At 43.7% G+C, this 259,982-nt stretch overlaps 2 protein-coding genes, 1 long non-coding RNA gene and 1 other non-coding gene across 5 annotated transcripts; 3 read left to right on the forward strand and 1 right to left on the reverse strand.

Annotated features, from left to right (window-relative positions):
- Nucleotides 1-202: 202 nt before the first annotated feature.
- Nucleotides 203-56,683, forward strand: LOC144681427 (polycystin-1-like protein 2). Its single transcript, XM_078543018.1, has 20 exons — nucleotides 203-253; nucleotides 640-771; nucleotides 1,991-2,219; nucleotides 4,097-4,275; nucleotides 15,264-15,494; nucleotides 19,411-19,512; nucleotides 20,786-20,964; nucleotides 21,969-22,115; nucleotides 22,972-23,171; nucleotides 25,553-25,758; nucleotides 39,037-39,199; nucleotides 40,094-40,304; nucleotides 43,358-43,374; nucleotides 47,639-47,653; nucleotides 48,460-48,594; nucleotides 48,792-48,977; nucleotides 52,217-52,538; nucleotides 52,674-52,807; nucleotides 55,963-56,087; nucleotides 56,495-56,683. Exons 1-20 carry the CDS (start codon nucleotides 203-205, stop codon nucleotides 56,681-56,683), a joined length of 3,153 nt encoding a protein of 1,050 aa, XP_078399144.1.
- Nucleotides 56,684-68,231: 11,548 nt separating this feature from the next.
- Nucleotides 68,232-72,975, forward strand: LOC144681389 (uncharacterized). 2 transcript variants are annotated; one of them, XR_013576775.1, is made up of 3 exons: nucleotides 68,232-68,494; nucleotides 70,553-72,365; nucleotides 72,523-72,975. It is a non-coding gene; the product is annotated as an uncharacterized LOC144681389 (long non-coding RNA). The 2 variants fall into 2 exon arrangements; XR_013576776.1 differs by having other exon boundaries at nucleotides 68,245-68,342.
- Nucleotides 72,976-83,450: 10,475 nt separating this feature from the next.
- On the reverse strand, nucleotides 83,451-230,879 carry LOC144681428 (polycystin-1-like protein 2). Its single transcript, XM_078543019.1, is given in 24 exon segments — nucleotides 83,451-83,585; nucleotides 91,375-91,506; nucleotides 96,799-96,900; nucleotides 100,339-100,549; nucleotides 103,091-103,251; nucleotides 110,457-110,584; nucleotides 129,249-129,434; nucleotides 141,095-141,191; nucleotides 145,970-146,060; nucleotides 146,507-146,822; nucleotides 148,605-148,782; nucleotides 156,141-156,325; nucleotides 159,863-160,074; nucleotides 161,770-161,916; nucleotides 162,108-162,286; nucleotides 167,228-167,329; nucleotides 169,991-170,221; nucleotides 180,723-180,916; nucleotides 185,150-185,378; nucleotides 198,017-198,190; nucleotides 199,199-199,386; nucleotides 224,021-224,104; nucleotides 227,227-227,280; nucleotides 230,786-230,879. Coding segments are annotated over 24 exon segments (3,810 nt in total).
- On the forward strand, nucleotides 155,623-155,727 carry LOC144682359 (U6 spliceosomal RNA). Its single transcript, XR_013577010.1, has one exon. It is a non-coding gene; the product is annotated as a U6 spliceosomal RNA (small nuclear RNA).
- Nucleotides 230,880-259,982: the final 29,103 nt, after the last annotated feature.

The raw sequence follows: 259,982 nt of genomic DNA on the forward strand, positions 1-259,982 counted from the left end.
CACAGTGATTTGGAGTCTTTTGTTGGGGTGACAGTTGGTTGGATGGCTGATGTGGATCAGATGAGTTCCAACAGCACGGGGTTCAATCCCCATTCCGGCTGGGGTGGATTTAGGATCTACCTCCTTGCCCTACCTGTGATGGAGATCACGGCGCAGTGGGTCAGACCTGCCTTAGGGCAGAGAACCCGAGAAGAAGCTTAGCATGAGTATAGTGCACAAGAAAACTGGTGAATTCAGGCTTGAGAACCAGGAAGTACATACACTGAAAACATTTTCATTGGTGCTCTGGTTAAATTCCATGCAAGGTTTATGCCTTGCATATCATCCAGAATCATGTGGGTCACCTTCACTGTCCCAACACATTCATACTATATTGCTTCAGGGTCTATTGTGGAGCTGTGCGGTCGAGAGCTTTGGCTGAATCCGCTTGGCGGAACACAAAATCTATACCAAATGGTCAATGTTATGGATGGTAAATTTTCCAAGGAGATTCAGGCAGATTCACAGTTAATTTCTTCAAGCCCAGAGGGTTTCTGACACACAGACAATCCACAATCTTCTCGAATCACTTGAGAGATGTGGAAAGTGGAACTGTTTCATTGTTTATTGATTTTTTAATCACTTCTGTCTGTTTTTCAGATGATATGTTTTGAATTCAATCCATTTGCATCGTTTGGAGAAAAGCCTATCCTGGGGCATGTAGGTGGTTTGTCTCTGCTGTTCTCCAATAACACTGAAGTAGCAGTCTACAATTTATCAGAGAATATAGAGGTAATCCCTGTTATTGTTCAGGCTGTTTTTCTTCAATGAGCCAGCTCTCCTTTGTTATTGACAGGTACTTGTGGCAGGACCTGCAGATATGGTTGGTGGCATAATGTTGGGTGTTGTAAATCTCCATCTGATGCTGATCTTCACGAAATGCCTTCTGTGCCATATCAGCCATGAAATATTGTGTTGTACCACCTAATTAATTCTAACTTGACTTGCTGATAGCCCCGGATCTTCCCTTAGATGCCCTCTTTTCCCTGAGTTGCAGTGAGAGTTTGTAGTTGACTCTTAAAACACTCAGTTTTGAGGGGATATAGAGATAAGCAATAAATGCTGCCTTAGAAGCATCACCCGTGTTGTGAGACAAAAGAAAATGCATTTTGAGAGCCCCTTTTTATGTGGCAGTTGCTTGGTTTGGAGCTGGTTTGGAAATAATGAACCGCATGGATTAGCCCTACACCTATTTTTGTTCTTGGTATGTGTAGAATGTTTGGACTTGGATACAGTGAGCACAGTATCAAAATTGGCTGGCAGTGCAGAAGGAGAAGATTTGTCAAACAGCTGGAAGGACTGTAAATGGCTTCAGAAGCACTTGATGGGTTAATGAAATGGGTAGACAGCAGCATAGGTAATTTAATGCAGAGATCTGTGAGCTATTAAATTTTTAAGAGAAAACCAAGAAATATGGGTATAACAGAAATAAACTGAAGAGTGTGGATGAAATGGAGAGACCTAGGGATGCAACTGCATCATTCCTAGAAAGGATGACCATCAGTGGATAAAGCCATGAAAAGCCTGATAGTTTTTGGGGTTTTATAAGTAGGGGTATAGAGTCCAAAAGGAAAGAGACAATGTTAATTTGTACAATACAACGGTAAACTCACATGTAGAATACTGTGTGTAGCTTTGGGGATCCCATTATTGTAAGGACATTAAAGACATGGACAGCATGGTGTGAGTTTATCAGAACAATACCAGGAATGAAAGCTTGTAATTATGAGGAGAATCTTGAGATACTGAAACTATTTTCCTTGGAAAGAAAAGGTTAAGGGATGATTTAATGGACATTTTCAAAATTATGAGGCGTTTTGATAGAATTTGGGTTAGATTTAATGGAACTAAAATGGGGATAATACTTCAAGCCCCAATTTTTAAAAGTAGTCAGCCCTTAAAATCTCATGAATTATGATAAATCATTCTGATTGTCAATTTTTCTTTTTAGGTTATGCTTTTCAGGGATAATGTAAGCAAAATGTTCATGAAAGAATACAGGTCATCTGGAAATCGCTTGACCATGGAACTCAATGTCACTTCAAATGAGGATACTGTGGTAATTCATATAAATTCAGAAGAGACTTGCTCCCTACAGCTGTTCCTTGGCTTCCAATACATACCCAGTGAGACAATGTTTCAGCTTCACACAGTGCTTCCTATTCTAAGTACCAATGGAGGTAAATTGACTTTCTTGCTATCCTGTCCACTCTTGTTATGACAAAACCTGAGATTTTTCACTCCTGGGAATTTGCCTCCTAGCAAACTTAGCTATAGGTTTCTATGACACCTCATCATTTGTTAAATGATCATTTATCACAAAATCACAGAATTTTTACAGCACAAAAGGAGGCCATAAATGTATTTCCAAATCCACGATTGCTACCATCTAGAAGGACAAGGGCAGCAGACACTGCCACCTGGAAGTTCCCTTCCAGGCCACTCACCATCCTGACTTGGAAATATATTGCCATTCCTTCACTGTCGCTGGTCCAAAATCCTGGAACTCCCTCCCTAACAGCACTGTGGGTGTGTCTACACAACATGGACTGCAGTGGTTCAAGAAGGCAGTTCATCACCGCCTCCTCAAGGGCAATTAGGGATGGGCAATAAATACCAGCCTAACCAGTGCTGCCTACATCCCGTAAATGAATAAAAAAAAACAAAGTTCTGTACAAATTTTAGTTTGGATTTGCATAGGGACTCCAGAATGGTTAAAACAGAACAGGAGCAACGCTTATTGTCCAGGACAATGAGACATCATTGGAGTCTAGTGTCATTTTGGCACAAATAATGAAAAGAGCTCCTGATGATGCCTTTCTGATATTTGAATATTGTTTCAATAATTCCACGTATATATGGATGGGTATGTTGAACATCACCTGTTGGTTCTGGCAGGAAATCACAGATGTGTAACCATTATAGAGATATCTAGCTAATTTACAATCCTCATCTTCCATTGCTATCTTCCATGATCATCTTCTACAGTGTCACTGGGACATCAACGGGGGGAAGGTAGGAAATCCCATATTTTTACAGCAAGGTCTGGACACGACTAAAATAACTTGCAAGTTAGGAATTTCCAGATATGACAAGATATAGTTCAATGAGATCCCTAAATATTACATCAAACAATGATTTAGATGGCGTGTGTTTAGCAAAAAAAATGATAATGCCCAGGGTGACCTATTTACAAGATATTTAAGATCTGCCTTTTAACCCTAATTGACACTTCAGCCATTGACCATATTCAATTGTAAATGTAAAAATGGTAATTTTTGAGGGCTTGGACAAAGACCTGTTTTGCTGCTTGGAATAATTACTGCTCTTAAAGAATAGAAACAATATCCTGCATGTTAGAGATAGTGATCTGAATGTATTTTACAAAGTTATGAACAGTTTGGAGTCAAATATGCTGACGCTGGGGGCTAGATTTTATCAGCCCTCTAGGACGGGGTGGGAAGCAGGAAGGGGTGTTCGTTAAATGGTGAGAGAACTGCCCATTATCTTCCCACTACCATGGCATTTTATCAGCAATGGGGAAGGTGGAAGTCACCCCTCCTGCCCAGAGGCCAATTGAGATACTTGAATAGCCAATTAAGGGCCTCTGCCCATTGCCACTGGCATTTTACCAGTGGCTGGTGGGCCCTTTGATGTGTGAGGAGATGGCCGAGTGAACCCTGGCGGCCTCCCTGTAAGCTTAGAAGTGGTGTCCTCCTAATAGCATACTCTATGGCCCACAGAAGGGCCCCCCAGTGGCAATGGCTGCCCCTTTGGCAACTACTTCCTGCCCTCACCAAACCCCACCCTCCCCACTCCCTCTTGCTAGCTGATTGAGAGCAGCCGCCCATCCTTTCAGGGGACGGGTGCCCTGATGGCAACTACTTAGTTGCCAGATGGCCGAAAAATGCGGTCAGGGGTCTCGCAAGTTGCCAAGGCAGGGATCTTGGGCTCCCACCGCACCAATTTTATTTTGGCCTGGGTAATGCTCTTGTGACTTCTATTTTTGCCTTCTTTTCCTATGGTGTATGTAACAAATTTCTTGTTATTTCATTAGATCATGTATGTACCTGGATTCTGACTCCTAGAATGCTAAAACATGGAGAGGGAGCTTACTATGTGATGATCACACCATCAAAAACCTCACAGACAGAGGTTATAAGTTACAATGTCAGTGCCTTTACAACACAATGTTTGTTCTGGACAGGGTATAAATGGTCATCCAATCAATGTCATGTAAGTTTTTTTTTGAATGATTTACCTATAATATCTCCTAACAATAAGAGCCTCTCCATAAGTGTGCATAAATTGTTAGTGTGATTATAGCAGGTTGCAGGAAAGCATGCAGGAAAGCATGCAGGAATTTTGCAGGGAGATTTCCCAAAGTGTGCATGTATCATGTTCAATCCTCGATCACAGAGTTGATATCACACAGTGGGAGTGGGAGAAGTTCTGGCGAATTGAAACCATTAATATTTGAATTGCAAAGACTGATAATTGTATCTCTGGCCTGAATTGATTATTTTTTTGAGCATCAAAAGTAGAGCATAAGACCATAAGATGTAGGAGCAGAAGTAGGCCATTCAGCCCATCGAGTCTGCATTCAATGAAATCATGGTTGGTCTGATAATCTTCAACTCCACTTTCCTGCCTTTTCCCCATAACCTTCAATTCCCTGACTGATTAAAAATCTGTCTATCTCCACCTTGAATATACTTAATGACCCAGCCTCTACAGCCCTCTGTGGTAAAGCATTCTATACATTAACTACCCTCTGAGAGAAGAAATTCCTCCTCATCTCTATTTTAAATGGGCGCCCCCTTACTCTGAGATTATGCTCTCTGGTCCTAGACTCTACCATAAGGGAAACACCCTCTCAGCATCTACCCAGTCAAGCCCCTAAGAGCCTTACATGTTTCAATAAGGTTGCCTTTTATTTTTCTAAACTCCAATGAGTACAGGCCCAACCTACTCAACCTCTCCTCATAAGAAACCCTCCATACCAGGAATCAACCTATTGAACCTTCTTTGAACTGCCTCCAATGCCAGTATATCTTTCCTTAGTTAAGGAGACAGTATTCTAGGTGTGGTCTAACTAGTGCCTTGTATAATTTTAGCAAGACTTCCCTATTTGTATACTCCATTCCCTTTGAAATAAAGGCCAACATTCCATTTGCCTTCCCTATTACCTGTTGAATTTGTATGTTAGCTTTTTGGGATTCATGCACAAGGACTCCCAAATCCCTCTGTGCTGCAGCCTTCTGCAGTCTATCTCCATTTAAATAATACTCTGCTTCTCTATTCTTCCTGCCAAAGTGCATAACCTCACATTTTCCCACATTATATTCCATCTGCCACATTTTGCCCACAGACTTAACCTATCCATATCCCTCTGTAGACTCCTTGTGTCATCCTCACTACTTGCCTTCCCACCTATTTTTGGATCATCCGCAAATTTGGCAATAGTACATTCACTTCCCTCATTTAAGCCATTAATGTATATTGTAAATAATTGAGGCTCCAGCACTGATCCCTGTGGCACTCTGCTAGTTACAGGTTGCCACCCTGAAAATGCCCTCCTTATCCCAACTTTCTGCCTTCTATTAATTAGCTAATCCTCTATCCATGCAAATATACTGCCCCCAACACCATGGGCTCCTATCTTATTAAGTAGCCTTATGTGCGGTACCTTATTGAATGCCTTTTGGAAATCCAAATATATTACATCTACTGTTTCCCCTTTATCTATCCTGCTAGTTACCTCATCAAAGACTTCTAATAAATTTGTCAGGCATGATTTCCCCTTCATGAAGCCATGCTGACTCTGCTTGATTAGATTATTGTAATTCTAAATGCTCTGCTATTACATCCTTTATAATAGGCTCTAACATTTTCTCAATGACAGGTGTTAAGATAACTGGCCTGTAGTTACCTGTTTTTTGTCTCCCTCCCTTTTTGAATAATGGTGTTACATTAGCAGTTTTTCAATCATCTGGGACTTTTCCAGAATCTAAGGACTCTTGGAGGATTACTACCAGTGCATCCACTATCTCTGTAGCTACTTCCTTTAATATCGTAGGATGCAACCCATCATCTCCAGGGAACCTATGGGCCTTTAGCCCCATTAGTTTCCCTAGTATTTTTTCTCTAGTGATAGTTATTGTATTTATTTCCTCCCCCTCTTTTGCTTCTTGATTATTTAGTATTGGAATGCTATTAGTGTCTTCTGTTGTGAAGACTGAAGCAAATTTTATTCAACTCCTCAACCATTTCCTGGTTCCTCATTATTATTTCCCCAGCCTCATTCTGTAAGGGGCCTATGTTCAATTTGGTCTCTCTCTTCATTTTTATATATTTAAAGAAGTTCTTACTGTCTGTTTTTATATTACTTGCTAGTTTACCCTCAAAGTTTATTTTCTCCCTTTTTTTTTGGTCATCTTGTTGATTTTAAAAACTTTCCCAATCCTCTGGCTTACCACTAATCTTTGCCATATTGTATGTCTTTTCTTTTAATTAGATGCTATCCTTAACTTCCTTGGTTAACCATGGCTGGTTTATCCCCTTCCTTGAATCCTTCTTTCTCACTGGGATATATCTTTGTTGTGAGTCATGAACTATTTTCTTAAATGTCTGCCATTGTTCATCAACCATTTTTTCTGCTAAAATCCTACCCCAGTCCACTCCAGCAACTTTGCCCTCATTCCTTTGTATTTGCCCCTATTTAAGTTTAGCACCATTGTTTCCACCCCCAGTTTCCTACTCTCAAACTGAATGCTAAATTCTACCATATTATGGTCACTGTTTCCTAGGGCATCTTTTACTCTGAGATCATTTATTAAACCTGCCTCATTACACATTACCAAATCCAAAATACCCTTATCCCTGGTTGGATCCACAACATATTGTTCTAGGAAACTGTCCTGAATACACTATATGAATTCTTGCTCGTGGCTACCTCTGCCAATTTGATTTTCCTAATCTATATGAAGATTAAAGTCACCCATGATTAATGTACTGCCTTTTTTACATGCCCTCATTATCTCCTAATTTATCCTTTGTCCAACAGTATAGCTACTGTTTGGGGGCCTATAGACTACTCCCAGTGTCTTCTTCCCCTTGTTATTTCTTACCTCCACCTATATGGATTCTACATCTTCTGATCCAAGATCCTTTATTGCTACTGTACTTATTCTATCTCGTACTAACAAAGCTACCCCACCACCTTTTCCTTCCTGCCTGCCCTTTCAAAAAGTCACATACCCCTGAATATTTAGTTCCCAGCTTTGATCTCCTTGTAACCATGTCTCCATAATGGCTATAAGATCATATCCATTAACCTCTATTTGTGCCGTTAATTCATTTATTTTGTTCCGAATACTAAGTGCATTTAAGTAAAGGGCCATTAATTTTGCCTTTTTACCATTTTTTCCCTCGTTGACCCTATTTGTTTCTGTTTTTTTATGTTTGTACACTCTGTCCCTTCCTGTCACACCCTGGGATATCATTACCTAAATAGCTGCTCTGCAAGCGTGCCATATCCTTTTGCTTTGTAAACCTACGTATCCCCTTTCCAGAACCCTCCCCCCTTCTATTTAGTTTAAAGCCCTCTCTACAGCCCTAGTTATTCAGTTCGCCTGGCCTCAGTATGGTTCAAGTGAAGCCTGTCCCACCGGAACAGCTCCCTTCTACCCAGTACTGATGCCAGTGCCCCGTGACCTGAAACTCACACCCCCCACACCAATCTTTGAGCCACGCATTTAACCCCTTGCCTTTATTTACAAGCTTGCCCTTGGCTCAGGTAGCAATCCTGAGATTATTACCTTGGAGGTTCTGCTTTCTAATTTAGCTCCGAACTATTCAAATTCTTTCAGCAGAATCTCCTTTCTAGTCCTATCAATGCCATTGGTACCAACATGGGCGACGACAACTGGGTCCCTCCCCTCCCACTCCAAGTTCCTCTCCAGCCCTGAAGAGATGTCCTTAACCCTGGCACTGGGCAGGCAACACAGCCTTCGGGACTCACGCTCACAGCTGTAGAGAACAGTATCTATCTTCCTAATTATACTGTCCCCTACAATGTCTACATTCCTATTTCCTCCCCCCACTTGAATGGCTCCCTGTACCACAGTGCCGTGGTCAGTTCACTCATCCTCCCTGTTGTCCCCACTCTCTTCCACACAGCATGCAAGACCCTCATAACTGTTCGGTAGTTGCAGGGGCCGAGGGTCCTCGAACACTACTTCCTGGGCCCCCATACCTGTTTCACCTGCAGCCACACCCTCCTGTCCCTGATCACAGACCAAATTTGAATGACCTAATCTGAGGGGTGTGACCGCCTCCTGGAGCAAAGTGTCCAGGTAACGTTCCCCTTTCCTGATGTGGCGCAATGTCTGCAGTTTGGACTCCAGCTCCTCAACTCGGATCCGAAGTTCCTCAAGCTGCAAACACTTGGTCCACTTGTATCACCTTGGTGTCCAGCAGCTCCCACATGCTGCAGCAGCAACACATCACCCACCCTGCCACCGCTATCGTATTTTATTCAAATTATTAACTAATTACTCTAGTATCCCCACTCTTTATACTTTATTTTAATTATTTTTCATACACGGCCGTATCAATCTTATACTTAACAAGCTATCTATAAGAAAAGAGAAAAAAAGACTAGAGACCTAAACACGAACTAAAGACCTTAGTTTTACTTTAAATACTAGAAATACTCACCAATCCTACTCACCAATCTGTTGTTCTCCATGCTATTTTCCTTCTCGCGCTCTTTGATGGTATCTCACTCTCCTCGCACTCTCTCACTGTTAAAGGCCACACTCCTCTCACTCTCTCACAGTTAAAGGTCACACTCTCCTCTCACTCTCTCACAGTTAAAGGCCACACTCCTCTCACTCTCTCACAGTTAAAGGTCACACTCTCCTCTCACTCTCTCACAGTTAAAGGCCACACTCCTCTCACTCTCTCACAGTTAAAGGCTACACTCCTCTCACTCTCTCACAGTTAAAGGCTACACTCCTCTCACTCTCTCACTGTTAAAGGCCCCACTGCTTTTCACAAGTGTTCTTGCTTTAAGTAGCCCCTGCTGCTTTTCACACGCCTTCTCACTGTAAATGGCCCCGCTGCTTTTTACAAGTGCCCTCTCTGTAAATGACCCTGCTGCTTTCCACAAGCCCTCTGGCTGTAAAAATCTGCATTAAAAGTAAAAGTATTTTGATGGGGATGGAGATTAGAACAGAGTATGATTGTCAGCAAGAGGGAAAATATTTGTAACTTACACAGTCCCGAACAACGTTGGATATTTTACTCCCTTACAATGTTTTGATGCACAGCTGAAATTAGCTGGTATTGAACTTTGTCAAGTTACATGTCTTTGGATTGGAGAAGTTTGGATGTTTATTTGCAGGAATTTCATTGGAACTATTCATTAAGTCTTGCCAAGTATATCTATGTTTTACTTCCTAGTGGGTGTGTGGAGGTGCAGGGAGGGCTTTTTTTTTAGTGTATCTTCAGGCACACTTTCTTTTTCCCTTTGGGGAACAGTGGGGGAAGTGGTGGAAGGATCCTCAGGCTGATTGTCAGCCCATTGGGCTTGCAGGGAGAGTTATTAAAATGGAAACGTCTCCTACCAAAAGAACATCAGAAATAGGAACGGGAGTAGGCCTTTTAGTCCTTTGACCCTGCTCCGCCATTCAACAAGAGCATTGCTGATCTTCTAACTCAATTCCATCTTCCTGCGCCATCCCAATAATTCTCTTAGTACCCATTCCTGTGATTCATGACACCCATGTCCCTCTGAATCCAAGCAATTCCCAGACTCTCACCATTCAAAAAATATTCTGTTTTTTTTTACTTTTCCAACCAAGTAACTTCACACTTAACTACAATTTATTCCATTTCTGCTATGTTCTCGTTCATTCACCCCCAACTGGTTATATTCCTGTGCAGCTTCTTTGTGTCCTCCTCACAGCTCATTTTCCCATCTATGTATCATTAGCAAACTTGGATATGTTTTACTCATTTAAGTTATTAATATAGATTGTAAATAGCTGAGGCCCAAGTATTGATCCTTGTGGTACGCCACTAGTTACAGCCTGCTAACCTGAAATATTCTGTTAATTCTTACTTTCTGTTTCCTTTCTGTTAGCCAAGCCACAATCCATGCTAATATATTACCCCCAAAGTCATGAATCCTAATTTTATGCAATAACCTCATTTGCGATGCTTCATCAAATGTTTTTTTAAAAATCCAAACACACTACCTCCATTGGTGCCCCCCCGCCCCCGCCACCTTATTCACCAGACTACAGGAATTACATCCTCAAAAAACTCTAACAGATTTCCCTTTCATAAATCCATGTTGACTTTACTTAGTCATGTTATGATTTTCTCTGTGCTCTGTTACCATGTCCCTAATAATAGATTCTAGCAATTTGCCTGCTGCCGATGTTAGGCTAACTGCCCTATAGATCCCTGTTTTCTCTCTTCTTCTTTACTTAGCAATGCGGTTATGTTTGCTATCTCCCAATCCTTTGGAACAAGCTAAGAAATTCTGGAAGATCAGAACCAATTCATTCACCATCTCTTTAGCTACCTCTTTTAAAACCCTAGGATATGAGTTGTCTGCTTGATGATTTGTCAGCCCTTAATGCCATTAATTTCTCCAGTTCTATTTCTTTACTTATATTGATTTTTTAAAAGTTCCTCAATCTTGCTAAACCCTTCATCCCTCATGATTTACAGAAGTTTTTTTATGTTTTCAATTGTGAAGACTAAAACACAGGATCTGTTTAATGTCTCTGCCATTTCCTTATTTCCCATTAGAATTTCATCTGAATCTACCCACGGTTACTTTCACTAATCTCTTCCTATTTACATGCCAATAGAAACCTTTTCAATCTGGTTTTATGTCTCTTGCTAGTTTACTCTCATATTCCCTTTTCTCTTTCCTTTTCAATTTCTTGGTCCAATTTTGCTGAATACTAAAATTTTCCCAATTCTCAGGCTTATTATTCTTTATAAGTCTCTCCCTTTGACCTAATACCACTTTTAACTCCTCTTGATAGCCAAGGTTGAAACACTTTTCTGTGGAGTTTTCGTGCCTTAAATGCATGTATATATGTTGCAAATTATGTATTGTCCACTATCATAATTTGAATGTATTTTCCCAATCTACCTTGCCCCTCATACCTACATAGTTTTCTTTGTTTAGATGTAAGACCCTAGTTTTGGAGTTAACTAAATCACTTTCAAACTCAATATAAACTTCTATCATATTATGGTTACTCTTCTCTAGAGAACTCTTTACTACAAAATCATTAATTAACCTTTTCTCATTGCACAATAGTAGATCCAAAATAGCCTGTCCTCTAGATGGTTTATCAGCATACTGAACTAAAAATACTATCATGTATGTATTTCATGAACCAATGATATACTATTATAGCAAATTTGGTTTGCCAGATCTATATGAAGATTAAAGCCATCTGTGATTACTGTATTACTCTTATTATATACATCCCTAATTTTCTGATTTTTACTCTGCCCTACACTTCAAATACTGGGTCTATAAACAACTCCTACCAATGTTTTCTCCCCTTTGCTATTTCTTAGTTCCACCAAAACTAATTCTGCTTCTTGATTTTCCGAGCAAAGATCCTTTCTCTCTACTGTCTTTATCCCACCCTTTATTGTAAAATCTACCCCTCCTCCTTTTCCATTTTGCCCATCTCTCCTAAAAGAAGTGCCCTGTCACTTTGCAACCACATCTCTGTAATGGCTATTAAATCAATTCAACTAATTACTATCTGTACAATTGATTCATCTATTTTTTTTTAATGAATCCTTCACACATGCAGATATAGTGCTTTTGACTTTTTTCTAATTTTCCTTGATTTGTAATGACATGGCAGATGATGTGTGCCAGGCAGAACTACTACACAAGGGAAACTTGGTTGTGCTATCGAAACGGTTTTACAATTTGTATTTATTACGAGAAGATGTGTGCACTGAATTCAGAAGTAATGAGTCAACCAAGACCTTTAGAGATTTTTAAAAATCAAATTAAAATATTTATTAACAAAATAAAAGATTTCAAGCACATATGTAAGACTACAATTACTTACTACTGTAACAAATCCTAAAATTCCGAATTGACCTGACTCCCGGTTACAAATGCCCTTTAAGGCAACAGTCCAAGATAGATTTTAGATTTAAAACAAACTGAGCAATAACACAATACCCATTTGACAGTGGAATTCCAAATAGCTTTTCTACAACTTCAGTTTCATTACATGGCAGAGTTGTGCATAAATGGCTGGAGGCTTCTTGAAGGCTGTTTCACACACTCCTGTTAGTTCTTACAGGGCCTTTCCCAAACAGCTTTTCATTCTCCTTTATATATGTTTCTCTCTTTTTAATATGTAAATTCTATCGTTCCATATGTCTTTGAAATTGTACCTTCCTCATAATATAAAAACTTTCATGTTGCCAATATTGTCAGTAATCTTTGGGAAAAATAAACACACTCCTTAGCCTTGCTTATCTGGCTAGTTGTAAACAGATTAAGATCTCTTTGAAATCCAACAATCCCTTCATTTATCTAAAAATGCAAATTCCCTTCACACCTTACATGCTAAGCCAACATCCATGCTTACTCATTAGCATGTCAAGCACATTCCTACACCTAGCTTCTTTTGATGATTTCAAGCTTGCAGTCCACTTGACTCCAAATGTAATTAAATCACACAGGCAGAACCATCTATACTTACCCCCATAAACCTACTTCACAATAAACCAGAAACATATTATGAAAATTATTATATTTTCATCACAATGTCACTCAGGTCCTATTACCTCTGTTACTCTAACTCTCCCTCCTGACCCACTCTGCCAATTCTTTCCCCAAACACTGTGGGAAGAATCTTCTGCCTGTTGGGTGGGCCAGTCGGGAATGGGCACGGGCAGGCACGGAGCTGATCGCCACTCATGACCAGCTGCGTGCCGCCATTTTACATGGGCAGGCCAATTAAGACCTGCCCAGCATGATAGCCCCGCGCCCGGTAGTGTTCAGCGCTATCTGTGCAGGCGGGGGGAGGAGGGAGAGTCGGGGCCTGTGCTTTTCCACGCATGCACACGAAAGAGCGCAGAAATCTCCCTGAGGCACGGAGCTGTCTCAGGGAGATTAAGTTCAGTTTTAAAGTTGGGAAAAAAGAAAAAAGAAAATTATTCAGACATGTCCCCTCATGTGACGGTGTCACATGAGCTGGGACATGTTTATGAATTGTCAAAAAAAAACATATTTATTTAATAAAACTTTCATGAGACCTCATCCCACTCGTGGATGAGGTTACATGCAAAACACGAAGGCCGCTTGAGCTCTTCACCTGCCCACCAACCTTAAGGTTGGACGGGCAGCCCTGTCAATTGCCTAAATTTGTTCATTAATGGCCTTAACAGACCTTTGACAGTTCGGCGAGCAAGCAGCCAACTCTGGCGTGTGCCCGCCAAATGAAAGATTGGAATGACGTGCGGTGACGTCGGGACTTGTCATTTTACCCTGCATGCCGAAGAGGAAATTCTGCCCTGTGTTGCTCTATAGCCTTGACATTTCCCATGCTACTTTTGAATTTACCTTTCTCTGAATCCTCCCCCCTCCCTCCCACCCTTTCCTAGTTTAAAGCCTATACTATTGCCCTATTTATTCGATTTTCCAGGCCACTAGTCCCAGCCCCATTTAAGTGAAGCCCACCCAACGGAACAGCACCTTCTTTCCCCAGAACTGGAGCCAGTGACCCATAAAATAAAAGCCCTCCCTCCCACCCTATCCCTCAGCCACGCATTTAACCCTCCAATCTATTTATCCCTATAGCAATTGATGTATGGTTCAAGTAGCAATCTAGACATTATTACCTTCGAGGTTCAGTGTTATAATTTGGGCTCCAACTCCCAAGCCCTCTCAGCAGAATATCATCTGACTGTGCCCTATGTCTTTGCAGCAACTGGATCCAGTTCCTCCCACTCTAAGTTCTTATCTAGGCATGAGGAAATATTTTTAATCCTGGAACCAGGCAGGCACACATCCTTCAGAACTGCTGGTCATGGCTGCAGAGAACAGTATCGATCCCCCTTGACATACTGTCCCCTTTCACTGCCACGTTCCTTCTCACTCCCCTACTTGAATGACATCCTGCACCATGGCGCTATGGTCAGCATGCTCATCCACCCTGAGGCTCCTCCATCACCATATCCTGAATCCTCTTACCTGCCTGCCTCACAGTTAGACCCTTCTGTCCCTCTCCCTGCCCCTACCCCCTGACCAATTCTGAAGTTCTATTTAACCTAAGAGGTGTGACTGCCTCCTAGAGCAAAATATTTAGGTTACTCTTCCCCTCGCTGGTGCTCCGCAATGTCTGCAGTTCAGACTCCAGCTCAACAACCCTGAGCCAAAGTTACCTACTGCATATATGATTGTTCGGGACTTCAGTGCTCTCCATAAACTCCCAAATGTTGCAGTTGCTGCATACCACCTGCCCTGCCATGTTTATTTAACTTTATTTGTTTATTTATTTCTTTTGTTAGTTAATCAGTTTTCTTTTAATTGAATTGAATACTTTAGTTCAATTAATTATTTCTTCTAATAGTTTGTTACTAATTTACTAAAGTGAACTCAACAAGCTACCAGAGTTTTAAAAAATCAGCATCTTCTTACCCCCTGCACCAAATTCCAACTTGCACCAAATTCTCAACTTTAGCACTCTGTTAACAAAGCTCCCAGTTCTGTGATCACTCTGTGTTTTGTACTAGAACATCTAATTGCATTCCTGCACATTACCTAGCTGGAGGGAACAATTTTTACAGCAAGTATTGATTCCTTCCACCTACCTTCTCCTTTAATCCTTCCCTGCTGCGTAAATAAAACGTTATTGCGCCATAAACCCTATGTTGGACGCTGAGCGGTTAAGGATGAATTGTTCATTGATCAATTCGGCCAGCACAACTGCTCTAAAATATATTTCAATATTTTCATTATTTTTGCATAAAGTAAAATTTAACTCAATGAGAACATAGACAAAGTATTGTACTCACAATATGCCACAACTTGTACAAATACTAATTATACATAAGGTGATAGAAACTAGGTTTATAGAGCATTTACTGTTTGAAGTTTCTATGAATTGTTCTCCTGAGTGTGACCCATTGTATCTTTATTTTGTTGATAGGTTGGACTACATTCAACTCCTGACCAAAGCCATTGTCTTTGTAACCATCTGACCTTTTTTGGCAGCACCTTCTTTGTTATGCCCAATAAACTGGATTTGACACAAATACCAGAACTGTTTGCTCAAACTAGTCAAAACCCTGTGGTGGTGTCACTTGTGGCCGCTGTCTTTGGCATTTACATTATTGTTCTAGTTTGGGCTCGAATAAAAGATAGAAGCGACTTAACCAAGGTGAGGACATTGTTTACCTATTTTTTTTCTCTGAACATATTTCTGTTATTTCAGTTTGTGTTTTCCAAAAAAGCAATCCAACAAGGTTAACATAATTTTTAAAAAGCTGCTTCCTTTTGTATGAGCTTGTTGAAATATTATTGATATATTATTATTATTTCCAGCTGCTGTTTCATTTGCAGCAAGCAAAATGACCAGGGCTTAATTTTAAGCATTATCATGGGGAAGGAGTAAGAGCAGTTCTTGACAGGACAGAAAGTTGTTCCTATGTAATGTATACACTAAACCTCACCCCAAGAACATACATTTAATAACCTGTACATCCTAGGCATGTCTTCAGTAACTCTGCTTCACAGAAGGGCTGTTGCATATATCATGCAATCTCTTGGAGGCTGATCTGCAGACAATCTAACTGACAATGATAGCTTTTCACTTTACACCTTTGCATCACCATATGCTTTTTCTAACCTGTTACATCAGCCAATTGGTCGTTTGAAGAAGCATCAAGCCAAAGATGAAGGGAAGGATTTTCCCCTTCTGCTGGTGGGATCTTCGTGTCCCGCCGGAGTGAATGGAAGTTTGAATGGCCCGCCACATCCACCGCCGGGGGTGTTGGGGTGCGGAAAATTCCAGCCAGAGGCTGTGAAATCTGGGGCAGAATCTTCTGATCGGCCTACGGGGAGGGCCCGTCACGCCGATGCGTAAAATGACGCGCGGTTACGTCAGGTGTGTGTCCCAACGTCATTGTGTGCAACTGCGATATTTCATTCAGCGGGCGCGCGCTGGAGTCAGCTGCGCACCTGCCGAAATGCTAAGGGCCTAGTAAGGCCGTAAAGAAATTAATTAAAGCCCTTAAGAACACTGCCCATCAAACCTTGAGGTTGGCGGACAGGCGAAAAGCCCGAGCGGCCTTTACGTTTTTCAGGAAACCTCATCCACGGGTGGGATGTGGTTTCCTGAAACTTTAATAAAATAAGTAAGCACATTTTCCCACCTTTGCAAACATGTCCCAACACATGTGACACAGTCTGTTTAGATAAATTTTTAATTCGATTCTGCCATGATTTTGTTATACATTCAATCTCCCTGAGGCAGCTCTGTGCCTCAGGGAGTTTGCTGTGTTCTTTTGCGCGCATGCGTGAAAGAGCGCAGGCCCCAACTCTCCCTCCTCCCTCCTCCCCTCGCCCACACAGATAGCGCTGAGCGCTACCAGCTGCGCATTACGTTGGGCAGGCCTTAATTGGCCTGCCCGCATAAAATGGTGGCGTGCAGCCAACTGCGGGCAGCGATCGGCTCTGCGCCCGCCCCCACCTGCTCCCACCTGACATAGGAAAAACCCTGGCTCTGATTCCTTAGCATCCAGGTTTTCCACGCTGCCAATGCCATTTTCCTTCCAAAGTAGTGTCTGTGGTGCATCTGCACACTTCCTGATGCTGGCCACCTCAGATTCCATTTTGGTGAGGGTGTAATCTCGTGTGTAGTGGGAGTTAACTGGAAGTATCCAGAGTCGGCAGATCAAGGCATCAATCAGTGTGTAACGCTGATTTGAATCCAGCACTGTCATTTGGGAACTTAACACTCAAACTTTTGCTGCCTCTTAACTGCGCACAGCTAAACATGCATTCAGCAGCAGGGAAAACTGCAACCTCACCACCCTCCACCCCCCTCCCCGACTCCCACCCACCTCTGCTATCTAAAAGGATCATCAGTGACTTTTAGCTTAGTCGCTGCTTGATTTCTACTGGCTGCTGTTGTGACTGTAGAAGTGCTTGGTGATTTCTAGAACTCTCTAAAGTTGCTAAGTCTATGGGAAGAGGTATAGCAGGTGCTGACGGACCTTGTCCTGACTTCAAGGCTTCTGCACAAACTAGTTGCTCCTGGACACATGTGTAGTAGGAAGCAACCCCTTGGAATATAGTAATGACAAGGAGAACGAGCAGAGACAACACAGATTAGGACAAGCTGCTGGAAGAGGGAGAAGGGCTTTTAACAGGATGTTTGCCCAGGGTGTTCATGGAGCAATTCTGTTACCTAGACTTTGCAAGGTACACATGGCGGATGACTCTGCTTGTTTAAGAACAGCGTCACTGAAATCTGCCTCCTGCTGCAGCCACAACTGCAACCCCAGCAGAGTGAGGACCGTTCACCCAGTGAGCTGTGTATGTGAACATGGCCATGATCTTTTATACATCAGACTCTTCCTAGGCTGGAGCTGGAATTTTTTGCAACATCCCTCAGTTTGCCATCCACAATCACATAAGGGAGGTCACTGAGGTTCTGTATTTCAAGAAAGCTGAAAACTCTTCATTCACTTTTGTCAGACAGCAGTAGTCAGACCAAACACACAACTTAGTGTGGATTGCAGGCTTCCCCATGTTGGAGGGTGCCATTGAGTGCACACACATTGCTTTGCAGGCGCCATAAGTCACCTTTGGGATGTACAACAGCTGGAGGCAATTCCATTCCCTCAATGTCCAGCTGGTGTCCAATCATAGGCAGTGAATCAGTAAGCTGGCGGTCATCATGATGCTTTCATTCTGTGGCAGTTGGCTGTGCCATCTGCATTTGAATGAATATGACAGACCAGAGGGTGACTACTGAGTGACAAGCTATCCTCTGTTACTGACGATCACAGTCTTCGCTTGGCCACAATGCAAAAGTGAAAGCCACCACAAAATATACATTCCAACCCAAATTTCCAAATCAAACCATTTCATGTTGCATACAAATATCAACAAACCATCCTTGTGCATTCGTTCAGTGCTTGTCTTTTGTGTGTCTTTGCCTGCCCTAATGCATCTGTCCAGCGTCTGATGGAAGGCTACTGATTTTCTGTGAGGGAAACTGCAGATGGCCTTGCACGACAGCCTGGAAGAGCTCTGGCCCTAGAAGGCCCTGCTTCACGCTGCACTGACTGGGTATGGGCGGCAGCAGTCTGGGCTGGCTGGCTGACAGGCAACAACAAGGGCACTGCCAGAGTGGCATTTGGAAGGGTGATAAATACTGTCATCCTGAGAGAGAAGAGTGTCTGATCCATGGAGCCACTTCCACTTCCCCAGAGCAGTGCATCACAATCTTGGTAATCTGCTGCAGCACAGATTGCTAGGCTGCTGGACACCAGGAAAGCCCCTTTGAATACTGATATCGACAGCTAAGGATGGTGTGAGTTTACATGACATTGCTCTGAGCTTTCACTGCAGCACCCAGATGTTAGCTGCCTTCTACTTGTGTTGCAATGGAAACTGAGACATCAGCCTCAACTGCTGCAGCATAATTGGGTTGCAAAAGTTCTCATGGAGTTGACCACCATTTCCACACAGGAAAGGATAGGCTCCAAGATCTAAGCAAAGCCCTTTGCCAACTTGCTACCAGACTCATCCTTGACATTGACCACAGGTTTTCTGGCAGGCCTGTCAATGAATCAGACATTTCATTGGGCATGCACATCAGCCTTCATCTATAGGATGTCCCGCGAAGTCCTCTCTGACTCCTCTGCAGCATGTGTCACCTCACCCTCTGGTGAATGGTAACCTGCTGAAACCTTGTTCCTTGTCCTGACTGCAGGCCACTCATGCCCAGTGTCTCACCATGTGCAGATCCTGTCCCTAAGCTCTAAAGTACACACAGTGCCAATATCTGAGCTGGTGGCCTAGTGCGACAGTGAGTGATGGGATTTCTTCCTCATTACTCTCTTCCTGCTCTTACTCACTTGCTCTTCCACCTGGCCAGGGTATTTGGGTATGTGAAAGGAGAAAGGATAGGATTAAGGTGCGGGCATGTTAATTGTCAAATGGTTGGATCTTGGCAAGAAATCGGTCACCAATGAGTTTCTATGATGTGGAAGTTCCAACTTGCTTTTCATCTTTATTTTGTTACTTCTCATTCACTAATGCTGCTTTCATTTATTCTCCTTAAGGCAAAGGTAACAGTCCTATTTGATAATGATCCTCTCGCACAATATCGTTACCTGATAAGAGTTCACACTGGTCACCGCAAAGGGGCAGCTACCACAGCAAAGGTTTGATGATGCCTTTGATGCATAGAATGAGAAAGCTTGTGTTTTTTTTTCTCCTTCAGTTTATTTAATTGGAGTTTAAGCCATCAATCAAATAGTAAATTAACAAAACCAACATCTTTTTCTTGCATCCTGTGAGGTACCTTGGGACATATTATTACATTAAAGGTGTTATGTAAATATAAGTTGTTGTTGTTGCAAGTGCCCAAATTATATATTCCTGTGTTCAATCATTAAATCTAAAGATTCTGCCCCAACCAGCCTTTCCTGATGTACCCTTGGCTTTTATCATTCCTCCTTCCCCCGGCCTCCTAGTTTTATGAATGAAAATGACATAACATCCATTCTATCTGAATTCAGTTTTGATCATTCAGTTAGACTCTCATTGCTCTCACTATAGTCATTGCCATCATTAGCCTTAGTATTTTATTTGTGTAGGTCATAACCTTCAGTTTCACTTGTTAGTAGGCTTCGCTCTGTGATTATAAATGTGAAAACAGAACTTTTAGGTTGTTCTGGTGCTTAAAGGGACTTGAAAAGTAACAGAAATGGCTGAAAACTTCATAAATGGTACACTGTAAATTAACAGTTTGTCTGCAATTGAATTTTCCAGCAACATTTATATCTTAGGAAAATAACAAACTGGGTATGGAATATATTTTCAGTTTATGACTGAAGTGCACTTGTAGAGGCCAACGATTGGCCAAATGCTGTTGCAGTCTCCAGAATCCTTTCTTGTTAATTTATTACTGAATGAAGATTCACAATTTTTGGTGGTTTGAATTGTGCACAATCACATATGTTACACCAGTAACAATTTCTTGAAACATGTTTAAAACATACATAGATAAGCTAGCACTTAAGTGCAGTACTGAGGGAGTGCTGCAGGGTTGAGGTACCATCAATTGGATGGGATGTTAAACGAAGCCCATGTCTGCCCTCAGATGGGCATCAAATATGCCTTGTCACTATTCGACACAGTTTCCCCGGGTATCTTGGCCATCATTTATCCCTCAAACGATACTACCAAAACAGGTTGTCTGATAATTTGTCTTATTGTTATCTATGGGATCTTGCTGTGCACAAATTGGTCACCATTTCACTATATTACAACAGTGACTACTCTTCAAAAGTAATTAATTAACTGTGAGGCACTATGGGACATCCTAAGGATGTGAAAGGCACTATATAAATGCAAAAACCTGCTGTACAATTTGTGTATGTAAATATTTAGAGATGTGTTGTCTTCTGATTCCTCTTTGTTGTGGTAAACCAGGTTGTAATTATGCTCAGTGGCTCTGAGGGAGATAGTGATCCTCATTTCCTGACTGACTCAGAGAAACCTGTCTTTGAAAGAGGGGGAGTTGATGAATTCCTTCTCACTACATTCTTCCCACTGGGGGATCTTCAGTCCATAAGGTTATGGCATGACAATTCAGGTTCCAGCCCTTCTTGGTGAGTGTTCTTTATCCTAATTATTTATTCCAAAACTGAAGTAATTTAAATCTCACAAGATATTTTACAGCCCAGGTTCAGCAAATCTACATGTCGGCCAAACCGACAGCATTTGGTAGGCTCATAAGAATGTAAAAAAATGGAGGAACAGAACTACAGAAAGGGAAAGCACTGATCATCACAAAAAGAAAGCATGAACTGAAGTGTATTAAAAAAGAGAGAAGACTGAATTGAACATATGACATATAGGTCACCAGAAGGGATTAGCATAGAATAATTAAAACTGAGACGAGGCAACAACCTTCTTATGGTTTGGGATCAGGCACTAATGAGGTACTGTGGATCTGAGAAATGTGGCATAAGGCGAGATGATGTTGGATCATTAAATGGACTAAACTCTATCCACATGGATGAGAAATTGTTTAATACTGTATATACTACAAATATAATAGAATATGCCAGATTGATTTTTAAGGATATATGGTATATTTTTTAAACAAACCAAATGACTTCTGTTACTGTTGATTCTAGTTCTGTAGTTGTTTTCCATTTTACTTTATGTTCTGAGAATCAGGACTCTGGAGACAGGATTTACCACTGCATTGTGACAGTTCTAAGTTTTTTTTTAAAAACTACCACCATCCGTAGCAATGGGGTAGACCAGGAACTTAACTGGTAGTGTCCTAAATGTATTAATTGTTATAAGTCCAATTTTGGTCATTCCTTAAAATGAGTAGAGTAACGTTCTTTAACCAGGAAATTATGCAGTATTATTATGGTGTAAGTGTTTTATGTGTTTGTATCAAATTCTTCTAAACTGTCTGGTTTCTAATTGAGTGTTTTTTTTATAGGGTTGCATATTTCAGTAGGTTGCACATTTCTCTGCGTTACACTGCATTAATAAAAATGCAATTCATGATACATGTAGTCTTCAGTTTTTGAAACTGTTCTCTTCCCTCCTTGATCATCCAGTTCAGGACACTCAGCTCTACTTAAATCTGCAGGTATGTGAATCGTGTGACTGTTCTGGATGTTGAAACAGGCCAACAATGGCACTTCATCTGCAATTCGTGGCTGGCGATCGACATAGATGAAAACATAGTCGACAAAATCTTCCTTGCAGCCTCTGACGTGGAGCTGAAGAGTTTCAAGTAATAAATAAAATATATTGGATTAGCACGTTTTCCCTGCTGTTTCTAATGATCTGTGTTTATTGGAGTCTCATCTTTCATTGCATAGCTGAAATAATTATCTTAAAAGTGGTTGAGCAAGTAAAAACAGTTAACAAAGCAGATTAAATTTTGGAGTTTATAATGAGAACCATAATGCTTTGAACAAAATGATAGTGCTTGTTGTAGACAATTTAGCTCACTCCATAGCTGTGCAGAATTAAACTGTTATGCAAATGGTCCTTCTAAGCCATAGGTGGGGATATGTAGCAGGTCAACTGGTATGTTGTTCATAGCTTTATCAAGAAAATGACAGGTGCCAACTTTGCAAGCAGCAGAACCTTTATAACTTTCCTTGTCAAAAGAAGGCAACAATTTAATTAAACATAGAAGTTTTACTATCAGGTACTAAGGTTCCCACGGTTACAGAAATAGGAGATGGCACCCATGTGACCTCCCTTCCTCCGTCCTTGTGTGAGCCCATTATAGTGTGACAGGTATGTAGCTTGTGGTGCCAGTTTTGATTCAGAGCAAATCTTATAAGGTCTATGTGTGAGCGTATAGCTATTTCAGTGTGACACAAAATTGCTCCAATTGGGTGCACCAATTGTTGTAAAGTGTATCAATATAATATTTTGTTTGCAATGCTCAAACATCTATTATTACTGAAATACTTGAGTTCTTACTCTGGTGCTCTAAACACAAAAGTTTAACTCAGAAAATTACATACACTCATTAAACAATAATCTTGCTTGCTTGCACAGGCTAGATTATGTTACATTGTTCTCTGGGGCAATAAGTAATTAAATTGATATTAACTTATCCTTGTTTATTCCAGAAACTTGTTCTTCATGAAGACAGCTGAAAGCCTTACGGATGGACATATCTGGTTTTCAGTGGTTGAACGCCCCACTAGAAGTTTCTTCACCCGAGTTCAACGAGTTTCCTGCTGCTTTTCACTACTGCTTGGTTCAATGCTGACCAACATCATGTTCTGGGGCACATCACCTGATGAGCCCACTCAGCACACAACACTGGGTAACAGTGATATTGAGAATTGATAATGATTATATGATTATTGATCATGTTTTAAGATTTATGAATCAATAGGTTTCTGAATGAAAAAAACATCTAGAGGCCAGAGGCTAAACTCAAAAATATAACTAATACTTATTGTCAAATTGGGTCCTTTCACGTTTGAAGGAAGTTTGCCATAATTCGATGGAAATATTACATTGTCCGAGCATTCACAGAATGCGCAAGCCCAGGTTTTAAGCTGTCCTGCCTGGTGTAAAAATTGTGTTAGTGGCTCAGTATTAGTGGTGGATCCCTTACTGCCCACTTTACACTGCAGCTGCCGTCTTTGGGGAGGAGCTTTCTGATGAATGCCTGAGCACCCACCCATTTGTGGTGGTAAGCTCTTTTTGAATATAAAAGAGTGCCGTATGTCCTATCTGTACACATAAGATTTCAGCTATGATTCTGAAGAGCAAATGGATGTTAATTTCAAAAGGTGCCGCCAAATCTTTTGTGATTTAATTCTTGTAGGCCCTTGAGGAGCAAGAATACTGGACTGCACAAAGATACTCTTGTGTTGCTGCTGCCTTGGGCTCACCCAACCAATGCCCCCCACCACCCCTCCTCCCCCACAACTATTGGGTCCAGTTGCCTGCTGGCTAGTGCAGTATCCAAACCCAGTAGAGTCATCTATTTTCCAACCAGTGAGCTGCAGGGGGAACCTGTTCAGGGAGTGCAGCTAATGCAGCTCAAGCCCTAAAATGGCTCAGGCCTCTCCCCTGGCCCAAATGGTGGGAGCTTTAGCCGTCGGCCACCCAAAGGTAAAATTCAATCCCTCAATACATCTGATGCGATATAAAAATGTGTAATTATAGCACTGTAGTTAAACTAGATACGTGCAAGTTGATTGAAAAGAATTCTGAGAAATAAAAGTAGTTCAAGTTTAATAACAGAATAAAGAAAAATGTCCACTTTTGCAGTCAGAAATGTGCAAGCCTCATTTATGTGGTAAATTTAAAGGATGAGGTCCCATGCTAAACCTTATGAGTTTGGGAAGGCTGCTGTTCAACCCCATATAGGATGAGCACATTGGTGTCCTAGACATCCCTGATGTCATCTCAGGGAATCTCTTCTGTACCCACTCAGTGACTCACCTTCCCAAAACTGGACACAATATTCTAGTTGTGTAGCAGAGACCTGTCTCCAACACCTCCACTTCACAAGATGGGATGACATTTTGAAAATAACAGGATTAGGGAAAAGTCTGACAAAAATTACACATTTGTTTATGATGTTTCAAGTTATTGAGCTTTTATTTTTCTCTCGTGGTTCTTATAGGGTTAAAAGCCAAATTCACACAGAGAAAAATGGCTCGTTTATTGATAAGTTTGGTGGTTTGTAACCTAACTCATGTTTACTAGACTGTTTTTCATTTGCTTTCCAAAATTGAGGAAGATCACATGAGCATACAAGATATAACCAGTAAACTGAAATACAATGATGAGGATTTTCTGTTCAACCCCTAGGTTTGCTAGAAATTATCTAGATATTGACATGATAGAAAGATAGTCAGGTTTATAGTGAATGAGTGCTTGTCTATGGCAGTGGACTGAAACACTGACATTGAGAAAAATATTTGGAGAAGACTAGATAATTTAACAGCTCTTTTGATAGATGTACTGGGGAGACTGTGGCATAGTGGTAATATCACTGGATTAGTAATCTAGAGGTCAAGGCAAATGCTCTGGGGACATCAGTTCAAATCCCACCAAGGCAGCTGGTGGAATTTAAATTCAACTAATTGAGAAAAATCTGGAATTGAAAGCTAGTTTCTGTAACCATGAAGTTATCATCAATTGTCATAAAAAACCCATCTGGTTCACCATTGCCCTTCAGGGGATGAAATCTGCCATCCCTACCTGGTCAGACCTACATGTGACTCCAGACCCACAGCAATGTGATTGAGTCTTAACTGCCCTCTGAAATGGCCTAGCAAGCCACTCAGTTCAAGGGCAATTAGGGATGGGGAACAAATACTGGCCTTGTCACAATGCACACATCTGACGAAAAAAATAATAAAAAATCCCCCAGGAGGAATTTTCCAAGAATATCCAGGGTACATCTGCCTCATCAGGCAGTGTGCACTGCACAAAAATATATCTTCAGGAACTGTTGTTTGCTATGTTTGTAAAGGCCAACATCTTCATCACTTTCCCTGTGGAAAAGACTCACTGAATAGGGCACAGTGCTTCCCTAGAGGAGGGAAGGGGTGGTTTTAATTGAGTGCAAGATGGTAAAGATAACACTCCTGTTGGCATTTTGAAAAATTGGGGCTTTGTCGGTACAGATTCCAACAATAGAATTTATTCCTGTGAACTGACTTAATTCATGTATTACTCCAGGAGATTTCAGTTTCTTCCTCCAGGAGTTCATGATTGGGGTCGAGAGTGCGTTCATCATGTTTCCCATCAATCTGGGAATTGTACAGATATTCAGGTTCATTCGCCACAGACCAAATGAGACAAAGACATTGGAATGTAAAAGAGTTCTGAGGTCTTCGTCCACCAGTTTCCATGCAAATCCAGTTACTCCAGAGTCTCTACTACAGGTCAGCATTTGCCTTCCTACTTCCCGGAGACAAAATGTTGTACTTTTTCCATAAGTAAAGCATGGTGTAAAATGTATATGTTTCATAGAGAATATAAAATTATTAATGTGCAATTAATACATCAATCACAGAGATACCATGTAACATTATTAATCATAGGCCTGAATTTTCACTCCCAGATTGGGAACACAAAGTTGGGACAATTCCCGGCTCCACAAGCCTGACCTGGGAAAAAGTGCCCTAGTAGGTCAGGTTTTCATTCCAGGGTGACTGGATTTTATGGGAGCCAGACCGGGTGACCCTGGACAGTGTGCGGAGGCTGCCTTGTGCTGAGGTAGGCTGGGCGGAAAGTCTGCCTCGTGCTCTGGCACTGTGTCAAGGTTTTTTTAAAAAACGATAAAATAAAAAACAGCCCACCAGCCCTCACCCCACACACCCCCTCACCCCCACACACACACCTCATGTCCCATCCATGCCAACCCAGGCCACCTCATGCCCCCAACCATTCCCCATGGCCCATCATACTCTCCATGCCAACCTATGCCACTGTACCCACCCCCATGGTCCTTTATAGCCCCTATCCTAACTTAGTGACAACTCATGCCAAACCATGCGCCCCTCACCACAGTTTTTTCCCTTGCACTCTCCATACCAACTCACCCAGTATCCACCATTGGCAGACCTCAGGATCCATGCTCAGATGAAATAAAATAAAGTTCAAAGTGTCTCTTGCGGACTTTATTTAAAAAAAACTGTCATTCGTAAAAAACCCATTCACTACATTTACATTCCTTCAACTACATAATCTCTTATAAAAACAAACACTTCATTCAAGTGTTTATCCCTTATAGAATCAAATATTTTATTCAAGTGTCTAATCCACTTTAAAAGCAAATATTGGAATTCATAACCCCACTTCAAAGAGTCTATAACTACTTGTAGCTGACAATTAGGCTCCACTGAGGGAGACTGTGGCCTGGATTTTCCGCTCCAGAGCTATATCCTGTGGCGGGAGCGGGAAGAAAGAGCACTTCCCTCCGCGGAGCCCGGCGGGAAATTGCACCGAATTACGTGATGCTGGGCTCATTAATTATGCAGCCAGGGGTTTTCCAACCTTGTTGAAATGGCAGGCACCCCACTGTGATATTGGAAGGTTGTAAAATCAGTCATGCAGCATTATTCCAGTAATAATAACCCTCAGGCTTATGTGAACAGACAGAGTGAAATAGCAAGCAATGATTTTTTTTTACACTCTACTTTAAAGCTTTAAATTGTAGGAATTTTAAATACTTTGACAGCTTAACAGTTGTTTTTGACAGTTCATTTTGACAGCTCTCTTGACAGTCCCAATGAGTTTATGCATTTTATATGCACATACTTGGCCACTTTTAACCTTGCCTTGCCTCTCCCAAAGGGCACCTTGCCTCTCCCAAAGAGCAACCTGATTCTCCTAAAGTGCTGCTTATCTCTCCCAAAGGGCACCTGACCTCCCCCAATGGTTTCCCAGGTCCATATACGAAGTGGTACCCTACCTCTCCAAAAAGGTAATCTACCTCTCTAAATGACTCCACAAAGTTTAGACTTGCTCCTACCAGGTCTAATCTGCACACAGTGTGTTTCCCATTCCTGGTTAACGAAAATCAGACATGACTGGAGGCAGAAGCTGTTTTATATGTGCAGCGGCCTCCGTGAAACACATATGCACAAATCCCGACCCACCCCTCCCATTCCCACCCCCACGAAAATTGTAGGTGCTGTGTTTGGGGACGGGACTTGCGGATTTCAGCTTCCTCTGTCCTTTTCACGAGACAGAGAGGCTCTCCATCATTGTGAAAATCCAGGCCACAGAACAGGTTCAGAGTATCAAGATGCAAACATAACTTTTATTACTAGCACACTGAGTAATTGTGAAGAGAGAGTTTTTCAATCGGTCAGTCGTAGTCTGCTCATTGGCTGAATCCATGTAAGTTCTCCAGGAGAAAACCTAAAAATACTCTTATCAAATTATTCATTTATATATCATTCAGTGTGATTTATAGTTTGGCTCCACTGAGGGAGACTGTGGCCTGGATTTTCCGCTCCAGACCTATATCCGGTGGCAGGAGTGGGAAGAAAGAGCACTTCCCTCCGCGGAGCCTGACGGGAAATTGTACCGAATTGCGTGATGCTGGGTTCATTAATTACGCAGCCAGGGGTTTCCCAACCTTGTTGGCGATGGGGGGGGGGGTGCGGTCAGGAAGTCACATGACCCATCATCATATCCATGCGCCATACTTAAAAGGTGAATGGACAGCTGCAGCTTTATCCCAGTCGGACTGCGGTCCAGGAAATGGCTCGGAGACTCCAGGCATCACCGGCACCAAGATTCAGCGATACATCCACAGAAGCACTGCTGAATGCAGTGGAGGACAGGAGGCACATCCTCTATCCCAGGGCTGGAAGGAGGAGGCTCACCTGACTCATCAACCCTGCATGGGAGGCAGTCGCCAGGCTGGTGAGTGCAAACAGTATACATCAGAGCGCAGCCCTATAGTGCAGGAAAATCATCCGCGCTGCCAAGGTAAGTGAACCCCCTACTGCTCAAACTCGCCTCACAAAGTGGGAACTGGGACATGGGCCTCAGTGGCAGGCCACATTCTGTGCTCAACATATATAAAGGGCTCCTCACCACGATGTGTTGATGCCTCATAGCCATACTGCAGTCCATGTGGTCTGCAGGCAGAGTGCTCATTTGTGGAAAGTGGGGGGGGTCTGGCATAGAGGGCACCAGCAAGCAAAGCTGATGCCATGCCTCGTCGTGCCTTATCCTCCTATCTTCATGAGCTCACCACTCTGGAGGGTGCTGCCAAAGAACCCTATTGGACTAGCTGCAGTGCATCTTTCACATGGCATACAATAGCCAGTGCGTCGCTGCTGTTGACTGGCAGCATGTGAATGCCACCTGCATCTCATGTGCTCTCAAACCATCTTCTCGCCTTGTGCAGGACAAGTTAGCGCACATCAAGCATGAGTGAGGGAGGACGAAAAGAGGCATGGCTCAACTCCGGCATCTCACACCATAAGAAGTGCAGGCTGGCAAGCTGGTAGGGGAGGATCGGGACTGACCATGTGGAGATGGTGAGTTAGGTACGCGGCCTCCATCCTGTAAGGAACGATGCTCAATGCCTCTGCCTAGAAACCTAAGGGTCATGCGTGGTGCCATGTTGGAGGCAGCCCATGCAATCTCCCACAGTTGCAGGTGCCAGCAAGAAGAGGGTGAGGCCAGACCCTGAACCTGATCCCACGAGCAGCTCCAGGCCGCAGAAGAGCGAGGATGATGGGGGCGAAGATGAGATTGCAGCTGTCACAGCTGTCACAGCAGTCATCTGCACCCTCCACTAGCCCAGAGACACATACCTCAGTGGGTACGAGAATTAGTTCACATTCTGGTGGTCACCGCGCGGACATGTTTCCACAGCAGAAGGAGGCAGGGACAGCCAAGCACACTGGCAATCGGAAGACTGCTGGAAAGAGATGCCGGCAAAGTCTGAGTCAGATGACGAGCCTCTGGGACCGCTCCTAGTCAGGATGCTTGAGATGCAGCAAGAGGCAGGGAACACCAGGCAGAGATGTCAGAGACATTCAACAGAGTGGCACATGAGGTGGAGGAGTCCGTCCACCTGCTGTCTGATGAAGTGGTACCATACCAACATGTGTGCGCATGGAGGTCTCTATGGGGAAGGTGGCAGACACCATGGAGACCCTTGCCCAGTAGAATGCCTACTTTCTGCAGGAGATGCGCGCAGACCTGCATTCCATTGCCGTCTCCATGACCGAAGTTTCACAGTGGCTTTGTGCGAGGAGAGCAGGGCACCTCGACCTCCATCCACTTAAGGGAGGAGGTGGCGTAGTGGCATTGTCACTGGACTAGTATTCCAGAAACCCAGGGTAATGCTCTGGGGAACCGGGTTTGAATCCCACCACGGCGGATGGTGAAATTTGAATCCAATAGAAATTCGGAATTAAAAGTCTGACAATGACCATGAAACCATTGCTGATTGTTGTAAAAACCCATCTGGTTCACTAACATCCTTTAGGGAAGGAAATCTGCCGTTCTTACCTGATCTGGCCTACATGTGATTCCAGCCCCACAGCAATGTGGTTGACTCTTAAAAATGCCCTCTCAATGAGGGCAATTAGGGATGGGCAATAAATTCTGGCCTAGTCAGCAATGCCCACACCCCATGAACAAATATTAAAAAAATTCAGGTCCCCCTTCTCCTCAAAGAGTCAGTGAGGGACCCTAGGGCACCCAAAGGGAAGAGGAGCAGCAGGCAGACATCCCTGGGATCTCCACTCAGGACTCTCTGAGGGTGTGCGGCCGTTCGGAATCCCCTTTGTCTGTGACCCCATCAGCTTTGTCCTCTGTGATCGCAGAGGGTGCAGCTATACCAGAGTAGGAGATGCTGTCACAACAGCGGATCACAGCTCTGAAGTACTTACAGGCATATTGAACTTTTTAAAGGAAGACGTGTTTTTTTTAAAAGGCATACAAGCTAAAGTTGGCTGAGAACGTAAAGTAACTATTTGCTGGAAAATTCCTATATGGATTATACTTGACCGACTAGTCCAGAAAACATGGAATCTCACACCTAAAAATGTGTCAAAGCCTACCTCAGACAGAGACACTTGAATGGAAGAGATGCAATGCAAAAGACTGAACTTTAATCTCCCGTGGTTGCAGAGACAATGGAGACTGCTTACCACTTCTCAGCGGAAACCATCTCCTGTTGAGTTATTTCTCAGAATGTAGAAATTTCCTGAGTCAAAAGAGAGCAGATTCTGGATGAAAGAGGTTTGTTTTTCCCTTCCAGGAATACACAAGTAAAGGAGCTAAAAAATCAGCTGCAAAACTCATCTGTGTGTTCTAGTTCTGATGTACTAGTGTGGGCTGTGAGGATCACAGCAGAAGAACATCAAGTAGACATCCCTGCAGCTTGCAGGTAAAAGTCTCTACCTCGCTCTCTCTGTGGTTGGAGGCAAGTCAACAAAGCCACAAAGACACAAAGGAAACAGGACAACTCCTTCAGCTAACCTGCAGAACCAAGTGTCTCCAAACCAACTGCTCAGCCACCAAAGTCAGCTACTGGAATCACCCAACTTAATGGTTGCAATGTTTTGCCATCTACTGCTCATGGACAAGCCAAAGACTGATTCATTTATCTTTTGCTTAGCTTTTATTTTTGGACTCAACTTCTCATTTCTGATCTCTGTGTATGTGTGTTGCGTTTTTATTATTTTTTTTTATCAGGTTTTTAATAGCTAATAAACTTACTCTTTCTTTGACTCAAGAAAGTCTGATTAAATTGGCTCCTTTTAAAATAAATACATTTGAACTGGGAAAAGGTATCCACAAAGGAAAGGATCCTGTTTAAATTAACCTTGGTGCAACCAACAGAGGAGGTTGAATAAAGAAAGGGAGCCAGCTCATTCCTCCTCAGTCAGGAGCACAACAAATTGGTGGGACCTCACCCGAGGACCGGTCATAACAACTCAAAATAAGCCGGGGCCCTCCAGCCTCGAGGACACAGAGGATGCCCGCCAAAGTCATCAAGGATAACAAGGCATAGTGGTCAGCAGGCTGCCTCCACCCCTGCTGTGGATGTCGGGGTTGGACATCGATGCAATGGCAGGCAACGAAAGATGAAGAAGTTCTGATTTCAGGTGTGGTTGCACAGGGATGCACTGTCATTGTCCAATGTTGATACACTTTTGTTAATAGACTGCCCTTGCACTTTAATGAGGTCTGATGCGATTTCATTGTGATTCTAAGTCATTAAGCCTCCCTCCGCTGACCCCCCCACCCCCGACTCTTTTCAGGGGGACATTCCAGGCTGGGTTTATGTCTCCAGAGTCACACGTGCACAGAGAGGCAAAGATTTTTGCCAGGACCTTCGCGAGCTATATGCGAGAAGCCTCCCACCCACGCTGATCCTTTGCCCTTCACATGCTCATCGGTTCAAACGCTTTTACATTGTAAGGACTACGTGTTGGGATTCCCCTTCAGTTTTCCAGCTGAGCTGACCTGCAGCCCCGTCCACGTGATAACCCAACTCCCATCCAGCATCTCGATTTCGCCACCTTGAGGTTCTGAGCAGCCATCGTGAGAGTAATCTTCAAGACCTACTCAAACGCTTTTTAACATCCTCCTATGACCCACAATACACCCCCCAACTAATCGTTGACCCTCCCGGTGTCATCATGAACCTCCCCACAGTCACCCTTGAACTCCCCCCACCCCTGTTACCCTCCATCCATTACAGGTTAATGCGCACATGCCCTCTCCTCCCAAGGAGCCCACCCCAGTCACTGTAGAAATGCCTACCCTCACCTTTCCCGCCCCCAAAATCTGCATATCCTTTCGTCTATCATCCAACAACCCTCGCCACCCCTTCACCCGACATCGCCAAACCAGCACCCTCCCTTCCTATCAGATTCCACTGTCTCCTTTGACCGTCGCCATCCCTTCATATCCCCAATTCCCTCAGTTTGTCCCTCAGGGCTCAGCAGCTGACACCACAGACCCCTCCCTACCCCCCATTTTCCCCTCACTCTCCTGCATTCCCCCCCCCAACGCAGTAAGCGCCCCTCACTCCATCACAGCCCTTCCCACTCTCACGCATCAGACACCACCGTGCCCATTCCAAGACCCCTGCAGCACCTCACTCTTTCCCTTAACAATCCCAACCTCACCCAGCCCACTCTTCTTGAACCCATCCCCACAACACAGACCATCGCTGCACTTACATTCCACATGCTGACCATCTGCTGCTTCACAATCCAAGCCCTGGATGCTCCAACCACTCGATGGTCTGCCTGATTGATGCTCCACCCATTCTCTGGTCTACATGATGTTCCTGGGTCCACTGTCGTGAGATTCCGCCAACTCTTCTAGGGTCCCCAACTGCCTCAGGCCTCCATCTAGATAAGTCCTGTCACGTGCGCAGTGGTTGGACTGGCGGGAGGAAAATTCCAGTCGGGGGCTCATTTGAATCCTGACAATGGGATGCAAAAAGGCTTCCCGATAGCCCCTGGTGAGAATGGAGCAGGTCAGAGGCTAGGAATGCTGTGACAAGTAACTCACCTCCTGATTGCCCAAAGCCTGTCCACTACCTACAAGCCACAAGTCAGGAGTGTGATGGAATGCTCTCCATTTGCCTGGATGAGTGCAGCTTCCACAACACTCAAGAAGCTCGACACCATCCAGGACAAAGCAGCCCACTTGATTGGCACCCCATCCACAAACAGTCACTCCCTCCACCACCGACGCACAGTAGCAGCAGTATGTGTCATCTACAAGATGCACTGCAGGAATTCACCAAGGCTTCTTTAACAGCACCTTCCAAACCCACGACCACTACCATCTAGAAGGACAATGGCAGCAGATAGATGGGAACATCACTACCTGGAAGTTCCCCTCCAAGTCATTCACCAACCTGACTTGGAAATATATCGCCGTTCTTTCACTGTCGCTGGGTCAAAATCCTGGAACTCCCTCCCTAACAGCACTGTGGGTGTACCTACACCACATGGACTGCAGTGGTTAAAGAAGACAGCTCACCACCACCTTCTCAAGCCCATATCCCATGAATGAATTTTTAAAAAAGCACTTTATTGTATACATAATAAAATATATACACTAATTCTCCAGTTAATGTTTGTGAACTACAGGAGGGAGTTCATGAGATCCCATTTTTCGAAGCTATTGAAACAATTACAATTACGATTGCCATAACAGTAAACAAAGAACAGGTGAACCTGGTTTACCTTCTAAATTGAGACTTGAGTCCACCAGATCCATTCTTAAGCTTTAAAGTGATAACAAAAATATTTAAATCATTGTTGTAAATCTTCTACCTGCCCTTTCCTCTGTAATGAAAATGCCAACATTCAATGGAAAATGTTCTAAGAATCCAGGCTATCCAAATCAGTTCTCTTAAAAAAACATAGAGAAGGACACAAACATTGCCAAGAGAAAGTCATCAAATTACTAACCTATTACACTTTCCTTAATCCTTCACTAAAATGTACCTGGACACCAGATTACAACAATAATGACTTATCCCAATTTTGTACTTTTTTGTCCCCCTATCTCCTACCCTCAATCACTTCCTCTCTTTTGCACATCCCAATAGTTATCATTCTAACTCCTTGGAGAAACTTACTGTCCAATGCAACGTTTGTCTTTTTTTTAAAAAAGGAAAGCCTTTTGATTCTAGGCATTAACATGTTTGGTTTGTTTGTTTAGTTGATTGGTCGCATAATAATTATTTTGTCTTTGTCGCAGCTATTGCTGCAATTCTAAATTGGGGCAAGTGATGTGAAGGATGTAACTCTCATTCAACTCCCTTGCGTAAACAATTTAATTATTCTCAATTTCTTCTCGTTTAGTTCTTGTAGGGGTTAGATGGGCAATTCCTTCTTGAGTCATTTTAAAGCCTATTCTTGGAGCTTTCAGTTTCCTGCAGGGCAAGATCTTCCTCCTCCCTTATCTCATCATTGTTCTTGACCATTCTTTCTTTGTCTCATTCATGAGTGGGGTGATTTGCGCAAATTCAACAATTTTTAAAAAAATCTCGGTTTCCATTCCATACTGATGATGAAAAAAGCCTCTGTTGTCCGTTGTTCTAGCTCGTAAAATGTGATCCCTGATTATCTTAAATTTAGATTAATACTCCCCAGATTTCATACTCACATTCCCTAACTGCAGATCACCTCATTGAATTACATTAAAATAACAGATCATGCAGGAGTGCCATGAATTCCTAAGCTATTAGCATGTAAGTACGTACAATTAAAGCAACAGATTATGCATGTTTCCTGGTTCTTCACCTGAAATCGTATTTTAGTATTTACAGGTATCTCACCAAATTATACTGATTTTAAAAAATATAATTTATCCCAATCCCAAATCCAAATAGTGGTGTTATTGGCTGATAGGGTTCTCAATTTACTTTTCTTCAAATGAAAAGGTTCTTTTCTTGATACCCAGAAACCATCCAGACTGTCTTTCCATCAGCTTTTTGTAAGAAAAAAAATAGAATTTGTTTATCTCCATAAACTACAGGTAGATAACCCTTTGTGTGCTTGAAATAGCAAACCTTATCAAGTTTATTTTACCAATTCCAAATTCAGAAACAATTATGCCCAGGCTTGGTGGTTTCAGATGGTGTTTTTACATCACAGGCAGAATGCTTGCAGTCGTTACATAGAGGTTGACTGAAAACTGATCACAAAGTCACTTTGTCTTGGAAGGTAACAAACAGCAACAAAATGGCCTGGATCGTTAAGGCCATTCTTTTGAAAAGGCAAAGTCTTTAATTCATGCTATGCTGTGGCATTGAAAGTCTGCTGATAAATCCTTAAATTCTTGAACTGCAGGAAACCCCTTGTTGCACAAGCAGTTACCTGTAGAGAAAAAGACTGAAAAGATCCATTCTGCTCAGGGTTAATTGGGTTAATTCATCCAGACGTATCTGACAATTTAGAAACTTAACTAAATTTTTAAATGATTTGATTGATTTGTTTTAATTATTCTTTCGCGGAATGGGGCGTCACTGGCTAGGCCAGCATTTACTGCCCATTCCCTAATTGCCCTTTGATTATGTTATTCTAATAACTGATCCATGTTAACTATACTTGGTCGCTTAAGCCTGTGAGTGGAGCTAGAAAGCTAAGAGAAAAACTGAAAAGATTCCAGAAAAGACCTGAGGCTCTAGGCTGAGACCATGTGTATAGAAAATCCTGTGAGTTTTGAAATATTTTTACGTGTTGTAAATAAGCATGTTGTTGATTTAAAACTAGAGTCATCTCTGCATTGCTCTGAGATAAGTTAGTCATCCAAGATATACAGAAAACCAATGAATACATAACATATTCCGTATGCATATTTCCAGCTGGAGTTACTGGATAGTAATCAAGAACTGGAGGACAGATGAACTTTCATCTTTCCAATGCACTGGGAAGCTCTTAAATCAGCTAATTCAGCTCAGAATGAGGATTGAACCTAGATATTGACACCATCCAGGACAAAGCAGCCCGCTTGGTTGGCACCACGTCCACAAACATTCACTCGCTCCACCACCGACACACAGTAGCAACAGTGTGTACCATCTATAAGATGCACTGCAGGAATTCGCCAAGGCTCCTTAGACAGCAAACTTTCCAAACACACGACCACTACCATCTAGAAGGACAAGGGCAGCAGATAGATGTGAACACCACCACCTGGAAGTTCCCCTCCAAGTCATGCACCAACCTGACTTGGAAATGTATCACCATTCCTTCACTGTTGCTGGTTCAAAATCCTGGAAATCTCTTCCTAACAGCACTGTAGGTGTGCCTACACCACATGGACTGCAGCAATTCAAGAAGGCAGCTCACCACCACCTTCTCAAGGGCAACTACAGATAGGCAATAAATGCTGGCCCAGCCAGCGAAGCCCACATCCCATGAATGAATGAAAAAAAACCTTTGCTGTTTTCTGTGGAACAGTCATTCACCAGATAAACATACATGAGAATAATAGAAGGAATAGGACATTCAGCCCTTTGAGTCTGGTCTGCCATTCAATACAATCATGGCCAATCTTCTTCCTCAACTCTACCTTTTTACACTATCCTCGTATCCCTTAATTCCCCCAATACCCAAAAATCCTGTCTTGATTATCTTCAATGACTGAGCATCCGCACTGGTTCAGAGAATTCCAATGATCTACAACCCTTTGAGCAAAGATATTTCTCACCTTATTGAGATCTTTGGGACAGCAGACAATGTTACATTAAAATGTCAAATTGATAGCCATCTAATATTTCTCAAAGGTTATGTAAAGATTAATATTAATCTACTTATATTCCAGTACAAAGGCAATCAGTACCAAAAACTTGGGCCAAATTTTCCCAGTCCCAATGAAGCAGGAATGGTGACAGGATAATAGAAAAAATGGCCGCCGAGGAACACAGCTGGGGCTTCTGCTATCCGCCATTTTCCCAAGGGCGAGGGAGCAGGCTTCTGAACAAGCTCACTCCTATTAATTAGGTACTAAACATCACTCTATCACAGAATCACAGAATTACACAGTGCAGAAGAGGCCCTTTGGCCCATCGAGTCTGCGCCGACACGTGAGAAACACCTGACCTACCTACCTAATCCCATTTACCAGCACTTGGCCCATAGCCTTGAATGTTATGACGTGCCAAGTGCTCATCCAGGTACTTTTTTTAATTGATGTGAGGTAACCTGCCTCCACCACCTTCCCAGGCAGCGCATTCCAGATTGTCACCACCCTCTGAGTAAAAAAGTTTTTCCTCACATCCCCCCTAAACCTCCTGCCCCTCACCTTGAACTTGTGTCCCCTAGTGACTGACCCTTCAACTAAGGGAAACAGCTGCTCCCTATCCACCCTGTCCATGCCCCTCATAATCTTGTACACCTCAATCAGGTCGCCCCTCAGTATTCTCTGCTCCAACAAAAACAGCCCAAGTATATCCAACCTCTCTTCATAACTTAAATTTTTCATCCCAGGCAACATCCTGGTGAATCTCCTCTGCACCCTCTCCAGTGCAATCACATCCTTCCTATAATGTGGCGACCAGAACTGCACACAGTACTCCAGCTGTGGCCTCACCAAGGTTCTGTACAACTCCAACATGACCTCCCTACTTTTGTAATCTATGCCTTAATTGATAAAGGCAAGTGTCCCATTTGCCTTTTTCACCACCCCACTAACATGCCCCTCCACCTTCAGAGATCTATGGACACACACGCCAAGGTCCCTTTGTTCCTCAGAACTTCCTAGTGTCACGCCGTTCATTGAATACTTCCTTGTCAAATTACTCCTTCCAAAATGTATCACCTCACACTTTTCAGGGTTAAATTCCATCTGCCACTTATCAGCCCGTTTGACCATACCGTCTATATCTTCCTGTATCCCAGGACACTCAACTTCACTGTTAACCACCCAACCAAACTCTAGGATCATTAAGAGCCTATCCTCGACAAATTTTCTAATTTTTAGTGAGGCGGACAGATTTTAGCAACTGTCAGGAATCGGACCAGCTCAATGCAGGCGGGGATAGGGTCAACTCTGAGCTTATATGAGAAGATGCAGTTTGAAGTAGCATTTAAGAGACTAAGCACGGCAGAGGTGTCCTGCCCCATATGTAAATCTTCACTGATTTTAAAGAACATGTCACCAGCCTACCCTGTCCTGGGTTCCAGACCTCCAGCTGCCCTCTAAAGTGTGGGAAATATTAACTTTGCCAACATTTGTCCTAAAACGTTAGTGTGCAAACGGCAGCCACAGCAATGGTTGCCGAAGTTAGTCACAACGTGGCCTGTTTTTTGACTGACCTATGCAGTTCCTGCATCCTTGCTGACTTATTGGGCAGCAGACCCACCCCTTAGGCAATTAATTCCCTGACTTGGTGAAAATAGCAGCCTCTTCATGTTTCACATCAGGAGAAGGTTTGCTACTTGGAATCAAATCTGCCTCCGATTCCTGCCTCCAACCGAAAAAATCTGGCCCCTAGCGCTTAATTATTCAGAATCTGAACTGCAGTTTGGTTTGATATTTCTCAGTACACAGTACAATCATTTAATAACATATATTTGGAAGATCTTCAATTAAGTAGTTGGAAAAGTCAAATGACATTCAAACTATTCTCTGAACTCCAGCTTTTTATACTCCAGCTAGGATTTTGCTTGATGCATTGGCAGCTTTGGATGGCTGCATGAAACTAAGGAAACAGATGTGCCTGCCACCACTATTGTAGTGGATTTGCTGTGTATTATTAAAGCCAGTTAGCATAGTTTGCGTTTTTGTCACTATCAAGCTTTTTGTATAGAACTCAGACACATTCTTAGCTAGTACAACTGCACCTGGAACAGAGCCTCTCAAAAGTAATGATGTGTATGTCAAAGCCATTTAAAGTTTCCTATAATGAGGTGTTTTTCTTCTTTTGTGCTTGGACTGGGAGGACTGGCTGGATAGAGCCCGTAGAGGACAGTGGGTGGAGAGAATCATGTTTCAATATTGGAGATTGCTTGATTTTCCACCCATTTAATTTAATGGGCATAAAGTCAGGTGGGTGCCATCAGGAGCACAGGATCATCCCTGGCTGATTTTCTGCCTTTACTCCATTCAGGCGATTGTCTACGCTGAAGTACAGAAGGCGAATCTCCATTAGTATGTCACATGTGTTCCACCAAATGATGCTTTGTTCCTTACCTTACATCCAGGATATTAAGAAGATCATCAGCCTTATTTCCAGGACACGAATGAATGGTGTATCTGCATTAGAAGAAGAGGTCAATAATACCAGTGATATCAATCAACTTTTAGTTCTATTGGCCAATATTCTTCAAATTAGTACGGAGCAACACAATATGAGTGAGAATGGAGGTACAACCAGTAAAGACAATCACTTCTTTTTAAAAAAATCTCACTGATATCTAGGTATTTTATACATCGGCTGTGATATTCTACTTGGATATGTTAGGATATTACTTAGGAATAATGACCAGCTGAGCTCATCTGAAAATCGATCCACGTTTGTCTGATTTTCAAACCAACTGAGCAGAGACTGATTTCTCAGAGTTAAATATCACTTTGCCTGTGATAATACAGATATTCTCTTTTATCTTGCCAATGCATTTTTCAGAACAACAGAAGAGTGTTATAGCAATTGTCATCGCTCTCCTGTTGAAACAGTATACTGTACTTTCCTCTTGATCAGCCAATAAGTGGTAGTTAGAAAACAGATAAAAATAGAACATGTTGGAAACATAAAGCATTTCGGTCAATTCTGAGGGGGTTCTGGCTAAAACTAAATCTATTCTTTTGGTAGCTGGCCAGACTAGGGTTTTCTGTTTTAATTTTAGATTTTCACCATTCCTCGTTTTTCTTTTCGTGTCTTATTGATGACTGGCCAGAGGATAATTAATCCCACATACCATTGTGAAGTTACCAGTCACTTATCCTTGCAGTTAATTTGCTTATGTCAAGCCAAGTAATCAATGTGCTGCAGGAAGTTACTTGCCACTTGACCAAAGTTTTAATTTTGGCATTGCCACTAAGGAGTGGAAGGTCAAGTTGAAATTATTTCCTGGGTAATAAGGCAATACTTTGCTTCATTAATGCAGTTTATTTACTCAAAGAAGTTCAAAAAGATACAATAGTGAATGCCTGGCTCAAAGGTGCCTGAATGGACAGCATTTAGTCTCTGTGTCAACAGCAATGTCAGATCAAAATAGTTTATACAACAAACAAAATGGGGTTTTATGTTTATTCTTTCAGAAAATCCCATGACTGATTTGAGGAATCTGAGATTTGAAAAGCGACAATTCTGCCTATACACATTATTAGAACAAGTGGAAGAGAATTTAAATCAGATGGGTGTAAGCAAATTCCAGAACCCTTACAGTCAAATACATGCTGTTGATCAGGTGCAGAAAATTATGCGTTCCCTACAAAGCTTCCCTCAGTTCAAGGATACAATTTGCGAAAGGTACAGATGGCCATGTTGTTATTTGTGCAGTGATAACTTAAAGCTTGACATCCTGTGATGACTATGCTCGCAATTGAAAACATGTCTTTAAAATAAATATTTATATCTTCACATTTTGGGACCTTGGGAATTGAAATGCTTTAGAAGTACAGAAAACTGCACGTCATTAATTCATATTGGATAAATGTAAGGTGTAATGGACATTATATTTAAATACAATCATTAGATAATTTGAAATGCATCTTTCCTAATAGAAAAGGCCTTACGGATAATGTTTCTGCAGGACTCCTTGGTAGGCACTTTGTGCAAATATATCACATTATCCATTAAAGGTTATTAGCAGAAAATCGCTAACAGAGAGTGCAATTGTTTGATACTCTTTCCGTATGCACCAAGGAGCAAGATAGTAGATATTTCACTTCTTAGAGCTGCCAATTCATATCACTCCAAAAAGAAATAGTTATTATTAGTTGATCTCCTGTGATCTTACTCATAGATATTCTGGAATCTAAAGCACTGTTGTGACATTTAGCTGATGAGACAAAGGTATGAATAACTTAGTCTGCCATTTGAAGGCCATTGCTCAGCTATTCCCTGTGGTGAAAAGGTTGAAGCAGGCACTTCTTAAGAGCAATTAGAGGCTAGTTGCTGAGAGAGATTTCAGTAAATTGGCAGCTGCTTGATCACAGCTCCTAGAGGGAGTCTAAATTATTAAAGTTAAAGTAAGGGATAAAATTACTTACATTACTTTTTCTCTTGTAAAATTATGACACTAAAATATGTTATCTGGAGAGTGACACACAATGTGTACTTCAACAGTGAAATAATCACATGGCAAAAATGTAATTCATCAATCAAAAGTAGCTCTTGTCAAACATGATTATTTTGATTGATTGCGGAAATCATGGTGCTTTCAAGGGTAATAATATGACTATTGAGCTGGACCTCCGACTAGTGTTGGAAAGTGCTGGTCTGCAGAAATGAGAAGAAATAAACATCTACTTACCTGGTCTTGATAATTACATTGCCACTTCTGTTCGCCAGAGCTGTTTGGGGCCTGCATCGAAAGATTCCTCGCGGGCCCCAGCAAAGTGTAGCACCAGTATATTCAAGGAGGCCACACCCCCTTTTTTACAGCACTTGCTGCCATATGTAACATAAGTTTAAAGGGCCAGGGAAATTGACAGGCCAGAGAGAAGGTGAACGTCTAAGGTAAGTGGATAGGATTTTTCGAGTGGAGGTGTCCAGTGGCAAGTTGGAGGGGGTTGCCGGTCGGAGGCCCTGGGATGGGTAGGGAGGGGTCAGAAGTCCGTGGAGGGTGTCGGGGTCGGGGGGGGCTTGTCGGGGGTTGGGGGGGTTGCTGGTCCGGGGAGGCGTCCGTGGTCATGGGAGGGATCTAAGGTCAAGGGAGTCCAAGATCGGGGGTGAGGTCTGGGGGGTTCGTGGTGGGGGGGCAGGGTTCGAAGCCCAAGGAGATGGGTGGGAGTCGGAGTTCTGGGGATGTCGGAGGTCGGGGGTAGTGGGGGGTGTCGGAGGTCGGGGGTGGAGGGGAGTGTCGGGATACGGGAGGTGGGGGTCATCCCATGGGGGTGGTGGGGGTCATCCCATGGGGGGGTGGGGTCAGGGGTGTGGGGAGTCCCATGGGGTCGGTCTGGGTCTTTACAATTTTTACTCAGAAGTTAGAAGAGGTTTTAATTCTTCTAACTTTTTCTGGGTAACTATTGGTATAACCCTGGGGGAACCATCCAAAGTTTGTGATTTTAAACCACATTTTTGGATGGTTCCCAGCACAGCGCAGTTGTCCAGAGGAAGTGTGCACTTCTGGGCAATTGCCATGCAAACCCTTACCTGGGAACTTCCCAGAGAGATCCCCAGCGCATCTTTGGGGTACCCCCCCAAATCCGACACTGGGGAGCTCAGAAATTATGGGCCATGACAATGATGGATTCTACCGCTGTTACCATGCTATATTCTGTTGTCACTAGCTTTAAGGCTACTGCTTGGAAACCTTAAAGTAGTTTTATATAAGTTACAAAGAAGTCTTTATTAACAATACTGAACTATGTACAGATTTACATAGGTATAGAGGGGACTCCATACTAGATCCCTACACATTGCTACTCATCTCTAAACTGGCTGTAGCTCTAGGTCATGTGCCTTCTTACATCACCGTGTGGGTGGTTCTGTTCTCAGTCTCATGTTAATCCTTTAGGTACCAGATCCTTCTACTACAGACATGACTCGAGGTAATGCCAATCCTTCTGAGGATAATGGCTGGCTGGGATTTTCAGTTGCTGTAATTACGACAGCAGTGTGGTGGAAACCCCATTTACACACTTAAACAGGGAATCACCTAGACTTCCAGTGAAAATATGGCAGAGGAGTAGGAACCACTGTGACAACATTCCTCACCAATGGCAAGGCTTCTCCTTTTGTGAATTTAGAAAATCCTATTCCTTATTTATTTCAAATAATTATGATTTTTATACTGTTTAAGCCACTGGAGAAAGATAGTTTGAAGCAGAATGTGTTTGTGTCTGATTGCTTGTGAGCGGATATGACTCAATGTATATGAAGGTGTAAATTATCTTTTACCGGCTATATTACAATCAATTGCAATGAGCAGAATATTGAGTGGATTTCCAAAAATCCTTTCTTCCGGAACATTTGTAAAACCGGTTTTATTACCGAGCACCTGATTTTAGGATTAAAACCCAATTAATATCACCCAAAGTGCAAACTCCAAAATTACTATTAAACCTGGTAAGACTCAGAAATATCAGCATATTGTCACCCTGGGTGTCCCACACAATTGCCTTTTCTTTTTCATTGGCACTAGTGTACTTTACTGCCCCTGTGTACTGATGAGCAGCTTTGAGCCAGAGTGTACTGTTCATTGCTTGCTCCATATACAGAGGCTGAATGAAGTTCCATGGGGTAGGAGGCTTGTAGAATACTGCTAAAGGTGCATACCAACTCCTTTGTGAAGATATTTCTGGTCTATTTTGTTTACTTTTTTTGTTCTAATATTGATTTGCTAATTAAATTCAAAGTTTTCAGATCTTGTCAGGTAAGTGTATCAGAAGGTTAGGGTCTGGAATGCAATGCCTAAGAGTGTTGTGGAGCCAGATTCAAACATGGCTTTCAAAAGGGAGTTGGATAACTAACTGAAGAGAAAACATTTCCGGGGCTAAGGTTAAAAGTCAAGAGGGTTGGACTAGCTGAGTTTCTCTTGCAAAGAGTCGGCATGGACACAGGTGGCTGAATGGCTTCCTTTTGTGATGTAACCATTCTATGATTCATTCTATGGGCAGAATTCTCCCCCCATTGGAGGGAAGTTGAAGAGCGTGCCGCGATTTACGTAGGGGGGCCAATTAAGGCCCACCCAGTGTGATGTCCACACGGAAGTGCTATGCGCTCCCTGTGCGGGCGGGGGTGGGGGGGGGGGGTTCCCCAAACCTGAGAGTACACTCTTTCACGCATGTGCACGAAAGAGCTCACTCATCTTCCTGAGGCAAAATGCTGCCTCAGGGAGATCGGCTCCACAATAAAAAATATTAAAAATAGAAAAAAAAAATTCCCTAACATGTCCCTTCATGTGACACTGTCACATGAGTTGGGACATGTCCTGAAACTTTTAAAAACACTTTAATTAAATTTTGTAAAACCTACATGAAACATCATCCTGCCCGTGGATGAGGTTTCATGCTTTTTCTGATGTCCACCAGGGCTCCTGGCCTGCCCGTCAACCTTAAACTTGGACGGGCAGGTCCATAAATTACTTAAATGACTCTGTCAATGGCCTCAATTGGCCATTGACAGGTCGGCGGGCGCGCAGCTGAATTTGCTGAGTCCCCGCCTACCTGAATATTTAAATAGGGCACGGTGACGTCGGGAGTCCTACCCGACGTCACCGTGCATCATTTTACGGTGTTGGCGAACGGGCCCCGCCCCCCACTCGGCGACGGGAAAATCCTGTCCTATGTGTCTATATGAAGCTAAATTGGGTTTAAGATGAAGTTGAGGTACTAATCATTCATAATCTAATTAAATGGTGGATCAGGCTAGAGAAGCTGAATGACTTACTCCAGTTCATATCCTCCTATTAAAGCACTTGATTTTACTTTTAATCCAAAAGTAATCTACTTCCTTACAGCTGATTTCAGCTGATCATTTTTCACCCAAATTCATGAAAGAAATCATACCTGGATATCAGAAATGCTGCTTATAAAGTATAGTATCATTGACTTTTTACATTTGCAATGTCTTAATTACTGAACAAAGTAAAAATGCAATCTCATTTTTATTAAAATAATTTTTTGGACAGAAATATTACAGGGGTTTCCATGGGATTGAACAGAGTGTCAACTCTTCCTCACACCCAGCAGGACAAGATTAGGCAGCGATGCTTTAATGGGCTACCTTGGTGGTTTGTGTACATTGCTTGGTTTCTGGTGATTGTAACAAGCGCTACATCTGCCTTCTTCACCATATTGTATGGACTATCATATGGTAAAGACAAGTCTATCAAGTGGCTAATCTCCATGGCAACAGCATTGTTCCAAAGTGTGTTTATTCTGCAGCCAATAAAGGTAATGTATGGACTATTAGTACTGAATTCCCATCCGTCAGCTCAGCAGTGGTGATGGGGCCAAAACATATGGACCACCAATAGTAAATGCTTTATAATGAATAATATATACCGTATATGAGTCACGGATAATAAGCTGTGAAAAGTAGTTTATTTGAAGCCTTGCTGGAACAGCAGTTTGACGTGCGCAATGAGTTAGGACCAGGCTCTTTGTGTTCTTCACTTTTCAAGTCTCAAGTAAGTTATTGTAAAGATGCCAGCAAGAAGCAGAGACAATCGGTGATTGATGTAGCGCAGGTTACTGTTCCACAGCTGTATAGCTGAGAGGGCTCATAAAGCTTCAATAGCAGGGAAAGGTGAACACAATGGAGACCCTTCAAACATCAAAGCCAATGCATTTCGAAAGGAGGACCTTTGTTCTGAGCAATAAAACAGAATATTGACAGCTATCACATGTAAACAACACAGTGATATTTTAAAGTGTGAATTATACAGTTCCAACACAAATTCTGCCAATGTTTTACATATTTATAAATGATTACAACAGCGGTTTACCTGCTAGATTTCAGAAGTGACAGTGCCCATTCAGATGCCACAGGAACATTTTTTAAGGGCCTGACCTATGTTTGTAATCTCCAAATTGATAATTTCAGAGATGTCAGATGGACTTCACAGTATAATATATGTTTCAAATAATAGCTAATTCTATTTTTGTGATGCTGTGAAAAGAAGGAAAATGGTCTCTTCAATTCAGAAAATTTGTAATGGTTAGTTTCAAAAATAAAATGCTAAATTATTTAAGCAGCTGAAAATATTTAGCGACTGTATTTCAAAACAAATGTTTTGATCTCATTCATTTTTGATCTCATTTCAAAACAAACTATTGATCTCATTCCATCTGTTATACCTTCTGTTTTGAAGGCTTTATGTGCTGCTGCCTTTATTGCTTTGTTTCTGAGGAAAGTAGATCATCAGCACGTTAATGAAGCGACTTTCCAGCTGGCATCAGGTATATTTGTGTTTTATAAATTACATTATTATCAAGGATTAACTCGCACAGTCAATCTTTATAGACATTGGTGCAGTGGGGAGGTAAATCCACGTGGGTAATCGTTAAACGTTTAGGGTCTTGCCTTATAGTTATTCTCCTGATTACACCTTTGCTAGTCCCTCCCATGTGCAGTCTGAGCAATTTACATTTAGAAGTGTGGTCATTCTGTCCAATATCTAACAGTACAAAAGTGCAACCCAAGGCTGTAACAACAGTGGCCAGAATTTTCCCGTCGGCAATTTGGGGGCAGGGCCCGCTCGCCGACGGGAAAATGACGCGGAATGAGGTCGGGAGGAACCCCCGACGTAATCCCGGTCTCTTTAACTTTTTAGGATGGCGGGTGGACAGCGAAATCAGCTGTCCGCCCGCCGACCTGTCAATGGCCAATTAAGGCCATTGACAGGGTAATTAAGATAATTAAAGACCTGCCCGTCCAACCTTAAGGCTGGTGGGCAGGCCAGGAGCCCCAGCGGGCTCCTGATAATACATGAGACCTCATCCACTGACGGGATGAGGTTTCATGTCCGTTTTTTAAAAGTTTAATAAAGTTTATGTCGTTTTTATTAACATAACCCATCTCGTATGACATTGTCGTATGAGGGGCACATGTTAATAATATTTTTATTTTTCTATTTTTTAAGTTTTTTAACCTGTCACTAATCTCCCTGAGACAGCACTTAGTCTCAGGGAGCACTGCGCTCTTTCGTGCGCATGCGCAAAAGAGCACACTGTGACAGCTGGGGATTCCCTCTCCCCACTGCACAGGAAGTGCATAGCACTTCCTGTCGGGCAGGCCGCTGGGCGGGTCTTAATTGGCCCGCCCACTCAAAATGGCGGCGGGCCCTGTTTCAGTGGCGGGGGTCGGCTGTCCGCCCACCGCCGAGCCAGTGGGGCCCGCACGTCCACCAAGGGCAAAATTCTGCCCAATATCTCCCTTTGACCTGACCCGGATTCTTCTGTCTTCTGCATGTGTTCCATTTTAATTTATTTGAAGGCTGACTGAGAAAGCATTTGATAAGACAAAGGCAGAAATCAATGATTAATCTGCATCATTTCATGGTGCGTGCAAGTATAAGAAAAAATTATCACCACATTCACCCTGTTCAATCAGTAAAACTTCTCACATACAAATTCCAGATAATAGGTACGTTTTCTGGAAAGAGATATTTCTGAGATGTTAACTTGGCAGAATAATGACCAATGGAATTCCGTGCCAGCAAATCAGTTCATGAATATTTTTCTTAAATATATTAAAACAATACTTTGAATGAGAAAAGGCTGGGAGATGTGAAGGAACAGAGGGCTTTAGGGGGTCAGATTCACAGGACATTAAAAGCAATATCTCATGTCAAAATTTATGGAGTACTCGCCCTACCAGCCCCCAGGAATTTTGTGCTCCTCCAATTCTGGCTTCTTTTGCATCCCTGAAATCCTTTGCCTCACCATTGATGGCCATATGTTCTGCTCTGTAGGCCCTGAGCCTCTGGAATTCCTTCCCTAAGCCTCACCACCTCTTCCCCCTTTAAGATTTCCCTTAAAACCTACCTCTTTGACCAAGCTTTTAGTCACCTGTCCTAATAGCTCTTTAAGTGGCTCGTTGTCAAGATTTGCCAGATGGCACTCTCGTGAAATATCTTGGGACATTTTACTACTTTAAACGTGCTTTACAAATGCAATTTGTTATTGTTGTAGGTTCTATGGCAAGAGGTATAGAATATAAAAATCAAAATGTCTTTAGGAATCCAAATAAAACCTAAGTAAGAACACAGTTGGAGTACAGTGTAGTTTTGGGCTGCATAGTGTAGGAAGGACATTGAGGCAATAGGGAGGATACATCGCAGGCAAGAGGAAATAAAAATATGAGGAAACATTTCATTAGAACCTAGGAGATTACAAGGTGATCTGATAGAGGTATTTAAAATTATGCAAGGATGGGACAGAATCCGTTAAAGTGTTTCTGATGTTAAGGGATCTAGAACGAAGGCATATAGATATAAGGTTAAATGTAGACAATTTAGAGGCAGGGTGCAAGAGAAACTTTTTTACCTAGAGGGTTCTGAGGTTGGAAAATGCACTACCAAAGTTAGTAATTGAAGCAAATGAGGAAAGGAGAATTATAGGGGAACCAAATGGGTAGATATGATTATGGCTATTTTCTTGCATGGAGGATAAGCACCAGCACAGACTGACCGCCATAAATGGGCAGCTTCCATGTTGTAATTTCTATGTAATTCTCACACCAATCAGTCATCTTTTTAAAACAAAAATAACTACTAACTGCTGTCTCTGTTATCTGCCCAGATTTTCTATAGTGCTACTATACTGAATATTACCTGGTACCCTCTCAATACCAGATTAGTTTACTTGTTACACTTAGATAGAATCTATGATAGTGTGAACAGGACATGATCTCTGAAAAGAATATGAATTTGATGGCAAATATACATTTCTCATTTTGTTCCATTTTTAATCCTTTTACATCCTTCAACTAACCATATTACTGGTATCCACAGGGGAACCTAACAAAGCTTTACAGACAGACCGAAGCGGTAAAATTTACCAGCCGCCAACAGTTCAATTTGTGGAACAGCTAAAAGAGATGAAAAGAAAAGAGAAGAAAATATATGCTATGATCCAGAAGATTCTGGGTATATAAATAATATCTTACATTGTTTACTAGCTTAAAACCTTAATACAGTCCTAACCACTGTTTTTGGATGTATGTTGTCTCTAACACTCTTACGGTTTTAAGTTCATTGAATGTTTTCGTGACATAGTAACACTATTAAAGTAAACTTTGATTCTTTTCATATTCTGATGTGCTTTTTCTCTCTCTCTCTTTCAGTTCATTTGGTGTTTCTCTCCTTGTTGCTAACCATCGCATATGGAGAGAAAAATCCCAATGCATTCTATCTTAACAGAGCCATTAACCAGACATTCACCCCTTCCTTCAGTGATATCCGAACCATTGATGACTTTTATACCTGGGCCAGCAAATTGTTACTACCCAACCTATATGGAAGTTATAACGGTAAACATATTCCATTTAACTCTTTCTGTAAAGGAGTCTCATTCCACCTTTATAACTGATTTGTGAATTAAGCAGTTACAACTAATGAGAAACTAGCAGATATTCTGGTGGTGTTCACAGTTAGTCAGAAAGTTTTATAAGTACAAGGATGTTATGTGATGTGCTATTACCAGAGGCATTAACTTATCAGTACTGGGGGCAGCCCTGCGATCCGACAGTTCTGGGATGATGTTGCAGGGTCCAGCAATATTTTGAGGTAGGGCCTTAGGCTGAGGGCACTGTGGGTATGTCAAGAATTCCAGAAACACTGCAGGAGAAAGATCTTGGAACACTAGGGCAAGTTCTTGGTTTTAGGATCACTGGGAGAGAGATCCCAGGGGCCTCCGAGTACTGGCGATGGGGTTCTCAAGTTCAGCGAGCATTCAGAACTATTGTGGGATTAAGGAAGTGCTGGAAATTAACTCAGAATGGGCAATAAATGCTGATCTTGCTAGCGATGCCATTTTTCGAGAAGTAATGGGCCTGAACTTCCACAGAGTGGCAATCAGGGTGGGATTGCCACTCCGCTCCTAGTTTCTTACCTGAAAATCCTTTGTCTCCTGACCTTCCAACTCAGGCCAGGCGAGAATAGTGCAGTGCAGTGTGCTCCTGAGTCCCTCTGTCAAGGACTGCAGAGTCGGATGTGAGGAGACCACGCCACCTTTTTTTATGGCTGCAGCTGCAGTAAAGCAGGTGAGTTTAAAGGTCCATCCACTTTCAAGCCAGGGAGAAGGTAGGTTTGTAAGGTAAGTGGGTAGAATTTGAGGGGGGGTGGGTGTCGGGTGGTCTAAGAGGTGGTGTGGTCAGGGAGTGGGAAGTGGTCATGGGGGGGGGGGCGGAGATTGGATGGTCTCTGTGGGGGTTTGGGTGGTCTCTGGGTGAGTGTGGGTCAGGTGGTCGGGTGGTTAGGAGGTGGTCTGTGGAGGGTTCCGGCAGTCTGGTATGGGTGTGTGCAACTGGGGGGGTGGGGGGTTGTGCGGTCAGGGGGATGTGGGGCAAGGTGTGGGGGTGTCCTGTGGTGAGTCGGGAGAGGTCGGTACAGTAGTTACCCAGAAGCTAGAAGTGCTTTTAATTCTTCTAATTTTTTCTTCTAACTATTGCTGTAAGACATTCAGAACCAATCGAAGTTTGCAATTTAAATCACATTTTTGGATGGTTTCCAGTGCAGGGCAATTGCCCATCAGAAGTTTGCACTTCCTGGGCAATTGCCGTGCAATCCTTACCTGGGAACATCTGCGGGGGGGGGGCAGGGGGGCGGTTCTCCAGCGCATCTTTGGGGTACCCCCCAGATACCTGGAGCTTGGAAGTAATGGCCCATAGGGCAGAATTTTACAGCCCTGTCGAGGCAGGGGCAGGGGCAGAAAATTCAGCGAATCGTTCAAATGTCCATTGACTTCAACGGGACCAGAAAATCCCACCGGAGGGAGGGGCTGTAAAATCCCACCCACAATGTTTACAGAAAGATGGCACAGTTACAGAACAGCACAGAGTGGACCCTCGCAATGCTACCTACAGGTGTAACACTGATGATATTTTTGGGCACTTGCCATTTTTAATTATTTATCGATAAATTAGTAAACAATTCAAACAGCAACAGTTTGCATGTACGTAAATTTACATTGTGTGATTCTGTATACATATTACCTTTTTTGTCAGTAACTTCCTTTTTAAAGGTTTTTTTTCACCACTTTACTTGGGTCTCTCATTCAATGGCTAGAAGGTCAGACAAGTAAGCTGCTTTCAGATGTCTGTCAGCGCTGCTAAAACTGAGATCAGCAGCTGCATGAGAGAAGGCTGGTGTGGCCATTCTTTACTTTTTGCTTCCTCCCAGTAACGAGCACTGTTTCTACTTGTGGTCTTCTCCACTTGCATCATTGAGATATTGAACTGTTTCAGTGGTTGGATCTTAATATGACTGATAGTTTGTATCCTCCTTCAATCCCTGCTAACTAAATGATTCATGGTATAGGGGGTAGCATATTGGCCTGGATAGATGATTGGCTGGCTAACAGGAAGCAGAGAGGAGGCATAAATGGGTCTTTTTCAGATAGGCAAGATGGAATGAGTGGTGTGCCTCAGGGATCAGTGCTGGGACCTCAGCTTTTTATTATTTATATAAATGACTTGGATGAAGGGATGGTTGCCAAATTTGCTGGTAACATAAAGATAGGCAGGAAAGTAAGTTGTGAAGAGGATATAAGGAGGCTACAAAAAGATATAGATAGTTTAAGTGAGTGGGCAAAGGTCTGGCAAATGGAGTATAATGTGGGGAAAATGTGAAATGGTCCATTTTGGCAGAAGGAATAAAAAAAGAAGCATATTATCTAAATAGTGAGAGATTGCAGAGCTCTGAGGTGCAGAGGGATCTGGGTGTCCTAGTGCATGAATCACAAAAGGTTAGTATGCAGATACAGAAAGTAATTAGAAAAGCTAATAGAATGTTATCATTTATTGCGAAGGGAATTGAATACATAAGTAGAGAGGTTATGCTTCAGGTGTACAGGGCACTAGTGAGACCACATTTGGAGTACTGCGTTCAGTATTGGTCACCTTATTTAAGGAAGGATATAAATGCGTTGGAAGCAGTTCAGAGAAGATTTACCAGACTAATACCCGGAATGGGTGGGTTGTCTTATGAGCAATGGTTGGACAGACTAGGCTTGTATCCGCTGGAGTTTAGAAGACTAAGAGGCGACTTGATTGAAACCTTTAAGATCCTGAGGGGTCGTGACAGAGTAGATGTGGAGAGGATGTTTCCTCTTGTGGGAGAATCTAGAACTAGGGGTCACTCTTTAAAAATAAGGGATCACCCATTTAAAACAAAGATGAGGCGAAATTCTTTCACTCAGAGGATCGTGCGTCTTTGAAACTCTCTTCATGAACAGGTGGTGGAAGCAGAGTCTTTGAACATTTTTAAGGCAGAGGTGGCTGGATTCTTGGTAAGCAAGGGGGTGAAGGGTTATCAGGGTTAGGTGGGATTCAGTTTTCAGGTTACTATCAGATCAGCCATGATCTCATTAATTGGGGGAGCAGGCTTGAGGGGCTGAATGGCCTACTCCTGCTCCTTGTTCGTATGTTCATTCCCAAGCTTTCATAGGCATAGATTATCTTTTTTTAGGTGTTGTTTATTTTTTATGAAATCCTTCCTAAACAACAAAGGCATACCATTAGAGTAATGATAAGTGTGACTTTGTCACTAGGATTCATTACTGATGGATACTCAGAACTACTTGGAAGCCCCCGCATTCGACAACTGAGAGTAAAAAAACATGATTGTCCTGCAAAGAAGACATTAAAAAGCTTTGTTAAAAAATGTGAAGTCCCATATTCATTTGATGAGGAGGATATGTCAAACTATGGAGAGCAATGGACAAACAATATATCTGTACAGGTCTCAAATCTCAGTTATATTTGGGAATACCAACCAAGATTACAGAAGTATCCGTTTTGGAGAAATCTTGCTGTATACAGAGGAAGTGGCTATGTGGCTGACCTGACCACAGATAAACATAATGCATCCAGGTAAATCAGTTATTCTGTAAGTACCATACGGTTTCCATGAGTGTGCCCGTTTACGTTTCATTCTGAAAACAGCATGAAATATACCTGCATTGACTTTATATTGCTATATTGTATTTCTTCTGATTTATCCTGCAGGATTGTTAAATATATAGCTGAAAGCAATTGGTTAGACAGTTACACCAGAGCAATCTTTGTGGAGTTCACGGTCTATAACGCAAATGTAAATCTATTCTGTGTAACCACACTGACACTGGAGACAAATGGTATAGGTAAGCGCTCACATATGTTTGGTTTTTCCTATGGTACAAACCTGAATGATAGGATGAGCAAGATGGACTGAATTACCTTTTCATATTTTTATGTTCTACGTACATTTGCAGCTTTGGCTATGGCAAACCAGACTAGGAACAGGTCAAAAGTAATGTTGATTGATCTTTTAAATATTGTGGTTACAGCGAGTTTACGTGTTCTTTCAGGTCATGCTTTGATACAGATTACACATTGTAATGCAAATTACATGGTCTTTCAAATATATTTAAATAATTCCACACATTATATAGGGAACGGGTCATAGTCATTCAGTCATTCCTAGTTGGGAAACTAGAGCCCACTTTAAAATCCTTTGAAATTAAGTTTGTATTTTGCGCTGCACCATCCTCACGCACCTGTGTTCGAAATCAGGATTATTGAACAGGGTTCAGAAACTTAGCAAATAATTGTTTTTTGTCATGCATTTACATTTTAATCAATTACAGTTAAACAGTCAAGTTGGTCTTGTGAAACCTATCATGATATCCTTTATAATGAAATGAAGAGTCTCTGAAATAATGAAAATCCATGATATATTAAAAACATTACAGAATTCTTGATACATTTTACTATTGAATCTTATAACCATAACATGACTGCAGGAGTTCCTCATTTTCCCAATTATTTTCAACTGCTTCATCAATGACCTGTCCTCCATCATAAGGTCAGATGTGAGTCTTTTCACTGATGATTGCACAATGTTCAGTTCAATTTGTAATTCCTAGACATAGGAGCAATCCACACCAACATGTTGCAAGACGTGGAAAACAGCCAATTAATAAATTCTTATGAAACCCAAACTTACTCTGTTGGAGAGGGCGGAGATCGGGAACTTCAACTCCCAACGGGCCTTGGAGCTTTTGCACATGCGCATTGGCATTTTTATGTCTTTTTTTTGACCCAGTGCACTGGTGCATAAGGAAATGCCAAGAAAACCCAGGTTAAGTGACCGGATAGCGGAGCACCATCAAAAAAGAAGCGTCCCAAGCAGGGGACAGGGAGAAGAAGAGGCCCCAGTTCAGTCAAGGAGTAGAGAAAAAAAAGCTCCAAATAGGTAAAGGGCTCATGGTAGCAAACTTTGAGTGAAGCAGGTTCAAGAGACCCCCTGAAGTTCCAAAAAGGCAGCTGAAGGTTGGTGACTCTGTGCTGTGGGCAGTTGGGGCCAAGGTTCCCCTTTGGAACAGCATTGTTCTGCTTGGGGTGGCCAAAGATCTAAAATTGTGCTTGTGAGTTGGTGCTTGAGTATATACTTGGGAATCCATGGGAAAGAAATCTTGGGAGACGAGATTGAATCACTGCGAGGTGGGCTGTTGTTGATGCCATCTGGGTTGGAGCGACTTTTGGAGAGAATTCCAAGGTTAGATCTTCAAAGTTGAAGACTGGAATCCCTCATGAGAGAGACAGTTTCAGTGAGATTGGTTGACTCACAGTGTTACTGATACCTGGGTGTTTTGTTGAGAAATCCATGGACTCTGTCTTGGTCACATCTGCCATTTATTGTGTAGTGTGGTGTGTTTGACCACATTTGGCTTGTTAATTCACATGTACCTCATACTTACTCTGAATGCTAGAGTATAAGATAGACATTCTAAATTGTTTTATCTTCCTTACCTTATATAGTAAAGTTTATTTCTGTTTGCTCAAAACTCGTGAAATCTTGAGGCTTTCTTCACTGAGCAAGTGTCTTAAATCTTTGTCTCCTTTAAACAAAAGGTTATTGGTCCCTAACCAGATCTTACCAAAATCTTGGGGGTCTGGCCTAGGATCATAACATAAATTGGGGGCACAAGTGCACTGGGCCAAAAAAAACGTTAAAATGCTGATCTACGCATGTACAGCCTGCTCCCGGTCTGTGCATGTGCTAAAGCTCTGAGGCCAATTGGGAGTAGTAGTTCCCAATCCCCACAGTCTCCAACTAGTTAGGTTTGGGCTTTGTAGCAAAATGGCAAGTAACTTTGCAACACAGAAGTGCTAGGCCATGGCCATCTCCAACACATTCCTTAACATTTGTTGTAATTATTGTTTTACTTAGTGTGTAATGTACCTTTAAGAATAATACTTGTTAGGGAAGGTCACATGATCTGTAGGAAGCAATAGGAGAGTAGCGCGGGCTACCTCTGCAATAAGTGTAAAGATAGAGTTGGAGTTGAAAGCACATGTGGATTTGCTGCTGAGTATATTGTAAATAAACTTAATGTTTCCACTCAAGAAGTGTTTGCAGATCAACTCTATTACTAACAGTACAACTCAGCTACTCTACAGTAGCATTCAATAAATCTTACACCATCAATATACTTGGGATCGCTATTGGACAGAAACTCAACTGAAACAGCCACATAAATGCTTTGGCTATGAGAGCAGGTCACAGACAGGGTACTCTGCAGGGGTGTGATTCCTCTCCTGACTCCCCAAAGACTCCTCATCACCTACAAGACACAAGTCAGGACTGTGATGGAAAGCTCTGTGAAACTACATCAAGACTTAATAGGCTCAACTCCAACCAGGACAAAAATAGTACAGTTGATTGACACCCAATAGCCTAAATATTCACCCGCTCCATCATCAGTGTACCATCTACAGGATGCACTGCAGCAAGTTGCAAGCTTCCTTCTAAAACATCTCCTAAATCTATAAACTTCACCCCTAGAAGGGCAAGGTGCATAAGAACACCACCATCTCTGAGTCAAAATCACATATCATCCTGACTTGGACAAATATTTGTCATTCCTTCTTTGTTGCTGGGTCAAAATCTTGTCACTCCCTATCTACAAGTATTTGCCGCATAGGTTGCAGTGGTTCAAGAAGCCCCACTACCACTTTCTGAAGGCCATTTAGGGATGGGTAATAAATGTCAACCTCAACAGCAATGTCCATATCCTGGCACAGTATTTAAAATTATCATATTTGAGGATATGCAAATAGGACAGTAGAATATCTGTCTCTTTCACCATCAGCAGAATGAACTGCAGTTGATTGCACAAAACTAGAGCATGTATTAGTCAAATTTAAGATCAGAAGCTTCTTGGATTAAATTTTAACTTGATTGTGAATGCTAAACAGGTCTAATTATCTAACCCTAATTTTGATTTTATATATATTTCATTTAATTCTACAGGAGCCTTCATTCCCTCTGCAGACATGGAGAGTATACAGCTGGTCCAGAACAGAGACATTACGATTCTGTTTGCTGCAGTAAAGATTGTGTATATGCTTTTTGTTGTTTATTATATGGTGCTGCAGGTAGGTGCTGAATATTTGTAATCCGCAACAAGATTGCCAGAAATAATTGATCTCAGTGTGTCAAATGTGTTAATATAGGTATTAAGAACTTACGTGGGTTACAAGTGGAAAGTGCTAAATTGTTATACACAGAGAAATGGCCACATTTTAGTGTTCCAAATTATTACGTATTAATACACTTTGCTCTGGTGTTTAAAGACAAACTGCCACAAAAAAAGAACTGGATAATTTTCTCAGGACAGGTCTTTAACAATGACTTAGCAAATTAATGTTTACCCTAAATTCCTTTCACCTTATACTGGTGTAAGATGTTTTCACTATAACTCAACCTCAAATAAAACATACAAAATGTGATATTGCATATATTTCAAATGATCAAAAAATATTAATTGTGCCTCCCTTTCTAGGGAAAGCTCCTCAGAGAGAAGAATTGGAAATATTTCTACGATAAGCATAACCTGATGGAAGTATCCATTATCCTCTCCAGTTGGAGTGCCTTTGCGCTGTTTCTGAAACGATTAGCATTTGAAAGTGAAACTCTAGATGATTATGTCAAAAATCCTCAAAGGTGCTTCTATATCATGATAAAGATTTAATTCCTCTGATATTTTTGCAAACTTGACATTTTGTGATGGGCCCATCACAAAGTTTTTCTCAATTAGTGACATTTTTACATATTATTCTTGTAAGTTTCTCTGAGGTTGTATTTCACACATTTCTGATAGGTTCCTAAGTTTCAATGTGAGAGAACTGGCCATTTTTTTCATCTGTCTCTCCCCCAAACTACTCCCTCCCCCAGCCCTATTTTGTGACAGTGCATTTGAAGGCCAAACTGGATGCCTGAGTCCACATTTATTATGGATTCTGCCTACATAAGCTTGTTACAAGAAGGTCTTGGGGCACAGTGGAGAGCATCCCTGGCTCCAAGCCAGAAGCTCCAGGTTCGTTTCCCACCCCAGGAATGGTCAAGTTAGGTTCATAATGTGGACAGACAGATTGAATAACAACTTGCAAATCCATGCAACACACACCAATGTCAGGTGGTAAGAGTGGGAGAGGTTCCCAGTCAGCCATATGATGGAAAAAATATTGGAGCCTCTAATATTATCCATAGCTCCAGGCTACAACGTGCATGTTGCCACAGCGACCCAGACTCTCTGAGTGAACTGTAACACACCATCACCAGATTTCTCTCACAATAGCTAGAACTTTACAACCTCCTGGGAGCAGGATGGCAAGCGGAGAAGGCGATGGCAGGGGTGGGGGGTCATTAAATTGGGCATCATGCCTGTGGTGCCATCTGCTCCACCTGCCCACCGTCCCTCTGCGATTTTACAAGCAGCCGCGGGGGTTAGTAGGTGGGGAGCAGGTACCAAATGTCCAGCCCACCATGTGAAACCTGGCATTCTGTTGGCCGGGCAAGAGGGGTTTGCCTCTTTTCGGCTTCCTGTGTCCATTTGGCCCCCACCCCCAGGTCATTTGCTCCCGGGTTTCCCCTCCTCCCACCCCTGCCGCCTCGGCCTGACAATTCCTGCCCCCCACCCGCTCTTGCAGGGCCTGCCAGTCTAGCCGCGGCAAAACCATGGACTTGCCTTGAAGTCTGGGCACATGGTGTCTCTTCCTCCGGGACTCCATAGTCCCAACTGTTGCCACCACTCATGGGACAAGAGAGCTGCTGGCCATTTATTGGCTGGCTGCTTTCAGAGGCAGGACTTCCACCCCAATGGGGGCAGAAGGTTCACCTCAAAGTCAATTAACCCTGGAAAGTGTGAGGTGATACACTTTGGAAGGAGTAATTTGACAAGGAAGTATTCAATGAACGGCATGACAACTAAGATGTACTGAGAAACAAAGGGACCTTGGCGTGTGTGTCCATAGATCTCTGAAGGCGGAGGGGCATGTTAGTGGGGTGGTGAAAAAGGCATATGGGACACTTGCCTTTATCAATCGTGGCATAGATTACAAAAGTAGGGAGGTCATGTTGGAGTTGTATAGAACCTTGGTGAGGCCACAGCTGGAGTACTGTGTGCAGTTCTGGTCGCCACATTATAGGAAGGATGTGATTGCACTGGAGGGGTTGCAGAGGAGATTCGACAGGATGTTGCCTGGGATGAAACATTTAAGTTGTGAAGAGAGGTTGGATAGACTTGGGTTGTTTTCGTTGGAGCAGAGAAGACTGAGGGGTGACCTGATCGAGGTGTACAAGATTATGAGGGGCATGGACAGGGTGGATAGGGAGCAGCTGTTCCCCTTAGTTGAAGGGTCAGTCACAAGGGGGCATAAGTTCAAGGTGAGGGGCAGGAGGTTTAGGGGGGATGTGAGGAAAAACCTTTTTACCCAGAGGGTGGTGACGGTCTGGAATGCACTGCCTGGGAGGGTGTTGGAGGCGGGTTGCCTCACATCCTTTAAAAAGTACCTGGATGAGCACTTGGCATGTCATAACATTCAAGGCTATGGGCCAAGTGCTGGTAAATGGGATTAGGTAGGTAGGTCAGGTGTTTCTCACGTGTCGTTGCAGACTCGATGGGCCGAAGGGCCTCTTCTGCACTGTGATTCTGATTCTGTGAATGGCTGCGGGTTGAGCCAGCCAAGCAAAGGTGGGCTTTCCACTGACTTTTATCTGGGCAGTGGGGTGGGGTGGGTGGCAAGGTTGGGGGATGGTGGCGGGGGCAATAACTCCACAATTTGAATCTAGACTAGGTACAAGAGCCACCTAATGATAATTTTCAGAAACTTCAATGGGTGATTTTATTCTTGTGCAGCAGCTATAACACTGTCAGGCAATTAAAATGGCCCATTATAGATATGCACCAGGCTCCCACTCTGATCCCACGATTTCTGATTTTAACTTGGTCTCCTGAACTGGTGGGAAATGACACCAGGTGGAAACTTCCTCTGAAAATGCTGCTTGGGCTCCAATGATGTGATCAAAACCTGACAGTTATTTTGAAATGGGGAGCTGTATGGGGAATCCATTGTGATTGCCTAGCCAAACCAGCTGAATGGGAGGAGGAGTCAGGGCCAGAGACAACTAAAAAGATCAATTGTCTTCCTTTCCCCGTGGTGAAGCGGGAGGTTTTGGCCTCCTCTGCCCTGTGTTGGTCTCTCTCTCCAGATCACGAGGTCTTCCCAAATCTCCTCATTGGCGATTTACCCGAGTGCTAGGGACCAATTGCCAGCCATCTGTCACCCAACTGGAGCGAAAATGTTAGGAAACTTCAATGTTAGTCATCAAGCTTTCAGCTATACTATTATCTCCACAGATTTGTTAGTTTCCATTGGTTGATGAGCATAAATTCCGTTCTTAATTATGTCATTGCTGTATTGGTGGCACTGACCACAGTGAAGCTCTGGCATCTGCTGCATCTGAACCCGAAGCTGCATCTGTTCACATCTGCAATGCGGAGAGCCTGGGGGGAGCTCAGAGGCTTATTTGTTATCCTAGTACTGCTGCTTGTGGCCTACTCCAGTGTGGTAAGATGAAACAATCTTTCTACTGCATGTTATTTAACTTAGAACGTAACGATTTGTCAATTGAAAGTCTCACTTCAGTTGATAACCAAAAAAAGTAGCCTGAATTTTGTGGTTTAACAATGGTGAGACTGTCGGTGTTCACTGTCATTACCTATGAAACTGGCAGCAACGTCTGGCACTCACACATGCACCATTAAATGCGGAAATCTGAATGTTGCTGTTAGTGATGCCCCTCTCTGCCGTAGGAATTCATCGATGGAATTCAATTATGAAGCACTGATATTTGCTGTGAGATTTCACTGTCCTATACTCAACGATCTTCAGCCAGTGGTGGACTTAAAGTTGTTGGGGCCCTGTGCTCAGCTTCATTTTCCCACCCCACCCCCACCACCAGGACACCCTCCCTGGACCTAAAGGCCGAAGCCAAGAAAATACAAATTGATCAGTGCTTCTCACACACTGTCTCTCCACCCCTCCCCCACCACCCTCACACTCTGTCTCCCCCACCACCCTCACACTCTGTCTCCCCCACCACCCTCACTCTCTCTCTCCCCCACCACCCTCACTCTCTCTCTCCCCCACCACCCTCACTCTCTCTCTCCCCCACCACCCTCACTCTCTCTCTCCCCCACCACCCTCACTCTCTCTCTCCCCCACCACCCTCACACTCTGTCTCCCCCACCACCCTCACTCTCTCCCCCACCACCCTCACACTCTGTCTCCCCCACCACCCTCACACTCTGTCTCCCCCACCACCCTCACTCTCTCTCTCCCCCACCACCCTCACTCTCTCTCTCCCCCACCACCACCCTCACATTCTCTCTCTCCCCCACCACCACCCTCACATTCTCTCTCTCCCCCACCACCACCCTCACATTCTCTCTCTCCCCCACCACCACCCTCACATTCTCTCTCTCCCCCACCACCACCCTCACATTCTCTCTCTCCCCCACCACCACCCTCACATTCTCTCTCTCCCCCACCACCACCCTCACATTCTCTCTCTCCCCCACCACCACCCTCACATTCTCTCTCTCCCCCACCACCACCCTCACATTCTCTCTCTCCCCCACCACCACCCTCACATTCTCTCTCTCCCCCACCACCACCCTCACATTCTCTCTCTCCCCCACCACCACCCTCACATTCTCTCTCTCCCCCACCACCACCCTCACATTCTCTCTCTCCCCCACCACCACCCTCACATTCTCTCTCTCCCCCACCACCACCCTCACCCCCATTCTCTCTCTCCCCCACCACCACCCCCACCCCCATTCTCTCTCTCCCCCACCACCACCCCCACCCCCATTCTCTCTCTCCCCCACCACCACCCCCACCCCCATTCTCTCTCTCCCCCACCACCACCCCCACCCCCATTCTCTCTCTCCCCCACCACCACCCCCACCCCCATTCTCTCTCTCCCCCACCACCACCCCCACCCCCATTCTCTCTCTCCCCCACCACCACCCCCACCCCCACCCCCATTCTCTCTCTCCCCCACCACCACCCCCACCCCCATTCTCTCTCTCCCCCACCACCACCCCCACCCCCATTCTCTCTCTCCCCCACCACCACCCCCACCCCCATTCTCTCTCTCCCCCACCACCACCCCCACCCCCATACTCTCCTCCCCCTACCCTTACACTCTCTCTCCCCTCAGCACCCTCACATTTTCCGTCCACCCCAGCCCCCCACACCCTCATACTCTCTCTGTCTCACCTCACCAGCGGTCCACTGCTCCTTCCTGCCTGGCCTGGTGTCTACTGCCTCACCCAGGGTCTGTCTGCTGCCCTGCCTGGGGTCAGTCCACTGCCTTCCCTGGGATCCGCTCCCACACCCACAGATTCACTCACTCCCACTCCCACACACTCACTCACTCCCAGCCCCACCTCTACACATGCTCCCACACCCGCTCCCACACCCACACCCACTCTCACTCCCACTCCCACTCCCACACCCACACCCACACCCACACCCACACCCACACCCACACCCACTCCCACTCCCACTCCCACTCCCACTCCCACTCCCACTCCCACTCCCACTCCCACTCCCACTCCCACTCCCACTCCCACTCCCACTCCCACTCCCACTCCCACTCCCACTCCCACACTCACTCCCACACCCACACTCACTCCCACACTCCCTCCCTCATCCACTCCTACACCCACTCCCACTCCCTCATTCACTCCCACATCTACACTCACTCCCACATTCACTCCCACACCCACACACACCCCCACTCCCACACCCAAACACACAATCACTCCCATTCCCACAGCCACTCCCACTCCCACACTAATTCCCAGACCCACTCCCAAACTCATTCCCACACCTACTGCCACACCCACATTCGTTCCCACTCGCATACACACCCACTCCTACACCCACACCCACACTCACACTCATTCCAACACCCACACCCACACTCACACTCATTCCAACACCCACACCCACACTCACTCACTCACTCACACCCACACTCACACTCATACTCACACTGACTCTCACACCCACTCCCATTCCCACACCCACACTCCACCCACCCTGTCCCGGCAGTCTCTTCTCCCCTGCCTCTGCCTGGAGCGAGTCTTCCCCCGCAACCCCGGCTGGCAGTCTCTTCCAGCACCCACCTCCTCCCCTGCCCCCGCCCTCGCAGCCCCCAGCCCCGGCCCGGGAGTGAGTCTCTCTCTCTCTCTCTCTTTCTCCCCAATACCTGTGTTTCTGGAGCCCACTCGCTGCTGTCGGTTTTGCTGTTCATCCAATGACAGACTGCTTCTCTTCAACATTTGTTGCTGAGGCTGTGATTGGAGGAGCACTTTCTTTAAGAATCTTTCACTGCATTTACTTTGGGGGACCACACGGGGGGCTTTGCCTGTGGGCTGTGTTGGACAAGCCTGTTCTATGTTATTTCATAATAACCTTAAATCTACATTCAAACTAAAAAATCAGCAGTCATTAGGCTGTATTATCTTACAAAGCACTCAGGTTTATAATGCATCCTGCATTTTGTGCCTCCTGCCATTTGGGGGGCCCAGTGCCACAGCACGATGTGTTCCATTTTAAATCCGGCCCTGTCTTCAGCTGCTTCATCAATGATCTTCCCTCCATTGTAAGTTCAGAAGTGGGGATGTTCATTGACGATTGCACTACGTTCAGCACCTTTTGCGATACTGAAGCAGTCCATGTCCATATGCAGCAAGACCTAGACAACATTCAGGTTTGAACTGATAAGTGGCAAGTAACACGTATGCAACACAATTGTCAGGCAATGACAATCTCCAACAAGAGAGAATCTAACCATCTCCCCTTGACATTCAATGGCATTACCATCGCTGAATCCCCCACTATCAACATCCTGGGGGTTACCATTGACTGTATTGAACTGTACCAGCCATTTTAATACTGTGGCTACGAGAGCAGGTCAGATGCTGGGAATTCTGAGGCAAGTAACTCATCTCCTGACTCCCCAAAGCCCGTCCATCATCAGCAAGGCACAAGTCAGGAGTGTGATAGAATATCCTCCACTTGCCTGGATGAGTACAACTCCAGCAACACTCCAGAAGCTCAACACCACCCAAAATAAAGCAGCCTGCTTGATTGGCATCCCATCCACCACCTTAAACATTCACTCCATCCACCACCAATGCACAGTGGAGCAGTGTGTACTCTCTACAATACACAGCAGCAATATACCAAGGCTCCTTCGACAGCACCTTCCAAACCCACGACCTCTACCACCTAGAAGGACTAGGGCAGTATTTCCCTTCTGAACAGCACTGTGGGTGTTCCTACAACACATGGACTGCAGCAGTTCAAGAAGGCAGCTCACCGCCACCTTCTCAAGGGCAATTAGGGATGGGCGATAAATGCTGGCTTAGCCAGTGACACCCACATCCCATGAATGAATAATATAAAAGTAGATGCATTGGAACACCACCTCCTGCAAGTTTTCCTCCAAACCACTCAGAATCCTGACTTGGAACTTTATCACTGTTCCTTCACTGTTACTGGGTCAAAATCCTGAATTCCCTTCCTAACAGCACTATATCACATGGACTGCAGAGGTTCAAGAATGTGGCTCTCCACCACCTTCTCAAGGGCAATTAGAGATGGGCTATAAATGCTGACCTAGCCAGCGATGCCCATATCCTGTGAAAGAATAAAAAAAACTACTTCTCTTGTTGTAAAAGTCCTTGTATAAGTTATGCTTGTTGAATGAGGTGCAACTGGGTTTTTTAATGGCGTACTAAGACATTTAGTGCGATCAGGGGCAGAGATGCAACAGCGTGTTCTATGACCAGGGTTTTCTTGACACTTCACTGTGGCTGGGTCAAAATCCTGGAATTCCCTCCCTAACAGCACTATGGGGGTAACTACACCACATGGACTGCAGTGGTACAAGAAGGCAGCTCACCACCACCTTCTCAAGGGCAACTAGAGATGTGCAATAAATGCTGGCCCAGCCAGCAAAGCCCACATCCCATGAATGAATAAAAAAAACTTGTTCCCTCTGACTATAAGCATGGGGGTGGTGGGGGGGGAACGGGGGACAGTCCATGAGTCTGAGTAGCTGAGTTTCTGTGCAGGTGACTGGAGCAGCATCATCATCATTGTCAAGGAGTTCTTTGATCAGGACACAATGTGTTTTTGTCTTCATTTCACTCTTGATGCATTGTAGAGTTTGCTCTCGGACCTAGTGTTCAAGTAGACTCCTTCCATATCTGCAGGGAAGTCAAAGGTCAAGAGCGTGGTGAAGAAGATGCCAAACTGAGTGGGGGTTTGGACGGCCAGTTCACTCCATTCTTCACTCTGGAACTGTCAGAACTGTCATCAGAATGTACAGTGCAGTGTATGTTGTCATCAGTTGTGAGCCTGGATCTATTTTGCCAGGATGGCACAATTGGCTTGAAGTTCTACCCATGTTTTACCCATGCATGATTCAGTACAGTGTTGCAAGTGTCCGGCATTCAGACAGGTATTCAGAAAAAAAATCACTGATAAAAGCGGCTAGCACAATTTAGTGTAAGACAAAAACTGTGAATGCAATGAAATATAAACAGAAAAAGCTGAAAGAATATCGTAGGTCCATCATACCTGAGTAAGGAAAAGAAAAGTTAAAGGGATAAATGTTCCCAGTCTAGGCAAGTGGTCAAGGCCAGCTTCCATGCAAATTAGAAAATTGTGCTGCAGAATAAGGTGTCCCGACAGTGGCCCAGATTCAAGTGTAGGTCAGTATTTCAGGTCAAGACCCACCATTCAGCCAAATGGAAAAAGATCAAATTAAAACCATATATCTAAATTTCAGCAGGCTACAGAATACATGATCACAGAGAAAAGCAAACTTTACCAAAACTGTAATTAATGTGAGTTGTTCAAGTAACCAGCAGAGGAAGTCACTGCTGATGTGGAGACAATATTTAAATCACATGATCTGTCACTTCTGTATGTTGTAGTCCTATGTGATGTTGGGCTCGAACATATCCTCTTACAGTACATTCTTCAAGGCCGTCGCAACAATACTCTATCTTCAGTTCGGGATCTTCAATTATGATGAGGTAAGGGAATATTTTATGTTTTGAAAAGCATTTTGCTATTAATGAGGTTTGGGGAGTATTTCTCATAGCAAGTTCTGACCAGGATGAACCAATTTAATAATCTGTGTCTCAAATGAGAGCAGGACCCTGAGAACCCCCATGGGGCTACTCAGTGCAACTGCTCGTCTCCATGCGGGTTGCCCTGCTCTATTGGTTATTGTGTCTGTTTTAATCCCATGAGATGACAGCATGCAGTAAGGAGACACCATAGACATTGCACATTGCATCAATGAATCTTTGACTCCAGTCTGGCTTATGGCAGCTCTGTGATAATGCTTCTATCATGGAGAGTCGCTCGATTGCAGGAGGATGATGACGACATGCAGTAAGGACACTCTATAGGTCTTCACACAGCCTCTGAGAATGCCTGACTCCTGTCTGTCCGAGGGCAGCTCGCTTGTGCTCTGTGATCAAGGTCATATCATCGAGACACAGCCATGAAACGTTAAATGCACCTGATCCTTTGTCCATCCTCAGCACCTGATCCCTTCAGGAGCACAGCGTCACTGGTCACAGCTGCTGAAGAGGTGGGGGCTGAGAGCACACAGAGAGAATGACGGAACTCTGTGACGCCTGCCCACGACATTCTGGCGGCAATAACAAGCACTGTCGAGGTGCAGGCATCAGTAATGTGTCCAGTGAGTGAGGCCGGACCATCACTTTGGTCTGAAGGATAAACAGAGCACAGGGAAGAGGTCCTGGACTGAGACAGCTGCCTTTATCTTGTGCAGAAAGGTTTCACACCTGAATGACACAAACACTGCTCATCAGAACAAGAAGCCATAGACAGGGAGATATTCTTGGGAGTTTATTACAATAGTGAACATTATGTACAAGTGATTAACACCCTTGCCCAGGCTATGTAACTACATCTTCTTAACTTTCCTAACCTTGCCACCACATCTTGGTGCTCCCCGGACATCCACAGCGAAGGTCGAGGCAGCCTACCGACTGCCAGCCATGTCTGTGATGGCCTTGACAGGTGTCCTCTGGATGGCCAAGACCTGGAGGGCACAGGCCTGCTTTCGGGGACCTGCTGTGTGGCAGTGGCACCCTCCTCAAGCTGTGGTGCTGGAGCAGCTGGGGTCATAGGAAGAGGGGGTTCGGATGGGCTGGACACTCCCAAAATCACCTGTGTGATGGCCCCAGGATGTGCATCTACTGATCCTCCTCCCTATGGGTGCCCAAGGGCCCCTGGCTGACTCCTTGAGGAGAAAGGGTAGCTGGAGTGAGATCGATCTGCCCTGAACTCCTCTCATATACACAGTGTTGGCGGGCAACTATGGCGTCAGCGATGGAGTTGAGCCCGGGCAGCAGTACAGGAGCCACATCCTGGACCAAGATCTCCATGGTTGCTGCCATCCTTCCAGTGTTGATTCTGTGCAATGGCATGCCGGCGCTATCACCTCAGCCTGAAGATGGATGGACTCCTCCATCATGCCTTGCAATCTGAGGAGTGCAGCGGACATCCCTTCCTGATGTTCCTGAGCTTCCCTTTGCAGCTCCAGCAACTGTGACATGACCGAGTCCAGAGGTTCATCATCTGACTCGGACTCAGCAAATTTCTGGCCTCCAGCAGTCCTCCAAGTGCCGGGCACCTGGGAAGTCCCTGCCGCCGCCTGCAGTGGATCGGAAAGTGCGATGTGCTCACCAGATTGTGATCCCGAGGCTACTCTAAAGCTAGGTCCCACCAAGATGTGTGTCTCTGCACTGGTGGAGGATGTGGGTGAGCGCTGTGATGGGTCTTCAGGGAGGGTGCCTTCAGATTCCTCTTCAGAGGTTTCTTTGGGCCCTGGGTCGTGGACTCCGTCGGCGGTTTGGCAGATGTGCCTGCGAAAGCAAGGGGAGATAATTAGTGCATGGCAGTGGCCTGTGAAACAGGACACATCACTCACAGCATGGTTATCTGCTGGATGTTGCACTGCTGGATCCTCACTTGGTAGAGAACTACCAACCTCACCGTCAGCACAGGAATGATCCAGATTCTTGCCGTCCAGCTGGATGGCTCTGTTTTCAAAGTCCATGTGGACCTTGATTTCAGGCATTCCTCCACTAGTCTGTGACCTCTCCTTCTAGCTGTGTGCCAGCTTGTCCTGCATGAATAGAGATGGAGAGAGTGTAAGCAGGATGCCTGCCAGGCCAGATGATAGGTATACCTGGCATGTGTGGGTGGTGAGTGATCCCATAGATGGGATGAGGACAATGACGGTGAGTGTGAGAGAGTGAATGGTGATGTCCCTTGAGCTGGCAGTGAGTGAGAGCCCTGTGGATGTGAGATGGGTTTGTGCGTGTGATTTGAGAGTGATCAGAAGAGTGACTTACCCTGGCGGAACGGAGGAGATCACTAATCCTCTTGTGGCATTGGGTGGTTGTCCTTTTTTGCAGCACGTTGGCACTGACCACTGCCGCCACCGCCCCCCAAGCCGGATTGGTGATGTTGCTGCCCATCCTGCAGCTAGAGCAGGGTAGAGGACATCACAGCTGTCCTCCACTGCGTCCAAAAGGCGCTCCAGGGACAAGTAATTGAACCTGGGAGCTGCAGTCTTTTTGCCTTTTTGGGCCATGTCCTACTTGCAGCGGTCATGGGCTAGAAGCATTGAGATGTGTGCACGCAGCTGGACTTCAAATACAGCGCCCAGCATGAGGAAGCAGCAAGGTGATAGCGTGGCGGCCGAATGAAAGCCTGCTCACCCTCCATGGAAACGGTGTGTTTACTGGGAATGCATAATTAATGCAGTGGCTTTGGGATGATACGGCATGAAAAGCTGCCAATGCGGCCAGCGGGTAAAATGTTGTTTTATCCACCCGCTACCGCACTTAGTACAAATCTGGGATGATTCTGCCCAGTGTGTTTAATGTGTTAGAAGCTATAGGTGGAATCTTCCGGTCCCACCAACAGCAGGGAACTTGGCGGGCGGGGGATCTTAATTTGGCGTGAGGCCAAAAATTAGCTTCCCGAAGGCGGGGTGAATTGTAGCATTTAAGTTCTCGAACTTTAAAGACGGATCAAGCTTCCTGACAAACAATGTCAGGAAGTCCTTTTGCATTAGCAAGTCATACATGGTCATTACAAGGCCAGCTCACCGGGGTTAAGTTCCCTGCCAGTGAGAAATTAGAACATTCACTTTTACAACTGCATATAACTGGCGTGCACTGGGGAGGTAGACTTCTTCCATGATTAACAGTGACTTGCATCGTATTCTTTGGGGAGTGTCTGTAAATGCCAGCCTGTGCTTGTGACTGTGTGGTGGCAGTGCAAGTGGCGTGGAGGATGACCATGCAAGGGAGGAAGGATTAGTGGAGAAGCTTGTAGCTGTGGCCGGACACAGGTGGAAGGTATAGTGCGGGCTGTCCTGTTGCTCTTTAAATATGGTGCCTGGGCCTTTGACCCCATGAGGTAACAGCTGGGATAGTGGGCGACTTCCAGCCAGTCCCGCTACGAGAATCAGTGAGCTTCTTGCAGATACAAATTTAATAAGTTGAACAGTGCAGGATCGCACCTAGTCAGCTGTCCTGCCCCACAGCTGAAACCACACTCATTTCCATGCCCACCACTGAACTTAGACCCCAGAATGGAAGATTCCAGTCTGTGGGTTTGTAATTGACTCCTATGGTAATGGCAAATGGTTAATGCTGTTTGTCTGATATAGGCAGCTGCTCGTGATACAGATAGCTGGCGTAAGTGGCGGGGACTGAATTCCAAAGCAGATTAGTGGCTGTTTACCCTAGTTGGTGTCTCATTATAACTTCATGCACCTTTTGAGATCTTATCTTTTTTCTTTTGAAATTTTTCATTCTTTGTAACATCGCAATAGGACTATTCCTATTCCTTGGTTGGATGCTGATAAGCAGTCACCAAGGAATGAAATTGCAGCTTTTTCCTTCCAGTTTCAGCTGTAGCTTGCAGGGAAGGATGTATCTCTCACTAGTTAAGTTAAATCAGAATCTCACAATAGCCCTTAGTTTGTTGCACTGGTTATATAAACTATCAACTCATGTAGACAGATGAAGTTGAGAAATCTGCTTTTCTAACTGTGTGTTCATGTTGTTTTGCACCCAGGTATTAGAGCTTTATCCTACTGCAGGTGCAATTATTATTGCTACGTCCACCATCTCTATGACGTTCGTGGTCTTAAACCTCTTTCTGTCAGTAATTCTGGTATCCTTCACAGACGAGCACCATTCTCCACTAGTATGTACACTTTTCCTGAGAGAAAGTAAACTTTCTGTAATCAGTTAATATATCAGCAAACCAGTGGTTTTGAAATGTTTTTTGGATGCTCCTATGATGGCTCAATTAGTTAAGGTAACAAAGGTAGGAAGTGAACACGGCAGCGAGATTAGTTTTGGTTTACTCTAGTAAAAAGCTGAGACAGACAGAATGGGCTGAATGGACTTCTTTCGGGCCTTGAATGTCGATGGTTCTAGGAGAGTAGATGGGTGACAGCACCACACAGACCACGAAGGTTCTGATTTCAAACCATAATCTGCACTAAACTAAGTGATTTCAGGTGATAGTGGGGGAACTACAACCTCTTCAGAGTCTCTTAAAAACCCACAGGATTTGTTTCAGGATCCACCTGCTGCTGACCCCTCTGGATCAATGTCACATAACTTAAATAAACCAGACGGGTGTCTATCTACTGGAGCAGATTTTCAACCTCCATCAGAGGTAAAAAGCTCCAAAGTCCAGGGTTGGGATTGCCAGGAACCCTTTTATATAGGAGCAACAAATTATGGAAAATTGTTATTTGGATAGGCTACAAGTCAGGCCTGCACTCTTGGGGTTCCATTGCACTTATCAGTAGGGCAGTATGGTCCCAACTGGTATGCTAAACCCCTTCTATATCTCCAGGTTAGTGTAGAGAAACTCCCAATCTGAGATATGGCAGTATCCTTGCATGGAGCAGATGGAAGCCCATACACAGCTGACTGCAAACTGGCATGGTCCAGGTCCTGGCTTAACTTATGGCCCTTCCCACCCGATTTACTGTAGGGAGTGTTCTTGAACACCCAAATATTTTCAGTGCTGACATGTTTCCTGGCAGGGTAGTGGTGAAGATGTTTTGGCTGCTTCATGCAGTTGCTTGCATCAGTGTAGATGTGGTGCATCCATGAGCAAATATGGCGAGTGGTTTTATCCCCATCAACCAATAAGTTCTAGTTTGAAGATTGAGGAAGGCAAGATTCTGGTCATAGTATAGAAAAAGCTGGCATACATCAGATATTCCCTAGCTCTGTCAATATAATAGGAAGAGCCTCTATTGTTTACCATTAAAAGCTGCCCAGTTTAAACTTCTCAGAAATAATTATTTACATTACATAATATATGTGTATTTAGTATTTCACATGATCCCATTTTTGTCATTATTCTAAATACCTTTTCTGTTACAGCCACCTGAATATCAGGAAGTAATTGACCTGCTGGTGAAGAAACTTTGTTGCTTCTTTGGAATTCAAGGCAGTGAGAAATCTTCTCAGCAGAAAAAAGCAGACTAAAATATCATAGAACAAGAAATGGATGTTTGGACTGTCAAGCTTGCTCATTTTGTAATCTAATTCTCAACTCCACATGCTTAATCCCCTGAGAGAAACTTCTACGTAAATACTCCCGCCCCTCAAAGGGAGAAAAAAAAATGAAAACTGCAGAACATCAACGATTCTCAAAAATCTTTCATTAAATCCTGCTTGCTGGCCTTCAAAGACAACATTCCCTCACCAGCAGCATAGGACCATTATCTCCTTTTCAGTATTTGATCATCTAAACCTATACATATCCCTAGCATGATTACAGTGGAATGTCCTAATGTCCTGACAGTTTCTCTCCAAATGTAGCATAAATACCCCTTCAAAAAATAGATTTACGAACACTAGTAAAAATAAGAAAAAAAAATGCCATTCTCTCTTTAAGCTTATCATTGATAAACCTTTGCATTATAGTGGAACTGCATTGGCAAATCAAGAAATTAGTAGTTTAGGCGCTTTTATATTGGCGTTTTTTTTAGTTTGGATTCCAAGAAAACAATATCTGAACACAGGGATGGACTGGCTCCAGGAACAGGAGTGAGATCCTTTGTGATTTTCACGGGAAAAGGGGTGGCAATATTACAGAGCTGGTACAGAACCATTCATGGAGGCACACAGGATACCTCCCAATTTCCCACATAGACAGTCCATCTGCCTGTGCATGAGCTCCCTGCATTTACACAGTCATACCAAGCCCTCTTAATCTAGTGACATGATCACAGACCTTCAATTTCACTGGCCTTTGCTCCTTATTCAATTTCCAGGCAGAATGATTCTAAATGCCTGGTTACACCAAATTTGACCTGGTGTCAAGAAGATATAATAATTTTCATAATGTTATTGGAATTTTTTGTAAAGTAGAGTAATTGTGGGGTCTGTGTTTGTGTGTGTGGGACTTAATTGATTTAAAGGCAGCTGGTGTAAAGGCTTAGATGTATCAAAAGATAAGATAGGTTTGAAATGTTAAATTTGCATTCAAAGGGGAAATCTGTATAAGGGAGATGAGGTTGTGTGTAGGAAAGAAGGAATTCTAAGACCTAACAGAAGTGTGAAAAGCCTCCTGCATCTCAGCTCAAGCTGCTGTCTACAAGGAACGGAAGCTGAGAAAAACTCACGTTGAATTCGATTGTTCAGGGTATTGTGTGTTACTTTGAGTCTTTTAAAATCTATGTATCTTACTTGCCTTAATGAAGGTATAACTGGGGTTAGATTAATTAGGGGATTTTGAAGTTATCATAGTAGTAATTTGTATATCTAAATATGTGCTTAAAATCATTTCTTCTATTAATAAAGGTTTAATTTAGTTTTGTAAGAAACCTATAAGATTTGGTGGCCTTTTTACTGAATTCAAAGCCCGCATCTCGAAATATATACAAATTGCAAAACGGTTGTGGCAGTTGTTTCAAGTTTCCCTTTGAGATTTGAGCAGCTCAGCATTTACCATCGGCTGTGCCATAACACCTGGCATTAGCTTCTTTAATGAATATCATGAATAGCTTGTTTAATGAATAATTTACTATCACAATGATGTGAAATAAGTAGATAGTTAACAGATATTTTCTGTCTTGTGTATGGCTAGTATATAACTGCTACTGAGAAAAGTAGCAATCAGCAGCTGTTCCATATACGCCATTACTGGAGAGCATTTGACAGCACTTATTGGTCTGTGTAAATTCCTCAGGTCTTGGGAGGTGTCAGCTGTGGCTCAGTTCATAGCACCCTCGCCTTTGAATCAGAGGGTTGTGGGTTCATGTCCCACTCCCGGAAACCAAGAACTGTGATTGTACTTGAAAGAGTTGCAATCTGTGACTGTTGGTAACTCGAAAGAGTTTCCTCAGGTCTTGGAATTCCTCCTCCACATGGCTGTCCATAACCATTCTCACTCAAATGAAGCTGGCCATGACCACAGCATGGAGTTCAGATTCCAAGGCCTTCTATTGTGAAGTGTGCCCACAAGGAGTTTATGCCAAAACAGATGGGACACTTGGTATACTAGATCTTTGCCGTTCCCTGATCAATACCAGAACTACTACTCTTTCATCACTAATGTTTCTGTATTTTAGCTTGTGATACATCTTCAACCCCACCATGACCTATCTGAGTGTGTGTATATCTATGTAGGGAGTCAGCTTCAAAGGGACATGGCAATGCCTTGTGGTTAATTGTTATGTTGTCTGTTAATTGATTGTGAAGCATAAAAACTGTGACTGACAACCAGTGCTTTGTTACCACTAACAAAACTGTATTCTCTGAAAACTCATATTTCAACACTGTCAAGTGTCATTATAATAAAAAATGAAAACTTTATGTTGCAACACTAAGTTATGGACAGGCTTTACAGTTGCCTAATGTAAATGTATTAAAACAGTTGACGAACAAAATTTTGGGGGACAAAACAGCAAGAGTTCAGGGGATAAAACAGCGAGAGTTCGAGGGATAAAACAGCAAGACTCCAGGAGATAAAACAGCAATAGTTCAGAAGATAAAACAGTGAGAGTTCGGGGGATAAAACAGCGAGAATTCGGGGGATAAAACAGCGAGAGTTCAGGGGATAAAACAGCGAGAGTTCGGGGGATAAAACAGTGAGAGTTTGGGGGATAAAACAGGAACCCTGCTAGAGTTCGAAAAGGCTGATGAAAGTGATGTCAGCTTTAAAGCTACATTAAGAAAAGGTAAGGGTGCCTGCTTTTTTAAAAAAAAGAAACAAACTTAAATAATTTTCTACTTGACTTAAATTTAGGGTGAGTATTTTAACTAACGGTACAGCAAAGGAGCTCAGTCCTGTATTTTGCATGTCCTGCAGAATGTGGGAAGTCTTAGACGCTCCTGGCAGTCTGGATGACCACATCTTCAGGAAGTGCCACCAGTTTGACCAGCTTGAGTGCCGGGTTTCCGAGTTTGAGCATTAGATGGAGGCACAACAGTGCATCTGTGAGGCTGAGAGTTAGGTGCGTAGCACATTTTTAGACATGGTCACCCAGCAGCTTAAGGAAGCACGGTCAGAGAAGGAATGGGTGACCACCAGTCTGAAGAAGGGAGGCAGGCAGGTAGTCAGGAAAGCCCCAGAGTCCATCTCATTCAAGAACAGTTTTTCTGTGTTGGAAAATGGTGAGAGTGACGGTTCCTCTGGGGAGTGCAGCCAGAGCTCAGGTGCACAAGGGGGGAGGAGAAAGAGAGGAAGAACAATAGTGGAGGGAGACTCAATAGTGAGGGGTACAGACAGGTGTTTCTGCGGCTGCAGATGTAACTCCAGGATGGTGTGTTGCCTCCCTGGGGTCTGGGTCAAGGGTGTCACTGAATGGCTGCAGGGCATTCTGAAGGGCAAAGGTGAACAGTCAGAGATTGTGGTTCACATTGGTACCAACGACATAGGTAGAAAGAAGGATAAGGTCCTGCAACAAGAATTTAGGGAACCAGGTAACAGATTGTAAAGCAGGACCTCAAAGGTTGTAATCTCTGGATTACTTCTGGTGCCACGTGCTAGTGAGTATAGGTGGATAGAGCAGATGAATGAGTGGCTGAAGAGTTGGTGCAGGAGGGAAGGCTTTAGATTGCTGGATCACTGAGTCCATTTCTGAGGGAGGTGGGATCTGTACAAGTCCGACGGGTTGCACCTGAACCTGAATGGGACCAACATCCTTGGGGGTCAGGGGAATTGCTAGTGCTGTTGGTGGAGGTTTAAACTAATTTGGCAGGGGGTGGGATACAGAGTGGAGGTATAGTAGGGAATGACGTACAGACAAGTATAGAAGAAAAACCAAGTCAGTCTGGAAGGCAGAGTGTATATAATCAAGTTAAAGCTCAGGAGAGCATGGCAAGCCTGGATGGCATTTATTTTAATGCAAGGAGTCTTGCGAGTAAGGCAGATGAGTTGAGGGTGTTGATTAATACAAGGGGATATGATATCATTGCTATCGCAGAGGAATGGTCAGGTGAGGGGCAGGACTGGCAGCTCAATATTCCTGGGTATAGAATCTTCAGGCGGGGAGGTGGGGGGGAGTAAAAGAGGAGGTGGTGTCACAATATTGATCAAGGAGTCAATTAATGCAGTAAGGAGGGATGATATCTTAGAAGGTTCCTCAAATGAGGCCATATGGGTAGGACTTAAAAACAAAAAGGGAGCAACACATTGCTGGGAGTGTACTGTGGACCCCCAAACAGTCAGGGAGAGACAGAGGGGCAGATATGTAAGCAAATCTCAGAGAAGTGTAAAAATAACAGAGTAATAATAGTAGGGGATTTCAACTTCCCCAATATTAACTGGGATAGACAAAGTGTGAAAAGCTTAGAGGGGGCAGAATTCTTAAAATGTATCCAGGAGAACTTTTTAAGCCAGCACATAGAAAGTCCTACAAGAGAGGGGGTGGTGCTGGACCTAGTTTTAGGGAACAAAGCCAGGCAAGTGGTAGAAGTGTCAGTGGGGGAGCATTTCGGTGATAGTGACCATGACTCGGTAAGATTTAAGGTAGTTATGGAAAAGGACAAAGATGGACTAGAAATAAAGGTTGTGAATTAGGGGAAGGCCGATTTTAATATGATAAGACAATATCTGGTCAAAGTGGACTGGGAGCAGCTACTTGTAGGAAAATCTACATGGGAGCAGTGGGAGTCATTCAAAAAGGAAATAGTGAGAGTGCAGGGCCAACATGTTCCCGTAAAGGTGAAGGGTGGGACCAATAAGCCCAGAGAAACCTGGATGTCGAGGAATGTACAGGATTGGATAAGGGGAAAAAAGGAAGCTTATGGTAGATACCGAGGGCTCAAACCAACAGAAGCCCTAGAGGAGCATAGAAAGTGCAGGGGTTACTTAAAAAAGAAATTAGGAGAGCGAAGAGGGAGCATGAAAAAACACTAGCGGGGAAAAAAGGAAAATCCAAAGGCGCTTTATAAGTATATTAGGGGCAAGAGGATAGCCAGGGAAAGAGTTGGGCCCATTAGAGACCAAAATGGCAATCTGCGTGAGAAGCCAGAAGACATAGGTGAAGTTTTAAATGAATACTTTGCATCTGTATTCACTATAGAGAAGGACGATGTAGGTATAGAAACCAGGGAGGGGGTCTGTGATATTCTTGAACAAATTAGCATTGAGAAGGAGGAGGTATTAGCAGTTTTAGCAGGCTTAAAAGTGGATAAATTCCCAGGCCCAGGTGAGATGTACCCCAGGTTGCTGTGGGAGGCAAGGGAGGGGATTGCAGGGGCCCTGACATAAATTTTCAAATCCTCTCTGGCCACAGGAGAAGTGCCAGGGGACTGGAGGGCAGCTAATGTGGTACCATTATTCCAGAAGGGTGGGAGGGATAAACCCACTCAGGGACTATAGGCCAGTGAGTCTAACATCTGTGGTAGGGAAACTTTTGGAAAAAATTCTGAAGGACAGAATTAATCTCTACTTGGGGAGGCAAGGATTAATCAAGGATAACCAGCATGGCTTTATCAGGGGAAGATCATGTCCAACAAACTTGATTGAATTTTTCGAGAAGGTGACTAGGGGTTGTAGATGAGGGTAGTGTAGTTGATGTAGTCTACCTGGACTTCAGTAAGGCTTTTGACAAGGTCTCACATGGGAGATTGGTCAAGAAGAGCCCATGTGATCCAGGGCAATTTGGCAAATTGGATCCAAAATTGGCTTAGTGGCAGGAGGCAGAGGGTGATGGTCGAAGGTTGTTTTTGTGACTGGAAGCCTGTGACCAATGGTGTACCACAGGGTTCGGTGCTGGGCCCCTTGCTATTTATAGTGTACATTTATGATCTAGACATGAATGTAGGAGGCATGATCAGTAAGTTTGCTGATGACACGAAAATTAGTGGTGTGGTAAATAGCGAGGAGGAAAGCCTTAGACTACAGGACGATATAAACGGGCTGGTCAGATGGGCAGAACAGTGGCAAATGGAATTTAATCCTGAAAAGTGTGAGGTGATGCATTTTGGGAGGACTAACAAGGCAAGGGAGTACACAATGAATGGTAGGACCCTAGGAAGTACAGAAGATCAGAGGGACCTTGGTGTGCAAGTCCATTGATCCTTGAAGGCAACAGGACAGGTAGATAAGATGGTTAAGAAGGCATATGGGATACTTACCTTTATTAGCCGAGGCATAGAATATAAGAGCAGGGAGGTTATGATGGAGCTGTATAAAGCATTAGTTAGGCCATATCTGGGGAGGTGGTGGCATAATGGTATTGTCACTGGACTGGTAATCTAGAGTCCCAGAATAATACTCTGGGGACATGGGTTTGAATCCCATCAGATGGTGGAGTTTGAATTCAATAAAAATAAATCTGGAATTAAGTTTAATGATGAACATTTGGTTCATTAATGCCCCTTTAGGGAAGGAAATCTACTGTCCTTACCTGGTCTGGTATTGTGATCCACAGTAATGTGGTTGACTCTTAAATGCCCTGGAATGGGTAATAAATGCTAGTCTAGCCAGCCATGCCCACATCCTGTGAAATTCATCACCACATTATAGGAAGGATGTGATTGCATTGGAGAGGGTGCAGAGGAGATTCACCAGGATGTTGCCTGGCCTGGGTTGGAGCATTTCAGCTATGGAGAGAGGCAAGATAGGCTGGGTTGTTTTCCTTAGAGCAGAGAAGGCTGAGGTGGGAACCTGATTGAGATGTACAAAATTATGAGGGGGGTAGGTAGGAAGAAACTTTTCCCCTTAGTGGAGGGGTCAATAACCAGGAGACATAGATTTAATGTAAGGAGCAGGAGGTTTAGATCTGAGGGGAAAAAATTTCACTCAGAGGGTGGGGGGTATCTGAAACTCACTGCCTGACAGGCTGGTAGAGGCAGGAACCCTCACACCATTTGAGAAGTATTTAGATGAGCACTTGAAATGCCATAGCATACAGGGCTACGGACCAAGTGCTGGAAAATGGCATTAGAATAGATAGGGGCTTGATGACGGGCACAGACACAATGAGCCGAAGGGCCTCTTTCCATGCTGTAAAACTCTATGACTAATTTTAAACATTAAAGTTAATAAATGCAGTTCAAACAAAACATAGGGAGGTATAGGCTGTCATCACGCCTCACATTTCTTACCCTGGGTTACGGCAAATGCAGTGCTCACTTCTATTTTACTGGAATCTAAATGAATAAAGTTTGCTAGGCTTTGGGAAGATTTAATCAAACCAACTCAAAGACAAGAAGCAGCACCATCTCATTTACTCACACACTGAGACTACAGACATGGAGAAGAATGAACAGTATTTACGATCAATCCAGGTATGAAACTTAAGCTACTTTAACATAATTTTAATTTGTCCATTAGTATGGATTCCATTGTGTTTATAATTGATGATCAGATGTCACTGAAGTAATTGGTAGTTGATTATTTAATAAAATTATTACATTTATTTTATAAAACATAATATAAAAGGTTATGCCATCTTTCGTATGCAGATTTATATGTGCGGTAATAATTGCGTCTTGATTACAATAGTTGCAGATCACAAAAATGTGTACAAGGATATTACAAATTGCAGTGTAAATACGAAGTGTAAACAGTTCCTGTGACTTAACTAGAACATTAATTTTGACTGTAAAGACTGAGACATGAGTAAATAATCACAGTAAATGCAAGGGAAGAGGATCAATTGTCTGAAATTCAGTGAAACAAAGGTACAACAACCTCTTGTTCAAGGAGTCAGGGTGTGAGGATTTGTAATAATTAAAAGAGAAAATGCTGGAAATACTCAGCGGGTCAGGCAACATCTGTGGAGAGAAACAGAGTTAACATTTTAGATCAATGACCTGAGGATTTGTGTCCTGAACACAGTATTAAGGTGTAGCTAGAATTAGTCTTGATCCAAATGATAGCCATGATATGGAGAAAAAAATTAGAGTTTGTTAAGTAATTTCTCTTCTATACATTTTGCCTCAATTTTATGAATGCACCACCAGAGCAGCCTCACTGAGAGCAAAACATGGATCATCAGATCAATCCAGTTCACAGCAGATGAAGATGATGGGCAAAGGGAGGCTATGTTGTTGGGCAACAACAACCTTATTGTAATATGGCAATTATTTCAAATAGGTCTAATTTTTCTACTGACATCTTGACTAGCTGGTCATAGGGATGGAATCAAGGCTCATGGAATGGGTTGGTCCCTTGCCCTTTAAGTCAGGAGATAATAACGGAATAAAAGCAAGATGATGCAGATGCTAGAAATCTGGAATGAAAACAGAAAATGCTGGAAGGCCGGAATGGCAGGCTGGGGAGGCGGGGTTGGGGGCACACTCCAGGATGGCTTTGAGGCCCTCCCCAACTACGTGGATACAGCTGTGGCCACAAGTCGCCCTGTAGAGGGATTTGTCTCCAAAAAGGTGGCCTGGCAGTTGTGACCATCTTTTATTTCAAAAGTTTCAAAAGTGCTGCAAGGGCTCCCAAAGGTGTAGGCATCCTTTCTCTTCCTTACCTGAAATGATAGGCTGCAGCTTCTGCTGTGCAGGAGAGCCTCCTATTAGGTGTCCTATTTCAAGGGCCTGCCCGTCAAACTTAATTGGATGGCAGCACACCCACTGACCACTAATTGGCCAGTTCAAGCAAAATCTATAACTACCTGTTGTAATCTGCCTTTAAGGATAGCAGCATACCATCAATAGAATGGCAGTGTCATGTGATCCAGGTTCAGTTTCACTTTAGCCTGTGAGCAGAACACAGCACAATTCTGATGTCTTCGAGCTTTCTATCAACGTATATATGATCTTATGTGCCAACTTTAAATAAATGAACCCACACGTTTACACAATCCCTTATGAGTGATTGGTGCCTTTATGTCATTATAAAAATACGACATCACCCACGGTGCGTCTGACTGCGATGTTGGGGATCCGACCCAAAATGCGAAATCATGCTTGTTAGCTCTTTTGCTCTCCACAGATGCTGCCTGACCTGATGGGAAGAGGAAGCCTGAAGGTTGGTAAAACAAAAATTATAATAGGCAAAACATTAAATATTCTCCTCTGCATTTACCAAATTTTCTTAAGTGTTGTGTACTGTGTTGAACAAAGACTCACCCATGTGGATTCAATGCAAATTTTGAAGACTTTCTTCATACTTTTGGTCCTCTGCAGAAAAGAGGGCAGTATAACAAAATGCTCAGCTCATACTTCACTAAATTTTAAAATCTGCAATGGTCTCTGCCTATGAGTTGTTCATGATTTTGTGCAGTGGTGTTTTGACTATTCTCTAGTAGCAGAGGTAGGAAGGGATCTTCAGCATGAGCTCACCTTACTGAACAAGCAGATGTTATAGAGGAGTGTGACCTAGTGAACTGCATTGTAAAGGCCATTGTTAAAACTGTAAATAAGGGGCAGTGACTCACCTTGCTGGCAGCATCTGCTGTGTGCTATGTGTAGATACATGGATTTCATTAATATTTGTTACAGTACTGCACAGTGCTTTTAAATTACATCAACCCGAATGACCGATACAGCTTGACTGTATGAGCACACAAAGGTACAGTATCATGAGCTGAATACAATTAGAAAACCCTTCAACCAGATCTCTAGCAACTTGTTTTAAATCCAGCTGCAAACTTTTTTTTCAGTAGAATTGTCACTGGGGAGGGGGGAGGATACCAGTTTGGATCCTGAAGAAAATCCTATTCCAATTCACTCCACCAATTAACATTCATATTAGCTGACCTGAAATCTTTTGCTGGGAAATAGAGATAAGCACATTACACGAATCATGCATTTTTACTTATCATCAATAAAACAGTGCAGATATAGTAGTAGCAACCCAAAACCTAACCAAGTTAATATTTATGTTTACTGTGCAGTGCAGATTACACAGGCTGCCTTCATTTCTGCGTAACAAAGGAAACTGTACATCATAAAGATGATTGTCAATTATGTATTTATTTAAAGTTAAAGTTCACAAGTCTAGACATTACACTAAGTACAGTGCACATGTGAGAAAAGAAACACACCAATCACCAAAAAAAAAGAAAAAGCAGAGTGAGAACACCAAACACTAAACATGCCAAAGTCTCACCACACTTGTCTTTTTCCACTTGCTCATTTCTTGGACTTGTAATTTCCTTAACTTTTATAGATCTATCTGTTTGCCCACTCCATTTCTTTGCAAAGCACACTTGTGACAAGGTAGCATCCTTATTATGTAACCTCTGAACTGATTAAGCAATTTGGCTTTGTATTATTTTGCATTACTGTAATGAAATAGTGACTGAAATCTAATTTTGACCAAGTGAAATATTTTCTTCTAATTGATACCATAACGTAACTGAGCAACAGCTGTGTATCTTTCTTTTGAACCTTGGATTGGTTTCTGGCAGTAAAGGGCTCATATATAACAATCATGCAAACTCATATGCCATGCAATCATTCATTTAAACATCATTCACCCACTTCAGATAACATAGTGCTTCAACTTTCAAATTTTCCATTTTGTTTACATTGTTTCATCTTAATTTTGAATTATTTGAGAATATTTGTCAAAATATTTTCAACTACAGGTTCTGGGCACCACACATTAGGGAGATGTACAGTATCAACCTTGGAGGGAGTATAATGTAGATTTACCAGATTGGTACTTGGACTCCAAGAGTTAAATTATGAGGGGATATTACATGAACTAGAGTTGTATTCCCTGGAATATAGAAGATTAAGGGGTGATTTGATCAAAGTTTTCAAAGAGGAACCAGTAGGGCAGAGAGAAACTATTTGTGTCGGTTGGAGAGCCTGGGACTAGGGGACACAGCCTAACAGTAAGAGCCAGATCTTCCAGGTATTACATTAGGAAACACTTCTACACACGAAGGTCACAAATGGCAATGGCTTGATCAATTGTTAATTTTAAAATCTGAGATTGGTGGACGTTCTTTAATCAAAGGTGTTAAGGAGCATGGGACAATGATATGGAGTTAGGCCAGAGACCAGCTGTGTTGTCATTAAATGGCAGAATAAGTTCAAGGGGCTAAATAGCGGACACATGTTCCAATATTCAGATGTAATAATTTTACTGTCAGGGCTAATTGTAACAAAAAGGTAAATTCACCTAAACTGTCTTTCATTCTGGTACTATTCTTAATCTCAGTTTTATTAATAGCCTGAAATGGGCATAAGGAGAATAATGGGGTTGGGCTGAGGAGTGGACTGTTTAACAATGACTGTGAATGTTTGTTAAAGGTTGTTGCTGTGCATCATGCGTAGTTTTACACAGGAGTGACAGAAAGAAGAAAGCTAAAACTCTTTCTCAGTATTCTTACTAGAAGTATCATGATTTACCTTTATTTCTATTTCACAGATTGATGTATGTTACTGTCATTTTAATTGATGAGGAGTTAAAAAAAAAATCTTACTCAAGCAACGAAATGTACCTGTCTTTCAAACTCTGTATAAAAATATTAGAATCAGAATATTTTCCTCATGGTGAGAAACTACCGAAACACAAAGGGATTTGGGTGTTCATGTGCACTAAAAACTACTTCACAGGTACAAAAAGTAATCTAAAAGGCTAATGCAATGTCGGCCTATATCTCAAGAAGATTGGAATGCAAAAATGAGGAACTTATTCTCAGCGTATAGAGCCTTGGTCTGACCTCATCTGGAGTACTGTGTTCGGTTTTGGGCAGGGCACCTCAGGAAACTGGCTTTCAAGGGGGTGCAGTGCAGATTCACCGGAAAGATACTATGGTTTAATAGGGTTGAATATAGGGTTGCCAACCCTCCAGGGTTGGTCTGGAGTCTCCAGGAATTGAAGATCCATCTCCAGGACACTGCTGTGTGCAACCCTAGAGAGAATTCATTGGGACATCAAAAAAGGTTGACAAAAAAAAAACATTTTCTTTGAACCTTTCTCTTTACTAGATGTAAAAATATTGAAAATGGGGGAAAACAAAAGGCTGTTTGGCTGACAGTCAAGCATCATCTGATTGGGTAACGAATCTTTTTGCTTTCCAGTAGGCATAGGAAGGCAGTGCATCACAAGGATGATTGTGTTGACCAACTAATGGATGGAGCATGGAGGCAAGTCATGTGATGAAACTTCCAGGAATACATTTAATCACATTTGGTAACTCTAGTTGGATAATGAGGGCAGATTGCATAAATGTGGCTTGTATTTCCTTGAGTTTAGAAAGTTGAGGGGAGATCTAAACAGGTATACAGTCTTTAAAATGATCAAGGGGTTTGTTCCTGCGCTGGGGGAATCCAGAGCAAAGTGGCAAACTCTTCAAATTAAAGCAGGCCATTCAGGACTTAAATGAGGAAAGACTTTTCATACAAAGGGCAGTGGAAATCCAGAACTCCACCACCGCCGCCAACACTCCACCCACTCCCCAGCCCCCCACAAAAGGCTGTGGATGCTGATTCAAATGAACATTTCAGGTCTGACATCAATAGATGTTTGTTAGGCTGAGACATCAAGGCATATGGAACAAAGGCAGGTAGAGTTGGGGTACAGATTAGCCATGATCTAATAGAACAGCTTGAGAGGCTGAATGGCCTCCCCCTGTTTCTATGTTTCTAAATGTCAAAGCAGGGGTTTCATAGCAAATTATCAACTTAACATGAATTCTTAAATGATAAGTGACTAATTACAAAACTGTTCAAACACAAAAAAGACTAAAGAAGAAACTAATCTTAAAAAATCCAATCCATAATTGTTACTATATGACATTCTGCACCCTTTCTTAACTTTCTGATTTCATTGTATATTCCCCTTGCAGTATCTCACAAATAATCACTAACTACTCCAGTGTTGTCCATCCCCAATTCCGACTGATGCTCACTATTTTTCTCTTTCAAGGAATAACGCCATTTCTTCCGCATTTGATGATGGCTCTTCCTTCTTCTTCCTTTGAATTCCAATGATGTTGCACAGTTTCATGAGCAACAGGTCAACAATTTCTTCATCCTCCAAAGACTGAAAAGTAAACAAATTAACCAGATAATGGAATGGTTCAATAATTAAATTATTATGATACTGCCAATCTTTCTCAGTTATGATTATGGAATTAATGAGTCGTTACATTTTTCAGCTTTCATTGGCATGTGATAGACATAACGGGCAGGAGTTTCCCTTTGCCGGGTGGGCGCAGCGGGCGGGCCCGGGAGCAGCCGCGAAACGGACCACCGCCCATGATTGGGCGCCAATTGCTACTTCACGTCGGCTGGCCAATTAACGGCCAGTCAGCGTGAAAGGCACACTGAACGGCCCAGCGCTGTCAGGGTGGGGGCTGGAGGAGGGCAGGCACAGAAGCCTGTGCATGTGCAGGGGGAGCGCACGCTGACAGCTCCCTGAGGGCACAGAGCTGCCTCAGGGAGTTGAAGGTTTGGACAAAGGAAAATAAAGCTTTATTAAATAATATAAACATGTCCCCACATGTGACTCAGTCACATGAAGAGGGACATGTTTAAAATGAAGTGGAAATTACCGTTGGAAACCTCGTCCCACCCGTGGATGAGGTTTCGTAAAAAATGCAAAGGCCGCCTGGCCAATTCGCCCGTCTACCAGCCAAACGGTTGAGCAGGCAGCGAAAAATACAACTTAGTTAATACTTCAAGGTACTTAATAGTCCTCTTAAATGTCAGCGGGCGCGCTGCCGATTCTTGCGCACGCCCACCGACTGAAAGATCGCGATGGTGTTGGGACGCTCACCCAACGTCATCGTGTGGGATTTTACACCCGATCGGGTCAGGTGCGTGCCCGTCCCACGGACGTATAATCCTGCCCAACATTATACTTTACATGTGCTTAATTATAATTTCCCTTTATGTTTCTCTTTCGAATATGTTCAATCAACCGTGTATAAATATATTAATAGAATTTGTTAATAGGCAACACAGGCTGGATTTTACACCCCGCCCCCTGCCCTCACCCCACTGGGCATGTTTTTGGCAGGGGGCACGTAAAATATTTTGGGTGGCTAGCCCACCATCTTCCCACCCATCCCTGATCCAGTCCCCATAATACAGGGGATGGATAAGGTTCCCACCACGGGGCAGCCTTTTTTTAAAGTCAGCTTCCGAGTGACTTTTCAGGAGTGGGGTTGGGGGGTTGTGGCGAACAGTACACACCATTCCCCCGCCCCCGACTCCATAAAACCCAGCCCCACATCTTCAACTGCATATTTTACTCAAAGAAAAATTCATGTTGAAGGAGAATTGACAATCTCCATTTCTCACAGTAAACCACTGACAGACTAAATGAAAAAATAAATCCAGGTACATGTAAAAAAAAAAGATATGCAAAAGAAAGGACACAAATCCAATGCCACAGGACATTCCTGGATTCTCAATCCTGGTGTAAACGGCTGCCGGAAACTTCTGGTGCTGATTCCGTCAAGATATGCAAGGTGAAGAGGGAACATAAGAACATAAGAAATAGAAGCAGGAGTGGGACATACTTCCTTTTGAACCTGCTTTGCTACCCAATAAGATCATGGCTGGTCTTTGACCTCAACTCCACTTTCCTGCCCTATTCCCCATATCCATTGATTGCCTTAGGTTTCCAAAAATGTACTGAATATCTTGAATATACCCATTGTCTAAGCAACCACAACCCTCTGAAGTAGAGAATTCCAAAGATTCACAACCCTCCTAGTGAAGAAGATTCTCCTGATCTAACTCCTAAATGGCTGACCCCTTATCCTGAAACCATGAATCCTAGTGCTATTCCCTGCCACACGAAGAACTTTATACATTTCCGTGAAATACCTCTTCACATTCCCATCTACCCCCAAAAACTTTAGATTCTTGTTAGTCAAGGGAATAAATCTACCTCTGCCTTCAAAATATGCAATGACCCCGATTCCACCGCCTTCTGACGCAGAGAGTTTCAAAGTTGCACAAACCTCAGAAAAAATATCTCCTCATCTCTGTGCTATAAGGGTGATTCCTAGTTTTAAAACAGTGCCCCCTAGTTCTGGACTCACCCACAAGAGGAAGCATCCTTTCCACATCCACCTTGTCAAGACCATTCAGGATCTTACATACTTCATTCAAGTCACCCCTCACTCTTCTAAATTCCAGTGGAAACAAGACCAGCCTGTCCAACCTATCTTCATAAGACAACCTGTTCATTCCAGGTACTAATCTATCTCCTTTGAACTGTCTCTGTTTCACCAATGCCCTGTATAACTGAAGGATAACATCCTTACTTTTATGTTCAATTCCTGTCATAATAAAGGATAGCATTCCATTAGCCTTCTTGGTTACATGCTGTTCCTGCATACTAACTTTTTGTGACTAATAGACTAGAACACCTAGATCCCTCTGCACCTCGGAATTCTGCAGTTGTTCTCCGTTTAAGTAATACACTGCTTTTTTATTCTTCCTGCCAAAGTAAGCAACTTCACACTTTCCCACATTATACTCCATCTGCCAGATTTTTGCGCACTCATTCAACCTATCTATATTCATCTGCAAACTCCTTATGTCTTATTCACAACATACTTTTCTACCTATCTTTGTGTTGCCTGCAAATTTAGCTACCATGCTTTTGCTCCCCTCATCTAAGTCATTGATATGAGTTATAAAATGTTGACCCCAACACAGACCCCTGTGGGACTCCACTTGTCAAATCCTGCCAATCAGACAAAGACCTATTTATGCATGCTCTCTGGTTTCTTCCAGTCAGCCAATCTTCTATCCGTGCTAATATGTTACCCCCTACACCATGAGCTTTTATGTTCTGCAATAACCTTTGATGTGACACCTTATCAAATGCCTTCTGGAAATCCAAGTGCAGTACATCTACAGGCTCCCCTTTATCCACAGCATATGTTACTCCTTCAAAGAACTCTAATAAATGGTTAAACATGATTTCTCTTTCACAAAACCATGCTGACCTTTTCCGATTATCTTGAGTTTTTCTAAGTGCCCAGCGATAACCTCTTTAATGATCAATTCTAACATCTTCCCCAAGACAGATGTCAAGCCAATTTCCTGTTTTCTGTCTCCCTCCCTTCTTGAATATAGTGATTGTATTTGCTACTTTCCAGTCTGATGGAACTTTTCCAGAACCTAGGGAATTTTGGAAAACTAACATCAATACATCCACTACCTCATTTTCCACCTCTTTTAAAACCCTAGGATAAAGTCCATCTAGCCCCAGAGACTTGTCAGCCCGCAGCTCCATCAGTTTGCTCAGTACGGCTTTCCTAGTGATGGTAATTTCATCAAGTTCCTTTCTCCCCTCCACCTTCTGATTTACAGCTATTACTGGAATGTTTTTTGTATTCTCTATAGTGAAGACAGAAGCAAAATATTTGTTCATTTCACCTGCCATTTCCTTATTATATACTATTAACTCCCCATTCTCACTCTCTAGAGGACTGACACTCACTTTACTTACTCTTATCCTTTTTAAATACCTGTAGAAACTTGCTATCTGTTTTTACATTTCTAGCTAGCTTCCTCTAATACTCTTATTTCTTACTCCTGATTAACCTTCTAGTCATTCTCTGCCGTTCTTTATATTCTGACCAATCATCTGACCTGCCACTCATCCTTGCAGTTATATGCCTTTTCTTTAAGTTTGATGCTTTCTCTAACTTCTTTATTTAACCATGGATGGTAGGTCCTCCCTTTGGAATTTTTTTAATAGTAGCAATATACTTCTTCTGAGTATTCTGAAATATCCCCTTAAATGTCTGCCACTGCTTCTCTATTGATCTATCCCCTAGCCTAGTAGCCCATTCACTTCAGCTAGCTCAGCTTTCATGCCCACATAGTTGTCCTTATTTAAGCTTAAAATACAGTCTTAGACCCACTGTTCTCTATTTCAAACTGGATGTAAAATTCAATCATGTTATGGATGCTGCTACCTAGGGGTGCCTTTACACTGAGGTCATTACCCAGAACGAAAAAACAATGAACACTGGGAAATAAGAGTACTGGTCTGAACCGTTTTTTTTCTTTTTGGGTAATAAATCCTGCCACATTACACAATACCAAGTCTAATATAACCTGCTCAAAAACAGAATTACCTGGAAAAACTCAGCAGGTCTGGCAGCATTGGCGGAGAAGGAAAGAGTCGACATTTCAAGTCCACATGACCCTTCAACAGAACTGAGTATAGTTAGGAGAGGGGTCTAACTATATCTAACCTCTCCTAACTATACTCAGTTCTGTTGAAGGGTCATGTGGACTCGAAACGTCGACTCTTTCCTTCTCCGCCGATGCTGCCAGACCTGCTGAGTTTTTCCAGGTAATTCTGTTTTTGTTTTGGATTTCCAGCATCCGCAGTAGTTTTTTGTTTTTATCTAATATAACCTGCTGTCTGGTTGGTTCCAGAAAGTGCTGCTCTAGGAAACTATCTCGAAAGTATTTATGAATTCCTCATCCAGGCTACTAGGCAGCATATGTAATTTAATGCTTAGATGTGTGAGCTATTAAACTTTAAGAGGAAAACCAAGGAATATGGGTATAACAGAAATAAGCTGAAGAATGTGGATGAAAAGGAGAGACCTAGGGATGCAATGACTGCCAATCTGATTTTTCCAGTTTATATGTAGATTAAAGTCACCCACGATTATTGCCGTCCCTTTATTGCAAGCACCCAATATTTCTTCTTGTATACTTTGTCCTACATTGTGGTCACTGTTAGGGAGCCTGTAGACCACTCCCACTAGTGACTTCTTTCTCCTACTATTCCTCAACTCCATCCAAACCAACTCAATATCCTGATCTCCTGAATCAAGGTCACCTCTAACTATGGCACAAATGCCATCCTTGATTAACAGTGCTACCCCTCCACCTTTACCTAGCTTCCTATTCTTCTTGAATGTCATATACTCCTCAATATTCAAGACCCAATCCTTGTCAGCCTGCAGCCATCTTTCCGTAATGGCTATCAGGTCATATTTATTTACTTCAATGTACACTATCAATTCATTTACTTTGTTATGAATGCTACGTATATTCAGATACAGAGTCTTTAGTTTTGTCTTTTTGTTATCTTTGTAACATTTGTGGGGGCTATGTTCTTGTGAAATCTTGCAAATAGCAAAATCACGAATGGGGAACATGCTTTTGAATGGGTCTCTATTAGTTAGGTTCCAGCCATGCGAGGGTAGTACTAGTTTGGGCAGTTACTCTCCAGCAAAACTGTGGTGCAGTACCTGTGTAGGACAGGCAGGGGAGCCTCTGAGCAATACATCGGTGAAGATTTAAAATTGAATAGAGCCATTGGGCAGAATCTTGCCCTTGGATGGCGGGCGGGCCCCAGCGGCTTGGCGGCGGGTGGACAGCCAACCCCCGCCACTGAAACGGGGCCCGCCGCCATTTTAAGTGGGCGGGCCAATTAAGGCCCACCCAGCGGCATCCCTGATGGGAAGCGCTATGCGCTTCCTGTGCGGGGGGAGGGGGGGGGTGGGTTGGAGGGAATCCCCAGCTGTCAAAGTACGTTCTTTCGCGCATGTGCACGAAAGAGCGCACTACTCCCTGAGACAAAGTCCTGTCTCAGGGAGAATACTGGCAGTGTCAAAAACATTAAAAATAGAAACATTAAAAAATCAATACTTGTCTCCCTCATGTGACAATGTCACACGAGACGTGACATGTTAATAAAGACCACATAAACTTTATTAATTTTTTACAATACGGAGATGAAACTTCATCCCGCCAGTGGATGAAGTTTCATCAATAATCTGGAGCCCGCTGGGGCTCCTGGCCTGCCCGCCAGCCTTAAGGTTGGACGGGCAGGTATTTAATTACTTTAAATAGCCTGTCAATGGCATCAATTGGCCATTGACAGGTCAGTGGGCGAACAGCTGATTTCGCTGTCCGCCCGCCTTCCTAAAAATTTAAATGGACCGGGATAATGTCGGGGATTCCTTCTGATGTCATCCCGCGTCATTTTCCCCTCGGCGAGTGAGCCCCTTCCCCAAATCACCGAGGGGAAAATCCTGGCCATTATTGCAGCTCTGGGCCCAGCAATTTGGACATTTCCAGGTAAATCCCTTCATTTGGGCTGCACTTCAGCTAAAACCATTTTAGCCTCTGTTCCATTATGGCAGCCGTCTCCCCGGAGAAAGAGGAGAGGGAGAAGAAACTGAGCATATGCAAACATTGCTCACGTGATGGGCAATGCTGTGTACAAAGTACAAAGTGCAGGTAAGTGAAAACGCGAATGAGTAGGTCGCAAACGACGGGACTTTACTGTATTTTAAACCTTAGGAATAGAATAGACCTTTACCACTTATCAGATACTCACCAAACAGCTAGCTTCTTCCCCAGTGGTAGAGTAAGAGTCAATTCCAAACTCTCAGGGCTGAATTTTCCCCCTGTCGGCGGGGAGGGGGGAGTTGGTGGGTGGGTGCGCTTCCGATCGGCGCCCCCAATCAGAGGCACGGTGCCATTTTAAGTGGGCAGGCCAATTAAGGCCCACCCAGCGTGATGTCCGCATGGAAGCACTATGTGCTTCCTGTGCGGGCAGGGGGGAATGTCACATGAGTTGGGACATGTTCATAATTTCCAAAAAAAACGTTATTAAATTTTTTAAAACCCTACATGAAACCTTATCCCGCCCATGGATGAGGTTTCATGTTTTTTCTACTTCCCACCGGGGCTCCTGGCCTGCCCACCAACCTTAAGGCTGGACGGGCAGGTCCCCTAATCACTTCAATTGCTCTGCCCATGGCCTCAATTGGCCATTGACAGGTTGGCGGGCGTGCAGCTGATTTTGCTGCGTCCCCACCTTCCTGAAAATTTAAATGGGGCGTGGTGACGTCGGGAGTTCCGCCCAATGTCATCCCGCGTCATTTTACGCATCAGCAAGTGGGCCCTGCACCTCCCCGCTCGCCGATGGTAAAATCCAGCCCTCAGATTTGCACTCAACTTCCTCAGCTGCACTCATTTGCCCTTGGCTTTTAATGCTCAATGCTTTGGTAGCCTTCTCTGTAACAGGAAAAGCTGTTCCTGTTCTTGAAGTTGTCTCAAGGTCACGATGTCATAAATGGCACAGTGAAAACACATGTCCACATATATGTGGCAGGTATATAACTATGGGTCCTCGGGTACTGATGAATGCAGACATCTCATGTGATGTATCTGTATTTACTTCTCCTCGATAACTTGCTTTCCTCATTAAATCATGCAGTGCTGTTGGAACCCTCAAAGGAATTCTCAGTCTCATTACTATTTATGTGACATTAGCGACAGATAATGAAGTAAAATATTTGCAGAGACAAAGGCAAAAGTTGCAAACATAACAAAAATCAGCAAAAATAATGTGTGGAGCAAAATACAGTGAAATCTGATTCCAACTGCTGTAAAAATCAAAACCTTGAACAATAACTTTTACAATCCTATGACTTGCCCTATTCCAGAAGCCTAGGGTAAAAGATACATTCATGTACTCATTTTATACGAGCAAAACCAGCGCCGGGGTGAAACCGTCTGAAAACAATGTGGAATGTAAAAGAGATTAATATATGTCATCTTAACACCTATAATGAGGCTCCCAAGGTACAATTTAGAGCAGGAATGCAAATCATGTGGTTTTTGCCCACTTTGTGCATTAATTAGTGCCTTAACACTACAGGGAAAAGCATCAATTGTCTCTGAAAATCTCCAGGTGTGTATGTGTGTGCTTAAACAAGCGAGATCGCACGTGTGTGTAGGTTTGTTAGTATTTGATTATTTCAGGTTGTAAATCTACATTTTATATATAAGCAAAATAAAGGGTCCAAGGTCTTTTCAATACAAACCATTGGATGATGCTGTTCCTCACTGAAGGACCCAAGTAAGGCAGAAACAACAAAGTTGATGAGGAAAAATGCCATGAAGATAACACAGGTACTGATAATAAATGCGCCCAAGTATGGAGTGGTTCTCAGCACCTGAACAAGCGAAAGAGAAAAATAATTGATGTAATTCATAGTTTATAAATAAACTTCCAATCTGACATTAAGTCTTCAAAGATTAGTAGCAGCAACCACCATTAGATATCATAGTAAAGAAAAAACTGGGTCCTAGTAACATTATTACAATAATTTTTACAAATATACTGTAAAATCTGTTGCGTTCATCTCTCTTTTGGGGCTGAATTTCCTCAGGGCTTCTCTTGATCTGTCACTAACTTTGGCAAAGATTTGGTGGAATCCTGGTTTATGAAGCTGTGGTGCCAGAAAGTGGGAAAAGCCTTGAGGAAATTCCCAGAGATGATGGTTACACCAGACGGGAAAATTTGCAATACACATAAATCACAGACCAATGTTTGCAAGGTTTAATCCTTGCATGAACTGTGACCTGTACACTGTATACTGTAAACTGACTTTAAAAGCATGAAATATCACTTGTGGTGTTTGGAGTTGCAGTATGGACCTGTTATCAAAGGACAAAGAAAAGTACAGCACAGGAACAGGCCCTTCGGCCCTCCAAGCCTGCGCCGATTATATTGCCTGTCAAACTAAAACATTTTGCACTTCCGGGGTCCGTATCCCTCTATTCCCATCCTATTCATGTATTTGTCAAGCTGCCTCTTAAACACCACTATCGTACCTGCTTCCACCACCTCCTCTGGCAGCGAATTCCAGACACTCACTACCCTCTGCGTTAAAAACTAGTTGCTGTAAACCAAGTAAGTTTAAAGGTCCAGCCAGATTTAAAGGCCTTTGACAAGGCAGGGAGAAGGTAAATGTATAAAGTGAGTGTGTGAGTTTGTGATGGGGGGGGGTTGCTGTTGGGGCAGGTCAGGCCTTGAGGAGGTGGGGGGCGGTTGGATTGGCCCTTGGTGAGGGGCGGGGCGATGGCAGGACTTGGCAGGGTAGTGGGTTGGGCTGGATCTTGCAGGGATGGGGGGGGTGCAGGTCAGGTTGGATACTGGGAAGGGTCGAGCCTGGCCCTTGGAAGGGGGGTGGTCAGGTCAGGACCTGGGTAGGTGGGATGTCGGGTTGAATTGGGCGGGGGGAGGGTGGTGGTTGTGGGGGGGGGGGTAGTGCTGGATTCAGTCAGGGCGTGGGGGATGAGGTGTCGGGTCGGGTCAGGCCTTTGGGGGGGCCAGTGGGGCCTGTGGTTAGGTGTTAGCGTCAGGTCCTTGGGAGTGGGCAGTCAGGGCTGGGTCAAGCCATGGGGGTGGGTGGAGTGTCAGGTCGGGTCAGGTCAGGTCTTGGGTGGAGGTGGGAGGGCGTTGGAGATTAGGGTCAGGTCGGGCCCTGGAGCGGGGTGTCAAGAGTGGAATGTCAGGTCATGTCGGGCTTTTTTGCGGGGGTAGGGGGGGATTGTTGGGTCTGGTCGGGCCTTGTGAGGGCATGGGATGTCAGGTCAGGTTGGACACTGTGAGGTGGGGGGGTAGGGTGTTAGGTCAAGTTGACCTTTGGATGGGGGTGTGGAGTAGTCGGGTTGGGTCGAATGGAGTAGGGGGGCTAGTGTCAGATCAAGTCAAGTCTTTGGTGGGGGTGATTGGTGTCAGGCTGGGCCTTGCGGATGAGGGGGTTGGTCCGGGATGGGGCTGGATCTTTGGGGGGGTTGGGTCAGGCCGTGGTGGGGGGCTCAGGTGGGGCATTGGGGGGGATTCAGGTCGGGCATGGGGGGGTGGTCAAGTTGGGCCTTGCAGGGGGGTGGGGTTGGGTCTTAGGGGGTGTAGTAATTACGGTTTTGTTTAGCGTGTAATGTACCTTTAAGAATTATACTTGTTAGGCAAGATCACATGATCTGTAGTAACCGATGGAGGAGTAGTGTGGGCTACCTCAACAGTCAATGTAGAGATAGAGTTGGGGTTGAAAGCACACGTGTAGTAGCTGCTGAGTATATTGTAAATAAACTTAATGTTTCCACCCAAGAAGTGCCTGCAGATCAATATCATTAATAGTACAACTTGGCCACTCTATAACAGTCGGACCCTTGTTGGGGTAGGGCGGGTTGTGTTGGGTTGGGTCGGGCCTTGTGGTGGGGGTGGGTGTCAGGACAGGTTGGGCCCTTGGGGGTGGGGGTGAGGGGTGGGTTGTCGGGTCGAGTCCAGCATTGGGGTGGTTGTAGGTGGGGGTGAGAGTCGGTGGCGACAGGGGATTAGACCTGGCGGTCGAAAGGGGGAAGAGCTCCCATGGAAGTGGGGGGACTCCCATGGGTTGGGGAGTTCCCATCAGTGAGGGGAGGGTGTGGTCCTTTTTGGGGTGTAAGGAGCCCCACGGGATGGATATCTTTTGGGGACGGGTAGTTGGGCGGTGGGGGCAGTCCCCTGGGAGTTCGGAGTGTGGGGGGAGTCCCATGGGACGGATATCTCTTGGGGAGGGGTAGTCGGGCAGTGGGGGCAGTCCCCTGGGAGCCCGGAGTGTGGGGGGAGCCCCATGGGATGGATACCTCTTGGGGAGGGGTAGTCAGGCGGTGGGAGCAGTCCCCTGGGAGTTCGGAGTGTGGGGGGAGTCCCATGGGATGGATATCTCTTGGGGAGGGGTAGTCAGGCAGTGGGGGCAGTGCCCTGGGAGTTCGGAGTGTGGGGTAAGTCCCATGGGTGGTCAGTGTGGATCTCTACAATAGTTACCCAGAAGCTAGAAGTGGTTTTGATTCTTCTAATATTTTCTGGATAACTATTTCTGAAAGGCAGCCGGAACAATCCAAAGTTTGTGATTTAAATCACACTTTCGGAGGGTTCCCAGTGCAGGGCAGTTGCCCATTGGAAGTTTGTACTTCCCAGGCAATCTTTACCTGGGAACTTCCGGGGAGGTTCCCCGGCACATCTTTGGGGTACCCCCCAGATACGCTGCCCTGGAGCTTGGAAGATATGGCCCATTATGTCCATTGGTTCCCCTTATCTACCCTACTAGTTGTACCCTGGAAAAACTCTAATAGATTTGTCAAACATGATTTCTCTTTCATAAAACTGTGTTGACTCTGCCTAGTCGCAGTGATTTTGCAAGTGGCCTGTTACCTTATCTTTAATAAAAGATCCAAGTATTTTCCCCAATAACTAAAGTCAGGCTAATTGACCTATTTGTTCCCTGTTTTTTCTCTCCCTCCTTTCTCGAACAGCAGGGCTACAATTGTCACCTCCCAATCCATGAGGACCATTCTGACGCTCACTTAACAATCAGAGAAATTGTCATCCGTTCTCAAGCTCTCTGCTTTAAAGCAGGCAGGAAAATCTGCAAGTTTACAGTATGGTTAACTATTTTCTGCAACATTATCAGAAAAACAGCTTGAGCTTGGATAACTATGTGCAGGGTTTGTCTTTTCTTTATGGTCCATCATTTAACACTTGAAGTTATATTAGAATGTACCAGATGATTTCATTTTAGTATTTTGCATTAAACCTGCCCAACTTAATCTTCCGTATTTTTCAGTTTTACTGGTGCCCTTGAAATAGATCTTGCAGTTGCATAGTTTAGGTCATAGATGGCACAGTGATACTGTGGCAATGTGTATTGAAATAACATAATGGGCCATAACTTTCAATGGAGTGGCAATTGAGTCGGATTGGCACTCCGCTCGAAATTACATACCTGGAAATCCTGCCGCTCCTATCTCGCCCGACCTTCTGACTCAGGCCGGGTGAGATCCATGTAGTGCAGCGCGCTCCCGGGCCTACAGTTGAATGCAGCTCAGTTGAAGGTAGGTAATCCATGCCCCCGTTTTTTACAGCACTAGCTGCTGTAAACCAGGTAAACTTAAAGGTCTAGCCAAGCTTAAAGGTCTTTGACAAGCCAGGGAGAGGGTGAGTTGATAAGATTTGGGGGTAGCAGGGAATCGGGAGTTGGGCCTAGTCGGGGATGGGAGGGGAGGGTAGTTGGGGAAAGGGGTATTATGGGGGTTGGTGGAGTCCTGTGGCGGGGGGGCGGGGGGTTAGTGGGGTAGTCCTGGGGTGGGGTAGTCCCGAGGGGGGTGGGTGAATCCTATGGGGGGGGTCAGAGGGGTAGTCTTTGTTGGTGGGGGGAGGGTCCTGTGGGAGGGTGGGGGGAGCCCCATGGGTGGTTGCGGTAGGTCAGTGCTATAGTTACCCAGAAGCTAGAAGTGGTTCTAATTCTTCTAACATTTTCTGGGTAACTGTTGCTGTAAGACAGTCAGAACCATCCAAAGTTTGGGATTTAAACTGCATTTTCAGATGGTTCCCAGTGCAAGGCAATTGCCCAAACTTCCCGGGTAATCCTTACCTGGGAGCTTCCAGGGGATGTTTCCCACCGCACCTCAGGGGTACCCCACAGATACGCTGTCCTGGAGCTCGGAAGATACGTCCCAATAATATAAAACAAACGCTTGCTACTTTAGATCAATCAATCAATGTGAACTGATCTACGTCGCACACTAAGAAACACTTCGCATTCCCTCCAAGGAAGCAAATTTACCAACCGTACTCAAGCAGACTTACATATAAATCCTGTCCCAAATTACTTGATTGGCTCATAAAACCCTCTGAAGTGGCCTGCAAGGCACCGAGTGGCATAAAGAATCCTAACACTATAATGGGAGCACCATCACCACATTTACTGCCACCTACGGCCACAATGCTCCCAAGAGGGCATTGGATAATTATTTAAATAGAAACAATGTGCAGGGTCACAAGGAAAAGGCAGGAGATTGGCAGAGAGCTGGTGCAGACATGATGGGCCGAATGGCCTCCTTCTGCATTGTAACAATTCTGTGATTCTGTGATTTTCAGCATCGCTATGAACGGACAATAAATGAATCTTGACATATCCCAAAAAACAAATTTAAGAGAAGTTCTTGGACTAACTTTGTCTCCTGTTGGCTGAAATGCTTACAACACTTACTGATAATTGATAATGATTAATTCACCAATTTCATGCTCCCCTCTTCTTCATTGTCAAACTTCTTTCTCTTCCTAGTGTTAAATGTTTTAAAAAATGGATAAACATTTATCTGATGCCAGGATATTTAACAATTACTTTTATGACATTGAAAATCAAATTAAATTAAAGTTGAAGTTTGGCGAGTGTCAATGGAAGGATTAGAGATCTGGATAAACTTCCAAAGAGATAAAATCTTTCACTAATGCATACATTGTGTTATACAAAATTTATTCCTGCATTAACATTTACCAACAGTCACTGATCCCAATGTTTGGCAGATACAATTGGTCAGAGTGGTTAGGAAATTGTCCTGGGTATTTCTGTAACTTCTGCTGTATTTTTATAAACACTATAATCACAAACTAAACTATACAGTTAGTAGTATCCTACCTCATCATAGTTGAAGGATCCAGGCTGCAGACGGATAATTGTCATAACTGCACCGCTGAAAGTTCTGTAGGAGGATAAGTTCAAACCCAGCACCAGGTTACACTGTGGGAGAGAGATCCAGCCATTAATTAACTGTGACGTTAAGTCATAGCACATATGGACTGTATGTTACAGTGGGTAGGCAATTAAATTGTGAACTCAGCTGTATATCCATGTGACTTTCTGACATACCTCTCAATGATAAAATATAGTACAATAATAACTTACATTTATATAGCACCTTTAACATATTGGTCTCCTTATTTAAGGAAGGATGTAAGTGCGTTAGAAGCAGTTCAGATAAGGTTTATTAGACTAATGCTCGGAATGGGTGGGTTGTCTTACGAGGGAAGGTTGGACAGGTTATAGGCTCGTATCCACTGGCAACTTGGTTGAAACCTTTAAGGTCCTGAGTGGTCTTGACAGGGTGGATGCGGAGAGGATGTTTCCTCTTGTGGGAGAATCTAGAACTAGGGGCCACGGTTTAAAAATAAGGGGTCACTCATTTAAGACAGAGATTAGGAGAAATTTTTCTCTCCGAGGGTCATGAGTCATTGGAACTCTCTTCCTCAAAAGGCGGTGGAAGCAGAGTCTTTGAATATTTTTAAGGCAGAGCTAGATAGATTCTTAATAAACAAGGGGGTGAAAGGTTATCAGGGATACGCAGGAAATGTGGAATGGAGGTTACAATCAGATCAACATGATCTTATTGAACAGTGGAGCAGGCTCAAGGGGCCGAGTGGCCTACTCCTGCTCCTAACTTGTATGTTTGTATGTATGAATGTATAGCAAAATGTCCCAAAGTATTTCAGAGGAGTGTTGTCAAACAATGTGTGGCACATACAGTGATATTAAGAAAGATGTCTAAAAGCTTGGTCAAAGAGGGAAGTTTTAAAGAGTGTCTTAAAGAAGGAAAATGAGGTAGAGAGTCAGAGAGGCTTAGGGGGGGAATTCCACAGCACAGGGTCTTGGCAGCTGAAGACAATAGTGGAGTAATTAAAATTGGTGATGCTCAAGAGGCCAGAATCGAAAGACACCAGACATCTGAGTGTTGGACTGGAGAAAGTCACAGAAATAATGAGGGATGAGGCTCTGGAAGGATTTGCAAGCAAAGATGAGAATTTTAAAATTGAGATGTTGCTTAACCGATGACCAATGTAAGTCAGCACGAGGTGATGGGTGAATGAGACTTGATGTGAGCAAGGACACCAGCATCAATATTTTGGATGAGCTTAAGATTATAAAGAGTGAAAGATGGGGGCCAGCCAGCAGTTTGTTGGAATAGTCAAGTCTAGAGATAACAAAGGCATGATGAGGGTTTCAGCAGCAGATAAGCTAAGGCAGGCAGAGTCAGGCAATATTACCGAGGTGGAAAATAAATACACTTAGTGATGGTGTAAATATGTGGTTGAAAGCTCATCTTGGGGTCAAATATGACACTAAGGTGTGAACAGTCTGGTTCAGCCTCATTCAGTTGGCAGGGAGAGGGAGGGAGTTGGTGGCTTATCAAATACTGAAGAGGCTTTGGTCTTTCCAATGTTTAGTTGGAGGAAATTTCTGCTCATCAAGTACTTTTATGATAGACAAGCATAATGACAACCTAGAGACAGCGGAGGGGTCAAGGGACATGGTGGTGAAGTAGAGGTTAGTGTTGTTAACATACCTGTGGAACATGACAATTTTCCAGATAATGTCACCAAGGGGGAGCATGCAGATGAAAAATAAGAGGGAGCCAACTACAGATCCTTGGCGGACACTAAAGTTATTCCATTCTAATCAGAATAGAATGTAATGAGCACCCAAAATTTTTATGGATAGGATTAAAGTCTAGTGCCACATTAATTAGTTTTTAAAGATCCATTTATGACAGGATAATTTAAATTCAAAGATCGCTCATCTATCCTCTGTGTTCTGTCCTAGGGCAGGTCCTAAATCAAGCCTCATCCATCAACTTCTCGAGTCACTTACTGAGGAGTGGTAGCTGAAGGCTTCCGATGCCACCCTTACAGTTTTTAGCCTAGAGTGAGGTGCAACCAAGGTTCAAGAATCCCAACTTCCCCTTATGATGAGTGGGGCATTCGCACCAATCAGACACAAGTACCTTTGTTGGACTTCAATTTGTTCACTCAGGCTGACTTGACTTAGGCCTAAACCCAAGCCTTTGACTCAGAGCGGGGGAATAGAACCTATTGAACCACTTTTTTTTCAGATGTGAGTGCCCGTTGGAGATCATCCAGATATTTAGGGACCAAATTCTAGTCTCCACTCACTGAAGCTGCAGTGGGGGGGTCAAACCCTGATTCAAAAATCAGGAATGTTATCACGAAGTCAAAGGCTCACTCATATCACATATACCATTTTTAAAATAAACAGCCTTTCCTTCCACGAAGAACCCGGCATCATACACGCTCCATATTTGCCCGGCACAGACCTGCCAGTGGGAAATTGAAAAAAAAAAATCAAGAAAGCTTTTATATTGTTATATTGTGAAAGATTTGGAAAATACTGATTGGAGACAGTTCACTCTGAATTTGCAAGAATTCTATTGTTTAAATGTCAATTTTTTCTGACATCCCGAAACTTGGGAACAACTTGAAGTCTCAGGAATACGATTGGTAGTTCTGCACAGGTCAATCAAAATGATGCATGTATCATTGGCCCCCAAATTAAATCAACTGGATCAAACAAATGCAAGTGGCATTTTATTGAGTTGATTTAATCCCTAGTAAGTGGCTCAAGAATCTCATGCGTGAGGATTGAGTAAGGATCTGCCCCAGGGCAGAACATAGTGGACAGATTAGCAATGCACTCTCAATAGTTTAAAATAAATAGCATATATATATTCATTTTCCAGGCAATAGCACATTCATAAAAACTAATGTTTTCATTTATATTTTTCCAAATTTTGAAATATTAAGCATGCCTTTTGATTCTCCTGCATGTTGTACCAATATCTGACTGGTGACCTCCTCTTAGTCCACACCAATTACTTAATCCATCCCTTTGCCCTTCTCGCTGTGTTTCCTATTTACTTGACATTGCTTTCCACAGCTTGGCTGTGATTGCACAGAGAATCATGCGTGCAAACCTAATCGTACCAATGCCCTGGCATGAGTTTGTTTTGGCACAAAGTCGGCCATCAGACTGCCCTACACCAGAAATATTGTGAAGTTTCAAATTGTTGTCTAATTTCTCAACCAGATGGAATTATCTAGATAGATACTTTCAGAGGTCGCAATTAGTAATTTGACACAGTACATTGGAAATAAGTGCCATGATTGTTTCCCAGTCCAAAATGAACTGTTCATGCTTTTTAAAATATGCCCAATTTGGATTAATTTAAACTTCAGAGGACACATTTTCGCATTTCATTAAGAATCAACATAACATTATACCCGCTAACATATGTTCCTGCAAAATAGATGTATTGTACTGTTTGGAATTCTGAATGACCACAGTGATCCAAAAATATTTTGTGCTATGAAGATATGAGTTGCTTACTATAGAGGAGTAGGCAATGAGCAACACCAGCAAGATGACCAAAAGTCCCAGAAGATCACTCCAGGCTCTCTGCAGTGAAGAAGTAATCAAATACATCTTGGGATTCAAACGCAGCAGTTTCCACAATTTAACAGTAGCTAGCGACACCAGGAAAGCAATCATGTAACCCAGGCCTGAGTCTATAATTGCAGTCTCATAGAAATTTACAAACCTGGAAGTGAGCACCAACATAATCAATTTAGATTTACAATGGTTTTAAAAAAGTATATGTTTTATTGTTAAATATATCAATACATTTTGTCACACTGAAGCCTCCAGTCTTTAAAGGCTCATAAAGGTATGGTTATTGTACTTGATGCAAAATGGGCTTGGAGGCACCATTATGTTGTGCCAGCTCAGAATGGCTCTGGTAGAGATGTGGGAACAGATCATCTTGTGTCTTTTGAATGTAAAAGATCCTATGACGCTACCCAAAGAAGAGCAGAGAATTTGCCCAGTATCCTGACCCTCAACCAACCCAGTCAAACACAGATTTACAGATCAGTTATTAAATTTGTTATTTGTGAGACATAGGGCAGGATTTTATGTCCCATGGGCGGACGCGCACCCAACCCAATTGGGCATAAAATCATACGCAATGACGTTGGGCGAACATCATTGTGCACTCTCGTGATCTTTCAGTTGGCGAGCACGCGTGAGAGTCGTCAGCGTGCCCGCTGAAAATTAAGAGGCCTATTAAGGCCCTTAGGCAAGTAATTAATTTGTATTTTTCGCTGCCCGTTGAACCGTGTGGATGGAAGGTGGGCGAATAGGTCAGGCGGCCTTTGCATTTCTTACGAAACCTCATCCATGGGCGGGTTTAGGTTTTCAACGGTAAATAAAAAAACCAGAAAAAAATTTTCAACTTCATTTTAAACATGTCCGTCTTCATGTGACTGAGTCACACATGGGACCTTGTTTATATCATTTCTAAAATCTTTGTTTTCCTTTTGTACAATTCTTCAACCCCCTGAGGCAGCTCTGTGCCCTCAGGGAGTTTTCAACACGCGCGTCCCCGCCATGCACAGACTTCCACGCTCGCCCTCCTCCCACCCCCATGCCGGCAGCGCTGAGCTTTTCAGCGTGCCTTTCACGCTGACTGGCCGTTAATTGGCCAGCCAGTGTGAATTCGCAGTTGGGGGCCGGTCGGGGGCCAATCACAGGCGGTGGATCTTTTCTCGGCCGCTCCCGGGCCCACCCACCACGTCCACCTGACGAATGGAAAATCCGGCCCATAGTCACAAATCGGCTACCATGTTTGCCCACATAACAACAACGAGAATACTTCAAAAGTAATTCCCTTTGGATGTGAAGCATTTTCAGATGTCTTGAGGATGTGACAAGGCAGTAGATAAATGCAATTCTTTCTTCCCCTCTCCTTCCTTCCAATCTGCTTTAATTAATGTTTGGCACAGGGGAAGCAAGAAAGTGCCAAAAATAATAGATAGAACGAAAGAACATAAAAGCTTGTATTTATATAGCATCTTTCATATTTTCAGATGTGTCAAACTGCATCACAAGCATTGTAGTAATTTTGAAACATCACTGTTGAAAAGACTGAGGGGTTTTTACACTCACAAAATGCATTGTGTTAGTAAATATCAGTAAATATAACCAGTACAATAGAGGCTTATGGAGAAGTAGAAGAATGAGTCCACATCATTGTGTTTATAAATTTAGCAGAGACCATGTTCAACCTGACTGCCTCCCCCAATTAATAACCTTGCATTTAAATCAAATTATATTTATCAATGTTGCCCATAGGCTTTATAATTGATGCATCACATTAAACCGCTGTTATAACTCTTGATATTAATCATAGCATAATGAAAAATGCAGGACATTAACTAAAGACAAAGACAAATCTAGATTGTTGTCATTTAGATAACTCTTTGGGAAAATACAAGGCACGCAAATCAGGGACTTTGGCTGCTTAATGCTGTGGCTACGAGAAATAAAGATCTAAAGGTTTATTAGATTGCTTATGGGAATTGGAGACTAAGGTAAAGAAAACAAAAAAGGTTGCAGTAACATGGACTTGATACCATAAAAGTTAATGGAAAATGGAAGCCCTAATCAAAAGTACCGCCATGTTTATTTTAACAAGATAGCCTGGTTAACATAGAAAGGAATGATTTCTTGGATATGTGGTAACAGTTTTAAAAATAAGAAATTTAATTGTGGAGGATTTTGGAGCCAAATTCTAAGATGAATGGTGAACTTACTGTCCCATGAATACAGGTGGGTAAACAGTAATTATCCGCCACCCATTCTTCAAGTGCGGCTCAAAGAACGTTTATTTATTCAGGGTGAGTCAATAGTAATTACTTTCCGTCCCGTACACATTAAATATTTGAAGAGGGTTAAACATTTCTTGAAGTAAGTTTTAAAACTATTATTGCTCTTGTACCCAGAGGAGCTTGACTCCAGCTGCTAGTTTCTTCTTCAATCGGGAATTAAATTTATCTTTTTGAAAAGAAATATAACTAGATGTTTTGCCTCTAGACCAGGAGTTTATGATCACCCTGAGCTCTAGAGCTGAAGTATAAAATGCTTCATCTCTGCCAACAGTAAACTTAAATGCTTAAGACAATGGGCTATGTCATCGAGCGAGAAAGTAATTCTGGGCACAGGCCCAGGCAGTAAAACCTTATGACCACTGATTTGAATAATTCTTCAACAATATGTAGGGTATAAGAATTTGATTAACAACCTATCTCGATTTTGCAGGTAGTCATTTATAACTCTCGTCCCAAGCACTGTTCGTTTTATATACAATCCAAATGCACTCCAGCTGCACAGGATAATGGCCAAATCAATCAGGTTCCATTTGTCCCAGAAGTGCTTCATTCCTTTCTGCTTTAGGAGTTTTCCCTGAAAGAGGATATATAGTTTGAGTAAATCTGGATAGATTGATAATAAACATCTCTCTTCACAATCACAGTATTGAGTTTAAATTGCACCTCTGTTTTTTTAAAATTTTTTCTTTTAACATGCTATATTCCTAAATGTATCTAAATTCAATCATTTTCTACAATAATGATTGATTGGTGTTTTATAACTACAGCATTAATATTGCTATAAAGTCTTTACTCAAGAATGTGGCAAAAGCCTCTGATGGTTCAACTGGTTAATAAAATGTTTAACTAAGTTAAGGGGTTTCCAGCTCGGTGCTGAAGTAGCTTATCTCAGTCAGGGTACTGACAGGAATCTTACAAATTCGCCTCAATCCTCCGGTGTCAGGAGGGGAAAATTGAAAAGTCGTCTCCAACCGGAACTGTGCAAGGGCCAACAGCACGGGGGCTGTGTTGCGATCAGCTCCGAATTAAGCAGTCTGTTGACACTCTCACTATGGCCACTTTGGTGAGGGACTAGAGGATCATTGGGGGCAACAGCACAGCAAGGAGTACATTGATTCAGGAGACAATTGGTTAAGAAACAGAAGAGAAACTTTTACTTAGTTATAAAACAACTGCTCCTCATTTTTTGATTAAAAATAGGGATTATGAAGACCAAGGGCAGGATTTTTCATATGGTGGGCGGGCGCGGCGGGCGCGGCAGGAGCGGGTGCGGAGCTGATCACCGCCCGCGATCGGTTCCGCGCCGCCATTTTACGTGGGCGGGCCAATTAATGCATGCGTGCGAAAGAGCGCTTCAATCTTCCTGAGGCGCGGAGCTGCCTCAGGGAGATTGAATCGATGTTCAAAACATTAAATAAAAGGTTTTTAAATTAATTTAAACATGTCCCCTCATGTCACTGTGTCACATGAGTTGGGACATGATTTCATCTTAATGAAATTTTTAAAATTTATTTAATAAAAGCTTTAGGAAACCTCATCCCGCTCGTGGATGAGGTTTCCTAAAAAACGCGTAGGCCTCTTGGCCTTTTCGTCTGTCTGTCAACCTTAAGGTTGGACGGGCAGCGTTTATAATAACTTTAATTAAATCCTTAATGGCCTTAATAGGCCATTTACATATTGGTGGGTGCGCAGCCGACTCTGGCGCACGCCTGCCGATCGAAATATCACTACTCAGCACACATCATTTTACACACCGTCATGTCGGGCCCACCCCTGCACACTGACAGAAAAATCCTGCCCCTAGTTTGCCATTAGATTACAAGGGCTGGATTTTATAACTCATCCCCCCCCCCCCAGAGATAGGCAGGGAGGTGGAGGCTGCAAAAAATGGTGGCTGAAGCTGTCAGGAGGGGGCTGGTGACCAATTAAACCAATTAAGTGGCCAATTATGCCTGCGTAACATTAGTAATGTTTCAATTACAAACATAACTGTTAGCAAATTGGCCATACAAACTTCACTTGTATGCAGTTAGTATGAGGCTGCTTACGCGACCTTGTTGCCCTATGCACAATATTTCCCATTATGGAGGGATGGTCTCTACAGGCAAGCAATACCAGAAACTAATTTCTGACCTGTATGAACGGGCTGGGAGTTCGGTCTGTCTGTAGCTAGACTTGCCGGCATTTTACTAGCGTCAGGAGGAGCTTCCATGCCAGGGTTCTCAGGGGCCACTCCATGGCCCACAATGACCACCCCCGTGGCAATTGCACCCCCGCTGGAGAGTGCAACTCCTCTCATCCCTCCTCCCTCGATCTCCAGGGCCTGCCTGCCTGCCTAGCCCCAGCATGGTAAGTGAGGAAAGTTACTTGGCTGTCGAGGGCACTTCAGCATGCAGTCTCAGCAGAAATCAACTCTAATGGTGAGGCTGCCAAGCTTCCAGCCTTCCGATTGGCTGGCAGCTTGGAGTGGCGGGCCGTGGTCCTTAATCGGATGGCTGTCCCAGCATGGCCTCTTATTTGGCTACCATTAGTAAAATACAGCCCAGGATCCCGCTGCTGGTCGCACGGCGTTGGGTCCCACTTTCAGTCCTGACTACGAGTCTACTTACCTTTCCAAAAAATTACAGTCCATAAATACGAATGTGAAGTAGAGACATCTTGTGGTAATAGACCAGGCCAAGAAATCCTAAGTCATGACCTTGGTCACAAGAACACAAGAAATTGGAGCAGGAGTAGACCGTATGGCCCATTGAGCCTGCTCCACCATTCAATACGATCATGGCTGATCGGGTTTCAACTCTGTGGAGTATAGCTACTGGGCACGTGCAGAAGGAGCTATGTCACAGTGCTGTCACTCACTGAAAGAAGATGAGTGAGAAGCACCTCAGGGAGGAGCTGTAACGTTGTCCTGATGATCTGTAGCCTTCTAAATAGCTAGTAATGTAAATAAAGCGTTCAAAAGGAAAGACCATTGCCTCTAGCAAGATCTCTTAAGTAAGAAAGCCAGTGTCTCCGAGACAACCTCATAATAACAGAAACTCCACTCTCCTACCTGCTACCCAAATCCCTTAATTCCCTGAGAGACTGAAAATCTACCTATTCCGGCCTTAAATGCATTCAGTGATGGAGCATCCACAAACCCCTGGGGGAGAGAATTCCAAAAATTCACAACCCTTTGAATGAATTTCTCCTCTTTTCAGTCCTAAATGTTCAACCCCCTTATCTTGAGACTGTGCCCCCATATTCCAGATTTCCCAACCAGTGGAACCAATCTCTCAGGGTCTACCCTATCCAGCCCCTTCAGAATTTTGCAGGTTTCAGTGAGATCGCTTCTCCTTCTTTTACCAACACAAACACTGAGAAATTAAGTCATTGGATAGTAGCATGCAAATGATTATAACATGCTCACTTAAAATATCTTCCTTTGTTACTTTAATTTATAATAAATGGGTTAGTGCCTCAGGTAAAATTGCAGATGAAACCATTTCAGACAATCATATTAAGTGTTGCAGTAGGCTACCACCACCACCCCATCCCTGGCCCCCAGCATCATTCTCAAGCTATCGTCATTGTAACATGCTATCTTCTGCAACATGTGTTTTTTTGGGTTTAACAGTTAAAGGTTAAATCATCAGCAAGATCTAGCTTACCAATGTAATGAATATCTTAAAGGCTGGTTCTTATTACATTGCCAAACATGTAAGTCAAGGTTTAATCCTTACTCTTCACTTTTGGTGTGGAGTGGTTCAAATGATAACTAATGATCACTGAACATATTTCACTGCAGTCAGCTCCTTTCATACTAGGCTGCATGCATCTGTAAAACCCCATTTATTATTACTATTTTCGTTATGTATTTTCTAGAAAGCTGCAGTTTATGCTGGTTTCCTTGCTGCACATCTGTCCTGTCTAAAATTGGGGGGTGAATTTAGCTATAACGGAAATGCCTATGTAATATTAGCACATGTTCTAAAGTTATAAACATGACTGTAAGTGCATACAAACCTCACTTGTATGCAGTTAATATGAAGCTGTTTATGGGACTTTGTTAGCCTGTGCACACCCTTTCCCATTATGGAGGAATGGTCTCTACAGGTGAGCAATACCAGAAACTAATTTCTGACCTGTATGAATGGGCTGGGAGTTCAATCTGTCTGTAGCTAGATCAAAAACAGCAGACTCGATCTTGTGTCGACTGGTGATTGCTATTTTACATTTGTCTTTGGCAGCACCTAGTGATCAGAGACTTCAGACAAACTCCCTTTCTGGGACCTGAAATGTTAACTCTGTTTGTCTCTCCGAAGCCGCTGCCTGACCTGCTGAGTATTTTCATATCACTACAGCTCCTTTAAGTGCTATCAGAGTCAGATCTGTAAAGTAATAAAACGTAACATCCTCATAACTGACTCATTTAACATTTTCTCTTCATTTTTCTACTTGTAACTCAGACCAATAAAAGATTTTAATTATCAGATGGCCATTAACAAAATGTGTTGGCTAGCCACCCCATTGTGCCAGCAGAAGGCCTGCTCCATTTTGATGGTGCGACCTCATTGACATCTGATCATATTGTAAATAGGTGACCCAAGTGGCAGCAACATACATTCAGAGTAAGGTAATTGCACAGTGAGGAGCACAAGTGGTAGTAGACCATATTATTCATGTGGAGCTTGGAGGAGAACTCCTGCTTTTCCCATCCCAGAAAAATAAGTTACCAATTTGGTCCCCTTTGCTTGTGTTTCTGGGTGAAACTGGGTGGGATTGTACACAACACATGGTCCCCCCAGTTGTCTCCCAAAATGGGCAATCAGGGTTCCATGTACATGATAGGAACCTGATTTGCATATGTAAAGAACCTATTCCTTCAAAGAGACAGGGACTGCAGCCACCCTGTGTTGACCCTTTTCAGGCTGATTCAGGAGTTGTGATGGGTGGTGTGTTTTCCTTGCAATTTTTAGAGGAAAACCCACCGTTTCTGTCCAACAAAGCCAATGAACATCTCTCCCAGAATGTCCATTGCTACATACTCTTTTTACAATGTCTCTCTTACAGTCAGCTCAAAATGAATGCTCTGTGACTAAACAAAGAATCAGTCTATCAAACCTCTTCCTATTTACTCCAATTGTTCATAACTTTGATCCAAGAGTTAGACTTAACATTAATATCTTGATTCAAGTACTAAAAATTTACCAATTACCTCAGCACAATAAATCTAGCCACTCTACCACCAAATGCTACATGAGATTGCAATGCATTTTACTGTCCAATCACCTCTGTATAAAATATGTGCCCAATGGTGAATTAAATGATTAAACAATTGCTCACAGATTAAATGTAGTTTACAGAAATCACAATCCAAGTGTAACATTTATTTATTCATGTAACCATGCAACAGCTTGAAAATAAGATCAGCAACTTTCCTGCAGTGACATAAGGAATCGTTCTGTTTCACTACCGCTGCCACTTGGCTTATTCACTATTTACCTAGTTTTTAAAAAATAAAAATAGCAGCCCTGTTTTCAATTTGAGTCGCGGTGGGTGGGGGGTGGTGGGGGGCTGAGGTGCAGATGGGTGCATGATTCCATCCAAATTAGCTGGCCACAGTTGGCACAAGTGTCCTTAATTCCCAGAGTGAGCACTATTTGTGGAATACTTTATCAAACAAAGCATTCTCGGTTGATGTTGGCAGGAGATTAGTATTGAAGCACATTGCACACAGTAAACACAACTTCCACTAACTCAATACAGGGCTGAATTATTTGCAGAAGCATAGCCTGTGGACTAGGTGGTCCCATCCTACCACGCAGTTGGAAAATGGTTTTCCCTTGTCATCTTTGTTATCAGCAGATAACACACATTAAAAATCAATTACTAGTGAAAATAGAAGATAGGACACCACAAGCTGGCAACTACACTACATAATGAATTCTCCTGTTGCTTCAAAGGATGAGTGTTCAGCAAGGAGACCAATTGTTCACTGTCTAGGTTGGTGTTATCTCAAATGTGATGTTAAACCAAATCTTGATTTGCAAATCCAATTGCAGATATTACATATGAAGTCACTATTGGAAAGGTAGGTAAAGGCACCGGTTTTGCAGTGTTCTCACTTGTCCTGTAGGGACCTGACTTTGTTCTCTTCAAATGTTGAGATTACTTCTCCATTTGGATCTGTCCAGTGTTGTTCTTCCCCCCATGTAGTGGGGTCCAACTCACAGGCTCTGAGCTTGGCTTTCAGAATGTCTTTGTATCTAAGTTTGGGACATCTAATGGTGCAGGGTCCCGTGCTCAGCTGGCTGTGAAATACCACCTTTGGGATTGGGAATCCTCTGTGCAAACGACATGGCTAACCCAGTGAAGCTGAGCTCTCGATACCTGCGCCTTGCAAGAACTTAGGGATTTTGTCCTGCCACTTAATGTTGCAGATAGATCATAAGCAGTGAAGGTAAAATGCACCTAGTTGCTTTATGTGACCGGTAAGTTGTCCATGCCTTACAACCATAGAGAAGTGATGTGAGAACCACTGCCTGATCAGACTTTGATCTTTGTTTTGAGGCAGACTTCATGTTCTCTCCAAGCCTGTGTGTGAGCCAGTTGAATGCAGAGATCATTTTTGCCAGACAATGGGCGATTTCATCACCTAACATGGTGTTGTAGAAGAGGATACTCCCAAGGTAGCAGAACTCTTAACTGAGTTGAGGGGTGTATTGTTGACAGTGCTTGTGGGGTCTTGGAGTTTGAAGCCAGAGGTAGTTCGGCACAAGATCATTGTCTTTTTCAGGCCAAAGCATTCTGAGGTTTGGGCAAGGCGACTAACAAGCAGAACAACAACCTGAGGTATTCAAGTATGGAGGAGCTCACGCAGTTAGGAAACGCACTAGCTTCTTGATTTAATCTGGAACGAGGGCATTGTGCCCCAAGATTACAAGGACACTTCCATAACTCACCTGCACAAATAGAAGGAAAACAAGGCCATCTGTGAAAATCATTGTGGTATTTCACTTCACTTCACAGCAGGAAAAATTCTTGCGAGCATTATTCTTAAAGGATTATCACTCATCTTAACAGACTCAGTGCATTGAGAATCACAGTGGGGTTTCCGTGCTGAACAGGAACAGTCAAAATGATCTTTGTGATGCATCAAATTCAGGAAAAGTTGCACAAACTGAACAAGGACCTGTACTTAGTGTCCGCTGACCTGACCAAGTCCTTCAACACAGTAAACCTTGAAGGCTGTGGAAGGTGCTGTATAAATATTGGTGCTCTGGAACAATAATGAGGGTCATAAGTTCATTTCATGATGGCATGACATCCAGTGTGATGCAGAATGGTGCCCCATCAGATGTCTTTCCTGTCACCAATGGCAGCAAGCAAGGCTGCGTAATGGCTCCAGTTCTGTTTACAATCTACTTTCCAGCCAGGCTCTCGTATGCACACAAAGATATTGACATGGGAGTACTCATTCAGTTCAGGACAATCTCTTTGATCTACAAAGGCTCAAGGCTCACAGAAAGATCACAGAAACAGCTTCTAAATGAACTCTTGTTTGCCAGCGACTGTGCTCTCATAGGACACACTGAAGGATATGTAGCTGCTTGTTGATGCTTCATGATAATATCATGTAAACACACCATGGGTTTGTATCAAATTGCTTTAACAGAGACATCAGGCAGGCTATTACCTCAGTTAAAATAGCAGGCAAAGGAGTTTGATAATGACATATTCGTACATTATCATTAAATTCAATACAAAACCAATTCTCTAACTTCACTCTCCACCTACCTGTATAATCATATAATAAATAACAATGAGCATGAAGACAATTTGTGCCCCAACGATGGAAGAATAATTCTGGTCCACGTAGTGGTAGAGTCGGATGATCTCCATTTCCACATTGCCAAGGAAGACACCTGGAGAATGAAGTTCACAACTGATGAGGATTTCCAGCAATACTGTAAGTATGGTCAAGTGCTTGGGCACTCCTCAGTACCAAATATAAGGACTTAGTGATAAGTATTATAGCACTTCAACAAAGTCTTCTGGCACCAGCCATTTTATTAGAACTATTTCAAAAAATGACATAACCTCCAAGCTCCAGGACAGTGTAACTGGGGGTGCCCCCCACTGGATGTTCCCAGGTAAGGATTGCCTGAGAAGTGCAAATTTTCCCAGGAAATTGCCCTTCACTGAGAGCCATCTGAAAATGCAATTTAAATCACAAACTTCAGATGGTTCCGACTGTGTTACAACAATAGTTACCCAGGAAAGGTGAGAAGGATCAAAACCACTTCTAACTTCTGGGTAACTACTGTACAAACATACACCGACTCCCCAAGGGACTCTCAGGTGACACCCCCCCACCCCACCCACCCGCAATCCACAGGAGTGCCCCCCACGACCCAACTACACCCCCCATGGGGACTCCCCACCCCCATGGGATTCCCCCTCAAAGGATTTCCCCACAACACGGATTCCCCCTCCCCCCATGGTACTGTCCCCGCCCCCCCCCACCCTCCGCCAAAGCTGTCCCACTCCTCCCGCAACCAAGTTCCGAACCAACTCCTGTCTGAGGCCCAACTTGACTCGGCCTCAGGTCACAGGTCACAGGACATTTATCTCACATTGTAAATCCTTAAATGATTTAACTTTAAGATTCTAGTGGATACAATTTATAACTGAATGTTAAATTAATCCATAGTATTCTGAAGGCAACATTTAAAATAAGATTACCATAGATCATACATGTAAGTTGACCTTTGAAGCCTCCAAAAATTCTTCCAAAAACGTGGTTCAACGAATCGACCAAGAATCAAAATGTGAACCGCCAGAGTGGGTAGTCCCCATTTTGAAATGTGATAAAATTAACACTGGTCATTTATACTAAATTAATGTGGCACAGTTTATTGAATGAATCAATTGTACAAAGATAACTTTAACCACAATCAAAGTATTTTATAACTGTAAAATTCATTGGCCGGCATTTTCTGGCCCCGTCATGATGGGACTGGTCACGGGAGATTCGGCAGCCAAGCCAAAAGTCCATTGACTTTCGGCGAGACCGGCCGATCCGGGTAGTGGGCGGGGCCAGAAAATCCCACCCATTGTCTTCGTCATCTGATGCAAAGAGTTTATCAAACCCATTTTGAGTCATTTTGGACTATGGCATCATCATAAGGATCCTATTCTGGATCAGATTTGGTGCTTTTGGTTTCAGGATCATCCCTCTACAACAAATCATCTTCCTCTCCATCCATTGAATGTGATTTTCCACATTCTTTGAACAATCTGATGACACTTTGTGCACTATTGGCATCCTACGATTTGATGACAAAACCACACAACACATCAAGCAGGGCAGCACACATATTTCCACTCTTTGTGAAGGTTTTCCTCTATCAACCATCCACCTATTCCATTTGGTGCGAACATGATCTTGGTTCATGGCTTGTTGTGGCGCACATCCAAAGGTTGAACTACAGACGTTAGACCCCCTAGTAATAACTGCAATGCGGGTGTTATTTCTTCGTAGCACCTCTTGATCTCATCGGTTTAATCCGTACATGTCCCACACTAACAAGCTGCATTCTTTATGTAGGCCATCAGGCACCTATTCCACACATTATCGATCCATAACTTCACTCCATCCATATCCATATCATGGACATGCACAAAGATTCCTTCAGGGAACTTGATGTTCAGCATGGTTTTAGATTTGAAAATTACCATAGGCTTTAATTTTGTTCTGCCGGCCATGCAGGCTAGTACCACCATAAATCTCATCTTCTCATTTGCTGTTGTTTTCACTGGAACTGTTTTCGAATCTTTCCATTTGACAGTTTGCAAGATCCCGGAGATCCTCAAGTGATGGGGCTTGTGGGATAGCTTCCCCTTGTGTTAGCTCCATGGCTCCAAACTCATTTGCATCTAGCAACCTGCATACCGGAAGAAACCAGCAACAAGATCACTGATGGGGAAGAAGCCGGGCCCAACTGGAGCCCAGGCCAAGGTCCTGGCTTTGAAAGCATCAGGTCTCACACTGGCAATTTCTTCTTGCTTCTTCTTATAAAGGAGATTGATCACTGATATAGTTAGTCTTTTGGACAAAGACTTATTAATTATTTATTTTGGCCAGAAGAACTCCACTTTTTTCAGATAGTGCCATGGGATCCTTTATGTCCACCTGAGAGGGTGGGGCCTTGATTTAACATCTCAGCTGAAAAGACTGCACATCCGACATTACAGCACTCCTCCAGTGTTGCATTGAAGAATCGGGTTCGATTATGCACTCGTCACCAAGATGGGCTTGAATCCACGCCCTTTCAACTGAAAGTAAGGGGCTGGATTTAATGTTCCCAACGTGGGTCCTGCCCACTGGTTGGTGAACTGGTGGGAAACCCTCGTCGCTTTCATGGGGAGGCCTGACTAAATTAAGTTCCTGTCAGAAACATAACTGGTCTGTGCTGGCCTTCCACGGTATTTAGGACCCCGGCGGCAGAAATTTCATCCGCCAAGAGATGCCAACCGGCCAGAGGCCGGCAACTCTCCACTGCTGGCAGTGTCACCAGGACTTCACCAGGGATCACAGTTGGATTCCTGGACTCAGGTGAGCGAGGGCGGGTGAGGGTCACAGAATGGAGTCACGGGGTGGAAAAGGGAAGGCTTTCAGTGGCCTCCCCCCTTCCCAGTGCGATTCCCTCAATTGGACACAGGGTCCTGACAATAAGGGATATCCCCCCTGCCCTGGTGGGCCACTGGCAAATCCAGTAGGGTTTGCTGGGCAGCTTCTGGAGGCAGGGGAAGGTCGTGCGGCTACTAGTTAATCCCTGAGCCACCACTAAGTTCCGGGGTGGGGGGACTCAGGGATAATGGGTGTCAATTGGCCCATTAATGAGCCTAATTGGCATCCCACGACAAGTAGGTGAGTTTCCTGCAATTGGTCCTTTCCTGCCTCCAACTTCTTCATGGGAGCCTTTCCCGCTATTGGGAGACTGATGTGTATCCTTCCCCACAATTAAGTCGGCCTGGCTGACATGTTTTCTGCTGCAACGCGCTGTATTAAATTCCACCCAAGAGTGCTACTACTGAGCAACTAATGGTCTTAATCAATCACAGGTATTCATAGCTCCATCTAAATGGGCAAAGTAATCAGAGTTACAATCTTTTTCTGATACTCTCTCTAGAGACATGAACCTCACCATGAATATGCTTAGTACATAGCATTAAATAGAAATTACAACAGGAAAATAGGCCCTCCATGTTAGCATATGTCCTCCACATAGGTAACAGTCTGAATCAAAAATGTAGATGTTATATTCTTCCCTTCACTTAGCTGCTGTTGGTCAGTTCTTCTAACAGTCCCATTCTCTTAGTAATGACTGCATAATATACAATCAAAGCAAAATAAGTTTGTCTCTTACCAATAGCTTTCATCTCCAGTATCAGTGTACACAAAACAGATTTACATTTGCATTGTGAACTGTGAACTCTGCAAAGATGGCTCTGGTGTATATATCTATCCAGCTGTTGTCCTTTAGATATTTAATTACTCTGCAGGGAAAAGTAGAAAACATTAATTATCCCAATGAAATATTTGAGATGAATTGATGAAACATGTGTTCTAATGGGAAAAATCTACAATTGTGCGTCAAAAAATTAAATGTGAGCCAAAATGATGACTGTGCCTCCACAGGAAGGCAATGGGTGGGAGTGAACCAATGAGGAACAGGAAGGCACACAGCTAAAAATAGCAGTATGATTGGCCCAGAAGAGGAAAGAGAGCCAAGGTTCTTGGTTTGTGTTTAGGGATTTCCCTGCTGAAAAGTGCATGCTTGTGAACATTGGACGTGGCTAGATTCAGGCTTGGCTACAATATCAGCCGTGACAGGACAAGCCTGCTAACATTCATTTTCTTGCATTGTACATGAAGAATAGGCCCTTGTGAAAAATCCTGAAGGGCTGCATGTGGTATGGAACCATACCCCATCAAGAATCAGCACCACCAGGGAACAAAAATCAGAAATGTGTAAAGGAAGTTTCAAAAGCCATTTGCTGAAGGTCTTTACTCCCACAAAGGCGAGTGATGAAAATTAGAACATTTAAAACTGGGGGAGAGGACATGAAGATTCAGATTAAGCCAATCAAAAACAGAAAAGCTGTAAATGGGTTATTATAGCTATTAAAAGCTGTATAATTAATGCAACACCTATCAGGAATTGGCCCTTTAGCTTTTACTATACACACATTCATAAATGACCTAGATAAAGGGGTTAACAGTAAGATTTCTTAAAGTTGCTAATGACACCTAACTGTGTGGGAAATTGGTATGCACATTAGGAACTGGTGTGTATTCTTCAATGAGGAGTTTAACTCTTAAACCGAAGCTTGACAGGCAGTTTTCCAAATGGAAACTATACCCTACTTTTTAAAAATTATGTCAACAATTTATTCACAAATTCCTGCACCGTGTGTCACATCTGGTGAGGTGAAAGAATCCAACATACAGTGAGCATGGTCTTTGTTAATTCACGATGCAAACCCAGAGGATTTATGTGAAGCAGAAGGCTCTGTAACTGAGTGATAATCGTTTCCAAAGATTTTTGGATCATAATGAAACAGCTAGTTCATTTTTTTCTTTACGGAAGCCAAATGCTCCAGTAATGTTTATGGTATATGTGGTCATAATTATCTTCTCCTTCCCAGAACTCATTAGGTGGAATCGTTACAGATTTGCACTAAGTATGAGAGCAGGCGGGTAAAATGATGTTTTACCTGCCGGCAGTGACAGTGGGTTTTCATGCCATTTCATCCCAAACCCGCCACATTAATTTGCACTCCTGGGAAACACGCTGTTTCCATGGCGGGGGGGCTCTCATTTGCCCGCCCGCCATCACCTCGCTGCTTCATCACACCTGGTGCCATATTTAAAGTCCGGACACATCTCAGTGTTTCCAGACCATCACTGCTGCGCGGAAGACATGGCCCTGAAGCTGAAGAAGACTGCAGCCTCCAGCGATGCACACTTGAGCATCTTTTGGATGCCATGGAGGCCCGGCGGGATGTCCTCTCCCCCGGTCTGGCCGCAGGATGGACAGCAACAGCACTAATCCGGCTTGGGAGGTGGTGGCAGCAATGGTCAGCACCAACGCTCTTCAAAAGAGGGCAGCCAGCCAGCGCCACAAAAGGATGAATGGTCTCCTCCGTTCCACCAGGGTAAGTCACTTCTCATCACTCTCAACTCTCACACTCACAAACCCATCACATGTCCACAGTGATCTCATTCACTGCCGGTTCAAAGGACATCACCATTCACTCTCTGATACTCATCGTCATTGTCCTCACCCTATCCATGGGATCACTCATCACCTACACAGACTAGGTATACTTATCATCTGGCCTGGCAGGTGTCCTGCTAATGCTTTCTCTATCTCTATTCATGCAGGACAAGCTGGCACACAACAAGAGGAGAGGTCGCAAATCGGTGGTGAAATGCATGATATCAAGGTCCTCACAGACATTGAAAAGAGAGCCACCCAGCTGGCCAGCATGGATCTGGACCGGTCCTGTGCTGACAGTGAGGTCAGCGGTGATCTTCAGTGAAGATCCAGCAGTGCAACATCCATCAGGCAACCATGCTGTGAGTGATGTGTCCTGTTTCACAGGCCACTGCCATGCACTAATCAGCTCTCCTTGCTTTCACAGGCACAACTTCCAAACAGCCGGCATAGTCCATAACACAGGACCTCCAATCAAGCCCTGAAGAAACCTCTGAAGAGGAATCTGGAGGCACCCTCCCTGAAGTCCCGTCACAGTGCTCACCCACACCCTCCACCAGCGCAGAGACACACACCCCGGGGGGACCTAGCTTTAGAATAACCCCGGGATCACAATCTGGGAGCACATTGCACCGTCTGATCCATAGCAGGTGGAAACAGAGACTTCCCAGGTTTTTGGCAATCGGAGGACTGCTGGAGGCCAGAAATTTGTCAAGTCTGAATCAGATGACGAGCCTCTGGACTCGGTCATGTCACAGTTATTGGAGCTGCAAAGGCAAGCTCGGGAACATCAGGAAGGGATGTCTGCTGCACTCCTCAGATTGCAAGGCATGATGGAGGATTCTGTCCACCTTCAGGCTGAAGTGATAGTGCCAGCATGCCAATATATCGAGGTCAACACTGGTAGGATAGCAGCTGCCATGGAGACCTTGGTCCAGGACATCACACCTGCACTGCTGCGCGGGCTCAACTCCATCGCTGATGCCATAGTTAGCCTCCAACAGTGTGTACATGGGAGGGGTGCTGGGCAGCTCGATCTCACTCCAGCTATCCTTGCTCCTCGAGGAGTCAGCCTGGGGCCCCTGGGCACCACAGGGAGGAGGATCAGCAGGTGCACACTCTGGGCCCATTCATCCAGGTGACTCCAAGAGCTTCCGGCCCATCCAACTCCCCTCTTCCTGTGACCTCAGCAGCTGCAGCTCCACAAGTGGAGGAGGGTGTCACTGCCACTCAGCAGGATCCCGAAAGCAGGTCGAGGCCCTCCAAGTCTCGGCCCTCCAGAGGATGCCCGCCAAGGTCATCACAGACAGGGCGTAGCAGTCAGCAGGCTGCCTCCACCTCTGCTGTGGATGTCCGGGGAGCAACAAGAAGTAGTGGAAGGGTTAGAAAAATTAAGAAGAATTAGTTGCACAGCCTGGGCAAGGGTGTTAATCACTCGTACATCTTGTTCACTATTGTCAATAAACCCTCAAGGGTATCTCCCTACCTATGGCTCCTTGTTCTGATGAGCAGTGTTTGTGTCACTCAGATGTGAAACCTTTCTGCATAAGATAAAGGCAGACGTCTCAGTCCAGGGCCTCTTCCCTGTGCTTTGTGTGGGCTTCATACCAAAGTGATGGTTCAGTTGCACACTCTCTGTAAATATTACTGAAGCCTGCACCTCGACGGTGCTTGTCATTGCTGCCAGAATGTTGTGAGCGGGAGTCACAGAGTTCCATCATTCTCTCTGTGTGCTCTCAGCACCTTTAAGGAGCGGCTTGCCCCCATCTCTTCAGCAACTGTGACCACTGATGCTGTGCTCCTGAAGGGCTCAGATGCTGAAGATGAACAAAGGATCAGATGCTGCTAAAGTTTCATGGCTGCGTCTCTATGATACGGCCCTGATCGCAGAGCACAAGAGAGCTGCCCTCGGCCAGACAGGAGTCAGAAATTCTCAGAGGCTATGTGAAGATCTATGGAGTGTCCTCATTACATGTCATCATCATCCTCCTGCAATCAAGTGACTAATAGGGCCCCCACTGCATCTCCAAGACAGGAGCATTCTCACAGAGGGTATGTGCGCTGCCATAAGCCAGACTGGAGTCAAACGTTCATAGATGCAATGTGAGGATCTATGGCATCACCTCACTGCATGTCATCATCATCCTCCACAAATTTAGGAGCTATGAAGGCAACTTGAGCGTGCCTCATGTAGCCAGTGCGAGGATCTCATTCCTTTCATCATCGCCTCCGAGGACCTCCTTACCCTCACCCCCATTGGCGTCCTCCTCATTGGAGGAGATGTGCAGCTCCTCCATCTCCTCCTCGGCCAGGTCGTTTCCCCGTTGGAGCACCAGGTTGCAAAGGGCGCTGCAGACGACAATGATGCATGACACCCTCTACAGATTGTACTGCAGGGCTCCAACAGACCGGTCCAGGCACTGGAACCTCATCTTCAGCATCCCGATGGTCTGCTCCACCAAGTTGTGAGCTGCAGCATGAGCCTCATTATAGCATCGCTCTGCTGCAGTCTGAGGCTGCCGCATGGGTATCATCAGCCATGGCCTCTGTGGGTAGCCCTTGTCCCTCGAGGAGCCATCCCTGAAGTTTCTGTGGCCCCTGGAAGACTCCAGGGAGCTGTGATTGGCTGAGGATGCAGGAGTCATGCACACTCCCTGGAAACCGTGCGCACACCTGCAGGATGTGTTTCTGGTGGTCACACACGCACGTTCAGCGAATGGAACCCCTAGCGGTTGGTATAATTCACCGTCTGTTGCGACAGAGATCTGAGCGCCATGTGAGTGCAATCGATTGCACCCTGGACCGGTAGGAAACCCAAGATCTGGGCGAATCCAATCGCTCTTGCATCCTGGCTGTCCTGGTCCCGGGCATAATGCACAAAGTTGTGTTCCCCCGCAAAGGTGGCACCCGTGACCTCGTGGATGCATTTGTGGGTGGCGGATTGTGAAATCCCACAGAGATCACCTGTGGAGCCCTGAAAGGAGCCACTGGCATAGAAATTGAGTGCCACAGTCACTTTCACGGCCACTGGCAGTGGATGCCCTCCATGTCCCCTTGGCGCCAAGTCCTGCTGTAGCTGGCAGATGTGAGCGACCAGTTCCCTGGATATACGCCATCTTCGGTGTCACTGATTTTCGGTGATCTGCAGGGATGAAAGGTGGCATCTATAGTCCCTGAGTCTAGCTAGGCGCTGACCAGCGACACCTCACTGTGGCTGCTCATTGGCCAGTTCGGGAGTCCCAGACTGCCCCTTCTTCCTGAGGTTGCTGCTCCTGTCTCTGTGGAGCCAGGAGCCTCAATTGCTCTCTCCCCTATCATCTTCGCTCTCTATAGGCCATCAGGCATACAGCTTGTTCACCAGGCTCCATGATCCTGATGTACTCCTCCTGCAAGATGAAAAAGAGAGATGCGTGGGTTAGCATGGGTGTACTGTTAGCTTGAACCATGGGGGAGACATAAGAGCCTGTCCTGGTTAAGAGTGGCCCCTTAACGCTTCCCGGAGAGTGCTGGCCACCACTTGGCTAGCCAGAGATTAGTGCACTGCAAAGGCTGCCTGTTAGCTTGGACCGTGGGAGGGACCAGGATGCTGACATTACGAGGGGCTGTGAGCCCCTCCAGCAGTGACTGCTCCACGGCCAGCTTTAGCGAGGAGATTGTACAATGTGTGCAGTCATCCAACTGCTCTGCAGTCCACTAAAATGCTCATGAATTTGCAGTCTGTGCCAAGGGGGGGTGGGGGGGGGCGGCGCAGGGGGTGGTGAAAAGCTTTAGAGCACTTGGTGGCACTTTGATGCCTCTGCGTTGCTTGAGTGGGCAGATAAGCTAGAAGCCTGACTCCAACCATATCAATGTGGCTGCACCTGAACTGTCTCAGCTGCAGAGGAATGGTGACTTCATACAGGTTTTCCTAATCCATGGCCACTTCCCTCGCCCACCCTACCCCCGCCCCAAATGCCTGTGCGCTATATTCAACGGCAGGACTGCCCTTGCCCGCGCCCCCCCCCCCACAAGTCACCTCTACAGCAGGGCTGCCCTTAACCCCGACTCCCCAACGCCCCTCAGCGACCTTGGCGAGAGCTGCACAACATTACTGTGTACTCACCTTCGAGTTCCCCTCAATGCTGATGTATTACAATGAAGTTCCCTACGTCTGATGGTGGGAAATGCGGCCCGCCATCGGCGAGCTGAGCGGACAATCGTGAACTGGTTCCCCGCCATCTTAAATGGATCGCTCCATATTGCCCGCTCACGCCACCGACCGCGCCCGACATTGGCGGGCATGGAAAAATCCACCCATTGCATGAAGAAGGAGCCATGTTGTTCCCCCTGCTAGTTAAAACTGTTATCAACCACATTCCTATAAATTGTTTATGGCAATTAGAACATCCTGTTTTGAATAAATAATGAAAGTAAAAAAGTTATTTTTTTTTTCAGATTCAGGTAAGGCCTTCTGTAGGGACAAAATACAGTAAGTGTGGTCGCACATTGGATGGTCCTACTGGATAATGGCCAACATGAAAAGGGATTTGGGAACTGTTATAGGCCAGGAAGATACATAACAATCAATGACAACAATAAAACAAACACATTACTTCCAGAATTTCTTATGAGGAAAGGTTGAGCAGGTTGGGGAGGCAGTGACATAGTGGTATTGTCACTGGACTAGTAATCCAGAGACCCAGTGTAATGCTCTGGGTTCAAATCCCGCCATGGCAGACAGTGGAATTTGAAATCAATAAAATATTTGGAATTAAAAGTTTAATGGTGACTGTGAAATCATTGCTGATTGTCAGGAAAAACCCACCTGGTTCACTAATGTCCTTTAGGGAAGGAAATTGCTGTCCTTACCTGGTCTGGCCTACATGTGACTCCAGACCCACAGCAACCTAGTTGACTCTTAATTGCCCTCTGAAATATAAGCCACTCAGTTGTATCAAATCGCTAAAAAGTCTAAAAGGAATGAAACTGGATGGACCACCTGGCATCGACCTAGGCCCTCCCTAACAGCACTGTGTGTGTACCTACACCACGTGGACTGCAGCAGTTCAAGAAGGCAGCTCACCACCATCTCAGGGGCAACTAGGGATGGGCAATAAATGCTGGCCTAGCCAGCAAAGCCCACATCCCATAAAAATGAATTAAAAATAACACTCATTGGAGTTTAGAAGAATGAGAAGTGATTTTATCGAAACATATAAGATTCTGAGGGAGCTTGACAGGGGAGATGCTGAGGGGATGTTCCTCTCATGCGGGAATCTAGAACTAGGGTCATGGGGCTCCCATTTATGATGGGAGATGAGGAATTTTTCTTCTCTCAGTGGGTTGTTAATCTTTGGAATTCTCCACCCTAGAGAGCTGTGGGGGCTGAGTCATTGAATACATTCAAGGCTGCGATAGACACATTCTTGAATTCTAGAAGAGTTAAAGGTTATGAGGCACAGGCATGAAAGTGGAGTTGAGGTCTAGATCAGATCAACCATAGTTCTATTGACAGTGGAGCAGTCCTACTCCTGCTCCTATTTCTTACGTTTTCATGTTCACCTGCAGATATGGTATTTCTTGTTCCACAATTGATGTCCTACACAAACAGAATACTTTATGTGTACTTTTTGTAATTGAAGTACTAATTACCTGGCAGCAGTTTTGCTCTCTGTTCCCAACTCAGCCACAAAACCGCCTCCTCGATAAACAGCGAGCTTTCCCCAAATTGGATATCCATTTAGCTGTGACTCACTCTGATATTGCCAGATAGAATTTAGCCATGAGAAATCTGAGTTTACGCTGAGATTCCTTTTAGTTCCAAAGATTGACATATCTTCATCACCACAGGAGTAAGGAGCACGGCATTCCTTAATGCTATCTCGCAATCTTGTTGGCACAGGGCAAGGAGCTGGTTTCACCCTCACCTGTCGTATGCGAGGACTTCCAAGCAACTTTGAGTTCCCATCAGTTACAAACCCTGGTTAAAAAATACAGTGATTTTCAGGTCAGTCCTAACATTTACTTGCGATTCTTGTATGGCAGTCAGTGATTAAGATAATCAATGAATATCAAAGGTTCCCTAGTATCATCCACCATATATTTCAGTAATTTAACCTGCTATTCCGAGCAGGGTCTATGTTAAAGAAATATATTCACTGCAAAATAGAAATTTTGGAGAGCATATTGATGAGGCCTGTTGTATTTGCAACCATGTTCAGCCAGAAGTGTTAAGTGGATGATCCATCTCAGCCTCCTCCTGAGATCCTCAGCATCCCTGTTACCAATCTGTAGCCAATTTAATTCAGTCCATGTAATATCAAGAAACAGCTGAAGGCACTGGATACAGCAAAGGCAGTGGTGTGGTGTCAAATTTTGAGGTGCAGGAGCTCTAAGAAAATGTAAAAACAAAAAACTACTGCGGATGCTGGAAATCCAAAACAAAAACAGAATTACCTGGAAAAACTCAGCAGGTCTGGCAGCATCGGCGGAGAAGAAAAAAGTTGACATTTCGAGTCCTCATGACCCTTCAGCAGAAAAAGAAAATTCTAAGAAATTCTAAGAAGCTCTAAGAAAATGTGTTGGCCATATCATTTCTAAATCTACTACTATGTTGTTTTCTTATGTATTATTCAATTGATCTCCCAAACATCAGTAAAACTATGCTTTTTAAGTGTAAAATATCAGCGCCGGTAGGCATTTTATTTCGAACCACGTGGTATCTTAAATCATTATATTTAGCATAGCTAGAATTTCATTATGCAACAATTTAGTTATTTAATTCAAGCCTATTAAAAAGCTGAATTACAGAAAATTTTATTTATTTCTGACTGGGGGAAGGTATGTAGAGGGACCACTGCTTTTCTTGATTTATATTGATAACGTAGACCTGGGTGTGCAGGGCACAATTTCAAAATTTGAAGATGATGCAAGACTTGGAAGTATTGTGAACTGCGAGGAGAATAGTGATAGACTTCAAGAGGATGTAGACAGGCTGGTGGAATAGGCAGACAAGTGGCAGATGAAATTTCATGTAGAGAAGTATGAAGTGATACATTTTGGTCCAAAGAACGAGGAGAGGTGAAATAGCATAAAGGGTACAATTCTGAAGGAAATGCAGGAGCAGAGGGACCTGGGTGTATATGTGCATAAATCATTGAAGGTGACAGATTGAGAAAGCAGTTAATAAATTATATTGAATCCTGGGTTTTATAAATAGAGGCACACAGAACAAAAGCAAACAAGTTATAAACCTTCACAAAACACTGGTTCAGTCTTAATGGGAAGAACGTGAAGGTTTTAGAAAGGGTGTAGAAAAGATTTATGAGAATGGTTCCGAGGATGAGAAACTTCAGTTATGTGGATAGATTGGCGAAGCTGGGGCTGTTCTCCTTGAGAAGAGAAGGTTGAGAGGAGATTTGTTAGACGTGTTCAAAATCATGAAGGGCCTGGACGGAGTAATTGGGGAGAAACTGTTCCCATCGGCAGAAGGTTGAGATCCCCAAGGTGATTGATAAAAGAACAAGAGGCCACATGAGTGGTATTTCTGTATCCATGTGTTAAGAAAAGTCAAATTGAGTTTTAGTTTCACTTTAAAAGAAGCCTGCATTTTACGAATGTGGCAGATAAGTTAAACAAACAAGAGTAGAGAAACTGGGCTGTTGCCTAGCAACAGGGGTCCAGAGAGGCAGGTCCCTCCCACAGATACACACAAATAAACTAAAGAAACAGCAGCTTTGAGTTCAGTTTGAAACCAGGACTCGAGAGAGGCTGGACACTGGGAGAGGGAACTGCAGAGTGAGAGCAGGTTTCCCAAAAGAACAAAAAGGTCCCAAGGCCAAAGGAGTGAGACAGAAACAGGAGAAAGTCCCAAGCAGAACCTCTAGTCAAAGGAAGGACAGGAACCTGGAAAAAATCCTGTTCAATGAAGTTAAGAGTGAGGGGGAGAGCAAAAGGTTCCAAGCCTCAGATTTGAAGAGACAAAAGCTGCAGAAAGCAGATTTAAAGTGAGAACAGCTTGCAAGAGGCAAGAAGGTCCAAAGAGACGGCTAAAGGTCTGTAACTTTTTGCTATGGGCATATGAAGCAGTGGTGTACTGTTGACAGCTGAGTCAGAGAGAAAGAAAGTGTGGAAGACAGCTTGAATGCATGTGGTGACCCGGGGAGAGGAACAATGGAAGGAGAGTTCAAAGCACAGGAGCTGAACCCTTGTGGAAGGCATCTGAGAGAAAGTGTCGGTTTGGGAGAAGATTCCAAAGCGAGTTCTCGGAAAATGGAGTTTGGAAACCCCCGTGTAAAAGACAGAGTTCAGCAAGGCTGACTGGCTCACGGTGTAACAAGCGTCTGAGGGGAGTTGAGGAGAGATCCATAGCATCCATTTGGAGTGGCATCTGTCACTTGGTTTCAGAGTGTGGTACAACTGACCACAGGTCGCCTTTTTGGTTTACATGGATTGTGTACTTACTGTGAACATTAGAGTATAAGATAACTTTTGTAACTTGCAATATATCTGTATAGTTATGGGTGAAAGAGTACTATAAAATAGTTCATCTTTTCTTCTTTAATAAATGTTTTATTCATTTGTTAAAAGTTCATCAGGTGACTCCTGTGACTCTGTTCAGTAGCTACTCTCTACGTATCTAAACAAACAATTAAAAGTTAGGATCTATTGAGCTCGGTTCCACCCTGGGATCAGGCTCGTCCAGTGGTAACCACAGCTGGGGATCATAACAATATCTATAGAAACTCTTACTGTTTTTATATTTCTAGCTAACTGTCTCTCGGTATCTAATTTTTCTCTCCTTATTAATCTTTTCATCATTCTTTGCTGTTTTTTATATTCTGTCCAATCTTCTGACCTGCCACCCATCCTAGCAATTATATGCTTTTTCTTTAAGTTTGACACTGTCTTTAACTTTTTTACGGATGGTGGGTGTTCCCCTTGGGATTTTTTCTTTCTCGTTGGAATGTATCTATTCTGCGTATTCTTTAATATCACTTTAAATGTCTGCCATTGCATCTCTATTGACTTATCCCTTAACCTAATTTGCCAGTTCACATCAGCTAGCTCTGCTTTCATATCCTTATTACTGCCTCTATTTAAGTTTAAAATACTAGTCTTGGACCCACTCTTCTCTCCCTCACACTGAATGCAAAATTCAATCATATTATGATCGGTGCTCCCTAGGGGTGCCTTCACTATGAGGTCATTAATTAATCTTATCTCATTGCATAATACCAGGTCTAGTATAGCCTGCTCTCTGGTTGGTTCCAGAACATGCTGTTCTAAGAAACTAGCCCTTGTCCAAGCTTTCTATCCATCCTAAATGTCATTTACCCTTCAATATTCAGGCTCAATCTATGTCATCCTGCAGCCATGTCTCTGTAATGACTATCAAATCATACTTATTTATTTCTATTTGAGCTATCTGTTCATCTGTTCTGTTTTGAATGCTATGTGCAGTCAGATACAGAGCCTTTAGTTTGGTCCTTTTATTATTTTTGTAACCTCTAGCCTTATCTGTTGATTTACTCTTAGATTTGTATTCTCTATTCCTTCCTGTCACGGTCTGTTTATCATTTCCCATATTAGTACATTTCTCTTTTGCCTTGTCTATATTCTTTGATTTACCACATCTTCCAAATTTGATCCATTGCCACTATTTAGTTTAAAATCCTCTCTACTTCCTTAGTTATGGAGCTCTCTAGAACACTGATCCCAGCACGGTTCAGGTGTATACCGTACCAATGGCACAGCTCCCACTTTCCCCAGTACTGATGCCAGTGTCCCACAAACCCGAACTCACTTCTCCCACACCAGTCTTTGAGCCATGCATTCATTTCTCTAATCTTATTTGCCCTATGGCAATTTGCACATGGCTCAGATAATAATACAAAGATTATTATCTTTGAGGTTCAGCTTCTTAATTTGGTGCCTAGCTCTTCATGCTGACTATGCAGAACCTCTTTCCTTGTCCTGCCCATGTCATTGGTACCTACATGGATCCTCCCCTCCCACTCCAAGTTCCTCTCCAACCTGAGTAAATGGCCCAAACTCTGGCACCAGGCAGGAAACACAACCTTCTGGAGTCTTGCTCTTTGCGGCAGAGAACAGTGTCAATCCCTCTCACTATACTCCCCCCTGCTACCACTACATTCCTTTTTGCTCCCTCCACTTGAATGGCTTCCTAAACCATGGTGCCATGGTCAGTCAGCTCATCCACCCTGCAGCCCCCACTCTCACCCAAACAAGCTGAGAAAACCTCAAACCTATTGGACAATTACAAAATCTGAGGCTCCTACACTCCTGCCCTCTGGGTCCCCTTAACTGTCTCTTTTGCAGTCACACCCTCCCCTCCCTGACCACTGACCCTATCCTAATGGATGTGACCGTCACCTGGTACAAAGTGTCCAGGTAACATTCCCCCTCCCTGATGCATCGCAGTGTCTGCAGCTTGGCCTCCAGTCAATGACTCTGAGCCGAAGCTCCTCAAGCCACAAACACTTATGGCTGATGTTAAATGTCAAATACAAACAAAATTAGATATTTAGAAAGCGATTAAGATACTCTCAGTCACCCAACCCCCAGTAGTCTCATTCAAAGTCACACTCCAGCAGGTGTAACCTGCTCATTAATGCTCAGTTTGGGTTCTGCCATGGCCACTGGGCTCCTGACCTCATTACAGCCTTGGTCCAAACATGGATAAAAGAGCAGGACTCAAAAGGTGAGGTGAGAGTGACTGCCCATGAGATATCAAGGCAGCATTTGACCGAATGTGGCATCTAGGAGCCCAGCAAAATTGAAGTCAATGGGATTCAGAGGGTAAACTCTCCACTGGTTGGAGTCATCCCTAGCACAAAGGAAGATGGTTGCTGTTGTTGGAGATCAATCATCTCAGCCCCGGGACTTTGCTGCAGGAGTTCCTTAGGGCAGTCTCCAAGGACCAACCTTTTGCAGCTGCTTCACCAATACCTTCCCTCCATCATAAGGTCAGAAGTGGGGATGGTCGTTTATGATTGCATTTGTTCAGTACCACAGCTCCTCAGATACAGAAGCAGTCAGTGTCCATATACAGCAAGGCCAGGACAACATTCAGGCTTGGGAATGATAAGTGGCAGGTAACACTCATGTAACACAAGTGCCAGCTGCCAATGACCATTTCCAACAAGAGAGAATCTAACCATCTCCCCATGACATTTAATGGCATTATCATTGCTGAATTCCCCCACTATCAACATCTTGGGGGTTGCCAGTAACTTAATTAGCCCAACTATATAAATACAGAGAATACGAGAGCAGGTCCGAGACAGGGGGCAGGATTTTAGGTCCCGCAGGCGGGCGCGCACCCGACCCAATCGGGCATAAAATAGCATGCAATGGCACCGGATGAGCGTCCCAACGTCATCGCGCACTGTCTCAGTATCCTCACGGTTGGTGGGTGGGCGAATTGGCCAGGCGGTCTTTGCATTTTTGAGGAAACCTCATCGAGGGGCAGGATGAGGTTTCTGACATTAATTTTTTTTTAAATAAAAATGTTTTGACATAATTTTTATGATGTTTACGTTCATGTGAGTGAGTCCTATGTGGGGCATTTTTTTTCCAATTTTCAGAAGTTTTATTTTTGAGTTTAAAATTCTTCAGCTCCCTGCGGCAGCTCCCTGCCTTCAGGGAGCTTTCAGTGCACGCTACCCCGCGCATGGGCAGACTTTTGCGCCTGCACTCCTTCCACCCCCACCCCGGCAGCGCTGAGCCTTTCAGTGCGCCTTTCACGCTGCCTGATTGTTAATTGGCCAACCAGCGTGAAATCGTAGTCGGAGGCTAATCACGGGCGGCCGGCCGTTTACCAGCCGCTCCCAGGCCCACCCACCGCGCCCAACCGATGGCCCGGAAATCCTGCCCAGGGAATTCTGAGGTGAGTAACTCATCTCCTGACTCCCCAAAACCTGTCCACTATTTACGAGGCACAAGTCAGGAATGTGATGGAATTTTTGTCCTTGTGCCTGGATCAGTGTGATAATGAAAGAACTTTTTAAAAAAGCAATTTAGTAAAAAACAATTTAATAGAGCCAATATGCTCCTACCAAATGTTTTCAAATTATTCAACAAGTAAAAAATAATGAAAGTCTATGCGTGGAATCATCCCAAATTTGCACTAATGTGGTAACGGGCGGGAAAAAGGATGGTTTACCCGCAGGCCGCAATGGCAGCTTTTCGTGCCATTCATCCCATTCCCATCTCATTAAGTATGCAGCCACAGGAAACATGCCATCTCGCTGGCGGGCGGCATCTGATTTGCCCCACACCGTTACCTTGCCGTTTCCTCACACAGGGCGCCATATTTAAACTCCATCCATGCGCACGCTTCTCAATGCTTGCAGCCCAGGAGGGCACCAGCAAAGGCATGGCCCCAAACGCCAAGAAGAGTGCAGCCACCCTGATTCAGTGACGCATCCCTGGGATGCCTTCTGGACACCTTGGAGACCCACCAATGTCCTCTACCCCACTCTGGCCACAGGAGGCCCATCAATCTCACCACTCTGGCTTGGGAGGTGGTGGCAGAGGTGGTCAGTGCCAATGCTGCTCACAAGAGGTTGGCCATCCAGTGCAGAAAACGGATGAATGATCTTATCCGTGCCGCCAAGGTACGGCAACTATCTCAGCGCTCTAAACTCACACACTCACAAGGCCATCACACATTCACTGACATCTCACTTACTGCCAGTTCAGAGGACATCACCATTTACACTCTCACACAAACCGTCACATCACCATTTGGCCTCATCTCCACTGGAGACTGCCCTCCTCAGCTCTCACCACCTTGAGTCCACTTGTACAGATCAACATGTGCCCCGCCAGTGCTGCCCGAAGAAAGGCAGGCAAACAAACCTCAAAGTCGCGGGTGCATTACTTATGTACAGATGTGAAACACGTCAGCGTGTGCCCAGATGATCCAGCGTGTGGGGGGTGGGGGGGTGATGATTCCGGTGAGCAGGGCTTATAATTAAATGCAAATGTATTAAAATGACGTTCCTGACGCCTGGCAGTGAGAAGCGCAGACCGCCACTGACGGGCAGCATGGACAATTCCAAACTGGTTTCACGATGGTGTAAAACTGATTTTTGGCCTTCTCGCCATATTGTCTGCTCATGCCCACCATGACGCCCGACACCAACGGGGGTGGAAAATTCCGGCCTCTGTAGACGCAAATCCTGGACCTGAAATTTGCAAACTTCCGTTTGGGAGTCTAAGGACCAATGCAAAAATGTTTACAACGTGTTTAACATGGATTCAACTATTTTGTTTTAAATATTTATCTTAGGATTACCTTCATAAGCTCCATATAGGTTGGGTAATAAGATTTCATCGGTCCAGATATAGAAGTCATTGATGGTCAGAGATCCATTAAACTTCTTAGTAAAACTATCATTGAGGGTTTTGTTTAAATAAAATGAATGAGGACTTCGCTCTCCATAAGCAATAATTGCCAGTGTCACCAGAAATCCCACATGGGCTAAGAAAAAGGAAGAAAAGTATATGAGAACTTAAAGAAACGAATTTCATCTTTACCCTGTTTATTGATCATACAGCTTTAAAAGTCACACGGCTAGTTTTATATCAGTGCTGGCTGGAAAAATATTGCTTTATCTGGGTGTCAGTCACATCCCTGATTCATAAAAGCTGATTTATCCATTGGATCTTTATGGTCAACAATGAGTGGAAGAATGGCACAAAAGTAATTAAAGTAGCAACAGTTTGGCCAAAATGTAAAAACATTCAACATTTTACCAACCAGTGCCACATTTGAAAGAGCTATATTCAAGCTATTTCTATAATACTTATCTTTCTAACAATTCCCTGATTTAATATTCAATTAATATTCACATGATTTTCGCAGTTCTAACTTACAAGAATTGATTTTTACTAATTTCAAAATATATTTGTATCACTATCTGCAGTTGTGTCTCTGTTTTTGTCTTTAAATTATTTTTCTCTCTCTTTCTCTGACTTTTCAACAGTCTTCAACTCTCATTTTTTCTCTCCTGCATTTGTCTTCCGCATTTTTGTTGATGCCTGTTGTATGTTCTGATTCATTCTTTCTCTCTCTCTTATTGTAAGTCTTGCCTTCACCGTGTATCTTCTCCCATAGGTTTCCCATTCTCTCCGTATCCCACTCACACACTCGTTTGATCAGTTGGGTAACACCATTACAGATGTAAGCACATCTAAGGCTGACAACATCAGTACAAAGGGAAGATGGAGGTGCTATCTTTCAGATGAGGGCTTCCACTGCGACCCCATCTGCCAGTTCAGGTGGACACAAAAGATCACATGACACTTTGAAGAAAAGCAGTATATTCTTCCAATGTCTTGTTAAATGTTCTTCCCTCAGCTACAACCAAAACAAATTAACTGATAGGTTTGACTAAATAACAAAAATGACCACATTTCAGACATAATCCATAGTTTGTAAAATGCTGTAGAATATTGTGAGCATGTTACAAAGAACCACAAGTTCTTTCCTATATTTTTTGGGACATATTTTTCATTCAGTAAATTCAGCCACTAATGCTCAATGAATTTGTGTAACTTTCTGCTGTATAACATTTTGAAGTAGACACATTAGTCCAAGAACCACCTCTATCCATGTGACTGCCTTGCCCTTAACACATATACCAATGACTTTGCCACATGTTTCTTGTCGAGCACCACATCTAACGTGTTTTAAAAGTTCAGATAAGCCATACTCAGTGCAGTCCCTTCATCTATCCCTTGTTATTCTTATGGGGCAGAATCTTACGCACACCAGGGGCAGTTTGGCAGCTGGGCATTTTGTCATGTGTGCCTTTCCTGGTGTCTATACTATCTGCCACTGATCCCATCACAATATTACACGCAACATGGGAGGCATTGGGCGTCCCACCTGCCCTAAGTGAGACCTTTAAGTAGCCAAAATGGCCACTTAAGGGCCTCTTCCTGTCCTGCTGTAACTTTTTCCACAATGGGCAGAGGAGGGAGCCCAGTTTGAAGCCTGCCAGGACCAACTCCTCGGGCTACTGGTGGGAAAGGGGTGTGGTTGCTCCTTTACGGGCCACCTTCTGCATCCTTCGTAGGCCACCCTCCCACCTCAACGTCTGCCAACAGCCCCTCCCCCCCACCCCACCACACCCCTTGCCTCCCTCGAGGGGCCTCCTAGCTTTGCCTCATTAACTTACCTCTTTATCCAGTGACAGTCTTCCCTGGGGAATGAGTGTACTGCCAAACAGTGACCACCACTCCCGGTGGTACTCTGGGATTATTTGATAGGCCAGCAGCCCTCAGAGGTGGAGCTTTCTCTCAGATGGGGGCAGAGGTCTCATCCATAGAACCTTAGAAAAGTTACAGCACAGAAGGAGGCCATTCGGTCCATCTTGTCCATGCCAGCCCGAGGACACCCAGGTGCCCTTTCTAATCCCACCTTCCTTCACCCGGCCCATAGCCCTGCAGCTTACAGCACTTAAGGTGCAGATCCAGGTACTTTTTAAAGCAGTTTAAAGTTTCTGCCTCTACCACCAACTTGGGCAGCGAATTCCAGACACTCACTACCCTCTGTGTAAAAAAGTTCTTCCTCATGTCCCCCTACACCTTCTGCCACTTATCTTGAATCTATGTCCCCTGGTTCTAGAATTCTCCATCAAGGAAAACAATTTTATCCTGTCCACTCTATCTATTCCCCTCATAATTTTGTACACCTCAATCAAGTCACCTCTCAGCCTTCTTTGTTCCAAGGATAATAACTCCAACCTATCCAATCTCTCCTCGTAGCTACTCTTTTCTAACCCTGGCAACATTCTTGTAAACCTCCTCTGCACTCTCTCCAGAGGTATTACGTCCTTCCTGTGATGTGATGACCAGAACTGCACACAATACTCCAGTTGTGGCCTCACCGGTGTTTTATACAATTCCAACATTATATCCTTACTTTTATATTCTATACCTCTGCCAATGAAGGAGAGCATTCCATAAGCCTTCTTTACAACCTTGTCTACTTGAACTGCTGCTTTCAGGGACCTGTGTACTTGTACGCCAAGATCTCTCACTTCATCTACCCCTCTTAGTATATTCCCATTCATTTTGTAATCCCTGTAACTGTTTGACCTCCCTAAATGTATGACCTCACACTTCTCTATGTTAAAATCCATCTGCCACTTTACCACCCACTCCACCAACCCATCTATATCCCTCCAAGTGTTAAATGGCTCTGGGGCAACTGCTGGAGCTGGGGCGGGTTTACCATCAACTTTTTCACCAGGGAGGTATAAACCCTAGTGATACACAAAATACTGCCCATGAGGTTGATCAAGCATGATACCCTTTGAGAAATCCATGCTCATTGCCTTTGATTGCTTCATGTTTTTCCAAGTGCTCAGTAATTCAATTCCATATGTCTGCTGTGCCCCAGTAATATTATTCTCGTATCTCACAAAGTTCTGGGTTTGAATTCCACTCCAGACTCTTGAGCATATAATCCATGCTGGTACTTCAGTTCAGTACTGAGGGAAAGATGCACTGTCAGGGGTCCCGTCTTTCAGGTGAGTCATTAACCCTAGGTCATGTCTACCTTCTCAGGCAGATGGTAAAGACACCATGACATAATTTTAAAGAACAGCTGGAGAATTCTCCCTGACACCCTAACTAATATTCACCCCTCAGCCAACAAAAACAACAGATTATTTAGTTATTATTACATTGCTGCTTATAGTTCCTTGATAATTGCAAACTTCATTGCAACAAAAACTACACATCAAAAAGTACTTCATTGGCTGTAAAGCACTTTGGGATGTCCTGATGTCACTGAAGGCACCATATAAATGCAAGTCTTTCTTTCTTAAATACTACTGACTCTACTAATTCACTAATAATGTCAGTACGTCTGTAATCCCAAACTTACTTCCGTCTCATTTTTGCCTTCAATCCTTTGGTATAATTTTGCTTTCCAAGAATTTTTGATATTTTTAGTCATACTAAAAATATATCTAGGTACCAATTATATCTTTAATGAAGCCATACATTTTCTTTTCTTTGAGGTGCAGTGCTTTCATTTTCTCCACATTATTCAGTGATTGTGGCTTGTAAATACTAGCATCCGTCCTTTTTGTATAGTTGGGAGTCAGCATATCGAGATCTTTATCTAATAAAACACTTTGCATGACTGGGTTGAAAAGTTGCAAATTATAAATGTTTCAAATGTTTCTAAGATGTAGGCACCGAACAAATACAATATTTGGCCTCGTTTGTACTTGTGCTGATAGCTATTGCACGCTTGGAATGCGTACCTGACATTTGTGACTGCCAACTGTGTAACCACAACTTCCATAATGTTCTGGTTTTTTGAGGATTGACATTCTTGGAACGATTTCCAAAGCCTATCATTAAGGGAACTATAGATTTCAGGCTTGGCTGTGTGGGAAAGGGCTGGAGTATTAATTACATAATTAAGAGTATTTCTACCACCCAACATATAGATTATTTTGTGAAGCAGCATCTTCAAAGATGCAGCACTGCGGAACCATAATTTCCTCTTGATTATGAATAAAAGCATATTAGCTTCTATTTTAATAAATTTAATAAACCCAAATCAAAATAGTGAATGCGTATGGTCCTTCATATCTTCCTTGAGGGCTTGGGTTCATCATACACTGCTCTGTAGTGGATCCATGTAGGTTTGTTAATGGTGGTAAGCTTTCTGTTTGGGCTAGTTTTTCTGAGCGCTGTAGATCCCCAGTCTCTACACTCCTGGGCTGCTCTTTAATGTTGGAACAACTCAATCTCCTGATCACTAATGCCATCACCTCTTCAATCCACCATTTGCACCCAACAGGTATTGACATACCCAGACTAAAGCTGATAATTCCATACATAAATAAAGGATGCCTCTGAAATGAGGTCAGGAGATTAAAAATTATCAGTTGAAAGATTTCATCATATTATAACTTAATTTCTGTTTTCAGTGTATACCATACTGACACAGACTCTCAATTGCACAATTCATATTCAATTATAATCAATGGAAAAAAAATTATCCAGATGGCATCTACTGATCAGGTGGTCACAATGCATTAAATCATGAGGGTTTCAGTGGGACTCTGCTTGAAACTACTGAAGGTGAGATGATATACCTGTAAGTAAAACAAAACTCTTTCTGTTTGGAGGCATTTCAAAGAAATGCAAGCAAAGAGATCAGTCATATCAATACCAAGGATAATCCACTGGGACTGCGCAATAACTTTCAATTCTCACCTATTCCAAATATGTCATCTTCACTTCCATGCTTTGATATTTCTCACTATTTTTGATACAGATAACATTTGACTTGGGTTCAGATAATTTGGTGATGCACTCGTAAATGTTTAAATAACATACAATGAATTGATTATCCTTCCTCCCACTGGAGATCAATCCGATGCAGCTTCTGCCCACCATAACCAAGCCAGGGTTCATTGTTCTTGCATAGTGTGTTCCCTTTAGGATCTCTACAACAAGAGGAACTGCACACTAATAAGGAAAGTGCAGATACTGCTGCAGCAGGGCACCCACTGCACCACTGGGAGAAAGGAGCCCATTTAACGACAGAGCAGAGAAGCCCCAAAAATACTACATTTAAGTTTCAATCTATGACTGAGTTCTGGGACTTGAGGAGTGGGAGGGGTGCCGACTTTTGGGCTCTCCCCCTCAAAAATGAGCAATAGGAGGCTTTCAGTGAGGAGGTAGTTCAGAAGCAGAATAGACACATTCGCACAAAGGGTGAGGGGGGAAGCCCATCCAAAGCTCGAGTTCCCTGGGTGACAAAAGAAGTGAAAATGAAATAGATAAAGAAGGCTCTTATAAATTCAGGTTTGTAATTCAGTTGCAACGGGAACGTGAGGTGATGGTGCATGTGTACAACCCCTTCGTCCCTGTCGCCGACGTGGTCACCTTCCTCACCAGGTACTTCGATAAGGTGGGGAGCGGCACTGAGATTCGAGACGACTTGGGGATCTGGACAGGCAAACGCCTGTTTAAGGTCACGCTAAAGACCGATGGTAAGGGAGCCATTTTCCACCCTCCTTCCAGTTTCGCTATCGGGGGAAACCGTGGCTACCTGGTCTACGCTGGGCAACCCAAGCATTGTCGCTCATGCGGCAAGGCTGGTCATGTGGCGGCCAACTGCAGCGCCTCCCTCTGCAAGATCTGCAAACAGGAAGGGCACCAGACAAAAGACTGCAAACAGGCCAAGTGCTGCAACCTGTGTGGCGAGGCAAGTCACCTCTACAGGACCTGCCCCAAACGCTGCCGTACTTACGCACAGGCAGCCAAAGCCGACCAGGGGGAAGCAGAAGAAATGTTCCGTGTCACTCCAACCACCAAGGCCCCCAGGGAGCTCAACGGGACAAAGGAGGACACAGAGAGAGACAAGGTGGAGAAAGAGATTGAGGCAACAGAGAGCCAATCAACAGCACTACCCCCTGAACCTTCCAGTCCTCAGGACAGCGAATCAATGGAGGAGGAGGCAGCAGTGGAAAAGCAGCAGGGGGAGTGGCGGACGGTGAAGAACAAGAAAAGTAAGAGGGAGCGAAGAAGAAGCAAAGGCGTTTCCCAGAGAAGCGGCAAGAGGCGTCTCCCATCCGACACGGATGACAAGGGCAGCAGCTCTTCGGATGAGGAAGTGCCAGAGCGGCACCGACAGAAGAGGCGGCAAAGCTCCAGGGCGTTGGAGGACGAGACACCCGAGCTCCAGAAAATTGGAGACAACAAGGAGACCAGCGCACCCCAACTTTGCCTGCAACCTGAGGAGGCCAGTGCACCACAGCCCCTGGAATCTGGGAGCAGTGAGGCAATCATCGCACCCCAGCTCCAGGAAGCCGGGAACAGCAACACCCCAGAGGGGGTGAGTTTTGGAGAAGCTTCTCCAGCAAAGGTCATCTCAAAACCCGCTCTCTACGTGAACCTCCAGATGCCACTGGAGCAGAACACGGCCAAGGAGATCTACCTCAGCCCATCCAAAGTGAAGGAATTTGAGCTCACTACGGGTATGAAGGAGCAGACTAAAGGTCTGGGACTCTCAGAGACAGTGGGTTTGGTAGGAGAATAAATGCTTTAAAATGGGTTTAAAGATTGTATCCATAAATGTGCGTAGCATTAAATCTACTACGCGATGTGTTGCGACCTTGGACTACCTAGCCAATGTCAAAGCTGACCTGTTGTTTCTGCAGGAGTGTGCGATACCGCACCTCAGCTCCTACAGGCAATGGTCACGATGGTGGTCCCACGGGCCATCGATCTGGTCGGGCGGAAACGACTCTCGTTCCTCCGGCCTGGGTATTCTGCTGCGGGGAGGCAACTTCACCGTCTCCGAGGTCAAGGAGGTGGTGGGCGGGCGACTCCTCGTAGCAGACGTAATGTACAAGAACGCTCCACTCCGGTTAATTAACGTGTATGGCCCGGCACAAGGGGCTGAGCGGCTGGAGGTTTTTCAGCAGCTCCCACTGCTGCTGGCGACCTCCAGGCCGGTCATTCTGGGCGGGGACTTCAACTGCATCATCGATGCAGCTGGACGATCCGGCAGGGCCGGAAGCAGATTGGACGCTACGTCCAGATCCCTGATGGAAACAGTTAAGGATGCCAAGCTGCACGACGTCTTCAGCAACCCTGCAGACGGAGCGCAGCGTAGATACACCTGGTCGCGGCCAGACGGGTCCATTCGTTCCAGGATAGACTTCCTGTTTGTGTCCCGTGCATTCACAGTCAGATCCACCGACGTCAAGCCGGTGTTCTTCTCTGACCACTGCCTCCTACTGGCGGACTGCCACTTGGAGGAAGACCTGAGGGTGGGCAGGGGGGCATGGAAGCTAAATGTGCAACTGCTGACCCCAGAGAACATTGAGGAGCTCAAGAGGGATTACAAAGGTTGGAGAACCGTGAAACCCCTCTTTGAGTCCCTGACACACTGGTGGGAAGTGATCAAGGGAAGCATCAAGAGGTTTTTCATCCGCAAAGGCACCCAGAAAGCTAGAAAGGAACAGAGGGAAATGTCCCGACTCCAGGAAAAGATGCAGAATCTGCTCCGGCTGCAGTCGATGGGGGTCGATGTCAAGGAGGAGCTCCAAGAGGTGAAGGGCCAGCAAGCCTCGCACTTTGCCTCGGAGGCCTCCAAGATCATCTTCCGTTCCAGAGTCCGCTCCGTGGAGCAGGATGAGACGTGCTCACGTTTCTTCTTCCAAAAGGTACACAGAGAGCGCTCTGTGATCAGCAGCCTGAAGGAAGAAGACGGCTCAGTAAAGTCATCACGGTCCGACATTCTGAGGATCAGCAAATCCTTTTATGCCGGACTGTATGACGTGAAGCCCACGGACAGCACGGCCTCCCAGTCCTTCCTGTCCTCTATCACGGAGGTCTTAGACCACAGTACGCGGGAGAGCCTAGACAAACCGCTAACTCCTGACGAACTGACTAAGGCCCTCGAGTCCTTCGAGAAGAGTAAAACCCCCGGAAGCGACGGCCTGCCGGCGGAGTTGTATTCGGCTCTGTGGGACTTGATCGGCCCAGACCTGCTAGAAGTGTACGAGAGTATGCTCCTGGCCGGCAGCATGTCAGAATCCATGAGGAAAGGCATCATCACCCTCATCTACAAGCACAAGGGGGAAAGGGAGGAAATTAGAAATTGGCGACCCATTTCACTGTTGAATGTGGACTATAAGATTCTGTCCAAGGTCATCGCCAACCGGGTCAAATCCGCTCTGGAATTGGTGATTCACCCTGACCAGACCTGCTCTGTGCCAGGCAGGAAGATCTCTGACAGCCTGGCGCTGCTCAGGGATACGATTGCCTATGTACAGGACAGGGGTGTGGATACCTGCCTCATCAGCTTGGATCAGGAGAAGGCCTTTGACAGAATATCGCACACCTACATGGGGGATGTGCTCTCCAAAATGGGCTTTGGGGAGGGAATTCGAAATTGGATCCAACTGCTCTACACTAACATCAGTAGCGCAGTCTCAATCAATGGGTGGGAAACAGATAGCTTTCCGATTAAATCTGGAGTCAGGCAGGGCTGTCCTCTCTCGCCTGTCCTTTTCGTGTGCTGCATAGAACCCTTTGCCGAGTCCATCAGGAAGGATCCGGGCATAAGAGGAGTGACGATCCCAGGCAGTGGAGGCACTCAGGTAAAAGCCTCCCTGTACATGGACGACGTCGCCGTCTTCTGCTCGGATCCGCTGTCGGTGCGCAGACTGATGCACGTCTGCGACCAGTTCGAACTGGCCTCGGGAGCCAAGGTAAATCGTGGGAAGAGCGAGGCCATGTTCTTTGGGAACTGGGCTGACCGATCCTTTGTCCCCTTCACTGTCAGGGCTGACGGCCTGAAGGTGCTGGGGATATGGTTCGGAGGGACCGGGGCATGCGTTAGAAACTGGAAGGAGCGAGTGGCTATGGTGAAAAGGAAACTGGGCATGTGGGAGCGACGCTCCCTCTCCATTGCGGGAAAGAACCTGGTCATCAGGTGTGAGGTACTCTCGCTGTTGCTGTACGTGGCGCAGGTCTGGCCCATTCCACACTCCTGCGCGATGGCGATCACTCGAGCCATCTTCCGCTTTATCTGGAGGTCGAAAATGGATCGTGTCTGCAGGGACGCGATGTACAAGCCTCTAGATAAAGGGGGAAAAAACGTGCCCAACATCGCCCTCATACTGATGGCCACCTTTGTGTGTGGCTGCATCAAGCGGTGCGTAGACCCTCAGTACGCAAACACCAAGTGTCACTACGTGCTGAGGTTCTACCTGTCCCCGGTGTTGCGAAGGATGGGTCTGGCCACGCTGCCGCGGAACGCTCCAAGTAGTTGGACCGTGCCGTACCACCTGTCCCTGGTGGAAAAATTTATGCAGAAAAACACCTTTGACCACAAGTCCATCAGGCAGTGGTCAGCACGTAACGTCCTAGAGGCCCTGAGGGAAAAGGAGAGGGTGGACCCTGTGGGATGGTTCCCCGAGCAGACTGTCAAAGTCATTTGGCAGAATGCCTCATCGCCAGAACTTTCCAACAAGCACCAAGACGTAGCTTGGCTGGTGGTGAGAAAGGCCCTCCCCGTCAGATCCTTCCTACACGCCAGGAGTCTCACCCCCTCTGCACGTTGCCCTCGAGGTGGCTGTGGTGGGGAAGAGACCGTTGTTCACCTCCTTGTGGATTGTGCCTTTGCAAAGAAAGTCTGGAGAGAGATGCAGTGGTTGCTGTCGAGGTTCATCCCGAGCAGTTCTGTGACACAGGACTCTGTGCTCTACGGGCTGTTCCCAGGGACACACACCGAGACAAACATCGACTGCAGCTGGAGGATCATCAACTCGGTGAAAGACGCGCTTTGGTCTGCCCGAAACTTGTTGGTCTTCCAGCACAAAGAGTTGTCCCCGACCGATTGTTGCGGACTGGCACAATCCAAAGTCCAGGACTACGTGCTGAGGGACGCACTAAAGCTTGGGGCAGCTGCCGCAAAGGCGCAATGGGGAAGGGTCGCTGTCTAAGACCTTTCTACCACAGCGCACCGAGAGACTGGGAACTGTTTAGAGCCCCTCGGGCTGTACAGATCAAAATGAAAGGCTGTAAATGATTGTAATATTGTTTGTACTGATGCACCTGGTGATACATTTTGTAAAAGTTTAACCTGGATTGTACCCTTGTAATGTTGTTTTTGAAATGGTTTTGAATGTGATTGAAGATTTTTTATGAATAAAGTATATTTTTACAAAAAAAAAAAAAAAAATTCAGGTTTGTAATTCAGTAGAGAATCAAACGGAATAAAAAAAAATCTGAAAAGGGCAATAGGAAGGGCAAAGCAAGTATATGAGAATAGATGAGTGGGTAACATAAAAAGAGGGCCCAAGAATTTTTAACAAACATGTAATTATCAGATTAGCTATGAAAAAGGAGATCACTTGCATAGGCGAGGGCATTAAGTTACTAAATGAGTACATTGCATCTGTCTTCACAAAAGAAGACAGATGCAATGTCACAGTAAAGGAGGTAGAGAAATTGGATAGGTTAAAAACAGATAAAGAGAAGGTACTTAAAAGGTCAAAGTGGAAAAGTCATCCAGTCCAGATGAGATGCCTCCTGTTGCAGAGGGAAGTAAGGGTGGAAATTATGTAGGCTTTGAACACAATCTTCATTGATACGGAAATAGTGCCAGAGGACTGGAGGATTGCAAATGTTACAGCCCTGTTCAAAATAGGGGAGAGGAATAAACCCAGCAGGTCAGCCTAACATCAGTGGTGGGGAAACATTTAAAGACATTAACCAGAGACGGAATTAATGAGCACTCGGAAAGATATGAGTTAATAAGTGAAAGTCAGTATATTAAAGGTAAATTGTGTTTGACTAGTTTGATTGAATTATTTGATGAAAAAACATTGAGGGTTGATGAGAATACAGCAGTTGATGCTGTGCATATGGCCTTTCAAAAGGCATTTCATAGATTTGTTAGCAGGGGAATCATCAGGAACGAGTTGTTATGATTTGGAATGCATTGTCTGAAAGATGGCGAAAATAAAATGAGTAATAACTTTCAAAATGGAATTGAATAAATATTTGAAAGGGAATATTTTGCAGAGCTATGGGGTAACAGAAGGAGAGGGGAACAAATTGAATGCTCTTTCAAAAAGCAAGTATAGACACGATGGGCTGAATGGCTTTGTTCAATGTTCCATGAAAAAGATGTGTCAGCTGAGCTCCTACCACTGCCCCTAGGACCACCACCACCTCTTTCCTGGCATTCCTTGATGCCAGCAGCAGACTGCTGACTGAATATTTCCAGGATTGCCAGTTCCTGCAACCCTACCATCATTTACATGCGGCAGGGCAGTGATGGTATAGTTGGCAGCCTTGCACATTAGGGAGGAGGAAAGAAAATCCAGTTTGGCATAGGGGTGCAAAGATATAGGCCTCCCACTCAAATCTCGTGGACTCTCCTGCACTATATGCAAAACAGCAGAGGAATGTTCAGCTCTTAAATTGTCACTATTGTAATGATGGAGGCTTGGATATTGAACAGTTGGCTGTTTGTGCTAAATCTGGAAGCATTTCCACCATATCACTATATTATTATTCAGTATTAAAGAATATTTGCACTGTTAACACTTTATTCCATGCCTGGAACCATAATAAACTTACACACGGTAGACAGCAAGTCCTCATTATAGCTTTCCTCATTTTCATTTCTCTCAATTTTTTTGACAATAAGCGCAACAAAGGCAGCAACAAGTAAAACCTTAAAGGAATGGCGATGAACATTAGTTAGTTATAATGATCCTGAAAGGAAAGGCAATTGACATTGGTAAGTTACAATGTTCTTTAAAGATTGAAACTGATAGATTTAATTGAAACCTAGATTTTAAACTACTGAAACTGCACATTCCAACATTAAAAAGCCTAACACGGCCTTCTCTGCCATGCTTTGCCCCGGTATTGTTACAGGAGCACAGGAATTTCTAGTCCTGGGCTATTAACATGATACAGGGACACACCTAGTACTTGCCTGTCTCCTAACAGGGTCTAGCACTGGTGGAGGGGGCATGAATCTGAAGCACAGTTTTAAGCCTCTAGGTCGGTCTGAGGTTGGGAGCTTTTGACCATTGATGGATATCAACAGCCATTAGGTGCTGATTATACTTAGACTGTTGGGATGCAATCAAGCTTATGACAAAAGTAATTAACTCAGCTTCTTCGGCCTGCCCCGATGACCTACACAGCTACGCTTGTCGACAGGGATGCAGAGGTAGGCCAGGATGCCACACTTTGCTAGGCTGTCCTGTGCTGTGCTGTGCTATCCAACCAGTCAACTTGCAGGAAAATGAGGCAAGAGGCAAGGCAAACCCATTCTTGCCTCAGTTCGAATGCACCAGATCACAGAATCAGAGAATTGTTACAGTGCAGAAGGAGGCCATTCGGCCCATCATGTCTGCATCAGCTCTCCAAATGAGCATTATGACTTAGTGCCATTCTCCTGCCTTTTCCCTGTAACCTTGCACATTGTTTTTATTCAAATAATGATGCTCTCTTGGATGCCTCTGCCACACTTCCAGGCAGTGCATTCCAGACTCGCATGTGAAAAAGTTTCTTCTCACATCACATTTGCTTCTTTTGCAAATCATTTTAAATCTGTGCCCTCTCATTCTCGATCCTTTTATGAGTGGGAACAATTTCTCCCTATCTACTCTGTCCAGCCCCCTCATGATTTTGAACACCTCTATTAAAAATCTCCACTTAGCCTTCTCCTCTGCAAGGAGAACAGTCCCAACCTCTCCAAACTATCTTCATAACTGAAGTTTCTCATCCCTGGAACCATTCTTGTAAACCTCTTCTGCAGTCTCTCCAAAGCATTCACATCCTTCCTATAGTATGACACCCAGAACTGTACACAATACTCTAGCTGAGGCCTAACTAATGTCTTATATAAGCTCAACATAACCTCCCTGCTCTTGTACTCTATGCCCCTATTAATAAAGCCCAGGATACTGTATGTTTTATTATCTGCTCTCTCCACCTATCTTGCCAACTTCAGTGATCTGTGCACATATACACCCAGGTCCCTCTGTTCTTGCACACCCTTAAGAATTGTACGCCTTATTTTATATTGTCTCTCCATGTTCTTCCTACCAAAATGCACACCTCACACTTCTCCGCATTGAACTTCATTTGCCACCTATCTGCCCATTCCACCAATCTATCTATATCCTTTAAGCAGTTTACAATGCTTCCAAGTTTCATATCATCCTTAAACTTTGAAATTGTCCCCTGCACACCTCGATCTAGATCATTAATATATATCAGGAAAAGCAAGGGTCCCAATACCGACCCCTGGGGAACTCCACTACAAACCTTTCTCCAGCCTGAAAAATATCCATTGACCATTACCCTCTGTTTCCCATTACTCAGCCAATTTTGTGTCCATGTTGCTACTGTCCCTTTATTCTATGAGCTATAACTTTTCTCACAAGTCTGCTGTGTGGCACTGTATCGAATGCCTTTTGAAAGTGCATGTACACCACATCAACAGTATTATCCTCATCAACCCTCTCTTTTACCTCTTTAAAAACTCATGCAAGTTAGTTAAACATGATTTCCCCTTTAGAAATCCATGTTGGCTCTTCTTAATCAACCCACTTTTTTCCATGTGAGTGCTAATTCTATCCCGAATAATTGTTGCTAGAAGTTTCCACACCACTAAAGTTAAACTGACTGGTCTGTAATTGCTGGGCTTATCCTTACAACCTTTTTTGAATAAGGGTGTAATGTTTGCAGTTCTCCAGTCCTCTGGCACCTCCCCCGAGTCCAGGGAAGACATAAAGATTATGGCCAGTGCCCCTGCAATTTCCGTTCTTACTTCCTTCAATATCCTTGGATGCATCTCATCCAGTCCCAATGTCTTGTCAATTTTAAGTACCGACAGTTCATCCAACGCTTCCTTTTTATCAATTTTGAATCCTTCTCGTTTCAGAGTTTCCTCATCTGTCACCCTGGCCTTGATGGCATCTGCTTCCTTGGTAAAGACAGATACGTGCATCTACTGGCCCACTTCCACCTAACCCCCATAAATGTGCCAGAAATCCTGTATCAACATAAAAATGGACAGAGACCCAGAGAAGCAGGTCAATCCCCCTTTGTTTTGACCAAGAAATCGTCATTGCTGTATGATTTTGGACTTGACAAAAGGTAACAATCCAATATAAATGGAGGGGCAATTCTAAGCAAAAAATTGCGGATGCTGGAAATCCAAAACAAAAACAAAAATACCTGGAAAAACTCAGCAGGTCTGACAGCATCTGCGGAGAGGAACACAGTTAACGTTTCGAGTCCATATGACTCTTCAACAGAACTAAGGAAAAATAGAAAAGAGGTGAAATATAAGCTGGTTTAAGGGGGGGGGGGGGGTGGGACACGTAAAGCTGGATAGAGGGCCAGTGATAGGTGGAGATAACCAAAAGATGTCATAGACAAAAGACCAAAGAGGTGTTGAAGGTGGTGATATTATCTAAGGAATGTGATAATAAGTGACATTAAGGGTAGAAAGCAGGACGAGCAAGGTACAGATAGCCCTAGTGGGGGTGGGGTGGGGGGAAGGGTTCGAAATAGGCTAAAAGGTAGAAATAAAACAATGAATGGAAATACATTTAAAAATAATGGAAATAGGTGGGAAAAGAAAAATCTATATAAATTATTGGAAAAAAGGGGGATCGGAAAGGGGGTGGGGATGGAGGAGAGAGCTCATGATCTAAAATTGTTGAACTCAATATTCAGTCCGGAAAGCTGTAAAGTGCCTAGTCAGGTGCTGTTCCTCCAGTTTGCGTTGAGCTTCACTGGAACAATGCAGCAGGCCAAGGATGGACATATGGGCATGAGAGCAGGGTGGAGTGTTGAAATGGTAAGGGACATGGAGATCTGGGTCATGCTTGCGGACAGACCGAAGGTGTTCCGCAAAGCGGTCACCCAGTCTGCATTTGGTCTCTCCAATGTAGAGGAAACTGCATTGGGAGCAGCGAATGCAATAGACTAAACTGAGGAAAGTGCAAATGAAATACTGCTTCACTTGAAAGGAATGTTTGGGCCCTTGGACAGTGAGGAGAAGGGAAGTAAAGGGGCAGGTGTTGCACCTTCTGCGGTTGCATGGAAAGGTGCCGTGGGAGGGAGTTGAGGAGTAGGGGGTGATGGAGGAGTGGACCAGGGTGTCCCGGAGGGAACGATCCCTGCGGAATGCCGCCGGGGGGGGTGAAGGGAAGATGTGTTTGGTGGTGGCATCATGCTGGAGTTGGCGGAAATGGCGGAGGATGATCCTTTGAATGCGGAGGCTGGTGGGGTGATAAGTGAGGACAAGGGGGACCCTATCATGTTTCTGGGAGGGAGAGGAAGGTGTGAGTGCGGATGCACGGGAGATGGGCTGGACACGGTTGAGGGCCCTGTCAACCACCGTGGATGGAAAACCTCGGTTAAGGAAGAGGGAAGACATGTCAGAGGAACTGTTTTTGAAAGTGGCATCATCAGAACAGATGCGATGGAGGCGAAGGAACTGAGAGAATGGGATGGAGTCCTTACAGGAAGCGGGGTGTGAGGAGCTGTAGTCAAGGTAGCTGTGGGAGTCGATAGGCTTGTAATGAATATTGGTGGACAGTCTATCACCAGAAACTGAGACAGAGAGGTCAAGGAAGGGAAGAGAAGTGTCAGAGATGGACCATGTGAAAATGATGGAGGGGTGCAAATTGGAAGCAAAATTAATAAATTTTTCCAGATCCAGACGAGAGCATGAAGCAGCACCGAAGCAGTCATCGATGTACCGGAGACAGAGTTGTGGGAGGGGGCCGGAGTAGGACTGGAACAAGGAATGTTCCACATACCCCATAAAGAGACAGGCATAACTGGGACCCATAGCCACACCTTTTATTTGGAGGAAGTGAGAGGAGTTTAAGGAGAAATTGTTTAGTGAGAGAACAAGTTCAGCCAGACGGAGGAGAGTTGTGGTGGATGGGGATTCTAAGTGTCAGTGTCCTCCCACTACAGGCACTATACTGCTCCCAAGGCTCTGTAACATGATACAGGTGCATGAGACCACCCAGTGTGAATCGCCCTATGGTTTTTCCTCCTTCACATTGGAAAAGTCCTCTGCTGTACTTTATCCAGAATAATCGGCTGTCTTCATCAAAAGGGAAATTTCTGACATGTTTCCATGACTAACTTCTAGTCTTGCCTTGATAGACTTTCTGCAATCAAATAAAACTGCCTAGTTTGAAGTGGGAGCAACAGCCCTTTAACAGCTGTGACTCTCTGCATATCTTGTCTCCTGCCAATCATAGTACTTCCTGCATCTGTGAAAATACATATTTGGATTCCATTTACCAATTGATGTCGCTGAATTGGCTGAGGTCAGCTCGTCACTTGATAGCCCCACGAGGGCAGTGATTCTGGTGCCATTTGAATCAACTCTCTACTTATAATTGTTTTCTACATTCACTATGCTTATAGGATAGTTTTTGTTATCGGGTAATCTGCTATTACCTTTATTGGCTTTATGATGAAAACACTTTCGATGAAGCTGACGATCATGGATATGAGCCACTGAATGGACTTCTCTTTGCCATAATCAAAACTATAGAGCAAAGTAAAGAATGCCGAGACACCACTTGTGACGAACACCAGGAGCCAGCCAATATAGATTAACCACCAAGGCAGATGTTTCGAATCAAAGTTTTTTTTCTCCCTTCTATACGTAACTTCCCTGTTCAATAAAGTACAAGCTACATGTAAAGTTAATTAATGATCAAATAGTGAATATAACTTGCAATTATGGTTTATAATGGAAGATTTTTGGCCCAAGGGATATAGAAATGAGCATGTGTACTAACCTGCATACCTAACGTCAAGTTTATAAATCTTATAGGTGCATAGGGCACCTTTATTATTATTATTATTATTATTATTCCCAATTACTTACAGACCAATTATTCAGAATTTCTAAATACTCATTATCAGTTTTAAAAACTTGCTTTGACAGTATAACACAGTTTCTCAAATACTTGAAATGGTGTACTATACCTCTTAGCACTGCAGTTATCATCTTCGGAGCTAACCACAGTTTTAATGAACTGTATTATCTTCTGAACTTGATCTGTAGCATGTATTTGAGTGTAAGGATTTTGAAATTTCTTTAGCCCCAGCTCTTGCAGTTCAGTTTCTACATACTTAAGCAAAAGATTCACATAGTGAAGGAAGTGTTTCACTGTCTGATCCCTCTCTTTATCAGGACTGCTGTATGTGGAATCATTGTCTTCATTTTGTTCAAGATTGCTGGCCATGGAATTGCTATCTTCATTTTGTTGATCAGGACTACGGTCAGCAGAGGAATCATTTTCTAAAAACATGACATTTTCCATCATTTTGGAGGCTATATATTCCTTAGTTTCCCTCAATGTCTTTCTTTCGCTTGAAATGAAAATATTTCTATAAGGTTTCAAGAATTTTGAGTTATGTGAAAACATTATGGTAGGATATGTGTATTTGGGAAGAGGTGCATTTTAACTGATAACTTCACACATTTTGATCCAAGTCTGACATAAGAAGTACTGGCATCAGGTCAGCAGCCAACATTCTTTCAGGTGTTGCACAAGCCTCAGACCAGTGCTTCTATTACATCTTTCAAAAGACAGTATAATGGTGCCAGCAACATAAACTTATAGACCACCATTCATTATAGGACATACTACATTAACGCCGAGTTATGGAAGTATATCAGGAACTTAAATTGATCATTTAGCACTAATTCTTTGAAATGTGTTTTGTGCACTGTGAAAATACAATCTAGAGCTCTTTACAGAGCTTATTCAGCTATCCCATGTTCCCAAAGTGGAGCCTGACACAGTAGGAGTTCACATTGAAGAATTAATACTACAAAATTGTACCTTTGACCTGCCCCTAGAGTACAGGATTATTCAATTTACCTTGTGTAACCCTCTATAATCACATTCCAAGTGTTACAAAATTTTTCCTTCTCTCTTTTAATTGCATCTTTTAAAAGATTTTTAAATCACAATAAGTTCAAACTAAACCCATGTCACGTGGCCAAAAATGAGAGCAGGGGGGGGACTTTAAATTCAAATTTTCTACCCAATGCCTGCCGAACACCATGTTGACTTGTGTGGGAAATGTGGCGGGTGGCGGCCTGACACTCAAAGTGACGTCAGGTTCAGCCTCTTTAATGTCAGCCTCAATTGTGAATTTTCAGAGGCTGATATCATCAGTGAGGTGGATAGGTTCCTGAAGCCTGTGTGAAACACATCAAGTCAGTCAGTTCATGAACCTTGGGGGAAGCCTGTTGTGGAGTCGAGAAACAATTGGCTGGTGAGTTTATAAGCTGCTGCCAATTTCAAATGTCATATTGTAATGGTGTACAATAATTTAAGTAATTTAATTTAACAGTTATCTACAGGACTGGGACAATGCCCCAGTGAAAAGAGGCAGGCCTTCTAACCTCCTGGCCCCAACATCCACCTGCCTCCATTGCCACCTCAGGCCTGCAGATGAAGGCAGTGGTCCTGACTCAAGCCCACCCATGAAAATAACATGTGTGTGCAGGTTCATTCAGAACGTGGGAACATGCCATTAGTCCACTTCCGTCCTGGAATTGCCTTTGTCTTAACGTTAACCTTTGTATGAATAAGTGCTTCATTATTTTTTCCTTTATTCTTTTGTGGGATGTGAGCATCACTGGCAAGGCCGGTTTTTATTGCCAATCTCAGCCCTTGAACTGAGTGGCTTGCTAGGCCACTTCAGAGGCCATTTAAAAGTCAACCACATTGCAATGGGTCTGGAGTCACATGAGGGCCAGACCAGGTAAAGAAGGTAGATTTCCTTCCCTAAAGGGCATTAGCAAACCATATGGGTTTTTACAACAACTGATGATAGTTTTCATGGTCACTATTACTGAAACTAACTTTATAATTCCAGACTTTTTTATTAATTGAATTCAAATTCTACCAGCTGCTGTGGTGGGATTTGAACCCATGCCCCCAGTGCCTTAGCCTGGACCTCTGGATTGCTAGTCTAATGACAATACCACTACACCACCATCTCCCCCTATTTCAGTCCTAAATGGCCTGGTTCTAATTTTAAAATAAAAATAATCATATGTACTGACCATTATCTGCAATAGCAATCTCTTGAGTCTCAGCTTGTCCAATATTACAGTGCTGAATAATGTTTGCTATTAATGCCAGCAACTTATTTATGTCATCCGCATTCCTAATATCATCTTCTAGGGTTGGCATAGCATCTTTCACTTTTCCAGGCAAGGAGCGAGCAATCCTTTTAATCTCCTATAAATAGAGAAGAATTCAACGCTCAGGGATGCAACTCTTGGAACTTACAATACAGCTTAACTATATCTGCAGAAGTGGATGCACATGCTTTTTATATATATGTTCTGTTTCTGCTGATGGATAACAGCACTTAAAGGAATGACATTTCCACTTTTGAAATCTTGGCTGGGATTTTACAGAACCTCAGGGAGCAGGCTGGGAGGTGGGGAGGCCAAAAAATCAGGGTTGAAGGGTCGGGGTGGTGTACACACTGCCTCCCACCACTGCTGGTATTTTACCAGCGGTGGGGACGTTGGCAGACAGCCTACCTGCCCAGAGTCCAATCGAGGCCCTGAAGCGATCAGTTAATGACTAGTTAAGGGCCTTTTCTTTGCCGCCACTCGCACCAGCAGGGGGTGTACCCTCTGCCACGTTGGGAGAGCACCAGGTATACTCTGGTGGCAGCCTTGCGGGCTCAATTGGACTGACGCTCCTAATCGGGCCCACGGAGGACCCCCCCACCTCCACCCCACCCCCCCCCCTCCCCCCAACCCCCAACGGCAGCAAGGGCCATCCTCTTGATGACACACCCCCTTCCTCACCAGTGACCCCACCACCACCTTGCTGGGGCTGTCTGCCTGGCCCCAGGAAGCCCATCCCATTACCCAGGGCAGAGTTCATGATGTTGCAATGGGCTGGGTGCAGTCCCAGCAGTGCCCATCACTCTGAGTGGCACTGGTGTGACTGAAAAGCTGCCGACCCTCCAATTGGCTGGCAGCTCTTAGGGGCGGGATCTCATCACTGAAAGTTAATTGCCAGGCAGTTAATAGCCCAATGGGCATAAAAACTTGTCAGGACTTCCAGAAAATGCCGGGGCAGGGTTGTCCTTGACTCTCCAGCGCTTGGGCAGTGCCACCATGGCCCGATAAAATCCTGGCCCTTCTGTCAATATTTAGCTCTCAGGTTAGGTGAAGCATGAACCAAGCAAAACCAAATTCCTTCTAGCAGAGACACTGTGTGCTTTATTTTCCTTTAACAGCCAACTCTGTGTGCTTTGGTCTGAGAATTAAGCCACGCTTACAGATTAGAGGACATCCATAAACCGAGTTGCCTGAACAGGTGTTTTGTGTGTTTTGCTTTAGCTAAAAAAATGTTCGATATCTTCAACACTTAGCACAAATTTCTCAAATTTCATTGGAGTCTTCTGATTGACTAAAACTAAAAGCCTTTGAAGCCAGAAAAATGCCAAAGATGATCTTTCTCTCCCTTTAAGTCATTATTCTATCATCTTAACACAGGTACATTCAAAATACATGAAATATGTTGTTAACTCTCCCAAGTGCCCACTCCAATCTTCAGCTCATACCATTATCATTTCATGATATTCATTAATGCCAAGCACATGCAAGGATGGTGAATAGTTCACGTAAGTGACTGTAGGAAGAGCAAGATATTGCAGTATGAGTCTGGCACATGCAGGGTTAATGTTGGACTGAGTACAGTGCCACCCACACAGTGATGTTAGTAGGCACATGACCCAGATCCAGGGTGGTGTTAAGCAGAGATGTGTTAAGACCTAGGCATGGGCCAGAATTTTCTGCTTGAGGTGTGGGGGGCGGGTCCCACACGTCAACGTGTAAAATGACACGCGGTGACGTCGGGCAAACGCCCTGATGTCACCGCGAGCCATCACAATATCTCGCTGGGCGGGCGCGTGATGAAGTTCGAAGCGTGCCCGCCATTAATTAACGGGCTAGTTAAGGCCCTTAATTCAGCAATCGACGCCGATTTTCGGCCGCCTTTGCGATCTTTGGGTCGGTGCACGGGCGCAATGGACAGGCGGGTAAGAGACTTTTTAATTAAACTCCTCCACGGGCGGGATAAGAGGGCTCAGTGGAGTTGTCAATCTGGTCTGTGATAATTTATTGCAGAAAGTTTTTTAAACTTGCCTGTGTGATCTGTAGCAGTTCAGAATGAATTCCAGCAGCTTTCTGTGTACTTTTAACCTTCAGCTCAGCTCTCTGCAGTCAGGAATCTTCATCGGGCCTGCAGCTTTCTGGAGGCCTCCATTTAGCCTGGGTACGGGTTCTGACATGTCCACTACAGGCAGCTCCTCTGAGGAGGAAGGGAGGGCTAGAATAAGGAGGAGGCCAGGGTGCACAATCAGCCTCCAGGGGAGCCACTTTTGGGAGTACAGGCGCAGGCACAAGGGGCGCAGGGCCAAGAGGTAGGCCAAGGTGGAAGGGGCTGCAGGAGATGCCACTATCCTGCTGCCAGGGTGTACAGGCGGCGAAGCAGCTACCTCAATATGACTGAGGTGCGGTGCCGAAGGAGGCTCCAACTGTCAAGGGAGACAGTCAACTACATCTGTCAGATGATTGGCCCTGAGATCTCTCCTAACTGTGTGGGCGGACACCCCATGCCAGTGGCTCTGAAGGTCACAGTTTCCCTCAACTTCTATGCCTCTGGTTTCGTCCAGGGGTCTCCCAATCAGCTGTCCACACTTGTGTCAAGCAGGTCACAGATACTCTGTTCAGGCGTGCATTGACCTTCATCCACTTCCATTGGGACCAGGCAGACACAGCGAGCCATTGCTGGCTTCCCCCGTGTCCAGGGTGCCATCGACTACACACATCAAGGCGCCAGCAGGTGAGACCGGTGCCTTCGTCAACAGGAAGGGCTTCCACTCCATGAACGTGCAGATAGTATGTGATCACAGGATGCTGATTCAACAAGTCTGTGCAAGGTACCCAGGCAGCTCCCACGACGCCTACATCCTCAGACAATCCCAGGTGCCAGGGCTCTTCAGTGCTCCGGCTTGGCTTGATGGATGGCTGCTGGGTGACAAGGGCTCCGAAGGTGACTCATGACGCCTCTCCGCCATCCAATATCAGAAGCTGAGCAGCGCTACAATAGGAGCCACACCTCCACAAGGGCTGTGGTGGAGAGAACCATCGGTCTTCTCAAGTTGCGCTTCCAATGCCTGGACCGCTCAAGGGGTGCACTCCAGTACCCCCCAGATCAAGTCTCAGTGATAGTGGTAGCATGCTGCGCTCTCCACAATCTTGTGCTGGAAAGGGGGAACACAGTGGATGATGAAGACATTGACACAGTGGATGTGGCTGCACATGATGAGTCCAGCACTGATTCTGAGGATAAGGAGGCACAGGGGAATGATGAGGGGCTAAACGCTGACTCGGGACTACACCAAGGAGGCAGGGACACCCGGGAGACTTTAATCCAACGAACCTTCAGCTAACTCCACACAAATAGATCAGCAGGACCAGTCTTGCCTGGCACTTCCATACTCGCCACTTAAGTGCTAAATCTGCCAGATCATCAGCTGCAACTAAGGGCTTTAGACATAAACTTCAATGTCCACTCAAACACTCATGACATGTATGTAAAACATACAAATGCAGAACAAAGGAGCCACCCCCAGCCTTGGTAACACATCTGGTTTTAATTTTCACCATCAGAAGTTCTCACAAAGTCAAAACAAAACGTTATTCAAGCAGAAACAAATAATAATTCCCTAATCTAGGGCCAACACAAAAGCACCAGTGAGAAGCCCGTGGTGTGCCTAAGATGCCTTATGCTTACGTTTCCGGGTGCTACGTCTTGGTGCCGCCCCCTCGCTGGGAGTGGCATCTGAGACAGCCTGCTGACTCTGCTGTCCTGTTGGCCTCGATGACCTTGGCAGTCGTTCTCTGGCCCATGGAGCCAGTGCTGGCCCCCAGCCACAGTGGCCCATCTCAGGCCTCTAGTGCCTCCTCCCCCCGCTACTGCTGATCAGTCACACAAAGATAGTACGCCTGCTCCCAACCCCACCCACAACAGTCACCTTGGACACATTCTGCGTACATCACTTTAGGAAACACATGGTCTTAGCTCCCATAGCAAGGAGGCACAACTACTTGCAGCGTCGAGGGCAGCAGATGGCTCTTGGCCACGAAATCTTGAGGCTCCCCTTCCACAATCTCAACACTATGAATAGGACATGTGTTGGAGTTCTGAGTATGTGTCTAAAAACATCTCCTGCAGGTTGCCCCCAGACTAGTCATGTGTGACTAAGAGCAACACATGGTGCAGGGGAGAACTCATCTCCTCATGAACCACGCAGGCTGATGTAAGCATGGGCACTATCTGCTTGCCCATCCAGCGTAGGGAAAATGCCCAACATGATTCAATGCAGTCACGTCAGTAAGACTTGGGGTGGGGCGGCCTCAAAGGCTAAGGCTACCTGCTGGGTTAAATGCCCAATGCCAGCATGGTACTCACTCTTCCAGAGCGCAAGTAATTGTTGAAGCGCTTATGGCATTGGATCCAGCTGCGCACACCACGTCGCGGGAGCTCACCACCTCCGTCACCTCCTCCCAGGCACGTTTGGTGATGTGGGGGGGAGGGGGGGTCCTCCTCCTCCTCCCCCCATCTGGGGGACAAACACCTCCTGCCATGCTGCCACCTCCTTGAGGAGGGCAGCAAAGCAGTCATCAGAAAAGCGAGGGGCGCATTGGCTCCCCGCTGGCCTACACTGCAGCCTGCTCTGTTCCTGTGGCAGACCCTGCAGCGTGTCCTGCTCAGCCGACCCCCTGCAGCGTGACCTGGAAGTGGCCATTGTGAGCAGCCTACAGGAGGCTGCCAGGCCTTCCTTTAAACAGACTGCCGTGTCGCCATTGAACCCGGCGGTCTGTGCACGCCTGCCGCAGCCTGCACACTCCCGCTATTCACGGGAGTCGGCAAATGCACTGGGCGGGCCTTAATTGGCCCACCTGCGCAAAATGGCGGCGCGGACCCGATGACCGGCGCCGATCGGGACTGCGCCAGCTCCTGCTCCTACTCCACCCGCCTGACAGACAGAAAATTCTGCCCATGGAGACAGTTCCTTTGCTGTACGTACGTATATAGTTACAAGTAGTTAATAAAGACTTGCTGTTCACATTCAGAAGACTATGAAGACTTCTTTAACAGACATGTTCTGCAATCAACACCATCCCAACAGATATCAGAGGCGAAATAGTGGCAGATGATTACATGAGGTGGGGGACTATGGCAGAGGTGGATTAAGAAAGTAGACTGGCAAGGAGAGATGGGGCTAGTGAGCCAGGGAGAAACCTGAGGTCTTACATTTTCTTTAAAGGACACATCAGCTTTTATCCTATCTGCACACTACTCTCCTTGCTTCACATCTGTTCCCTGTCAGCCACACCACCTTGAATCATGTTCAGTCCCCAGTCTCTCATTCCTCCCAACCCCATGGCCAGAGTCTTTGGGTCAGCGAGCGGGCCCTGCCCCCGCTCGCCAACATGTAAAATGACGCGCGGTGACATCGGGCGTGCGTCCCGACGTCACGTGCGCCATTCTGACCTTGAGTTCGGCGGGCGTGCACCAAAGTCGGCTGCGCACCCGAACTGTCAATGGCCTATTAAGGCCATTGAAATAATAATTAAATTAATTAATTGAGCTTCCCGTCCAACCTTAAGGTTGGCGGGGGGGCAGGCGAAGAGCCCAGGCGGCCTTCACATTTATCCTGAAACCTCATCCATGGGCGGGATGAGACCTTCATGAAGGTTTTTAAGGTTTAGTAAAAATTGCTAATAAAATTAAGTGACATGTCCCAGCTCATGTGACACTGTCACGAGGAGAAATGTCTTAAAAAAATTTTTCATCCTTATTAAAGTTTTCAAAAAATCAAAATAATCTCCCTGAGACAGCTCTGCGTCCCAGGGCGATTTCTGCACTCTTTTGCGCGCATGCACGAGGGAGTGCAGGCCCCGGCTCAGCCTCCTCCCCCCACACGCATAGGGAGCGTTCAGCACTTCCGGGTGCTCGTCACGCTGGAAGGGACTCAATTGGAAAATTCTCCCCCATAATATCTCCTACCCTAATTATTCTTCCTCCCCACTACCCATTGCCTCCCTCTCCCTTTTCTCCCATACCCTTCCTTCCATTTCTCTGTATCCTCCCTTCCCCCCCCGAATTACCTGGGGATGTTAGCGCTCTAATAGTCAAGACCCACCAAAATAATTACAGGCAGAACTTGTACAGTTAGACAAATGAAGAGAATTTCATATCACTAGCATGGGCCTGATTCAATTCCAGAGGCCAAGACTGAAAGAATAATGCTGTAGCGTTAGAGCTCCCATTTGCTGCACAAGATCTTACTTGTGTTTACTATACCCGTACTGTGAGTCATAGGTTTTAAAGCGGGAGCTTCTGGTTCCCATGGGATCCCTAAAGTTATCAATTTTTTGAATTGTTCAGCAGCTATTGACTCACCAGCATGTTTTTCTTTTGCGCTACAATGGTGATACCGCTTTCTTTAAGATATCTGATGCCTTCTTTTGGTCAATAGAATGAGGGGCCCAAGAAGTATGTCAATCTTTGCAGAGGGTTCCCCAAACAAAACGTTTGAAAATCACTGCTGTAAGTATAGGCAGCGGCTATGCTGAAGAACATCTGCACAATATTAGACTTAAATTTGTTTTTAAATAAAACCTGGCAAGGGGAAATATCCTTTGCAGCAACTAAGACTTTTTGGGCCAGATCTTCACCCGGCAGGTGGGAATCGGGAGTTGGGCGTGCAGGCGGTATTTTCGTCTCTTGGAAGGCTTGGCAGCCTGAGAAGGAGGCGTTGGAGAGCTGATGCCAAAGCAGCCTCATTGAAGGGGCTACCTCTGCTCTGTAGAATCAGCACTTTATCCAGTGGGTAATCTATTCTAATGCATCTGGATATTTTTCAACCTTTACAGTGCTGTTCTTTCACTTGACAGTTTGTCAGTTGTCAGAAGTAATAACCTGGCAACCATATCATTTAATGGTCCTTTTCCAATCATAGCACTGTCGTCACTCACTTTAGTAAGCATAGATCTAACATATACTAAAATTGGAATGATACAGAGAAGATTAGCATGGCCCCTGCACAAGGGTGACATGCAAGTTCGTGAAGCGTTCCATACTTCCCACTTACAGCATTTCATGATGAACTGTAAAGGAAGCGACACCTTTCTTACTCACCTGTTATACTCGTCTCCAATCCATGCAGGTGTGATTTAAGATGGCTTTCAAAATGCAGTCGCCTCTATGAAAATTGCAGAAGTTCTAAACTGCCCATTTATAGAATGGTGCCTGCAACCACCACATTGCCGTGTGTGGCATTCCCACCCCGCCCTTCTTTCCCACACCAGTGAAAGTAATGAACGGTGGAAACAGGGGGCGGGATTTCCGCACCCTGCCCACTATTTTATTTTCCCACCTGACTGTTTAGTTCAGAGCAGTGAACAGGCATTTAGAATTTTACAAAGCATTGTTAATAATTCCAGATCTGTTGCATGTGCAGAAGTAGTCATTCAGGGCAAAAACAAAACCATTCTCACCATCATTAAACTCTCGGGCGTTTGCTGACATTCTGAGGAGCCACCGGGAGCTCCTGATTTGTTTAGCATTGTCGCCATGTCAGTTGGTTTGGGACTGGCGTTTCGAAAAACCTGCACAATCATGAGATTCACAGGAAAAATGATCAAGGCGCTTTCAATCCTGATGATGAACTCACGCCAACTGATAAGGCGGTAATCTGTAATAACAAAAGATTCGGTAGAACCTGGTAAATTGAGAGACAGCTGCTGTGGATTTTCCCTTTTTTATTTCTGAAAGAATAAAATCTGTACTTTACTAATGATGGAATTTATCAATGATAGACTGCCTTACAGTGTTTTATTTTTATAAAACTCTTTTGTGCTTGCAGTAAGTTTGCAATGATTAAATAGGAGGTTTTTAGTAGCAATCAAGTCCAATGCTATCAATGTCGCCATTTACAATGATAGACTGTGTGTGTGATTGGATGCTCAGCTCATGGTCAAATAGGGTGTTGAGTTTGCAAACAGTCTTGTTTATCCTGAGACAATAGCTAGAGACGAGAGTAGAATCAGTGATTAAGGTACAGAGTTTTAGTAGGTGCAGAAGACAATGGATTCAATCTTCCCAATGTTTATGTGAAAGAAATACAGGTTCATCCACGACCGGATATCACACAGGCAGTCTGACAACACAGGGGCGATGGAGGAGTTAGGAGAGGTGGCAGAGAGGTAGACCTAGGAGTCATCAATGTGCATATGGAACATGACCCCATGTCTGCAGGTGAAGCTGCCAAGGGGGAGAATGTAAAGGAGGAAGACAAGAGGAGCCAAGGATAGAGCCTAGGGGGATCACATCGGCAATGGTGCAGAGGTGTGAAGAGAATCAATTGCTGGAGATACTGGGGGAGAGTTTTAACTTCCTCGACCTGCTGGGAGTGAGGAGGGCCAGGTAGAACACAGAAAAGTTTCAACTCCACGGTGTTTGTGTAATGTCACCAAATGGCTCCCCTCCCAGAAATCAGCCTGATTGACAAGCTGGGCTTCCAGTTGGCCAGGAAGCAGTCTGAGAGAGGCCACAAGACAAGGTAGGTCTTTGCCCTGACATAGGTGGGAGGGGCTCTGATGGTCTAATTCTAGGATTCCGGGGGCAATTTGGTCCCGGTTGTGGGGGATCATCTCCCGCGGTCAGAGATCGGACGCCTGGGGGATCAGAGGCGGTGTGGCGGGAGATGACAGGCCTCAGGGGAGATCGGAGGCCTAGGGGAGATTGAAAGCCCTGGGGTAAGGTCAGAGGCCTGCAGAGGAGGGGTAGGTGGGGTGAGGGAATGGAGTGGCAGACCATGTCAAAAGTTGCAGAGATGTAGAAGAGGGGTAATCCACTACAGTCACAAAAAGATTTGATTTGTGACTCTGGTTAGAGATGGTTAAATAAACCTGAAGCAATTTGTTATGAAAATATTCTCTCTACATAGGCTTTTGTAAGTCCACCATCTCCTTAATAAAAGTGAAGATTTGCTATTCAGTCCCATGAGGGTGTGTACACTTGGTTGAACTTCCAGTTTGCTTTCAGGCTGATGATGAGAGAACTCTTTCTCACTCTGTAGTTTTTATTTTAAATATCTTGATTAATTTTCTATGGTTCTAGATGGTGCAATCTGGACTCTCGGTTCAACTCCAGCTCTGCTTGATGGATTGAAAACACCCGCTGTCCAACGATGGTAAAGGCAGTGCGCAAAATACTTTTGGACAATCAAATCTCAACATGATGGTCACTAGTCCAAAATGCCTGCTTGCCTATAATTTGCAACAAGATGGCACTCAGAACTCCAATGCTATTAGCAGGGTACCTTGTTCAAAAGGAGCATGGGTCAGACTATCGGTCCTATGGTGTAGTAGTGCCTAACTCTCTTAGATTGTGGCTCATCACTGGGAAAGCAGATTCATTGAATTTACTTAAATAGTCCTCTTCACAAAGATGACTCACTGGTGCAATGAGGGTGCTCCCTTGATGGTTAAAGAAGTAGCTATTAATTTATATACAGTAGTGTATTTCACGCCCTCAGGATGTTTCAATGAACTTTACAGTCAGTGAGTTTATTTGAAGTCAGTGAATTTATTTTTAGAGGGGAAACACAGCTGCCAAACTTGCACAAAGCGATGAGATAAATTATCAGTTAGATTTAGTGCAAAGAGAACTTTAATCTGAATTTTAAAATGGGAAGTTGCTCCATGTCCTCAACATTGCCGGATATAAAAGTTCCCCAAAGATCTAGATTTGAAAAAAAAAATATTGTTGCATAAAACTTATGATGTACCAGTTCAGGAGGCACAAAACGAACTCCTAACTGAACTGTTAAAAACACAATAAAATAAATCAACATTACAAATGATACCAACAGCTAGGCGTCAGGCGGAGGACAATCTCAGCTTTTGGTTTAGATTGCGAGAGCTTCGCTTTCATGTTTATAAAATCTTTTGAACTCTGCGATCACATCACCGCTTTGTAATCAACTCCAGGTATCTATTAATCTTTTATATAATTCCATTATGTATATTAGTGCTAAATTTGGAAAACAAAGTACTGGAAAAAATATTAAAAACATCTAAAACATGAAAAACTATCTAGTCCAGCACTAAGAAACACAGACCAAAAGATTCCAGATTTTTTTTATGACTCGAGGTCAGCCAGTGCATTGGTTGGGATGCTACATTTAAACAAGAGTCTTCTTGCCTAGAGAGAGGGGACAAGAAGCAGGGCCAGGATTTTACTGCTCTGCCACAGCGCGTTTCCCCCCCGGCAGATGCGGCGAGTCATTTAAACCTCCATTTAGTTCGGCCGGACCGTAATATCCCGCCCGGCGGGAGGGGCCGTAAAATCCTGGCCCAGGATTCCCTCTCCTGGTTGAATCAAATGATTCCTGGTGGAAAATACATGTGCCTGGATAACAGGAACCAGCAGGTTCATATTCAGTTGTGATGCAAATACATACAAATATACGAATTAGGAGCAGGAGTAGGCCTTTCAGCCCCTTGGGCCTGCTCTGCCATTTAATAAGATCATGGTTTATCTGACTGTAGCCTCAACTCCGCATTCCCGCCTAGCCCCGATAACCTTTGACTCCCTTATTTGTCAAGAATCTATCTACCCCTCCCTTAAAAATATTCATTGACCCTGCCTTCACTGCTCTCTGGGGAAGAGAGTTACAAAGATTCAAAGATTCCCTCTGAGAGAAAAAAATTCTCCTCATTTCCATCTCAAATGTGAGACCCCTTATTTTTAAACTATGTCCCCTGGGTCCAGTCTTTTACACAAGGGAAAACATCCTTTCAGCATCCACCCTCTTAAGTCCTCTCAGGATCTTATATATCTCAATATACCTCCTATTCTTCTAAACTCCAATGGATACAGGCCCAGCTGAATGTGATGCAATCCATAGCCAAATAACCTGCCAACCTTTATTGTCTAGGTTCACACATGAACAATAGATACATAGGAGAGGTACTGTTGGGGTGCTGAAAGTGATAAACTATAATCCACAGAGCAACATCACCTTCAGGAATGAAAACTGGCAAATAAACCCCCCAAAATGCTGGAAATGTATGCTGGGTTAGTTGGCATCTGAAAAAGCAAGATTTCATTTCAGAGCCTATTATGCATTTGTAGCATTTTCTGGTTTTATTTCCGATTTCCAGCATTCACAGCTTTTATTTTGTTTTCACCACTAAATAATTTACTGCAACAGAGTAATACTTATCCAATTGCTCCTTCTCTTCAGTCACATTACTAGCTGTGCCCCAGAACATGATGTTGGTCAGCATTGTACAGAGCAGGAGAGAAAAGCAGCAGGACACTCGCTGCACTCTGGTGAAGGAATTCCTTGGGGGACGAGCAAACACTGAAAACCAGATATGTTGGTCCCTGAAGCTTTCAGCTGTCTTCATAAAGAACAGGTTTCTGGAACACATCAAATAGAACAGGGACAATTGATGAATACTTTGAAACTATCCCATCCTAAACACAAGTTTAAAAAGCATTTTTATTCTTGTTAATAATATAGGCTAGGACATTTGAACAACGTCAGAGTGATGTCAAGTGTAATATAGGTCACAAGTATGATGTTAATGTTCCCCTTGGTCGAACGCAAAAATAGGAACATCATGAAGTGGATATTTAAATCTTGATTCACACTCGCCTCTGGAGTGCTTTACACAGTTGCAACCATGATCATTGTGGCATGGAACAGCCTCCTTGATATTCTGTAAAAACAAGACAAATAGCACAAATTCCAACAAGAATGTAAAATGTTGGAAATAAACAATAGACCCATTGGCATCTGAAAAGAGGCAAGTTGACATTTCAGATAGATAAACTTCATCAGGCAAGTTTTTCCACTCAGCATTAAACTATCTTTTCTCTCTACGAATATTGACAGACCAGTGTTTCCAGCAAGCTTTTTTATTTTAGCAATCTATCATTCAATTTTTTTCAGCGCTATTTTCGATTTAAAGGACGTTGACAGCAAGTCCTCTCCTGTCCAAGTACACTTTAGATTATATGATGTTGTAAATGAGATACTTCGTAAAATGACTGTCAGTGATCCTGGACTGATGATCCAGTGCAGATTTTAAAATAGTGTTGACGGCACTTGAGGATCTGTAAACACATTAATTAAAGCTTCACCAGAAAGGGAACTAAAAATTTGCAGGGATATCACGGTGCCACTTAGTGGATGACACAAACTATAATTCTGTCTCAGGTGAAATTTGATACAATTTAAATTTAGCTAAGCTCATTAAACTCAAACCAGGTTGATGTAATAACACCCTTCCAGCTGACTCATTGCTGTCACGAAAACTTGCTCAGTATAGATCACAACAACATCCTTGATTTATATAATGCCTCAAATGTAGAAAAACGCCCCAGGGCATTTCACAGGGACAAAAATCAAAGACAAAAAACTGATGAAGAGGCAAAAAGAAAGAGATTTTGGGGAAGGTGCCCATAAGCTTGGTTAAATGGGTAGATTTGAAGGAGAATCAGAAAATGAGCTGGGAGGCTGAGGGATTTGCAGCAAAAATTCTGGAGCATGGGACTGAGATGGCTGAAGGCAACATGATTAGTGGTGAGGCAAAGGGAGGTGGGGATTTAGAAGAGGCCAGAATCATCAGAATGGAAAACTCCACGGTCAGTCATAAGGAAGTTACAGAGATAGGGAGGGGAAAAGCCATTAAGGGATTTAAACACAAGAAGAGAATTTAAAATTAAAAGCAGTAGAGGACTGGTAGCCAATGTAAGCCAGCAAGGACAGGCCTAATGTGTAAGTGAGCCATGGTCCAGCACAGCAGATAGGTATCTGAATTTCAGATTATTTAAGTTTAAAATTTACATTATTTAAAATGTCAAATTAAGATTCCACCAATATTATTAATAAGAAAAATAAACAATCTAAATCTACTGATATTGAAATCAAACTAAGTTTGATTACAACAGAGTTTATAAGGTAAGGGGTGAATTTCTGATCTGCATTCATTATTGAGGTGGCATCTCAAACTGATAAACTTTGCCCACTGTTAGGATAAAGTGAACAGGAACAAAAACAGTGAAGGAAAACATGAGCAAAATTATTCATTTGAAGTTTCAGGATTTTACCCAAAATCTTACATTTCTGCCTCAGAAGCAAGAGGGAAGGTTTTGTCAAGGACAAACTCTCCAAAGTCAACAGCCAACCAGCAATTGCAGAAAAAGTACCATTGCTCCCCTGTTTCTGGATCTTGTATAATTACGTGATTGATGTACCTGCAGTTAAAGAGATGTTCAGGAGATTAAAAAAATGAATCTATTCTGTAGTCATTTTATAATTTGTAAATTAAGCTTCATCAGATTTGAAATTGTCAATAAATCACCAAAACATGTACCTTGTAAAAGAGTGTACCTTGTAAAACAGGATAGTGAAAAAACTGGAGAAAGAATCAATAAATTATATTTACCAGGATGGACTGGATCCTGAATTATTGTGCCACAGTCTGATGCTTTTGAGATTGCCAAGTGGGAAGGGAGTGGCAAGGAGAAACTCATCCACTGAACCTCCCTGAAATAATGGTTTCTTTGGGTCAGTCAGATGATGGGAGTCACTATGGCCTGCTGAACCATAGAGAGTCATTACTACCTACATAAATATTAAAGAAATTTGTTAGACATCTTATTACTACTGCTATTAAATTCCCATCTGTCAGCTCAGCAACTTAATATACCGTGATGAATAGGAAAATAAGCTGAATTTCACTTAAGATCTAAATGAGAGTAATTTTCTGGGCCTAGTGACAAGATAGGATCAGGAAATAATCCAGGAATGTTGCCATAAGTGCATTGGAAAGTTTGAATATGATTGGATGGCACACCTATGAATGCCAATGCACACATCCATTCTCTGATCATGTTGAATTGTTACCATCAACAACTTTGCACTATTTTCATTGAATTCAGGCAAGAATTAGTTCTAAAAACAAAAAACTACTGCGGATGCTGAAAATCCAAAACAAAAATCGAATTACCTGGAAAAACTCAGCAGGTCTGGCAGCATTGGTGGAGAAGAAAAGAGTCGACGTTTCGGGTCCACACGACCCTTCAACAGAACTGAAGTATAGTTAGGAGAGGGGTGAAATATAAGCTGGTTTAAGGTGGGGGGCGGGGGGAGAGAAGTTGAGGGTGGGGTGATTGTAGGGCAAACACCAGGAGAGAAATGGAAAGCAATGAAGGTGCACAAGGCAGAAGAGACAGGCGGAAATCCTGTCGGAGAACAGAGCAGTACTTCTTCAAGGAAGGCATTTCTTGAAGAGAAGTGGCAGTCAATTCTTTTGGATCTGTCATGATTATTTCCAAACTAATCAGATGTGAATGGCTGAGTCTCTGGTCCAATTACACACATCAGCAGGAGCTTCCTGGTCCCCGTGAGGCGAGGGGTGGGGGCCAGTAAAACCGTAGCAGCCGTGTCGGCTCAGCCTATAAATGTAGAGGGAAGGCTCACCGGCTACCTGTATTCCTGCTGATTCTAGCCATCTGACCAATCGGCAAAATTCAGGCCATCCTTTCTCCTTCTTTCCCTGCCTCTATCGTAACCATTTGTTACATAAGTCCACTTATCTGTGAACTTCGTTTTCACAAATTTTATACGTAATCAGTAAGATGAGGGATGATAGCCCTGGACAATAGGCAACATTTTTCTGCTCTTTAAACCTAATAACACTTTATTATCATCTCCTATCTCCCCAAAATCCATCCACCTCTTCACATCCTAGCTCTTTACCTTTAAAACCTTCCTTAAAAAACAACTTCTTTGACCACCCATTTTGGTCACATTTCCCCCTTCTCTTGTTTGGCTTAACTCCTACTGTTGAAGCACCTTGAGGTATGTTTCTGTAATAAAAGCACTATACATAAATGCAAGTTCTTGCTGTACATTTCGCTGTAGACTTTGAAGAGATTGTAATGTAACGGGTTAATAGAATAATTGTGGTAATAAGTGTACCAAGGAAAGGCTGGTCTCTTCAGCTGTGCTGGAACATTATGATCCAACATTGCCCACAACAGTGGCCGCCAATGCATCATCAACAGGCCTTGGAGCTGTTCTTATTCAAGTCCAGAAGAATGGCAACAGAAAGCTTGTATACTTTGCCTCCATGCATTGACAGAAACAACGCAATGCCATGCCATCATAGAAAAGAAAGCATTGGCAGTGACTTGGGCAGTAGAGAGATTCTCCGACTGCCTGATGGGCTTACCTTTCCACGTTGAGACTGACAATAAACCACTAATTACCCATTTGGATTCCACGGAGATCATCAAAGGTTCCAGCTTCAGTTGATGCATTATCAATACAGAGCTATGTACATGCCAAGAAAATCACAAACCACAGCTGATACTCTATCCAGAGCTACAATGGACCAAGCTGTTACCCTGGAGTTTATACTTGTTTCTGAGGTGGAAGCATTCTCATCAACCATAATGAACTCCTTGTCAGTCTCCACCAAAAAGTTGCAAGACATTCAAAGAGCACAGCAAGAGGGCGTGGAATGTACCCAAGTCCGAGAACTTTGCCAAGAACATTGCTCCAAGTATAGTCCGGCTGACCAGCTCCTTCACAAACATCACGAACAATGCAGGCACCTAACCATAGTGGATGACCTCTTGGCCTTCGATCACCTCCTGGTCATTCCTAAGTTGATATGGGAAGAGATCCTCCATGGGGTCCATGGAGACCACCTGGGGATTGCAAAGTGCGGAGGACAGGCACTGCAATCTGTGTGGTGGCTGGGAATTACACAGGCTTTCCAAGGTTTTGTTTTCTCCTGCCACACCTGCAAAATTAACACCCAAATAGCCCCTAGTGCCATCCCGCTTCCCAGACAGACCTTGGCAGAAACTGAGGCTCAACCTCTTCGATTTTTGGGGCAAAATACACCTCGTTGCTGTAGATTACTACTCCAAGTGGTTGGAAGCGGCCAAACTCCATGCTACTAGAGCTGAGTCTGTGCCAGAGTGCTGCAGACCATGCTTGATACACATGGGTTTCCAAACAAACTCGTCTCATGTAACGGACCACAATTCGTCAATGACTACTTTGGACGATAATCATATCAATCATGTCACAAGCTCTCCTCTCCACCCACAAGCTAACAGTGAGGCTGAAAGAGTGATGAGGCCCATCAAGACCCTAATGACCAAGAATTCTGATTGGAATTCAGCCCTGCTGAACTACAGAGCTATACCTTTAGCGAATGGTTTCCCACCAGCGGGACTGCTCATAGGCCAACTGCAGAAGACATAAGTCCCTCTGCTGCCATGTTACACCTGCTGACCACAAGAGGGTGGGGAACTTGGAGAGTGGCCTCCATGAGAAGCAGCGACATTGGTACAACTTCAGACATGGGGCCAAGACTCTAGCCTCCTTAACTCCGGGAAGAGGGTTTGGATTTGGGATCACAAATCAGAAGGTGTGGTCCTTCAAAGAACAGAGCTTGGTCCAAACATCATCTGGTACTCTCAGACACAACAGGAGAGCCTGATTCAAGTGGCACCCACGAAAACACAAGTTTTCAATTACTACACAATGTGAGATGGAGGCCCCAAGGATACTTTGAGCATCTTGCATGATGCTGACTCATCCAAGATGATAAAAACAAAAAGCTAATAGCTACTGCGGATGCTGGAAATCCAAAAAATCCAAGATGACCTGCCCCACTCAGCGGTCACAACAACGTGATCAGGGAGAGTGGTGAAGGCACCACAAAGAGTTAACCTCTGACTGGTGGACTTTGCGGAGAGGAGGTGGTAGAGCAAATGCAATGTAAATAGTTTAAAAATAGTTAACATTGTTATTAAGTAGTTGATATTATACTTGGAAGGAAGCGAAGCGTAATGGGTAAATAGAATAGTTATGGTAATGAGTGATGTAGACCATGATGTAACAGTGACATCAGCAGTCATGTGCTAGAGACTTGGTACAACAGATAGAGCAGGCAGCACTTAGGAGAGATGTGCCTACTTAATAGCTCATCGCGTATATAGTGTGCATTGTGTAAATGAACCAGTTCAAGTAACTACCTGAGTCAGACGACAGTCTCTCTAGATAAGATAGGCCAAGCCACCAGTATATGAAACATAGATTGCCAATGTTTTTTGGCTCACATCAATCAGCTGACATTGTGGCTTGCACCAGTAACGTGCAAGGAATAATACAGGAGCAATCAGTTATAGCACCATGTCAGTGGCAGTCCAGTGCCATCACATATTTCTGCATAAGGAACAAATAGTGTTACAACACATAATGATCCTTCCATAACTACAGTACAAGACATTCCTGACTTCAATGCAGGTATAACTGGGTCCACACAAGGACAAGTGAAGAATCTTCTGTCTTTACTGAAGCTCTGTGCCACAGAGCTGCTTCTTCAGTGAGGGCACTTGCATCACCAACATGCAGCAAACTTCATGATACACAAGGAGCAAACATGCTACACAAACTCATTAGACACACAACCAAAACACCACACAACTCAATGAAATTAATTGCTTCTGAAATTCTTCAAACATTCTAACAGTTTTCCACAACAGCACCAGCTGGATTTTTTGGGTCTAATGGTGGTGGTGCAGGCTATATACTCCTTTTATTATGCTAACTCAGGTTCATTTTAATACTTGGAAAGGGATCCTGGTACTTCTTCTAGTCTCAGCAAGTTGCCTACTTCAGGTATGGGAGGAGGAGAAAGGGAAATCAGATTGTTTAAAGCAGTAGTATATATTCCCCACTCACTTGGACAGATGCAGCCATGACAACACAATCCAGGACACACAGTCCACTCAATTAGTGCTCTATCATGAACTCAATATCCGCACTCAACCCCCAGCTCCCAGCTCCCACTCAGGATGTTACAAGCTTGTTTGACAACATGACCCAGCCTTGTAACTTCTGTCACCATGAAGGGCAGGAGCAGCAAATTATGGGAATACAATAACCTTGATACCTTGATAATCTCCCACTAGCCTCACTCCATCCTGACTTGGACAAACACTGCTGTACCTGTTATATCATTCGAAATTTTTTTTTAATCATTTTGGATCTACATTGTTTTCATGTCCATGTATATCCATAATGCCACATCACCCACTGCTGTACTACAGTTTGTGTAACAAACACACAAGCAACGTGTGAAACTATACACGATGTAAGCTCCAGAATGTGTGTCAAAGTGTGATTTATTACGGAGTTTTGGGAACAAAAGTATCAGCTCCTTTATTGTTCCTGGGTTAAAATCCTGAAATCCCCTATCCGAGCAACAATTATCAAATGTAACACCCACCTTCTCAGGCCAACTAAGGATAGGCAATTAGTGTGCTCTTAAAATTATCATTCACATTCAAGGGAAAAAAAATAACCTTAACTGGTTATACTAGTAATTGCAACTTATGAAAAATACATCTCCCTCCAATTATGACATTGTATTCTTACTCTTTCCATAATTTTAATAGGTTATTTGAAGTACCCGATTACTCTATTAACATTTCAATTAAATTTTATTTCTACAACGTTTGTATTTTTCATTTCCCAGACCTTAGATGTAGTGCCTGCTCCTCTTCGATGACCAGTGAAAACTTTCACCAAGTAATGGTATTTGGCAAATGGATCATTATCTGCAAGAACAGTTTTTTTCACCTATATGCAAGACAGATTTTAAGCAAAGGCAATTCAATGACTTCGAAACTTCAATGCTAAGGTTTTAATACAAAACATAAAATGCTATATTTTTAATCATCAATTATTTTTAAGACTGTGCAATGGTTGATGACACGAGTGGTGTTCTAGATCGTCTATCATTGAGATGTAGAACATCAGTTAAACAATGACCCATGATCCCCACACAGAAAGATCTTAGGCGGAATTTTACAGCTCCTCCTGCTGGCAGGATTTTCAATGGGCCTTTGAACGGCTCGCCGCATTTTATGGCCCCACCCCCTCCGTGACAGGGATGTAATATTCTGCCCCTTGGTCTTAGCAGGCTCTCAGAGAAAATTCCATGTCAGTGAGTAACATCCCTTAATGGAGGGGGAAATGGAGAGAATGTGGAAATGTTTAGAAGCTGGCACCAAAGTGTAATCATCAGAGGCTTTAGAATAAGCTGCTTTCTCAGTTAATGTATGGTGACTAGCATTGGAAAGGCACTTCAAACTGAAGCAGGGGGCAAATAAATAGGATAAGTGTGATCTGTTTTTACCAATAAGATACAGTATTGCCTAACTTAATTAGAACATTTGCAGAAGACACAAAACTTGGAAGTATTGTGGACTGTGCAGAGGAAAGTGACAGACCTCAAAAGGACATAGACCAGTTGGTGGGAGGGATGGACAAATGGGAGATGAAATATAAAGCTGAAAAATGTGAAGTGATACATTTTGGCAGGAGAAATGAGGAAAGGCAATGCAAAATAAAGGATATAATTCAAAGGGTGGTTCAAGGGCAGAAAGACCTGGGGGATATATGTGCACAAATTGTTGAAGATGGCAGAATAGGTTGAGAAAGTGTTTAAAAAGGCATATGGGATCCTGAGCTTTATAAATAGAGGCATAGAGCACAAGAGCAAGGAAGTTATGGTTGACCTTTATAAAACACTGGTTCAGCATCAACTGGAGTACTCTGTCCAATTCTGGGCACTGCACTTTACGAAGGCTTTAGGGTGCATCAAAGATTTATAAGAATGGTTCCAAGGATGAGTGACTTCAGTTATATGGATATATTGGAGAAATTGGCATTGTTCACCTTAGAGAAGAGAAGGTTGAGAGGCGTTTTGATAGATGTGTTCAAAATAATAAGAGGTCCAAAGGCAACATGAGGAAAGACTTTTCTTTTACACTGTGCAGTTAGGGTCTGGACTGCACCACTTGAGAGTTTGGAGAGCCAAATTCAATGGTGAATTTGGATGATTATCTGAAGAGAAAAATTTGCAGGGCTACAGGAAAGGATGGGGCAGTGGGACCAGTTGAGTTGCTGCTGCAGAGAGTTAACATAGGTACAACAAGCCAAATGGCCTCCTTCTGTGCTATAGCAACTCTATAATTCTATGAGAACAAAAGAAGAGCATACCATCTTCAGAAAATGGGACCGCAATTCAAAAAAAATATTTGGTAGGATTGACTGCAGGTTTGAAAATCTTGTAAGACGATTTTCACTCTGATGCAAAATAAATGTTAGGAAAACTAAAATTTTTCTCTTTTGTAAGTGTCAGGGTAGTTAAACAGGTACACTAGGGGCAGAATCTTCAGTTCGGTGAGCGGGGGGGCAGGCTTTGCTCGCCGATGCATAAAATGAAGTGCGGTGACATCGGGTGTGCATCCCGACATCACCGTGCATCACTCAGATATTCAGTTTGGCAGGCTGCGCGCCCGCTGATCTGTCAAAGACCTATTAAGGCCATTTAAATATCGATCAAAATACTTAACTGAGTTGCCTGTCCAACCTTAAGGTTGGCGGGCAGGCAAAGAGCTCAGGCGGCCTTCGCATTTATCATGAAGCCTCATCCACAGGCGGCATGAGGTTTCATGAAGGTGTTTAAAGTTCAATTAAATTTTTTAATAAAATTGATTGACGTGTCCCAGCTGCCTTAAAAATGTTTTTTTTGTCTTTATTAAAATTTTTAAAAAACAAACTGATCTCGCTGAGGCAGCTCTTAGCCTCAGGGAGATTTCTGCGCTCTTTCGCACGCATGTGCGAAAAAGCGCAGGCCCTGACTCAGCCTACTCCCCCCGCCCGCACAGGGAGCGCTCAGCGCTTCCCGGTGCTCGTCACACTGGGTGGGCCTTAATTGGCCCGCCCACATAAAATGGCGGCACACAGTTGATCTCGGGCAGCGATCAGCTGCGGCCCGCCCACCCCCCACCCGCTCCCGCCCAACCCCCCCCTCCAACGGGGAGAAAATTCTTCCAAAGAAGAGTATCATTGTGTAAAACATTAGCTCACTTTGGCATATTCTATTGAATATTGTATTCACGAAAATATTGATTCAATTCGCAAATGTTCATATTTAGACCTATATGATATTTAGTATGTGGTAACATCAAGCTGATCTACAATGCCAATTTCATAGAAAAATTAATACTTACATTCTTCCAGCACCATATCACGTCATTTCTATCATTTTGAAGCACTATAGCATTTTCAAATTGCCTTCATACATGTAGTTTTAAAATGGAAAATACTGCAACAAACTCAGTTAAGCGTTAAAATAACTTTGTTACATCTTTTTGTTTCTTAATTTGTAACTGAGGTACTTAGTAGTCAATTAAATCTCCAAGTTACAGCATCTTATGAACAGTTTCTTACCTTCATTAAATCCTCTCTATCTTTCATTTGAGCCCAAATAACCAGGATGATGTAAACTCCAAAAATGGCAGCCAATAATGAGACCACCACAGAGTTGTCTTTGATCTGAGAAAATAACTTGATCGTTTCCATTACATCCACCGTATTGGGCAAGACCAGGATGGAGGTAGCAAACAAACTCAAGTGGTTGCAAAGACATTGGGTTCTTTTTAGATTTGATTTTGGGCCCACCTACCACGATAAAGATGGAACAAATGTGAATCATTCTTTCTCTGTATGAAAGACAAATTCTATAGTAGAAACTTCTAGAGTTTCCTCAGACTGGAGGAAACACCTCAGAGTGGACTGGAGGCTTGCAACGAGTGCCAAATTGAAGAATGATCCGTAATTTCCCGTTTATTTAAGAAAATCTAAATTTGTCCTAATTTATAGTAATTCATGTTTGGATTTCTCTGGAACAGAAATGGTGATTGCTCTCCATTCTGTCTGCTGGGACCAGTGCAATACTCAGTGCTGGTCTGTTTTTCAGCAACGTTTCTATATATTTCTACGGTTCTCCTCATTGGCAGGGAATATTTCCGAGCATGTTACAAAGTTGAAAAGAAAACATGGATTCTGTACTGGAGGAAAGAAGGAGGAAAGAAATAAAGGAGTTATGGGAAGGAACAGCTGAAGAGAATAATTTCAAAAGGCTTGTGGAAGTGAATTTAGGACATGGTGGGCCTAAGTTCGATAGCCTTCAAAAACAGGTGTCAGGATCGTGATGTGCAATTGAGCCACATGCGGGGCATCTGATGCAGATAACATGCCAACTTCGTGCTGCCTGCTATTTAACATTATTGCAGCATGCAGCCAGCACTAACTGTACTCTGAGTGGCTACACACCTCAGCAGGATGTATTGTGGCTGGAGCAGATGTTGGAAGTCATTCTACCTCTGACCTGGAAAAAACACAAGATTAAGCCTTCTCTCTCCCATGTTATGCCAAAGATTTTCCAACTACTGACGCCTTGGTTTAGGAGATTCAGGGCAGGAGGGATGTGCTCTATCCACAGGGGGCCAGGTGGCCCTTCAGGCGAACTCTCAGATGCCATTGAGACCAGATAGCCATGGTGATCTGTGCCAGGAGATAGCCTTGGAGATCTGGTTGCAGTGCCACAAAAAGTTCAATGACCTCACACAAGTGGTCAAGGTCAGGGAATGCCATATCTCACCAACTGCACCACAGCCTCAGACACGGCTCAACTCACCACAACCCCAGCAATCCCCTATCAATAACCTCTATCAATCACAACTCATACCTATCATTCATATGCTTCTCCTCAGCTTCAGCGCTGCGGAAAGGCTCACACCTGGATCTCAAGTTTGCACACACTGTCAGCTCTTCAACTATGACAGGCGGAGACAGTGGCATAATGGCGTTGTCACTGGACTGGTAATCCAGAGACCCAGGGTAATGCTCTGGTAATCTGGGTTCAAATCCCACCATGGCAGATAGTGGAATTTGAATTCAATTAAAAGTCTAATGATGAAGCCATTGTTGATTGTCGTAAAAACACATATAGTTCACTAATGTCCCTTAGGGAAGAAAATCTGCCATCCTCCAGATCCACAACAATGAGGTTGACTCTGAAATGGCCTGGTAAGCCACTCAGTTGTATCAAGTCAATAAAAAGGAATGAAACCAGACAGAGCACCTGGCATTGATCTAGGCACTGGAAATGACAATAGCAAACCCAGCCCTCCTGACCCTGCAAAGTCCTCCTTACTAACATCTGGGGGCTTGTGACACCACAGGGACTGCAGTGGGTCAAGAAGGCCACTCACCATCACCTTCTCAAGGGCAATTAGGGATGGGCAATAAATGCTGGCCTAGCCCGAGACGCCCATGTCCCATAAATGTATTTTTAAAAATCATCCAGGCACATTGCACCACATTGAATTACTGACACTTCCCTCTCACTTGCAGGAAAAGGTGGCACACGGCCAGAGGCAAAAGGTGCTAACCAGTGGGAACACGTCTGTGTTCACAAATATGAATCAACCTTTCTTTGTATAAAAGATAAATTCTATAGTAGAAATTTATAAGGCAAGAATTTCGGGGCAGTGGGCGGGCCCGGGAGTGGCCGGGAAACGATCCGCTGTCCGCAATTGGCCACAGCCGCGATTTCACGCTGGCTGGCCAATTAATGGGCATCCAGTATGAAACGCACGCTGAAAGGCTCAGCGCTACCAGGGTAGGGGCTGGAGGAGGGGGAGCACTGAAGTCTGCGCAGGTGCGGAGGAGAGCACAATGAAAGCTCGCTGAAGGCAGAGGGTTGCCTCAGGGGCTGAAGAATTTTAAATGCAAAAATAAAGATTTCGAAATTCTGAAAAAAATGTTCCCACATTGAACTCACTCACCTGAATATATAGATCGTAAAAATTCTGTCAAAACATTTTTTAAAATTACTATCAGGAACGTCATCCCACCTGTGGATGAGGTTTCCTAAAAAATGCAAAGGCCGACTGGCCAATTTGTCCACCCGCCAACTGTAATGTTGGACGGACAATGAAAATCACTCTTAATTAATAAATTATTGGCCTTAATAGGCCTCTTAATTGTCGGCGGGCCCGCCAACCGAAATATCACGCAAGTGCACAATGACATCGGGCGAGCGTCCAATGAGCGTCTATTTTATGCCCGATTGGGTCGGGCACACGCCCGCCCACGGGACGTAGAATTCTGCCCATAGAGTTTCCTCAGATTGGAGGAAACTCCTCAGAGTGGACTGGAGGCTTGCAATGAGTGCCAAATTACCCCAAAGGAGAAGATGGTGCTTGGAGCAACCATTGCTGAGGCTTCGGCCAGCAATGGCACTGACCCCATTGAGGATGATGATATCCTCCTACCTAATTCTTGTTTGACCTCACCCTCATCCCACAACCATACCTAATTTAGAGGCTGTAGATGGTGGAAGCACGCACCTCTTGTCCCCAAAATACTCTCCCCCCCATAAACCGCTGCTTGTACCTTCCTGTTTTCCGATACCCAAGGAATGCCACCTATTCAGGCAGCGGTGGAAGAACAACAGATGGAAGAGCCAGAAGACATAGATGATGAAAAAACACCTTGGGCTGGATTTTACAGGGTGCCATGGTCCCCAGCCCTGTGGCTAAAAAGTCAGGTTCACCCAGTAGAAGAACGGCTGCCCCGTAGCCATTTAATAGCCGAATGGATGTTCATAGTCTAGAGGCAGGACATCTGGCCCTCAGGAACAGAAAGACCTGCCTCAGAGCTGCTTGCCAATTAGTGGTCTGTGAATTGTACATGTGATTCATCTGGATACCATTTCTTCTAGTGGCTTCGAAAAACCTGAACACCAAACCGAATCTTGCACTCTGGTTCTGCACCTGGTAATGACTAAGTTACCTGGTTGTAGGTGTTGTAAGATTTCAATGCTCTTGGGATTACTGTTCAAGCATTGTATAACAGTAAATCATTGTTCACTGTGAGATATGCTGGAAATATGGTCTCAAGATGTGAATATATAGTATGTATGTTGGCCATCCTCTAACAAAAAATTCTCTGATCTGCTTACATTCTTCATCTTTTATGATGTGAACATAAGTCATTCTCTTCTATGACATAAAAGACTATTACAGTTAACCCTTTATGGGATTTAATCAAACATACTCCATTTTTAAAAATATTCCTTCATGGGATGTGGGCATCACTGGCTGGGCCAGTATTTATTGCCCATCCCTAATTGCCCTTGAGAAGGTGGTGTGAGCTGCCTTCTTGAACAGCTGCAGTCCATGTGTTGTAAGTACACACACAGTGCTGTTCGGGAGGGAGTTCCGGGATTTTGACCCAGCAACAATGAAGGAATGCCGATATGTTCCAAGTCAGGATGGTGAGTGGCTGGGAGGGGAACTTCCAGGTAGTGGCATTCCCATGTGTCTGCTGCCCTTGACCTTCTAGATGATAGGAGCCGTGGGTTGGAAAGATGCTTACTTAGGAGCTTTGATGAGTTCCTGCAGTGCATCTTGTAGATGGTCCACACTGCTCCCACTGCGCATCAGTGATGGAGGGAGTGAATGTTTGTGCATGGGGGTGCCAATCAAGCGGACTGCTTTGTCCTGGATGGTGTCAAGCTTCATGAGTGTTGCTGAGCTGCACTCATGCAGGCAAGTGGTGAGTATTCCATCGCACCTCTGACTTGTGCCTTGTAGATGGTGGACAGGCTTTGGGGATTCAAGAGATGAGTTACTCGCCTCAGGATTCCTAACCTCTGACCTGCTCTTGTAGTCACAGTATTTAAATGGCTAGTCCAGTTCAATTTCTGGTCACTGGTAACCCCAGGATGTTGATAGTAGGGGAATTCAGCAATGGTGATGCCAATGAATGTCAAGGGCAATAGTTAGATTCTCCCTTGTTGGAGATGGTCATTGCCTGGTAAATGTGTGGCACGAATGTTACTTGCCATTTGTCAGCCCAAGCCTGGATATTGTTCAGGCGTTGGACATGGACTGCTTCAGTATCTGAAGAGTCGCGAATGGTGCTGAACATTGTACAATCATCAGCAAACATCCCCACTTCTGACCTTATGATGGAAGTAAGGTCATTGATGAAGCAGCAGATTGGACCTAGGACACTGCCTTGAGGAACTCCTGCAGTGATGCCCTGGAACTGAGATAATTGACCTCCGACATCCACAGCCAATTTCCTTTGTGCTAGGTATAACTCCAACCAGCAGAGTGTTTACCCCCGATTCCCATTCACTACAGTTTTTCTAGGGCTCCTTGAAGCCCCACTCGGTGAAATGCTGCTTGATGTCAAATGTAGTCACTCTCACCTCATCTCTGGAGTTCAGCTCTTTTGTCCATGTTTAAACCAATGCTGTAATGAGGTCAGGAGTTGAGTGGCCCTGGTGGAAAACAAACTGAGCATCAGTGAGCAGCTTATTACTAAGCAAGTGCCGCTTGATGATCACTTTATTGATGATCGAGAGTAGACTAATGGGGTGGAAATTGGCCGGGTTGGATTTGTCCTGCTTTTTTGTGTACAGGACATACCTGGGTAATTTTCCACATTGCCGGGTAGATGCCACTGTTGTAGCTGTACTGGAACAGTTTGGCTAGGGGCGCGGGAAGTTCCGGAGCACAAGTCTTCAGTACTATTTGCCGGAATATTGTCAGGGCACATAGCCTTTGCAGTATCCAATACCTTCGGCTGTTTCTTGATATTATGTAGAGTGAATCAAACTGGCTGAAGACTGGCATCTGTGATGCTGGGGACCTCTGGAGGAGGCCGAGATGGATCATCCACTCGGCACTTCTGGCTGAAGATTGTAGCAAATGCTTCAGCCTTATCTTTTGCACTGATGTGCTGGGCTCCTCCATCATTGAGGATAGGGGTATTTGTGGAGCCTCCTCCTCCAGTGAGTTGTTTAATTGTCCACTACCATTCTGGATGTGGCAGGGCTGCAGAGCTTAGATCTGATCCGTTGATTGTGGAATTGCTTAGCTCTGTCTATCGCTTGCTGCTTATGCTGTTTGGCACGCAAGTAGTCCTGTATTGTAACTTCACCAGGTTGACACCTCATTTTTAGGCATACCTGGTGCTGCTCCTGGCATGCCATTCTGCACTCTTCATTGAACCAGGGCTGATGCCCTGGCTTGGTGGTAATGGTAGAGTGGGGGATATGCCGGCCATGAGGTTACAGATTGTGGTTGAGTACAATTCTGCTGCTGCTGATGGCACACGTGGATGCCCAGTCTTTAGATGCTAGATCTCTTCGAAATCTATCCCATTTAACATGGTGGTAGTGCCACACAACACGATGGAGGGTATCCTCAATGTGAAGATGGGACTTCATCTTCACAAGGACTGTGCAGTGGTCACTCCTACTGATACTGTCATGGACAGATGCATCTGCAGTAGGTAGGTTGGTGAAGATGAGGTCAAGTATGCTTTTCCCTCTTGTTGGTTCTTTCACCACCTGCTACAGACTCAGTAGAGCAGCTATGTCATTTAGGACTCGGCCAGCTCAGTCAGTAGCAGTGCAACCGAGCCACTCTTGGTAATGGACATTGAAGTCCCCCACCCAGAGTACATTCTGCGCTCTTGTCGCCCTCAGTGCTTTCTCCAAGTGGTGTTCAACATGGAGGAGCATTGATTCATCAGCTGAGGGAAGCACTATTGGTGGGTATATCAGCAGGGAGTTTCCTTGCACATGCTTAACCTGATGCCATGAGACTTCATGCGGTCTGGAGTCAATGTTGAGGATTAAAGGTTAGAGTTACTACACAGGTAAATTCGAGAGCCCGTGGGGTGGGAAGGGGCACATGTGATGGTCAGTGACAGAGAGAAGATAATGAATGGGTCTGTTGGTGAATGGAGCATCGGGATTGTGTTTACTAGTATCACACTTGGGTGAGTTGTTCACAGAAGGCCCAGCCAGAAAGAGGCTTTCTAGGTTGCTTCTTCCCTCTCGACCCTTGGCTGCTTCATGTATAGCTGATATGGCCTGTACTCATGTGTTGCGTGCAGTACGTCACCTGAGTTTCTTCACAGTGGCTCAGGCAGTAGAATCATTGTTTCAATGCACCAATGCTCTGCTTTATCATTTTTTTTTATTCTTTCATGGGATGTGGGCAAGGCTGCTAAGAGTAAACCACATCGCTATGGGTCTGGAGTCACATGTAGGTCAGACCAGGTAAGGATGGCAGGTTTCCTTCCCTATAGCGCATTAGTGACACCAATTGACAATTCTAGCTTTATATTCCAGATTTATTAATTGAATTTAAAATATGTTTGGTGGGATTTGAACCTTTGTCCCCGGAGTAGTCTAGGCTTCTAGATTAGTTCAGTGACATTACCTCTATGCCACCATCTCCACCAATTTTCACATAGCAGAACAGCTTGCATTATATGCATTCTGCACTTGTGAGTGGGTTGTCCACCGTGAACCATGTCGTCAGCAGATAGCCCTTTTCACTCAGTAGCCATCCTCTAGTTTGATGTGTTGGCTTAAATGCATTTGTCACAATGAACTGTCACAGGTTGAAACATCATGATGACTGCCAGGATACCAGGCATTGACCTGCATGATCCACTGATAATGATTACACACCAGTTGGGCCACAAGGGAGAGGAATCTTTTTCAGTTACGTTATATCTGAGTTAACATACGGCACCTGCAACATGACAAGTATGCAGTCAATGGCACCCTACACAGTGGAAAGCCTGCAATTCTGGCTCACTCCATCTGCTGCTCTCTGAGAAGAGAAGGTGAAAAGTATTTAGCTCTCCTTGGGCGGAATTTCATTCCAGCAACAGGCTCCATCTCACCAGTTACAGAAATGATGGAAGCTCTCCGTCGCTTCTGTCTAGGAGACCCAACGAAATTTAAGTCCAATTGGGCACTTAACTAGCCAGTATCGGGCCTCCCACATGATTAAGTGGGTGGAAATCCCACCCCTAAGAGGTGCCACTCAATGAGAGGCCAGCAGCTCTCCACTAGTGGTAGCACCACTCAGAGTGATGGCTGCTGCCACTAATGCTCAGGGATCATTGCTGGTTTCCTGGAGACAGGCGAGTAGGGGGGGATGGGGTTGTGGGGAGGGACTTGCCGGCGAGCTGGGGAGAGAGAGGGTTCAGATACAAGGACATAGGGGTGGCTTTCAGCAGCCATCCCACTTCCTAATGCTGAGTACCTTGATTGGGCACCGAGTGCCTGTCAACGAGTGACCCCAGCACCATCACCCCCCGACCCACCACCACCACCACCACCATCACCACGAGGTTTCAGTCAAACTCAACAGGATTTGCTGGGTGGCCTTCTGGAGTCACTGGTGACTCATGCAACCTGTTAAATCCCTGAAACACCATTAAATTCCAGTGAGGTTATCGGAAGTATGCCAGCAGGCTGGATTCCCATGTTAGGCCTTTCTCACTGCCCTCTAAATTCGGGACAGATTTCCCGATGCTGGGAATTGGAAGTGGGTACTCCCTCCTTTTCCCAGCCTCCTGCTAGCATGCCCACTCCGGGGAGTTCCATTAAATTCCAGCCATTGAGTAGAGAGACTCAGTGACCTCCCGTATGGAACAGTGGATGGAAAACCATGACATGTTACAAATATCTCCAGCTCTAGCCTGGAAGGAGCCAGATGCATTAAATTCATTGCCACAATTACCTTCACAGCCACTGGCAATGCTCTCCTTACCCTTCTCTGTGTTTGCAGATGTTGCTGCAGCGGGTGACAGTGAGGATGCCCTAAGTGAAGGGTAGACATTTCGCGCATTGTTCCTCATTGAGTTTCAGGCAGAAGAATTGCTCCTTGAACACCCTGGGCCTATATAGCCTCCTGCTGAGAACCTTTCTGTTCTTCCTCCTCCCTCTTACAACAGCTTGTCCTGCTCCATGTTCCCTCTGCTCATTCTCCAAGTTGCGCTGTATTCCAAAGGGGACTGCCTACTACTCCAACCATGTCTGGGAGCAAATGGCTTGTGCAGAAGTCTTGAAGTTAGACCCAAGTCCTTCAGCACTTGCCACTCCATTCCCTGTAGCCTTTAGCAACTTTGAAGAACTGTAGAAGCACATAATACTTGTACAGTCACAGAAAGAGCCAGTAGAAATCAATCAGTCAGTAACTAACCTGAAAGTAGTTCTTGATCCCTTTAAAAAGCACTGATGTGGTGCACTTACTGCTGCTGAATATGTGCTCAGCTACGTGTGATTAAGAGACAGTTGGCTGAGGCACTGAGCTCCAAAGTAGCTCGGATGACATCAGATCAGAGTTATGCGCTGATTAACATCCTTACCTGTATTTTGTATACTTCCACTAGGCCCTAACTGTGCGCGCACTAAAGCCCTCACAAATACGTTGTCAAATGACGCTCACACCACAGATGCCAATTTGGACGTCTAAGGCCACTCATACTGTCCAAAAAACAGGTGAAACATTTCCAAACTTTGAGCCAAGCACGTTGGTGCGATTTTGGCTTGGGGGCAGGGGGTATTTTTGAAGACATGGCTAATGGTTTCAAAGGTGGACACTGTTGCACAAGCAGTGAATAACATAATTTCAGAGGTAGTTTTCAGAATATATGGCTGCAGGAGATTACTAAATTATGGTGAGCAAGGCAATAGCAGATTTAGAGAGCAAGGGTGACCATCTTGAAGTTACGGGGCTTAAGGTATGGAGTTTGGAGCCATGGAGGTGATGGGAACATGAGGCTTTTGCAGGTGAAGATGCAGGTTGCAACATTCTGAATGAGTTGTAATTTGTGATGGTGGAAATGGAGAGCAGCTTGGGGGACGTTAAAGAAGTCAAACGTTGCGGTTATAAAGATGCAAGTCAGGCGTTTTTCCACTAATATAATAACTATCTGATGAATCTCCCTCAATTGGAGGTAGACAAATGGGTGGCTTTGTTTATTTTTAATTAAGTATTTCTTTTTAGCTTTTCGAATTGGCATCTCACAGAATGAATTTGACACTTTTGATTATTCAATGGGAGCTGAACAATCCCCAGCAGTCTTGTAATAGAGTAAGTGTTTGATCTTTTCAGAAAATATTCCTTTATATTCCTGATTGTTTTGTGGAGGGCACTGAGTTATTGGCAGCTTAGGGTTGGGTGTACATCTGTTTTCTTTGCTGATTTAATGGTGAGTGTGCTTTGGTTCTCTCATGTACTACAACCCATCTATAAGCATCTGTTAAGTATGTAATTGAATACACCATTCACACTGTAGATCTCTACTGGAGTAAATTTCATCTGATCTCCAGTGGAATCATGACAATGAAAATTCCCAGCATTTTGCCAGCGTGAAAACTAATTTGTGGTTTCATGCGATATAATACAGCACTGTGACAATGTGACAATGGAATCAGTCAGTATCTCAGCACATTATAAATTCTGAATCAACATAGTTGCACAGGTTTTAAATACTTGAATATTTTGCCAGCTTAAATAAAAGCAAAGTACTGCGGATGCTGGAAATATGAAACAAAAACAAAAATAGCTGGAAAAACTCAGCAGGTCTGACAGCATCTGTAGAGAGGAATACAGTTAACGTTTCGAGTCCGTATGACTCTTCATCAGAACTAAGAAAATATAGATCCCTTCCCCCCCCACCCCGCCCCACTAGGGTTATATGTCACTTACTCGTCCTGCTTTCCACCCTTAATGTCACCATTAGCACATTCCTTAGCTAATATCACCACCGTCAACACCCCTTTATCCTTTTGTCTATGACATCTTTGGCAATCTCTTCTTTGCCTCCACCTATCACTGGCCCCCAATCCAGCTCTACCTGTCCCACTCCCCTCAACCAGCTTATATTTCACCTCATTTCTCTATTTCCTCAGTTCTGATGAAGAGTCATACGGACTCGAAACGTTAACTGTATTCCTCTCCGCAGATGCTATCAGACCTGCTGAGTTTTTCCAGCTATTTTTGTTTTTATTTTGCCAGCTTGTTTTGCTCAATACAATGCGGTTTTCTATTTTCAGCAATTTTCCTTTATTGCAGGTCTGCTGCTGATGGACAGTGGTCGAAATGCTTTGTGCAATCTAATGGAGTGATCATTTCTGATTTTGCTACATTAATGCTGCATGGAGGCCTGTAACATTTAACAGCTTAGAATAAACCATGTTTTTGTCAGTTACAATCTGTTGCATGTAGCAGAAAACTTAGAATGCCGTTTTCAGTTTTATATAGTGTTGAAACTTCATTCATCTTACCTTACAACCATGTGTTGACCAATGATCCTGCATTTCATCCCAATATAAGCATTTAGTACTGATGGTATTTATAGTAAAATTTGTATTATTGGCCTCTGAAATGTTTGACTGCTGGAGGGGCTTGGCTGCTAAATAATAAGTACTGTTCCTGCCCATTAACATTTCAGAAGTTATAACCCAATTGTAGGCTTCAACTGGAAAGACATAAATAATGGAAAAATGTACAGTTTATTGTTACCAGGTAAGATTCCAAAATAAAAACTTAACCTGTTAAAGACAGGGCGTATATAAAAAGCCACATATACCGTATTGAATCTAAGAGCAGAACCGCAGAAAATTACAGCACAGAAGGAGGCCAATTGTCCCATTGTCCCTGTGCAAGAGAAATCCAATTAGTCACGGTCTCCTGCACTTTGCACCTGTCAACTTTTCCTTTACAAGTATTTAAAATTTACTATCAAATCTGATTCCACCAGCCTCTCAGGCAATGGTTTCTAGATCATAACAATTTGATACATGAATAAAAAAATCTTCTCTCTCCCTGGGTCTTTTACCAATCATCTTAAGTCACTGCATATCCTCTGGTTATCAATCCTCCTACCAATGGAAATAGTTTCTCCCTATCTAGTATAACAAAATACCCCTTAATTTTTAACAAGTCTATTGTATCTCCCCTTAACCTTCTCTACTGATCTAAAGGGAACAGTCCTAATTTCCTTGCAAATATACTGAAATGCTGAGCTTAGGATTGGACAAGTCCACGGCTATTTATATGGAACTTCTGAAAGTTTTTACAAGATCTTTGAGGTTTATAACTATTTAAGTTCCTGCTATACTATCTTTTAAGTCCTTTTGTTCAAACTCCATAACTGGACACCATTTTCATATTTTCCTAACTACATAGGGTAGGAGGGTCATTTGGTTGTCCCTGCCCGTTTCAAGTCACCCCAGGCCCAGGTAAGGATATGCCGAGTGTTACAAGCCATGGTCAATGGTGGAACCAGCGAGTTTAAAAACTCAAGGGAGAACGTTCAGCTGCTTACAGGTAGAGGATCCTTTGAGAAGAAGACTTGTACTTCCTTTAAGCACATATGAGGAACACAATGGGAAACCAGTGCATGTATTTTTTTCCCTAAACACTGAAGTTGAAAATGGGAGGTTCTTATGAGCAACAAAAGAAGAAAGTGCAGGACTGTGCAGGAGAAATGAGCAGAGGACCTAACCTTGGGCAGATCACCACTACATTAGTACAGTGCCCAGAGTTTTATTTCCCTATAAGGACTTGTCTTTCTGCTTGTTCACTTTATGCCATCATCTTAAACATTGAGATGCGCCAATATTTTCTGACCAGTAAGTGGAAGGTGCACAGAGGATTTATTGTGTGTTAAAGGTTGGATTTGCAGCATAAAAGTGAACACTTGCATTGTTTTTGTTTTAAATTTATAAGAAGAACAAAATTGTAGCTTATGGTAACATTTTCACAATTTTCTTGATCAGTAAACCTTATAATTGATAGGTATCATCACAAGAGCAAACTGCCTACTTTGGGCCACCTACTACCCAGATCTCTTGCCTTCTATCCTGTGCCATGGCTACTCCCAAAGACATGCTGTCATCAACTTATCAGTCCCATGTGCACGTTCAACCACACATTCTCATTGCTTCACATGCCTTTGTGCCTATTGATACTCCTGAATGAGTGTGACAACCTTTGACCTGGAAGCAGTACACTAAGGAACATTTGAAAATTCTTCAAAATATCTGTGGAATCTGTAACTGCTTTTAAAAATGTTTAGAAAGGGCTTTTAAGCATTTGGATCAATTTTATAAAGGGGTTGATTGTAACTTTCTTGGATATTAAGAAATAGGGGCCCACCTGACCTGATGACCCTTGATCTCAAAGCATCAACAACAGGAAGAAAGTTAAGAAAGAAGCCATGTAGTTGGCAGATACAAAGGAGAGCTGCAGACACAAAGGAGAGCTACAGGCAGAGGAACAAGAGGGTGAAGACAATCAGTACACAGAGACAGACACAAAGAGAAAGCAGACTGAGACAGAAAGAGGAGCTCAGAATTCTTGCAAGGAGAAGCAAATCACTCTCTGGAAGAGGTCAGATTTTCTGTTTGGCAAAATGGAGCTGGAGTTCATGGAGGTACTGTGCAAGCTAGCTAAAAAACTGTCTAAAAATTGGAAAGCTGTGTGAATAGCTCAGAGATGCTAAAGAGCTCGTGTTTTCCCAAAAGCGGCCAAACCGTGAACCGAGTATTATTGGTCGGCCAGTTGAAAAGGAGCTCTGGAATGTTATACCATCAGGACTGTCATGACTTGAGAGAGGGAAGTGTGCCTTGCTGATGATAATTATACCCATGAAACCTGGGGGCTAAAGCTGTCGTTGGATGGGACTCCTCACCTGTCCTACATGAATAAAGAACAATATATTGTGTAACTATGTAGTTATGCAGTGCCACGTTTATGTGAGGGTAAGAAGTATTTTTGTTGAATCCAATATTTAAAGTGAAATTTAGGGCCAGGACTTCCGTGACTGCCATTCAGAGTTGGATTGCCACTCTGCTCCTATTTACTTACCCTGAACCCTGAAATACAGCCGCACCTTTCTCACCCAACCTTCTGACTCAGGTCGGGTGAGAAAAGCACAGCCTGGCGGGTTCCCGCGGCCTTCTGTCAAGTGCGACAGCATCAGGTAAAAGGAAGACATGCCCCTTTTTATGGCACTAACTGTCGTCAGGCAAGTAAGTTTAGAGGTCCAGCCACTTTGAGAAGTGGGTGGGTGGTTGTGGATGCGGGCGGGATGCAGGCCGGGGGTGGGGGGGGGCGGAGGAGGGGGTTGTGGATGCGGGCGGGGGGTGGGGAGGGTTGTGGATGCAGGGGGGGGGTCCCCCAGTACAACTTAGGGGTACGCCCTGAGTGCGAAGCCCTGGAGATTGGAAGTTATGAAGTATAATTTGTCTGTTAATTCATGTGTAATTTGCATTGGTTCTGATTTGTTTTAAAATAAAAGCTACAAAAAGTGGAATCTTGTTGGTAATTTCTTCAATTGGGGGGTCATTCAGTAAATTTGGTTATTTTGGGTTACAGTTCCCCCACAAGGATCGTAACAATGTGCCCTCTCACCTGAATCAGAACCTCTAACACCATCCTGAATGAGTATCAATCTGCCCTTCACCTCACCCCACCAAATAAAAATTTGTTATCTTTCCATTGACAGCACTTCAGTGACCTATTTCCCCCTGCCCTTCTCCAATGACCAGCTTTTCTACCACCCTTCCCCCAAGCATTCCCACCCTAGGCAAACTCTATGTCAACCAAGTGGCAGGAAATCAACCCACATCCTTGTAGCACCTCATCAGACCAAGTATGTAGATTGGTTTGGCCCAGTATAGCCGGGTACCTGGGGTAACAGGGTCATTTGAGACATCAGGGAGTTGTCGTCTTGCCATTTTGATAGCTCCCCAACAGGTGGCCAGTGGTGTTGTGATCAGCGTAGGGGGCCGAGTGATGGGTGGGGAGGGATGAGGGATTCAGGGGGGGCCATGTTCAGGGTTGTCCATGTTCAGGGTTATGAGCCATGATCAATGGCAAAACTAGCAAATTTTCGGTGGTGGTGGCAGAGGAGCTAAAGCCTCGAGGGACAATGGCTGCTTACAGACAGAGAATCCTTCAGAAAGAGGACATGTGCTCCTTTAGGCATAGATGAGGAAGGCAATAGGAAAACACCTCAAGTATTCTTTCCCTAAACATACTGTTCATTGCTCATTGAAGTAGAAAAATGGGAGGTTTTTACAAGCAACTGACTTTGAGGTATTGACAAATGAACAGAGAACCTGCCCTTGGGCAGATCAGCACTACATAATCCAATACCCTTGCATAGAGAAAGCAACTTTAACCCTACCCCCCCCCACCTCCCCCCGCCCACCCCCCACTGCTTGAAACTCTTTGCCCCTATGACTATCCTACTATCCTACATATTTATCCCACCCCTACTGTCTTGCCATCCCTTTTCCTCCATTCTCCTCTTCCTTTCCTCCTTGCTAATTTTCTACATCCTATTTGTCTCTCTAATTCTCAACCCTATTCTCTTCCCCCGCCCCCCCTCATCTTCATCTCTGCTGCCCCTCTCCTCCATCCTTCTCTCTGTTGGTTCTTTTCTCCATACCCACTTCTCCCTCCTTCTCCCTGTCTCTATCCACTTCCCTATCCACATCCCCTTACTTTCCCACACTCTACCTTCTCCTTTCCTCCTTTTCCCTCGATGCAAATATTTCCCTGCCTCTAACCTTGCCTTCTAAGAATACTGCACTTAGTCTTGATTGCCAGTAATTTAATTTTTAAAGCTGTTCTCAATCTCCCAGAACTATATTCACATTCATGGTTTTCATAGTAACAAAATCAGATAGTATAATTTTACCTTTGGTACTGTTCAGTGGAATTAAGCTTGTTTCAAATTCATAGAGTGTCTCATTGGGCTTGAATGCATAGTTGAAGTACAGCTGCACTGAAGTAACTGGCTCACTTTCTACAGAGATTACAATAGCTGAATCAGTATCAGTTACATGGAACTTATGGATGACTGGGTTCATCAATGTGGTATATGTAGCTGGGAAAAGTTGGTTTGAGTTTGATCTGGGAATTATAATCTTAAAGAGAAAAAGAAAGACAACATTTAGTTTGATTTAATTAATGTAAATAGAGTGAAAAATTTAAAACAATTAAAATATAACTATATGTGAAGAAGCAAAAACACATTGCAATATACCTGTCGTCACCTTCCTTACAGCATTATTTGTAATTACCTCAAAGGTGTCTGACAAATTCTTAATTTTCAGTTCTGCGCCTTTTGAAGATAAAGATATATTGGTCATAGATCCACTGACATTACTTTGCTCAATCCAGATGAAGGGAATTTCCTTAAAATTAAGCATCTAAAGACATAGGTGGGGAAAAGTGCAATTAAAAATCAGAGAGAAATTTTGTTATCAGCAGGTTAAGCATTCACTGTTATCAACAACATAACTGCTACCCTTATGCATGGTTTAAACAGCAAACTGCAAAATATGAAATATTTCCAAGCCTCGCCCATCTTAAATGATTTACAACTGTTGCTTGTAAACTACCAAATGGTCTGATATATTACATTGCTAGCCAGGAACTATCCTCCAGTTGCTCCATAGTGACAATATGTGATTGTATCATGTATGAACAGAAGATAACATCACTGACAGTAATTTCTACTCTCAAATCTTTAATGGATTATATATACTTGGATGATCCTATAAGTGTGCTAAAATGTTTCATTTCTTTGAGTTCACCTGATATAAAAAATCTTTGAAACAAAACGATGAAATCAGTGTACAAGGTTAGAAACACACAACAATATGAGTTACTTGTATTTATTCCAATTTAATATACGGTATTCACTGCTCATGTTGTGATCTCTATGTTGGGGAGACCAAAATCAGAGTGAGTGATAGTCTTTCTGAACACCTTGGTTCAATCTGCAAGTGTGGCCCTGAGCTTCCCATCGCTTGGCACACAGTAATGCCAACCCCATCGTATCTTAAATCAAGGGACATACTCTTAAAAATCAAAGGATTTGGTAGATAAATCATGAGCCTTTGCTCTTTTCAAACATAAATCAATATAGAAAAAAGGTCTGAAAAGACAGGTACAGAATTGTCAAAAAGGAAAGCATATTTCCTTGTAATCGCCTGTCAAATATCAACAGCATAGAAACTAATGACCTCCTTTTCCTCTAGAAAAAATACCACATTAATATGTAAATCTAGACAATACTTAACAAACTAAAATGCTCCACAAGGAAATATTAACAAATCACTGCGTTCAGTGATCCAGTGAGGCTACTGGAAAAACAGAAGTCAATAGAGCCAGAAAGTCTGCCGAATGCAAAATTCAGTTATTTGCTATTTAATAGCTTCTTCTGTAAAGGATTGGTCTCAGTCTAATAATATATTAGGTGTTTGCATCTTACTAAATAATCTTGGCAATGCACACGCTACAGGCCTTACAAACTTTTCATTAACCTTCCTGTGTAACGTATAAACAATTCAGATTAAGTGAATAAAACCTTTCTGAAGCTTTACAATGTTTAAAACCCAGGCAGATCTGATCACTAGGTGCAGTAAATCAGCACCAACCACAAGGTGCAAGTTGCATCACCTAAGTGATCAGTCAGTGTTTGTCCTCAAGCCTTGAGCAGGGCAGGGTGCCAATGTTATATCTTGCTGCAAGTCTCCTTTGAAAGGGAATATTTGGTCCACCATTCTTCCAGACATGGGAGTTGCCATTAACCCTTGTTGCTTGTTGCCATAACAACTCAAGTGAGATCTCCATCCAATGACTGGTTGAGCTGCCACCCGGTAAACTCTGGGGAAAGCCTCTGCCTCTTTCACGGGCATGTGTGTGAGTTGGGATTGTCCAATTGTGAGATCATGAATGAAGCTCAGAAATAGCGTTTGTCATGACGAGTTGGTGTGTCTGTTTAATTATCCTCCCACTGTCGCTCTGGCCTCCTACACTGTTCTAATGAAGCTTCACAGAAGCTCAAGGAACAACACCTCATCTTTCAATTAGGCACTTTACAGTCTTCCAGACTCAACATTGTATTCAACAATTTCAGAATCATAGCCACTGCTCCTACTTTTCCAGCTGCTGGTAATGATTCTGCTGTTGCCATTTACACCTCTGCTGGAGTCATCTTTTGTTTCTTTTCTTGGCCATTACTGTACCATCTCTTTGTTTTACACCATCATCCCTTTAGTCTTTTAATGACTCCTACCTTCTAACCAATCACAGACCTTCCCCTCCTTTGTCTTCCTGCCCAACTTCATCCCTCCCGTCCACCACCTCTTTCCCTGCCTCTGAACTTGCTTAAAAACTGTTACATCCCTAGCTTTTTCCAGTTCATGACGAATGGTCATCAACTTGAAATATTAACTGCTTTTCTCTCCACCGATACAGCCTGGCCTGCTGAGTATTTCCAGTATTTTCTGTTTTTATACCACAATGTGATGTATTAATTCATCCTGCAATGCTTAATTTATACCATTCATACCATTACTGTTGCATAAGTCCACTCGCCATAGAGCTTCCAAAAGTATACGTCCCTACATCAGCCCCCGTTAAACTGAGTAGATGATCAGCATGATAAAAACCTGTGGATAAAGGTAGGGCAATTTCTATATTTCATTAAATAAACAAATGCAAGAGCAGCCAACTGATTGAGGCAGCGATGGTGACCTTTAGCTGAGGGGAGGCTAGAGAGCAAAATGGGCCTGAACAGAAGTTCAGCGCTGATAGTGAGCATGAATTGGCAAGACCAAACAAGTAAGTAAAAATTTGTCCCAATTAATTCATGCTAGAGTCACATAAAATTTAGGAGTATAGTAATGGCAGAATCAGGAGCAAAGCTGGTAATGTCTGCCGCCTCTCTGATGAGAGACATCCTGAATGTGCTATCTTTTCAGGAGGCTTAGATGTGCTTGAAACATCAAAAAGTTGTGTCACCTGAGCAAATGAATATTGAGCTTGAGAAACAGCAGGATACACATGCACTATTAAGTGACAAGGAACAAGCTTGTCCAGAAGGTGGTCACCCTTGAAGTCATGGATGAGAAGCATATGGTTATCAACAGAAGAAGAAGGAACCAGGATAGGACAACCCTGTGGATCTAGACATATCCGTGTTCTGGAGAAATATTTTGAGAACAATATGTGAGAAACAGATGTGTGTGATTATGAACGTCCCCATGGTATTGTAGGAAAGTGGTAGTTCAGTATTCTACAAAAATATAGACATGGAGTCCTGAATGGTATATTCCCTCCCAGGTGTCAAGATAAAGGACATTATAGCATGGGTGGAAAACTTCCGAAAAAGGAGGGACACCATCCAAAAGTCATGTTTTACACTGAAACCAAATGAGTAGGCTGGAGGCCTTGCAGACAGAGTTTGAGGAATGAGATTTTAAACTAAAGTGAATCTCAGTAATCTCAGCATTACTTCTGGTGGTGGGCATTATCTTTTGTTTGCATTTTTCACAGGCTAATTAACAGACTGCCAGGTCACAACTTGGACGCTCCTTCCATGGCAAGGATTGGTGTTGGGGCTATTGCTGTTTGCAGTATATTTAAAGCTGTCTAAGTTTGTTGCCATTACCAAATTGGGGTGTAAGGGAACAAGAAAATCCAGTACATATAGGATTGATGGAAAGTTGGCTGATGAGAAGCAAATGAACAATAATAAATTTATTAGAGCAGCAAAGGGCAAATCAACAGTGGAAATATAAATTAAGCTACTCTAAACCATAGAACACAATCCAGGGGAGGCATTGATGGAGAATATTGATGGATAGCTCACTGAAACTGACAGTGCAATATACAGAAGTAGAAAACTAACCAAATCTCTTTATATTGCCAGAGGGAGAAAACAAAACTAATGCAATAACAGCCTAGAAATTTCACCTCAGTGCCTAACATGTCCAGCAGTCACGTCCCTCAGCATCTAGGTGTCTGGGGCCTGCACCTGAACCAGGTAGTAACCACTTGGCATATGCAAATAGGGGCCTGACATCCAAATTAGGTGTCCTTTCCAAAACTGGACTGTCCTGAACGTAGCCAGGTGGGGGGGTGGAGTCTGCCATGTCAGATGACAAGGTCTACATGTGGTCCAACCAATGTTCCTTAAAGGGATTGCTGGAGATCATCACAAAAAGGTTGAGCCTTTTAAAAAAGAATACATATCTGAATGTGGAGCTGGGAAGAGAAGGAGTACTCCTGCCAGCTCCAGAACCCTTCCAAAGACCATTTCTGGCTCCTGCTTAGATCCCTCCTGGTCCTGATCACTATCCAGCTACCCTAATAGAAATGTGCATATGTTGTTGGTCGGTGAGGACAGCATCAGATTAGCTGCACTCATAGTTCAGTACCCTGGTGCCATTCCCTCTCCAGATTCACACATTGTCACCAATCTGGGGCCATTTAAATGAAGCATTGAGAATGACCACTATCCATAAAACACCAACTCTACCCTAATAAGGAGGAGGAGAGATCTGGGACCGAATAAAAGAAAGAAAGAATGCTCACACAGCCACTGCGTATCACCACTTACATAGGAGTAGTACAAAGTCACTAACTAATATAATAATATTATATGTTGCAAGATCACACCCAAGAAAGCCCAAAACAGATAATTCCCAGTGAGACATTTGATTCATCATAACCCTTAAACGTGTACATACCCGTAATTGAACTTCTTTATCTGAAATATCCTGAAGGTCTTCAGAATTTGGGAGAGTGCAACTAAATGGATTTGTCTCTAAGGTATTAAACCTGCTTGCTTTCATATCCCTTGAATTACACCTGAAGTAATAACAAAAGAGGATTATAAAGCTTGCATTATGTGAGTTGGTAAAGCTGTGCACCAATTAAAGTGGAAGATGCCATTGTTCTCATTTGCTTTGTAACTGTAACAGTACTCTGAGGTAAAGTATCATTCATGTCAGCAAAATGCTTGGACCCATTCACTGTTCCAATTATGGAATCAGCAGTAATTCAAGAAACCTACTTTTGTCACAACACACTACACATCAATTCTTCACAACTCAAATTTAATCTTTACCTCCTGATACTGTATGGTCGCCTCCCATTTTGTCACTCGCCACAGGAAAAGGAGCCGAGAGGAGGATCTGCGGGAGATACTCATGGAGTGGGGAGAGGATAAGTACTACCCGGGGAGCACAGCCTACATCATTGATCTTCAGGGAGAGGAGAGGAGAGATGCACCTGAGGGAGAAACTCACAGAGCAGGGAAAGGTGCTTCCGAGAGTCCGGGAGCGCACTGAGTTTGAAAAAAGTGAACAGCCAACATTACAGGAAAACTGTAAGTTGTTCAGCTGGTGAGTAACTGTTCTTAGGGAGGGTGTGGAGGTAGCTGGAAATTAGAAAAACGTGACATTTTAAATAATTGTTAAATAGCTAAAGTATGTTAAGTATTAGTTAGACTTATCAGTACTAAGGTTCATCACAGTTGTTAGATTTCTTAAGTTAAGGCCAAGTAATAAAAAGTTAATATAAGTAAACCAAAGTAAAATAAAGTTAATATAAGTGAAGTAAAGTTAAAGCATGGCAGGGAAGCTCAGTCACATTGAATGCGTGTACTGTAGTATGTAGGAAGTTGTGGATGCTACCAGTGACCTGGACAACCACAAGTGCAGGAAGTGTCATCAGCTGCAGAAACTTGAGCTCCAGGTTTGGGAACTCAAGTGGCGCCACTGTGGCGCATCTGTGAGGCTGAGAGCCACATGGATAACAAGTTCAGAGAGGTGGTCACACCGCAGGTTAGGAGCATGGAGGCAAAAAGGGAATGGGTGGCCACCGAGCAGTCCAAGAGAACCAGGCAGGTAGTGCTGGAGTCTCCCGAGGTCCCACTCGCTTATCAGTTTTTCATTTTGGATGCTGGTGAGGGCATTGGTTCCTTGGAGGAGTGCAGTCAGAGACAAGCTTGTGGCACCATGGGCGGCTCAGCTGTACAGGAGCGAAAAAGAAAGGAAGAGCAGTAGTGATAAGGGATTTGTTAGTTAGGGGAACAGACAGCCGTTTCTTTGGCCATATTCGTAACTCCAGGATGGTATGTTGCCTCCCTGGTGCCAGGGTCAAGGATGTCATGGAGCAGCTGCAGGACATTCTTCTGGGGGAAGGTGAACAGCCAGAGGTTGTGGTCGGTACCAATCACTTAGGTTGGAAGGGGTGAAAGTCCTGTAAGCAGATTTCAGGGAGCTAGGAAGGTGATTGAAAAGCAAGGCCTCTAATGCCGTAACCTCAGGATTATTTCTAGTCCCACGTACTAGTGAGCACTAGAAATAGGAGAATTGAGCGATTGGACACGTGGCTGGAGAACTGGTGTAGGAGGGAGAGCATCAAATTTCAGAGGCATTGGGACCAGTTCTGGGCAGGTGGGACCTGTGCAAGATGGACAATCTGCATTTTTAGCAGGACCAGACTAATATCCACACAGGGAGATTCGCTAGTGCTGTTGGGGAGGGTTTAAACTAGATTGGCAGGGGATGGGAACCTGAGAGGGAGCTCGGATTCGAGGGCAGCAAAACTGCTAAAAGGAAGTTGAAAAGGAAGTGGGCAAGCAGCAAATAGCGTCAGAATAGAGCTATAGTTAAAAAAGCAGAATTAAAACATCCTATCTGAATGCATGTAGCATTCACAAAAAGGTTGATGATTTGAATGCACAAATTGAGATAAATGGGTATGATTTAATTGCCACTATGGAGACATGACTACAGAGTAACCAAGATTGGGAACTGAATATCCAAGGATATTCAGCATTTAGGAGGGATAGGCAAAAAGGACAACGAGGCGGGGCGGCACTCTTAATAAGGGACAAGGTAAGTACATTAGTGAGAGAGGATCTTAGATCGAAGGATCAAAATGTAGAATCAGCCTGGGTGGAGTAAGAAACAGCAAGGGGCAGCAAGCATCGGTGGGAGTTGCTTATAGGCTGCCAAGCTGTAGTGGTAATGTTGGGAATGGTATAAATCAGGAAATTAGAGATGCATTTAACATGGGTAACGCAGTAATAATGGGTGACTTCAATTTACACATAGACTGGGTTAGCCAAATCAGCAATAATGCTAAGATAAAAGCAAAACACTGCGGATACTGGAAATCTGAAATATAAATAGAAAATGCTGGAAAAACTTTGCAGGTCTGACAGCATCTGTGGAGAGAGAAACAGAGTTAACATTTCAAGTCTGTATGACCCTTCTTCAGAGCTCTGGAGAAGGGTCATACAGATTCAAAACATTAACTCTGTTTCTCTCTCCACAGATGCTGTCAGACCTGTTGGGTTTTTCCAGCATTTTCTGTTTTTATTCCAGAAATAATGCTGTTGGGATTGAATTCCTGGAATATATACAAGATGGGTTTCTGGAGCAGTACATTGAGGAGCCAACTAGGGATCAGGCTATTTTTGATCTAGTGTTGTGTAATGTGAAAGGGCTAATTAATAACCTTGCTGTAAAGGAGCCTTTGGGAAATAGTGACCATAATATGATAGAATTTCGCATGCAGTTTGAATGCGATATAGTTCATTCTGAAACTAGTGTCTTATATCTGAAGAAAGGAAGTTATGAAGGTTTGAGAGGCAAGTTGGCTATGGTGGATTGCGGAAATACACTAAAATATTTGATGGTAGACAGGCAATGGCTAGTGTCTAAAGAAATACTACATGGTCTGCAACAGGTATACATTCCTCTAAGGCACCAACGCGCAATGGGCAAGGTAAATCAATCGTGGTTAATGAAAGAAGTTAAAGATTGCATTAGATCAAAGGGAGTGGTTTATAAGCATGCCAGAAAATGTGGTAAACCCGAGGATTGGGAGCAATTTAGAACCCAGCAACAAAGCTGATTAAGAAAGGGAGAGGATTTGAATGCAAACTAGGAAGGAACATTAAGGCGATCTGTAAAAGCTTCTTTTGGTTGGTGAAAAGGGAAAAATTAGCTAGGACAAATATGGGCCCATTACAGGTGGGGATAGGAGAATTTTTTGATGGAGAACAGAGAAATGGTAGAGAAACTAAACAGTTACTTTGCGTCTGTCTTCACGGAAGAAGATACAGAAATTCTCTCAGATATACTAGGCGACAAAGGGGTTTGTGAAACTGAGGAACTAAAAGTATTAGCAAAGTAGTACTTGAAAAGTTAACTGGGTTGAAGGTTGATAAATCCCCTGGGCCAGATGAGCTTCATCCCAAAGTGTTGAAGGAGGTGGCTAGAGAGATAGTGGATGCATTGGTGGTTATCTTTCAAAATTCTATAGATTCTGGAAGGGCTCCTGCGGACTGGAAAGTAGCAAATGTAACCTCACTGTTTAAGAAGGGAGGAAGAAGGAGAATTGAGAACTACAGACCTGTTAGTTTGACGTAAGTAGAAGGGAAAATGTTAGAATCTATTATAAAGGATGTGATAATTGGACATTTAGAAAAGAAATGGTAAAATTGGGTAGAGTCAACATGGCTTTATGAGGATATTACTTGTAGCATTGATAAAGGAGAACCAGTGAATGTGGTGTATTTGGATTTTCAGAAGACTTTTGATAAGGCCCCACACAGGAGGTCAGTAATAAAATTAGAGTGCATGGGATTGGGGACAATATGTTAGTATGGATTGAGAATTGCTTAACAGATAGAAGGCAGAGAGTAGGAATAAATGGATCATCCTCAGGATGGTAGCTTTTACCTGTGGGGTACCGTAAGGAACCATGCTAGATCCATAGCTGTTCACAATCTATATAAATGATTTGGGTGTAGGGACCAATTGTAACATTTCCAAATTTGCTGATGACACCAAACTGGGTGGGAATGTAAGTTGTGAGGAGGATGCAAGGAAGCCTCAAGAGGACTTGGACAGGCTAAGTGAATGGGCTATAGTATGGCAGATGGAATATAATGTGAATAAATATGAAGTTATTCACTTTGGTAGAAAAAACAAAAACACAGAATGTTTCTCACATGGTGAGATGTTGGGAAATGCAGATGTCCAAAGGGACCTGGATGTCCTTGTTCATGCGTCACTAAAAGCTAGCATTTCTTCACTCAGAGGGTAGTGAATCTTTGGAATTCTCTACCCCAGAGGGCTGTGGAAGCTCAATCATTGAGCATGTTCAAGACAGAAATTGATAGATTTCTAGAAACTAAGGACATCAAGGGATTTGGAGATAGTGTGGAAAAGTGGCATGATCTAATTGAATGGTAGAGCAGGCTCGATGGGCCGAATGGCCTACTCCTGTTCCCATGCCTTTTAATGATCACAGACACATCATTAGGCACCTTTAGAATCATGCAGTTATATAAAGTTATTTTCTCCAAGCACTGCTTACTGTGATGAATTCTTTACCTATTTAAGACTATGCTTAAGGAGGATGCCATTAAAACATATACAGGGTCTTCTTCATGTATCAGCCTCTCAAGAGACAAAGACATTTTATCCACAGATGCGAGGAGGTCTTCAGATCTATTTGCCATCTAAATACAAAATTGAAAGTAATAGAAGGTGATTTCTAAGTGTGTACATTTGGAACATCTTTTATGCATTTTCAAATCACATTAAAGGCTGCTATTCAGTTTCAAAATACTCTGCTCCCATTTGGACTCATGAGCCAATTGGAAAGGTAGGAACTTATTACAGAATCATAGAATGCTTACAACACAGGAGGAGTCCATTCAGCCACGCGTGTCTGTGCCAGCTTTCTGCAAGACCAGTTCATCTTGTCCCACCTCCCCTTTGTCCAGTAGCCACGCAAATGCTTCCTCTTCGGATAATGACCCAATTCTCTTTTGAAAGCGGCTATTGAATCTGCCTCCACCACACTCTCAGACATTCCAGATCCTATTCACCTGCTACGTAAAAATGTTTTTCCTCATGTCGCCATCCTTCTTTTGGCAATCACCTTAAACCGGTGTCCTCTGGGTCTCAATGGGAACAGTTTCCCCTATCTAGTCTGTCCAGACCCCTCATGATTTTGAATGCCTCTATCTAACCCCTTGACAACCTTCTCCAAGGAGACCAGCCCCAGCTTTTACCAATCTATTGACATAATTGAATTTCCTCATTTCTGGAAGCATTCATGCAAATCCTTTCTGCATCATCTCTATTTCTTTCATATCATTTCTAAAGTGTGGTGCCATCGAACCAGATGTAAAACTCCTGTTGAGGCTGAACCAATGTTTTATACAAGTTTGTCATAACTTCCTTATTTTTGTACTCTATGCACCTACTTATAGAGCCCAGGATCCTGTATGCTTTTGTTTAACTGCTCTCTCAACCTGCCTGGCCATTTTCAATGATTTGTGCGCACATATCCCCAGGTCCCACAGCTCCTGCACCTTTTACAATTGTACTTTTTTTCATATTGCCTCTCCCCGTTCTTTCTACCAAAATTAATCACTTCACACTTCTCTGCATTAAATTTCATCTACCACTTCTCCGCCCATTCCACCAGCCTATGTCCTCTTGAAGTTTAAAATTATCCTTCTCACGGCTCACAAAACATCCAGGTTCTGTTGTTGAAATTATGCCCTGTATAATAAAGTCTAGGTTGTTAATATATATGAAAAGCAGTGGTCCTAACACTGAATCCTGGGAAGCCCCATTGTAAACTTTCCTCCAGTCTGCAAAAACAACAGTTCACAAATACTCCCTGTTTTGTGTCACTCAGTCAATTTCATATCCATGGGCTGGATTTTATGCCCCCCCCCCCACCCCCCCAACCAGGTTGGGCCTAGGACACTACTCTTAGGAACTTCTGCAGTGATGTTCTGGAACTGAGATGATTGACCTCCAATAACCACAACCATCTTCCTTCATGCTAGGTATGGCTCCAACAAGTGGAGAGTTTCCCCCCTGATTCCCATTGACTCCAGTTTTGCTAGGGCTCCTTGATACCACACTTGGTCAAATGCTGCCTTGATGTCAAGGGCAGTCACTCTCACCTCACCTCTGGAGTTCAGCTCTTCTGTCTGTTTTTCAACCAAGACTATAATGAGGTCTGGAACTGAGTGACTGCAACAGAACCCAAACTGAACGTCAGTAAGCAGGTTTTTGCTAAGCACTGTTGATGACCCATTCCATCACTTCACTGATGATTGGGACTAGACTAATGGGGCAGTAATTGGCCGGATTGGATTTGTCCTACTTTTTGGGTACAGGACGCACCTGGGCAATTTTCCACATAGCCTGGTAGATGCCTGTACTGGAAAAGCTTGGCTGGTGGGGGCTGCAAGTTCTGAAGCACAAGTCTTCAGTACGATTGCCAGAATACTGTCAGGGCCTGCAGCCCTTGCAGTATCCAGGGCCTTCAGCCGTGTCATATCATGTGGAGTGAATCAAATTGGCTGAGGACTGGCATCTGTGATGCTGGGACCTCCGGAGGAGACCGAGATGGATCATCCACTCGGCACTTCTGGCTTACCTTCTGCATTGATGTACAGGACTCCCCCATCATCGAGGATGGGGATATTTGTGGAGCCTCCTCATCCAGTGAGTTGTTTAATTATGCATCACCATTCACGACTGGATGTGGCAGGACTGCAGAGCTTAGATCTGATCCGTTGGTTGTGGGATCTCTTAGCTCCCTCTATCGCTTGCTGGTTATGCTATATGTGATGGGGAAACTTTTAGAGACAATAATCCAGGACAAAATTTGTTGGCACTTGGAAATGTATGGGCTAATAAATGAAATTCAGCATGGATTTGTTAAAAGCAAATTAGCTTTGGCTACCTTGATTGAGTTCTTTGATGGTTGATGTAGTGCTTTGATGAGTTGCATATGAACTTTCAAAATACATTTGACAGGGAACATTGCAAGTTACTTACTACCATTAATATGAATGTACCATTAATTAAGAGTAAAATGGATGCCTACCATTAAACCAGAATCAAAAGAAAGGATAGCACTAAATTAGAATCAAAAGGAATGGATTGTCTCCAATATGCATCAAAGCACAGAACAATAAACATATCAAAAGGCAGGTATAGCATCAATTTAATACCTAAGGAACATGTGGTGCAGAGTCAATTCTCTTGTTTCTTGCATCAATGAAAATCTTTTGCAAGATCTATACTGTAACACCTCATGTATAAAAGGTATAATCTATCTGTTATGCATCAATATTTGAATTAGTCCAAAGTGAAGGAACTTTAAATTTTTCCCAAATAAATACAAGTAACCTAACTTGATTTGATACCAATTGCTTTTTTGATATAATTAATGTGCTTTCACTGAGTTATCCTCTTCTACTGAAATACTTTCTTCCTACCATATTTTATCATCTTGATGCTCAAGCAAAACAACAGCAGCAGTCTGCTAAAATGAGTCAGAGACTTATTTGAAGAAAAGGCTTAGCTATAGCCCTGCATAATTCTGCACTACACACTTTTATTTGTGCAAAGTATCTCTATAAACAGGTGGAATATGAAAGGACTAGTTAGCCATCTGCTTTACATAACCACATGAATCCATGTATAAGATCCAGTCGCAGGACTTTCATTTCACTCCTGTTCATTAGTACCAACAGAATTGATAAATGAAATTGTTCCCATTCTATATTGAAAATGAACTCTGACTAATGCTGTGTCTTCCACTACAAAATGAAATGATACCAGTGGAAGGAGGAACACACTGCCTTCTCCGCAAGCTTGTTTTATTTTAATTCCAAGCCATTCAATTCTAAACTTTCGAGGATCTTTACCTTTTCTTTCTCCACATTGAAACTATTAGTTGCCATTGAAGCAGTTAGTAGATTGTTAGCGGCATAAAGACCATTTTTTGCTGCGGACATTTTCCACATTACATCATTCGGCTTGTGAACAGGAATAAGCTCCAACGTGTCACTCAGGGTCAGAAGCATGTTACTGGCTTCATCCTGAGAAGTAAAAAAGAGCATGGAAACATTCAAAATATACGTACACTGCAACATATTTCACCTGGCAAGAGCAGCTGTGATGTTGAAACCCATTCAATATCTATTGTTCAATAGGACTTATTGCCATTCCATCCTGGACCTCTAAACCAAGAAACTAAAAAGCCACAGGACTGGGAATTTAAACTTTTCCCAAATAAATACAAGTAACCTAACTTGATTTGATACCAATTGCTTTTTTGATATAATTAATGTGCTTTCACTGAGTTATCCTCTTCTACTGAAATACTTTCTTCCTACCATATTTTATCATCTTGATGCTCAAGCAAAACAACAGCAGCAGTCTGCTAAAAAGAGTCAGAGACTTATTTGAAGAAAAGGCTTAACTATAGCCCTGCATAATTCTGCACTGCACGCTTTTATTTGTGCAAAGTATCTCTATAAACAGGTGGAATATGAAAGGTTGGGCCTTATTTTTCATCCCATTAGTTGGATTCTCTCTTGTTGGAGAAGGTCATTGCCTGGTACTTGTATGGCACGAATGTTGTTTGCCACTTGTCAGCCCAAGCCTGGATATTGTCCAGGTCTTGCTGCATTTGGACATGGACTGCTTCAGTATCTGAGGAGTCGCGAATGGTGCTGAACATTGCACAATCATCAGCGAACATCCCCACTTCTGACCTTATGATGGAAGGTCATTGATGAAGCAGCTGAAGATGGTTGGGCTGAGGACACTGCCCTGAGGAACTCCTGCAGTGATGTCCTGGAGCGGAGAGAACTGACCTCCAACAACAACAACCATCTTCCTTTGTGCCAGGTATGACTCCAAACAGTGGGGAGTTTTCCCCTTGATTCCCATTGACTCCAGTTTTGCTAGGGCTCCTTGATGCCACACTCGGTCAAATGTGGCCTTGATATTAAAATAAATGTGTAATTGACAATTAAAATTAAATATTATTCTTCATTTATGCGTTCAAAATTTGCCATGACAAAACACAGAACTCATCTTACCTGTGATGCAACAGTCAGGCTATCAGTGTACGAGGTAATAAATTTAAGGTAAGTGTTAATTTTCTCTATTCCCTTCAGTGAGGATGAATTCATTGCTATCACAGAAAGTTTCTGTAAGGTATTCTCAATCATCTTGTAGCAGATAGGAAAGAAAAACACAACATTTGAGAAAATGATCATTTTGATTCCTACCAGAGAATGATGAATGTAGATGAGAGAGTAAATGAGAATGGGGATTGCATTGTTGCTGAAGATAAAAGGCTGGTGTTAGATATTGAAACCCTCCCACATATAAATTATTTGTGTAGATAACCGCGCATTCTCATAGTTGTACGGTTATTGGGAATCTTTTACTTTGATTGATAGCCAATGCGCTAAAAACAATTATATCTCATTTGAAACTTGAAGATGGTCCCTGTTTGACTTTACAGTGTGGTCTGATAGAAGGAATCAAAGTTTTCATTTATGTTAAAAAGACTATCTTCATGTATGAAAAGCCAAATGTTCATTTCAAAATAAGCGTCATGGACAATTAAAACATTTTTGAATGTCTTTAAATATTTACATATATTATGAAGCTTTTACAATTTTTGGTGCTTTTCGATCTTACTGAAATCTCCTTATGCACTTTCCAATATTTTAGTGAGAACATTTTAGAATTATTTTCAAGATCTATTAAGATCCATCTGATGTTGATGAGTGCTGCTTTGAAATCTTTGTGATTTAACTCTGATTGTTATTTTGACTTGCCTAGGATAATAAAATTGACATTTGCAATCATTTGTAAAGGCAGTTTTCAAACTGAATCTGAATTTATCTTGCAAGAATGTTAACATGTACTGACCTACAAACACAAACACAATAGCCCGAACAATCAGCATAAGAGCCTGTCCATATTCCCGTCCTGCAGTATGTATAACTACCTCTCAGTGTATCCAGTTATTCCTCCAGATGATGGGCAGAGTATGCTGCCTGAAATATTGAGGCCATGAGTGGAAATCGGAGAGTTTTCCAATTAAATCTGGAGTCAGGCAAGGCTGCCTTCTCTCCCCTATTCTCTTCGTGTGCTGCATAGAACCTTTTGCCGAGTCCATCAAAAGGATTCGGGCATAAGAGGAGTGACAACTCAGGTAGTGGAGGCACTCAGGTCAAAGCCTCCCTGTACATGGAGGATGTTGCTGTCTTCTGCTTGGATCCGCTATTGGTATACAGGCTGATAAGTATCTGCGACCAGTTTGAACTGGCCTCGGGGGCCAAGGTAAATCATGACAAGAGTGAGGCCATGTTCTTTGGGAACTGGAACAACCGATCCTTTGTCCCCTTCATCATCAGGTCAGACTGCCTGAAGGTGCTGGGGATATGGTTCAGAGGAACCAGGGCATGCACGAAAAACTGGAAGGAGCAAGTAGGAGCAAACAAAAACTGATCACGTGGGTGCAACACTCCCTCTCCATTGCGGGTAAGAACCTGGTCATCAGGGTGTGAGGCATTCTCTCAGTGTTGCTGTGCATGGCGCAGATCTGGCTCATTCCTCACTCCTGTGCCGTGGAGATCACCCGAGCCATCTTCCACTTTATCTGGAGTCAAAAATGGACCGTGTTTGCAGCGACAACAATGTACAAACCTCTAGATAAAGGGGGAAAATTGTGCCCAACATTGCCCTCATCCTGGTGGCCACCTTTGTGTCTGGCTGCATCAAGCTGTGTGTAGACTCCAAGTGTCACTACGCCCCGAGGTTTTACCTGTCCTCAGTGTTGCGAAGGATGGGTCTGGCCACATTGCTGCAGAACGCTCCAAGCAATGAACTGTGTCGAACCACCTGTCCGTCATGGAAAAGTTTATGCAGAAACACACTTTTGACCACAAGTCCATTAGGCAGTGGTCTGCACATAACGTCCTCGAGGCCCTGAGGGAAGAAAAGATGGTAGGTCCTGTTGGATGGTTCCCTGAGCAGACTGTCAAATTAATTTAGCAGAATGCATCATCACCAGAATTTTCAAACAAGCATCAAGATGTAGCTTGGCTGGTGCTGAGAAAGGCTGTGGTAAAGTGAGGTACCCTGTCCCTTTAAGAGAATGGAAGTGTACTGATCATAACTAGGGTTGTAGATAGGGCTTTAAACTAAATAGTGGGGTGGGGTTCAGTTGCATGGAAATATAAAAAATCAAAGTTTAAGGAGAGGGTAAGAGTGCAGGTTAGTGACGAGGTTGATTGTTACCAAAAAGTGAAAGGAAGGGACAGAGTGTGTGAATGCATATTGCACCAAAGAATCATTTAAGAGTAGGGAAAATTGACAATAGGGCAAACTTAAAGACTTTGTATCTGAATGCGTGTCGCATTCAGAATAAAAATAATGAGTTAACAGCGTAAATAGAGATAACTAGGTATGATTTGGTGGCGATTACTGAGACGTGGTTACAGGGAGAACAGGTTTGGGAGTTGAATATCCAAGGGTACTCAGCATTTTGGAAGGATAAGCAGGAAGGAAAAGGAGGTAGTGTAGCTTTGTTAGTAAAGGAAGAGATCAGTGCTATAGTGAGGAATGATTTAGGCACTGGAGAGCAAGAAGTAGTCAGTCTGGGTAGAAACAAGAAATAGCAAGGGAAAGAAGTCCCTGGTGGGAATAATCTATAGGTCCCCAAACAGTAGTTCAGCAGTAGAGCACAATATAAATCAGGAAATACTGGGAGCATGTAAGAAAGGCACGGCAATAATCACGGGTGATTTTAAACTGCATATAAGCTGGACTAATAAATTGGCAAGGGTAGCCTCGAGGGAGAGTTCATAGAGTGTATTAGAGATTGTTTCTTGGAGCAATATGTTGTGGAACCAACCAGGGAGCAGGCTATTCTGGATTTGGTTTTGTATATGAAATGGGATTAATTAATGATTTCATAGTAAAGGATCCTCTAGGGAAGAGTGATCATAGCATGCTAGAATTTCAAGTTCAGTTTGAGAGCGAGAAACTTAAGTCCCACACTAGTGTTCTGGAGTTAAACAAAGGTAACTACATAGGCATGAGGGCGGATTTGGCCCTCATGGACTGGGCAGGAAGACTACAAGGTAGGACAGTTGATGAACAGTGGCAGATATTTAAGGAGATATTCAATTCCTCCCAAGTAAAATATATTCCAAAGATGAAGAAAGATGGTAACGGGGGGGGAAAGCATCCGTGACTAAGCAAGGAAGTTAAAGATAACATAAAGGCAAAAACTAGGGCATATCAAATTGCAAATGTCAGTGGCAGGCTGGAAGACTGGGAAAATTTTAAAGATCAACAAAGGATTACAAAAAGAATAATAAAAAGAGCAAAGGTAAATTATGAAAGAAAACTAGTGCAAAATGTAAAAACTGATAGCAAAAGCTTCTACAAGTATATAAAAGGAAAGAGAGTAGCTAAAGTGAATGTTGGTCCCTTGGAAGATGAGACTGGGGAGTTAATAGTGGGGAACACAGAAATGGCAGAGAAGCTTGATCAATATTTTGCCTCAGTTTTCACGTTGGAGGACACTAGTACCACCCCAATAGTAACAGGTAATGCAGAGGGTATAGAGAGGGAAGAACTTAGAACAATCACCACCACTAGAGAAAAAGTAATGAGCAAACTTTTGGGATTAAAGGGTGACAAGTCCCCAGGACCTGATGGCCTACATCCCAGGGTCTTAAAGGAAATGGCAGCGGAGGTAGTGGATGCATTGGCTATAATATTCCAAAATTCCCTGGATTCTGGAAAGGTTCCAGTGGATTGGAAAAATGCTAATATAATGCCCTTATTCAAAAAGTGGGGGAGGCAGAAAGTAGGAAACTATAGACCAGTTAGATTAACGTCTGTCATTGGGAAATTGTTAGAATCCATTATTAAGGAAGTGGTAATGGGGCATTTGGAAAGTCAAAATGCAATCCACCAAAGTCAGCATGGTTTTATGAAGAGTAAATCAAGTTTGACTAATTTGCTAGAGTTCTTTGAAGATGTGACAGGCAAAGTGGATAATGGGGATCCTGTAGATGTGGTATATGTGGACTTCCAGAAGGCCTTTGATAAAGTGCCGCACAAAAGATTAATACACAAGATAAGATCACACAGAGTTAGGGGTAATATATTAGCTTGGATAGAGGATTGGCTAACCAACAGAAAACAGAGAGTCGGGATAAATGGGTCTTTTTCTGGATGGCAAGCTGTAACTAGTGGGGTGCCACAAGGTTCAGTCCTTGGGCCCCAACTATTTACAATCTATATTAATGACTTGGATTCAGGGATAGAAGGCACTATAGCTAAATTTGCAGATGACACCAAAATAGGTGGGAAAGTAAGTTGTAATGAAGAAATAAGAAATTTACAAATGGATATGGACAGGTTAGGTGAATGGGACAAAATTTGGCCAATAGAGTTTAACGTGGATAAGTGTGAGGTTATCCAATTTGGTCGGAAGAATAGAAAGGCGAGTTATTATTTAAAAGGAGAGAAACTTCAGAATGCTTCAGTGCAGAGGGATCTGGGTGTCCTCGTGCATGAATCATTGAAAGCTAGTATACAGGTACAGCAGGTAATAAGGAAGACAAATGGAATTTTGGCATTTATTGCTAAAGGAATAGAGTATAAAAATAGGGAAGTGTTGTTGCAACTGTACAAGGCATTGGTGAGACTGCACCTGGAGTACTGTGCACAGTTTTGGTCCCCTTACTTGAGGAAGGATGTAGTTGCATTGGAGGCAGTTCAGAGGAGGTTCACTAGATTGATTCCAGAGATGCAGGGCTTGTCTTATGAGGAGAGATTGAGCAGTTTAGGCCTGTACTTGCTAGAGTTTAGAAGGATGACAGGAGATCTAATTGAGGTATATAAGATGCTAAAGGGGATAGACAAAGTAGATGTGGAGCGGATGTTTCCCTTTGTGGGGCATTCTAGAATGAGAGGCCATAGTTTTAGGCTGAGGGGGTGGTATATTTAAATCAGAGATGAGGAGGAATTACTCTTCTCAAAGGGTCATGAATCTGTGGAATTCAATACCTCAGAGTGCAGTGGATGCCGGGACGCTGAAATTTAAGGAGGAGATAGACAGATTTTTAATTAGTAACAGGTTGAAAGGTTATGGAGACAGGGCGGGAAATTGGAGTTGGGGCCGAAATGAGATCAGCCATGATCGTATTGAATGGTGGGGCAGATTCGAGGGGCTGAATTGCCTACTCCTGCTCCTAGTTCTTATGTATGTTCTTATTTGGCAGCACTGACGAATCACTGTACAGCGTGGACAACTAGGAACTGTAAGTCTAGTTCTGGAGGTTTCTGAGTGAGCACGTATGATCTGGTACTCTGCCCTGTGTCTCAATAAACCATCATTGTTTATTCTTACATCAGTCTCTCCCCGTTATTGATTGCAAGCAGCAATTGATGAGAACACAGGAAGGTGTGCAGTTAGGGTTTGGTTGGCCAATGAACTAATTTACCCAAGACATAAAAGTGGCGACAAGGATAAAGAACAAAAGAAAATAAATTTCAAGACGGGTGAGCAAAGCATTGGAAAGAGCATCTGTATTTAGCTTTTAAAATAGGTGGCAGCCGGCAATCAGAGCAGGAAGCAGTACTGCAGTTTAAAATGAAAAAAAAAATACCCTGTAGAGTCACGATCGGGGGAATCCCAAAACTCGAAATGAGTGTGGAACCCAGCAGAGAAAAGCTGACAGCTGCAGAGAGAGTTAAAAAAAACGGTAACCGCTCTTAAAGCGGCAATGTGTTTAAAAGGATAAATACATGAAAAATGGCTATGGACAGAAAATTATAAGACACCCTAGGGAGAGCGCAACTCTGGGGTAAGCCGAACAGCTAAATGTATTATTACCTAGAAAACTTATCGGAAGGGCAGTCCCCTTCACGATGCCGCAGTTCGGGCGTGTGGAACCATTTGATCCCATTTCAGATGACTGGTCTCAGTATGTCAACCTCAAAGCGTTCTTTTTTATTGCTAATGACATCGCAGGGGAGGGGAAGAAGAGGGCGATTCTTTTGTCTTCATGCAGGAAGAAAACGTATGGGCTGATCCGCAGCCTTACGTCACCTAGCGCCCTAGACTTGAAGGTTTTTGACGAGTTAATAAAAATTATACAAAGCTACCTGAGATCAAAGCCCTCTGTTACTTTTCAGCACTTCAAGTTCAATTCAAGGAACAGGCTTGCGGAGGAGACAATAGCTGACTATGTGGCCGTTTTAAAGGCATTAATTGAGCATTGCAAATTCGGAATGTCCATTAGTGATATGTTGAGAGACTTGACCTGTAAATAGTTATTGTGTAAATAGTTAATGTGTTTTAAGCTTGTTAGCTGTACTTTTAAGTAGAGGGGGAGAGATGTGGTAAAGTGAAGTACCCTATCCCTTTAAGAGAATGCATGTGTACTAATCATGTGACAGCACGAACGAATCACTGTACAGTGCGGGCAACTGGGAACTGTAAGTCTAGTTCTGGAAGTTTCTGAGTGAGCACATATGATCTGGTGCTCTGCCCTATGTCTCAACAAACCATCACTGTTTATTCTTATGTCAGTCTCTCCCAGTTGTTGATTGCAAGCAGCAATTGATGAGAACATAGGAAGGCGTGCAGTTAGAGTTCGGTTGGCCAACGAACACATTTACCCAAGACCTAAAAAAGGCCCTCCCAGTTAGGTCCTTCCTACACGTTCAGAGTCTTACCCCCTCTGCAAGTTGCCCTCAAGGTGGCTGTGGTGGGGAAGAAACCATTGTTCACCTCCTTCTGGAATGTCCCTTTGTAAAGCAGGACTGGAAAAAGCTGCAGTGGGTTTGTTGAGGTTCATCCCGAGCAGCCACGTGACAACTTGGACTCTACGGGCTGTTCCTAGGGACACACACCGAGACAAACATCGATTCTGCTGGAGGATCATCAGCTCAATGAAAGATGCTCTTTGAAACTTGTTGGTCTTCCAATGCAAAGTTGTCCTCGACTAAGTGTTGCAGGCTGGCACATTCCAAGGTCCAGGACTACATGCTGAGGGACACACTATAGTTTGGCGCAGCCGCCGCAGAGGCCCAATGGGGAAAGATTGCTGTATAAGACCTTTCAGCCATAGTAGACCGAGGGGCTGGAAAATTTGTAGAACCTCTCGGGGCTGTATGCCTAGCATTGAATATGAATGTATGAAAAGTGTTGAAATTATATTGAGGCACCTCAGAGAGGAACATGCTGTACGATGGAAAGTTGAATTCTATTGCATTTTGTGTCATTTTTGAATTTGAAATGGTTTGCCCCCAGGCTGAGTGCCTGACATGGAATTATATTGAAAATATCAAAAGAATTACAATTGTGCAGAGGCATCTAGAATGGTAAACACTGTATGGAGATAAGTCGAATTTTTATGGTACTTCATGTAATTTTCATGTTGAAATGTTTTGTAATTTACTTTCACAAATTTTCTGAATAAAATAAATTTTGGGGAAAAAAATGTTGAGGCTTACCAGTTCTTCCAAGGAACTCTTTTGAGGTAACAATTGTTCTTTTCAGAGCAAAATTTTACAAGGTCTAACCATAAATTTGCCTTCCTGATTCAGTTTATGAGCTGTGATATTAGATTTGATTTATATTGATGATTAATTTCAGTTTGACTTTTTTTCCTCCAAGAGCAGCATCAACTCCACAGCTGAATGTTTTTTTTTATGTGGAACAAATACATGCCCCAATTATACTTTATTATCCATAATAAATCAGCTACAGGTCTGCAGCTATAGTGTAACTCTCAATGCAGCTAATTTATTTTCTAAATTCTTGAAGTCACTTTAAGTAAGGAGACTGGTAGATGGTTTGGCACTAGATTAGCACTCATGAAGCTGTGAAATTGAACTCACCAAAGACAGCAATTTGTGGCCTACAACAGAAAATTACCAATAAAATGCTGATGGATTTCAGTAGAATCCCGATTGGTTCATTAAGGGTGTTCAGGGAAAGGAATCTCTAGCCAGTCTGGTTGACATGTGACCTTAGTCCCACACCATGCCTAATGCCCTCTGAAGTGACCCATGCAACCAGTTTAAACAGAAAATGCAACCACTGCAAACATCCAGAAAACATTTTTTTTTACAAAACTCCTGAAATCAAATGCCAAACTTCAATTTTGCCATCTGTTGTACAAAATGAACCTTACATTGAGATATCTAGAATCATTTTCAGAAATATGCACCATTACCACTCCCTTTGCCTTTTGTTCCACTCACTCAGGATTACTGCTTTGTTTCTTTGTTACAACCATTACCATTCCCCTGCCTTAATTGTTCCATGACATCTTTGTCCTTTAATCTTCCCTGCCCTCTAACCTACCCCAGACCTTCCCTTTTGTTCTTCCTCTCCTTGCCCCCTTTCAACGGCATAAAGCCCATTACATTTCAACCTCCCTTCAGTTCTGAAGAAGTAACATATTTGACTAGAAATGTTGGCCGGGATTTTCCTGCCCTGCCGTGGTGGGTTCAGTGGCCCAGTCAAAAGCCTATTGACTTTCGGCAGGACCGGACAATCCCAGTAGCAGGCATGGCTGGAAAATCCCACCCATTAACTCTCTCCACAGGTGCTACCAGACCTGCTGAGTTTCTCCAGGACTTTCTGTTTTTATTTTAGTTTCTTCTCGCACTCTCTTTTTGCCTCTCATATTTCCTTTTTGTCTTTCTCTTTTTTAATTCATTCACAGGATGTGGGCTTCACTGGCTGGGCCAACATTTATTGCCCATCCCTAGTTGCCCTTGAGAAGGTGTGGTGAGCTGCCGCCTTGAACCACTGGGAGTTCCACAGTGCTGTTAGGCAAGGGGTTCCAGGATTTTGACCCAGTGACAGTGAAGGAACGGCGATATATTTCAAAGTCAGGATGGTGAGTGACTTGGAGGGGAACTTCCAAGCGCTGGTGTTCCCATCTATCTGCTGCCCTTGTGCTTCTAGATGATAGTGGTCGTGAGTTTGGAAGGTGCTGTCAAAGGAGCCTTGGTAAACTCCTGCAGTGCAACTTGTAGATGGTACACACTGCTGCTACCGTGCAACAATGGTGGAGGGGAGTGAATGTTTGTGCATGTGGTGCCAATCAAGCGGGCTGCTTTGTCCTGGACGGTGTCAAGCTTCTTGAGTGTTGTGGGAGCTGCACTCATCCAGACAATTGGGAAGTATTCCATCACACATCTGACTTATGCCTTGAAGATGGTGGACAGGCTTTGGGGAGTCAAGAGGTGAGTTACTCACCGCAGGATTCATAGCCTCTGACCTGCTCTTGTAGCCACAGTATTTATATGGCTAGTTCAGTTCAGTTTCTGGTCAATGGTAACCCCCAGGATGTTGATAGTAGGGGATTCAGTGATGGTAATGCCATTGAACATCAAGGGGCGATGGTTAGATTCTCTCTTGTTGGAGATGATCATTGCCTGGCACTTGTGTGGCGTGAATGTTATTTGCCACTTGTCAGCCCAAGCCTCGACATTGTCCAGGTCTTGCTGTATTTGGACATGGACTGCTTCAGTATCTGAGGAGTTGCAAATGGTGCTGAACATTGAGCAATCATCAGCGAACATCCCCACTTCTGACCTTATGATGGAAGGAAGGTCATTGATGAAGCAGCTGAAGATGGTTCGGCCAAGGACACTGCGCCGAGGACACCTGCAGTGACGTCCCGGAGCTGAGATGACTGACCTCCAACAACCACAATTATCTTCCTTTACGCTAGGTAGGACTCCAACCAATGGAGAACTTTCCCCCTGATTCCCATTGACTCCAGTTTTGTTAGGGCTCCTTGATGCCATATACAGTCAAATGTGGCCTTGATGTCAGGGGCAGTCACTCTCATCTCGCCTCTAGAGTTCAGCTCTTTTGTCCATGTTTGAACCAAGGCTGTAATGAGGTCAAGAGCTGGGTGGCCCTGGCGGAACCCAAACTGAGCATCAATGAGCAGGTAATTGTTAAGCAAGTGCTGCTTGATAGCATTGTTGATGGCCCCTTCCATTACTTTACTGATAATCGAGAGTAGACTGATGGAGCCGTAATTGGCTGGGTGGATTTGTTCTACTTTTTGTGTACAGGACATACCTGGGCGATTTTCCACATAGCCAGGTAGATGTCAGTGTTGTAGCTTGGTTAGAGGCGGGGCAAGTTCTGGAGCACAAGTCTTCAGTACTATTGCCGGAATATTGTCAGGGCATATAGCCTTTGCAGTATCCAGTGCCTTCAGATGTTTCTTGATATCACATGGTGTGAATTCAATTGGCTGAAGGCTGACATCTGTGATGCTGGGGACCTCCGGAGGAGGCCGAGATGGATCATCCACTCGGCACTTCTGGCTGAAGATTGTAGCAAATGTTTCAGCCTTACCTTTTGCACTGATGTGCTGGGCTCCCCTATCATTGAGGATGAGGATATTTGTGGAGACTCCTCCTCCAGTGAGTTGTTTAATTGTCCACCACCATTCACAACTGGACGTGGCAGGACTGCAGAGCTTAGATCTGATCCGTTGGGTGTGGGATCGCTTAGTTCTGTCTATCACTTGCTGCTTATGCTGTTTGGCATGCAAGTAGTCCTGTGTCATAGCTTCACAAAGTTGACACCTCATTTTTAGGTATGCCTAGTACTCCTCTTCATTGAGCCTGGGTTGATCCTTTGGCTTGATGGTAATGGTAGAGTGGGGGATATACCGGGTCATGAAGTTACAGATTGTGTTCAAGTACAATTCTGCTGCTGCTGATGGCCCACAGCGCCTCATGGATACCCAGTCTTGAGTTGCTAGATCTGTTTGAAATCTATCCCATTTACCACAGTGGTAATGCCACACAACACGATGGAGGGTATCCTCAATGTGAAGGCGGACTTCGTCTCCGCAAGGACTGTGTGCTGGTCACTCCTACCGACACTGTCATGGACCGATGCATCTGCAGTAGGCAAGTTGGTGAGGATGAGGTCAAATATGTTTTTCCCTCTTGTTGGTTCCCCCTCCACCTGCTGCAGACCCAGTCTAGCAGCTATGTCCTTTAGGACTCGGCCAGCTCGGTCAGTAGTGGTACTACCGAGTCACTCTTGGTGATAGACATTGAAGTCCCCCACCCAGAGTACATTCTGCATCAATGCCACCCTCAGTGCTTCCTCCAAGTGGTGTTCAACATGGAGGAGCACTGATTCATCAGCTGAGGGAGGGTGGTACGTGGTAATCAGCAGGAGGTTTCCTTGCCCATGTTTGACCTGATGCCATGAGACTTCATGGGGTCCGGAGTCGATGTTGAGGACTCCTGGGGCAACTCTTTCCTGACTGTATACCACTGTGCCACCACCTCTGCTGCATCTGTCCTACCAATGAGACAAGACAACCCAGGGATGGTGATAGTGGTGCCTGGGACATCTCCTCTGACTGGTGCAAAGCCTTGAGACATTTTAGATAAAAAGCCATCAATATGTTCTGTATAGAGTATCTCATGGCCATCAGTCTGATTATGGTAAGTGCAAAGGGCTATAGTATATCACCACAGAAGAGAGCAGAGAGTAGGGGAGGGGTGTTGGACTTCTTCCTCTCAAGTTGCCATGGGACATCTGGTTATTTTTTAATGGTTGGGTCTCATTAACATTTCTCAGACTGAACACCCAAAACAAACATGAAGTGGCAACTGGTTGGCTGCTGCATGCTTTGTGAAGACTGGGCATCCAGGTGAGAAGGGGAGAGATTTCAGGATGGGAAAGGCCCAACCTGTCTTTGTGGGGCTTTAGGAAGCATGCCACCCAAATTCAGGAAATTCAGAACTGGATTTTCTAAGTTTGCCACTTAGAGAAGAGCCCAAATTGTGGAGGTCACAAAATTTGATAAAAAGTTTGGGCAGATTAATTTTGGGGCAAAGTTTGTTGGCCTGTCGGCAAAAAATTTCAGGCTGCTATTAGAGCCTCATAAAATGAATATTTGAGTAATTTACACTCTCAATTCCTCAATCTTTAGCTCTGGTGCAGATGCTTTCATGCAGGTTGTGCTGGAAAACAGAAACTCAACTCCTGAACTCTGACGTTCCCCTCTCACTTTTTTTTTACTCATTTGTAGGATGTTAGCATTGCTGGCTTAGCCAGCATTTATTGCCCATCCCTAATTGCCCTTGAGAAGATGTGGTGAGCTGCCTTCTTGAACCGCTGCAGTCCATATTTAATATGTTCCAAGTGATTATGGTAAAGCGTTATTTAAAATTGTAACTTTAAAATGGTCTTTAGAATCCACTTAACACTTGAAATATTCTGATGTAAAATTAGTGCAAAATCAGCAAGTGTTTACATCATGTTCAGGTTGTTAATCATTCACAAGGATTCAAAATTTTACACTTCAGCAAATGAAAATATTGAATATTTTGAACACTTGCATTAACTTTTAATAGAGTGGGCTTCAAGTCTATCGGTCTGATGATGTCCAGCAGCTTTCATCTTATAGGCCATATATATTCTCCAAATCTGAATACAATAATATTCAGCAACTTCCAAAGAGATTCCAGATGGAACTCACACCTACTTTCCACATTTTTTAAAAAGCACCTCCACATAATAAAGGCTTTTTTTATTACTTTAACAGTAGGCAGTAGATACATGTATTATACTGTTGGATGCAGAGGCTTGAGGACACATCTGCAGTCTGTGCCCCCCTCCCCTCCCACCAACCCCTCACTCACCCACAGAAAGTCAGCAACCTTCCAAGGGCAATGCTGCAGCCACTGGGATAGCACAGTGTAGGAGCACTAGGACAAGCAAAATCACACGAAAAACTGGCAGTAAGGGAATGCACAAGGGTGATTAGTTGACTTTTGATCAAATATTAGATGGTTTGATTTATAAATTTGGCTTGGACTCTTTTTGTGGTGTTTTTTATCTTTGCATTGTGGTCAAGGGGATACTGAATAAGAGAAAAAAGTTAAGGAAGATAAGGTATGCAGCTGTTGGTGAATGGGGAATTCAAGTTGCATTCACTGGTACCACAGTCGGTTGGGTCAATGATAAACAGCCCAGCCAGAAAGGAGGCTTGTCGGTTGTCTCGTCCCTTCTTCTTCCTCCTCCTTCTTGTCCTGTTCACTGTCAATCTGGTGGCAAGGACTACTCTCATGATGCAAGGTTGTGCAGCATGCAGCACACTATAATTAATCTTGACACGCGCTCTGCTGAGTATCGCAGGACTTCTTCAGAGAGGTCCAGGCAATGGAAACATTGATTGAGCACACTAATGGCTTGCTCAATGGAATTGGCTGTAGCGACATGGCTATCATTATATACATGCTAGCCACATATTTGGGTTACACACTGGAGTTATGTTTCAGGCGGTCAGTAGATAGTCCTTGTCATCCAGAAAACTTCCTCTGGTTTGTCCTGGTGGCTCAAACGCTGATGGTACAACACACTGCCACAGAATGAAACCATCATCACTGCTGCCAGGATACAGGTTATTGACTTGCATAATGCAGTGAGAGAGAGGAATTCTTTTCAATTGCCTTACATGTCAAAATTTACATGCGGTATCGACCAGACTACATGCATGCATTCAATGGCATCCTTCACCATGGGAAAGCCTCCTATCCTCAAGAAGCCAGTTGTTCATTCCACCTGCTGCTCTCTGACCAGAGAGGATGACATGTATTCAGCTCTCTTGGGATACAGAGCCTCAATGCAAGATCAGATAGCTAGCTGAGAGGTGTTAGAAATATCACCTGCTCCAGTCTAGAAGGAACCAGACACATCGGGAAGAATTTCCCTACCGTTGAGGGGTAAGTGCAGGAGCGGGCATGTGTGGGCGCGCCTCCAATTGGCGCCCCTGATCGGGGGCGCACTGCCATTTTATGTGGGCGGGCTAATTAAGGCACGCCCAGCGTGACGTCCGCCAGGAAGTGCTATGCGCTCCTGTGCGGGCGGGGGGGGTAATCCCTCAGCCAAGAGTGCGCTCTTTTGCACATGTGCACGAAAGAGCGCATTCATCTCCCTGAGGCTAAGTGCTGCCTCAGGGAGATCGGCGCCAAATTTAAAAATGGTGAAGGGGGCAAAAAAAAAATTTCCCTTACACGTCCCCTCATGTCACACTGTCACATGAGTTGGAACATGTCCATCACTTTTAATCAAACTTTTATTAAAATTTTAAAAATCCTCTTGAGACCTCCTCCCGCCCATGGATGAGGTTTCATGCTTTTTCTGAAGCCCACCAGGACTCCCGGTCTGCCCGCCAACCTTAAGGGCAGGTCCATTAATTACTTCAATTACTTTTTAAATGGCCTCAATAGGCCGTTGACAAGTAGGCGGGAGCACAGCTGATTCGGGCTGCGCCCCCGCCGACCTGAAAATTGAAATGATGCGGAGTGACGTCGGGAGTTCAACCCGATGTCATCCCACATCATTTTACGCATCGGCGAGCAAGCCCCATCCCCCGCTTGATGACTTAAAGGTCCGGGCCATAAGTTCATGGCCATGGACACCTTCACAGCCATTGGCAACGCTGACCTCATCCTGCTTTGAGGTTGCTGTTCCGGCTACAAAATGGGTGCAGATTTCAGTGACTACCTTCTCAGTGAAATTGAGATTTTGTATACATTGTTCCTGACTTAGGCTGAAGTAGGAGAACTCCTCAATAAAAACAGGAAATGCTGAAAAAACTCAGCAAGTCTGGCAATATCTGTCAAGAGAGAGAAACAGAGTTAACCTTTCAAGTCCATATGACTTCTTCAGAGCTAAAGGCAAGTAGAAATATGATGGAATTTATACTGTTTAGGAGGGGCTGGCACAGCTGGAGCAAGATAGAAGGTCAGGGATAGGTGACAGCTAAGGAGAGATTGACAAACATGTCACGGGCACAAGACAAAGAAGAATTCCTCCCTGAACATCCTGATTGATTATGGCCACCTGCTGAGAATCTTATCTCCTCCTCCCCATTCCAGCTGCGGATACCATTTTCGAACCATTACAGTATTAGTAGCACGTAAATGTGGAAACTTGGGGCAGAATTTCCCCGTGCCCACCACAGTGGGTTTCATGGCAGGCGGGGGTAAGAATGCGGCGCATTGTCCAAAAATCAGTTTCACGCCAGCATAAAATGACGGCAGAATCTCCCATTCCTGACCCCGCCCCCACCCCCCCCACAATGGCGAATCGCAATTCCTGCCAGAGACTGGTGGGAAACTGATTTGCATTCCGCTAATGGGATGCAGGTAACTGCATGGCCGGAATCGCCCACCCACACCTGATCTTCCACAACGCCAGTGGGAAATCACGCCAGTCCTGAACACGTCTGGACCAATGTGGCATGTAAAAGTTGAAACTCGCCTGAAGAAGGCCTGGGTCTGCCCCCAGAGTTCAGGATGGAAGCCTCCAGTGACCGTGGACTCTGGAACACAGCAGTGCATGGAGGAGCATCTATCAGGTGGGTCTCCCAGTTTCAGCGTCTTCTTTCCTCAGAGTGTTCCCGGAGGTCCATCTTCTATCTTCAGGAGGTCCATCTCCTATCTTCAGGCTGTTCCTGGAAGTCCATCTTCTATCTTCAGGAGGTCCATCTTCTATCTTCAGGAGGTCCATCTCCTATCTTCAGGAGGTCCATCTCCTATCTTCAGGCTGTTCCTGGAAGTCCATCTTCTATCTTCAGGAGGTCCATCTTCTATCTTCAGGCTGTTCCTGGAAGTCCATCTTCTATCTTCAGGAGGTCCATCTTCTATCTTCAGGAGGTCCATCTTCTATCTTCAGGAGGTCCATCTTCTATCTTCAGGAGGTCCATTTCCTATCTTCAGGAGGTCCATCTCCTATCTTCAGGAGGTCCATCTCCTATCTTCAACAGTGGGCCAGTTACATCCAGATGCCTTTTCAAAATGGTGCCCAGATATAATGCTGGGGCACAAGTCATTCAGCCCACCCTGCCACGCAAAATGTCGCAAATTTCTCCAATACATATTTAATAAGGCCGGGGTCACACTCTCTGCCCCTGCCACAGGAACTTAGTCCCAGGTGGAAAAATTCCACTCCTGGCAACTGAATTTTGTGGCCTTGGATCCTCTATTTGTCTCACTATGTGTAGCAACATCATAAATACATTCAAAAAGAATATATTTCTGACATTGCTACAGTAATTATGGGGGAGGTGGTGGCATAGTTGTATTGTCACTGGACTAGAATTTCAGAAGACCCAGGGTAATGCTCTGGGGACCGGGGTTCAAATCCCACCACGGCAGACGGTGAAATTTGAAATCAATAAAAATCTGGAATTAAAAGTCTGATGATGACCACGAAACCTTTGCTGATTGTCGTAAAAGCTCATCTGGTTCATTAATGCCTTATAGGGAAGGAGACCTTACCTGGTCTGGCCTACATGTGACTCCAGACCCACAACAATATGGTTGACTCTTAAACGCACCCTGAACAGGGCAATTAGGGATGGGCAATAATTGCTGGCCTAGCCACATCCCATGAATGAATAAAAAAATGTAATGTGTTCATAATGCTGCTATTGTAATCAAAACAATTTAACATGTCTCTCAATTTTTCTGTCAATCTTTGTATGTATCATTCATTTCCTTGTCAATCTGGAAATTTGTTCCCAAACACAGCAAAAAACCTTATTCTATATTCTTTACCTGCTCTAAATAATCCCTGGTTTGAGCACTAAAAAGCTCCTCAGAATGTGGAAGTTCTCTCAGTAATGCTTCTGTTGCATCTATTTCTGGCTTTGGGCATCTCATACAAATTTTTAATTTCTGTAAAAATAAAATAGTTAACTTTAGTAGACTTGCAACTTTAGCTTATTTTTTTAAAGAAAATGTGTAGCAAATCATGCCCCTCAGTAATTTTGTATTCAAAGCAATATGTTTTATTTTATAGCCACAGCATAAAGTCTTTAAATTATTCATAAGCTTATCAGATTCATAGAGCTAAACAGGCAACCAAGTCATCAATAGACATCAGGGCATTCCCACATCCAGTATACAGTTCCTTCAGGTTTATTAATTCTACCTTGTCTACAAAGGTAAATAAAATCACTACAGACACTACTTGAACAAAAAGGTGTGTGAATTTTTAAAGCCAATAGTCTTTCCATGTCTTGGTTTTCTTCCCTCTGCTGCTGTTCCCTGGGTTAGGGATTTACGGGCATAGCTTCCTTTGGGAAGAAAAGCCTCTGTCTGCTGAAGTGAGGCATGTTACATTTCTCTGCAGATGTGAGAGCAGGTGTGCCAGCAAAGGGCACAGATCTGGACCTACTTGGCATTGCTTTGCCGTTTCTCCTTTATCTACCTTTTGATCAACACTCTGGTGCCAATAAGGCAAATTCAAAGCAGTGAAAAAGAATTAAGGACAATTGACACAAAGGCTCACGGAAACCCAAATACAAGCTGAACGGAAAAAACACAAATTAAAAACAAATTACAAGAATGGGGCTGCATGTTTCTATGGGGAGGGCTGTGGGGAATAATGGTTATAAAAACACAGGTGGCATTAGCAAACAACAATGGTAGTGAAAAAAATGTGGAGGCAGGAAATGAAGTCTGTAAGCAAATGATAAGAGTGGTAAAGCACCAAAGCACCATGTTTAATGGGGGAGAATTTTCTCCCCGTCAGGGGGGGTTGTGCGGGGGCGGACACAGGTGGGCGCGCAGCCGATCGGCGCCCCCGATCGGCTGGGTGCTGCCATTTTACAAGGGCGGGCCAATTAAGGCTCGCCCAGCGTGACGCGCACCCGGAAGTGCTGAGCTCTCCCTGTGAGAGTGGGGGTGGCTGCCTGAGTTGGGGTGTGCGCTCTTTCGAGCGTGCACGCGAAAGAGCACAGAAATCTCCCTGAAGCACAGAGGTGCCTCGGGGAGGTTACTTTCACTTATAAAACATTGATTAAAGGTAAAAAAAGAAATTTTAAGGACATGTCTCCTCATGTGAAACTGTCACTTGAGCTGGGACATGTCCATTAATTTTATTAAAAATTTTTCAAACACTTTAAAAACGTTCATGAAACCTCATCCCACCCGTGGATGAGGTTCCATGAAAAATGCGAAGGCCGCCTGGGCTCTTTGCCTGCCCGCCAACCTTAAGGTTGGATGGGCAGCTCAGCTAATTGCTTGGTTGGCTTTTTAAATGGCCTTAATAGGCCTTTGACAGTTCGGCGGGCGCACAGCCAAGTTGGCTGCGCGTGCGCCCACCAAACTGAAAATCTAAATGACGCGCGGTGACGTCAGATCGCACGCCCAATGTCACCACACGTCATTTTACACCTCGACAAGCGGGCCCCACCCCCGCTTGCCGAGCCAAAGATTCTGCCCATGGCTTTTGGAATAAAGGTGCTACAGCATGTTGTGGGTTCAGGAAGGGTTGCGCTGTTTGGCATTCCAGGGCACCTAACCTAGAGAAAGGCAGCTTGCCTATCAGGTCAATGCTTTATACAAGGATAGCAGCTTGGAACAAGTGCAAGAGAAGGTAAAAGACATGAAGAAAGCTCCTGTGGCATGGCTGGCCAACAATACCACAATGGGCATCAGTGAAAATCTCTTCTATCTTTAGTTTTGAAAGTAGGGAAGAAGCCACGGAGGAATGCCAGACGGATAAAACAGTGTCTGAAGCATCTCCAACCCAATTTGTAACACCACAGCAAAAGATACAGGTATAGGCACCTATACCTGTATTTGTCCATGATGGAGTACCTATATGGTAAGGCCTCACTTTAGAAAGGAAGCCATTGTTGAGATATACCTCAGGTTACAGCGCACTGGTTTCCGGCAGTGTTTATATCAACATGTCCTCCTCCCACCCTACTTTCAGCATATCCTTCTGTTCCCTTCTCCCTCCTGTATTTATCTAGCTTTCCCCTAAATACATCCTATTTACCTCAACTACTCCATGTGGTAGGAAGTTCCTCATTCTAGCCACTCGGGTGCAAATCCTCCTGAATTCCCTACTGGGTTTATTTGACTACCTTATTGATGACCCTGGGCTTTGGTCTCACAAACGAACAGAAACATCTTCCCTATGTCTATCCTATCAAATCATTACATACTTTTGAAGATTTTTACTGAACAACACCTTATAAAGAGATCTTTCTGTGAAGCCTCTAGTGAAGGAAGGCCAACGCATGTATTAGAAGGTATGGCAATGGCAGAAGCCTATAGAGGATATGGAAGAAAGGCTATTGTTGGCTGCTGGAGGGAGCTGGCCTTGGAGGGAGTGTAGTATTAATTTACCAGAAAGATGAATTGACTCCAAGGGTTAAATTACGAGGAGAGATTGCACAAACTAGGGTTGTATTACTTCGAATTTAGAAGGTTAAGGGGTCACTTGATCAAAGTTTTCAAGATATTAAGGGGAACAGATGGGATAGATCCAGAGAACCATTTCCACTGGGGGGGTCTAGGACTAGGGGGCATAGTTTAAAAATTAGAGTCAGAACTTTCAGGATTGACATTAGAAAGCACTTCTACATAAAGGATGGGGGAAGTTTGGAACTCTCTTCCACAAATGGGAATTGATGCTAGATCAATTATTAGTTTTAAAACATAGATTGATAGATGATTGTCAACCAAATATATTAAGGAATATTGGGCAAAGGTGAGTAAGTGCAATCATGAGCTCCTTGAATGGCAGAGCAGGCACGAGGCCTACTCGTGTTCCTCTTGTTTCTAAGTCATGCCACTCTTGTACAGCAGACCTTCTCTTAACTTCAACATCTGACCACTACAATAACAATTCTGGAAAGTTACACTGGAATTGTTGCCATCAGTGTCCTCCAGCATCCTGTGCTTGCAGGGCCAGCAGGAGGGGACCGCATTTTTAAAGGGTCAGTGAGAACTCACGCCACTATAGGTGCAACTTCAACATCTTCCTGACCCAAACAGCCAGAATATACAGTGCCTGACTCCTGAATCTTCTCTTGACCACATGTAATGGGTCTAATCAAAATCTCTTTTTTTTTAAATTGCAATATCCCTTTATGTGCCATTTCCTCCCTTGTGTCCTCCCTCCAAATGGAGTTTTCTTCGCCCTTTTAAGGAACCCAGTATTCTTTATTTACCTCAGCAGTGCCACGCAGGGTCACAGAATAGGGAGCCCCTGCTCAACCCACTGATATCTTTGGTCTTGTTAGGGGGCAGGTGGAGGTTCTGGCCTTTTAAGGCCAGAACCTCTGGTGTCAGTGAAGAGCCAACTGTCTTATTCTGGTAAGTTGTTCCCACAGGGGTTACAGTGGGAGGCTGACAGAAACTTGAGGAAATTCTACATTGATCTATAATTCCTTACTTCCATCGGTAAATATGTCATCATTTGTGAACCTTTCTTTCTGCAGATTAACTTACAAAGTTCCTTTGATGCCAGCTGAGAAAAACAATTTACAAACCTTCACAAAAACCAACGTCGGTATGCATAACCTTTGGCTTAACAAGGTTATGCCACTCTTGTCACAGACCTTATCAGCATACCTAAAATCAACAGAAAATGCTGGAAATATTCAGCAGGTCCATCAGTGAAGAGAGAAACAGGGTTAACGTTATCTTTCATGAGAACCCCTTCTTCAAACCTGAAACGTTAACTCTGTTTCTCTCTCCACAGATGCTGCAGACCTGCTGACTATTTCCAGCGTTTTCTGTCTTTATTTCAGATTTCCAGCATCTGCAGTATTTTGGGTAGCCTTATGCTTCTGGTCCTAATGCTTCTCCTTGGAGCTCCTTGTCCTTCTCCTAGGTGCTAAGCAAAGGCAAGAGTGGAAATGAAGCCTGGCTGTTGTGTTCCAATAGGAGCAGGGCTGGTGCAACCACTACACAAGCCAGGCAGTCACCTGGAGCAGCAAAATTTGGGGGATAGCAAAAGACTGAATGAACTATTCATGAAACTATGTAAGTAAACAAACAGACTTCAGCAGTGGGAATAATAGGCCTAGATCCACATATGCGGACATACATATAACTTTCCAAATACTTACATTGCAGTCTTTCTCAAAATTTCATATTATATTCCTCATTCTGTCAATGCAACAGTTTTACAAATTTGTACATCTACATGACTATTCCGAAACTGCAAACCAGCAAATAATATCAAAGAACATAATTTAATCTAGCCCATTCTATTGTAATTATTATTGATTGTGTACATTACGTATATCATCCAGTAACTGTTGTAGGAATACATCATGTATTACATCATGTGAGCCATATTACAAATTACAATTTCTTCTAGTACGTATCCTGAGAAAAGTGTGGAACAGTGCAGCAATTTGAGCAGACAAAGGAAGAGGCACAGGCAGTCATGAAGCTCTCCATTGCAGATGGCCTGGGAGCTGTTATGTACTGAAGATCCACCATCCAATGTACTGCTAGTGAACTACTCTCTGCACAGTTCTCTGGCACCAAGGGATCACCTATCAAACTAGCCATAGAATATCTACCAACAATTATGAACCAACCAACCACAAAACTGCATCTGGCACATAATTATTAATCACCCTCTCTACCCCAATAAATATAATTGTTTTTTTAAACTAAAAATATGATCGGCTTTAATTACTTACATCAGGTAAAGCTCTTTCTCTTATGGCACTAGTCCTTATCTTTTGTGAATCTGTAAAAGGAACAATTCCTTTTAATGAAATAACTATTTAAAAAGGGTTTAATACTACTGTATAATATTCCAAGGATACTGTTGAAAGGTAAACCCCATTCTTCAGATCTGACCAAGTGGACTAATCAGTGCCATCTTTGTTGTGATCTGTTTGTTAAGTGAAATGCATTATTTTTCAGAAAGCTGTTGACCTCTGTTTTTGCTTTCAAATTTTACCATCATCAGCAGGTTAAGATGCTTAAGATCTAATTTTTTTACTTTACAAGGCTTACACGGGTGCAAGCACTAAGACCTGAAAATGTTCTGACTGTTGAAAAATATTAGGATTCTCATTACTAAAGCCTGAATGTCCAACACATTTCTACTGTGAGAGGCCAAATATTTACCAATAAAAATATTTCCTTGAGGAAGATGACTCATAAATTAAACAGCAAGTACTGGAAATGCACAACCTGTCAGTAAGGAGAACAGACAGGTTAATGTTTTGAGTATTTGAATAAAGGGCCCATACCCCAAAATGTCTTACCTCTTGATATACATAAGCAGACTTGATGTGCATTCCCATGTTTTCTGCTTTTCTCTTAATTCATCATTTTACATTTACTTTTGTTGCTAAGAAGCAGAATCTTCCAGTCCCGCCAGCAGTAGGAATCGTGGCGGGCGGGGTACTTGATTTGGCAGCAGGCAGAAAATCTGTTTCCCAATGGTGGGATAAACGGTTTGAATTTTGTTCTCCCAGCTTTCAAGGCGGGTTAAAGATGGGTCAAGCTTCCTGACGAAAATTGTCGGGAACCCCATTTGCATGTATTAGAATCTCATGCAAGCTGATTAAAAGCCACCTCGCCAGAATTAAGCTGTCTCTCCAAGTTAAATTCCTCGGCAGTCAGAATTTAGAACGTTCAGTTTTATGACTGTATATAACTAGCGTGTGCCTGGCGAGCTTCATCTCTTCCATGACTTTGAGGTCAATAGATGTTACTTTCACCTTCTTGGGAACCTCGCCTAACTTCACTCGTATCGAGTGCCGGCAGCAAAAGCTGCACCAAGGCTAGACATGGCGGAGGCTGGAAGGGGTGTGGGTAGGTTGGAGAGAAGGCTGGACGGCGAGGCAGGCTAAGTGGGGAAGGAGGAGAGGGAAAGTGTCTGGGGAATTGGGGGTGCGGGGAGAGAGCATCCAGGGAAGTGGGGGGAGAATGTCCGGGGACGGAGAAGATGGGGGCGCGGGGAGGGTTGGGGGGGAAAGTGTCTCAGAGGACGGGGTCAGTGATGTTGAAGGTGAGTTCCTGGGTGGAGAATTCAGGGTACTGGTGATAGGAGGGAAAAGTCACAGTCAGAGTCGGGAGCGAGAAGCAGTAGGGTGGAGGTCCAGGGTGAGACCCTGGTGTGTGAAGTTCTTATCAGGGTGGGGGGATGTCATGGAGGAGGATTAGACAGGTGGCTTGGATTAATGGGGGTGGATGGCGCAGGGTCAGGGTGGGCATGAGGACATTAATGGCTGTCAGCTCTGAGGGGAGGAAAGGCATGTGGAGGTGGATCGAGACTGGGTCCAGAGTAACCGGGGCAGGGGAGGTGGGCGGGGGGTGGGGGCAGTTTCAAGGATGACAGAGGGGAGAGGAATGGTGAAATTGGGTAGGTCAAGGGTCATGAGGGGAAGTTGGTGGGTTACATGGGGAAGGATAGAAGATGCGGCATCAAATCTAGAAGGTGACATGCACCATTTTTCTAATCTGACTTTGATCATGCAGTTAGTCAGTCAGTGAGATCTGTTGAAGTGGGAAGAAGATCTTTTCTGGTGGGTAGAGTTCAAGCTGAGAACAAGTGGCTGACTAAAGGGACACCTTAATAATTATGAGGCAACCAAATGTCAGCCATGCTCAGTTATGTTCTCCTCTCTATGGTGATGCCCACATGACTGCAGGTTTGTTCCCAACTCATGGGTCTCATAACATCAAGAGCCCAACAAGGTGTTATGTGCCATTTGCCATCAGAAGCAGGGATGAAGAGAGGGAGGGAGGTGAATGCCTCCAAGGGGCACGGCTGTGGACAGCCGCCAACACACCACTCCGAATCTCCAGCCCCTCGGGTGAATGGTCATGGCTGATGAAGGCTTTGTAGTTAGTCTTTCCATGCTGCCAAGGCAATGGTCTCTCTATAGAGTCTCGAATGTAGTGCAAGCAAGCGGGATAGTGTCAGAGGGAGGTTTCTTGCACATGGCTGTTACCACCCTGGTCAAAGAACAATGTCTCCATACGCAGTCATGCATGAACAGAAGGAACACTTATCTCTGATCCTCCAGGATGTCCTTTACCTGGAAGGGATGGGGTTGGGATGCCATGTCTAAACGGAGGTCAGGCAAAAGGCTAGCACTGGCCTGCTGGCTTTGAGATGGAGGGAAACCTGTAAAGGGCACACCCACTAAATGTATCACTTCAATTCATTCACACATCCACTGAAGTATCAATGATGCAGGCTGCAAGCAACCCTGCCTTGGTAATGGCTTTCATCCAGATGAGAAGGAGAGCCCATGCTGGTTGGCACAGGACCAGGAGGAGTAAGGGCCTGAGCAGCAAGAGGCAACGGGGCCTCTAGAAGGTCAAGTTGCTGACGCACATGGACCACTGCAATGGTGAGCATTGGCCCTACCATGGGTGTATCGCCAGCGGTGCTCTTATCTAGCGATGCATGAAAGGCAATGCAGGAGGTGTGGTTGCTCACATCTGCCAGCTTCATCAATATGAACTGCCTCTGCAAGGACCCTGGAGGAGTAATGTGGAGCTCCTGGCCTGCATTGAGTGAATGGCTGCCCGGGTGCCCTTTAAATATGGCGTCACGGCCTTGGACCCCTGAAGTAATGGCAGGGCAGGCGACTTCCTGTCCACCCTGCCACGAGATTCGCTGAGCCGTTTACAGATGCATAATTAATGAGCTGACCAGCGGAAGATCATGCACGTTCAACTGTCCTGCCGGCCAACAAGAATCATGCCGTTTTTCCTGCTTAACACTGGACTCTACTTAGACTCCAGAATGGAAGATTCTGCTCACTCTCTCCACTAAGGAAACAGAAACCTGTATCACTTATTTTTCCCTGAAGAATGCCTATCTCTGATGGTCGATCTTCTTTATTTCCAAACCACACAAACCATGAGTATTTGTACAGAGGACAGGTAGCCCTGATTGCTTTTCTATTTACCAAATGTTCAGATCGGAAGAAAGATATTGAGTTTCAATTGTAAAGTCTTCAGCTATTTGCCACACTCCTCATCTAAATGCTTACCTTCTGTTATTACGAACTTACCCGAACCAGTTGTAACATTGACATATCCAACAAGTCGCACAATAGATAAGATATTTGAAGCAGTGATTGTCACTAGAAATGTACCTGTAATCAACAGAGGAAAAAACAGAAATGGCAAATTGAAAATCAGGATATTCAATAACATCTTCAAAATTAAATCCTTATCATTTATTCATTTTCGTTGCCTCCCCAACTTACTCATTCTGAAACGTGCCACTGAGACCAAGTAATATTCAAGATTGAGTTTGACTTGAGGCAATGGGGGAAGAGCCTTCTCAGGATTTCTTACACCTATTCCATTTTATGAAGTGACCAGTGCCTGAGCACAGGCACAGATCCCTGAATGGACCATTGATGAATGAGTATTTGCTGAATAGGTAATAATGTCAACCTTCAATGGGACTCAAATTTAACCCAAGGGAACAACAACAACTTGTATTTATAGAGTATCTTTAAAGTAGTAAAATGCTCCAGGGTGTTTGAAGAAGTCTTATCAAAAGAAATTTGACACCGAGCTGCATAATGAGATATTAGGCTAGATGAGCAAAAATTTGTTCAAACAGGTAGGTTTTAAGGACTGTCTTAAAGGTCCAAAGTGAGTTAGAGGCAGAGAAATTTAGTGAGAGAATGCCAAAGCTTCGGGCCTTGGCAGTTGAAGGCATGGCCGCCAATGGCAGTGTGATTAAAACTGGGGATGTTTGAAAGGCCAACATTGGAAGAGTGCAGATATCTCATAGGGAAGGTGGGAGCTATGTAGGGATTTGAAAACAAGGTAGAAATTCTAAAATCAAGGCATTGCTTAATCAAGAGAAAATGCAGCTCAGCAAGCACTGCAGTGATAGGTGAATGGAACTTGGTACTGAGGCACGGGCAGCAGAACTTTAGGTGGCCTCAAGTATGTGGTGGAGGGGGGGAAAGGTCGGAGACCAGCCAGGGATGCATTGGAATAACAAATCGAGAGACAACTAAGTCATGAGTAAAGGTTTCAACAGCAGATGAGCTGAGACAATTGGAGTCAGGCAACGTTACAGTGGTGGAAATAGGCATCATAGAAGGATATATGCAACTTCTTTTTAAAAAGGAAATGGTAGACACTTTGAACAATTATTTTGTATCTGTTTTCATGGTAGAAGACAGAAAAAGCATCCCAAGAATAGTAGCAAATCAAAGGACAAAAGGGAGGGAGGTATTTAAAACAGTCATGATCACTAGAGAAAAAGTACTAAAAAACTAATGGAACTAAAGGCTGACAAGTTCCCTAGATCTGATGGCCTGCATCCTAGGGGCTTAAAAAAAGTAGCTGCAGAGAAAGTAGATACATTGGGTTTAATTTTCCAAAACTCCCCAGATTCTGGAAAGATACCAGTGAATTGAAAAAAATGCAAATGAAACACCTCTTTCCAAGCAAGGAGGGAGACAGAAAGCAGGAAACTATAGCAAAAACAAAAATACCTGGAAAAACTCAGCAGGTCTGGCAGCATCTGCAGAGAGGAGCACAGTTAACGTTTCGAGTCCAAATGACCCTTCAACAGAACTGTTCTGTTGAAGGGTCATTCAGACTCGAAACGTTAACTGTGCTTCTCTCCGCAGATGCTGCCAGACCTGCTGAGTTTTTCCAGGTATTTTATCTTAGCAGGAAACTATAGACCTGTTAGCCTAACGTGTCATAGGGAAGTGCTAGAATCCATTAAAAAGGAAGTAACAACAGGACATTTAGAAAATTATAATACAACCAGGCGGAGTTGATATGGTTTTGTACAATGAAAATCATGTTTGACAAATTTATGAAAGTCCTTTGTGGATATAACAAGCAGGGTGGATAAAGGGGAACCAGTAGATGTAGTGTATTTGGATTTCCAAAAGGCATTCGATAAGGTGCTATATAAAAGGTTACTGCACAAGATAAAAGCTCATGGTGTTGGGGGTAATATATTAGCATGGATAGAGGATTGGCTAACAGGGAACAGATTTGGAGTAAATACGCCATTTTCAGGTTGGCAAGCTGTATCTAGTGGAATGCCACAGGAATCAGCACTGAGGCCTTAACTATTTATAATTGATATTAATGACTTGAATGAAGGGACCGACTGTATTGTGGCCAAATTTGCTGACAGTACAAGGATAAACAGGGGACCAAGTTGTGTCTGCAAAGGGAGATAGGTTAAGTGAGTGGGCAAAAATGTAGCAGATGGAGTATAATATGTGAAAATATGAGGTTGTCCACTTAGGTGGGAAGAATAGAAAAGCAGAATATTATTTCAGTGGAGAGAGACTGCAGAATGCTGCATTACAAAGGGATCTGAATGTCGTTGTACATGAATCACAAAGTTATCATGCAGGTACAGTGAGTTATTTGGAAAGTAAATGGGATATTGGCCTTTACTGCAAGGGGGATGGAGTATAAAATTAGGGAAGTCTTGCTACAACTGTTCAGGGCATTGGTGAGGCCACACCAAGAGTGCTGCATACAGTTCTGATCTCCATATTTAAGGAGGGATATACTTGCATTGGAAGCAGTTCAGAAAATGTTCACTAAGTTGATTCCTGAGATGAAGGGGGTGTCTTATGAGGAAAGGTTGAGCAGTGGGCCTATACTCATTGGAGGCTAGAAGAATGAGAGGTGCTCTTATTGCAACATATGAGATTATTGATGAAGTTGATGCTAAGAGGTTATTTCCTCTCATGGGTGAATCTTGTACAGTTTCAAATGAGGGGTCTCCCATTTAAGACGGAGCTGAGGAGAAATTTCTTCTCTCAAGAGGGTTGTTAATCTTTGGAATTCTCTACCTCAGAGAATAGTTGAGGTTGTGCCATTGAATATTTTCAAGGGTGAGTTAGACTGATTTTTGATCTACTAGGGAACCAAGGGTTATGGGGGGTAGGCAGGAAAGTGGGGTTAGGCAACATTCAGATCAGCCATGATCTTATTGAATGGGTGGAGCAGGCATGAGAGGCCAAATAGCTACACCTGCTCCTATTTCTTATGTTCTTTAGTTCTAAAAAGGTATGTAACAAATGACACATTCAATTTATTAGGCATTGCGATTTATAAACTTATTCAAAAATCGGAATAATCGGATGGGTAAATAATCCAAGGACAAATAATGGAAGTTCTGTGGTATTCTGTCATGTACTTCAATTAATATAATGTTACAATTAGCATACTTCTGGAAAAAAATTAGATCCAACAATGATGAAACTTTTACCTTCCTTGTCCATGGGAAATTTATAAACTGGAAGCTCTACGTTAGAACTCTCCGCTGTATAAGACAAAATATAGTAAGCATTGATAAAATCAAATTGCAAACTTATTGGTGAACCCTGAGATACGGAGACATTTATGCTGATGTTACTGCCCAGTTGCAGGGAAGCTGACTCTAACTCAGCCTCCAAACCACTGATCTCAAGAAGAAGATGAATTGTCAAATGTTGAGATTTCCTGACGGAGCTATTTGTTGCATAGACAGTCACATTATGTTGACCTGGTCCAGTAAGGGACTGGGAAGACTGGTCTATAGGGATAACTCCTGGTAGTAGAGTGGATTCATGAAGAATGGTATTTCCAATTGATACAGTATAGGTCTGATTGAAACCTATGGGGGAAAAAACATTTTAATTTAATTGTAAACATTATATGACACATATATAAACAGGTACACTATTAAAATTTCTTTAATGCATTTTAACATTTATCCTTTGCAGGTTATATTGCATATTCCCATGTTATATCAATTAAGTGTATGTTTCAGCTCAATCTATGCAATTTAAAATCAATAATAAATCATATACAGCCTCAGCCTTCTGTAGCCAAAATAAGCATCATAGTTCCTTCAGTAATTTCATTTTATTCAATAAAATCTCTCATGTTCTACTGTGTTATTGTGTAATGATTTTGTATTGCAAGTGTTCTGGTACACCAGTTCTGTATGGCATTGGGAATACTAAACTCAAAGGAAGTAAAGCAAGAACTTTTATGTGAAAGGGGACAGAACAGATCAAAATATCTCCTAATATTTACCCTTAACGATCAATTTTATTAATTTATTCATATGATAAAACACATTATTTATGCTTTAAATACAATGTAGCTTAGTGGCTATATATTACTTTAGTGCATTCTTACATCAGAAATGGCCTAGGTCAGATGCCAATTCAACTTGTGGAATTGTGGTGTCAGATTATTCTCTATTAGAAACAACTCTAGGAAATTGATAGGGTGTGCAGTACACCATCAATGGATTTTCAGTGGATGGGTAGTTCTCGTTTATATAAGTGCAGTTCTTGTACATATTTGGCTTGAAACTAACATAGGACTGAATATATATCTGGGTGCATCATTTGGGTGTAGCTATACAATGTGGACTGCAGCGGTTCAAGGGGTAGCTCACTGCCACCTTCTTAAGGGCAATTATGGACGGGCATCAAGTGCTGGCTTAACCAGCAAGGTCCACATTCTGTGGACGAATAAATAAAAAATAAATTCATGCAAATTCAGATGAAATGCCATTGAGCTGAAACAATGGGTGAAATTTTACCTGCCAAGCTGGGGGGTGGGTCTGGATATGAGCAGGGGGAGTTAAATCCCCCCAAAATTATGGTCTGTTGGAAACTTGGCATGATTCCGCCCATTTCCTGTTCTTACTCAGGTGTGATAGGAGGTGTGCAAGAAAAGGAAAATAGATGTCAGGTCTCTCATTTAAATATGCAAAAAGCCAATATATTCTGCCTTTAACCCAGCATTCAGTCTTTAACTGCCAGCACATGGGTTTCCCTAACTGTGAGACACTCACCTGGGTCAACAAGGCAAGTGCACAGTGCGGGGTGATTGTTCTGTGAAATTGGCAGGCCTGAACGCCTTTAAAGAGTGAAACTCCATAGCCACTGCCTTGCCTAAGTGAAAGTCTTGTGATTCAGAAATGTTTTGAGAGTGTGCTTTCACTGGTTTCAAGATAATTTCCAACTATTTTGGAAGTCTATCCTCCTCTCTTGGATTTTGTCAGCTTTGATCAGCACTTCCTTCCTGTCAGCCTTCACTGCAGCATGGGAGTAGTTTGTGCAGTCCTACCTTAGGCCTCTGAGGAAGAAGAGGAGCAACACAAACAGCAACACCAATTGCCTTTTCCTCAGCCGCATGCCACTCCACAGGGCAGGGGAAGGGACACAGAGATCTGTGCTTGGAGGAGTTAATACCCCCAGTACAGATTCTACAGGCAGAGGATTAGCTTTCTCCACATGACTGAGCAACAGTGTCTCAGGAGGCTCAGACTTTCGCAACAAGTTCTGGCTAATATCTAAAGCTTCCTGGAACAATTTTTCCTTCCCAGTTGGTCAGTAGACCTGCTGCTGACGTCTGCTGGGTTTCACAATCTGCAATACACAAGTGCAGCTCCCAGGTGGCCAAAACCATCTTTGCTGAGGCTGCCTCTTACATCTACTTTGATACTAATGAGACCGGTCAGACCCAGAAGGCTCTCACATTTGCTGCGGTGACTGGGTTCCCACAGGTAAAGGGAATCGTAGACGACACTCATGTGACAATCAAAGTGCCCTCCGATCATCCTAGAGTATTTATCAATTGAAAGGGATTGCACTTCATCAATGTTCAGCTGGTGTGCCACCTCCGGAAGGTTTTCCTGCACGTCAGTGCAAGGAATCCAGGAAACTGTTGTAGTGCCTTCATTTTGCATCAGTCATGTCTCCCACAGATCTTCACACTTCCAAACAGAGTCAGTTGAGGATATGGCTGATGATATCTATGAGGTGCCTTAACTGATGCAGGGGAAAGATAAAACCCGAGCACAACAGTGGTTATGGACCAAGATGTGATTTGGGTGCCTGGACAGATCTAGAGGTGCCCTTGAGTATGCACAGGTAAGAGTGTCACAAATGGTAATGGCCTGCTGTGTATTGCACAACATTGCACTGAAGAGAGGACTGGAACCGTAGGAGGAGGATGCTCTGCATCCTGATTTGAGGAGGAGAAGGAAGAGCATGATGTGGCCAGGGTTCCTGCAGCTACTCATCTAGCTGTCAGAGAAGGCTGCAACGGCCTCATACCTGAATGCTTCAGATAACCTGAGCATGTGAATCCAACGGTACAACAATGCTGAACTTACTATCCCCCTCCTCCACCCAACACAAATCATTCACTCAGGCAAAAATCCCACATTCCCTTTTTCATGTACCAGCTTGACATTGTTACAAACACCCAGATGAATCCCCTTGTGAACTAAAAGTTTTTCCTCTTCCAATTGCTATTACTCTTGTGGCATCAGCAGAGATAGGGGCAAACTGCTCTGGCACACAAGGTGCTCGTGACAGATGTCCTCTGGGTTTTGGAACCCATTTGGGCCCTGTCAAAGACTGGGTGAACCTGTACAGAGGCAGACTCAGTCATCAGGGCAAGGCGCAGCATGTTGGCCTCTGTCTGAAGTGGGAGAACAGAATAAGAGATGAGAAGTAGGAGGACCTTGAGCAGAGTCCTCACTTCCGTGTGCCATTTCTCTATCTTCCCTCTCATGGCCCACCCGCACTTCCCTGCTTGCTAAGAGCCAGGGAGCACTTTGCTGCACCTCAGTGAGGTGTGGAATGGCCAAAATGAGGGGTTTTTCCATTGTATCTGATCTAATGATGCAACACAACAACGCTTCTGATATATCTTCCTCTTTCCCCAACCGAGGATCACCCCTGCCAACACCAACTCCCAGCCATGGTTGACAGGGTCCTCAACTGTGTCCGACCCATTTCCTGCACTTCTGCTCTTACCTCTTCCCCTTCCTCTCAGAACCACAATAGGGTTCTCCTCGTCCTCCATTTCCATCCCGCCAGTCTCCACAATCAATGGATTATCCTCCGCCATTTCAGTCACATCCAGCATTATGCAACAACCAAACACATCTTCCCCTCCCTGCCCCTGTCAGCAACCTGAAGGGACCATGTTCCCTCTGCGACACCCTGGTCTAACCCTCTATCACCCACAACACCTTGTCCCCCTTCCCACTGCACCTTCCCATAAAATTGCAAATGCAGGTCTGTGAGCACAGGGCTGATAGGGACTTACTGTGAGTTAAGACACAGGTAGCAGGGTTTTGGGTGACCTCAGGTTTACTGAGGATAGAATGTGGGAGACTAGCCAGGAGCCAGGAGAGTCAAGTCTAGAGGTAACAAAGGCATGTATGAGGGTTTCAGGAGCAGATGGCCTTTGCTGGTCCTACATTCGGTGGAGGCGTTATAAACACCTGAAGTATTGTACAGGTGTGTCATTGTGAATGATCTAATTAAAAGGACAAACAAGAACAAAAGTGAAAGACAAATGATACCAAGAACAAATCAATAAATTTACTTAGTCTTTCATTTCATCAAAAGGTTAAATATTTAGAAGTGCAGGTGTGCAAATATCCTGATAAGAATATATGATATTCCCTTTACAAATTTAAAGAACAGAGGGTTGAATTTATGTGGAGGTCAGTGCAATTTGCTTGTTTGTTTCTATTCATTTAGTAAAGGTGACCTTATCCAAATAGAAAGAAATCATCAGAATGTGGATCTCCGATTATATCTTTCACTCATTCTCCTCTTCCAGTTCTGTATTTCTCATTCGCTTACTTATTTACTTCTATTTCTGCCTTGCTGCCATGTTTTCATCTATTTCTTACTTTTCTCTTATTTTACTCCTTATTATTATCTCACACTCTCTCTCATTTTAACTCACTTCCCTCTCTGCTGTCTCTCCCACCACACTTTTGACTCCCTTCCTTCCTCAATTATTTCCTTCTCTCTTGCTTTTCAGTTTCTCTTCTTTCTTGCATCACAAGTTTCCTTTTCATTCTACATCCAACAGCATTGGAATTGGCATGTGGGAACTGGAATGAAGAAAATGAACAAACAAGATAGTCTTCCTGCTATCAATCTATAATGAAGGCAAGCTACATCATTCATACAAACAATATTATATTTATTTATTTATGCCCACAATACTCCATACAAGATTAAAACACTTTTAAAAATAAACAAAATCAATTTTTAAGTAATAGAAAGTTACTCACTTATCTTGATGGTCAATGTAATAAGTTTTGCCATCTCCTGTAGAAACTGTACATGAGAATTTTCCAGAGTTTGGATTGAGCTGCCATTCCAATGGGATGATGATGTGGAACACTGAATAGATAGGTGGCACCTGGGAGTCTATACCAAGCATGACTTCATATTACACACCAAATTGCAAAAGGATTTTTTAAGTCACACAAAGTGCTTTATTGACACAGGTGACAATTTGTGATATTTACTATTTGAAGACAGCTTTAGGATCCAACAGGCATAAAATTAGCTTGCTTTACTTCAGGCATAATATTTCCAAAGATAAATGCATGGACAATATGTTGTTATCATGTCTAATTTATGTTAAGTTTGCAAAGGCAAGGTGTTAGATCAGTATCTAACATGGCATCAGGTCAGCACAGGTTTACAGCACAGAATACCATTTGGATCATTGTGGCTATGCCAGCTCTTTGCTATAGCAATGCCATTGCTCTTTGCCCTCTAGCCTTGTATCTTCCTCTGTTTCAAATATTTATCTACTTTGTCCTACTCAAATGTGGCACCCACCATTCATTTCAATAAGTATTAACTAAAATAGGTGGAATAACATGATAATTCTTTGTACCTGGTTGATTTTTATATTTTGTTGAATTCTGTGCTCATAAAAGCAAGCTAGTTAGAACTGAGGAATGAAGCACTTTCCCAAAGCCAGTTGCACAGTAAAGACTGCTCTTCTCTTCTCTTCCCTTCCCTGACTATCATAGAATCACAGAACTGTTATGGTGCCATTTGGCCCATCCTGTCTGCACCGGCTATGTCTGTTAACTTTAATCTCAAACTGTTTCCCACACTGGGCATCCTGTGGCATTTCTGAATAAGACTTTTTTAAATTGATTCATGGGATATGGGCTTCGCTGGCTGGGCTAGCATTGATTGCTCATCCTTAGTTGCCCTTGGGAAGGTGGTGGTGAACTGCCTTCTTAAACCCATGCAGTACATGTGGTGTGGGTACACCCACAGTGCTGTTAGGGAGAGAGTTCCAGAATTTTGACCCAGCGACAGTGAAGGAATGGCAATATATTTCTAAGTCAGGGTGGTGAGTGACTTGGAGGGGAACTTTTAGGTGGTGGTGTTCCCATCTATCTGCTGCCCTTGTGCTTCTAGATGGTAGTGGTCATGGGTTTGGAAGGTGCTGTCGAAGGAGCCTTGGTGAATTTCTGCAGTGCATCTTGTAGATGGTACACACTGCTGCCATTCTGTGTCAGTGGTGGAGAGAGTGAATGTTTCTGGTGCCAATCAAGAGGGCTGCTTTGTCCTGGACAGTGTCAAGCTTCTTGAATGTTGTGGGGGCTGCACTCATCCAGGCAAGTGGGGAGTATTCCATCACACTCCTGACTTGTGCCTTGTAGATGGTGGGCAGGCTTTGGGGAGTCGGGAGGTGGGTTACTTGTCGCACAATTCCAAGCCTCTGACCCGCTCTTGCAACCACAGCATTTATATGGCTAGTTCAGTTCAGTTTCTGGTCAATGTTAAACCCCAGGATGTTGATAGTGAGGTATTCAATGATGTTAATGCCATTGAACATCAAGGGGCAATGGTTGGATTCTCTCTTGTTGGAGATGGTCATTGCCTGACATTTGTGTGGCGCGAATGTCACTTGCCACTTGTCAGCACAAGCCTGGATATTGTCCAGGTCTTGCTGCATTTGGAATTGGACTGCTTCAGTATCTGAGGAGTAGCAAATGGTGCTGAACATTGTGCAATCATCAGCGAACGTCCCCACTTCTGACCTTATGATGGAAGGAAGGTCATTGATGAAGCAGCTGAAGATGGCTGGGCCAAGAACATTACCCTGAGGAACTGCTGCGGTGATGTCCTGGAGCTGAGATGACTGACCTCCAATAACCACAATTTTCTTTCTATGTGCTAGGGTTGACTCCAACCAGTGGAGAGTTTTCCCGCTGATTCCCATTGACTCCAGTTCTGCTAGGGCTCCTTGATGTCACACTCGGTCAAATGCGGCCTTGATGTCAAGGGCAGTCACTCTCACCTCACCTCTGGAGTTCAGCACTTTTGTTCATGTTTGAACCAAGGCTGTAATGAGGTATGGAGTTGAGTGGCCCTGGCGGAACCCAGACTGAGCATCAGCGAACAGGTTATTGCTAAGCAAGTGCTGCTTGATAGCACTGTTGATGACCCCTTCCATTATTTTACTGATGATCGAGAGTAGACTGATGGGACGGTAATTGGCCGGGTTGGATTTGTCCTGCTTTTTGTGTACAGGACATACCTGGGCAATTTTCCACATAGTTAGGTAGATGCCAGTGTTGTAGCTGTACTGGAACAGCTTGGCGGGAGACGCGGCAAGTTCTGGAGCAGAAGTCTTCAGTACTATTTCCGGAACATTGTCAGGGCACATAGCCTTTGCACTATCCGATGCTTTCAGACGTTTCTTGATATCACGTGGAGTGAATTGAATTGGCTGAAGACAGGCATCTGTGATGCTGGGGACCTCCGGAGGAAGCCGAGATGGATCATCCACTCAGCAATTCTGACTGAAGATTGTAGCAAATGCCTTATCATTTACACTGACATGCTGGGCTCCTCCATCATTGAGGATGGGGATATTTTTGGAGCCTGCTCCTCCAGTGAGTTGTTCAATTATCCACCACCATTCACGACTGGATGTGGCAGGACTGCAGAGTTTAGATCTGATCCTTTGGTTGTGGGATCGCTTAGCCCTGTATATAACTTTCTGCTTATGCTGTTTGGCATGCGATTAGTCCTGTGTTATAGCTTCACCAGATTGACACCTCATTTTTAGGTATGTCTGGTGCTGCTCCTGGCATGCCCTCCTGCACTTTTCATTGGACCCAGGTTGATCCCCTGACTTGTTGGTAATGGTAGAGTGGGGGATATGCCAGGCCATGAGATTACAGATTGTGTTTGAGTACAATTCTGCTGCTGCTGATGGCCCACAGCACCTCATGGATGCCCAGTCTTGAGTTGCTAGATCTGTTCGATATCTATCCCATTTAGCATGGTGGTAGTGCCACACAACACGATGAAGGGTGTCCTCAATGTGAATGCGGTACTTCGTCTCCACAAGAACTGAGTGTTGGTCTCTCCTACCGATACTGTCATGGACAGATACATCTGCGGCAGGCAGGTTGGTGAGGATGAGGTCAAGTATGTTTTTCCCTCTTGTTGGTTCCCTCACCACCTGCCACACACCCAGTCTAGCAGCTATGTCATTTAGGGCTCGGCCAGCAGTGGTACTACCGAGTCACTCTTGGTGATAGACATTGAAGTCCCCCACCCAGAGTACATTCTGCGCCCTTGCCACCCTCAGTGCTTCCTCTAGTGTTCAACATGGAGGAGCACTGATTAATCAGCTGAGGGAGGGCGGGACATGGTAATCAGCAGGAGGTTTCCTTGCCCACGTTTGACCTGATGCCATGAGACTTCATGGGGTCCGGAGTCGATATTGAGGACTCCCAGGGCAACTCCCTCCCAACTGTATACCACTGTGCCACCACCTCTGCTGGGCCTATCCTGCCGGTAGGACAGCACATACCTAGGGATAGTGATGGTAGTGTCTGGGGCATTATCTGTAAGGTATGATTTCATGAGGGTGACTGTGTCAGGCTGTTGCTTGACTAGTCTGTGAGACAGCTCTCCCAATTTTGACACTAGCCCCCAGATGTTGGTAGGGAGGACTTTGCAGGGTCGACAGGGCTGAGATTGCCACTGTTGGTTCCGGTGCCTAGGTCAATGCCGGGTGGTCCGTCCGGTTTCATTCCTTTTTAATTTGAAAATTTATCAACAACTATTCTATGCTCACCACTGAATATCGGGTCCTTTTCACATTGCTCTCAGTGGAATATTGCTGTTTGAAAATTGGCTGCTGCCTTTCCTACATTACACCTGTCATGATCATTTAAAAGTAGCTAATGGGCTGTAAATTATTTAGGGCTGTGCTGAGGTCATGAAAGGCGCTATGTAAATTCTTTCTACAAAATGGATGGGCACTGCTCAAATTCTGTTCATGTAGGGATCATACAGATGGTAGATAAGGGAGAATGTCATCATTTCAACTCACCTGAGCTATTCTTGACTCTTGAGGCGTTCTATTATTCCTGAATGAAATTTAGGTGACATTGAGGGCAGCCTTTCTCTGAACAGGCAACTGAAAAGTCGGCGGGGTCAGCAGCAGGGTCCCATGTGTTAAGGGATGGTCCTGTAATTTTACACCTTGTGCCATGTCCCAGTGGTTGGCCCTCCGGGACGCCAGCTTACCTGTATATCTCGGGCAGCGGCTGAGAGACTGCAGGGTGGTCTCCTCTCGCCACTGCCCTTTGACTTTTGGAGCTTGCTCCTGTGCTGCTGTCAGCCCACACTCGGCCATGAGGTGACTGGAGGAGGGAGACTCATTCACCGGGGAGCGCTCCGAAAGAAAGGGAACTGCCAAGGCGCTCGGCAGGCAGAAGTAGGGGGGGGAGAGGGAGAGGATTGGGGGACGGTGGCGGAGCCCGTGTCCCAAGCAGGTCAGGGAGGGGGGGGGGGCGGTGAGGGGGGGATAACGGCGTAGCCTGAGTCTCTGCGGAGTTCCGCAGGCCCTGGAGGGAGGGGATGGGGGATAGAGCAACGCAGCCCAAGTCCCCAATCTGACAGGCTCGGGTCTGTCGGGGGACCAGAGCCTAAGGCTTGGGCGGAGGGGCTGCTGAGTGAGTGCGGGAAGGAGATTGAGGGGCTGCTGAGTGAGTGCAGGAAGGAGATTGAGGGGCTGCTGAGTGAGTGCGGGAAGGAGATTGAGGGGCTGTTGAGTGAGTGCGGGAAGGAGATTGAGGGGCTGCTGAGTGAGTGCGGGAAGGAGATTGAGGGGCTGCTGAGTGAGTGCGGGAAGGAGATTGAGGGGCTGCTGAGTGAGTGCGGGAAGGAGATTGAGGGGCTGCTGAGTGAGTGCGGGAAGGAGATTGAGGGGCTGCTGAGTGAGTGCGGGAAGGAGATTGAGGGGCTGCTGAGTGAGTGCGGGAAGGAGATTGAGGGGCTGCTGAGTGAGTGCGGGAAGGAGATTGAGGGGCTGCTGAGTGAGTGCGGGAAGGAGATTGAGGGGCTGCTGAGTGAGGGGGTTGGGAAGAGGGGCTGCTGAGTGAGAGAGTGGGATTGGGAAAAGGGGCTGATGCACCCACACCCACACCCACACGTAAAATTTCAGGCAGGCCAACAGGGGTTAGGCTACAAGAATTTTACGGACGCCCCTTTCTGCAAAGTGGGGGCCTGTAAAATTCTGCCCTAAGAGTCCATTTTCCCATTCATTTTTAATTAGGTCTTCTACCGTAATTTGGAAACACAAAGTATTCATACCAAATTCACAGATGAAAGTAAACATGCTGTTGCAATCCGTCATGGCCCACTTCTGGTGTGTGTCGTACTTGTAAGTATAGGTGCAAATTGCTGGAGAAGAGGATGGATTTTTAGATTGCCAGCTTTCGTAGGTAATGGTAGACCCATCCAGCCAAGTGAGAGCTGAAAACAGAAATCAGTGAAAGTTTTTTTTAACAGAATGCATTACTTTTTCTGTTTTAAGTTATGTACAAGGCTTTCAGAATTTTAAAACGTCTGAAAGAACTGTCAGTTTGGGAGGAGTTTCTGGATGTTGGCAGAATACATTGAAAACAGTCAAACTGTGGCTGGATATTTTCCACTTTCTGATGTTTGTTACATTAGGAACAGATTTCTGAAGTTACCAGGAAATAACAATTAAAGCCATTTGTTAGTGAACAGATTGCATTAAATCGATTGCATTTTGCTGATGCCAATTACATTTGGACCTGCATGTCAACTATAAATTGAGATGAAAGTTGGTACTAATGTGATTAACGTTTAGTCAAATCTAGTGAGAGAACAGCAATATGAAATTTGTTCCTATTTGGGGAACCATGAATTTGTCTGCAAAGAGTGTCACAAGTGGTAGTTTAGCTAAAATAGGTGCAGACTCCAAGAAGAAGAAAATACATGAGGGAGAGGATCCACAAGACCAGAATATTTATACCTGGAAAAGCATTGATGTAGAGAATTCCCTATCTTGCCCACTATAAATCATATAGATAATGTCTTCATTAATGTATTTGGCATGCAACTGATGTTTGAAAACCATTTCTATTTGTTATCAACACAAAAAATGATTAAATTCATATGAAAGAACACATATTAGCAGTTGCATGACCATAGCATAAATGGCATATAGCATTCTTGGCCAAGTGAAGAGAGTTTAACAAGCATTTTTCCTTAAGATATATTTTTTAAAAATACTTTATTCATAAAATATCTGGAAGAACATTACAAAACATTTCTAAATCCAGATTCAACTTTTACACATGGATCATAAGGTGCTTCAATACAATCAATGAATATTACAATTACTTCATTATGGTCATTACAGACAATCAGACAGTGCAATGGTATTGCAGTTATCAACATACATCATGTTGCACTCTGAGGTGCTTCAATACAATTATAATACAATTGGTATTCAAGGCATGCGTTCGTTGTGAGCCGTACAGCTCGAGGGGTCTATACAATTCCCAACCCCTCGGTGCACTATGGCAGAAAGGTCTTAGACAGTGACCTTTCCCCGTTGCGCCTTTGCGGCAGCTGCCCCAAACTTTAGTGCATCCCTCAGCACGTAGTCCTGGACCTTGGAATGTGCCAGTCCGCAACACTCGGTCGGGGACAACTCTTTGCACTGGAAGACCAACAAGTTTCGGGCAGATAAAAGAGCGTCTTTCACCGCGTTGATGATCCTCCAGCTGCAGTTGATGTTTGTCTCGGTGTGTGTCCCTGGAAACAGCCCGTAGAGCACAGAGTCCTGTGTCACAGAACTGCTCGGGATGAACGTTGACAGAAACCACTGCATCTCTCTCCAGACCTTCTTTGCAAAGGCAAAATCCACAAGGAGGTGAACAACGGTCTCATCCCCCCCATAGCCACCTCGAGGGCAACGTGCAGAGGGGGTGAGACTCCTGGCGTGTTGGAAGGATATGACGGGGAGGGCCTTTCTCACCACCAGCCAAGCTACATCTTGGTGCTTGTTGGAAAGTTCTGGCGATGAGGCATTCTGCCAAATGACTTAGACAGTCTGCTCAGGGAACCATCCAACAGGATCCACCATCTTCTTTTCCCGCAGGTCCTCTAAGACGTTACGTGCCGCCCACTGCCTGATGGACTTGTGGTCAAAGGTGTTTCTCTGCATAAGTTTTTCCACAAGGGACAGGTGATACGGCACAAATACATGGAGCGTTCCGCGGCAGCGTGGCCAGACCCATCCTTCGCAACACCGGGGTCAGGTAGAACCACAGCACGTAGTGACACTTGGTGTTTGCGTACCGAGGGTCTACGTACAGCTTGATGCACCCGTACACAAAGGTTCAGGATGAGGGCGATGTTGGGCACATTTTTTCCCCTTTTATCTAGAGGCTTGTACATCGCGTCCCTGCGGACACGATCCATTTTCAACCTCCAGATAAAGTGAAAGATGGCTCGGGTGATCGTCATCGCGCAGGAGTGTGGAATAGGCCAGACCTGCGCCATGTACAGCAACAGCGAGAGTGCCTCACACCTGATGACCATGTTCTTACCCGCAATGGAGAGGGAGCGTCGCTCCCACATGCCCAGTTTTCTTTGCACCATAGACACTCGCTCCTTCCAGTTTCTAACGCATGCCCTGGTCCCTCCAAACCATATCCCCAGCACCTTCAGGCCATCAACCCTGACAGTGAAGGGGACAAAGGATCAGTCAGCCCAGTTCCCAAAGAACATGGCCTTGCTCTTCCCACGATTTACCTTGGCTCCTGAGGCCAGTGTGAACTAGTCGCAGATGTGGATCAGTCTGCGCACCGACAGCGGATCCGAGCAGAAGACGGTAATGCTTTTTAACATTACATGTTAGTGATTATTATTTAATTACCTATAAGGAGATTTGGTTGTTAAATTCATGACCACTCTTCAAGATGCACTGCTGTAGTCATGAGTGCCAGCCGGGCTATCACACCACATGTGAGCATCACATAAGGAAAGTCATTTTCACCATCAACACCCAGACGGTAAACTGGCCAGGCTGATCACCAACTTATTGTTAACCTGCCAAATTTTAACTTCCATTCATTTAAATGGAAATGAAAATCAGGCGGGTTCTATAAAAAGGCAGCAATCCATTCCAAATATTCACTACCCAAGTGAGGAAGGTGAAAATTATCTCAAGCTACAATTATTTAATGCAAAGCCACATCAAATTGTGACATTATGTTGCAGCATTTGACAAATACAGACAGTATATTTTCAAACACTTCCATTAAAATAGTTTAAATGCTTACATTTGTGTTTTTATTATTATTCAAATGATTTTACAGTAAATATAGGACACAATCAGATACCCATGCCATATATTTGCAGCTTGAAAAATCTACTGAGCAGTTATGAGCAGCAGAGGAACTAGAGATTAATCAACCCATTGAAAATCCTTAGTCTGTTCTTAACTGATAAACAGTTCTTGCTGTACCCAATCTAACTAAGAACTGCAAAAAACTAAAAAATGTCATCTGTCCAGTAACTCTATTATCCTGCCTGGCAAATTCTTCTGAACAAGTGTGTTTTTATCCAATGTATCTGCTGTAGTTGCAGTTGTATCATTCTATGTTGTTGTATAAATTGATGCTGAAAGCTATATTCTAACATTAATATATTATTAAAATAAGTTAAAGCTGTAAATATCTGTGAATTCGACACCTACTATTTTCTCCAGGTTTCGGGTTCTTTATGTTAACCACACAAGCATGATATGTGATTACACTTTGTATAATGTGAGACAAAACTAAACAACAAATTAACTGTACACATGTTGCATTTCAGAAATTCCCCTTTCACATATAAAATACTGCATTATAATTCCCTGTTAATATTTCACTGTGAATTCCTGATGGAACATAATTACAACCAATGATAAAAAAATTAGCAACATCTGTATATTTACTTCATAGGAATTACTGTACTGCTACACTATTTTTATGGAATACATTAAAATTGAAACAAAAACTAGAGACATTTGTTGTAAAATATTTTGTTTCGCTTTCCATGAACTTTTATATACCATCACATAGATTAACATAGAATTAACAGCACAGAAACAGACCATTCGGTCCAACAGATCTATGCTGTGTTTATGCTCCACATAATCAATGATGTCACATCAGTCTATCAGCAACTTACACACCATTCAGTCAATGATCAAGCATATTCATAATCCAGGGCAAATAGGTTATTAGAATCTGTATCAAAGTGTGTCTGACACAACAGATTTTAACATTTTTGTTTGAATTCTTATTCTTCTCATTTTTCTTATGCTGTTATTTTTTAAATTTGTAACTATGCTCCTGAGATATATTGTCCTTAAACTTACACTCGATACTCAATTTCCATCCCTTACCTTTATGATTTAATTTAGGAATTAAACCATGTACAGAATAAGTCAAGCCAATCCATCTTTTCTCCGTGTCTTTAATGTGACTTTTCATAAAGTCATTTGTCGCCTTGTCCTTCACAAAGGCTAGATGTCCACCATGTTCTTTGCACCATCCCTGGGCACTGGAGAAGTTGAGCTTAATTGACACAAATTCACAGCATGAACTTTGGAACTCTGTCTGATTTTCCAGGCAAGGTGCAGCATCAATCCGATAACAGGCATAAATAGCAATAATGAAAAGCATTTGCAATTCCATACTTCAAACTCCAGCAGAGTACAAAGATCTGACGTGATCTCGCAAGCTTTATTTTATAAACCATGTGGCTCTGCCCCCTTTAGTGTGTAAGAATGCAGCACTTCATGCATGTCAGACTACAATGATAGATCAAATTTCTGACAATTAAAGTCCAGGATGTATTTTGCATATTTTATTTAGCCATTCAGGGATCCCTCATGTCAAAGGGTATCGTTATGGGGAATTGGTGGAAAAACTTCAAATTTAAGATTTGTACAAAATTTGTACAGATCTAATTCATATATCACTTCATACCTCATTCAGATACTTTAAAGGTGATGAGTGGGATGGGGGGAGCACAAAACATTTTATATAATACAGAAAGATAATCCAGAACACAGCTTCAAACTCAATTACAACTGTAAGACAAGGAGACATTGGTGGAAGCCAGTAAAAAGCAAGTTCAGAACTGATATCAAGAAATACTTCTTCACACAAAAGAGTGATTAATAACTGGAACAATAGTAACTGGAAAAACATTGGAAGCATTCAGGAGGCAGCTGGATGTCATGATACTGGGACTGTAGGTTTTCATGAAGTCTAACCAGATAAGCAAAATTGTGACCCTCGTTTCTTTGTATCTCTACTTATCTTTATGTTATTCCTCATCAGCATTCTGATAATTCTAGCCTGGTGAAGCAGAAACCAAGATGGTGGCATCAGCCCTCAGTTTGCATTGCTGAATAAAAAGAGGCATCCTGGACCTCTCAGGAAACTTCATTAGTGTTGACGCAGCAGTACATTTTAAATTTTTTCCCCAAAATCAGAGACTGGGCAGCCCTATAGCAGCTGCAGGTTTCTCATTGGGTATAAGTATTATTAGGTAGGAACCTATAAACGGTTTATTGCATTCAGGTGTTTACAGCCATGTCCTGACTTGAAACCAAGGCCATATCCTTCTGTTCTCTTTTTCTCTTCCTTTCAGGTATTAAGGAATGCAAGCTCCAACAACTTATTGATACCAACACCTATCTGGGACCCTCTACCCCTTCCCGTCTCTTTGACCCCATCCTTTCTTCTAATCCCAATCCTTGCCGTGTATTGACCATACCTTCTGATCTTCCCCCTCTGATGCTGAATGTTCTGTACTCAGCTTAGGACTCCATTTCAATCACTTACGCCTCAATGAATTATCGGCACAATGTTGAACTCTTCTTCCATCGCCTTCATCTCTGTTGTCACTTCCTTGAGTCCTCCTCCCATTCAACAGATCCTTTCATCCATCTCCAATGTTCTCCCCCCACCTGGACTCCTCCCTCTGGCCTCTTACTGCTCTTGGTCTTTTCATTGAGAACTGTTGGTATGACATCAGCCCGTCTTAATTTCTCTGCTCCTGTCTCCCACTATAACCTCTCTTCCTTCTGAACTTGCTGCACTTCGTTCCTTCAGGTCCAACCCTGACTTTATTAGCCAACATGCCAACAAGGGTGGTGCTGTTGTTGTCCGGTGTACTGACTTGTGGTTTGCAGAGGCTGAGCACCAACCTTCTGACACTTCTTCATATCTCCCCCTGGACCATGACCCCGCTACCAAACATCAAGCAGTTGTTTCCAGGACTATCACTGACCTCATCTCCCTTGAAGATCTTCCCTCCACAGCTTCCAACCTCATAGTCTCCCAACCCTGCACAGCCCGCTTCTACCTCCTTCCCAAAATCTATAAACAGGACTGTCCCAGTAAACCCATCACATCAACCTGTCCCTGTCCCACTGAACTCATTTCTTCCTATCTTGACTCCATTCTCTCTCCCCTTGTTCAGTCTCTTCTCACCTACATTCATGATTCCTCTGATGCCCTACATCATATCAACAATTTCCAGTTTCCTGGCCCTAACCGCCTCTTCACCATGGACATCCAAACGCTCTAAACCTCCATCCCCCACCAGGACGGTCTAAGAGCTCTCTGCTTCTTCCTGGAACAGAGACCCAAACAATCCCCTTCCACCACCACTCTCCTCCGCCTGGCTGAACTTGTTCTCTCACTGAACAGCTTCTCCGTTAACTTGTCTCAGCTCCTCCAAATAAAAGGTGTGGCTATGGTGCCTTGTGGGGCCCAGTTATGCCTGTCTTTTTGTGGGGTATGTGGAGGATTCCTTGTTCCAGTCCTACTCGGGCACCCTCCCACAACTTTTCTTTCAGTACATTGATGACTGTATGAGTGCCACTTCATGCTCTTGTCTGGACCTGGAAATATTTATCGACTTTTGCTTCCAATTTTCACCCCTCTCTCACCTTCACATCATCCATCTCTGACACTTCCCTTCCTTGACCTCTCTGTCTCCGTTTCTGGTGATAGACTGTCCAACAATATTCCTTACACGCCCACCAACTCCCACAGCTACCTCGACTACGGCTCCTCACACCCTGCTTCTGATAGGGACTCCATGCCATTCTCTCAGTTCCTCCACCTCTGTCGCATCTGTTCCAATGATGCCACCTTCCAAAACGATGCTTCTGACATGTCTTCCTTTTTTCTTAACCAATGTTTCCCCCCTCCATTATGATTGACAGGTCTCTTAACCATGCATGACCCATTCCCCGTACTTCTGCCCTCACTCCTTCCCCTCCCTCCCAGAACCATGATAGGGCCCTGCTTGTCCTCACTTTTCACCCCACCAGCCTCCTCATTCAAAGGATGATCCTCTGCCATTTCCGGCAACTCCAGCATGATGCCACCACCAAACACATCTTCCCCTCAGCATTCCTTGTCAGTATTCTGTAGGGTCTGTTCCCTTTGTGTCCACTCCTCCATCACCCTCAACTCCTCATCCCCTTTCCATGGCACCTTCCCATGCAATTGCAGAAGGTGCAACTCCTGCCCCTCTACCCCCTCCCTGTCATGAAGAGATTAATGCCTATAATATTATTGGAAATTTATTTTTTAAAATACAGTTTAATGGTGTCTGTGCCTATGTGTAAATGTCTTAATTGGATTAAAGCCAGCTAGTCTAGGTGCTTTGATGTATGGAAAGAAGTAGTTTTGAGATGGTAATTAGATAAACATGGGGAAGTTTAGAAACATAGGTGTCAAGGGGGCAATTGCATTTTTAAATAAAGCTTTCCAAAGAATGGGTGAAATCTTGCACCCAGCTGGAAGATGCCAAGCAATGTGTTTATGTTACTAATAAAATTAGTGGAATGAAAATGTTATTGTTAGAAGATGTGACATTAAAAACCTAGTAATACAATGGGAAATTTACATTCGAAGGAAAAGCTAGGTGTAAACAGAAAGGAGTTTGTGTGTGTAAGGCAGAGGCATTTAAGATCTAACCAACCTGTACGCTTGCAACTGTGTCTGCAAAGAACCTCATTTTGAATTTGTAAAGTCAAATGTGCTTTGCCTGGGGTCTTTTAAAATCTATGAGTTTTACTGTTGCCTTAACGAGGGTGTAACTGAGAGTCAGATTAATTAGGGGATTTTGTACTTATTATAGTAGTAATTTTGTAGACATATGTATGTGCTTACAATTGTTGTTGTATTAATAAATATTTTATTTAGTTTTATAAAATACCTATTGAGACCCAGTGGTCTTATTACTACTGAACTCGAAGCCTGCATCTCGAAACATATAAATTGCAAAAATAAATTATGACAGTTGTGTCAAGTTTCCTTCTGGAATTTGAACAACTCAGCCCTTACCATTGGCTGTGTCATAACACTCCCTCCTCACCATCCAAGGCCCCAAGCACTTCTTTCAGGTGAAGCAACACCTTACTCGCACCTCCTTCAACTTGGTCTACTGTAGTCGCTGCTCACAATGCAGCCTTCTCTACATTGGGGAGACTAAATGCAGACTGGGTGACCACTTTGCAGAACACCTTCGCTCAGTCTGCAAGCATGACCCAGGCCTTCTTGTTACTTGCCATTTCAACACACTATCTTCCCCGCATGCCCACACGTCCATCCTTGGCCTGCTGCAACGTTCCAGTGAAGCCCAATGCAAACTGGAGAAACAGCACCTCATCTTCCACTTAGGCACTTTACAGCCTTCCAGGCTTAACATTGAGTTCAACAACTTCAGACCATGAACTCTCTCCTCCATCTTGACCCCTTTTTAAATGTATTTATTTATTTACCTTTTATTTTATTCTTTTATTTATTTGTTCATTTTTTAAATCCTTTTTCCCCAACCCCCTCCCCCTCCCACAGTGACATCTGTCACTTGTTTCTTGTGCTTTCACAGAGCGCTGGCCCTTGTTCTGTTATTAACACCCTCTGCTATCTTACCTTTATGCCACTTTTGACACCTTCTTTACTCTTTACCACTACCATTAACACTCCCTTTGTCTTGTGTCCATGACATCTTTGTCAATCTCTTCTTAGCTGTCACCTATCCTTGACCTTCTATCTTGCTTCATCTGCTCCAACCCTCTTAAACAGTACAAAATCCATCACATTTCTACTTCTCTTTAACTGTGAAAAAGAATCAAATGGACTCGAAACGTTAACTCTGTTTCTCTCTCCACAGATGCTGCCAGACCTGCTGAGTTTTTTTCCAGCATTTTCTGTTTTTATTTCAGATTTCCAGCATCTGCAGTAATTTGCTATTATCTTTCTATTCTCTGTTGATTTGGAAATTTGTCTATTTAGATTCAGCTAAATCAGTAATTTTAGTTTTTAATTACAGAAGTCAACAACAAGTGACATTGCTTTGGAGTGACAAATTTCATTGTATTTTGAGTTGACTTTTGTTCATATTTGTCCCATTCTCCCATCCTTTTGTTTTCCCATTAGCTTCGCTTGGTTCATCACCAAGAACTTCTAAACATCTCATCAATGTCCTGCTCGTGAATTTAGAAGCATGCATTACAATAACTCGTTATCCTCACTTAAAACAGATTTAATTCATATATCACTTTATACTTCATTCAAATGCATTACCAGTTTTAATAATGCTCATAAATGTAGGTTGTTACATGAACTGAATATCTCTGGCTCTGACACTGACAGCTAAGGTAACAAGTCATTCATCCTTACATATATTAAATTCCTAAAATTAGCAAACAAGATCTGAGTAGAATGGTTACCAGATGTGTTACAAGTCCATATTTGTCAATGGATTTAGTTGTATCCAAGAAAACAGAATTGTATATTTTCAACTAAGGTTCATTTTGCCTTTCAGAATATTTACAAAAACAAATTTGTAATGGACTGACTGATACACAGGACACAGGTTTAAATACAATACTGTCTGATAGGATGAAAGTCATGTCCTTAAGTTTAATTGGATTTGTTTGAAAGCAGTGCTATCAATGCAATTCATTTTCCTCATTTTCCTTGTACATCGAGCTATTGTATATCTGACTAAGCAGATGGGCATAAAACATCAGCGTTTAAAAAAGCTGTTAAATTAAAACATTTTAAGATTTGTTCAAAATTTCAAGTAGTATATGCATGCAATATGGGAAGAACTTTCAGAAAGTGCAGTGGAATAAAATGCTTCATACATCATGCAATAAAAGAACAAAGCATAAAGAGATTATTATGCCAGAACATGATCATTATACACAATGAGAATGAAGAACGAATTGTGTCGCATTATTTAATTCATGAAAGCATTGAAATCACTTCAGCAAATGTGTCTGTTTATCAAATGAGTTTTATTTAGACTTTGAATTGCAGCTTTATTTTTAAAAAAAGTCTATTTTTCTATCATTCCTGCCTCCAAACAGCAGTTTCAGGTGCAGGTGGTACACTTCCGTGGTTGTTAAAATATGTCTATAACTCTATACTGAAGATTTAACAATTGTGCTGCAATAACTCATTGTGCCAAGTGATGAATGATAATCAATTACAATTTAACAATGGATTCTTTTTTTACCTGTCCATTTGTCAATGGGTAGGAAATCTAGTCCAATACAAGAGTATTGGATTGGATACTAATTCGTTGCAGTAATGGTAATTTAGTATAATCACAAAGCGGATTTTAGAAAGCAGAATTGTAATAATGGAATATCACAATAAATCAGCACAAATAATATTGACCTTTCATACTTGAGCAAATTCTCATTAAGTCACAAATATGAATTGTCCTCTACAATGATTGTTCAAAGACCAACAAATAAGTTTGATTCCTTTGAAATTCGATTTGCTACATCATTTTCGAACCTGCCTCAGAATATGCCATCTCATGCATGCTTTTACTTACTTCCCCGTGACTTATCATAAATCCTGCTCAGTAACCAGGAGGAGAGAATAGAAAGGGATTTAAAAAAACACTACTATTTGCATCATTGATTGAGGAAAAAAATATGTATTCATGTGCTAAAAGAGCAAAAATTTTAAAACATGTAAAAGATCAATTATTGTTACAAATCTCCTTTTGTAAATGTAGATCAAGGTATTTACACATATCCACCAGCGCTTCAAATATGGCTTCCTTTTTCCTCAACTGAGGATTACCCGTTAGCACAGTTCATAGGGCCCTTGGCTATTTACAATGAATTTCTCACATAGCTGTCCTTGCCCTTTCCCCTCCTCCTCCTTCACAGAACCACAACCGGGCCTCCCTTGTCTTCACCTTCCACTCCATCAGCCTGAAAATTCAATGGGTCATTCTCCACTATCTCCAGCGCGATGCCACCACTAAACACATCTTCTCCTCTCCTCCTCATTCAGCATTCTGAAGGTGCCGTTGACTTCCTGTTCTACTCTTCCATCAAACCCAATATCCGCTCCCCTTCCCATAGCTCCTTCCCGTGGAAAAACAGGAAATGTAACACCTGTCATTTCGTTTCTATCATTCCCACCAACTAGGTCCCCAAACCTTCCTTCCAATTAAAACAGTGATTTAATTGTACTTCTTTCAATTCAGTATACTATATTCATTGCTCATGATGCAATCTCCTCTACTTTGAAGAGACCTAACACAGATTGGGTGATCACTTTGTTGAAAACCTCCATTCAGACTGCAAATGTGACCTGAGGTACCGATCATTTATCATTTTAATTGATCACCTGACTCCAACCCTGACCTTTCCCTCCTACACGGGTTAAATGAAGCTTCAGAAACAGCCCCTCATCTATCCATTAAGGCACTTTACAATCTTCTGAGCTCAACAATTTCAGATCATAACTACTACTCCCATTTGTTTCAAACAGCAGGTAATAGATCTGCTGTCGCCATTTGGAGCTCCTCCATCTTTTGTCTCTTTTCCAAACACATCTTTTCCCATTACCACCATGATTGTTTTGCACCATCATCCCTCCTGCCTTCCACCCTATCAAAGGCCTTCCAATTCCTATTCGCACCCACTCACCCCACCCTCCTTCCCCTGCCTCTGTGCTTGCTTAATATCTGACACGTCTTTAACCTTTCCCAGTACTGACAGAGGTCATATAGGAACAATATAGAGGAGCAAATTGGCAGAGAAATTACAGAGAGGGCTAAAAATTAGCGTAGCAATAATGGGGAACTTCAATTATCCTAATACAGACTGGGATAGTGTAAAGGGGGGAAGAGAGGGGGAAGAGGATATGTGCGATGCAAAATTCCTGATTTTGTACAAGAACAAAAGAGACCACAACAATTGTAACAACTATTGAGGCATCTCCCTACTGAGTATCATATTGCCCTTGTCAGACTCCACATCTTGACTAAATGCATCTACCCTGAATCCCAGTGTGGGTTCAGAACTGGAAGAGTCAGAGTCAGCATGACAGCTGCAAGAGAAATGCCATGAACAAAGGAGACCACTGTATATTGCCTTCATGGACCTCATTGAAGCATGCTATCAGGTGAGCAGAAGCGATCTATTTAAACTGCTGGAAAAGCTACTCAGTGTGATCTCCTTCCATGGCAGCATGAGGAGCAAGGTCAGCTATGACCGGACAACATTGGAACCCTTCAAGTTGTGCAGTGGATACAGACAGGGTTGCATTCTGGTGCCAGCACTCTTTGGCATATTCTCCTCTTTGCTGCTGGCCTATGCCTACAGAGCATGTCTACTTACAAGAACTAATGGAAAGCTGATCGGCACTGCCTGACTGAGTCAAGAAAAAGTGCATCAACTCTTCATCAGAGTTGCTCTATGCCAATATGCTGCATTATCATTTCATATAGAGGAACTATTTTAGTGGCAAACAGACCATAGAACCATAGAAAGGTTACGGCACAGAAAGAGGCCATTCAACTCATTGTGTCTGCGCCAGCCGAAAAATAAAAAATAAAAAACTAGCCATCCATTCTAATCCCACCTTCCAGCACCATGTCTGTAGCCTTGCAGGTTAGATCACTTCAGGTGCAGATTCAGGTATATTTTAAATGAGTTGAGGGTTCTGTCTTCACTGCCAAACCAGGCAGTGAATGCCAGACACCCACCACCCTCTGAGTGAAGTTTTTCCTCATGTCTCCTTTAATCCTTCTACCAATCAGCTTAAATCTGTGCCCCCTGGTAATTGATCTCTCCGCTAGGGAAAACAGCTCTTTCCTGCCTACCCTATCTAGGCCCTCTATAATCTTGTACATCGCAATTAAGTCACCCCTCAGCCTCTTCTGTTCCAAGGAAAATAACCCCAGCCTATCAAATCTTGTCCCATATCTGCAATTTTCAAGCTCTGGCAATTTTCTTGTAAACCTCTTCTATACTCTCTCCAGAGCAATTATGTCCTTCCTGTAATGTGGCAACCAGAATTGTACACAAAATTCCAGTTGTGGCCTAACCTGTGGCCTAATACAGTTCCAGCATTACATCCCTGCTTTTGTATTCTACATCTCATCCAATAAAAGAAAGCATTTCATATGCTTTCTTTACCACCATATCCACCTGTCTTGCCACATTCAGGGGCCTGTGGACATGCAATCCAAGGTCTCTCACTTCTTCTACCTCTCTTCACATCCTCCTGTTTATTGAGCACTCCCTTGCTTTTGTGAAGATTGATGTTATCTTTTTAATATTTTTGGGAATATGGTGGTATTCTGTAAAGAGAGTTGTGTGTATGTGGGTAATTAAACTGGGGAAAGGTTAATAAAGACAGCTTGTCTGTGAGAACTGAGAGATGAAAGGTAAAGGTTCTAGGTGCATGCATTTGTAATGAGAGGCTATGGTGAAATTGGAATTACAAGTAAATAGGTTGCGTTTTATAATTCGCATTAGATGATAGGTAAGGACTTGATTTTTCAGCTGCTAAATTTCAACGGCAGTTTAAGGGACTTTCATAACTTACAAAGATTTTATAAGTAAACAAAAGGAGGTTATTAAATATTATTTGACCCGAAAGTGGAGGCAATGGGAAGACATGAAAGATTTTTATATTTTGGAAAAGTTGAGTTCAAAGAGGTGCTTTAGACAATGGAGCCTAGGATGAAAGGGGAAAAAGATATTTAAGGGAGATGTTTAGTTGAGCTGAGGTGGCTGTGTGTGGAGATGTCCTGAGACCAGCTCTGTGCTGAGAAAAGTTGTGGATTTGAATCAGCCATCCAGTTTCAAGCCAGAAAAGTTTTTGTTTTCAGAAAACAGTCTGTTTCTGAGCTTCCTTCTGATACCCACAGCAGAGTGGAAGAGTGAAAGTTGTGTGGCATACTTTATTAAATTAGCGGCAGTTTTTGCCTTGGGTAATATTACGGTTTTTTTATGCCAAGTAATTTACTTGTGTGTTCTGACCAAGTGGGGTTTTGTGGGGAATGTTTTTAAGACTGTTTCAACTGTGTAATTTTAATCTTGTGTGTTTTTTTCTTGACAATAAATCCTTTAATTTTAAAGTCCTAAAAGTGTTACTGGGATTCTGTGCTTCTGGGATCTGTAGTTTTCCCCTCATTTTCAAAATACAAAAAAAGTTATGATCAGTAAGACAAGTTTCTCTCCGGCATTTGGCTTGCTCAGTGAATAACAACGGCTGCCATTGTAACAATTTGTTTGCCCTCCCCAAATGCATTACCTCACACTTCTCTGGATTGAATTCCATTTGCCCCTTTTCCGTCCGCTCAACCAAACCATTGATATCATTCTGGAGTCGACAGCTATCCTCTTCAGAATCTATTACACAGACAATTTTTGTGTCACCTGCAAATTCCCAAATCATCCCTCCCACATTTAAGTCCAAATCATTAATATACACAACAAACAGCAAGGGATTCAACACAGAGTCCTGTGGAATGCCAACGGAAATCACTTTCCGTTCACAAAAGCATCAATCAACCATTACCCTTTGTTTTCTGTCGCTGAGCTAATTTTGGATCCAACTCACCACATTCCCCTGTATCCCATGGGATCTCACTTTTCTGACCAGTCTGCCATGTGGGACCTTGTCAAATGCCTTAAAATTCTATATAGACAATATCCACTGCACACCCTCATGAATCCTCCTTGTTACTTCCTCAAAAATGTTGATTAAATTAGTACGACACAACATTCCACTAACAAAACCATGCTGACTATCCTTGATTAACCTGTTCCTTTCTAAGTGAGTTTATCCTGTCTTTCAGCCTTGATTCCAATAATTTTCCCACCACCAAAGTCAAACTGACTGGCCTACAATTATTTGGCTGATCCCTCGCAACCTTTTTAAATAATGGTACAATGTTCACAGACCTCCAATCCACTGGTACCTTGCCTGTATCTAGTGAGGGTTGGAAATTGATCCTCAGAGCATTCATTATTTCTTCCCTGACTTCTTTTAACAGCTTGAGATACAATCCATCTGGCCCTGGTGTTTAATCCACCTTCAAGGTTGACAGTCCCTCCAGTACTTCCTCTATCATTATGCTTATTGTATCTAATATTTCACAATCATCCTCTTTTAACTGCATCATCCCTCTCCTTTGTGAAGACAGAGACAAAGTACTCATCTAGAACCTTGTCCATGTTTTCTGCATCTACGCATAAGTTACCTTGTATAACCCTGATAGGCCCTACCCTTTCCTTAGTTATCCTCTTTCCCTTAATGTACTGATAAAACATCTTTGGGTTTTCCTTGATTTTACCTGCCAATATTTTTTCATATTGTCTCTTTGCTTTCTGAATTTCCTTTTTTACTTCACCCCTGTACTTAATATGCTCCTCTATGCTTTCTACAGTATTAAGTTTTTTGTGACTGTCATAAGCTTTCTTTTTCTATTTTATCTTATCCTGTATGCTTCTGGATAACCAGGGGGCTCTATATTTGGCAGTATTGCCCTTCTTCTTTGTGGGGACATGTCTACACTGTGCCCGTAGAATCTTGCTTTTGAATGCCTTCCTCTGATTTGTCACTGATTTTCCTTCAAGAAACTGTATCCAGTCCACTTTTGCCACATCACTTCTCAGCTTTGTAAAATCTGACTTCCCCCAATTTAGAACTTTTACTCCTGTTCTTTCTTTGTTCTTTTCCATAATGATACTAAATCTAACTATAGTATGCTCACTATCTCCAAAATAGTGCCCCACTGCTACTTCATCCACTTTTTGCCCTGCTTCATTTCCTAAGACTAAATCTAGAATTGTACTTCCTCTCTTTGGGCTTGTTGCATTCTGGCTAAAATAGTTGCCTAGGATGCAGTTCAAAAATTTTATGCCCTCTGTGCCTTTCACACTGTTCATATCCCAATTGATATTAGGGTAGTTGAAGTCCCCAACTATTATTGCCCTATTGTTTTTGCAGTCAGAAATTTGCCTACATATTTGCCCTTCTATCTCCCTTTCACTATTTGGGGGTGTATAGTACACTCCTAGCAGGGTGGATGCCCCATTTTTTTCTCAGCTTAACCCATATGGCCTCATTTGATGATTCATTTAGTATATCATCCATCATCACAGCTGTAACTGATTCCTTAACCAATAATGCTACACTCCCGCCTTTTTATCTCCCTCTCTATATTGCCCGAAAAATCTATATCCAGGGATCTAGAGCTGCCATTTTGCCCCTCTTTAAGTCAAGTTTCTGTTATAGCAATGATATCATGTTGCCATGTGTCAACCTCAGCTTCCCACATACTACAGGATGCACATTCTACCTGTCTGAGCTGTCCTACCACGCCTAAAGTTTACATTGCTTACATTAACTTTACTTTATTTTGTTTTACTTATACTACTTTGTTTTACTTGGCCTTGACTTAACTTTACTTCTCTCTTGCTTGTGCTTCTAACTTAAATCTAAGTAGCCCCTTTTTAAAAAAAATGATTTTCTAATTTGCAGCTATTTAAAAACACTCCCTAACAGCAGTTTCTCACCAACTAATGAACTTACGGTTTTCCTGTGAAGTCACTCTGATTTTTCTTTTGGAACTCAACCAGCTTCCAAGAAGGTCAGGTCCGCTTCTCCCTGCTCCCTGAAGATAAACAAAGACCCTGAGCCTCGTACTCTCTTTTATCTGTTCCTGAGCAGAGGTGTCTCCCACAGGTCCATTTCTCTCCGCTCTCCAAAGGATGAGTTTTAAAGATAAACGAACAAAATATCCACCAATCAACCACTTATCTGCTTTTCTGTGATGTCATACTTCGATATCTGTCAGAAGGCAGCTGGTCTGGGGACATAGACTGGACAGCTCTTCTAACTGATGCTGACTGCCTCTGGGTCTTCCTTTCCAATAGATAGATTCTCTCATGCCTGTAAACATTTTGGTCTAACCATCAGCGCCGGGAAGATAAATGATATGGTCAAGGATGTTGCCAAACTGCCAATCAACCATATCGCCATCAAACAACATTGATAATATGATGCTGGAGGTTCAGCTGGAGATTGTTGATAGCTTCATTTATCTAGGCTCTACAATCACCAGCAATTTGTAACTTAACACTGAAATCAACACACATTGCAAAACCTGCAGCTCCTATGTCCAGGAGAGTGTGGAACAACAGTGACCTGGCCGAGAACATCAAACTGCAAATCTACCAAGCCTGAGTCCTCAGTGCACTCCTTGACAGTGGTGAGACCTGGACAACAAATGCTAAGCAGGAGAAAAGACTGAACAGTTTCCACCTTCATTGTCTCAGATGTATCCTTGGCATCTCTTGGCAAGTCAAGTCTACTAATTTAGAGATCCTGGAGCATGCTAATTCCATCAGCATCCGCTCATTACTAAGCCAATGGTGTCCCACGTTCATCGGATGGCAGCCGGTCATATACCCAATGGTATGCATGGTGAACTGGCCACTGGGTCAACACCTGCTGGATGTCCATGCCTCCACTACAAGGACACCTGCAAACAAGGTATGAGGATGGCAGACATCAACACAGACAACTGGGAGACAGTTGTCAATGGCCATGACCTCTGGAGCCTGACTGTTTGCATGGACATTGGAGGAGGTGAGGAGAAATGGAAAACTCAGCTGGCTGAGAAGAGGGTCCAGAGGAAACAGGCCAGCAAATCCTGCACCTTTTCAGCCCACTATCTTCATCTGGAGCAAGTGCAGGGAGACTGCGATGTCAGAATGGGGCTTTTGAATCACACCAGACAATGTTTAACACAGACTTGACTACCAAGGTGCAAACCATCATCTCACAAGGTGGAAGGCTACCAAGAAGAGTCATAGTGTAAAGAGCAAAGAGGGAGAAGAGTTCCTAAACTCCAAAATGCAGTTTGGCAACATCCTTGACCATATCATTTATTTTCCTGACGCTGATGGTTAAACCAAAATTTTTATAGGCATGAGAGAATCTAGCTATTGCAAAGGAAGACCCAGAGGCAGTCAGCATCAGTTAGAAGAGCTGTCCAGTCTGTGATCAGTATATTTCCAGCCCAATGAGGAAGGAAGCATTACCAGATCTGGTTGTGGGGAATGAGGTGGGTCAAGTGGATCAAGTCAGAAAACTTTTGGGGCGACAGTGATCATAGCATCACAGGGGGCAGGATTTTCCCCCCGTTGTGGGCCAAGTTGACTGGCGGGCGTGCACAAGCACGCCTCCGATCGGCTATGCGCTCCCTGTGCGGGCGGGGGGAACCCCTAAATCGAGAGTGCGCTCTTTTGTGAGGCTGCCTCAGGGAGATCGGCTCTACTCTCAAAAATATTATAAATAGAAAAAAGAAAAATTCCATGACATGTCCCCTCATGTGACATTGTCACATGAGTTGGAACATGTCCATAATTTTTACAAAAACTTTAATAAAATTTTTTATAACCTACATGAAACCTCATCCCGCCCGTGGATGAGGTTTCATGCTTTTTCTAATTCCCACCGGGGCTCCTGGCCTGTCCGCCAACCTTAGGGTTGGACGGGCAGGTCCATTAATTAGCTAAATGACTCTGCCGATGGCCTCAATTGGCCTTTGACAGGTCGGTGGGTGCACAGCTGATTTTGCTGCACCCCAGCCTACCGGAAAATTTAAATGACACGTGGTGACGTCGGGAAGTTCATTCCCACTAGAGGGAAAGGTAGGGCAACCAAAATCAAAGCTTCTAGGATGACAAAAGAGATAGAGAGAAAGATGAAGCAGAAAAAGGAGGCATATGACAGATGTCAAGTTGATGATACAAGTGAGAACAAGGCCAAATATAGAATGTTCAGAGGGGGGAAGTGAAAAAGGAAATCAGAGGCAAAGAGAGAATATGAGAAGAGATTGACAGCTAACAAAGAAGTGAATCCAAAAGTCTTCTAGAAACATATAAATAATTAAAAGGTAGTAAAACAAGGGGTGGGGTCAATTAGGGACCAAAAAGGGGAACGATGCAAGGATGTAGAGGGCATGGACGAGGTACTAAATGAGTATTTTGCATCTGTCCTTACCAAAGGAGAAAATGCTGCCAATGCCTGTGAATTAAGTGATAGTTGAGATACTAGATGGACTAAAAATTGATAGAAGAGGAGGTGTATTTTTCTTTATTCTTTCATGGAATATTGCCATCATAACCAGGATTTGTTTCCCATCCCTAATTGCCCCTTGAACTGAGGGCAGTTAAGAGTCAAACACATTGCTGTGGATCTGCAGTCACATCTAGGCTAGGCCAGACCAGGTAAGGATAGCAGCTTTCCTTCCCTAAAGGGCATTAGCAAATCAGACGGGTTTTTACAATAATCGATGATATTTCTCATGGTCTCCATTACTGAGACTAGCTTTCATTTCCAGATTTATTGAATTCACATTCTATCAGCTGTCAGGGTGGCATTTGAACCCACATCTCAAGATCATTTGCCTGAGCCCCTGGATAACTAATCCAGGATATTACCACTACATTACTGTCTCCCCTGAGTATTAGAAAGGCTAACAGTACTTAAAGTCAATAAATCACCAGGACCAAATAGGATGCACTTGAGGATACTAAGGGAAATAAGGGAAGACTGGTGAATTGCAAATGTTGTACCCTTGTTCAAAAGAGGGTGTAAATATAAATCCAGCAACTACAGGTCAAATAGCTTTCCCACCACTGAAGTTAAACTTTCAGAGGCGATAATCTGTGACGAGATTAACAGCGACTTGGAGAAGTGTGGATTAATAAGACTAAACCAGCACAGATTTGTTAAATGTAAACTGTTTAACCAACTTGATTTGAGTTTTTTGAAGAGGTAACAGAGATGGGTTGACGAGGACAACGTAATTAACGTGTATACATACTTCCAAAAGGCATTTGATGAAGTGTCACACAACAGATTTGCCAGCAAAGTTGAAGTTCATGGAATAAAAAGGAAAGTGGCAATTTGGATACGCAGTTGACTAAATGACAGAGAATAGTGATAAACTTTCTTTTTGACCTGGAGATCGGCATACAGCAGGGTTTCATAGAGTTGAGTACTAAGACTACTGCTTTTCTTGATCTTGATTAATGACTTAGACTTAGATGTATAGGGCACAATTTCAAAATTTGCAGATAACTCCAAATTTGAAAGTATTGTGAACTGAGGATAATGATAGACTTCAAGAGGACATAGGCTGGTAGAATGGTGGGGACATGTGACGGATGAAATTCAATTCAGGGAAATGTGAAGTGGTGCATTTTAGTACGAAGAATGAGGAGGCAATACAAAATAAAGGGTACAATTCTAAAAAGAGTGCAGGAACAGAGACCTAGGGGTATAAGTGTACAATCTGTCGAAGGTGACAGGGCAGTCCAGGAAGGTGGTTAAAAAGGCATACAGGATCCCGAGCTTTATAAATAAAGGCGTAAAAGTACGAAAGCAAGGAAGTTATGATGAACATTTTAAATTTCAGATAAAAGCAAGATATTGCATCTGTTCCGATGATGCCACTTTTCAAAACAGTGCTTCTGACATGTCTTCCTTCTTCCTTAACCAAGGTTTCCCACCCACGGTGGTTGACAGGGCCCTCAGCCGTGTCCGACCCATCTCCCGTGCCTCTGTCCTCAAACCTTCCTCTCCCTCCCAGAACCATGATAGGGTCCCCCTTGTCCTTACTTTTCACCCCACCAGCCTCCACATTCAAAGGATCATCCTCCGCCATTTCCGCCAACTCCAGCATGATGCCACCACCAAACACATCTTCCCTTCACCCACCCACCCCTCACCCCCCCACCCCCGTCAGCCATTCCGTAAGGACTGTTCTCTCCGGGACACTCTGGTCCACTCCTCCATCACCCCCTTAACACCCTTCCACGGCACCTTCCTATGCAATCGCAGAAGATGCAACAGTTGCCCCTTTACTTCCCCTCTCCTCACCATCCAAGGGCCCAAACACTCCTTTCAAGTGAAGCAGCGCTTCACTTGCACTTCCCTCAATTTGGTCTACTGCACTCACTGCTCCCAATGCGGTCTCCTCTACATTGGAGAGACCAAACGCAGACTGGGTGACCTTCGGTCTGTCCGTAAGCATGACCCAGATCTTCCTGTTGCTTGCCATTTCAACACACCACCCTGCTCTCATGACCACATGTCTGTCCTTGGCCTGCTGCAATGTTCCAGTGAAGTTCAACACAAACTGGAGGAACAGCACCTCATCTTTCGATTAGGCACTTTACAGCCTTCCGGACTTAACATTGAGTTCAACAACTTCAGACCATGAACTCTCTCCTCCATCCTCACCCCTTTTTCAAATATTTATTTTTAAATTTATATATTTTTTTTTCCCCACCTATTTCTATTATTATTTTAAAAATTTATTTCCATTCATTGTTTTATTCCCACCTTTAAGCCTATTTCGATCTTTTCTCCCACACTGTCCCCTCCCCCCACCACGGCCGCCTGTCACTTGCTCAACCTGCTTTCTACTCTTAATGTCACCATTAGCATCTCCTTTAGCCAGTATCACCATCAACACCCCTTCGACCTTCTGTTTATGACATCTTTTGCAATCTTTCCTTTGCCTCCACCTATCCAGCTTCACCTGCCCCACCCCCCTTAAACAGTATATACTTCACCACATTTCTACTCTTTAGTTGTGAAGAAGTCATATGGACTCGAAACATTAACTCTGTCTTTCCACAGATGCTGTCAGACCCGCTGAGTTTTTCCAGCAATTTTTGTTTTTATTTTAAATTTCAGGTTGGGCTTCAACTGGACTTGTGTGTCCAATCTAGGCACTACACTTTAAGAAGGATGTGAAGGCTTTAGAGAGAGTGCAGAAAAGGTTTATAACTGTTTGCAGGGGTGAGGGACTTCATTTACATGGATAAATTGGAGAAGAAATTGGTTGTCCTCATTCGGGAAGGTTGTAATTTGACAGATTTGCTCACATCAGGAGGGGCCTAGACAGACAGAAACTTTTCCCATTGGAAGATGGGTACAGAACCAGAGGACACTGATTTAAGGTAAATGGCAGAAGAATCAAGTTGAGGAAAAACCTTTTAATAGAGTGGTTAGGATCTGGAGTGCACTGAGAGCTCAGTGGAGGAAGAGAGAATCAGGCCTTTTAAAAGAGACTTGATTCAGCACCTGAAAAAAAAAAATCAGGACTAAGGGGAAAGAGGTGAGTGGGACTAGCTGAATTGCTCTTGCAGAGCCAGCATAGACATGACAGGTTGAATGACCTCCTTCTGCAGTGTAACCATTCTATGATTCTGTAATCTGAAAATTTAACTGTTTCTCTCTTGCAGGTTCTGTCTTACCTGTCGAGAAGTTACATCTGCAGTATTTTGCTTTTGTGCCATTTATAATTTGTTGGCTTACTAAAACTTGTGCAGTCTTGATAAGGTGCTCAGAACTGGCGAATGCAAGTTCAATTTCCCACTCTAGTGAATTCTGTATTTCCTCGCGTGCAGGGGAAAGAGGAGGAAAACTAAGGTAACAATTCTGGAATTAGATTGTTG

This window comes from Cetorhinus maximus, chromosome 6, assembly GCF_964194155.1.
Source record: "Cetorhinus maximus chromosome 6, sCetMax3.hap1.1, whole genome shotgun sequence".
NCBI classification, from domain to species: Eukaryota; Metazoa; Chordata; class Chondrichthyes; order Lamniformes; family Cetorhinidae; genus Cetorhinus; species Cetorhinus maximus.

Bases quoted from the DNA above. Each gene is read 5' to 3' on its own strand.
- LOC144681427 (XM_078543018.1), top strand. From the start codon at position 203: ATGAGTATAGTGCACAAGAAAACTGGTGAATTCAGGCTTGAGAACCAG. The intron at 2,220-4,096 runs GTAAATTGACTT...TTATTTCATTAG, and splicing joins TATTCTAAGTACCAATGGAG to ATCATGTATGTACCTGGATT. The intron at 4,276-15,263 runs GTAAGTTTTTTT...TTTTGTTGATAG, and splicing joins GGTCATCCAATCAATGTCAT to GTTGGACTACATTCAACTCC.